General features: G+C 48.6%; 10 protein-coding genes across 30 annotated transcripts; 2 read left to right on the top strand and 8 right to left on the bottom strand.

Annotated features, from left to right (window-relative positions):
• Positions 1–35,674: 35,674 nt before the first annotated feature.
• On the bottom strand, positions 35,675–48,104 carry LOC147234420 (ras-related protein Ral-B). Its single transcript, XM_086144761.1, has 5 exons — positions 47,996–48,104; positions 39,291–39,493; positions 38,030–38,238; positions 36,599–36,776; positions 35,675–36,523 (listed from the first exon to the last, which is right to left on the bottom strand). Exons 2-5 carry the CDS (start codon positions 39,402–39,404, stop codon positions 36,401–36,403), a joined length of 624 nt encoding a protein of 207 aa, XP_086000887.1. The 5' UTR covers positions 39,405–39,493; positions 47,996–48,104; the 3' UTR covers positions 35,675–36,400.
• Positions 48,105–48,865: 761 nt separating this feature from the next.
• rmp64 (ribonuclease MRP subunit p64) lies at positions 48,866–57,237 on the bottom strand. The gene is made up of 8 exons (XM_086144760.1): positions 57,074–57,237; positions 56,783–56,937; positions 52,549–52,637; positions 52,255–52,383; positions 50,798–50,872; positions 50,438–50,703; positions 49,981–50,296; positions 48,866–49,894 (listed from the first exon to the last, which is right to left on the bottom strand). The coding sequence occupies exons 1-8, from the start codon at positions 57,156–57,158 to the stop codon at positions 49,588–49,590; spliced, it is 1,422 nt and encodes a 473-aa protein (XP_086000886.1). The 5' UTR covers positions 57,159–57,237; the 3' UTR covers positions 48,866–49,587.
• A 2,292-nt stretch (positions 57,238–59,529) lies between these two features.
• On the bottom strand, positions 59,530–68,571 carry poglut2 (protein O-glucosyltransferase 2). Its single transcript, XM_086144759.1, has 10 exons — positions 68,174–68,571; positions 65,980–66,185; positions 65,330–65,535; positions 64,440–64,517; positions 64,186–64,358; positions 63,452–63,689; positions 61,953–62,162; positions 61,781–61,870; positions 61,078–61,182; positions 59,530–59,853 (listed from the first exon to the last, which is right to left on the bottom strand). The coding sequence occupies exons 1-10, from the start codon at positions 68,350–68,352 to the stop codon at positions 59,836–59,838; spliced, it is 1,503 nt and encodes a 500-aa protein (XP_086000885.1). The 5' UTR covers positions 68,353–68,571; the 3' UTR covers positions 59,530–59,835.
• Positions 68,572–69,740: 1,169 nt separating this feature from the next.
• stxbp5l (syntaxin binding protein 5L) lies at positions 69,741–165,374 on the bottom strand. 12 transcript variants are annotated; one of them, XM_086144745.1, is made up of 30 exons: positions 164,649–165,373; positions 145,230–145,327; positions 116,825–116,906; positions 111,954–112,054; positions 107,613–107,747; positions 103,147–103,210; positions 100,119–100,202; positions 98,427–98,550; positions 97,644–97,719; positions 96,772–96,926; positions 95,845–95,917; positions 94,753–94,900; positions 94,404–94,471; positions 94,203–94,243; positions 93,787–94,001; positions 93,520–93,686; positions 92,478–92,603; positions 91,574–91,725; positions 90,181–90,249; positions 89,493–89,558; positions 86,742–86,846; positions 83,454–83,507; positions 82,115–82,294; positions 78,275–78,376; positions 77,409–77,648; positions 75,102–75,465; positions 74,332–74,497; positions 73,828–73,939; positions 73,515–73,735; positions 69,741–72,658 (listed from the first exon to the last, which is right to left on the bottom strand). In XM_086144745.1, exons 1-30 carry the CDS (start codon positions 164,814–164,816, stop codon positions 72,617–72,619), a joined length of 3,798 nt encoding a protein of 1,265 aa, XP_086000871.1. In that variant the 5' UTR covers positions 164,817–165,373; the 3' UTR covers positions 69,741–72,616. The 12 variants fall into 12 exon arrangements, with proteins under 12 accessions (XP_086000871.1, XP_086000874.1, XP_086000875.1 ...); XM_086144748.1 differs by lacking the exon at positions 90,181–90,249 and having other exon boundaries at positions 164,649–165,374; XM_086144749.1 differs by lacking the exon at positions 78,275–78,376.
• Positions 165,375–176,848: 11,474 nt separating this feature from the next.
• gtf2e1 (general transcription factor IIE, polypeptide 1, alpha) lies at positions 176,849–186,273 on the bottom strand. 8 transcript variants are annotated; one of them, XR_015106006.1, is made up of 7 exons: positions 186,117–186,273; positions 185,302–185,659; positions 184,453–184,610; positions 182,304–182,499; positions 180,721–180,962; positions 177,471–178,439; positions 176,849–177,303 (listed from the first exon to the last, which is right to left on the bottom strand). XR_015106006.1 is itself a non-coding variant. In XM_086144740.1 (6 exons), the coding sequence occupies exons 2-6, from the start codon at positions 185,589–185,591 to the stop codon at positions 177,973–177,975; spliced, it is 1,353 nt and encodes a 450-aa protein (XP_086000866.1). In that variant the 5' UTR covers positions 185,592–185,659; positions 186,102–186,273; the 3' UTR covers positions 177,423–177,972. The 8 variants fall into 8 exon arrangements, 6 of the variants coding, with proteins under 6 accessions (XP_086000866.1, XP_086000865.1, XP_086000870.1 ...); XR_015106007.1 differs by lacking the exon at positions 176,849–177,303 and adding an exon at positions 177,313–177,328; XM_086144740.1 differs by lacking the exon at positions 176,849–177,303 and having other exon boundaries at positions 177,423–178,439; positions 186,102–186,273.
• Positions 186,274–186,451: 178 nt separating this feature from the next.
• rabl3 (RAB, member of RAS oncogene family-like 3) lies at positions 186,452–191,929 on the top strand. The gene is made up of 8 exons (XM_086144738.1): positions 186,452–186,529; positions 187,161–187,252; positions 188,994–189,123; positions 189,201–189,315; positions 189,623–189,773; positions 190,713–190,784; positions 191,004–191,042; positions 191,125–191,929. The coding sequence occupies exons 1-8, from the start codon at positions 186,484–186,486 to the stop codon at positions 191,179–191,181; spliced, it is 702 nt and encodes a 233-aa protein (XP_086000864.1). The 5' UTR covers positions 186,452–186,483; the 3' UTR covers positions 191,182–191,929.
• LOC147234414 (granzyme B-like) lies at positions 191,376–194,226 on the bottom strand. Its single transcript, XM_086144737.1, has 5 exons — positions 194,045–194,226; positions 193,798–193,957; positions 193,548–193,686; positions 191,983–192,243; positions 191,376–191,862 (listed from the first exon to the last, which is right to left on the bottom strand). The coding sequence occupies exons 1-5, from the start codon at positions 194,097–194,099 to the stop codon at positions 191,695–191,697; spliced, it is 783 nt and encodes a 260-aa protein (XP_086000863.1). The 5' UTR covers positions 194,100–194,226; the 3' UTR covers positions 191,376–191,694.
• Positions 194,227–194,480: 254 nt separating this feature from the next.
• LOC147234413 (UDP-glucuronosyltransferase-like) lies at positions 194,481–200,017 on the bottom strand. Its single transcript, XM_086144735.1, has 5 exons — positions 199,103–200,017; positions 197,255–197,386; positions 196,663–196,750; positions 196,355–196,574; positions 194,481–196,077 (listed from the first exon to the last, which is right to left on the bottom strand). Exons 1-5 carry the CDS (start codon positions 199,955–199,957, stop codon positions 195,795–195,797), a joined length of 1,578 nt encoding a protein of 525 aa, XP_086000861.1. The 5' UTR covers positions 199,958–200,017; the 3' UTR covers positions 194,481–195,794.
• Positions 200,018–202,438: 2,421 nt separating this feature from the next.
• nxph2a (neurexophilin 2a) lies at positions 202,439–220,307 on the top strand. Its single transcript, XM_086144736.1, has 3 exons — positions 202,439–202,569; positions 202,746–202,861; positions 216,947–220,307. Exons 2-3 carry the CDS (start codon positions 202,817–202,819, stop codon positions 217,691–217,693), a joined length of 792 nt encoding a protein of 263 aa, XP_086000862.1. The 5' UTR covers positions 202,439–202,569; positions 202,746–202,816; the 3' UTR covers positions 217,694–220,307.
• A 1,839-nt stretch (positions 220,308–222,146) lies between these two features.
• spopla (speckle type BTB/POZ protein like a) lies at positions 222,147–237,275 on the bottom strand. Of its 3 annotated transcripts, none has more exons than XM_086144723.1 (12): positions 237,131–237,275; positions 235,881–235,960; positions 232,728–232,842; positions 231,221–231,342; positions 230,832–230,983; positions 230,561–230,688; positions 227,685–227,862; positions 226,336–226,391; positions 226,077–226,199; positions 224,719–224,861; positions 224,526–224,579; positions 222,147–223,788 (listed from the first exon to the last, which is right to left on the bottom strand). In XM_086144723.1, the coding sequence occupies exons 3-12, from the start codon at positions 232,803–232,805 to the stop codon at positions 223,644–223,646; spliced, it is 1,179 nt and encodes a 392-aa protein (XP_086000849.1). In that variant the 5' UTR covers positions 232,806–232,842; positions 235,881–235,960; positions 237,131–237,275; the 3' UTR covers positions 222,147–223,643. The 3 variants fall into 3 exon arrangements, with proteins under 3 accessions (XP_086000849.1, XP_086000850.1, XP_086000852.1); XM_086144724.1 differs by lacking the exon at positions 237,131–237,275 and adding an exon at positions 236,878–237,112; XM_086144726.1 differs by lacking the exon at positions 235,881–235,960.
• Positions 237,276–275,000: the final 37,725 nt, after the last annotated feature.

Here is a 275,000-nt window from a genome sequence, read left to right as displayed (position 1 = left end):
CAGTTTAACCTCCAGCTTGACCTGCCCGACCTGAAGGTTTCACCGAACCGGGAATGTTTCGGCGACAGTGAGAAGCATTCTGATTCTAGGTCTCCACCCTGAGAGGTTCTCGCCACCAGGGGGCGCCGTCAGCGGGCGGACCCCGATAGGAGGGCCGGGGTTCGAGCCTCGGCTCTTCTTGTCTTCATGTCTCCGCAAAAGTCGGGGGAAGCGGATCATCTCCCCACTTTCTGAACGGCGAGGAAACCAAAGAACATCTTTGGATGATGGTGGAGGGACACGAATCCACATCCCGTGACGGCGTCCGCCAAATAACGCGGCAGATGCTTTGCAAAATGTCTCCCGCTCCTTTTGTTTTGACAAGGAAAAGGATGATCACACGGAAGCGCCGCCTTCATTGTTAGCATTTATTTCAGGTCACGTGAGCATCTCAGCATCTGGGTGGTTGCGCGGTCCAGGAAAAGGCTGGTGTGTGTGTGTGTGTGTGGCGAGCCAGTCGCTCGGTGTGAGCTCAGTGTGAGCTCAGTGTGAGCTCCCCTGGATCTCCTCCACCACGAGCCGGACTCTCCTGGGTCTCCTGACGCCGGCGCCGAGCCGCCCGGCCTTTTTTCCCTTCCAAACCGGCACCGGCTGGACCTTTGGAGCCGACCTGCTGCTCCTGGAGCTCAGAGCCGGAGAAAGTTGACCTTACGAGAACACGGGCGTGCACGAACATGCACACACACACACACACACACACACACGGTCAGGATAATGAACGGATGGATATACGTATATCGCACAAACACAGGATACGGCCTGTGACGATGATGAAACGGCGCTGTTCGGTAGGAGAAGCGTGAAAAAGGACGTCATCGGACGAAAGAAAGGAGCACCTGAGCGCCGAGAGGTCGAGGCCACCTGCAGCGCGTGGACCAGGTGGACGTCCATCCATTTGTGGAAGCCTTCCAAGAAGACGCCAATCGGCCCGCGATCGAGGATAGCGGTCGACAGAGGCCGTCCACGTTTGGCACTATGATTCGGGTGAAAGCGGACGATGACGCCGCCAGTGTCCGAGCAGAAGGACCGCCGAGAAGATCGCCGGGTCAATGGAGGACCTCAGCTGGAGAAAGTGACACCTCGAAGTGTCTCAGACGTCTCGTTTGTCGACGGCGTGAACTAAATGCCTTGAAGACGACGCCCCGTCTTTGAATATTTGTTTGTGCGTGTGTCCTCGTTCCATGGATTTGCTTCAGACCGGCTTCCTCCAGGCTCGCATGCTGAGTGCAATTTAACAGATGAGACACCATTTTCAGATAAATGAAAAAGAAAAAAAAAAAAAAAAAAAAGCGTTTTTTTTTTATTTAGATTTAATATTTTTTCCAAACTGCACGGCAAAATATGAAAAACTGAAAGGGAGGGTTACAAAAGTCCTTTCTGGTTGGAGCAGGTTCTCCAGAAGTAAAGCATGGTTGTCCAATTTCTAACCTTTGGGTGAAAATATTAGTCATAAGTAATCATTTTAAATACTAGAAGCATTTGGCACGGCTGAAACCAACCTGATCAGTCATGGGATGATCTTAAGAAAATCTATTATGGGGTGTATAAAGGTGTATTTATGATCATTCTATTATCATTATTTCTATTTTCACGGCGGTGTTACTCCTCACGGTGTAATGAAGTCCTCCCTGGATGCTGAGCAGGGATCTCTCCGGCCGTGACCTTTCACCTTTGTCATTCGTGGATGCTGAGATGCCCTTCGGCTCCCACGTCTCCCGACGGTCCATCTTGGTCCTCGGTAGCTTCTTGCATGGGTTTTGCCGCAGCAGCACAAGTTCTGCGGTGGCGTCCAAACCCAAGTTGTCCTCGTTTTAACCGAGTCAGTTGGAGTCGGTGGACCTCCTCCCGGTCAGGTTCCTTCCGGCTTCTCGGATGAAATCGAGAAGGATTAATAATCGCCTTCACGCCGTCACCTGATGAACGCTCCGGCCGAGCCTTCGTGTCCCGTCACGTCATAAAGCCGGTTAATGAGGATCTGAATGCAACCATTAGCCGGATGAAATGGAAGCAGATGTGGGCTCGGCTCGCGGCTCCCATTCACTTTGAATCTGCGACAAATTGTGTGAAACAGCTGCGGTGCAGAGAACAAGGTTTTAATAGAATTACCACAGATGTAGATGTGTGTTTTTTTTGTTTTTTTTTTTATTTGTGAGCGGATTCATGGCGGAGGACACGATACAGAAATTAACAAAATTGAATTCATTAGACGGTTAACGACGCCGCTGGATGACTTCCAGGCAGCCAGGATGCCGGCAAAGTGACAAAGAAGGCACTTAAAAAATGGGGAAGACGAAAATGAAACCCGCTATCTATCATCCCAGACACCCATTCCCTTTTCTTTGCACCCAGTTGTGATTATGCCGGCGTTTTCACAAGAAGCGAGCGCCCCGAACCCCCCCACCCCGCCTCCACTGCCACTAATATGAGACAAATTGCCAGGTCATCATCCAGAATACAATGTGCCGTCCGGCGTATCCCGCCGGCCCCTTGGAGGCCAAACAAGTGTTCTCAAACCCCGAAGGTCGCATTAAACCCGAGCGCCCTCCACATCTAGAGAGGTGGAGGTATGCTCTGGAAAGGAGAGGAATGAAAGTGAGTCGCAGCAAGACAGAATATTTGTGTGTGAATGAGAGGAACTCGGGTGGAACGGTGAGGCTACAGGGAGTGGAGATCGAGAAGCTGGAGGATTTCAGGTACTTGGGGTCAACAGTTCAGAGCGTAGGAGAGTGTGGAGAAGAGGTGAAGAGACGGTCCAAGCAGGTTGGAATGGGTGGAGAAAAGTGTCGGGGGTACTATGTGATGGAAGATCATTAGGACAGGAATGGTGGACAGGAAAGGTGTACAAGACAGTGGTGAGACCAGCGATGATGTTTGGACTAGAAACTGTTCCAATGACCAAAAGACAGCAGGCAGAACTAGAGGTTGCAGAGATGAAGATGTTGAGGTTCTCTTTGGGAGTGACCAGGATGGAGAGGATCAGGAATGAGTCTATCAGAGGAACGGCACATGTTAGATGTTTTGGAGAGAAGGTCAGAGAAGCCAGACTGAGATGGTTGGGTCATGGACAGAGGAGGGATAGAGAATATATTGGTAGACGGATGCTGGAATTGGAGCTGCCAGGCAGGAGGTCTGGAGGAAGACCAAAGAGAAGATTTATGGACGTAGTGAGAGAAGATATGAAGGTAGTTGGTGTGAGAGAGGAGGATCCAGAGAATAGGGTTAGATGGAGAAAGTTGACTCACTGTGGCGACACCTGAAGGGAAAAGCCCAAAGGAGAAGAAGAATCTGTCACAGGGGTGCAGGACATGTATGACCGAGACAAAGGGATGATTGAGATGTTTTGGACATGAACAAAGGAGTGTTCATGTCCGAACCATGGTGAAGCTCTGGGTAGAAGGTTGCTGAAGGTGAAGCTGCCAGGCAAGAGGTCTGGAGGAAGACCAAAGAGAAGATTTATGGACGTAGTGAGAGAAGATGTGAAGGTAGTTGGCGTGAGAGAGGAGGATCCAGAGAATAGGGTTAGATGGAGAAAGTTGACTCGCTGTGGCGACACCTGAAGGGAAAAGCCGAAAGAAGAAGAAGAAGAAGAAGTAGAAGAAGAAGAAGAAGAAGAAGAAGAAGAAGAAGAAGAAGCCCTCCATATTTCTAATTGGAACGTACGGTCGGATGAAGGTCAGCGAATCGCGGGGAGTGTAACTGCTTCGAGATGAGTCGCGAGGTCCGCGGAAGAACGGGTGACATCGGGGCGGCGTTTAGGAAGCTCAAATGCTCGGCGTTCTCTCTGCACAGTGCAATTTCCCCGTCGGATTCTTTTGGCGGATCGCCGCCGTGCAGGAGATTGGATCGGGGAGGGGATTTCTATTTTTCTGCCGGAGAAGAGGAAGCGATGGAGCGCGGCGGCGCACCATCTGCTCGCCGCCACCCGGCCCTGCCGCAGACACGGCCGTGCGACATGGAAACGTGTCGGGGATATTTACCACGGAAAAGTAGCCCGGACTATTAAGCGCACCGCAACGCAAGCTACAACGGCTAGCCGATCGCTAGCTTGGGCTTCTGTCAAATTCATGGTCTTCGGTGTCGGACTCAGAATTTCCCGCTCATGTCATGGATAAATATTTTAGCGGCGTGAAGTTTGTTAGCCCCCCCCCCGAAAAAAAAAACATATATTAGCCGCTGTTGTTTAAGTGAAAAGTTGCGTCTTACGTCCTGGAATTCGCGGTAGAAGGCAGGATGGCGAGTCTCCAACCTCCTTGTGCTCGCAAGCGTCTTCTTTTCCGTCCCGCCTCTTTGATTAAAGATCAAACCGCCAAAACCTCGGGTTGCTAAATATTTCCGGAGAAAGTAAAGAGGAACGATTCATTCCCGCGATTGTACTTGAGGAGCGCTGAGGCTGTGCGCCGCAGAACTATTAATAACCTTCTCAAGAGAAGGTTGAATACTTTAAGGAACACCTTCTCAGCTCAGTCATTTTAATAGCACTATAAAATATCCGGGATGTTTTATTTGGAATGAAAGCAGCCACATGTATCCAAGGCCGTCTCAACGGCCTCAAAGTTTAACGTTCAGATCGGAACATGTCTTCGTCTTTGTCTCCACTCGCGATGAGCCGGTCAGGACCGGCGTGGAGACACCAGAGATGATCTCTCTCTTCTAGTGACTGCTTCTTTGAGATGGATGGATAGCATACATATGTGGTCCCTTCGGCAGCTCTTAAAAAACAGTGGATTTTACGCCCAGGCCTTCTGTCGGGCGAATCAATCCAACCCCCGATAATTAGTTTATGGCTTACGAGGAAGGAAACCCGACCGCTGAGGCGATGGTATAAAATGACGGCGCCTCCTCGGCTCGAGGCCAGAACCTCCTCACCTGCACATCCGCTGGACGCATCTCAGCGGGCGTGCAGAGGGTGAAACATCCTCCCGCCGTGACAAACCTTCTGCCCTGGGATATCTCCCAAGTGTATTTCCTGACTTTGAATAAACCATTCTTGCTTGATCAGTTCCTGAACACACCAAGACAAAGTCCGGTCCAAAAACAGATAGTAGCCACAATAAATGCCTTTCTAGCAAAACGGCTGCGACGCATAAAAAGCACCAATAATAACGTGCAGTATTATTTAGAAAATAGCAGCATTTTACTCACCAAAAAAATCTGATCATTTGAAGACAAAATCCATCCTTTCTTTCCTCAAAAACAGCTCAATTATTCTGTGGTCCAGATTATCCGTGCGCTTCGTCGCCAAGCACTACCAGTAATATAATTTTCCGTGCACGTCGGAGCCTGCGAACCAGGTGTCGTAGTTCCTGGCTGGAAAATGTCGGACAAATCCTTTTCCTGGTTGTGACGGGTTCGCTGGCTTAGGAGTTGCCTGATCATTCTTTACCATGTCCGGCTTTTCTTCCAACTCCATCTAGAAAACGGCTTTCACAATATATTAGTAACTAAATACGTTTCTCCTCCTCCTGCAGCCATTGTGAGTTGACAAAACCGATATTGAACAAACACAACTATATTTCTGTTCACAGCTGGCTAGTAGCTTCTCCTCGCTAATACGCTAGTCCACTCTCTGACTATCCAATCAGACGGCGCGAATACGCTGACGTTGCTGTCGCCTGTTAGAAGGCTTCGATGTCGCCAACTCAAAATCTGATTGGTTGAAGGAACGGCATCATCAACACTTATTTTTTTGCATAAAGGGCTTGCAGAACTGATTGTGCAGGCCCCCCCCCAGGCAGACTCCTTTGGCTTTGACCCTGCCCGGCAACAGATGATGGCTGAAATGTGATAGGTTAAATGCTTTAGTATGAAAATGCATGTCTGGAAGCGGCACAAGCAGGAGAAAAGCGATGAAAGGAAGTGAGCAGACCATTTGGAATCATTTAATAAGTATTCATGGACAAAATATAATTAACATCTTTTTTTTAGGCCGGCAGAGAAGGCCTCGTAGGCCGTTGACGGCCCGCCGCTGCTAAAAACATCTCACAAAAGTACACGTCCAAGTGAAGACGACGTTGGACGAGCCATCCTGTGAAAGCTGTGAAAACACAGCCTGAATGCAGCCCTGGATTCTGCGGCCTCTCTGCCTCGTGTTACTTCTGTGTTTTGATAATAACATCAATAATAAAGTGATTCTTTAATCCGGGGCTGCTCGGACTCCTCAGGGTGTACCGCGCTCAAATGGCTCTCTGATTGCTTCTGTTTGCTACCAATGAGCACAAAATCAACTCGAGACGGCGAAAGCCCACCCAGCAGATGGAAGGAGTAAACACATCGACAGAAAATGAGAGTCCTTTTCGGCCGAGAAATAGCACGGCGGAGCGCTAATGGCTGCGGGAGGGTCCGCTCAGGACCCGCAGGGGTGATTCCGCCCTCCGGCGCCGCAAACAGAATCGCTCTCTGATTGTTTGTCTTCTGCCCAGTTTCCGCCTCCGTGTCTTTGTCACCTGGCAGATGTCGTTCGGATAATCATTTTGTGCACAACCGGAAACGCCCGATCCGACTAGAGTCTTACATTCCTCTTACCCTTCACTTCCACCTGCTTCTGCTGGACCTCCGGGATGTAGTTGGGAGGAACCCCTGGAGACAGAGTTGCAGCATCACCAAAATCCAAATCCGAATGATGAATAAGACGCGTCGTTTCAGCGATCTGGTGCTTTCATCACCTTTACATTTTCCACATGACCACAACATGCACGCCTTTCCCGGTCCACGTCGGGAGAAGAGTATCCAGTTCGTGGCTTCCTCGTGAACGTCAAATCAAAGTTAGCCTCCGATGCTCTGATCGAGTCGTACCTCGACTCCTCGATAAAATATTTGTTTTTCCGGTGCAAAGACCTGCAGAGGCGGCGAGCCCCGGCTCCCGGAGGTCGCCGCCGTGTAATCGCTCTGCAGCCATGCTACGCCGTTTTCGAAAAGGGCAACTTGAATCTTCCACATCTTCCTTTTAATTGAATCCTGAGCCGTGGAACCCGTTCGGGGTCGTCGTCGCCTCACAAGTTCGGGTTTAACCTAAACCCGAACTTGTTGTCACCGAGTAGGTCATGAATCTATGAATGTAAAAACGACTTTCCGACAGATGGAACTCCGTCTTCCCCTGCATCTGCTTACAGGTCTGTGTGGAAACAGCTGGAAGCCTCTGGAAGTCTTAACTGATGCCAAACTCACTGTCTCCCTGCCCCTTAAAATTAGCAATCATAATTAAACTGCAAATTTGGTTAGCACTGGATACTGATATTGGAAGTTCAAACAGGAATCATATCATGAGGGTTCAATCTTTAATTAGCAAACTGGGGATCACCCCACACACACACACACACACACACACACACACACACACACACACAGAATCACTAAAACAATATAATTGAATCGTCCGACAGAAATAGCCCTATCCATGTGTTTCTCCGCTTTGTGGCGCCGACAAGCTGAATCTCGGGTGTTTGAGTAAACGGAGGTCCTCCTTGAGGTGTGGTAATCCTCCCAATCCCAAGTTCTAATCCGTAGTTTCCGATCTGCGTTCAAAATCTTCTGTCTGCTCGTCATCTTCTCAAACTGCGTGACGGGCGCTCGTTTCCTTTTCTGGATTTCAAATCCGAGTCCGGTAACCAGACAGACAGGAGTTCAGGGAGATGCGGCGAAAGGTAAAGATAGAGGTAGCAAAGGCAAAACAAAGGGCTTATGATGACTTGTATGCTCGGTTGGATAGTAAGGAAGGTGAGAACGATCTATACAGGTTGGCGAAACAGAGAGGAGGATACAGAGAATAGGGTTAGATGGAGAAAGTTGACTCGCTGTGGCGACACCTGACGGGAAAAGCCGAAAGAAGAAGAAGAAGAAGAAGAAATCCGAGTCCGGTAACCATCTGGCGTGGGTCAATTTCCTGTCTTTTTGGAAAACACACCCATGACTTTAAATTGTGCTTTCCGTAGACTGTTACGCTCTCCTTTCGTACGTTATTACCTGCCGCCTCGGCAGGCACCGTGCAACTCGGATTTTGAGCGCTCTATAAATATCACCGCTACCCTAATTACGCTCAGCTCCTCTGTCAGCCTCGGCAGAGGCGCCCTCTCAGGGATTTGAGAAGAACCCAGAAGGAGGGGCTTGTTAGTCTTGGTCCACCGCCCGCCGTGGACGGGGAGAGCGTGCGGTCCGGAGGAAAGTTTACCCGAAGTTGAACTTCCGAAGGCGCTCCGATCAGCATCGAGCCGGCGATACCTGCGGGGTCTCTTGATCCAGATGGACCGGCCTGGGACCCATAACAGAGATGCCGAGGGCGACCGTGAACATGCCGGTCCTTGATGGTCCTTGATGAAGCCGACAAAGACAAATGAGGCAGAAGCTGGCGTGATGGAGACCGGCGTGATCGGTGCCGGGCCACCGAATCCCCGGCCCGGACTACCTGGCCGAATCCCGTGACCTCTGAATTGACCCTGAGGTGGATCAAGGGTGAGTCAGATGATTGGTCTCCTAACAAACACCAGCTAAGTGGTCCATCCAACCTCCTTTGCAGCGGAGAACCCTGGACCTGCTGGTTCCGACAGGTAAATAGGCTCCGTGAATTCCACGGGGAAAAACCAACGCCGTGTCCTCTGCGCCCCCGGAGGCCGTTCAGATGTCTCCGCCTGCAGTGCTTTGGACAGGTTCTCCACATGTCAGACGGACGTGTCCCAAAGGACCTGGCAAGGGTGGAGGTGGATGTCAGAAAGCTGAACTCCAGGGACCTCTGTAGAAGGCATCTAAAGGAGGTGAACGTTGAGGTTGAAAGGTGGGAGGAGCTGAACGCCGGCTCACACGGCGAGAAGGTGCGGGTTTGACAGATGAGAAGCCGAGAAGCCGATTGCAGAAGATGGACATGCCTGCTGAGAGAAGAGCCGGTGGAGAACCCCTCAAGAAGGCCCTCTAGGGTACAGTGTGATGGACGGACACCAAAGATGTTGGTATCCGTCCTGCCGTCCATTCTTAGCATCCCGGCCACATGGTTGCATTGAAAGCAATAATTGAAAAGATGCATCATTGAGAAGAAATCATCTTTAGATGGAGCTCTCGTTCCAAGGAACGAGTCTCGCCGCTAGTTCAGGATGGGCTGCATCGGGCCGCCGGTTAAAGAAATGGAAATAAAAAACGCAGCAAGAAGACATGGAGGAAAACTCATTCCTCAAGTGAAATGAAAACGGCCGTCTGGAAGAGGAAGGTTCTGAAGTCGAGCTCTGACCCGGTGAAGACGCTTCATTTACGGGTAATTATTAATCCGGGTTTTACCGGGCTTGTTGCAGCGTGACTTTGCCGCCGTCGGATCGGAAACACGGCTGACGTTCGATCGAAACCGGGTTCGTACCGAGACGTCCGCTTTGCGGTCGTGCGGGTCTCGGGCGGCCGTTCGTCCTTCTTCAACAAAACACCGTCCCGAAACCAGACCGAGACAAAGGAGACGAGGCTTCTGGTGAGAAACCACGTCTCACAAATGCCCTTTGAGATCACAAAGCAGTTTATCACTTACAATTAAACATGACTGATAGACCTGAGCGCCGGCAGGCTTTGAATGTACCATACATTTATCGCGCATTAGCCCGAGCGCGCGTTTACGAAGAGAAAGGAAATATCGGTAAGAATGCGGTCCCGGGAGTTACCGGATATCAGTCACCGCCGATAAGCGTCGCCCTCCTCCGGAAACAACCCGTCTCCTTTGCCGCTAATTTAGATGATTTCGCCAAAGGACATCAACAGCCACTTGGTCCGGCTCGCTCGCGCTCGTCAAACTACATCTGCTCGCCGAGTTTTATTGGCGAAACAAAGGTCTTCTAAATCTTGCACGCCGGCAGGCTCGTAATCGTAGCCGACACATCCGGAACAAGGGAGGGTCCGGGGTGGCGTCCCGATGACCGAGGCCGGCCGATGGGTTGGTCGTTAATAATTCACTGAATGTATTATTTGAACACGCCGGAACGACCCGTTGGCACCGGCGCTTTAACCCACATATCGGGGTTAGATGTTTGGCACCGCTCACAAAAAAAAAAAATGAAGTGTAAATCTGTTTAACATCCTGAAGAGAGTCTCCGTCTACATAAAGGTGGTTGAGGGAGCGTGGCTTCTCATTCCTTTCACGACGGCCCAAAGCCAAACGCTCTCCAGAACAACGTCACCGTGTTCCTTCGTTCTCGTCCGTTTCCTCGGATTTTTGATTTTTGCTTTTCGGTCACATTTTCCAGCCGCCCCATCGGTCATGAGTTGCTCGGTTGGTGCAAGTGTGCGGCGTTAACGTCCGTCCGTGATCTGAAGACCGGTTTTCCCTGAATCACAAGTATCACGGCATGTCTTTTTTCCCCAAACTATCAAACCTGGGACTTGAAAGTGGAATATTTCTATTTTTTGGGTGTCTTTTCTGACATGACCCTTCAATGCATTTGTCTTTGCTGACTCCCACTCTCCCTCACAAGGGACCAGTCCTTCTTGGCTCCATAGAAGTCTATAGAAGTCTGGTCCGCATCTCATATTTGTTCTTTTGTTCATTCCTTCGTACTGGCTGGTGTGATGACCCATGAAGGACCGTCTATGGGACGGCAAAGATGGCGGCGGGAAGCCGCTGGGCGACACCCGTGTTGCAGTTGGGGGTTCGGCGTCTTGCTAAAAGCACGTTTCAACCAGAAACATGGCGGTTCATTTTTGTTGCGGATGGAGATAAAGAAGACCCGATGTTAGTCGGTATGAGAGAGGAGGATGCAGAGTTGGATGGTTGGATGGAGGCAGGAGATCACCTGAAGATAACGGATTTGCAATTGTATCTCTGCTTTCAAATCCATGTAGCAAAGCACTGACCATCTGGAGAAGATCTCGAGGAAGCTCGAAGCCATCCGAATCTCCGGTAAGACGCCGGGGAAACATTTGCCTGGAAGGACTTCGGCCAGGCGGCCGCAGAAGACTGCGAGAAGGCGGCCGGGCTGAACGTCCAGGAGAAGCCTAGCGAGATCCGAACACTTCTCCTGCTTCTCCAAGGGAGGTCCTATGGAAGGTCATCGCGGTGCTGCTGGGTCTCGCGGGTGAATCGCACGTTTCTACTCGGGGGAGGAGAAGATGCCGCGGTCTGAGCGTCGCTCATCGATGGCTTGTTGCATCAAGTAAGTGGAGGCATTCAGGAACGCCAGCCGGTTACCGGAGCGCCTCCTCCTCCGCCGGCTCCTGGGAGGGGCTGTCAGTCACAGCAACAATTTTCCTGCCATTTGCCTCCAAAGCGCCGGACCTGAAGAGGAGATAATGGAGTTGACATTGAATTTCCCAGTTCGATTGGAGGACTTCAGTCACGAAAGAGCACAATAAAGAGGAGAGGACGCTCCGAAAAACAAACCCGAGTGAAACCAGCAGGACGTTGATTCTGCATCGACGTCTCGAACCCGTGGGTCGGGGAGGACGGAGCTCCTCTACCAAGCCGAGAGATGGAAGAAAGGTCACGGATGATTGAGCGACCTCCTCCACCCCGTCGTTTCACCGGAGTCCACCGGCGGAGCTTCTTCGTGAACGCAAACTGCCGATCGTCTCCGCAGGGATTTCCGGCGGTCGCTAAACATCTGGTTTCACATGGAGATGCAGCACTTCCAGCCGCGCGTCCAACCAGCTGAGCTCACGTGAAGGTCCAGGTGTTCGGCGTTCTTGTAGGCCTGACCTGGACGCCGGCAGGTCACCTGCTAGGACGGGTTCTCAGTCGGATTCTTCATCAGTTGGGAACATTATTCGGTCCTGAGCTCAGCTTAGCTTAGCTTAGCTTAGCTTAGCCTCCTCCCAGCAAGAAGGTTGGATTCCCACAGGGTTCCTTCCTGCGTGGAGTCCAAACACAATCAGTGATTCTCCCGGACGATCCGAGGGCCTCTGGTTTGATGGATGCGTCTCAAACGAGTCCTCGGCAGAACCGGACGGCGGCCATATTTCCCCCCCCGCCGCCCCCGCCGGCCAATCGGACGGCTTCTCCCCGGCAGCGCAAAGGCAGGCGGGTTGAAATCTAAATAGGTAATTCTAGAAGTGGTGGAGGCAGAGCAGAGCCAGGCTCTCCTGGACGGCCCACATTAAGCCCCGTCCTCGGCTCAGGAATATTAATTGCCGTTCCACCTTCATATCTGATGCTTTTATCGAATCCGCACTTTTTCCCCGAACGACGGCCGCGTTTCCTCCGCGCCGGTTCCACCCGGCCATGCTCGGCTCGGCGGCTCCGGATCACAAGGAACCCTGGCCTCGGTTGTTCTTAATTAAGCTGGATCCTCCTCGTCATATTACGCGAGTGTGTGTGTGTGTGTGTGTGTGTGTGGATAAAATGCATGTCCGTGTGTGAGAGGCCGTACTTCTCCCAGGGTGCGTGCGGCGGTTTGTGGAGATGTAGTGCCCCCTGTAGGCACCAGGGTGGAAGAAGAAGTTCAGGCTTCTTCTGCAGCCAGAGCTCCTCTGCTTTTAGAAAACCGCCATCCTCTGGACGCTCGTGTAGCTTCACCCGTTACTATTTACACAATATGAATTCATGTAAATTCATTCATTTACATTCACTAAATCTGTGTGTGTGTGTGTGTGTGTGTGTGTGTGTGTCTAGCCTGCACTGAGCTGGATGAGAGCTGGATTAGAGGTTGTCTCTTTAAAAATCAAAACGTGGTCGTTCATTGCTCTCTGTGGCAAATTCTGTATAATTTTTTGTACTTTATGTCAATGCTGAGTGTGTGTGAACATACGTCAGTATTGCCAATAAGTTGACTTTGACTGGATCCATCACAGGGCCGCATGTAGGACATCCATCCGTGGACCACCTCCTCCACACTGCAGACACTGCAGGGTCTCCAGTGAAGCTCCTCCATGTGTTTGGGTTGCGGGAGGAACCCGGAGAACCCCGAGGAACCGCACACAGACACAGGAGGAACAGGAAGTTACCGGGTTTGCGCGAGGGTGAAGCTCCGGCTCCTCGCCGCCATTCTTCTCTCCTAAAGTGCCTTCGGCCCTCCGAGCGTCCTTTTATTTCCGTGACGTTCGGCCGCTTTCTTTCCTTCGGGATCCTTTGCGCGTTTGTGCGGCGGTCGACGCTGGCCTTGCTGCTGCCGGCGGCAGCGAGGAGAAAAAACCGACTGCCTGGTCGTGCGGAGAAAATAGAAAAAAAGGGAAAGGAATAAGCCGAGGCTGAGCGGGACACAGCGATGATGATGAGGCTGGAGAAACTTCTAGCGTCCGATGGTCTCGTGATGCCGTTCGGCTTGAATTTACTTCCTGGTTTAGGTTTTTATTTCCAACATGTTTGGTCTTTTTTTCCACGCGCGCATTCATGTAGCAGCAGATCTCTCGGGGCTTCGAAGGGGAAAAGCTTGAGAAGGTTAGTTGGGGACCGACAGAATTTCTGAGGAGGCTACGGTGAACATCTCATCGCTGTGACGGCGGGAACCATCTCCTGTGTTGTCCTTCAGAATCGTCCAGGCGCCTAAGGTTCCTGAGGTCGACCACCGGTTCACATCGGGATGTACGACCGAATTGTTCCGGAAATCTGCACCTTTGAATAGGCTCAAGGGTGCAGTTTCATCTTGTCCGGCTTCAGGAAGCCGTGTCTCCCCTGGATAAAGGGATGTATCTTTGAGGCGGTGGATCTTCTGACAGCTGGAGAAGGTGGCCTTCGCCTCATCACTGGCTCCCTGGGAAACACATCCACCTGAGGAGGCATCTCCCTGAGGAGCTGCAGCTAGCGTTAGCGCCGCAGAGGTTCCGCGGGCGATTCGCCGAACGGTCGCAGTTTTGTCGTATTCTCCTCGACGTGCTCGTTGAAGTTCTCACAAGCGTGACTCTGCAAAATACTTTGCACACTTTCATCATTTGTTTCCCAAACAGTAAAATGGCGGAGAAGTCAGAGAGAACCTGGAGCTCCGGCAGAACTTTCATTCGATTATAAATGAGCCCATTCAAACATATGGTCCTGTCTAATTCCTCTCCCAGCGGGCGCCGGAGGTCACCTCCGCTTGGCTCCGGGGTCAGCGAGGTCCGGAGGCCTCCGACCGCTAACAAATGATGGTAGCTCGGTCCGGCCGAAGCGCCCGGAGGAAGCGGGAGACGACCGAAGATGGATTCCGGCTGTCGTTCCTCGTTCCGGCCTGCCAGACTCCGTCGGAGGAGATGAGCCGCGTCCACGTCCGCATCTTCGCTCGTCTTTCGCCTCGTTGGCGGAGCGATTATTCAGCGGCGAATAACTGAGACTCCCGCTTCGGAAACGCCTTCGTCTCCAAGTAAACGGCACGCCGGTGCTTTGCGAGGCTTCGTCTCCCACGCGTCTCCTACCGACGCGATTTGCATTCTCGCAAAGCGCCCGGTGACAAAGAGCAGAAACGCCAGAGAAGTGGGTCTCCGATGATGAAGGGCCGCCTCCTTCCCCCGGCGCTCTCGTCTCCAGAGACGCATCATCTTCTTGATGGTTTCTGCGTCCCGCCGACGGATGACGGAGGGACGCCGCGCTCCTCCTGGCCGTCCGGTTCAGAGGGCGGCTTTATTTATCTTACAAACGACTCTATCTGGGGGCGCCGGATGATTGAGAGGCCGCAAGAAGTGATCTGATCTCTGCGCTCTCGCCAGTTTGTTTTTCTTCTTTCGGATTATGAGAAGTCAGGTTTTTTTCCTCCGGCTCTGGCAGAACAAGCCGCCGATCCCGTCCGACGCGGCCTGGGTTTGACTTCCGACTCCGTCAAAAGGCACCTCGTGGTGATGGAGGGGATCCTGCGCGTCGCCGCCTTTCATTCCCTTTTTCTTCGGCACGTAAATCCATCTTTCCTCCTAATTATCCAACACGAGGACTTGTAAAGAAAAGACACTAACTGGAAGCGTGGATTGTCATGTGAGCAAAGCAATTAGCCCCTTTCCCCGCCGCGGCACAAGCGATCACGAGATGCTAATAGATGTTTCCGATTGTTGCCGTGGCGTTTTCTGCGTGTGGAGCCTGACCTGAATGGGGAGGAGCTTCCAGGCGTGAGGTCGAAGCTGCGACGAAGCAGCGTCGTGGAGACAGAAGACGACCTTCTCCATCCCATCGGAGAAGGTGCTTCTGCTCGCTGCTGTGTGAGGATGGCGCTCGGATGCGCGCGGAGCGGTTAGCTTAGCATAATGACGAACGAGCGAGCCTCATGTTGGTGACTGAGAGGAGCTTCTCGAGGTCTAAGGTTCTCCCGTCTGTTCCTCACCTTACCTGCTCAGAAAGTCAAAGAGCTTTTAAAAGAGACGATAAAAGCCCCTTTTGCACGGTTGGACATTTTCGCAGCTCCTAGAACCTTCTCAGGAACGATCCTGAGGAACCAAGAACGGTGGACCTCACCTCCTGGAACCATCTGAGCTCCTATTCTCAGACAGGGTGCTCCTGCAGCTCCGCCCATCACCACATACACCTCGCTGACCACCATTTTTTTGGCGGTCAGTGCGGCGTTAGCTCACGGCTAACGTGGTTTTTCACAGCAGGGAGAAGATAAAAACACTCGGACCATGTGATGGTCAGCTTCCACCTCCACGGCGTCCATGTCCTCTCCCTCTTCTTCTTCTCAGGGGGGTTTTTTCACAGGACGAGCCTGCAGAGCTGGAAAGTTTCCCAGGAAGATGCTACTTCCCGGAACCAATTATTTTCTGTCAGAAAGCGGCTAAAGCGTCAGTAGCGGTCGTCGGCGTGACATTTTCAGACATCGCCGCTGCCGAGCGGCGGCGATGTCTGAAAACGGGACGCCCGCAAACACCGAGCCTCTGTTTCTTCTTCTTCTCCCGGACTCAAGTTAGTGTTTTCTTTGGGATCAAGGACTTGGATATTTGTGAGCAGGTTTTCAGAGATGACCTTCTCCCCGGGACACGCAGCCCACAAGGCCTTATTGACGTGCTGGCAAATCTGAAATGTGAAAGTCTCGGCAGCCGCTATTGGCTGTAAATAATTTCACCGTCATAATATAATGATCCGCGGTTTGGATTCGGGGATTCGCTCCGCTTGACGTCCGGCCCGGCAGAACCGCCAAAATATCGTCCCGCCGCCGCAACACAAAGCTCTCGCCGTTCATTTTTTCCCCGTGAGCCGATCCTGGAGAGATTTGGGTTTGTGGAAACAGACGACGGGCGAAGCAAGGAACGCAAACGTGGACGTGTCTGAGATCGAATCGGCAAATCTAATCTCTTCTATTCTTATTTTGGAATTCCCTCCTGTTTGCATGTTGTGCACACCAGGTTGGATCTCCTTGGGTTCCTTCCTGTGTGGAGCCTCCATGTTCTCCTCATGTCTCTGGGGGTTCCTCAGGGTTCTCCGGGTTCCTCCCAGTCCAAACGCACGCAGGAGCTTCACCGGAGACCTTGCAGACGTGTGATTGGTTGTATGTCTGTGATTGACAGGTCCAGGGTGACCCCCACCTCTCAGCCAATCACAGCTTAGATAGCCCCCCCCCCAACCCAGATTATATTTTATTGATATTGATATTTATTTATCCCGAACAGTGTTTCCCCCCCGCAGCCCACACCACAACAATACACAGAATATGAGGAAAATAAATAACAGTAAAATGAACAATAAAACACACACAAAGGAGCCAAATGTACAAAACAGTGGAGGAAATATATTAAAGTGTGACCGTTAAACAGACGGAGAATCTGCGCGGCTTTTTGACTTATTAGCGCTAACGACTCCGCGGGGTTATTAACGCCGCAGTCCTTTTCACCAAAAAGACATCAGGAGGCAATTTCATGAAGTCAAGACAATTAAGACAACGGCCCACGAGCCCCGGCCATCATCTAAAACACCAGCCATTATCTTTCCTTCGGACGTTTGTTCATTTGTCGGCCTCCCGTTAGCTTCATTTCTCATCTCTTAAGGATTCCGCTTGTTGTACAAACAGTTGTTGCCGCTGGCGTACGTTAGCATGAATTCAGAGTCGGGGGAACATTCGAACCCCCCCTGAGAGAAACACCCTCGGGTGATAGATGGCTCCTGCGACACAGCTTCCGAACCGTTTTGAGAACTTTTGAGAAGGTCCAAGTGTCCAAATCTGCCATCGTTGCAAACCTCGTGGAGACGGCTTGTAAACAAAGGTGTATTCTTGGACTGTGGAGAACATGGCGGCCCAAAGTTCACGCATGGACCAAAGATCAACTAGAGCTCTGAACCCCCACTGAATATTGGAATTTGTGAATCGGCAGGAGGACGCCGACGTGGTTTACACCTCATACAAGCAAAGTTCAGCGTCCACCTGACCTCCTGCCTGCGATCGGCGGCTCGTATGAGAAGGTCCGGAGGGTAAAGCCGGCTGTCGGCCATCCTGGAGATGCAGGTGAGGAGAGGTTCGAGAGGCGGGGCCACCTCGGACCAATCACAGGGCCTCATCTAGAGACGTCCGACCATTCGGCGTCTCCTCCACAGCGGGTTCGGGGATGAAGATCCCGTCTCATTGGAAACTTTAGAAGCTTCTCTCCACCGACTCATCCATCAGAAGACGAGCTGTCAGCGGGTGTTTGAATAAATGATGCCGTAAATAGACGAATGTCTAATGTTCTCCTCCGAGGCTCTGCATCACCACCGGCTTCTTCAGCTCGCTCTCCAGGTGGACGTTCCAGGTCAGACCCTGAGGCGGCGAGGATCCGGAGGACGGGAACGCAACCTTCTCAGCGAGGAGCTCCCGTGGAGTCTTCAGCTGTCGTTCCAGCGAAGAAGGGTAGAAAAACACGGAGGGCATCATGCGCTCGGTGTGGACTTGGTCCGGAGCTCCGGTTCGGATGATCTGGAGCACCGAAGGAACCGAGCCGGAGATGGAAAGTCAATTCGAAAACAATGTCGCACTGCTGTAAAGGTTCTCGCCGAGGTGGAGGGCGTGAGGGGTTTGGAGATGTCTTCACCGCCGAGATGGACCAAAAACACCCCGAGGTCCAGTAGATCTGAAAAATCTTCTCGGGCGAGAGGAGGAACATCTTCGACAGAAGAAACAAAGTCCGTTTCCCACAGTGAGCTTTGCCAAGGATTGACCAGGTCCTGGAGGTCTGAGAACCTCCATGGACATGTTCACCATGGAGACAACTTCTGGATTCTTGGATGGAAAGTGGAAATTAGAGGAGGAGAACTTTCACCTCCCATGATTTGATAGACAAAGTTGGAGGCGAGAAAGGACGGATGCTGTTGACTCAGAGGAGGGATGGAGAAGATCTGGGTAGAAGGAGTTAGTTGGCGGAGAGGAGAGGGTTAGATGGAGGCAGATGATCGGCCGTGGAGGAAGCGGCCCTCCGTGAGAAGAAGGCAGATGTTATCATCATCAAATCAAAGCTTCATTCCAGATCCAAGAAAAGTGACCAGTTTCAATGGGATCTCCTGACGTTCCTCTTCCCAGTCGTCTGAACCAGGAGCACCTCCTCCTGGAGCCGGACCTTCTGTGGAACCTGCATCCAACACCACCAGCAACAAATCAGACGACACTTTCAGGGAGTCCTTTCACACATTGGGCTTTCAAATAGGAATGAACTTCCAGAGAAGATTCAAGAGAAGATTGCGTACATGTGTGTGTGTGTGTGTGTGTGTGTGTGTGTGTGTGTGTGTCAACGTTTGACTTCCAACGCAAACCATTCAGTTTGCATGAAAAGTCATTAATGTGTGGAAGATTCGGAGGTTTGACGGAGCAGAAACAGCAGACGTGATCATTTAGAAACCTGATAATAAAAGGAACTCGTGCGACTCCAAGGCGAAGTCCAGGATCCGACCCGGATCTGATGGGATCTGATGGGATCTGATGGGATCTGATGGGATCTGATGGGATCTGATGGGATCCGAACCCTCAGATGCAAACCTGAATATTCACACGCCGGCGAGAAACCCTGCAAGCCATGGGTAGATGTGATAAATGGCGGGGCGGCGGCGTCATTTGCGCCGTCGCACTGGTTATTATACGTAAACCAGGGTGCGAGGCAGACGAGGGGGCGGCGGCTGCTCCGGAGGATTGATCCCCGCCGGACGTTATTAGGCGGCCGCGTCATCCAATCATCTCATTCTGTCGCCCTGATTCACAGGACGCGCCGCGGAAAGATGTCGGAAAGGCCTCGGCGGACGGCGTGCGGCGCCGCGCCGCCGAGAGTTACGACTCCCCCAAACTCATTGACATAATTCAGCACCTCTGTCAGGAGGGTTTAATGAAAAGTGAACATTATATTCTCGGCGAAGGAGGGATTTATGGGCAGAGCTGGAGATAACTCACCCACATGGACCAAAGAAATTGTCAGGTGAGCACGTTTTGTGATCTACAGTCGCGGCGGCGGCGGCGGCGGCGGCGTCGGCGGTGCCGCTGAGGTGCCGTGATTATCACTTATTTCCAAAATGTAAAAACACCGTCCACCAAACGGGGTTTAATTGGACATCAATTCTGAGAGGGTTCCAAGCGGACGGCGCCTGAGGTCCAGAGTTGGGATAATACAGCGGGGATTTACCAGGCGACCCAACGCGCAAAGGAGAAAGGAACAACCGAACCGTCTTCATGAAGGTCATCCAAGGTCACAGGGGTCAAAGGAAAGTGACCTTGAGAAGGAACATGCACGTTCTCCGAGAAGGAACATCCACGTTCTCCAAGAAGGGACTTCAACGTTCTCCAAGAAGGGACTTCAACGTTCTCCAAGAAGGGACTTCAACGTTCTCCAAGAAGGGACTTCAACGTTCTCCAAGAAGTAACATCCACGTTCTCCAAGAAGGGACTTCAACGTTCTCCAAGAAGTAACATCCACGTTCTCCAAGAAGGAACATCCACGTTCTCCAAGAAGGGACCTCCACGTTCTCAGGGGCCCGTCAGTGTCTCCACGAGGCCTGGGGTCGACCCGTCCCTCCCCTTGCTTTGGAAGATGTAACTAAAATGTATTTTATTGGAGTTGGTTCGTTTTTTTAATGCCGTTTTAATTTTGAAGATTACGGCTCTTGTAACATCCTGATAAAACGTTTTCAATTTTTTCGTCGCTCTTAACAAGCGACTGAAGTTGCTTTTCAAGCGGCGGTGAAAGGAGAGAAGACGGCATGTTTGGTTTGCTCATTTAAGTCCGGCTTTCTTTTAAATAAATACAAGGACTCAAATAGACACTGAATATTTTGCTTAAAAGTAACCTTTGACCCAACGTGTTTGTCATTTGTGATGTCATTTTGTTTTCTCCACGGTCGTTCGCGTTTATTTCAACATAGCATAAAGGCAAAAAAAAAACCAACATCATATGCCGCGTTAACTCATTTTAAATATCTGAACTCATTTTCAATAAACGGTCGTGTGGCTTCTTTCTTTCCACACAGTTGGATCTCACGCTTCCCTTCAGTCTGCTATTAACCCGCTGTTTGTCGGGGAAAGAGCTCACGTTCGTAAGCGACCGCTAGCCGCAGAAGCTATCCGACAGCTAACGGCTAGTTTCTGTGATTTAGCCGATGGTTCTCCGGTGCTGCAGACGGCGAGGAACGATTGAATCGTCCCCGTCGGTGATGGTTTACGGAGCCGAGCGGTGAATAATTGATGCGGGTCCTTTAAATAGCCCGGCGATCCTCCGCTCCATGTCCTTACTTCCCGTCCTATTTGCGTGAAAGTGACAAGGCTGGATGGCGGCGGCACCGGCGGCGCATTGAAATGCAAACCGGTGACTCAAGAAGGCACGTCGCGTTTTATGTCTGGGGTTCGGGGCTGCATTTATAGCTCCCCGCGCGTTTCCTGTTTTCTTTTAAACTCTCAAGTGAGAGTGGAGTAAAAAGGAGAAGAAGAAGAGGAAGAAGAAGAGGAAGAAGAAGCCACTCCAATTCTTCAGGAACTGCGGGGACAATAATAAATGTCCCATTTACCGCCTCTCGCCAGACGACGCTTTGAAGCGAACGCCGCGGCAACCAAATGAATCACAAATTAAGGACGGGCTGGAGTAGATAATACGCCCTCTGTGCTCCGCTCCTTTTAGAAAATTGCGTTCGACACGACGGGGGGGGTTTTCTCTCGTCGATACGTCCTCGCCAACAAAGCGTTTAGCTCGATTGCTTTTACATTTTCACAATTTTACTCAATATAATGTGATTCCGGCCCCCCCGAACACCGTTTCGCGCCCTAAAAGCACCTTTTCTGAAGACGTGGAATTAAAATCCCTGAGACGAAGCCGTCGCCGCGACCGTCGCCGGCTTTATTTTGTGACCGACGCGTTAGCTAGCTTGTTTTTGGCGTAGCGCAGACGCGGGGACTCCCAGTGACGGAGGCTAATCTCCGCCAGGTGTCTGACGGGATTAGCCCCGGATGCAATTAAGGCTTGGACGGGGAACCCGGGTCTGACACCAGCCGATGGAGGAGAGCTCGCCGTCGCCGCCGTCTGCCGGCTGTTTGCGCGTGGAGTTTAGCGGGCGGCACGATCGCACGCTAACTGGCAATTACCGTCTGCGTCCACGGCTGCAAACCAATTATCACATGCAAATTAATACACGCCGCGTCGGATTACAGCGGGAGTTATACATCGGAAGCCGACAAAGATTAAGTGGCGCCGACACTCGGAACCCTTGCTAGGGAAGCGGGCGGCGCTTCAAGGCGTAGCGCGCATTAGATATTCAGTATGCAAACGGCAGCCAGGAATGAAAGCGGTGTACCTCGTCAGAGCGAGAAGATAAGGTCAGAGATGTCCCGCGTGTGATTTTTGCTGGAAATTATCCGGCCGATCACGGCGGCGCCGCAACACCGCGACCCGGCGAGGTCGAAGCCGCCGCTAAATATGGCGGCCGAGCCGGAGACGCGTTCGCGGCAAATGACATCGCTTTCCCGGCTGATGAACCCCGCGAGGGTTCTGTTCCAGAGACGCTCCTCGAGACGACCCGGCCTCTAATGGGTCGGATGGATCGAGTCGCCATCGGACCTGGTGGACATGAGGTTCCTCCTGTGCAGGAGCTGTGACACCAAACTGTTGCGAAAGTTGCATTTTTGACGTCTTTCACGAATATCAAGGCTTTTATCGTACGGTGTCAGCTGTTAGCGGCGCCGGCCCGACCCCACGTGGCGCCCGAGGGAGGATTTATTACCGTCCGCTTCCATCAGGAATTTACATACGCTCTCAGGAGATATGGGATAGCGTTGTTTTTACCGCTGTCTGTAATTCATCTGGTAACATCGTCCCATTTACTCACACAACACATTACAAATGAATACAAAAGTAAAGTCTGGAATACAATAAAAATGCCTTTCGCTTCATAAAAAACATGTAAATAAGTGAATAAATAGTAGTAATAGAACTAAATAGAACTGTCAGATGCCCAATTAATAGTCATATGAAGTGGCCTTTGCTCTGCATTTGAACCAATGAAAGCTTTTCCATTTCATGAGTTAAAAGTAATACGTTTTGTTCAAATTACATCAACATCGGATTTGTTTTCTCGATTTTGTGTGATTTTGTGTCGATTTTTTCGGCGTGAGCATGTGTTTCCTGATGACCCAGCTGCCTGCGGCTATTAGCACCTGCTAACCGTTAGTGTCATATTCAGCCCTGCTCCTCCTCCGGAGGCAGAAGATCAACCCTGAGCGCTTCGGCATCCTTCTCGTCACCCATCCAGAGGCTCGCCGGGTCCCGTCGGTACGAGAGAATGGCGTGCACGAACCGCCGCGCCCGAGAAAAGACAGCCTGCATTTCCCTGGAACACAGAAGATCCCACTCCCATCCATCTTCTTCCTTCTTCTTTTTCTTTCGGCTTTTCCCTTCAGGTGTCGCCACAGCGAGTCAACCTTCTCCATCCAACCCTATTCTCTGGATCCTCCTCTCTCACACCGACTACCTTCATATCTTCTCTCACGACGTCCATAAACCTTCTCTTTGGTCTTCCTCCAGACCTCCTGCCTGGCAGCTCCAATTCCAGCATCCGTCTACCAATATCTTCTCTATCCCTCCTCTGTCCATGACCCAACCATCTCAGTCTGGCTTCTTTGACCTTCTCTCCAAAACATCTGATCCTTTCCGTTCTTGTCGCTCCTAAAGAGAACCTCAAAACGCAGCCTCCATCTTTTGGTCATTGTCACTATCTGTAGAGCAAAGAGCATGGCTGGTCTCCTACTGTCTCCTCACCTTTCTTTTCATCCAGGCTGACACATAGAACCTCCTCTATCTCTTGGTACCCCTGACACTTTTCTCCACCCATTCCAACCTGCTTGGAACCCGTCTCTTCACCTCTTCTCCACACTCTCCTACGCTCTGGACTGTTGACCCCAAGTACCTGAAATCCTCCAGCTTCTTGATCTCCACTCCCTGTAGCCTCACCGTTCCACCCGAGTTCCTCTCATTCACACACATATATTCTGTCTTGCTGCGACTCACTTTCATTCCTCTCCTTTCCAGAGCATACCTCCACCTCTAGATCTTCCTCTACCTGTTGTCTGCTCTCACTGCAGATCACGATGTCATCTGCAAACATCATGGTCCATGGAGATTCCTGTCTAACCTCATCTGTCAGCCTGTCCATCACCACTGCGAACAAGAAGGGGCTCAGAGCTGATCCCCGATGGAGTCCCACCTCCACCTTGAACTTCTCTGTTTCCCCCACAGCACACCTCATTACTATCTGACAGCGAGCATACATGTCCTTGGATCCAATTCCCAATCCGAACTGCGGTTATTTGGAGAATCTCAGACATAAAGCAAACATTCTTCATTCTTCACTGTGAGGAGGTTTCAATCCAGAGCCGGTTTGACCCCTGAGTCAGGATGTAAGACTATAAAACAGAAAATAAAATGTTCTGAGCCGAGGTCTCCGCGCCCTTCTGATCTGCTGGCTGACTTGGCCCTTAGAACTATAAGTAGAGTTTTTTCTCACTTTGGCGACGATGGGTTTTTTGTCTGATCATCTTGGCGTGTATTTAATATTTATGTCCTTTAAGATGCTTTTATTGGCAGGTGTCCTTTGGTCAAATCCCATTCCTCTTCTTGGGAGAAGAGATGAATTCTGCCGATTTGGTCAAATGTCCCAAATGGATCGGTTCTTCACGGGGAACGCAGACGACCACCAGGTCATGGACTCAAGCCCGGACAATAACACACCGAAACTCTGGATTCAAGAAGCAGAGGAGAAGGGTTTGGCTCGGAGTGCCGGATAAATATTGGATGCCCTAGAAATGGCAGAGGAAGTATTCCTCTGTGATTTCTCTCAAAAATACTTTATAATTCCTCCATCTTCTGACCTTCTGCTCCCCCCCCCCAGCCTCTCCGGTTGCTGCAAAGTCGCAGCTCGTCCCCCGTCCTAATGACCTCCGCCGAGACCCCGCAAAGCTGTTGTAAATCCCCGGTTATTCCTCGGGGGGGGGGGGGGGGGGGCCTTCTGCAGCCACCGGAGGGTAACAAATACCTGTGCAGATCAGACGCAGAGGACCGGCGTGGACAGGAAGCCTCCAGCAGCCACTGAGGTGTGAACCATTCAGGGAGGGAATCTGCAAGATTCAAGACTCGGAGTTTTATTCCAGACGTGTGCAGTCTGGAAACGTGTTCCGTGAAATTCTTATTTTGCCGTCCACGGTGCAGCCAGATATGTGGAGTGAATAAATAATGGTGCAGCCGTAAACCCTGGGTTGAGGTAAGTGCAGCTCACAGAGTGCAGGTGCAGCTTGTGTGCATGTAGTTTACATGAGCAGAACATGGTAGAACATGGTTGTGGACTGCTGTCGCCTGTTCGGGAGTCCGAGAGTCGGGTAGACCCGGTTCTTTAGTCGCGTCGTCCTGCATTTAATGCTCCGGCACCGCCCGAGGGGGCCGTGACGGAGGCCGACCAGCTCTGCGGCGGGAGATGTTTGCGGAGAAGATACCTCGGTCCAGAGCAGCGGCGTTCCCATACCATGCAGATGGTTTCGATGCTCTAAACAATGCGGCTGTAGAAGTCGCATAGGGTCCTGGATGACGTGCCGAACAGAAAGTAGCTAACGGTGGCTGTCGAGTCCTCAAAATGGTCTGCATTTTTGAAGCGTTCACCCTTTGAAACCTCAGATGATGGGGTCTCCTCTCCGTGTCCCCGATCATCTCCTTGGTCCCGCCTGTGTTGAGGGCGAGGTTGTTCACCAGACCTTCACCCCGGAGGCTGTTTGGTCCCGCTGTCGTCTGCAAACTTTAGGATGCTGGAGGACGGGGCTGAGGACCCAACCCTGAGGAGCAACCGGTTCCGAAGTCCTACCAGCTCTCCTGACAGGAGGACGAGGGCGGACATTTTGTGGGTGAGTTTGTGGGGAACCAAGCAGAAGCTGAGATGAAGCTCCACCAGGCGGCGACGGATGCTGCAGCTCGCCGTCAGGAGGAGGATAATAAAGTGAGCTAAAACGATGACAGAACCAGCGGCGCTCATGTTGACAGTCCGTGCAGCCGTTAGCGTCCGGGCTAATTGCTGTTTGCCGAGTAAACGCCTCGTTCCTCGCCGTCTTATCCGAGGGCTTCCTCCACCTGAAGTTCCTGGAGGAACTCAGGGTGTGGAGCTATCTCCCGCCCGCTAGCCTATTTTAGGCTAAGAAGGTGCGTCAACACAGGGAACAAACAGTCATTAGCCAGTAAATGTTTGCGGTCCGAAGTTCTGAGAAACAAACGTGGTTCTTGAGAACATCAACAGCCGGAGCTGTTTAGCAGGCGTGGAGCAGATGATGGACAGGAGGTCCATCAGAGGTCCCACAGAGGTCCGGGGATCACATCCCACCACGTCTCCTCCGCGCCAGCGGGACTGGAAACACACTTTTCGTTCATTCATTCGTTCATTCATTCCCTCACAGGGCCGCGTATGGAGACGCGCAACCGTCTCCTTCACACATCCAGACGATCGAAGGTCTCCAAAGAACCTTCTGGAGGTGGAAGCGCGTTTGTCGGCGAGCCCGGAGCGATGGAGCGAAAGCATCCTTCAGGTGTTGGACAAATGAATTGTAGATAAAGATAAAGCTGCGTATTCTTGGGTTTCCTTTTGCAAAAGCTAATATCAGAACCCAGAGGGACGTTAGAATAAATGTGTCACATCCAGCAGAGGCTGGTGTCCCTGCAGGGGGACGGCTGAAGATCTTCTTCTTCTGATGCTGTTCCTTCTCCTCGCGGGATGAGAAATCGCTGCAGCGTCAGCGTGAGGATTGGTGGTTCTCTGAGGGCTTCTTGCAGGACCTTTCCACAGTGGGAGTGGACTGGATCCACGTTCTTATGGGAGAACATCCAGGAGGCGCCTGGTTTGTTCTCCACGCGAGAACCCCGCAGCTCCCGCTCGGCCGCCGAAGGCCAGCGAAGGTCTGCGCGGCGGTATTTCCGAGTCACCTTCCCCCCCCGTCGTTATCATATTAAGGGAAAAAGACCGCGGTGCTATGTGTGATGGGATGTTGCCATGACGACGGGTCAATCTGCAGGCTCCCCGCGGACGAGGACCCGGCCGGGGGTTAAACCCACGCCGACGGAGGAGGTTCTCGGCCGATCCCGGCTTCGTCCTCCTCCTTTCGTCGGGTTCGTTCCTCCTTCTTCGCGCCGTCGGAAAAAAAAAAAAAACGTGCGTGCCGCGGTCGCCATGGAAACCAGTCCTCCTTACAGCTTTTTCGTTTCCCCGGGTAAATAGCGCCCGTGGAGGAGTCGTATACTTTAAACGCAAATCAGAGCCGGGCGGTTCTAGTCGGCGCCACGCGTGGCCGACCAGCTCCGGGGGTTAGTATTATGGTCTGTGCACGGCCCGGCTCTCCATGGGAGCGCTGCAGTCCTGGCCACAGATCCTGGCTCGCTGCCGCAGGGGAAGCCACGTAAACCCTCCCCCCTTTCAAACGGGGCTTCAGGAGCTCAGATCGAGCCCGAGAAGGTCCTCCCGCTTCCGCCGCCCTCCGCGATCCATGAACTATTTGCCTACTTTTGCTTTTTACCCTGTGAAAACACAGAAACGTAAAGCGACTGGCTGTCAGAGGAGAGCAAAGCTCCTGAGCAGAACCCTGTTAAATACACAAGATTCTCCAAGCAGAAGCTGCTATCTTTCTTTCTATAACCTTCTCTTATTGATGAGCTCTGACACACACACACACACATTTTAACACACACACACATAAATATTGCGGCTGGTAGAAACACACACAGAAAAATCTTTTTTTTTTTTCTCGTGTCAAAGATTTAAATCCATGATGGCCGGAGGTGGAGGATGACGTCACCGTGAGAAGAAGTGGTGCTGGTGGACGGCGGGTGTGCAGGACATCTAGGTGTGACAGCGACATTTAGTGCAAACGACGCAGAGAACATGAGGAGATGTTTCCGCAAAGCCGAATTAAGTCTCCTGGGCGTCGGATTCCCCGACAAAAACGTCGCCTTATTGCCTTATTTCCTCCGTCCACCGTCTCGGGGTGTGTTCCTCGAGGTGGCGCTCCTTCTTCTTCGCGATGCTGGGTTTCCACCCTCTCCACCGAGTGTCCGACCTGTGGTTTCTCATCTCCGGTAAGAGTGTGTGTCCCCTTTGTGAAAGCGACGCCGGCTTTCCGATGCAAATCCTGCAATAAGCAGGTGTTCTGAGCGCGTCTCCTCCGGCCTCCTGGCGGCAAAGGTTAGCCGTGAGTCGCCGCGTCGTCCTGATCCCTTTGACGTCTCACATGAAATAATGCAGCGAGCGAGTGTGTGTGAGGGTGTGTGTGTGTGTGTGTGTGTGTGTGAGCGCGCTCCGTCAGCTAATCTCCCTCCTGTCGAGCGTCTCGGCGGGAGCTTCTCTCCAAGGTGACACTCTGGGCTGAGCCTTCGCTCCTGATGGTGGACCCACCTCCAAACCCAACCACCTTCATTACTGAACAAATCCAATCTCCCATCCTCTTGACACAAGTGTGTGTGTGTGAGTGTGTGTGTGTGTGTGTGTGGGTGCCATAGGTAATGCAGGCAGCTGGTGCAGGAGGAGAGCAATCAAACATTCCTGGTTGGATCCCCGGTTCCTCCCAGTGTGTCCAAGTGTTGTCGAGTGTTCATTCTCCATCCGTGATGGAGAATGAATTTATAAAGAATAAATTATAAATTATTCTCCATTATTATCATTAACCTGGTGAGACCTGGAAGCAGAATCCCAAGCTGGTAGATGTCCTCCAGGCTCTCCATGACAGGGAGGAGGAGGGAGAAGCTCTCGGAGGGAGTCGTCTCTCACCGCGGAAAATGTCAGGTATCTTGTCATCGCCATGGAGACGGGCGGGCGGTCCATTACGCGACCAGAGCCCGGTCTTATCCTCCAGACGCTGCCGGGCAACGGCCTCCAGCCAGGAGAGAACATCTCCATCACCGTGGGCGACATCTTCTTCCCTCCTCCTTTTTACACCGGAGAAAGGTCAAAGGTCGTCGGCTCCATTACTGCACAGGGAATGTTCTGGCAGAGGGGAATCAGGACCAGTGTGTGCACATGTGTGTGTGTGTGTGTGTGTGTGTGTGTGCAGCTGCGGCAGTCAAAGGTGTGTGTGTGATGTTGGACTCCAAAAAGGGAGGGATGTTTAAGTCCAACCCCCAGCCTGCAGCTGTAAGGGAATGAATGATTTGTGTATTTTTGGGGCGTCTGACGCTCTCCTGCCCTCAGAAGGTTTTCCCCCTTCCTCCTGGTTTCAGCTCTTCTGATCTTCGCTCCTTGAGGTCGGCCTCTTTGTCCGTCAGGGGAGAACTTCAAACATGAAATTGGCTGAAGATGGTGCAGTAGACCTCTTCTCCGGATCAGAGCGGAACTTGATCCTGTCCATCTGCAGAAGGTCTCGTGGTCACCACTTCTCAGAGGCTAAACAAATAGAAGGAAAAATGTTTTATTCCTGAGAAGAGGAGGACATGGAACATGGGGATCGTGGTCCTGTATCTTCTCCTGGTGGATGTGAAGGTGACGGGTTTCTTGTCGGTGCCTTCAGAGCTCCAGCGACCACCAAACAGGACCTTCAGGGATCCCTGGAGACCAAATCCAGCTTCTTCCACCAGTTGTCATCATCTCTCTCCATCTACAGGACCGTCTCAGAAAATGAAGTTCTTTATCTTCTGTAATGCAATTAAAAAAACAAAAATGACTTTGTCATGATATTCTAATACTTTGAGATAGGATTTTTGAGTTTTCTTCAGATGTAAGCTATAATCAGCAATATTAAAATGATAAAAGGCTTGCATTATTTCAGTGGATTTGTAATGAATCCAGAATGTATGACATTTTTGTTTTTGTAATTGCGTTACAGAAGATAAAGAACTTTATCACAATATTCTAATTTTCTGAGACAGTCCTGTATATAGATAGATACAGATCGATATATTATTGATTTCTCCCGGAGATAAATCAGCAAAAACACATGAATCATCAAAAGGCTAAGCTCTGAAGATCCATCAAACCCAGAGTTGGTCATTTCCTGGTATGAAGGATGACCGTCTCCTCCTCCTCCTCCTCCTGGGTTTTTCTTCCACGACACCTAAATAAACATTTGAAAAAGCTCAGCGGCAGAACCTGGAGGATCCGGGGAGACAAACCCCGTGATGTAAAGTGTCTCTGCGCCGATAACAAACACAAACAGTCTTATCTCCTCCGACGGAGACGGATATATTAGCGGAGGAAATTCTCCTGACCCGGCTTTTACACCCTCTGCATTCGTGGAAGGCGTCTTCAACACAGCGCGGGACCCGATATCACCCAAGAGACAAATAAATACGCCCTGAAATGCAGCATAAAAACCATGAATAAAAATATAAAAACCCTAAATAAGAATGGGAATTAAGTATAATCCTCCCCCCGCAGAGAGCCAGCAGGCGCCCCGTTTATAGTAATATTAATTGACCGAAGAACATTTTAATGGTTAACTGTGATAACTACTTCTTAAATCATTATATTGAATTTTATAATGATTTAAACACACTCAGAATACGCTGAACCCTTCGCCAAACACACTCCGGTGTGTCCAGTTCTGTGTGCGTCCAGTGTGTGCGTGTTGTTCCGAAGCTCCCGATCTTTACTTCCTGCCAGTTTTAAGCAAAACTCTGTGAGGATTTTACATCAAAAACAGACAAATTAGACGTCCGACGTTTGTCTGACCTCGGAAAGTAAGGCCGGGATTCAGTCACGCTTTTAAAAACGTCGATTAAGACTTTATTTGTCCTTTTGCGGTGGTGCTCTCCGAGTATCCTGCCTGCTACCTTTCAATGCTGCCACTCAGTCACTGGATTCTTAAAGTCAAACTTTTATCCTCTCTCACATTCTTTTTTTTTCCTTTTCTTATCCGTCCTTTCTCCACTCCCTCTCTCTTTTGGCTTTTTGCAAAGTAAAGACTCTTTGTTTTGTCTTGTCTTTCTTTTTCTTCTTTCCTCGTTTTTTTTTCATCCTTTCCGTCCGTCTTTTAATCTCTCCTTCCTTTTTCTCTTTTGATTCTTCCTTTCCTCCCTTTGACCCGAAGCGTCGCGGTGAAAATAAAGCGAATGTTTCCGGCCCTTGTCCGACCCGAGAGATGACGACCTCGAAAATGAGGATCCGGCCACCGTTTAAAAGCGGTAATTAAGAGCGGTTTAAGGCTGAAACTCCTTTTATGAGCGGTCAACCTTGAGGATTTTCTTTCTCCTTGTGCAGAAGGAGGCACATTGTGCTCCGTTAGCGGCTTGATGTTCTGTCTTTGAGCTGATGGCCCTGCCGCTGCCACCAGATAAGTAAGTATTTCACATTTTCCTTGAATGTTTCTCGTTTGAATATAGGGAATTTTTAAATTCAAACTCCTTCTTCTTATCTTCTCATTTTTCTTTCTTCTATCTGTCCTATTTTGTATTTTGTTTTATTCTCTCTTTCTTTTGAAAATGTTGCAAGAAACGTCTGCTAGCGCCGTGCTAACGGCTCGTCGTAACGCCCTCTTGTGGCGCGCAGAGATACGACGTGTTGACGTCTGAGGTCATCATTTGGTGGCTGCAGAACAGATCTTGGTGGAAATTACAAAAACGATACATTACTTTGTCATGTATTTAATATATTTTATATTTTCCTGACTATTGGGCGCACCTGAATATAAGCCGCACTGGCTAAAAATATCACTGTATGCCTATTTGTACATAGACATACATACCGGTAATGTCCACGAATACGTACTGGAAATGCTTTTATTTATTATTCATCTTTTTCATCAGCCGTGTTCCAGGCACCGTTCCGAAAAAAGACCCTTCATCCATTTTCTATCCCATCATTGAAGTCGACTTCTTCCGTGTCGCAAATGAACGGCCTCGGAATGCCGCGGTTATTTCATCGGTCCGATGTGACGAAGCTAAACGTTGTGGCGGCGTGAAGCTCGTCAAATCTTTAAATTAGCTGCATCGTTGTTTAAGCCGCAGTGGTTGTGTGCATGTGTGTGTGTATATACATCCATAAATATATGTATATATATATACATACATATGTATGTGTGTATATAAATACACAAACTCGAGGAGTTTGGCTGCAGTTTGAGGTTCCAACTTGTTAACTAGATAAACAACTTCTGGACAACAGGTCGGTATTCTCAGTACTATAAGACACAATACTATAATGCTGAAATAAACAATTCTATTATACACAGTACTACAATACACACGAATGTAATAGACATCAACATAATACACATAATTGACAGTTCTATAATTCACACTATCATAACATGAAATGCTATAACACAAAGTGCAGATACAAATTAATAGCATGTGTATACAGTGTATCCACAGTAAGTACGGTGTGTATATATATATATATATATGTATATATATACATTATAAATCCTCTATATACACAGTGCACTCATCTTGATACATGCCATGTATCTTGAAAGTCTCCGTGTTCCCCAAACCTCAGGTCCCGCCAGAGGTCGCGGTGAAAAGTACCAGATATTCGGCGTTACCGACGGGACTATTTGTGCACAAGGTCGGGCCTTCGCCGCCGTCCGGGTCGGAACGAGGGTCCGCCGCCGGAGCCGGAGCCCGGAGAGAAGCAACACTGCCACCCAGGGGCCGGGCGGGGGAGCCGTCCTCCTCGGAGACGCCCGCCCGCCAATAGGAGTTATTCCTCCCGCTCCGCATTTATCTTTCGGCCTGAGAACAATTCCGCCGAGTCCGTTTCCCTCTCTGTGTAATGAAGGGCCGTGATGGCGTTTTATCACTTGAGCGTCCTCGTCCCCAACATTAGCTGCAATCTAATGAGGGTTACTGGGAGGACGGGGCCCCTCGCCGCCGCCGCCGCCGCCGCCGCGTGATGAAGGGCCGGGGAGTCCGCCGCTGACACAGCGCCGGTCATTAGCCGGGCTCACTCTGCCCTTTCATATATTTCTAAATAAGTGCCGTCCTGCGGGTTTAACGGACCACCTAATCTGACTACTTAGCTGCGCGGCACCGTGTGTGTGTGTGTGTGTGTGTGTGTGTGTGTGTGTGTGTGTGTGTGTAATCCAGAGCTGTGCGTCTCTGCCTGACAGGTGGAGCTGCTGCCTCGAACCCGGGGCCCCGCGGGTCCAGCCGCGGCCTGGATCTGGGTGTTTATGCAGAAAATGTAGGACGGCAACGGCTCAATAAACACACACACACACACACACACACACACACACACACACACACACACACACACACACACACACACACACACACACACACACACACACACACACACACACACACACACACCCGGGTTGCAGTTTGCTCTGCAGAGAAGCAAGGAGCTCCTGATGGACCCCGGGGCTCAGCTGTGTCCACGCTAAGAACAAATGAAGTGAGTGGGAAAGGAAAGGAAAGGAAAGGAAAGGAAAGGAGTTTTGAAAGTTCCAGTGAGAGGTGCTGAATTTTAGATAGAAGGCACTTTCTCTATATATTTGCATTTATATGAATTTATAGAGAAACAAAAAAATATAGAGAGAAATTTGAGATATATAAATGCATACAGTCAGTACTATGGGGAGAAGAAGTATTTACAAGTGGGAAAAACATGTATTTGTATGGATTTGTATACATGTGTGTATATATGTACATATATACATACATGCATACACATACATGAACATGCATGTATATACATACATATAAATGCATACATATATACATAATACATACATACAATGATACATATATAAATACATCCCCACATACATATATACATACCAACACATACGTACATACATTTACACTCACATGCATACATAAATACACCCAACTACATCTGTACATAATACATGCATACATACATACATATATATATATGTGCATATTCACACACACACATACATACATAAATATATATATATATATATATATATATGTGCATATTCACACACACATACATACATACATACATACATATATATATATATATATATATATATATATATATATATATATATATATATATGTGCCTATTCATTCACACACACACACACACACACACACTCACACACATACATACACACCTACAGTGGCCAGGTCCTGGAGTTGTCTTGCTGCTTGAGAAGATGCTTCTTATGGAGCAACTCTTCAGTTTCCCCGGCAACCGGACCCGGTGTGGTTGTCCTGTCCCCTCTGCAGGAAAGCATCCTAAGGAAGGATGTTTCCACCTCTATGCCTCAGGTTGGAATGGCGTTCTTGGGGTCGGACTCGTCCTTCTTCTTCCTCCAAACGCGGCGAGTGGATTTAGTTCAAAAAGCTGTATTTTCCTCAGACCACATGACCTTCTTCCAATCCTCCTCTGGATCATCCAGATGGTCCGTGACAAACTTCAGACAGGCCTGGACACATGCTGGCTTGAGCAGGGGGACCTTGCCAGTGCTGCCAGATTTTTCTTCTTTAATTCTTCAAAAATCAGACAATGTGATTTTCTGGATTTTTTTTTCCTCAGTCTGTCTCTGACAGGCCTTTATCATCTTTTTAAGTGGAAGAACTCACACAATTGGTGGCTGACTAAATATGGATGTATTTTGGTGTTTCACGATGAAATAAGGATATCTCTGTATGTTTGTGTGCATGTATATATGTATGCGTGTCAGTATGTATGTCCTCTTCTTTCGGCTTTTCCCTTCAGGGGTCGCCACAGCAAATCAACCTTCTCCATCTAACCCTATTCTCTGTACCCTCCTCTCTCTAGATTTTCCTCGACCAGTTGTCTGATGTCACTGCAGATCACAATGTCATCCGCAAACATCATGGTCCATGGAGATTCCTGTCTAACCTCATCTGTCAGCCTGTCCATCACCATTGCGAACAAGAAGGGGGTCAGAGCTGATCCCTGATGGAGTCCCGCCTCCACCTTGAACTTCTCTGTTACCCCTACAGCACACCGTACCACTGTCTCACAGCAAGCATACATGTCCTGCACCAGTCTAACATACTTCTCTGCCACTCCAGACTTCCTCATACAATACCAGAGCTCCTCTCTTGGCACCCTGTCATATGCTTTTTCTAGGTCTACAAAAACACAATGCAACTCCCTCTGGTCTTCTCTGTACTTTTCTATTAGCATTCTCAACGCAAATACTGCATCTGCAGTTCTCTTTCTAAGCATGAGGCCAGACTGCTGTTCACAAATGCTAACTTCTGCTCTTAGTCGAGTTTCCACCACTCGGTCCCATAACTTCATTGTATGGCTCATCCACTTTATCCCTCTATAGTTGCCACAATTCTGCACATCCCCTTTATTCTTAAAAACAGGCACCATCACACTTTGTCTCCGTTCTTCAGGCATCGTCTCACCAAGATCCTGTAGAATAATCTAGTCAGAATGTATGTATATATGTGTCTGTATTTCTTTGTACGTATGTATGTACATGTATTCATGCAAATATTTATGTGTATGCATGTATGTATGTGTATAATTGCATGTATGGATGTTTGTATGTATGTAGGTAGGTATTTATGTATTTCTTTGTACGTATTTGTATCCATGCACATGTGTATGTGTATTATGTATGATTGCATGTATGTGTTTATATACGGTATGTACAGTATGGATGGATGTATGCATGTATTATGTATTTGTATGTATGTATACGTATGCATGTCTGTATGTATGTATGTCTGTGTATGCATGTATTTGTTTGTATGTACTGTATGTGTATATGTACTTGTATCCATGTATATATGTGTGTATCTGCGTATTTGTTTGTATGTATGCATGTGTATGGTGGAAACCTGCTGGGTTTCAACTGCACCACTGGGAGGGCGGTGCCGTCCTACGGCATCTTTGGAGATTAAAATGACCTCCGTGAAACCTGAAGAGAACATGAGGTTTTGTGGGTGGGAAGCAGTGACACATGTGAAAGCACAAAACTGTAAAAGAGAAACCAGATTGTGGTAAATCCACCCAATCATTCTGTTTTTAAATTCACCATGTATGACTTAGATGCAGTGCTATCTAAGGCCAGAGGAGGCTCTGTTGCACCTCAACCACAGACGAGTGCAAGAAGGACCTGCTGTAAAGAGGTGAACCAAAAAAGACAAAATAATTAAAATCATGGATGTAACCCTGACAATTTTAACATGTATTTCTTAATTGGATCTAATTGTTTTGAGACGTAGAATTAAGACCAATTCCTTGCCCTCGAGCATTTTTTTCAAAAAAGTACCTCCGGTCAGATGTGTCAGACTTCCTGCTAATTATCTTGAAAATTATTTTGAAATAACCTCGAAATAAACAAAGATTCCTCGGTCCTGGGTTTTTCCTCATCTTTCCCTCGATGGGGAGATGCTTCCCTCCTCCATTGGAGGGCGCCCTGGAGAGAGAAAAACAACTGCGTACAAAAAAAAAAAGAGCATTTATTCAGCAAAAAGTGTTGGTGACGGAGAGTCGGAGCAAATGAGGGAAGTTACAGAGAATGTAAGTCATGGCAGCACTTCTGGAAAGGACAGTTAAGACATCTGAGCCCTGGGGACTCCAACTCCACGAGGATACTTCTCTGATCGCACATCTTCTTTTGATAAATTTCATCTATTTTTTTATTCATTGGCACAAAATTCACCCCCGCCCCCATGTAGTGCATTTTCTTAAGACCGCGGCACAGAGACGTTATCAGCGGAGTTTGGACGAGTGGTTACCGTTTCGGTTCCGCGTCACAGGAAACACGGCGAGGAACCGCTCGGCCGCCGCTGAGGGACTTCTGGAAAGCGGGAAAAGCCCGACCGCGCCGCCGCCGCCACCACGGCTTGAGATCGGAGGTGAAGATCCGGACGAGTCTGGACTGAGGCGGACGGCGGCGCCGGAGGTCTTTGCAGGAGAACGCCGGCGCCGGTCCGGGGGGAATAAGAGCACTGTTGACATCCCGCCACTCTGGAGCGAGTCTAAGGCAGTGGGCCATAATACCACATCTCCACAGGCTGGTGGTGGAGCGCCGCGCGTTGCCCGGCATCTTCTACTTACCTGGCTCATCCAAAAAAGAAAAAAAATGCAAAACATGGCTGAGATCCATCGAGACACTAAAACTACCACGGGCTACTTAGAAAAGGATGGCTGTGTTGGAGGCAGTCAAAGTAAACAGCATCTCTCTCTGAAGCTCTTCTTGCTCTTCTTGTTCTTCCCTTTCCCGTTCTTGCCCTTGTTTTCTGAGATCTTCTTCCCTCGGATGTCACGCATCAGGTCGAAGAACACCTGCGGAGCACAGAGGAGTCCTTTAGGAGAGACCGCCGCAACTTCGGGAGAACCTTCACGGCGGCGGAGATGCACCTTGTCCACGTTGGCCCTGGTTTTGGCCGAGGTCTCCACATACTGGACGCACCATTCCTCGGCCTTCCCGCGGGCCTCCTCCACCGACACCTGCCGACGCTCCTCCAGGTCCGACTTGTTTCCGACCAGCAGGAGCGGGATCTTGTCCTCCTCGGCCTTCACCCTCAGGATCTGCTCCCTGTCGGAGGAGAGAGCGGCGTCAAAGCCTGCCGGGTCCCGACTGACCGACGAGGATTTGGAAAACTCGCCGGGACGAGGTCACGTATGATATCCATGGCGGAGCAGGAAGTATTCTGGTTTTCAAGAAGCACCTTTTCTTCTTGGCCGGACTCTAAAGTCACATCTGCATACTTTGTAAACTCAAGACTCTGGAAGCTTCAATTTTGAATTTCAGTGTCATCCAATCCAGTTATGTTGTCTATTCTGACGAGCTAAGACCCAATTTTGAGCCTGCATCGTCTGTTGCCGTTTCCTGGTTCATGTCTGGATGGTTCCATATCAGTCATGAACTGAAAATAAAGCGGTCAAGCAGATGAACTAACAACATAACTTGATCTTTACGCTGGGAGGAGAAAGGCGAATTGAATGTATAGCTATTTTTTTTTTTTGGTCATAACATTTCATTTCATCCAAGACAGTGGTGAGACCAGCGATGATGTTTGGACTGGAAACTGTTCCAATGACCAAAAGACGGCAGGCAGAACTAGAGGTTGCAGAGATGAAGATGTTGAGGTTCTCTTTGGGAGTGACCAGGATGGAGAGGATCAGGAATGAGTCTATCAGAGGAACAGCACATGTTAGATGTTTTGGAGAGAAGGTCAGAGAAGCCAGACTGAGATGGTTGGGTCATGGACAGAGGAGGGATAGAGAATATATTGGTAGACGGATGCTGGAATTGGAGCTGCCAGGCAAGAGGTCTGGAGGAAGACCAAAGAGAAGATTTATGGACGTCGTGAGAGAAGATATGAAGGTAGTTGATGTGAGAGAGGAGGATCCAGAGAATAGGGTTAGATGGAGAAAGTGGACTCGCTGTGGCGACACCTGAAGGGAAAAGCCCAAAGGAGAAGAAGAATCTGTCACAGGGGTGCAGGACATGTATGACCGAGACAAAGTGATGATTGAGATGTTCTGGACATGAACAAAGGAGTGTTCATGTCCAAACCATGGTGAAGATCTGGGTAGGAGGTTGCTGAAGGTGAAGCTGCCAGGCATGAGGTCTCGAGGAAGACCAAAGAGAAGATTTATGGACGTAGTGAGAGAGGATATGAAGGTAGTTGGTGTGAGAGAGGAGGATCCAGAGAATAGGGTTAGATGGAGAAGGTGGATTCGCTGTGGGGACACCTGAAGGGAAAAGCCGAAAGAAGAAGAAGATTTAATTTCATCCCCATAAAGCCTGTAATATATAAAGGACCGGAGTTTTCTGAACGGCACCTGAACTCGGCGGTGGCGGCGAAGGACTCGCTCTCGGTGATGGAGAAGACCAGCAGGAAGCCCTCCCCGCTGCGGAAGTAGTTGTCCCGGATGGCGGCGTAGTCCTCCTGGCCCGCCGTGTCCAGGATGTCGATCTGGACCTCCTCCCCGTCCAGGACCACTTTCTTCCGGTAGCTGTCAGCTTTGGTGGGCTCGTAGTCCTCCACAAACTGGGGACGGGAACGTGCCGTCATTTGGGGGGTCGTCATTTGTCACACCGCCGCAAGGCCAGCCGTGATTGGTTAGTCCAGGGGTCGGCAACCCACGCGGCTCTTCCATCTTTACACTGCGGCTCCGAGTGGCTTGGGAAAATAAATTCTAAATATTTAATTGAAGTGTATTTCATTTGTGTTAATTCCTTTTTTTTAACTTTTAGTTCTAAGTTGGAAGATTATTGTGATCTTGAAATATTACATAAAATCATATTTATTATTTTTCGCCGCTCAAAATAACGTCACACTGGCGGAAGCCGGTAAAGTCCCGATGTGCAGATGCTGTGCGCAGAAGTTCAGGAGCAGAAGTCCCATAAACCAGGCGAAATAAATATTTAGGAAGATATTTTGCAAATATTTATGTTTTTTTGTTTACTGACACAGTGATTTTTTTCCCTATTTATATTCAAAATTCAGTTCAAGGCTCCACTACACTCTCTGAAAGTCCAAAGCTCAAAATGAGTTCATTACATAAATAAGATTTAATTTTCTCCGTAATACTTTGTGAATTTCAGAAGCAACACACGACACACTTGTTTATACAAAGTGTAAAGGTAATAAAAAGCAATATATACAGCGGTACCTTTATTTTACACGTCAAAAAGTAATTGCGGCTGCCGGTGTTTTCTTTCCCGAGGAAACCGGGTCCAAACGGCTCTTTGGGTGTTACGGGTTGCCGACCCCTGGCTTAGATGGTCGTCATGGTTTTAACAAGGCGGGAAAAACAAAATAAAATCCATTCCAAATAGCCGCTGGTGACCTTTGGCCGGTTCTGTTCTACTACAAGGCAGCAGTAGAAGAATATGAGGATTCAGCGTCCGCAGCATGAACCTGATGAAGCTGGTTCTCATGAACTGCAAACAGGTGAATATTCTCAGCGCTCACCTGGCATTAGGAGGCTCCAGTGATCTACCAATGCTAACGACCCGGTTATGCATGTAAAGCTACCTACATGCCGCGAGGACACGCCAGGGCGCAGAGCAGAACCTCCACCTTCCATCCAAACTCACCTCGTCGTACATGAACTGCAGGGTGAGGGCCGACTTCCCCACGCCCCCGCTGCCCACCATGATCACCTTGTGCAGGGCCAGGGAGCTCTGGTTCTTGCTTTTACCGGTCGCCATGGCTGGGTTCTCCTTTCTCCTCGTGCACGTCGACACTCATACACACACTCGCTCCTCTGTGCGCACACACACATATAAACACACACAGCCTGTGGACGACAGGGAAGACATCTCCGTCAGAGCGTAGGAAACCTCCGAGCAGCTTCCGGTGCAGAAGCGTCCAGAGGGCCCGCGGCCGACCCGTCAATCCTACAACCGCGTAAAGTCGGCCATAAAGTGGCTCGTTACACAGGACGGGATGTTATAAAGCCATCGTTCGGCGCTCGGAGGAAGCATTGAGGAATGCGTGAGGAGACAGAGTGTCTTACAGGAACTCTGACCCGACGACAGGGGAGGTAGAAGTCCAACGAAGATGGACGGGATGTTTTTGGTGAAGAAGAACACGTCATCGGGCCCTTAAGTTCCGGATGAACCCCGCAACACCCGCGGCCCCGGGAGCAGACGACGACCCGGCGGTCCGGTCCGAGTGCAAACTCATCCATTTGGCGTGTTTCTGGAAACTAACAGCGTGGGAGTGCATTCCAAGGACGATGGAATGTATCTGCTCACTGCCTTACAGCTAATTCTACATCCACTGTCACACTTCCTGTAGAAACCACCTCTGGAAGTAGAGAAGACACAACCTAAAAGTATTTAACTACAATGCAGGACTCTGGCGTTAGCTGCCTTGTTTCCATCCACACATCTTGCAGAGGGGGGGTTTCCATTACCAGACAAGCCGCTCCCAGGCTGGGCTTTGCTGCCAAATCTGCTGATATCATGGAATAGCTAGCATTCCTGTTGGAGTAGCGTTGGACAACGCAGAGCGATTTCACCCTCTGAGACTCTGGGGTTAGATGATGATGGAGAAAAAGGAAAAACTGTTGCTATCAAGACGACCCCCTGTGTGTGAGGCACACCGTGGAAAGCCATCACACACACATCCACTACCAGCCAGAGTGACACATGGCGTCTTATCACGCACACCTACCACATCATCTGGATGTGATGAGGTGTGTGTGTGTGCAGCAGACACAAACTCCTTAGCTCCACAGATCTAACAACAGACAAAGCAGAAACAGACTTCCGTCCTCCTCCTGGGATGTTATGCTGTAATAAAAACTGAACTTCTTCACAGGGTCACAATAATGAGGCATGACGGAGAGGTGCTGCACCAGGCCGTCCGATGCTATTTCACTTTTGCCGTTTTCTCTTTCCATTACAAATGCTCGCAAAAACAGTTCCCTCAGGCTTGTACCCCAGCAGAGAGGGAAGTTGAGGACGGGGCCGTTCTTACTCTCAGAAGAGCTACAATCATTACATTACATTTGGCAGAGGCTTTTATCCAAAGCGACTTACAATAGAGGACATAAGGACTGCAAATACACTTGCAAAGTCAAGATGCACAGGAAATATACAGAACAGTAAGCTGGGGTTAGTGAGTTTTTTTTTTTGTTTTTTTTCTTGACAAAGACATACACAAACGTACACACACACTGCATAGCCTAACTTGCTGCCTAACCTGATCTGGGGCATCAGCGCAGTAAAAAGTCCTGAAAGAGAACAGTTTTCACCGGTTTCTTGAAGGTTGAGAGAGATGATGCTGGTCTTGTTGCTTCCGGAAGTTTGTTCCACCACTGAGGTAGTAGAACTGAGAACAGTTTTGCCTGAGATCGCTTAGAGCGAGCAGAAGGTGCTGCTGGTAGGTTTGTATCAGAGGAACATAAGGTCTTATCATTTGGTTCAGATATGCTGGACCTGTTCCTGAGGTGGTTTTGAAGGCCAGGGTCAGGACCTTGTGCTTGATCCTGGCAGCTACTGGATGAACAGAGGTGTAACATGAGCCCTTCTGGGTTGAGTGAATACCAACCGTGCTGCAGCATTCTGGACCATCTGCAGCGGTTTTATTGCACGAGCAGGTCGTCCAGCGAGGAGGGCATTGCAGTAGTCCAGGCGGGAGATGAACATGGCCTGAACCAATAGCTGTGCCGACTGTTGGGTCAGGTAGGGTCTGATTTTCTGAATCAGAAGAAGGCGACGGCACAGATATGGGCCGCAGAGGATCTCCATGCTGGGGGACGACAGAGATTTGTCTGCTTTTTGTGTCCTAAAGAGTTAATAAAGGGTAAGATTTCAGACAAAATACTTCTTCTTTCTGCCTGGCTTCTGCTAACTGAAACAAAGGCCACGCTCTGCGCCAAAACACTCTTGTCACTGTGGTTCGGAAAAACACAATATCCTGTTTTATCGCCATGAAGCCCATTTACCAGGGTGAAAAATCATATTTAAGTAAAACTGACGATACAATCGCATTTAACATTGCTTATCAGGCTGCCAGGTTTCTGAAAAAACTCCATTCTAATTAACACAGCTGAGCAGCAAGCTGCATCACCGTGCAGAGACAAAGACGGGCGTGAACACTCACAAACACACACACACACACACACACACAGCCGTGGAGCTGAGGATGTGGCATCATGTGTCCATTTTCCCGGCCTGACCTTTGCCCTTCCTGCCTTTGTTATCAGAAAGCAGGCCAGCGACATAGTTCACAAGAAGGACCCACACACACACACACACACACACACACACACACACACACACACACACACACACACACACACACACACACACACACACACACACACACACACACACACACTTGGGGTGGGGATGCGAGCACACAGCAAACTTCTGAGAACCATGTGATATCCAGCATTTATGATTGGGGGGTCACCAGTTCAATTATTTACACACAACCCACTTCCCTGGGCGCATTCAGCCATGGATCTCCGGCGATGACAGTGTGTTCACTCGGCGCATCGGAGTTGTGTGTGTGTGTGTGTGTGGTAAATAAATTGAAAGGCAGAAAAAAGAATGTCCAGCACAACAAAAGTGCTTAGTGTGGACTTTCCAAAGGAAGTTTAAAAAAACATATTGGGAAAGGGCTCCTCCCAGTTTTCCAGCAGCAGCAGTGAAGCACGGGGCTCTGGTGGAGGCCAACTGCAGAGCAGGATTAATATTTAGGCCTGACCCAGATTTGGGAAAGGAATCTGCTGGTCCTTCTTCAGGGGGTGGGGGTGGAAGAGACGGGGAGACCGGGAGGCCACAATGGAGCAGAGCTCTTGAAATATAGATGACGCCACAGCAGTGAGGACCACGAGGGTTTATCTCTGCTCCCCTGGAGGACCGAGCGGAGCCCCGTCTCTCACCGGGGTTCGGCTGAGCAGAGACGACAGCGGCAGAAGAGGTTCCCCAAAGCAGCTCCGCCGGATGTCCATGGTAATAATCAAATGCAGATAACCCTAACCTAACCCTGACCCAGGATCCATGGAGGCGCCCATCACGGGGAGGACGCCGCGGACCATCGGCCATGGAGGATCTGCATCACGACAGACCATTTGAAACCCCTCCATCCCGTCTGGCTGAATGCACGGGATGGCGTGCACACTCACTGTGCGTTCAGCCTCCATCCCACGCCCACTCCATGGTTTAAGACAGGGGTCAGGAACTTATGGCTCTTCTGGTGATGCCGTTTGGCTCCCAGACAATTTTCAGTTGAAAAAGAAAAAAATCAGTTTGGAACTGATTTTAAGACACGTGTGATATTTCTTCATCATGATTTTAGGGTTAGATGGAGAAAGTTGATTGGCTGTGGCAACGAAAGCCGAAAGAAGATTTCTTCATAATACTGTGTCATTTGAAAGTAAACAGAAATTAGTTTTGAAGAGAAATTTCACGGGTCACCCGTCGGTCGGGTCGGGAACCGTCGGCTTCCGAGCGCGTCCGGGTCGTTGTAAAGATGAAGAAATTAATTTTATCAAATAGACAACTACTTTATCCGCATCAACCCTCGTATCGGAAAAGATGGCGACAAAGAAAAAAAAAAAAGAGGATGATTACCGTGCAGACGGAGGAATTTGCATTTGGATCTGCGGTTTGTCTAATATGCTATGATAAAATTGCATGGATGAAACGGTCAAATATAAAGCGGCACGTCCAGCAAATCCACGCAGCACCAGAGGTCGCATTAAAAGTAAGACGTATTTCATTTTTTGTGCGTTAAAAACACTATATGGCTCTGGATGACATATATCAGGTAATATTTGGCTTCTGTGGCTCTCCCAGTCAGAAAGGTTCCCGACCCCTGGTTTAAGACCAACCGCATTCTTGTGTTTGATGGCCGTTGACTGCAAACCGCTGTGGATGGCACGGCTCAGGAACTTTGTTGGCCACCACAGGTGAACCTGCCGTGTAAACACAACACAAATATGTTAGGCTATGTTAGCTGCTCTTTGAGATACATGTGGAAGGTGTTATTACCAGAGTGTTTAGCGGGGAAAGGCCACCATCGCTGCACTCACTAAGTGAACGGCTTCTACACGCCTTACTGTGGGGAACCAGGTGAATAAGCCGTGTCCTCGGAAGTCACTACAGTTACAGGTGTAAAAACAAAAGGCCGTCTGCACTGCAATGAGCATCTAAACACCAATACGTCTGTAAAGCTCCACATTTACTGCGTTTCGAACCATCCATCGCAGAACTGTGCAGCGAGGATATGATGCTGGGAAAGGACTCCAGGATGCATACTAACCACCCCGGGCTGAACAGCGTGCACAGAGGAGCCATTGAAAAGAGCTGGGCAGCAGGAGATGGAATCCTCTCCGGCATCACAAAGTGGGACACTTTTGAAAAGACATCCCTTCCTGTCCTCCCGCTTCTTTATTCCAAACTGCTCCCATTAGTTTTCCGGGCGACAGCGAAGCGCCATTGCACCGCCACAATCCTCTTCATATTCATTCTAATAAATATTTGTTGTCTGAAGATCACATTCAAGTACGTGAAGAAAAGCTGCTTCAGAGGGGTGGAGAGCCTCCACCCCCCCCCACACACACAGACACACTCATTTATTTGCTCCTACTTAACACCTGGCATGAAACCCATCAGGATCTTTAAACTTCAGCTAAACTCAAGAAGCTGCAAATAGTAACAGAGCCCCGCAGAGGAGGGAAAAAGGGTAAATAATATAATATATATCTCAGATGAGTCATAGGGCACTGAGGTCACAAATCCATATCTGTAATGTCCTTACTCCTGAACCAATTCATTAAACCTCACACAGCACATGATCTCGGTTTGTTTATGTCCTCGGTGCAAATCTTTATGTGCTGGAGTGATGAATGGCTGCCCAGCGCGCCCATGAAAATCTCAAATTAGACGTAAAGGCAAAGCAAAAACCAGGACAATTGCATCGGTCCTGCATTCTGTAGCTCTGCCAGTGCATCCCAGCACATCCCCAGACAGCCACGGCCTTCTTAGACCGGGCTCTCTGCGCACGTTGTAGCCTCGCTGGAATGGCAATGCTCACGAGTTGCTGAGAAAGTCTGACTACATGTCATTCCACATTTGCTGATTAGGGCACTCTGAGGCAACAACACACCGACAAGACAGAACACAGCTACTTTGGCTGTTTGAGACGTTAAACACAGAGCCGCCTCCGAGGGTGCTGACGTTCTCGGGCCTGGGATTAGTGACAAGCTGCATGTGTTGCGAAAGAGGAAAAAAAAACATGAGCTGATGTGTCTCGTTTTGTTGCACCGACAAAAACTCTTACACTCCCTGACATGGGAGCGAAAGAGTGTGTACGTTCACACCACACAGGAGACCTTTCTGCGGTGACCACTTGGTTCTGAGGATGAGGATTATTAAGAATAAGAATCAGAACAACTTTATTTATCCCGAAGGAAATTGTCATAATAAATAATAGTAGGAAATATTATCATTATTATGATTGTTAATATGATTGTGAGGGATTAGAGCACACGTGACCTGTAGGATGTGATGTTGATTGCAACGTCTACTCATATACACCGCTCAAAAAAATAAAGGGAACACTTAAAAAACACATCCTAGATCTAAATGAATGAAATATTCTTATGAAATACTTTGCTCTTTACACAGTTGAATGTGCTGACAACAAAATCACACCAAAATGATCCATGGAAATCAATTGTATCAACCCATGGAGGTCTGGATTAGGAATCACACTCCAAATTAAAGTGTAAAAACAAACTCCAGGCTGATCCAACTTTGATGTAATGTCCTTAAAACAAGTCCAAATGAATCTGTGTTGCTTCCTGAGTGGACACTATGATTTCACACAAGTGGGATTGACTTGGAAGCACATTGTGTTGTTCAAGTGTTCCCTTTATTTTTTTGAGCAGTATATATACATATATACATAGAGAGAGAGATATATGACAAAAATGTTGCTTAAAAATGAGATGTACAGCTGGAGTTCTCCTGCCACTGTTTGCAAGGGGCCCTTCAGTCAATTTTTGGCTTACTTGTGGGAAAAAAAGCACTGTCTCAATAGAGCGTCAAATGGCAAAACACTGAAACGATAAAATGATGCTGAGGTAGCGGCATCGCATTGCTGATTCCTGCAAATACCATTTCCTGCTTTGCCATGTTTGTATCCAGGATGACAAGCAAACATTTGAAACGCTTTCTTTTTTTAAAATGAAGCGAATCGTGACCGTGATGAGACGGAGGCTCTCTTCACCGCCGGATGAAGAGAAGTGGTCACTGCCTGTGCCAACTTCCAACCAAATGGAAGAAATGCTAATCAGACCAATCTCAGCCTTACCAACCAACGCTCGAGACCTTTTTAAAAAGGTCCATAATAGGTTCATAAATCTGCAGCCGTCCAAAGAAAGCCGGAGTGAATGTTTACCGAGCTGTGTTGTTCAGCCGCTCCCGGTCGAACGTTGCTTTTCTCCAAGACGGCTGGGGACGACAGCATGTGGCGGAATAAAGGGATCGAAATCAGACTCTCCTGTAAATGTCGTCTCTTCACCTTGTAGGAAACGCCTTTTACGGTCTTTCCTGTGAAAACCGACGACAGACTCATCGGTCATGTGAACTGGCAATTATATGTGAGTAAGGTGATGAGTCTGCAGCCAGGGTGAGCAAACACCGGGACAAAGATCATGTGTAAAGACACTCCTCACTCCGGTGTTTCTGCAACGCTGCAGCTGTTTTGCTCGTTTTAACAGTCCCAGATGATAAACTCCATGAAAGCATAAGCACATCTTAACATTTTAGCATTTTAGTCATGATTTATCGCTAAAGCTACACTGACCTCTCAACGGGAGCGTTGCCTGTTTCTCCCCACAATGTTTTGACAAGCACTAGGGTGATGAATCGAACACAAACAAAACTAAAATGTGGTAAATGTAATCTCGGCAGTGAAGGCACTGGATTTTAGAACATCTGTCCTTTCACAACTAGCACTGGTTGATCGGGCTGAGGGATACAATTCAAAACGCTGGCAAACCAAAACAACAAACTGTAAAGTAATTATTCTCCCACCCAAACCGGAATGTCATGAAATCAGGGCCGTTCCTCGCCGAACTGACTACACACCCAGTGATAAACAATTTGTAACCGGCCCGACATAAGTACCGGTAACTTTGTCCCTCTTCTGACCAGTTATTGCAGCTTAATTCCACGTTATCTGTCTGAAGACAGAGAAAAGGCTTTTGAAACAACGCACTTCTGACACTGAAGTTACATCCCAAGCTGAAGTAGCAGAGGAAAGAGACAAACAGGCTGTGTGGGTCTCAGTCAGGACGAACCGCCGCCGGCCTCCGACTCGACTCCCTGGCCCTCCGGGCTCTTTCTCCAAGTATCATTGCCATTTGATTCGTGACTCCAAAACTAGAAACGCCCAACATACCTGGAGCAAGAAATGAGCAGCTCCACTGTACCTTCAACAACCAAAAGCTAAAAGCCCTCACAGACCTAAGAAGGCTGTCATACACTGATACAAGCAGGGGATTCGACCCTGGTTCCACCGTCCGGAGGTGGCCAAGGAACCCTGGGTGAGTAATCTCCTCCAGGAGGAGACCTCTCTGCACAAACATCTCCTCCAGGAGGAGACCTCTCTGCACAAACATCTCCTCCAGGAGGAGACCTCTCTGCACAAACATCTCCTCCAGGAGGAGACCTCTCTGCACAAACATCTCCTCCAGGAGGAGACATCTCTGCACAAACATCTCCTCCAGGAGGAGACCTCTCTGCACAAACATCTCCTCCAGGAGGAGACATCTCTGCACAAACATCTCCTCCAGGAGGAGACCTCTCTGCAGTGAGGCTTCTCCTCCAGGAGGACACCTTACAGCTGTTGCATGGAAGAAAACTAAGAAGGACGCTGATCGATTAGCCATCGACAGCTGCTACTAACAACCCGTGTTCCAAAGGCTAGCTAAAGTTACACGAATACACACACCAACTAATTACTAGACTTACTAACTACTAGTCAGGGCGTAACATACAGTTTATATTAAAGTTGACCCACCGTGGTAACTTGTTAGCGAACACTATTACGAGTGATTCTATTACCTTGCGGAGCGGTACACCGACCGGCCGGCGGTCCGAGAGTCAACCCGGGATTCGCTCTCTATTCCGGCGTACCGTTAACCGGAGAGCCACCCGGTTACGCCCCTCCGACGGGTCCAACACCGCCAGCGCGACCTCATACCCGGTATACGCATCGACAAACAGAATAAAAGAAAAACACCCGTTCCACAATAAGTGCCGCTTCTTACCGAGCCTGGACGTGTCGGTGCCCGGGGATGCTATCTGGGTGACCGCATCGGGACCCTCCGGGCGCGTTGGTCCTCCGCCGAAACAAAAGCCCCACCTTCCGGAAGTAGCCGCTCTGACGACCGGCTCAAGCCGGATGTGACTAAGGATGTCGTCATCGCTGATGGCTAGCTTCTTCTTCTTCTAATTGATTGTAGAGTGTCTTTACCGCCACCTATCGCACAGGAGGAGGTACTGCACCTCTATTTAAACTCGCTATTTCCCCACGGAGGGGATTTCCACGGCCGCTTGTTCATCCACCCTGGAGAGTTGCCGTTTCATCACCTGCGAGGTCAACTCAATATTCAAACAAGAGAAGCCCTCAGCACGCTCCTCTACTTTGATTGTCGCCGGATTGAATTCGTTTCATTAGTCACATTCGGTGCCAGGGGAGCAGTTGGGGTTCAGTTCAGTGTCTTGCTCAACACTTTGACGGAAATCGGGAACGTTCACTTCCAATGACAACTTATTCAACCTCCTGAGCCAGGCTGCTTAAAGACTGGGAAAAGCGGGATTCGGCGAAAGACCGTACACGCCCTCTGCAACCCATGACCTGTTGTTTTTTAAATCTACCTGAGGAGGGGTGGCGCGTGGGGTTGGCTACTGGAGTGCGAGCTTTGTGAGGTGCCGCTTAATCATAAAACTTGTTATCTGGCTTCCGGCAGAAGAAGTAAGGCCTTCACACAACAATAAAAGATGTAGACTTCATTGCCAAATATAACTGAACTGCTCGAGCCAGCGCACAATCAAACACATCAACTGCTCTCAGAGAAAAGATCTCACGTGCTCCCAGTCTGTGGATGGTTCTCATTCACGCGGACACATTAGGCCTGTTTATTTTGAAGCACTGATTTTATTAAGTGTCGATGGAAACGCCCTTTTTGTGAGACAGCAGAAGGACCTATTGGACCATGAATTGAAATGAAAAGCTCACGAAGCAGGACTGTATCATTCTCGCTCCATCAACATGGAGAGATGGTGCAGCGATCCAGGATTGTGGTTATAAATCAGGTCACACATTAACAAGGTGTTGCAGTGGAGCTCTAGCATAAATGAACCAACAGCGTCGTAAACGGCTTGATTTACGATGTCATTTCCGTCCGAAGTTTAAACGTAAGCGTCCCAGCGCTACTACAGCAAACAGGGAGGACCTGATGACAGGTAGACACTGATACCTCAACCCTGTTCCTTCCAAAGCCACGACATCTCCATGACAGGAGTGTTAATGCACAGTCCAGTTCAGTGGCAAAAAAAGGCAATTCCAGTTTCCAACTTCCTACACAGTGATCTGGACGTGGCTGTCAGAGATACCATGACCACATCGATCTGCATCGGCCCAATTGTTTCTGCACGTACATTTCTGTAGCTGCATGTACACTTTCATGTACAACCGTTTATAATTTCTACTGTAACTGGCTGCTCGGCGTTATCCGTGTCTAACAAGCACTTTGACACCTTCCTGCACGTAAACGAAGGCTCGTAGTCGAAATGAAAAACGCATACTATATATTAGTCCTTGTGCTTCGGCTGAGAGGCACACGATTATTTCAAGCGGTCACAAACCTACGGAGGCAAATATGTTGTCTATGTCGTCAGAGGCCTCTAAACAAGAGGTCTTCTTGTCGGCCTCCTTCGCGGCTCTGCTCCTTGGCTTATTTTCAGACCTGCTCCTTTTCCTCCTCCTGCTTTTCACACCTCTTGTGAGCGCGGACATCCTGATCCACCTCCTCAGAGAGTGAAGACTCGCTCTCGTTCGAGCGGATCTCCTCGCCGCGCCGGACTGGTAGGTCCTCGGGGGCGGCCCTCCGGGACGGAGTGCCCAGGAGGCGTCCCGTCGGAGGCTCTGCAGCCTCCTGGGCACGCTGAGGACGAGGGGAAGGCAGGAATGTAGCGATTAAACAGTAACCTGGTATTGTCAAGCCAACCTGCTAGTCTGTGCGGTTCTTACTTGCAGCCCGCGGCCTCAAGAGCTTTCAACCTTTGGCACTTTAAACGCAGGAAGCACAAGAGGCGTCTCTCCTTCTCCATCCTCCGGGATCTGCACCAGGCGTTCACCTCTGACAGACTGCTGGCCATGTCCTCCAAGGTGGCAGCTTCTCTGATTTGCTTCATGAAGATGCGCTTCTTCTCCACGTCTGCTCTCCGCAGGACGGGCTTGTTGCCGGACACAGGAGGGCCAGGAACGCGCCTCGGATATCTAGATACCTTTTTCAAATCCCCGAAGATGCCAAGGAAAGGCTTCCTGTGCTTGCCGAGCGCCTCGCCTGCAGAAAACACACAGTCCTGAGCCACGCTCATCCTGGATCCCAGATGGAATCCCACCACCGCTTGTGTTTCACCATATGACAGAACCTGCGCAGGACCTCCCAGCCTGGAGAGCAGAGAAGAAGCGAGGAGAAGCTCACCTCTCTGAACGGACACCCCCAGGTCCTCCGCCTCCCTCCTCCCCTCCGGACTGCTGGCGCTGACGGGGATTTTCCTTTTCTGCGGTTTCTTTGGTTTCTCTGCCAGCAGGACGTCCCAAGAGGGGCCGAGAAACCGGGAGAAATCCCCCGGCAGGGGGTAGCCCGAGAGGAAGGGCATGGGTCGGACCAGGGCCACGGCTCCCAGGAGCTCCAGGAGCTGCCGGTACAGAGCGGACAGACAGGAGAGCATCCCGCGGAAGATCACCCTGGAGGAGCAGAGAGACGGGAGGCGGATCAGACGGTGATATCGGAGCATTTCCGGCGGAGGGCCACAGGACGGGCCGGGGAACGCAGACCTACCAGAAGCGGCTGACCATGCTGGCGATTACCGTGTTAAACACCAGAAACTCAAACTTCATGTGCTGCCTCGACAGCCTGAGCGTGACAGTTAAGGGAACAAAATTAGGATAGGAAACCAAATAAATCAATGATTAGTAGAAAGAGAGTCGTGGAGGCTGTATTCATGTCAGTCCTAGACTATGGTGATGTGATCTATAGGCATGGATCTTCATCTACATTGATGCAGCTAGACTCTTGTTTATCATTCTGCGCTTAGATTTATCACCGGTGATAGCGACGACTCTCACCGCTGCATTCTTTATGACAAGGTTGGCTGGCCCTCTCTTTCACGGAGGCGTGATTATCACTGGTACTTGTTCATTGTCAAAGCCGTCAGTGGCAAACTTCCCTCCTCGACTGGGCTGTTGGTACTTACCGGACCAGATCCAGCTGTTGGCTTTCTCTTACGGCTCCGCTAGCGTGCACGGATCTGGGTAAAACAGCCTTTTGTACTGATGCCCCCAACACATGGAACACTCTGCAACAAACCCTAAAATTAGATGCCCTCCCCTCTGCCGCTGTTTTTAAACATTTGGTTAAAAATGTATGTACTGCCAGTTGCACTTGTTTTTAGTTTTATCCCCTGCCCTTGTGCTTTTTAATTTGATCTCATTTTTACTTGTTTCGAGTTTTATCTACTGCTTCCGTACTGTCTTTAATTTAATCTCTAATTTAATCACCTGTTTTTAGTTTATCTCCTGTTTTTTAATTTGATCTCATTTTATTGTCGTGCTGTGCTCTGCTTTGCTTGTAAACTTGTCGACCCCGAAAATGAGGGAGACCTCAGCGGTCTTACAAGTATAAATAAAGGTTTGATGAAATCAGGTTTAATTCACAGCAGAGTCTACGTGGTGCAACCCAGTAAAGACCCCTGGTTTCGGTTTGTAAAATTCCACTGATATCCAGAAATGGACTGCCTCCGAGCAGCTTAGACAAAAAGCAATTAGAGGGGGGAAAAAAGAAAAAAAATCAGATGCAGACAATTTGAGGAAAAAAAAAAAACAGGAAATAATTGCATGAAATAATTGAAAAATTAGCTGATTATCAGGAGCCTGGGAACCAAACACTGAGACAACAACAACAAAAAACCAACTGAAGAGGAAACCTGTTTTCCCGCAGGATGTGGCAGCGACCTCCCTTCAACCAGAAGGCTCGCCAGTCTTTGCTGCCCCGCAGCGATCGGGTTAAGAGGCGAAACACCTGAGAAGCCCAGATCCCTGCAGGTGATGCCGGAGGGTTCCAACAATGTGGATGCTAAGATGGAAGAAGACCTCCATCATTGTATTAGTGTTAGCAGCTCATGGCAAAGCAGCTCTGATGTCAGGCGACACTTGTGTGAGATATCTAGATCTGTTTGCGCATTCATGTGGTTCCCGGGGTGATTATGGGACGTTGCCAGGGACATGTGGAGAGGATACACAAAGGCTCTGCTGCAGCGGTCCAGGGCTCTGGCCAGCAGCTGTGCAGCCCCCAACACTTTGAGGCAGATCCACTCCAGCGTGGGCTGGCTGGGGACGTCACACTGGCCGGACTCCAGGCTCAGCTTCCTGCAAGCGGAGAGAAGAAGAACCACCGTTATTGGGTTTCAGATGGTTCAACCTCAGGCTGGACGGGATTTGGTTTTGTTCGTTTCTATCGCTTAGTGGCTGCCTGGACAAAGAAAAGAGGCTCTCTCTTCCATCCGACTCGGAACGGGAAGCACGACGACCCACCTCTCGATGCTGCCTGGACACAAATCCACGAGATCCTGCAGAGCGGCGTCCAGCTTCATCTCCTTCAGCTTGTTCACACACTGCTCGACCTGAGCGACGAGAGGAAACAGCAGAGGAGCTTTACGGCCGGAGGGGAGGCAGGCGATTGCCCGAGGGTTAGACCGAGGCCCGTGATTGGCTGAGGGTTAGACCGAGGCAGGCGATTGGCTGTGGAGGGCGCTGAAGGAAGCAGCCCAATGGAGGAGAAGGAAGAAGAAATTATTTTCCTTCACCAGCTCTCAGTTACATCCTCAGGGTTCCATAAACAAATATTATTATACTGGAAAATGATATTCAGTGATCCCTGGCTATGACGCGGTTTACTTTTCACGGTTTCGCTACTTCACGGATTTGCACGGTGCATCGTGTTCTGCATTCTGATTGGCTAAAAAGTCACTCCGCTTCTTCTCTACCTGTGCGTCGATAACGTCGCAGTTTGATATGTACACGTACGTAAAACAGCTTGACAAATTTACATGACGTACGTGCAAATTCTCTCGCAATTTCCAGTTTCTCTAAAACCCATCATGTTGACAAAACGCTCTGGAGCGACAAAAGCACCTTGCAGGGCCCAAAAGGCAGCGGAAGATGCTATCTATGGCAGATAAAGTTAAACTTCTGGACATGCTAAGGCAGGGATGTCAAACTCATTTCTCATGGCGCCAAATACGGCCTTGGTAGATGTCAAGTGGGCCGGACCGTTAAAATAATGGCATACTCAGCAATAAATAACCAAAATATCATGTCTTTCCTCTGTTTTGGTGTAAAGAAGTACAAGGACATGAGGAAAATCTTGGAATTTCATGAACAATCCCTTTACAAAACATTTCACGAAACACCTCATATTTCCTTCGACAAAAGTGCAATTTACTTCTGTCATTCACATGTTTGCATTACAATCATGTGATCATGAGATCCCACTGATCGTACAAAGGCACAAAACTTTAACAAGTAATTGGTATTGAAAAATATAGTAATGCACTTTAACATTAAATGAGACTTATAAAGAAAGGGATTTTTAAACCATTTCCACATGTGGATATAAAATCTGAATTGAATCCCTGCCTACACCCTCCAAACTAAAAAGAGTGCTATTAAATGTGTAAGGAAGAAAGTATTCACCTGTCCTGTAAATGTGTAAACTTCATACATGACACATGCAAACACACACAATACATTCTGAAAATGTATGGAGTTGCATGAACAGTAGAATTCCATCATACTCTTTAGTAGTGAAGCTGCTGACTAACATTAAATTGCACATATTTGCTAGCAATTAGCTCGCTGGCTTTGACCGCTGCTTCACTGATTTCTCTGCTATGGGTGAAAGTGGACGCTGTTTCCTCAGACCTGCCAGCGATTTGTTGATCTTATCTCTTCTCAGTTTCTTTGCAAGATGTCATATTTTTCACTGTGATGAGTCTTGTAGTGGCGCCGTATATTGTATTCTTTAAATACCGAAACTTGTTGCAAACACACCAAGTACAAAGGTTTCCCTTGCGTCTCCGTAAATAAATAGGACGTAGTCCGTTTTTCTTTGAAAATTCTACACTCTTTAACTACTTTTCTCTGTTTTGATAACGACATTTTGGCTAATGAGGGCGTAGCAGGAGGTGGAGAACAGGGTAGAAAAAATGTCATAACAAGCAGCAGGTGGTGCATTGATAACATCTGCTGATTGGTCCGTCTCAGTGATGCGGATTGCCGTCTACGCTGACCAAAATAGTGCGTTCCCTAGCGGAAAATTCTTGAATTGCATTTAATTAAAAAAAAAAAAAATCCTTGTCTTTTATGCATTTTTTCACTTTCAAAATTATCCTGCGGGCCTGGTCGAACCTCTTTGCGGGCCGTATGTTTGACACCCCTGTGCTAAGGGAAGCTAAAAGCTATGCGGCTGTAGGTCGGCATTACGGAATGAATGAATCTTCCGTTCGTTCCATAAAGAAGGAAGAAAAAAACATCAGGACGACAGCAGCGATAAGTTTTGCAGCAGCAATAAGGTCGCGGTGGGCGGAGCTAATCTCTGCAATTTGAAGCCTTCTGTTCACATTGATGATTAAAATTATTATTTGACAGTACAGAAGTTATTTGTTGAAAAAAACGTTTCTAAAGTACAGTACTTTCATTGAGCCTGTAAAATGGTTTGTTCTTTCTTTTCAATGTATAATAGAGTATTTAATTGTATAATAATTGTAAAAAAAAAAAAAAAAAGGTTTCTACTTCACGGATTTTGCCTATCACGGGCTCTTTTTGGAACATAACCCCCGCGAAAAACAAGGGTTTACTGTATGTACACAATTTCTCACCACATAGTACAACAATAGATATGTTCTGCATCTAAACAAATTTGTTTTACAAGGAATGGTTTGAGAAAGGTATATGGCCAATAATGGACTTGATGGATGACAATGGCAGTCTTTTAGACTATGAACAGTTCTGTACCAAACACAGCTTTAACACTCCCATAGAGTTAATGAAGTTAGGTAACCCACTACCTCCACAATTTGTATTCCTGACCAAAAATATAGTGACGCACCACTGTCACTCCAGAGAATCTCAATTCTGGACAGAAAATGCAGCAACTCCTTTGTTAGAGAAGGTTTGACAGAAAACGTAGTCACTGGACGTCAAAACAAAATAATATTTTAAATAAATTTGATAAACAATTGGTTGCCAGCTGCGATCGGCCCCCGAGGCAACAGAGACCCACTTATTGAGGTTAAGCTTTAATATTGAAGATAGTATTTGTATATTTTGTGAAGACAACATTGAAACCACTGACCATATATTTTTCTCATGCAAAAAAGTACAAGGCAACAACTCAAGAATGGGTTAAAGACAAATTTCTATCGTCACCAATTTCTTTCTCAAGAGATGATATAACATTTGGTTTACTTATAAGCAACAAAAGAGAGGAACTCTGTGTCAATGTTATTTTAGGCCTGGCCAAGTTCTTCATACACAAAAACAGAATGCAAAAATGTTCCCCCAATTTTACGTTCTTTATAAATGATTTTGAATTATATCAAAAAACCCTTAAAACTCATGGAAAAATCCAAAAACCAAAAAATATACAGTTTTATGACTGAGATTCCTTGTGAACCATCAAGTTGAATATATATTATATTCCCCTTACCAATGATTTTTTTTTTTTTTTTTTAAATTATTTATTTTCTTTTTCTTCTAGCATTAAACATTTCTCACAAACCTTTAATACTGTTAACTGGCACAGTTAAGTGATTACATACAAAACAAATGTCCTTCTGCTTCCTCATCCCCGGTTGAATCATTGACATTCGACTCTACTCTGCCGTGTTTGTTTGTACATATGCAGGACTGTCTCACAAAATTAGAATATTGTGATAAAGTTCTTTATCTTCTATAATGCAATTACAAAAACAAAAATGTCATACATTCTGGATTCATTACAAATCAACTGAAATATTGCAAGCCTTTTATTATTTTAATATTGCTGATTATGGCTTACATATTAAGAAAACTCAAAAATCCTATTTCAAAATATTAGAATATCATGAAAAGGTCATTTTTCTTTTTTTAATTGCATCACAGAAGATAAATAACTTTATCCCAATATTCTAATTTTCTGAGACAGTCCTGTATATATCTGTTTATACTATTTGTGTTCAATAAATACACTGCTCAAAAACATAAAGGGAACACTTAAAAAACACATCCTAGATCTAAATGAATGAAATATTCTTATGAAATACTTTGCTCTTTACACAGTTAAATGTGCTGACAGCAAAATCACACCAAAACGATCCATGGAAATCAATCGTATCAACCCATGGAGGTCTGGATTAGGAATCACACTCCAAATTAAAGTGTAAAAACAAACTCCAGGCTGATCCAACTTTGATGTAATGTCCTTAAAACAAGTCCAAATGAATCTGTGTTGCTTCCTGAGTGGACACTATGATTTCACACAAGTGGGATTGACTTGGAGTTACATTGTGTTGTTCAAGTGTTCCCTTTATTTTTTTGAGCAGTATATTTGAAAATTAAAAAAGGTCTCAGATGCATCCTATGTGTGAATGACACTGTGCACCTTGTCCCAAGTCGAATTGGGTTTTTATTTTGAATGCAGCTATCTCTGCAGCTCTCAAACACTGCAGTCATGCCAGGTGTAAGGCCTTCAACAAGACTCAGAAGATGTTCTCCTGCACCGTCTGACCTGCTTGAGTGTCCTGAAGGTCCTGTTGCTCCTGCTGCTGTTGTGGCGGCAGTACAGCAGCTCGTAGAAGACCCGGACCTCCGTCTGCAGGAGGCCGCTGCGCAGCAGCTGCAGGAGCCGCTCGTTCTCCAGCAGGAGGACCTGCACGTTGTCATCTACACACACACACACACACACACACACACACACACACACACACACACACACACACACACACACACACACACACACACACAGTTACACGGCTGGGTCGGGAGCTCCCGTCCGTAGCTGTGAGACGTTCAAACGTACCTGTGGCCGCGGTGTAAGGGACTGTAACACGGGAAATGGCACCGGGAACCGGCACGTGGATTCGGTTCCACGGTTCTGCTGCCATGCTGCGTGTGGAAATACACGGAAGGACAGCAGCCAATAGGATGCGTCTCTTCACTGACGTCAGAGACCAGATTTAAAGGGGCCAGTACCAGACGATCGTTTTTTTTCTTTTCTTTTTCATTGAATATAAATAGTACAAACAAATAGACAAATGTAAAAATAAAGATGGCGAGGTAGAACTGAATGTCAATGAAACAACCGGGGACGAGGAAGCAAAAGACATAAGGGCATTCGTTCTGAATGTAATGTACCAGACGATCGTTACGATTCTCCACCTTTCAGCTTCTGCCTGCTGGAGTCACCTCAGCCAATCGGCTGCCTCATCTGCCTACACCTGACCCTCAGCCAATCAGCTGCTTCCATCTGACCCTCAGCCAATCAGCTGCTTCCGTCTGACCCCGTCATCTCACAGCATGTGTCTTCCTAAGAATAAGAATAAGAACAATAACAACTTTATTTATCCCGAAGGAGATTTTTGTGCCAGAGTTTCAAGTAAAACATAACAATAATAAATAATAGTAGGAAATTGTATAAACAGTAAAAAAAAGGAGGGAGAATAAGAAATACAAGTAAAACTATAAAGTGTCAAAGTCAAGGCTATAAGTGTTTTAAGGTCTTAAAAAGTGTTTTAAAATGAAAGAGTTCTCTTCCTGCCATCCTCCCCTCCATGCATAAACCTCCCCTGGTCTTCCTCCATCCTTTTCCTGTCCTATTCAAACCATCTCAGTGGGACTTGATCTCCAGAACATCTACCCTAAGCTGTCCTTCTGATGGACTCGGATAGAAGTTTTCCAAATGGGAAATGAACAGGCATCATGGAAACTATTATTAACCCTTGTGCTGTCTTGCGGTTCAGAAGTGAGCCACTACCACTTTTAGCTGGTGAAAAATCACCTTAACCTATTTTTTTCCAACTTGAAATTTTATGACTTTTCCTAAAGAGACCCCATAATTAGAAAAGGTGATACTTCTTTTTTGTTTATGTTTTGCATGTGTGCTGTACACCACTAGGGTACAAAGATTGTCTTATGGGTCATTTTTGACCCGTAGGACAAGGGGAGTAAACACAATGTTAACATTGGACGAGGCATTTTGACCTTATATTTTTCTCCCAATGTATGCTTGCATTTGAACCCCCCCTTTTTTTCTTTTTCCAAAATTCACAAATTAAAGAATAAGAATAAGAATAAGAATAACTTTATTTATCCCGAAGGAAACTGTTGTGCCAGAGTTTTAAGTAAAACATAACATTAATAAATAATAGTAGGAAATTGTATAGAGAGTAAAAAAAAAAGGGGGGGGGAATAAGAAATACAAATAAAACTATAAAGTGGCAAAGTCAAGGCTACAAAGTGTTTTAGGGTCTTAAGTACAAAGATTTTGAGATTCCCTGCGGCCAATGTAAAGATTATTTCAGCTGCCTGGTTTCTGATGCAAAGCATGTTTGTTTTCCTTTCTTAATCCTTGTTCCCTGAAACACTTATTGAACACGATTGAATTTCTATCCAGGATCCGAAAGGTTCTTCAGCATGAATTGTGATACGAAAGAAGTCTTAAAAAATATGTAAATAAACATCTCTTGACAAAATAACAGCTCATTTACTAGATGTGAATGATTGGGTCAATGAATGTGGGAGCTCAAACAGGAGATTATTGCATTTCAGGCGCTATTTGAGAATTTTCCTGACACAGATTGGCTTTGTGATTTAGCCTTTACTGTGGACATACGGACACACACCAATGAGCTGGACGTGAAGCTACAAGGGAGAAAACGGTTTGTGCACGAAATGCAAGCGAACGTCAGAGCCTTGAAAACTGAACTGGTTTTATTTTCAATGCAAATGTCAAACAATGTTCAGACAAATGTCAGACGGGTCTGATATGTACAGTTAACAAATGCATTTTTTTTTTTTATATGTATTTTGTCCGGCACAAAAGGTGTCAAAAGGTTCATTTGTTGCTATTTATTTTTGTCAGTCTATTTCTATTGTTGTTTGGTTCTCATCGCGTACTTTTCACCCCCACTGTTCCTTGATGTTGTCCATAGTTATCCCTGATGTTGCTGTTGTCTGCTGTCTATTTATTCCTGAATGTCTTGCTATCTTCTGCCTCTCTATTTATATTCATTATTCTTTTTTTGACACAACTGTTCTGCTGCTGTGACAAAGGAATTTCCCCGGCAGAGAACAATAAAGTTTCTTATCTTATCTCAGCATCCTTCTACCCAGATCTTCCCCATCCCTCATGTGTCCATGTCCAAACCATCTCATGGTGACTTTATCTCCAGAACATCTGCCAGGTGCTGTCCCTCTGATGGCCTCCATTTCCATCCTCCATTTCAGGTCCAGATAAAGTCAACGCATCTCCTTCTTGTGACTGAAACGACTTTTATTTTATTTATTTATTTATTTATTTTTAATTTGCATTAAAGTCTGGTGATGTCCATCATCATTCAGCAAAGGTGTTTCAGTCTCCAGTCGAAGGTGCAGGTGTTTCATCGGAGGCTTTTCTGGGTTTTAGCATGGAGGAATGGTGATACAAAACTTGTCTTATTAAAATTACAAATACAAAATATTCATCCAGAAAAACAAGCATTATATTAAAAGAGTTTTCTAAGGCGTAGGAAAAGAGTTTGGCAGTATGAGTCTGTGCAGGAGCTTTCTGGGCTGCAGGAGGGCTCAGAGTTCATCCTTGGCCTGTGGAAACAAACACCAGGAGGTCAGAGGAGGAGAACCACTGCTTCACCTCAAATTCACAGCTTCTCAAACTGCCTTCCAGAGAACCTTGCGTGTCCTTGTCACTGACAGATAGCTTCCTTCCAGATTTTACATTCATTCAGAAACATGTCAGGTGTCTCCAGGGTCTGAGGCTCACCAAAGGCGTCCGGGAGATACCGTTTTCCTTTTTTTATAATGCGAGCAGACTTTCCTGCTGTTGTTCTGGGACGTCCAGCAGACCAGAAAAACCAAACCCACTACAGCGACTGAACAAAACCGTCCCCGCTGGTGTCGGTGGCCTGAACTTCTCATCAGCTCCATGCTTGGATGATGGGATGGTGTGTTTTGCAGACACTAGAGGGAGCCACACACTGGAGGACAACGCCGGGATGACTTTTCATTGATGAACGGCCGAACGCCGCTGCTTCCCTCGGGTGTTAACAGGCGCGGACAAAGTTCACTCCATGCATCTACGGTGAAGGTCGGGGTGTTTTCCTGACAGGGTTCCTGTTCTGGAATATCCCGTCCACCTGAGGAGACCCGCCGTCAGTGCAGGTGCTTCCCGAACACCTGCTCACAGGACGTCTGCTTCTTGTGCTGCTGAACCGATGCCAAGAAAGCACCGCATTTCCAAATCGATAAACTATAACCACATATTTCCTCTCTTGCGTGTCCATTTTTGTAAGTCTCTCTGTTATTCTGAATATCCAAGGCCACGCTCCGCCGTGCACCAATCCGTCCTGCTTATCCAGTTTATCCCTTGTTTTTTTCCCCCAATCTATTGCTTCTATTGACCAAATCTCCTCGATTTGATGTTTATATTCATATTTATATCTCTTCTATTTTATATTTCTATTCATATTATTGATATGGTGATTGTTGCACTGCTGTGGCACCAAATTTCCCCCATGGGGGTCTATCTTGTCTTATTTCACTCCCTCTGGGAACCACAACATCCCCTTTGCCAGACCCAAGATCACATTTGTCGGTGTTGAGAAATGAGTGCCGTCCATTCTCTCACTCCCAGGGAGTGCACTGAGTATTTCTTTTTTAAGGGAATGAAGGAAGAAAGACTATGTTAAGAGTAAAGACAATCCCATGCGCTGATTGAGCGCAGCTGGAAGCCGATATCTCCCGGTGGAGGTGAGCTATGTCGCAACACACACCCCGACGGGCCCCTTCGACAGGGGGGTCGGCTCGTACCTGCGTTCGGTGGCAGCTGCACGGGAACAGGTCGTCGCCGGGCTGCGGCACCGGCTCCATCCCCTCGCGGACCTTGGGCTCCGTGAGCTGGAGTTTGGAATATTCCTGCAAGGATGGAGTCTGGATTACGCGGGGGAATTCAAGCGGGAAGCTGAAGAGCCCTCGGACGGCGGCAGGTCTTGTAGAGGCTCAACGCACACCAATGTGAAAAGTGGTTATCAATAAAGTAATGTGCACCGTGAACGAGAATATTTCTACTCCGTTCGTATTCGGTAGGTATTTGCTGTTAGCATGCGTACAACCTTACGCATGGATGAACTGCTGTTCTTTATTCTGGGATGGAAACTGTGGGACGGCACTCTGGCTTTTCATCAAATATCCAACAGACTCATGTTTTGTGCACAAATCCTCTACAAACAGGGCTATTTTGTTGAATCAGATGTCAAAGAGCAGCAGCAAAAAAAAAAACACAAAATCCCAATTAGCTCATAAACACTGGAGCAGAATCTACTACCAAATGTGCAAGAAAGCACCAAAGAAGTGACCAAAAACACTTGTATCTGCTCTAATTATGGATAACATGAGAAAAGATCAGCCATACTGGTGGAGTGAGACACTAAATATTTGGATTGGACTGTCTTCCCACACACCAGGCTCTGAGTAGAAAGTAAGAACACGATTGTTTGGACTGAACAGAAGATACCTGGAAGAGCTTGTGGTAGTAGCAGAGGATGCTGTCTCCCATGAGGTGACGCCTCGCGAACTGCTGTCCCGCCAAGGCTATCTTCTTGGCCTGGCGGAGGAAGAAGAACCAGAAGGATTCACCGGATCTCGTGAGCCGCGAAGCCTGTCGAGGCGGCGGGCGACGGCCTCACCTGTTCGTCGTGGTCCCGGGCCCACTGGATCTTCTCCAGCAGGTCTCCCAGGTCCGCCCGCACTGGGATGTAGTGTTCCCACGGCCGCAGCTCACCATAGAAATGCTCATAATAGCCCGAGTCTTGTTTGAGGACCACGCTGTCTCCGGCCAGGAGGTAGGGCAGCCGGTACGCCGCCACAGTGCCGTCCACGTTTATCTGGTACTTGTACTGGAGGGGGAGACGTTTTTATTCTGACAGTCGCGCCGAGCTTCGTGCAATAAATAGCAGCACGCATGCAGACCGTAGATTTTTTCCCTCTACGTTTTGCCGGGGCTTCAGCTCTGCGGACCTGTTTCACACACAGCTGGCAGGCCAGCCCTCTGAAGGCGTACCCTAACTCAACACCTCCAGCCTCATCTCAGCCAGAAGCCCTCGACTAATGTCTATGTTAGCACAAAAAAAAAACAAAAAATAAAAGTAATGTATGTATGTATGTATATGGTTTTGAGATGGCTATTTGGTAGAGTGGTGACTTCTGACTTCTGACTGCTGGTACTTTGGATCTTCGGAGACTGAATTGCACATTTCGTGAGTTGCTTTGGATAAAAGCGTCTGCAAATCTTCAAGACGGGTCAGAGCCGTCTGTTCTTCCTCAGATCTTTCAAGGTCTGCAGGACCATGCTGCAGATGTTTTACCACTCGGTGGTGTCCGGCGCCATCTTCTACCCTGTTGTGTGCTGGGCAGCAGGCTGGAGATAGCGGACACCAGCAGACTCAACAAGCTCATCAGGAGAGCTGGATCTGTCCTGGGAGTGGAGCTGGAGTCTGTGGTGCAGGTGTCAGAGAAGCTCCTCAGCATCATGGACAACGTCCATCACCCCCTGCATGGACACTGACGTCCTGTCGTAGACTGATCCCACCAAGGAGCTCCACTAAAACGCCACAGGAGGTCTTTCCTACCTGAGGCTATCAGACTTTTTGATTCCTCTTCCTTCAGCTGAAGGGAATCTTCAAATCTTTGTACTTAAGACCTTCTTAAGACCTTCTTATTCTCCCTCCTTCCTACTATTATCTATTACTGTTATGTTTTTGCTTGAAACTCTGGCACGACAATTTCCTTCGGGATAAATAAAGTTGTTCTCATCTCATCTCAAATGACTGGAATGTGATGTAATGTATGTTTTGGCTGGGATGTTTGGACCTGCAACAGTAAAAGGCGGTGTTGCTCATGATACATGGAGGGAACGTTGGGCTTCTGTAGATGGAGTGTGCTGCACGGGGAAACATCTGACTGGAAACCTCCTGGCTCTTAGAAGTAGCAGAGGTAGGAGAACATCTCAGGCAGGTTGAGATTGGAAAGGCCATAATTAAAGTCCTAAGGGGTCACTATTTTTTTCAGGGTCGATGATGAGAAGGTCTGCACGAGGGTTCGTCGCGCATCACGGCGAAGACCTTTCTGCGTGCACGTGAAGGTGACCCCGAGGATGTGCGTGAAGGTGTCTTCTGTTCACTCTCACCTTGAAGAAGTCAAAGAAGGACACGTGCTTGACCAGCGGCCCGTAGAGGCTCTCGTCGTGTTTGAAGAAGAAGAAGTTGGTGAAGGCGGCGTCGATGACGTCGGGGTGCGCCTGCGACAGCTTGACCAGCTCCAGGCGCTCCTGCCGGCTGTCTCGGCCCCTCCAGAAGGCCGTGGGGTTCTTCTCCGACCAGGACGGGCCCGTGTTGGCCTGCACCGACATCATGTCCAGGCTCACCCTGGTCGGGGACGGAGAAGGCGTGAGGACGTGCTGGGATGCAGGCGGACGTCACAAGTAAGGGAAGCTCTAAGGAGAACTGTGAAAAGCTCCTGCATGCTAAGCTAGGACATGAAACAGGAGCGGGTCTGCGATGAGAATCCCATGAAGTAGAAGATGTCCCGCCGTGAGTTGGCTGTCGAGCGCCGGTTCAGGGGTGGAATCACGGCCGGTTCGGTTTCTTCTCGGCAGGAGGTCGCGCAGATGAGACCGGGCCTCTCTGAGAAGGTGGGCTCAGGGAGAGGACAAAGCCAGGTCAGGGTTTAAATCCTGATCCAAGAAATACCAAAGGCTTTGACCGGGTTAGTATTCCAGCCGAGGCCTTCTTCCTCAGATCTGGGAGAGGCCTTCAGGAAGGCTGCGATAAGACCCTGACAAAGGTTCTTCTGATTTCCCACGTCCTCTCGAGGACCCCCGAACCCCCCGGTGTCCTCGGACCGCCGAGAGCCGAGCCTCACCTTCCCATGGTCTCCAGGACGGACTCCGTCAGGTCGTACGTGGGCATCACGATGTCCCGGGTGGCATTGGAGCCGCACCAGGAGAAGATGGGATGAATCTCCTCCGTGGGTTTCCTCTTCTCCAGCGGCCAGTCGCCCAGGTTCACGAAAAACTCCATGTCGGGCAGCCGCACCTGGACGCAGGAAGCCGAGGTCAGCACAGGACCTGCAGCTCGGAGGAGCTCTCCTCGCTCAAAACCCTTCAGATGGAGTACCTTCCTGCTGAGCGACAGGAGGACGGCATCCATGAAGATCCGGAACCCCACGTGCTCGCCCAGCGTTTTGACGTACACCTGGGAGGGAAGGGCAGGCTGGGTGACGACACAGACGGCAAAGAGAGCCTTACGAAGGCAGAGGAAGACGGATGGCAAGGAAGCCCCGCGGTTTCATTACATTACATTGCATTTGGCAGACGCTTTTATCCAAAGCGACTTACAATAGAGGACATAAGGACTGCAAATAACACTTGCAAATATAAGATGCACAGGAAATATACAGAACAGTAAGCTGGGGTTAGTGAGTTTTTTTTTTGACAAAGACGTACACAAACGTACACACACACACACACACACACACTGCATAGCCTAACTTGGTGCCTAACCTGATCTGGGGCGGCTCAAGCATCAGCGCAGTAATTTTCATTCGAAAACCATCCGGCCTAAAGAAACCCTAGCCTTTCACTGCCGCGCCGCCCTTTGTCTGGGGCTATTTTAAGCACACGGAGGGGGATTTCTGAAAAGGAGTCATTCAGACACTTTCCGTATAATGTTGAAAAATAAATACTTGGATATTTAGAGAGGTTTCATGATGGGAGGTTTGTGGATTATTTTCTTTATGCCGGAGGTGTCGTTGCTGTTATCCAAACGGGGTGAATCGTCTTCCTAAAGAGCAGATTATCATCTAAAAAGCTCTCTTGGCATATTTAAAATAATTTCTCGAGATAGCCGTGAGGTTCTCGTCTGCTCAAAACCAACCCGCTTCCAATGAGCGGATGGGAAACCTCCATTTTGATCTGTATTCCATTTCTGATAACCCGCCCTCATGGCGCCAGTGGTCACCGTTCCATCAGAAAAGCAAACTCTGGGGAAAGTCTGTGCTCGGGCACCTGGTTGTCCTTCACAGTGTAGTGGCAGAGGCTCTGGCGCTGGCCGAAGCGGCGGGGGACCTCCCGGGCGATGCGGTCCGGGTCGACGCCGGCATACGGGGCCAGGTCCCTGTCAATCTGGGGGAAGGACGGCGGGCAGTGCATGGCGGCCTCCCAGGCTGAGCTGCTGGGCTCGGGGCAGTGGCAGCCCTCGTGGTACACCGGGCCTGGAGGTCAGATCAACGCCGCTCATTTAGCAACATTTGGCATGCACGCCGGGGTAAATGTGTGCGTGTTTGTGTGCACGTGGATGTAATCCAGCGTGAAAGTCCTCTGTAAGAGAAGACCGGCGCGTGCCGTTTTCAAAGGTGGCCGACGGGTTGAAGAAACACCAAATACGACGCGCACGGCCTCCGTCGGCTCACGTCCTCCGCCGGACCTGCTCAGGGTTCACATTATCTGCCTGAAATTAACGTTCTCAAATTTCTTGTTTGTTTTCTACATTTACTTCCAGGCCTGTCTTTTTCTGGTTTCGGACAAGATGTATTTAAATGCATGCAGTTTCGAATGTTGGAGGCTGCAGACCAGGATCTATCTCCAGGATCACTGTGGTCGACGTTAGGAATGGACAGTTTGCCCAGCTGCCCCGCCAGCAGCGGAGGCTATTATACCTTTGAGAATGTACGGCGACTCGGCGACGTGGCCGCCGGCGAGAAGAACGTGGACGTGAAGATTGGCATAGCTGGCGTACATCCTGTAGCGCACCAGGAAGGAGCCATCATGACGGTCCAGGACCTGGATCCAGATCCTGGTCAGCTGGTCCGAGGGGGACACGATCTTCACCTCGAAGGTTTTCTCGCCGGGAGACACCGTGAAACTGCAGGGGAAAGAAGAAGCAGAGCGGCAGGCGCGGTGAGCCCCCTCGACCGGAGATCCGAACGACAACAGCTGCCGATCGGACTGAATTCAAAACAGCAAAATAAACGACACTGTGCGTGAAGGAGAGGATCGGTGAGGCTACAGGGAGCGGAGATCAAGAAGTTGGAGGATTTTATGTGCTGAGGCTCAACAGTCCAGAACATTGGAGAGAAAAAGAAAGAAACGGGTTAAAGCAGGTTGGAATGGGTGGAGAAAAGCGTCAGGGGTACGAAGAGATAGAAGACTATCAGGCAGAATGAGAGGAAAGGTGGAGGAGATAGTAGTGAGACCAGACATGCTGGTTTGGTTGATGGTTTGGAGATAGAGGCACTGAAGGAAAGACAGAAAGCAGAGTCGGAGGTTGCAGAGATGAAGATGTTGAGGTTCTCTGGGAGTGACCGGGATGGAGAGGATCAGGAATGAGTCCATCCGAGGAACAGCACACGTTAGATGTTTGGAGAGAAGGTCAGAGATGGTTGGGTCATGGACAGAGGAGGCACAGAGAATAGATTGGTAGACGGAGGCTGGAATTGCAGGTCTGGAAGAAGACTTAAGAGAAGATCTACGGACGTAGTGAGAGAGACTTCATGTACATGAAGGTTACAGTCTAATGCTTCTAAAAAAGAAAAGAATAAACTCCATATTTGGGACTTATATTCAAAATATAGTCCTACAGTGAGACAACACTTGATACATACAATATGTATACATCATTCCTAGCAGGTAAGGTATCTGCTACCAGGTACCAGATGTTCCACCATGCTAATTCTAGGTGTTGTGGACGCCGACACGGTGTCTAGGGTCTCCTCTGCAGCAGCAGACAGCTACCATAAAGATGGTCTGCAGTTCCAAAGACACGCTCAGACAGGGGAAACCTATACATTGGGACGCAAATGTATAGGTTGAAGGTGACGCCCACAGGGGTCACCCAGGGGAGTCTCGTGATGAAAGAATGAATGGATGTTGATGGAACTTTCACTACACTTCTACACCCCATGGGGCAGCTAGCTCACCCTCTCATCAGGTGCAGAAAGCACTCTGGAGCCGATGGAAGCGCAGTGTAATCACACTGAAAAGGGGTGGGTGTGGGGCTTATAAAATTTCATTCATTATCTATAGCAAAATCAGTACTGGATATCAAATCAATACAATTCACTGTGTTATCTACATATTTGGACAATGTAGGGTCTCCAATGAATCTCCCTCCTTAGCCCCCAGCTTGGCAGGACAGCGAGAGAAAACACACCTAAAATATAAGTGCTTTGTCTTGCACATTGACTTATGTTGCAGCATCTGTTAAGATGATACTTCTGTATCATCTAAACAGATGTTGCATCTGCAGGAAAACCGACATTAATCCCTATTTTTTTTTTATGCAAAGACTGACTGATTAAATCCAAGGCATTATGTTACTTCTTTAATTCCTTTTTTTCATTGCCTTTCTTGACACTTACATGTGTAGCTTCCTGACTTGTGGGTGCCACTGATAAAAATATTCATAAGAACTGGTTTACTTTTCACTGTAGACAAATACTGTTTTCAAAATTAGGTATTGCTGATATTTAGAATAGTGTGAGCATTTGAAAAAAATATATTCTAATAGCACAATGAGCATAAGCTATACAGAACATTTTCATTTTAATTCAATAAATATATAGACAAGAAAAGGGGGCAGATAAGGTGTGACACGTTTCCTGAGAAAGCAGTTTAGGTGTGAAAAAACAAACCACTACATCTAATATTAATGAAAGAAAAAGTGATCGAACCTGTCCAAACAATAAAACCTGCTAATATTTATAAAACATGTTTACAGAAGCCCATGTCGGCTGTCAGTGCTGCTCCCGGGCGTTCACAGACCGACACACCCGGAAAAGTTGGCCTCCAGGCGGGACACCTGAGGCACCTCGCCCCCGCCCGCCGCCGCCGGACCTCGGCGGGCCTCCTTACTTTGTGCCGGCGCCGTCCGCCGCCTGGATGAAGAAGAACCGGGCGGGCAGGACCGCGGCCGCCTCCAGTCCCGGTCCCCACACTAAGCTCCTGTCGGCGGCGGGCGTCGGGACACCGCCGGCCCCCGGGGACCCCCGGGAGAACACGGCGAACCACAGGAGCAGCAGCCGCGGAGACATGGCCGTCCGGGGGAGGCCCGTCCGCGGACGCCGGTCGACCGACCTTCGCTCCCCGACGGGCGGTCAGCTCTCCGGGACCATGTCGGCTCCCAGGCTCCGGGACGGGAATGTCCTGACCCCGCTTCCGTTAGACACAGCCCGACATCTGCGCCAGTTTCTGGGAAACCTTCAGAGGCAGGAGGCCGGAGCTCCGGGAGGAGGAGACGAGCTTAGCGTTCCACTGCCTCACCGTAGGAGCGGACAGTGAAGGGCACGGCGCGGGGGGGCGGGGGAGGCGGTACGTGGAGTCTGATGATTGGTCAACGCCGCTCCCTGATGCTTGATTGGCCGTCAACCCGGAAGTAAGAAATATAATAATAATAATAATAACAATAACAACAGCAACAACAATAAAGATAGAAATATTAATAATAATTATAATAGTAAAACTGCTCCCCTCAAAGCTACCACAGTAAAACAACAACAGCAATGATGATGATGATGATGATGAAGATAAGATAAGATAAGATAAGATAAGATAAGATAAGATAAGAACAACTTTATTTATCCCGAAGGAAATTGTTGTGCCAGAGTTTCAAGCAAAAACATAACAGTAATAGATAATAGTAGGGAGGAGGGAGAATAAGAAATACAATAAAATAAAAATGTCAAGGTTAAGGCTATAAAGTGTTTTAAGGTTTTAATGATGATGATGATCATGATGATAAGATAAGATAAGATAAGATAAGATAAGATAAGATAAGATAAGATAAGATAAGAACAACTTTATTTATCCCGAAGGAAATTGTTGTGCCAGAGTTTCAAGCAAAAACATAACAATAATAGATAATAGTAGGAAGGAGGGAGAATAAGAGATACAATAAAATATAAATTGTCAAGGTTAAGGCTATCAAGTGTTTTAAGGTTTCAATGAGGATGATGATGATGATGAAAGAATAGCTGGCAGATGAGGTCAACAGTGCAGAGCGTAGGAGAGTGTGGAAAAGAGGTGAAGAGACGGGTTCAAGCAGGTTGGAATGGGTGGAGAAAAGTGTCAGGGGTACCAAGAGACAGAAGAACATTAGGACAGGAATGGTGGACAGGAAAGGTGGACAAGACAGGTGGATGCTGTATGGTTGAGGTTCTCTTTGGGAGTGACCAGGATGGAGAGGATCAGGAATGAGTCTATCAGAGGAACAGCACATGTTAGATGTTTTGGAGAGAAGGTCAGAGAAGCCAGACTGAGATGGTTGGGTCATGGACAGAGGAGGGATAGAGAAGATATTGGTAGACGGATGCTGGAATTGGACCAGCCAGGCAGGAGGTCTGGAGAAGAAGAAGAAGAAGATTTTCCCAGGGGCGCATCCTGCATCCCAGAGCATCTTTTGCATTGAGTTGGAATCAAAACATTTTTACATCAATCCATGTTTATTTCAGTTTGCTTTTGCATCAACATATTTTAAGCTCTTTTTTTACCCAAGTAATCTCTATGACACTAGTATAATACCAATAAGAACAAAAAGTGGTCGAATCCATTTAAATAAGACAAACTTTGCTGCCATCATTAGGAAAACCAGAGAAATGCTTTTTTTTTTTCAGAATACAGTGTTCCAGTGACAGACAGAGCCAGAATACCAGATAGAGTACCAGCAGTAACAGGTACGACATATACAGAGAAAAATACCCCAAGAATATCTTTTTTTTGTTGTTTGTTAGTTTTGTTTGTATTACCTTTCCCCCCAAGATTGAAATGTACATTAAATATAAAAAACAAAAAACATACTAACAAAACACCCTGTCAGTAGATTCCAGTTTTTTTTTTTTTTCTTTTTTCCGCAATCATCATTATTATTATTGTTTTTTTTAGAGAGTTTTCTCTGCTATCGAAGGAACTGCACTGAACACAAATCTCATTAACGGTACAGAGATACGAGATTTATTTCTTTTTTTTCATGTCACGGCCAAGATATCTCACCGAGTCAAGTGACAAAACTCCCTAAATCATCATGGGTCAACGTGAGGTTGTTGGAAAAAAAAAGGGATCTCTGCAGCTGACGAGAAGAAGGCAGAAATGACTGGATGCTGAGGCGGGCCCCCACGTTTTCTTCTATTTTAACTTTCCCCGGCCATCCATCCGGTACGACAGACACTTATACGTTCACCTCCTGAAACTATCCACGTGTTTCGAGTAATATCTTTCTAATTTCAAGGTTGTTTATTTGACAATCTTCACCAGATTTCCCGTTAATTTGCATTTTATCGGCGGCATGTTTTAATTCTGCGGTCGCTCGTCCGATTTCCGGTCATTTAGGCCAACTCGAGCGCAGCGGAGACACCAGGCCTACTATGTGTTGCTGTGCATAAAGGCCCGACTCCGTTGAATTTTTTCGGTCAATTGGAAATACAGACGAATACACGAATACGAAATCTCCTCCTGGGTCAGTGCCGTCCGCCTGCATCGCGTGGAAACCCACTGACATGTACAACACAATCACAATATGATACACAACCATGTATCATGAAACTTTTGTTGTTTCTGACATACAGTAGCCTTCCTTTGGAGGCCGTCACCATCAAATATAGGACTGAGACGAGAGGATATAGTCAGCAAGAACGATATTGAATGAAAAAAAAGAAAGCAAGATATTTGCCTCCACTGGAAATTGTCCCAAATGTTTCACACGTATACATTGTTTTTGTCACCGACTTACATTACTGGAAAGAATACTGTTTCTTCGGAACCACTCACTGATAAACGACTCACGAGGGAGTTGGTTGGATGGATGCGGCGCCAACTCCTCTTTGCAACAATCACTAAGAACCGTTTGTCATTATGAACTGCTATTTTCTTTTTTCCACGTTTTTTTTTTTTTTTTTTTTTTTTTCCCTTTTTAATATCGGAAAAAACGCTGAAAAACTCACAAAGCCACAGCTTTAGAGAGACATAACTGGAGAGCGACGGGAGGGTGTCATTCATTTCTGATTGCTTTGGCAGAGGACCAGTGTGATTTTCATGGCACTCCTTTACCCCTCACACACACACACACACACACACACTCACACGTACACACACACACACAAATGGCTCGTTGAACTTGTACGTCTGACAAAGGCAGCTGAAGACATAGTAAATTAAGATTGTATTTTCCTCTAAAAAACGATGACATAATGGCAAGAATGAGTGATAAACACCATCTACGGTCCATCTCATCACCCGTAGCCCATAACCGTCACATGTTAGCTCTTCGTCAGTTGCTGTGAGTGCATTCACTCTTGGTTTATTAGTATGGCACGTGAATGAGCGTGGGTTTCTATTAGAGGTAACCGGTACGAGCTCTCAAAGACTTTGTATTTGCGTCATATTACTCTGGTGTTTATCTTGTAATACTCTAACAGGGGGAGTGCAAGGGATCCTGTCTTTGCTCAGTTTGTTTGTTTGTTTGTTTGTTTGTTTGTTTGTTTGTTTGTTTGTTTGTTAAGCAGCAGCAGCAGCAGCAGCCAAAATAAAACCAGAGTGGCGGAGGTGTTCGGGCTCGAGCTGGTGTTTGCACCGTGCAGCCCGGAGTCGCCGCTCACAAACGTGTACAAAGCTCGTTGTGTGTGTTTATATGGTGTCAAGTAACATTTGCTAAGATGAAGAGTGTGTGCCAACCAAACAGGAAGAAAAAGGGAAAGTAAACACAAGTTTTGGCTTAATAGCAATGCAGGTATACATTTCCCTTTTTATATATATATTTTTGTCAATATTTCAAAAAATAGAGAGATTTTCATAGTTTCTGTCGTTGGCTTATTTTGATAAATAAAAATTCGTATATTTGTATTTAATGTTAAAGTAGCATGCTGCTTGTTAATGTGGCAGTTTGATATTTTTAATAGTCATCCATTTTTTAGTTTTTTTTTTTTTTTTTTCATGCAATTTCTTGTTGGTTTTGTAACTTTTGAGTATCTACACAGTGAGGTCCAGAAAATCTAAACCCGACCACACATGCATACACACACGCTCGCGCACACACGCACACACACACACACACACACACACACACACACACACACACACACACACAGAAACAGGTGTGTTAGATGTGTCGTTATCTCAAAGTCCCTCAGGTGATGCCATCCTCTCTGTTCTCCTGGAGGAACATCCCCCGTCCGAGTGACAGCACAGCACACACTCCACTCAGAAGAGGTGACGACAAAGTCTTTCTCTCAGCCGCCAAGTGAAAGTTCCAGCCTCGGCACGAATCCCTCGGCGCTCCACGGGACGTCTCCGGCGTCTCTCGGAAGGTTAGAACTGGTACCACTTCTTGTCCTTGCATTTCAGCATCAGCTGTAAAAAGACATGGCAGGGAGTCCAGGTTATCACTCCAGCTTCTGGTCCCGTCAGCAGAGGAGAGGCTGGAGTGACGCTCTCTCGGAGAAGTCCTATGACTTCTAAATGTGCATCGCTTCGGTTGGAATTGGGACGCGGAGATGGTTCTATTCTCCACCTATATCTTGTATGATACCCAACTCAGCTAACAGTTAAGACAATTCATATTTCATTGTATTTCTTGGTCTCCCTCCTTTCTACTATTATCTATTACTGTTATGTTTTTACTTGAAACTCTGGCACAACAATTTCCTTCGGGATAAATAAAGTTGTTCTCAACTCACAAACATCCATTCGTCCCCTCCTCGTCAAATTTGTTTAAAGCGGCCTCTTCCATCTGACACCAACGGCTCCCTCGCTTGTATCTTTTAACACTTTGTCCCTTTTATCAATTTTTGAACATACTCATTGTTTCTTGTATACACGATGCAATATTATTATTGTTACTGGTCACTCAAAGACTTCCATGTTTAAATTCTGTATGGTGCGGCATACTGATCAATATCAATTTACATGACAAATCAATTCAAAAAATTCCATGAGTAGTAAGAGATAATTTAATTTAATTTCATTCAATTTTATTATTTTTTTTTTTATTTTATTTTGTTTTATTTTGTTTTATTTTATTTTGTTTTATTTTGTTTTATTTTATTTTATTTTATTTTACTTTATTTTATTTTATTTTATCCTGTGGTTTATGTGAAACTTAAAGGGCCGTTATTTTCTTCTAAATTGTCTTCCGGTGGAATAAGGAGCAGCTCTTTGAAAATGACACGGATGAATAACGCAGATGCTTTTTAAAGACCCCTTTTACCTCATGGGCATGTTTGGAAAAGGTTTCTGCGCTGGTCATCATGAGGGCGGTCCTCTCCTCCAGCTCCCCGAGCCTCTGGCCTCTCTCGTCCAGGGCGATCCTGGCCCGGGCCAGCTCTCCCACCGCCCCGCCGGCCGCCACCTTCACGCCTTCCAGCCCCGCCTGGCCGGGGATGTGCTGGGCCAGACTGCGAGAGGCCTTCCCCGCGGCCGCCTCCCCGACTGCAAACATCACGGGTTAGATTTTTGCCGCGTCAAAAAGGAACGGTCGACGGAAAGGCGAGCAGAGCGGAGGAGAGAACGGAGATACGCACAGAGCTCCTCCCTGTCGAAGGTGTGAGCGTTTCCCCCGAAGAAGCCCTTCAGGAAGCCTCGGTTCTGGGCCTCCGGCGTCTCTATGGGCGTGAACAGCTCTCCCAGCATTTCCTGCGGCGACGGGACGACAACGCGCTTTGAAAGGAGGCGCAGATGAGATATAGCGTCCAAATGATAAAAGGTTGTGTTTTCTTTTCTCGCGTTCGCTCGCCGCACGCCCTGGATTCACCCTCACTCATGTCACGTCTAACGGGAACGAGAGCCTGCAGATGGCAGTGTGGCAGCGTCACGCAAGAGGTCTGCTCCCATTGGTCGGAGCGCCACCGTGACTCTGGATACCGACAAACGTGTCTAGGAATGTGCGCGTGCCCGGGATGCAAAGCCGCGGGTGACGCGAGCGTGGCGTTTCGCGAGACGACGGCGGAGACCGGGAGACCGGGAGACCGGGAGACCGGGAGACCGGGCCACGTGGAATGGCGGAGGCCATCTCCGGGCTCGCTGACCTGCAGGTTGTCATACATCTCCTGGCTGTAGGTGATCCTCTGGATCTCCGTCGGGGAGCTGAGGTACAGCGCCTGCCCGCCGTTGGTGAAACAAAAGGTCCTGGCGATGCGCATGTCCGTCAGAGGCAGGTAGTTGACGTCCATCAGCGGCCGTAGGCTGGGCAGACTGCAGGAGCCGGGGCGGGAGAACGTCAAGGAGGAGGATCGGACCATCTTTTTTTTGTCGTGTTTTTATATTAACATTTTTTTTTTTCATCTCTACAGACGTTTGTGTTCATTACGTTACATTACATTACATTCGGCAGACGCTTTTATCCAAAGCGACTTGCGATAGAGGACGTAGGGACCGCGAATAACACTTGCAAATACAAGATGTATTCGTATTCAGATTTGATTTTTTTGTATTTACATTTTTCTTACTTCATTTTAATAGTCACATTTTTTTGCACCTCTGCAGATAGTTTTTTTTATTTGTATTCCAATTTGAAAAATACAGAAAGACAGTTTTTTTGTATTTCAATTTTTCGTGCGATTTTTTTTTTTTTTCAAATGTTTCTTGTTTATGGTTTTTCGATGTACCCGGCCGCTAATGCAATTTAATATTCCTCCGGAGACGAATGAAGTCATCTCTCGCTCTATCTATTATGAAATTTGGAGAACGACTCTTTCAGTTGATTGTCCCTGTTTATAATTACAATCCAGATTCATAGTTACCATGATGGACTGCTTTTTTACAGGATAATATTTCGAGACGGAGATCGGGTTCCTACCTGAGGGTCATGACGTGGCCGTTGGCGCAGAAGCAGGCCAGGCAGGCGCTGTTACACACCGACACCACGTCGGCCCGCAGCACGAAGGACGACTCCGTGATGTTGTGCACGAAAAGGCAAGACTGGGAAGGCATCAAGAAGACCTTGGCCTGCCTCTCGGAGCACGCCAGCGCCAGGTGTCCGTCCCCGCAGTTGTCCTGGGACGACGAGGGCGAAAAGTGGACCAGCTTGCGTCTCCGCAGTTGGTCCGGGTCCTCCGGGGCGTTGACGTCTCGCCAGACCTCGTAGGGGCTCTGGACCAGAGCCCCCGCGCAGTCCAAGAAGCCAAAGTGCAGCACGGAGCCCTTGAGCATCAGCAGCGCCCCTGCGGGTGTGACATCACAACGTGCACGCTCAGATCCAGACCAACCACGGACGTGGACGGAGCTGCGAACCACACGCTTCCAAACTGAAGATGTAGATGAACTTGGGCGTTGATTTTTTCCCAACGCTAAGCTTCCTCAGAACCGGCTTCAGGAGGTCCGGCATCAGTGAGGATGCAGGGGAGGTCATATGACGTCACACACACACACACACACACACACACACACACACACACACATACATGGGAAATCATTACAGGTCTGTGAAAAGCGGCCTCCGTCCGTTGACCTTTCGGCGAGAAGCTCTCCTGTCTCCGGAGGAAAGAAGCGTCTCCTCAAGGGCCGGGAGCTCGATCCATATTTGCTTCTTCGCTCGGAGTCGGGGGCCTTTCCGTGCACGGCGGGGCTCCGGGCTGCTAATGTGTCTCTGAATGGCTCCGTGGAGAAAATCCATGCCGGCGCCGGAGGTGCGGGAGGAGGGCGTCGCGAGGACACGCATTGCAGGTCCTCCGGGGCGACTCTCTGAAAGTCATACAAGTCCACCGGGGAGCAGGGCCTTCAAAGAACGGCGTGCTTTGGACGGCGAAAACCGCCGCTCGCCGTTCCACGGACAACGAAGACGGTTTTAGATGCCAAACATCTGGGATTTCTGGTGGAGCCAGAGGTGTGACTGTCCGCTCTGCTTCAGCGGTGCTTCCAAACACACACAACACACTCCTTTGCTTTATGAAACAACTATGAACGTCCAGCGGAGAAGCTGGAGGATGAAGAGACCGGATGTTTGGCACCGTCTTTCACTCATCGTGATGCTGATGACCTTCAGAGAACTTATTCACTCATTCGCCCTGGCTGCTCCCTCAGGGGTCTCCACAGCCAATCATCTGCCTCCAACTAACTTCCTGGCCTCCTGGCCTGGTCTTCCTCCAGACCCATCTGGCAGCTCCAACCTCAGCATCCTTCCACCCAGATCTTCTCCACGTCCGCACCATCTCAGTGCGACTTCAAATACCTACAAACACCTGGGTGTCCACTTGGACAACAAACTGGACTGGACCTTGAACACCAACGCCATCTTCAAGAAGGGTCAGAGCCGCCTGTTCTTCCTCAGGAGGCTCAGATCTTTCAAGGTCTGCAGGACCATGCTGCAGATGTTTTACCACTCGCTGGTGTCCAGCGTCATCTTCTACGCTGTTGTGTGCTGGGCAGCAGGCTGGAGACAGCGGACACCAGCAGACTCAACAAGCTCATCAGGAGAGCTGGATCTGTCCTGGGAGTGGAGCTGGAGTCTGTGGTGCAGGTGTCAGAGAAGCTCCTCGGCATCATGGACAACGTCCATCACCCCCTGCATGGACACTGACGTCCTGTCGTAGACTGATCCCACCAAGGAGCTCCACTGAACGCCACAGGAGGTCTTTCCTACCTGAGGCTATCAGACTTTTTGATTCCTCTTCCTTCAGCCGAAGAGAATCTTCACATCTTTGTACTTAAGACCTTCTTAAGACCTTCTTATTCTCCCTCCTTCCTACTATTATCTCTTACTGTTATGTTTTTGCTTGAAACTCTGGCACGACAATTTCCTTCGGGATAAATAAAGTTGTTCTCATCTCATCTCAAATGACTGGAATGTGATGTAATGTATGTTTTGGCTGGGATGTTTGGACCTGCAACAGTAAAAGGCGGTGTTGCTCATGATACATGGAGGGAACGTTGGGCTTCTGTAGATGGAGTTTGCTGCACGGGGAAACATCTGACTGGAAACCTCCTGGCTCTTAGAAGTAGCAGAGGTAGGAGAACATCTCAGGCAGGTTGAGATTGGAAAGGCCATAATTAAAGTACTCAGGGGTCACTATGATTCATATTTTTTTCTCTCATTCATCTCCAGAACATCTACATGTCCTTCTTCTCCTCCCTCCTCTCCCGGCGAACCCTCTGGCGTGGCACTCACCGCTGGGGCCGACGGTGACGGGCTCGTCCATCCTGTCCTCCTGGTCGGTGGGGACGGACATGGGGAGGAGCAGGATGAGGCCCAGGCTGGTGCCCACCCACAGGCAGGGCGTGGGCAGGGCGTCGCTCTTGCGTCCGTAGGACTCGCCGAACCGCAGCGTGGTGACGGCCTCCTTGGTGTCCCGGTCGATGCTGGACACGCTGGAGCTGCGCGAGCGGCTGAACGAGTTCTCGCGGCTCTCTGCGGCGCCGGCCGGGACGGGAGGGACGACGAGAGAAGAAACAGAGATGGAGGGGTTCAACACGGGAGAGAAGGTACGGAAGGAGGAGGCACGTGGATGGCGGCAGGGTGGAAGTAGGAGGAGGAGGTGGAGATTCGGTGAGAAGACAAAGGAGGTGAGTGGGGAGAGTGAAGAAAAGTCAGGGCTGGTGGATTTACCCAGAGGCTGATCACACACACACACACACACACACACACACACACACACACACACACACTTTCTCCTCAGTCATCGCAGAAAAGCAATTTCTGTTAATGGCATTTGAGTTCTGGCTGGAAACCGGCTCGGCGTGATGCAAACACACACACACTTGTTTTACAGCGTCCATGGGAACACACTCCTTGGTATCTCGGTTCCGGTGAACTGCGGCGGCTTGTTTGAGAGCTCTCCATCGCCTCTCCAGCGAGTCCTTCAAGCATCCATCGCCGGGGTATTTCTGGACGTGGCGCCTCTGAATTATTGAGCCGCCGTTACGTAACGCCATCAGACCGCTCGCGTCCCCGACGGGCCGACGAGGGAACGAGGACGGACGGACAGACTGGGACGGACGGACGTTTATTGGGCGACGTGGCCGAAGCCCCCTTACCTTTGTCGCTCCAGCAGTAGGGGGCGCCGCCGAGGTGCTCGTCGTGGGAGTACATTGTGACTCCATGTAACTGCTGGAGCATTGCCCTCCTGGACGCATAACCTAACCAGGCCCCACAACATGATGCCATAAGACAAACCAACCCCGACCCCGACCCCACCCCAAATACCACACACACACACACACACACACACACACACACACACGGACCGGTGCAGCCATCGGGCCGGGGAACAGACGTGACGTACAGATGAACAGTATTTTCCAGAAGACGACAGAGAGGGAAAGAAAAGAGAGTCGCATCTGAGTGTGGAGCCATGTCTTCATATGCAAACAGACGCATCCTGAGTGTGTGTGTGTGTGTGTGTGTGTGTGTGTGTGTGTCTTCCTGGCGGGAACAGAAACCTCGGTATGTGCATAATTTCTCTGTAGCCCTCATCTTCTGCAGGCGAGCTGAGTAATCAGTCGATCTGCAGCGAGCGCGCCTCTCGGCTACGAGGTCAAAGGTCGGCAAAGATAAACAAGAGTAGCTGCCGCGCGCTGGACGTCCACGTGCGTCTGCGCACGGACCGAGCGTCCAGATGCTCCAGGTTGTAACCACTGCAACGGGTACGTTTCAGTGAATAAAATAAGGGTTTGCTGTATTTTTAATTCTTTCGGAAACTAATCGGAGTCGGACACGGTCCTAAAGCGGCGAGACGCGGTCCGAGGGACGCCTGTGAGCCCATTTGGCTCTTAATCCCCTGAGAAGATACCGGTAGATGCAGCGTCTCCTTCTGCTCGGCGCCGCGGGTCCGACGAGCCCCGGCCGGCCGCCAGATGACGGTTTGGATCGGCTCGACGCCTGGAGACACGGCCAGGACCGTTAGCATAGCATCCTGCTACGGTCTACCTGAGGTCCTGCCTTGCACTCCCATGTTCCACCTCCTGGACCGACCCTTTGGGGGCAGATCCAGAAGATCTGTGTGTGAGGTCGGGGGCAGCGATGGCATGTGTGTATGTGTGTGTGTGTGTGCGTGCGTGCGTGCATTTACACCTCGCGTACCCCATGCGGCTTCAACTAACCCTCCAGTGGATGCTACTACATTTAATGTTGTTTTTTATATTATATATTATATATACAATATTGTATTAATATTGTTCTAATATTGTACTTTCGAATTAGTTATTATTATTATTATTATTACTCATAAAACAGAAAAGACAACATTGATTCCAATGTAAAGCAATGTTCAGTTAATGTTATCGTTAAATAATATTACTATTAATAATCGTGAACACACCCGCTGTATATCTGTGAAGGGACGGGCGGATTATCATCTATTACTATTATTATTATTTATTCACTGATTCACAGGACGTTTATTTGGTGATAAGGGTATATCTATCAGATTTTTTTTAAAATTTTTTCAGTATCTGTTGAGCATGTAAATTAATTTGTTAGAGACGGTAAAATAGTGCCGTCGATCATTGTTTTGTAAGCGGATAGAAATGGCCATCGGAGGGGGGGCCACGCCAGACCTGCTTCGGGCGCCACGTCCAATCGGGCGGCTCCGACCTCAATCACTATTTGGGAGAATTTGGGTTAAACCGAGAATCCGTGGAAACTGACTAATAACGACTTCCTGTTTTCGGTTTTTACACAAAAACCCTCCGTCCACAGAACGCAGGCTGCTCCCGTGCACGCGTGTGTGCTTATATGTATATATTCACTCTCTATATATGTTGAATTATTATATAACAATTATATTCTTATTATTTATCAGAGCCGGGCGGCTTTAGCTCCATCTGTTAAATGCGAGCAGATCCGCCGCCCGCAGCCGTGAGGTTTGGCGGGCGTGTCCTGACGTCTCGGGGTCGCCTCGCCTCTTTATCCTGACACAATAATCTAGTCGTCTAAAAAGCGCCATCGTCACACGCGCTTTAACCGGCCAGGATTCCCACCGGACCCCGGCATCCGGGTTTTGGAATCTCCGGCACATCCGAGCCCCCGCCGTGCAGCTGCGTCCTTAATAATTGATAGGCTCGCACCTTTAGCGAGACGGCGTCCCCCTGCCGCCTCCTCCCCTGACTCACGCCCGGCGTGCACACCTCATTAACATGAGCCTCTTCTCCAGCTCTGCTTGTTGACCTTCAATTATTCCCGCGACCCCGCTGGCTCTCCTCAGCGCCGCTCGTAAACAACGGCGCCAGAGACACCAGCTACGCTCACTCCGTCACCTCTAATTATTCCTCACTTTTTATTTCTCTATATTTGAGGCTTCCGAGTGAACGGGAGGTCAAGGGCGAACCCGTCCCTCACTCGCGTGTCGATGGTCCAGGTGGAGACCGAGCGAACCCAGAACGCATCGGTCTTTACGGATCATAATGCTAATGCTAACGCTAGCAGACGATGCGGCGCGGAGAGACGTTCTGAAGGATGAAGGGTTCGGACATCAATCCTCCACTTTGGAAAATGGAAAAACAAACGGCTGCGTTGGTGAGCAAATAGAAGAAGAACTATCTTCGGACCTGCAGGACCTGCAGGAACCACACGACCACACTCTGATTCAGAGCTCGATGAAAGGGAGTCCCCCTCACGAGGCGGGGATCTATTTTCGGGGTTTCACACAACGTCACGCATAAAAAGCCGCCTCCCCGTATCTATCGTTATTGTTTGGAAAAAAAAACGCTCCTTGTTTTTCTGCACTATTTGCTCGTTGTTTCATCGGACCCCGAATACCTTCTCGCGCCCGGATTAAAGGGAAGTGCGAGGCCTCAATCCGGATGTGTCTTCTACACGGCCGTGTCTTCTACACGGTTCTTGGATGAACCGTGAGGTCTGTCGGAGGAGAGCCGGCGATGCGAGGGGGAAGAACGTCCAGAGACTCTGCAGGACCGGTGGGGGACAAGCAGCATTTCCCGGGGACTCGATGCAACGGCGGCGCCTTGCATTCGGGAGCGGGCGGGGGCGGGCGGGGGCGGGCGGGGGCGGGGTTAGAGGGCGGCCAGCAGAGGTGCACGCCGGAGGATGGAGGGTGTGATGCTCAGTACCGTGATCGCTGCTGATTGACCAGAGGCGGGGTCCTGGAGAAGCCTTCACTGACGGCGAAGCGGCGATGCTAGCTGCTAGCTGCTAGCTGCTAGCTGCTAGCTGCTCACGGAAGGGAGCCGTTGCAAACAAACACAAAATGTTAATGAGGGAATCAATTAGATCTCCTCACTCGTGCACGGGGACAGATGAAGAGCGGGATTTTTCGACCGCCGAGGGTCGGAGCGTCCCTTCACCTGACAACCGCCGTACGTTCGCTTCACTGCTGGCATTGCTGCTTCCTTTGTCCCCATTTGAATTTACCCACGATTTCCATTCACGTGAGGGCTTCACCTCCCGCCTCGGGTCCTCTCCTTCCTGAACCATAGCCTCCTCTCTCGGTTTGATCACCTGTGTGTGTGTGTGTGTGTGTGTGTGTGTGTGTGTGTGTGTGTTGCTTTGCTGTATAATTCCATCTGAGTATCACTGCATTTGTCTGAATGATGCTACTTGAGGTTAGCGTGCGCTTTAGATGCACTGATGATAAAACGGAATAAATCCCTGCGGCGGATTTACACCCGTGAGGTCTTTGTGGACAAAAACGCGTCTCAAAGTCCTACTTTCGCAGAAAGCGGCGGGTGAGTCATGAAACGGCGGAGCGACGAAACGTCTTTCTCTCCCGGTGACAAACTTGCATTAGCATAAGCTTTATGTACCGAGTCTTAATCCACTTTGCCCGGGGAGGAGGGATTTCATGCGGTTTCCGGGGCGGGGGAGAGGGACGGGGAGGCGTTAGAGAGGGTTAGGGGTTCGGGAGGACAAGCACACACCTTCAGTGTGGGACACAGGCAAAGAGATCTCCATGCAAGCGGCGGACTGGGCCTTGCGGAAGGGCGGCCGTCCGGGGCCTCTGCGGGTTAGCCGTGGCCCCTCGGTGCCCGTCGGGATGCGGGGCTTCCCCGCCGGGCAGGGCTGGGAGGTGGGGCTAGTGCAATGTCCATTGACATGATCTGTAACAACGGCAGAGCGTTAGCGCACAACACAGAGGAAAGGGGGACACTCAGACATTTAACCCGAAACCCAGACGCCGTCCGGCGGGAGAAGGAGACGTCGGCCGGGGGGGCGTCTGCGAAAATCCGGGACGCCGATTCCCAAACGGGGTTTATCCGTCCGAACGCAGATTTGAAGTTCACGCTCGGCCCCCCGGCCCGTCTCCTTATTCCTCCGAAGGAGCCGCTTTCTCCAAATGTTGATTGTCGATGAATGTTGCGTGAGCGTCTCGCATCGGCCGCGGGGATGGAAGGAAGCCGGGGAAAGGAGGGGGCGGGGACGGGCAGGGAAACCACGTCGGGCCGATCGCGACCGCAGATCTCCGGATCTTTCAGCTGCTCGGAAACACCTCCCGATGTTCAAGAGAGGGAACCTTCAGGGAAAATAAAGGGCGTCGCAGCGATGATTCCACAGGAGGAGGAGGGAGATCCTCCTGCCGTCCTACCGGGAAAACAACCGGAAACAACCCTGTCCTCGCAAATACCGACTCCCGGGGTATTTCTTCGTAATCTCAGTCACCGACGGACCCGCTTGTGATCGACATCCGGACGCAAGATTGAAGAAGGTTCTAGCTTTTCACACCGTGAACACCTGAGTAACGACACACACCTACACGAAGACACACAAACACACGCGCCGGTATCGTCATGTTTCCGAGCGGCGTGGTTGCCCTGGCGACGGGACGCGGCTACTTCAGGGACCTGCGTAAAACTCGCGATGCCTAAAGCTCGCCGATAGGTTTTATTCATTTGGTTTGCGCTCTGCACGGAGGATTCCTGCGGCAAGAAGACGACGGCGCACCTTCAGAGAAGCAGGGGAGGCACGGGACGGGGCGACGGACGGACGAGCGTTAAAAAGGAGGGGTTTTTAGGGGGCGTAAGAGAAACCCGAAAGCCGAGAGGTCGCGCAAGACCGGGGGGAGGCTTCGGATTCGGGTCAGGACGTGAGTCATGTTTCGGTTAAACGCTTGCAAAATGCGGAGGGGATGGAAATAGAAAAACCAAAAACACACGGGGATGCGAGGACCGTGGAAACACAAAGAGCTCGGAACCAGGTGGAGGAAGAAAAGGATGAGTCAGAGGAACACGAGAGGAAGCCGCCGGCCGTCGCCTACCGTACCGAGATCAGTCTTAAGATCTGTTGGCAGACTTAACTTTCTCCCGGGTCCCTTGACTGAAACAAAAGAATAGGAAACAAAGCAGCGGTTAATCCCTTCAAATCAAAAGAAAGGGAAAAAGAAAACAAACAAACAAAAGGAGTTGTAATCCGATGACAAAACAAACCAAAACAAACGTGGAGTCACCGAGATGGAGCTGAGCATGCAGATGAGTGGCAGCCGCTCACAGCGCGTCATGCATGTCCAGCGCCGTTATCTCCAGCCAGCAACCTCCGCGTCCCATCTGACGGGCCGGCCGCCGGATCGCTTTTCCCAGTCGGCGGATTTATTTTTCTTTAAATCGACGGCCACCTTCCAGAAGTCACCCTGAGATTGCTGAGGCCTGGAGTACCCGGCGCGGAGGTGAAAATCAAAAGAAAGGGGACCAACTAAAGGAAAACAACCCTGGCGTGTTCACCGGAGGGACAAATCAAACAGGTCGGACATTTTGCAAGCATTTGAGAGTCGGTCGACGGGTTCGCTCCCGTCCACCGGGAGGCCGATGTCTCGCCGAGGTCCGACCTCTCGTGGCGGTGGAACGATCTAAGCTCGGATTTATCCACGAAACAGCATCCCCGTGCTCTCAGAGGACCCTCCCGTCCAACATCTGGAAAACGGAGGATGAAATCGGAGATTCGTCTGATTGGAGATTCATCTACACCGGGATTCGGAGTTAAATGGCCGCGTATTCCTGCTCCGTATCGGCCGCCGAGCCTCCCGTCCCATCAAGCTCTTCGTTCAGGGGAAACTCGGAGCGGAAGTCGCCGCCGAAGCCTTTTCTGGACGCCGTGGCGGCGCTCCAGAGCCGGAGACGTTACCTCACCCGGCCCACGTCCTTGACCGGAGTACGCCCGGACGGCGTCGCCACGGTAACAGAGCTCTCACGATTTCACTTTGGCAGAGACTTTTAAATATATTCATGTTTAGCCTTTGCGTGACGACATGGGACTAATCATGGACTAAATAATCCGCCAGCTGCTGTGTAAATATTCATGTCATACATGTTATCATTATCATTCGTAACACGATTATAATTGCTACTATTATTATGATCATTATTGTTATATCACAAACATTATCATTATTTTTGTTATATTTGACGAACATCAACATTATTATTACTGTCATTTCTATTGTTATGATTATCATTTTAATTGCTATGAGAGTCCAGTAGCAGGGCTTGGTGAAACGGTTTGTTCTGTTGGCCCGGAGACCTTTGGAGAGGCCGGAGGTAGAAAGAGTCGTGGTCTTGATGTTTTATGACATGTGTTGGAATCAAAATAGCGACAGACTTCATTCAGGATGTGTTAAAAAACCCGATTGTCTTATTATCATGTCTATTTTCATCGTTCAGCGTCTTGCTTTGCTGCGGGTTTCATGTATAATCCTTGAAAAGTGTTGTTTTTCCCCCCCGCCTTCATTGGCCTGCGTCCGTCAACAAGTGTTTGGATAAGACGCGGTCAAACCAGGGGCTTGTTGGTGATATGAACACCTCATCCGTCCGGAAAGGCGAGATGTTCGCGTGGAGTCGGAGAAGATCCCTGGCTGCACTCTTGAGAAGACGGAGCTCGCGGGTTTCGGCGATACCGGGAAACCTTTCTTCCGGCTCGGTGTATTTTCAGGACCATAAGGCGCACCGTACCGAAAGGCACAGTCTCAGTTTTGTGTGGCATTATTGTATTTAACTCACATATAAGGCGCACCTGATTATAAGGCGCGGGTTTTGTATCCAATCCACGCCCACACTTCCCCCTTTAACGTTCTCATGCTGTCCTCTACTACGTCCGCCTTACAACAACAACACACACACAAGCATACAAGTCTGCGTATTAAAAACAGAGCGGGAGTTTGGTATTCACATTTTTTCACCGGTAATCGTCATCAATCGAACCCATGGAAGTCCTCATCCTCTGTTTCTGATTAGAACAGCTGCGCTAAATCTCCATCAAACATGCCAGCTTCACTTTCTTCACTGTCCGAGTCGCTTTCCTCGGAAATGATGCCGGCTTTTGCGAAAGCTCGAACAACAGTGCCGGCGGACACGTTAGCCCGAGCAGCTACAATCCATTTGCAAATTGTGGCGTAACTCTTGGTGAAACCGTGGTCTCCAAGAAGACTTTTCGTACCCCGTTGTGCGTCTCGCTACCGTTCTGATCCCCTTCTTCTCCAGTGTGACTCACCGGGATGTCGAAAGTGAGCGGCACCTCGTCCATGTTGGTGACGTGATGTGTTTGTCTGGGTTTTTTTCAACGATGTTCTTTTATATACAATCAACGCCCACACTTCCCCCTTTAACGTTCTCATGATGTCTCTCCTACGTCCGCCTCACAACAACACACACAGGGCGCACTGCACTATAGGGCGCCGCACATTTTGAAGAAATTCTAAGACTTTTCTGTGCGCCTTATAGTCGTGAAAATACGGTACTTTGGGTCCGAACCTGCCGGATGGAAACCGTGGGGCGTCCCAGCGTTGATTTGGCACGTTAGAACGATCCGTCCAGAAGCTGTTGGATTTCATCCCGGACAAAACCCGGGAGGTGGAGCTCAGAGACGGCGTCGGACAGAGAGGTGGCGATGTCACATCACGAACGAGGACGCGCCGCCGTCAGAGCGCACAGCAAGCTATCGTCATCACACGTGCGATTAGTGGAGGACGGGCGGCGATGGATGTTAGCCGGGCCGAGGACGGGATGAGTTTGGGGCCGGGAGGGGGGGAACACAAAGAGCCGGTCGGCGTCACAGACGAAGCCTTTCGGAGACAAAGCTGACCAACATCACGGACGATGAAGCGCCATGGAGGGCGGAGGAGGCGGCGCCGCCGTCCTCCCCCCCCGAGCCTGCCTGTCGCCAAAACAAGACAAAGCAACGGGACGGAGGCGTGCGCGGAAAGCACGGCCCGCGCCCACATGCCGGCGGCCCCCTTCGGCTTGTTAGCACTGCTAGCATTAGCTGCGTCCTCTGCCGGGACAGAGCGGGGGCAAAATAAGGGTTCCTTTTCAACCGACAAGGAACTGAGGAGGGAATCTGGAAAGACTTCGGGCGTCCCCGAAGGCCGGCGCTCCTCAGGGCCGGAGTCGCTCGCAGTGCGGAAGCCCAGTTAGCATGCAAGGTGCAACACCGAAGCAAACGCCTGCTCCAAAGCGCCGCCGCCGCCGCCTCCCTCCCCCCTTTTCTGTCACAGGGCGAGAAACAAACACAAGCAGATGTCCGTGAAGGAGCCGGGGGTCTGCGGGACCTCCCTCCTCTTACCATTGTCCAGGAAGTAAAAGACAGGACTGCAGTGGCTGGCTCGCAGACTGGCCACCGGCTCGGGCAGCACGCGAGGGTCATTGTGAAGGGAGGTTGGGTAATGAACTGAAACAGGAGATCCAACAGACACACACTTTTCAAGGACAAAAAGGGGGGACAGACATGAGGGGGGTCGCAGGTGTCGGGGAGGAAATCAGCTGTGAGAAATGAAAGGGTTAACGGCGACGGACCAGAGCCGGGCCGCCGGTCGGTTGACGCTTAGCGGACGGAGATGCTCCAGGACCGGAGGGAATCTCAACGTCCTCCGTGTCACCACGTGGACCGCGAGGACTACCGAGAGCTAGGAGGTACGCCTGGCCCTGGAAGGGATGAGGAGGTTTCCCGGGGAACGCGAGGAGCCGTGGTACCGCACGAGTGATTCTCATTTCCCAGCAGAAAATGTATCCGTCACCAGAACTTCAGATGGGATTTGAGATGGAGTGACCACTTCCAAGTCAGGGACGGAGCTCGGGGACGGCACTGTTTGGAGAAGCTCCTGTGTCTGCAACAGCAAACATCTTCTTCTGCTGTTCTCCACAGCCAATCAGCTGCCTCTCCTTTCACATCATCTGACTTCCTGTCCTCTCCCCCTCCATACATGAACCGCCTCTCTGGTCTTCCTCCAGACCTCCTCCAACCTCAGCATCCTTTTACCCGGATCTTCTGTCCACGTCCAAACCATCTCAGCGTGACTTTATCTCTGGAACATCTACCATGTGATGTCCCTCTGATGGTCTCCTTCCTGATCCTCCATCTCCGCTGCCTCGGCACAGATACTCATGGATACTCAGGCGTCGTCACTGAAGGCTCAGGCGGCTCAAACTGTGAAAGGCCGACAAGGCGAAGTCGCATCGGCACGAGATTTAGCACTAAGGGAGGAAACAGCTTTCCCTCAGGATTGGTCTGAGAACCTCAGCACAGACCTGACTACCTTCTGCACGTCCCTGAGGGAAAAGGTGTTTGCTGACGTGGTTCAGTTCCCGAAGAAGCCCTGGTTGCAGGCTCAGTCTTTGGCGGACTTCTGCCTTCGGGTCCGAGGTGGTGTCCTTGGACACCTGGACCTCCAGATCATGCACTTCCTTCCTCCATACCAGCTAAGTTCCTGCTGTCTATCCTTAAACCGGAGTGCGTCATCTACACCTGTTCAGGCCTCTGAATAGAAGCTCCTGAACCAAAAATAGACCCGTAGGAGGATCTGATGACACACCTGATGTATCTGTGGAGGAGTTGGAGGCAGGGAGTGACCAACCTGGTGCTTGAGGGCCAGACGCCGAGGTAGGCTGTGAGGTAGGAGGTTGGATCTGAAACCGGGAACACTGACGTTTTCATTTGTTACATAACTCCTCCATTCCGGTCTCCTCGGCACACCTCCTCAGACTCCGGCTCCTCCGATGCAGCTCGGATCAGAACCCGGACCCCCTTGGAGAACGCGGACCCCTGGCCCGCGGCAGCTCCGCCGGCTGCCCGGAGCATTCGGGATCTACTCGTTGCTCATCAGCTTAAGTACAACCTCAGAAGCTCATCTCCCCAAATGTGGCTCCTCTCGGCGAGTCCGTCGTACCTTCTCGTCAGACGACCCGAACTCAAGAAGGCGTCCGCAAATAGACACGTGGGTCCGACTCAAAGCCGTCGGTCCGGCTTTGGTGCACGACCCGTAACTTCTGAAGACCGGGAGAGTTCACCAAAGCCCGTGGATATTATCAAGAGAAAGCAGGACCATCGAATGCATCTAACACTGGAATTGACCTCCAGATGGATATATATCTGCAACCCGGGCTGAGCTTCACTGATCTGAGCAGGTGGCCTGATGTTCCAGCCACCGCAGCTCCTCTCCCTCCCGCCACTAAATCCATCCTCCGGGCTCAGACACGGCTCAGCGCCATCTCGGCTTGTTAGTCCACCACATGACCGGACCTGCCGCTGCCAGGGAGGAAACACCTGCCCGGGCCAGAACGACAGACCCCGAGGGGGCCACCGAGGGGGACGGACATCAAGAACAACAGCGACGGGAAGGAGATGGCAAATTAGCGAGGCCAGAGGCGTCGGATACAGGAGGACGGGCGTCGGGAGGAGGGCGCCGGCGCCTCCTGTCACCTCGGGGAGCTGCAGAGACGCTTGGCGTCCTTAATAAGCCGTCCAGAGCTTGTGGCAGATCTGGAGGGGAGACGCCGCCTCCGCTGTCCTTCTGAATCCACACAGCTAAAATTGGACATGTTGGGCGAGAGCGCCGCTCGCCATCTGGATATGTGAATTCAGCGAAGCAGATGTTGCATCCTATCCGGTGTGAAAAGACGATGAGTTTTTTTCGCAGCTCCCGCAGCTCCTGTCTGCTGCACGGATATCTGCCGGAACCAGAACCTCGCACGAGTGACCAGGAAACAAACCCAATGGAAACCCTTGAATCTACACGTAGCCCTCAGTGCTAAGCTAGCAGGTGGGATTATGAATCACGGGAAAAACCAACACTTGTAGTTTATAATCCGCCAAGGAGGCGGTCCTGACAGCATCTTTCTGAGAACAGCACCTCGGATCTTCTCACAGGGATCCTGGAGGACGGCTTCATCCTGCCGAGGGTTCTTGTCCTTAAAACTGAGAAAGGAAAAAGCTTCCCGGCAAAGCCTGGCGGTGGCAGCACCGGCGGGAAAGGAAAGACGTGTGTGTGTGTGTGTGTGTGTGTGTGTGTGTGTGTGTGTGTGTGTGGTGTGGTGTTACCTGAGGTGGGTGACTTGCTTCTCTCCATGTCGACAGACTGCTGGGTGTCAGAGAGCTCGGTGAGGCCTGCGGTGGTCAGGAGGACAGGAAACAAACATCATGAGCTTCAGAGTAGCAGCGGCAACCGGAGCGTTGGAGCTCCGCGGGCCCGAGGAAGACGTTCAGACCGAAGATCCGAGTTCCGGTTCTGCTTTGGGACGGAGCTCGGCGGAGGGCCGGCGCCTTATCGTAGCACCATCGGATCGGGAGGATTGAAATCTCCTCTCCGGAACTCGGATCCCTTTAAACGATGTCTTCCCGGAGCACGCCGGCCGAGCTCCGAGTCGCGCGACACAAAGTGACGAAACATCACGGACGGGACCGCCGGAGGTCACATGCACGGCGCCGCTCCTTCGGCCTCCATCACCGGAGAGCGTCTTCCTCCGGTCGGAGGTTCAAGCCGCGGAGGGTCCGACGGGTCCTTCTGGTCGGCGAAGGCCGAGATGCGGTGACTCGTCCCTCAAAGGACAAACCGGGAGGCGGCGCTGACCGCCATCTCCATGACAACCGCCTCTTTGGCTTGTCCTTTGGCTTGACCCCAGCCCAGAGTCGCCCAGCCCCGCCCCCCTCCCCCCAACACACACACACACACACACACACACACACACACACACACACACCCCAGCCTTTCTGCGGAGGCCAGACTTACTCTGATAGGATGTACGGATCCTTTTCTTTGAATCTGAGTAAAAGTTAGACAGGCCACGCATGCAAAACTCTGTCGGGCCGCCAACGGACCGGGGGGAGGGGGCGGAGAGGACGGGTCGATGGCGGGTTCGGAAGGAGGGAAGAGGGGTAGAAACGTGAAGAAAACCAACAGAGGAGGGAGCGATGGAGGAGGAAAGGAGGGAAAAGGGGAGAGAGAAGAAGACAAAGGCTTAGAGAGGAAAAGAAGGTGAGGGCAAGCAGAATTACTTTCAAGGACCAACTCCCGGAGCGTACCTGCGACGGCAGCTAGCCGCAGGGACGCTAACGTGCTAAGCGTGTTTCGAACCCAACGGCGATCGCACTCCTGAGCTGGCGGCCAACGCTTCGGACGAGCGGGAATCCGCTAAAAGTCACGGAGAATCGAACCGATGCTTCCGATTTTGGTAAAAACGCCGCATCGCCTCCCTGCGCTAACCGTCTCGCTAACCGTCTCGCTAACCGTCCAAAACGCCCGACCTGATCGATAAGCAATCATGCAGATTTATCAGGGATATTCAGACATATAGACGACACGTATATATATGTGCACAAACACAGGTGTGGTGACGGCGGTCCAACAAGCCTTGTTTTCAGGATCCCGTTAAATCCGAACGCTCCAGATCGCCGTAGCGACCGCCCGTGGCTCGGAGACGGTCTCGGCCAATGAGATGAGTCCTCCCGTTCGCCTCAAACAAAACCGTGACGGTCGGAGAAGGATTCAAACTAGTAGAACCTGCACTCAAGTGTGTGAGAAGCTTCCAGAAGCAGAAGCTCAGTAGAGGAGAGGAGCAGGATGGAGGTCAGGAGGTGAGAGAGCTTTGTGGCTTTTGGATTATGGATCTACCGTACGTTCAAGCAGGGACACGAACAGGACGGAGATCTCCGACGACAGCACGCGCGGCTACGACACACACGTGCTTCGAGGTTTGGTCTTTGCAGAGGAGAAGGAGGATAGACCTTCTGGAATGACGCGCAGATGTTCGAATAACGCACGTCTAGAGCGAACCTCGTTTTTCGTCAGTGGACTCTGAATGTTGAAGCACGAAAATGAAGATATCGGAGGGATAATAGGGAATCTGTCCTGGCTACCGACGTGTCCACAGGTCAGGAGAAACATCTCACACCGTCCCTCTGTGGAGGAGCTCGGCTCCGTGATTTCGATTTCTCCGGGATGATGTCGTTCGCGAGGGTTTAGGTGGCGGGAGAAGGATCGGCGGTGAAGATAGGAGGAGACAGACCAGGACAGCAGAGGTGAGTCTGGATGTGACAGTGAGGTTGTTGACACCTTTCCGCTGCTGGCGTGTCCATGCACACGTGTGTGTGTGTGTGTGTGTGTGTGTGTGTGTGTGTGGTACCTGAGGTGGACTGCCTGTTCCTGCGGGGGGAGCGGGTGAGGCGCTGGTAGGGGTCGGCGGCGCCGTACAGATCCAGCATGGACACACACAGCAGGAGCGTCTTCTGCAGGTAGTCCACCACGGCCAGGCCGTTGCAGTTTCCAAACGCCAAGCTGCACGCACGCGCACACACACACACACACACACACACACAAACACACACACACACTCCCATTAGGGAGTACGTGTGTCTTCGCCATGGTGGTCAGTAAGTGTTTGAGTCATTTCTGTCTTCTGACTTCTGGAAAGACGAGGCTCTGGATTTGGCTGCTGACCGCAACATCTCTGCTTCACCTCATGGAGGACATCCAGGTCGGATGTGGACCGACAGACATCCAGACATCTCCGCAGTGTTTGGACGGTGGGGGGAACCAGGAGAACCCTGAGGAACCCCATGTAGACACGAGGAGAACATGGAGACTCCACACAGGAAGGAACCCTATGGGGATCCAATCGGGGACCTTCTTACTGCGAGGGGGCGGGGCTAACCCCCGCCCGCATGCGGGTACTTTATTTATTTGTAAGCAAATAAAATAGCAAACTGAGCTTCTGATGAGGAACATCTCGCATTTGAGAAGACTCGGACATCTTGTCACGTAGAGGAACCCGTCTGGAGCGACGGGAAGATGAAGGGCACCTCATGAGGCCCTGGACGCCACTTCAAACAGGAGGTCCATTAGCATTCATCTAGCATTCAGCCAATGAACTCTCCTGAACCCATTCATCATCAAATGGTGACTGAAGCTCCTGGACCTTCAGAACCCAAACCCTCCTGAGATTCTCTGCCACCTCCTCCTCAGAGAGGTCCAGTTCAGGACCTCTCTGAGGAGGAGGTTGGTCTGAACCTCCTGGACAGGTGACTTACAGGCCGTAGGCAGAGTTGATGTCCAGACTGGTGATCTGCTGAGGAGGTTCACCGTCCATCCACTGCAGCTGGATGACCAGTTCCGCCTGGTAACCAGGGGGCACCCGGACCGCCCGCTCCTTCACCCTGAAGACACGGAGGAACGGGTTAAAGAACACCGACATGAAGGTCGCGGCCGTGGTGTCTGGTTTGGAGACACCGAGGAGACAGCAGAGGTGAAGATGTGGAGGTTCCTCTTTGGGAGTGAGAAGAACGGAGAGCATCGGGAAGGAGTCCATCCATGTTAGATATTCTGGAGATAAAGTCACACTGAAATGGCTGACATGGACAGGGGAGGGATGGAGAAGATCTGGGTAGAAGGATGCTAAGGTTGGAGAGGGTCTGGAGGAAAAGCAAAGAGGAGGTGATGGAAAGGAGAGGGTTAGATAGAAGCAGGTGATTGGCTGCAGCCCCTGAAGGCCCCAGAAGGAAGAGAAGAAGCCTCCATGATGGAGAGGCTTCACGGAGGCTGTTCCACTCACGGTCCTCCATCGAGAACCTCAGCGCTGAAAGTGTGAGGAGCACCTTTCACAGAAGATCCCGAATCATGTCCTGACTCCATGGTCCTTGGAGCGCTTCCTGGTTCCTGCACACACTGATGGCCCTTCAACAATGTGTGTGTGTGTGTGTGTGTGTGTGTGTGTGTGTGTTCTCCTGCCAGTCCTCTTCCGTCTCACCAGGTCATTTATCCTCTGTGGACATGAAGCCCAGCCTTCTCCTGTCTGCAGCTTCCCAGTTGCTCCTTTCACTCTTTCACTTTTTGACTTTCCTACTTTCCTCTCTGCAGGATCACGTCCGCTTCTTCTTCAGATCTCCGTCCAGAAAAACCTGACCTGAACTTCACGGAGGTTCCCGAACTTCTACGCCTGCTAAAACAACGGCCGTGTACGGAGACAAACATCCATTCGCCCTTTCATCCACACGTCCATGAACCTCCTGCATGTGTTTGGACGGTTGGAGGAACCTTGAGAGCCCTGAGGAACCTCACGGGTGCAGGTCTTACTTCAGGTATGGGACGGTGTCCTTGCCGGAGTCCCCGCCGGGGCTGGCGGGGTGCTGGCAGTGGGTCTGGGGCGAACGGGAGCCGGGCTCCGAGAAGCAGGGGTTGTTTTCGTTCTCCGACGGCGACGTGACCTCCTCCTGCTCGCACTGCAGACGCACCTCCAGCGCCTGGAGACCAAGCAGACGTCACGCCGGGTCCACGCCGGGTCCACGCCGGCCCTCGCGCACCGCAACCGTCGGGAGGAACGGACTTGGGAGTCGGACTCACCACGATCTGGGCGTTGGCCTCGTATTTGCTGAAGCGGTACAGGATGACGTAGGCCGAGATCCCGACGACGCAGAAGATGCGACTCTGAGGACACCAGCTGACCATCTGCACCGCGAAGGGGTCCTCCTCCAGCAGCTCCGCCGCCCGACCCTCTCCCGCTTTGGGCTTCTCGAACACCTTGGAGGTCTTCAGCTTGTAGAGCATCTGGAGGGTGACTGAGCAGAAACATCTGGGTGAAACGCCGGAGGAGGTGGACTCGCGAAGCCTATCGGTTTTTTTTTTCCTTCAGAAGAAGGTGGTTAAACTCAGAGTACCGACGTCGGCCAATTTTTGATCCGTCCAGAGGGAGGGTGTCAAATATAAGATGAATTTTTATATCTATTTTTGTCTTCTCGCCGGCAGGAAAGGGAACTCACTTGCCGACGCGTCCCAGAACTTGATCGATCCATCGGCGTGTCTAGACGAGAAGAACGTGGACGATCAGTTGAAATGAGCATCAACATGTAAACCGGGAAGTCGGAGGACGAGTGAGGAAGCCGCTGATTCCCAAAGCTGTGAGTCCTACTCGATCACGGGCGGAGTCTCCAAAGGGCCAAACGTCAAGCGATGGAGCTCACCCGGTGATGATGATCTCCGGGTAGGTGTGCGAGCCAACCGTCCACATCCCTCCACTGATTGGCCACTCCTGTGATATCAGAGACAATCTTCAGAAGCTAATCTTACGAGGCAGAGTCTGTGCTCCAATTTGAAAACACGGATCAGCCGTTCGGGTTATTTTGTCTTTATTTCCCCCAAAACAGCCCTCATCTGCCTCTTGTTCCAAAGGCTCTCCTATCTTCTGCTCCGGGGCTTCGGCGGAAACCAGACATGTTTTCCACATCGACGACGGAATGACGATCAGCTCAATTGCAAAGTGCAAACATGTCCAGGGAGGAAAGACCCAAGCGGGAGCTTCCCTTCACCCACCTTCTGGCTGTAACCGGTCTTCTTGTGTTTGGCTCCTATGGAGTAGAGGATGGGTATGACGTCCGGTGGACAGTCTGCAAAATAGGCCGTGCAGGTGACCGGAGACTCGTGGATGTCCATGGGGTAGGGGTTCTCGAAGACCGGGAAGCTGAAGGACAAAACGCAAGCACATGGAGGACTGGTCATCTAGCGCAGCAGCACCTTGCTTCACTTGGTCCGGCCTCCTGGCATCTCGGAAGCTCTGAGTAGGTACGGTCTTGTTGTTCCCGCGATACCAGACTTTCTCAGCTCCTGACCTCCGGGTTCCCATCCGGTCCATCCCTGACTGGCCTGCTTCCCCTTGTTCCTCGCCCTCCACCACCTCTGCTCCTGCCTGACCGTCAACCGAGAAAAGATCTCGTCGTGGCCGTGCTGTGGTTGGGTCCAGAAGAGTGATACCCGTTAGAGCTAGAACTCCCCTTTAGAAGGTAGCGCCCGTTGAGCCTGGTATCCTCTGAGCTGAACAGAGAAGTTACACCCTGAGCCGCGAATGTACGGGAATACCAACCAACGAAACATGGCGCTCACAGGGGACTGGAGTGCGGTAGATGTATCTGGTATCTGATAGGACATGGACGCCAAGGTAGACGACGCACGCCTGATTATCTTTCACGCCGTCCTGATGTGAGAGTACATCTCAGAGATCAGCTGTGCAATGAGTTGAAACCCGGAGACAGTGAAAAGGCACTTGTTCCTGTGTAACAGCTGATACCGGTAGCCTATTTAAAGGGTTGAACTCATGTACACCTCGTGAGCAGGAACCGAGCCGCTCTTAGAAGTCCTTCCCGAGCTTCACGTATGGCTTTGTCTCCGAACTCCAGCACCGCCCTCTCCTGAACGGACCCTCCACCGAAAAGCCCGAGGTGAAGTCGCCGTGCAGTCGCACTCCTGAGCTCTGCTCGGACCCGGAGCTCCACTGCTACCAGCGATGGCTCCACCCTAACTCAGTGTGATTGTCGGTGGACAAGGAGTTGGCAAAATCCTCCATGCGGTCGTGCTGTCATGCCGAGAATTCGCAGTCGCCCGGAGGATTAACATCTGCTAAACACATACTTGCTCTGTGTGAGGTCCACCACGATTAAGTCCTTCTCCAGAAGCACCACCACTGCATAGGGCTCTTGGACCTCTGGAAGATAGAAAAGCCACATGAGATGATGAGGACATTCTGTTCGATGCAGGTGATGCAGGAACCGTGCTGTGACGCTGCATGTAGAAGGGATGAAATGGCGACCGTGATGCAGAGATGAAGAACATCAGGAACATGAGGAACGGGCTGAGGCCCTGCACTCGATCTAACAGCGTCACCTGGGAAACTGCACAACCTTCAGTGAAGGCATCTCATGGATCCTGGAAGTGTGCTTCTAGAGTTGTGAGATGCCGGAGTGGTGCCTCCGCATTGTCTGGAGACCATGATCCAAACCAGGACCACAACAGACCGGTTCATATGGAGGTTCACTTGGAGAAACGAAACCTCTGGACACCATCTCACCGTATCACGATGACACGGTGAATAATGAACGCCTATTAAATGAATCCCGATTAATCTCGACGAATCCTCTGTCCGATCAATCGTCACAGTCCCTAGACGGCCCTGAATCGTTTTGGTTGTTTCGGGTGGTTTCCAACCTCTCAGAGGTGTTGAGATCCTCCTGCTGACCACCTGGAAACCATAAAAGGTCCCCTGGGATGAGACCTTCTAATGGTGTCAGATGATGCCGCTTGAACCCGCATTGAAAACGCTTGTAAACGCGCTCGGAGTCTAAACATGAGTTTCCCCTTTCCATCCCAGAGGTTGAAGAGTTCCCTCTCTGGACGCACATCTGGAGTTGACCTTTCTGCGTCCTGACTTGTGTGAAAATTGAAAAACTGACCGACCGACCGACCGGCGGTGTCCTCGAGGAGTGGATGTTCTCAGGGAGCTACCCGGGGATGCCGAAAACACATCAGACCGTTTTTGTGGCGACACGTCTTTGCACTTACCGTTGTTGTACGGCGTCTCACAGAGGGTCATGAACTCCACGATGGGGTAGTCCATCTCCAGCACCGTGATGGCCTTTCCGTGCATAATGGTTAATGTCGGCCGCCGTCCTGCCTTGTCGTACGAAAGACCGCCGGAGAATATGACAAAAGGCTCGCTGGCGTGGAGGAAAAAGAGGGCTTGAGAAAAAGGGGCTGTGTTAGTCTGTCCTAACGGCGGCCGTCAAAACTGACCGGAGGGACAGAATCACAAAAGATAAACCATCTGATAAATATCCACCGGGCAAACGGCGTCCTCCGAGCTTCCCGCTCCCTTCCCCTCTTCTAGAAGAACCACCAGTTCCAGCTGGAGCGCTCTCTGGTGTCACCCACAAACTCCGGAGTCTCCACAACCTTCCTACCGATCGTCTCCTCCTCGGTGAATCCGTGACTTAAGAGAAAACAGCGATGGTCCAAACACCATCATCGAACCGGAGAACTCGTTCGGTCCCGCTGCCATCAAGGCGACCTCGGAACGACTGTCCTTACTCCACTGTTTCCCGCTTCAGAACTTCCACGGACTCCCTGCGCTGACCTTTCACCAGCTTTCTTGATGAGCACTTTTGCCGTTGCGCCATTCTTGTCTCACTGCCCTTTGTCGTGCTGCCAGATATTGATGCGTGGCACAGCCTTGCAAAGTTGCCTACGTATCTTCTAAGTTACTGACACCTCATCTGCTGTCTGGTACTCAAGGTGGGCACCAAGGTGAGACTTCCGTTGTTCAGGGAGACGCTTTCCTGACTCCGCACGCGACAATAAACTCTTGACGGACGCATAACTTCATGGGATACGTGTTGCAGACACTGCACACACATCTGCGTCTTCCATTCACGTACCTGCTCCTCAAGGTCTTGTACTCCACTTTGAGAATCGGTTTACACGACTCCTTCCTCACATCCTTCTGTATTTTGCCTGAAATGACAAAAATGGTTGGACTTCACGAGGAGAATATGAGCACAGACCCTGGAGTCCTTCAGCATGGACCCAGCCTCTCCTCTGAGAAGAGGACCAGGGATATAAGTCACTCCCTGGAATACAGCGCAAGCCAAGGTATCCGGTGAACATCTCCTGCTGTGGAGGACCTCCTCAAACCGGGAGTCGGGCCTCCCTGCTGGGAACGTGAGACATTGGCAGGATGTCACACCTCAACGTATGAGATGTTCAGGAGCTTCATGCAGGTTTTCCTGGTTCCCAGAGTCTAGAAGTAGACAATGCTTCCACTCTTCTTCTGGGTACCGTTAACCATTGAGTGCGACTCAACTCGAGAGGGAAGTCCGTCTGCTCTTGGACACCCTGGTCCTGTAAGATGATCTCCAGGAGTGTCTGCCTCAGAGATGCAGCCACTTCTGGACCTTCCACATCTTCAGAAGCTCTGAACTCACTGCACCGGTCAAAGCTCCCTCGAAGTTGCTTCTCTGGGACTTCAGTCAAGGTCTGCTCTGAACGTGGAGTGCCGGCTACCCGCAAATCAAGGCTCTTTCCTTGATCCAGGCTTCAGACCTTCTCCAAGTGGAATTGGCCTGATTCCACTAAACCTTAACCCGTGGAGGTTCCTCCTCATCGGGGGTATCTCGTGAAGCTGTGAAGGAGAAGAAGAAGGAGCAGTCTGAGTGTCTCACCGTGGGGGAAGGTGACCTGGATGGGCTTGGTGGTGTTCCTGAGGTTCCACAGGGTCAGGCTACCATCCGAGTGGCTGCACATGAACTGCTTCCCTTCATGGTGCCAGCTGACGGAGTGGATGGCCTGCAGCAGAAGGACAGAGGACCTCTTATGGTTCAGCGAGATGGCCGGGAGAAGACCAACCATACAAACAAACAGTCTGAGACACGAAGATATGCGTCAGTTCAATTTCTCTTGGAGGTTTGACTTCTGCGTCCAGCGGCTGTTTGCGGTTCAGATGTTCAGGTCTCCTGATATCTGAGAGTGATGGCGTTCATGATGCTCAGTGTACTGTACAATCAGTGTGTGTGTGTGTGTGTGTGTGAATTACATACAAAGAAATACTAGTGCTTCTCCTCTGGGTTGCCTCCTCCAGGGGTCTTCATAGTCAATCATCTGCCTCCATCTAGCCCTCTCCTCTCCACCAACTACCTTCCTTCCCCTCCATCCATGAACTTCCTCTCTGGTGTTCCTCCACAGCTCCTCCAACCTCAGCATCCTTCTTCCCAGATCTTCTCCATCCCAGAACATCTAACGTGGACGGACTCCTTTCTGATCCTCACCATCCTCCTCACTCCAAAGAGGAACCTCCACAAATCTCCAAACCTCCACAAACGTCTTCCCAAATATTCAAGTGAATAACTGTATGATCGGAAACCCTGAAGAGGTCAAATATCATATCGGACCCTTCGCTTAGTTTTAAAAATCATTTTAAAAGGACCTGTAAAGCCTTGAAGTTCAACATTACCAACTTTCGACACGTCAGGAACGTGTTATAACTAGAAGCTGCAAAGTCCTACCTTGATGCCACCATCATATCCCACATCTTATATTGCATATCATCCTGGTCTCAGGCTCACCTGACAACCCTAAAATCTGAGCTCTTTACATAATCAAGCCCTGAAAATTCTTGATAAAAAGCCAAGGCGCTACCATCGTTACCATATCTCGGGAAATATAAAATATTAAGTTTCGACAACTTGATCGGATACTCTGATATCCGTCTGGTCCACAAAATCTTCCATAACGCCTCTTAAGACCTTCATCAAGCCTCGCTGCCGACTCACGAGTCCAGTGCCGAGGTCGGTGTCTAGAGGAGACTGCGATGTTCCTGAAAGAAAGTCTGCCTTTTCTCAATCTGCCTTTTCCTATGAAGCCATCAAAGAATGGAATGGGCTTCCAGACAATCTGAAGAACATGACTGATTTTCACAAATTGGATTCTGGAGCTCCAAACATGCTAACAATGCCAGACGGGTATTTTACCAAAGTAATAATATCACAACAATAGCACCTTCAACTTGCAAAACACATATTTTATTGCCTGTTTATATATTGTATAGTTATTTTATTGCCTATCTGTATATTTTATATATATATTGTCTATTTTATACAGTTTTATATTTGTAATGTCCAGGACTACAGATGGAAATTAGCGATGAGCTACAATCTGGTACAAACATCTCCGCCTCTGTGCTTAACGTAACTGTCCTAATAAACTTCTAAACAAACAAACATCTCCCCCCCTGCTGCCTCCTGTCTTCTCCTCAGTATCTCCAAACCAGACACCACGCCTGCTTCGTCCTCCATCTTCTCCACCCTCCCTGTACGCCAAGCCGATGCTCTTTCCCCCCCCCATATCCTGGAGCTCACCTCATCGTAGTAGATCCTGAAGTCAGCTCTTTTGGCCCGGAGGTCCCACTGCACGATGGTCCCGCTCTCGAAGCCGATGAGGAGCTGGAGAGAAAAGAGAAGGTTGAGATGACACACTGGGAGAGGAAAAACTCGACTTGGACCAAAGAAGGTCTTTCGGGGCGTCGCTGCTCTAAATCCAGGTCCAGATAGTGTGTGTCCACTGCGAGATGCTGTGAGCTGATGCTCAGCGCGTCACGGGAAACATCTCATGGGCTTTTTCTGGCTTCCTTTCTGTCAGACGTAGCCTCCATCTTCATGTCCTGACAGTCAAATAAATGATTCATGCAACATAACACAAGACACACACACACAGTGCAGAACTCCCCATGCATACAAGCGTGAACACACACACACACACACACACACACACAGCACGAGGAGGTTGCATCATAGAAGACAGGGAGTGATGATGGAGGACGGCTTTTGAGTTAGAGGGCAGGGAAGCGTGATGACGTTTCTGATTGTACGATGAGGAAGAAGAAGCTTTGCATAATTTGCGTGGCCCCAGATGGCCGCCGCCGTGCACGGTGCACGTCCTGGCTCCGGTGAGGACGACACGTCGGACTTATTTTGACATATTCAAAGACGGTATCTGTTGTGAGGACATCGCTCGGCGAACATCTCGACGGTTGCAGGTCTGAAGGCAAAGACCAGGAGACTCTACTCTTGGTTTAATCAATACAATGACCTTAAAATGACCTTCACTGCACCTTCACTTCTTCTGAAATGCAAATGTTGTGGGTCCTCATGGACAACATGTTGTTGGATATCATTGTGGGATCTATCTAGCAAGTTAGCAGAATAGCAATCTATCTAGCTATCTGTCCCGGTGCGGGGGAGCAGACTCCAGCAGGGAACCACACCTCAGGGCAGAAATCTGGATGGAAAGCGCTTTATTGCGTTGAAACGGCAGGCAGGGTGTCGCCGGTGAGCCCCTGGCCCCGAGACAGAGTTGCACAGGGCTGGGTCTCACCAGGACGGGTTCAGAGGTCACACCGGCCGACTGGGTCTGGTCGTAACGGGGTCGGGGTCCGTTTCGTGGCAGGGATCCGCAGGGATCTGAGAGCCACGATCCCCCGGCGCCAGGCAGCGCATGCCGCTGCCCTTTATAGGGATCTTCATTAGCGGCATCTGCTGCAGCTGGCGCCGATTACAAATTGGGATCAGGTGTGATACCCTGACACTCTATCTATCTATCTATCTATCTATCTATCTATCTATCTATCTTGCAAGCTAGCAGAATATCTATCTATCTATCTATCTATCTATCTATCTATCTATCTATCTATCTATCTATCTATCTATCTTGCAAGCTAGCAAGCTAGCAGAATATCTATCTATCTATCTATCTATCTATCTATCTATCTATCTATCTATCTATCTTGCAAGCTAGCAAGCTAGCAGAATATCTATCTATCTATCTATCTATCTATCCATCTATCTATCTATCTATCTATCTATCTATCTATCTATCTATCTATCTATCTATCTATCTATCTATCTATCTATCTATCTATCTATCTATCTATCTATCTATCTATCTTGCAAGCTAGCAAGCTAGCAGAATATCTATCTATCTATCTATCTATCTATCTATCTATCTATCTATCTATCTATCTATCTATCTATCTATCTATCTTGCAAGCTAGCAAGCTAGCAGAATATCTATCTATCTATCTATCTATCTATCTATCTATCTATCTATCTATCTATCTAGCAAGCTAGCAAGCTAGCAAGCTAGCAGAATATCTATCTATCTATCTATCTATCTATCTATCTATCTATCTATCTATCTATCTATCTAGCAAGCTAGCAGAATATCTATCTATCTATCTATCTATCTATCTATCTATCTATCTATCTATCTATCTATCTATCTATCTATCTATCTATCTATCTATCTATCTAGCAAGCTAGCAAGCTAGCAGAATATCTATCTATCTATCTATCTATCTATCTATCTATCTATCTATCTATCTATCTATCTATCTATCTATCTATCTATCTAGCAAGCTAGCAGAATATCTATCTATCTATCTATCTATCTATCTCTATCTATCTATCTATCTATCGATCTATCTATCTATCTATCTATCTATCTATCTATCTATCTATCTAGCAAGCTAGCAAGCTAGCAGAATATCTATCTATCTATCTATCTATCTATCTATCTATCTATCTATCTATCTATCTATCTATCTGTCTATCTGTCTATCTATCTATCTATCTATCTATCTATCTATCTATCTATCTAGCAAGCTAGCAGAATATCTATCTATCTATCTATCTATCTGTCTGTCTGTCTAGATCAGGGGTCAGGAACCTTTTTGACTCCATAAAAGCCAAATATATCAAAATATATTTCATCGAGAGCCATACAGTATTCTTAAAGTCCAATAACTCAAATATGTCTCACTTTCAATGCGACTTCTGGTGCTGCTTCTGGGTTTGTTCGACGTGTCGCTTTATATTTGACCGTTTCATGGATGCAATTTTATCACTGCGTATCAGACAAAGTGCAGATCCAGATGCACTTTGATCCGTCCACGCAGCTCAGAATGCACGGCAATCATCGTCTTATTTTCCTTTTTGCCATCTTTTCTGTCACTAGGATAAACTAGTTGACTATCTGCTAAAATAGATTCCTTCACCTTTACAATAACGTGCTTGGAAGCCATCGGTTCCCGACCTGACCTTTGAAATGAGAGTATTTTGAAGAAATATCACCAGTATTTTAAAATCAGTTCCAAACTGTTTTTGTTTTTCAACTCAAAATTGTCTGGGAGCCAAACGCCGTCGCCGGACGAGCCACAGCTTCCCGACAGGCACGGGCAGAACATGGAGACTCCACGCAGAAAGGCTTGGACCTTCTGGCTGGGAGGCAGAAGCTCCGACCTCTGCACCTCTGCACCTCTGCAGAAGTGAAGGTCTTTCCCTCGGGAGGACCGAGAAGAACCCGGGGAGATGTTTTTCTCCAGACGCTCACCTTGCCTTCGTCTTTCGGGCTGTCGCTCAGATGGACCACAGGTCCCGGGTGAGTTTTGGTTGATCTGAAAGGAGAAAAGAGGTGAAGGACATGCAGGTGGAGGAGGATCTGATCCAGGACCATCTGAGATGGGTTTTAGAGAAGCTCCACAAATGCGGATGTCGTGATGGAGCTCAGGATCAGAACCATCACGCGGAGCTTCGTTGACATTTTGTTTCGCAAATTGACGACAAATACATTTCTAATGAATATCAAAAGCGACGTACAATTATTATTATCATTATTATTGAAATTGTTGTCATTTGAAAGGTGACGATGAACCTCTGAGGCCACGTGGATTATTTCATGTGTTTGATTGTCACATTGGTTTGTGGAGAGAAAGAAGAATGTCCGCGAACTGAAAGTAACCAGATACCTTTTGATCGTCCTCCTAATATTATGGTGAAACGTCATTTAGCCTTGGTGTTTGCACATGAACCAACTCACACACAGGTTCTTCAGAAACCATCAGGCTCCACAGATTGACGGACAAAGATCTTAGAAGTAGAGATTAATTGGTAAAAAGGGGAAAAGGTGGCACGTGAAGCGAGCAGCTTGTTCTGCATCCCGATCGGCTCGATAAAATGTTCAGAATTCACTGACGATCCGCGTGCGCAGGAGGGCGGAGCCTCCAAACGACCATCCAGCCACTCATTCACGCGTCCCGTGGAGACGTATGACCACCGGCCCGTCACAGACGTGCAACCATCACACGTCTGGACCGTGATGGTCGCTTGGATGTGTTTGGACTCTGGGAGGAACCTGCCGACGGGGAGAACATGGCAACTCCACACAGGAAGGCCTCCTGCGGGAATCCTGGCAGGGACCTTCTGGCTGGCAGGCAGAAGCACCACCAACACTGTGCACTCAGTATTAGGTGGAGGGGCTGATTCAGAAATATCTGTCTACGTGCACATGACCGACAGATGAAGACGAAGGCGTCACTCCAAGACCTTTTTCTCTTTGGTGACGCCGTACGTAATGCAGGGGTCAGGAAGTAACCTTCTGAAAGGTTAGAAGACTAGCGCAAGGAGCGTGTTCAATCACAATAGCGTGCGCTCTGATTAGAAGCTAATTGGGCCGATTGCTCCGGCGAGTGCACGGTCCATGGTCCCGCAGGGAGAAGGTCAGCAAAGTTCGCCCAAAGCGACGGCGATCCATCTCTCCGACAAACCGGCTCGGGGATAAAATGCATCGGTAGCTTTGAAAACATCGAGCGTCTTGTATCTGAGCTGCTTCCACCACCATCCGGGGCTCGAAGCGTCTCCGCGTGAAGATCCTGACTGAACGCCGAGAAGAGACGCTTAGCTTGCATTCTAATGTTCAAAAGCAGCAGACACCAACAGAAGGACGACTCTGGCCTCCTTCCTCACACATGAGGACGCCCGGGAAGCTGCTGGAAGACGTGGATGAAACCCGTCAACCGGAACCCGCCGCTGGAGGCCGATAAACAAAACATAAGTGCGTTTCCTGTACGGTAGCGAAGAGCTACAAGTGTTGAGTCTGAACAAACCACCGCTTGTAGCGGACGGAGCTAATCATAGCCGCTAAGAGCCACGCACGTCCAACTCAAGATGTTTGGTGGTACGTCGTCCTCCGTGGAACCCGATGGGTCTTCAGAAGTTGCGTCTCAACCTCCTGTCCATTTCCACCTTCAGCCAGGAGGAAACAGTCTGACGCCCCCTTCGCCTTCCAGGTTCGCGTTCATCTCACCGCGCGGACCCGGTTGTCGGTCGAGTGCCGTCGGACCCGCAAAGGTTCCGGAGTCAGGAGAGGCCTTCTGGGCTGGCGGTGCCACCCTGGTGGACCTGCCCGGGTACTTGGCAGGTCTTCATGTCGGTCCACCGCCCGTTCTATCCGCCGCACACCCGCACTGCACCAAGGACTTCCGTTCTCAGAGTTGAGAATGTTTTTCCCGGTTATTGAATTTCAGCGAAGAGAGAAATAATTTCAAGCGGATCTTTGCCTTTGTGTGTTGAAAGCGATGTTGAGCGAACGCAGGGAGGCCTTCACACCGCCCATACAAACGCTCGGACCCCGGAGCGTTTCCGACCGACTCGGTCAAAAATCAATCTCTCGCCCGTCAAGGCCGAACGCCGCAAAAGACCTCGCGTTCCGAGAAGCCGTGAGGACGACGGCGATGAAGGCGTAGCGTCGGAGCCGGGCGTCCCGGAGGGGCCGTCCCTCGCCCGCCGCCCCGTTCATCAGGCGGGGAATCGGCCGGGCGTTTTACGCTAAAGCGCATAATTCCAGGCGTGAAACACGACAAAGTGCGGGTTCGGCCGCGGAGACGACGCATATAATCACTGCGGTGAATCAGCGGTTGCCATGGCTGCGGGCTGCCAGGCCTTCACCCCCTCGGGACCTGCTCTCCGACGCAAAAGGCAATATAGTGAAGTGATGATGGAGTAGGTGTGTGTGTGTGTGTGTGTGTGAATGTTTCGGCAATGCGCTGGCTGAATGACTATCCAGTTCTGAGAAGTTAGAAGTAAAGACACTTGTGATCCGGGCGGCCATGTTGGTTTAACATCCACTTTCTGGGTGTGTGATAGAGGGTGGAGAAGGAACCGGCGGTCCTTCACCTCTCCATGCCTGCTCATCCCGACCACCTGCTTCTGTATCGATGCTAAATCAGACCTTCTCCACGCTGGAGGAACCTTCTGCAGCCTATCGGCGCATCCAGAGAGCAGAGGAACCGGAGAACGTGGACCTCGAACCATCTCCTGCTCCCAGGCTGGGTCTTTTTAGAGGTTCTTGATGATCGGTGGAGGCCACAGGCCGCGCCTATTAGCAGATACTTCTTCAGACTGCAGAGCACCATCTCTTGGATGTCGTCTTGTGATGAAATAGATGGAAACGGTGTGAAATGAAGAGGTTCGAGCTCTTCTGTCCTGCAACAACTCAGAGGGCTTCCCAGGGTTAGCGAACAGCTAACGGAGATCTTAGCGCAGGAAGAAGATAAAACCACTCCAGCCTTTTATAGCCCATGGTTATAACTCCATGAAGACCGTGGCACCTTCTACCTCCACGTGTTCCACGTCATCTTCTTCGAAGTGTGGAGCTGAAGGAGCTCTTCACACCGGTGGTCCCTCCTCCTCCTCCTCCTTCTTCTTCTTCTTCTTAGCAGTATTTTGTCTGGAAGCTGCTAACGTCTGCATCCTTCATGCAAAGAGCCGTGGAGGTCCTTCCTGGCAGCGTCTATCAGATCGTGGAGCTTCTGACGTCTCTGCTTCTCCCGGCCGCCGTTTCGCCGGCGCGACGATCAGGAGTGACTAAGAACCTTCGCAGCTTCTTCCGGAGCTTTAGCCTCTTCGCGAGGCCGCAGATGTTCAGACATGTGGTGCGGAGAGAAACCAAGTCCTGTCTGCTGATTCCCAAACACCTCCCAGCCTTCTCTGTGGTGATTGGCACGCAGGCCTCCCACACACACACACACACACACACACACACACACTCGTCAGTGTTATGACAAAGTTTGGCCTGTCACAGCCGACAAGACGGTTTTGGTATGTAAGTGACTTGTGACTGCCACTGCGGCAGGCGACCCGTCAGGGTGACACCAGCGAGCTGGTGTAGGTGGAGAAGATGCAGAGGAGGGAGTGTGTGTGTTTGTCATCATCCGGTTGATGAAGGAGCAGGAGAACAGTGTGTGTGGACACACTGATGAACCCTTCTGCCCGACAAAGTCAACGCCTCCTTCAAACAAGCAAGGTTGGTTAAAATGGCGCGTGCCATCCCGGCTCGCCCGGTCCCGATTGGCCGGGAGGCGGCGCTCGCCCCGGACCGGCGGGTTCCAGATGTTCCTCTCTCTCCACCCGTGATGGACGGGCTTAGAACCGTGCACGTGGAGACCACCTTCTGGAGGTTCTAACCCCGGCTCCGCCAGGACTGAAATGAGAGGCGGGCATCCGAGCTCAGAACCAGAAGGACAAGTGTCGTTTCAAACTCTGCTGTTTCTTTGAGAACTCATCAAACGTCGGTTAAGCACCCACGCAGCTGAGATGATTGCACATCTGGCGCTCTTGGATCTTCACACCCTCAGAAAGCTCCTCTGAGTCCGGTCTTCAAACCAGGTCCAGAAGCTGTTCTCCGATTAACCCTAGCGCTATGGTGGATGATGAATGTAAACGTCCTCCGCCGGAGCTCTTTTGTTGAAGCTCTCCACACTGGATCTCCTTCATCCATTCCCTCACACACCTTCAGCAGGACCATCAGGAGAAACCTTCTGACTGGAGGAAGGCCTGCTCTCCCACAAACAAACATGGCTCGTCGACGGATCTCTGCTCTTTGCTCCTTGAACAGACCGCCGTTCCAATCTAGAAGAACAACGTCCTTCCCCACAGAGCTGCTCACACCTGGATCTGATGTTCATGAGCTCCAGATGTTCCATTGTTTAGCAGATAGCGTGCAGAAGAAGAGCAACTCACAGTTCGATGGCCTTGTTCCACATGATGACGTATCCGGACAGGACGAAGGACTCGATGTTGACGATGTGCGTGTTCCCACGCTCCGTCCCCACATACAGCCATTTACTCTGGAAGGGAAGGTGGCAGAAGGTGATCCTGCAGAGGCAGAAGAACAAGACAAAGAGAACATTGGAAGTCACGGAGACGTGGGTTCTCCTGGGCTTCTAAGCTCGAGGAGGACGTTCGGCTCCGTGGTGACATCAGTGAACCATCTCCACCCGGAAACCGCCCTGAAGATGCTCGCGGACTCCCGTCGGCGAGTCTCCGGAGAGTCTGGGATCGACTCATTTTTAATTCAAGTCTCCGTCCGGCGTCCAGGAGGTTCTCCTGAGGTCGCCCTCTCTGCTCCTCGGTCCTCCTGGCCCGGATGATCCACCACCGTCACGTCTCATGGCCGCCTTTTGAGCGTCAGCCATCGACAAATACATCCGACGTATAACTTGTGTTTTTGGAGTATTTAATGGCTGATAGGACACTTGCGAGATGCTACCGGAAAGCAAACGGCGGAGCCCACGAAGAGTTCTGCACCGGAGCTTCTGAAGTTCTTCTCCCGCTGATGGACAGCCGTCACCGAACAAAGCAACCCACGGCTCGCGGTGACTCACGTCTCGTTCTGTTTTCAATCGGAGGAGGGGGTGTTGATTAACTAATCGCCAGAGGTTTAGCCTAAAGACATGGAGCTAAACGGGCGGATGATTCACCGAGCCTCCGTCCTCCATTTATCCCAGAACATGATTCACTGCTGCACCAACCAGACAGGTGGAGCGTTCTTCTCAAAGGATCTCACCTAGCAATCACTGCCCCGGAGGGGGTGAGTCACCGCTACAGATATAGGCTCCGTTTGGATGGAACGTACGCCGGGATGACGTCACCCCGACCTCAAACTCATGCTCATCTGGACCGGAGCTGTTAGATAACCTGCAGATTCACCCGGACCCGTTTCCAACAGGTCCGCTCGCGAATCAAATATTAGAAACAGCAAAGTAGAAAGATCTGAAAGGACTCTAAAGTGGACGGTGAGCAGCTTCGGGGACGGAAACGATCTCAGGTTGGATCGGATTCGGATATTATCGCCCGATGCTTTGGTCTGAGAGGCGGGAGGGCAGGAGATGAATGTAGCGGCGAGCGCTCTAGAAGCACTGATGAAGTTAGTTTGTGGAAATTGTTCAACACACACCAGCAGATCTGAATCCGCAGTCCAGAAGGTTTCTGCTCGAGGAGCTTTGGATCTTCGTCAGCTCTGAGGTGACGGAGCGGCGCCGCCCTCCGGAGACCCGACGGAAACGCTTTGAATTACGACCGTAATCTACAAAGAGCGTCCGCGCGCTTTTCCGCCGCCGCATGAATCACACCGACGAAATAATTTTGCTAATTAGCTTTTGCGTGTAAACAGGTTTATTACACTTTGCCTGCGGTCGATCTCCTGATCCTGGTCCGGGACCTCCTGGAGAACCTGAGCTCAGCGTCTTTCACCAGCAGGATCCAACAATCGACGGGGATTGGGCTGCAGATGGCGAGAAAGCAACGGAGGCCTTCTGACCTGCGTCTGCTGGCCTTCAGTCTTCCTTCTGAGGAGACTTCCGGGAGGCTTTCCGTCTCCACATGTACAAGAACCGGTCGGTCCGGACCGGTTCGTCCGGCTGCCCGCCGGGCCTCCGAGGCCGGACCACCCCGTCTCCGCAGGTCTCCAAACATGGAACGGGAGGCGGGGCTTCCAACCGCCTCCACTGAAGCTCGAAGAACCCTCCTGACGTTACGGCGCGGTGGGTCCGACCACCGGGACAGCGGCCAAGACACATGAATAATGCATCCCATAAGGGACGGTTGGGATCATATTTTCAAACGGAGAAATCGAGCCTTTGCCGAAAGCGCCTGGCCGCCCGGAACAAACCAGACCAAAGGAAAGTGGAAGTTATATTGAGATTTAGCACAACAACAAGCTGTGCTCTCCACTTATGTAACCTTCGCTGGGATGTAAGTGGATCACATTCACCCGCTTCACGCCGCCGTGGCAACCGGGGGTTCGGCGTCCAACCACGGGAGGAGCCGGGAATCCAACCGACGACCTTCAGATGGGAAGGACGGCCGCTTGGTCGAAGGCACGTTCGGTTCAGTTTTTAGCCGCAGGAATGCAGTTTTACAGAATACCTGCTCCCGCTAAAGCTGCAGATGAGCAAAAAAAAAAAAAAACAATACATAAATATACATGTTTTATTTTGGCGAGGAGGAGCGTCGGGCTGAATGGGAACGCAGCGCAATGCAGCGCTTCATTTTTCTGACATCTCATTAGACTTGTATTGTGAGCACATCCTTTCACCTCTGCCGCCGTCCAAGGTCTCCTCTTCCTCCACATGCTGCTTTCACGAAGGGGAGAGAAAAGGCAGACGTGCACGGACGTGCGCGCTGAGCAAGTGAATTCTTCAAGCGTCGGGTTCGGAGACGAACGGGAACGTGATGTTTCTTGCCGCTCCCGGCACCTGGATCAAGGGGAACCTATCTAAGCACCTGGCCTACGAAGGTATGCTTTTAGCAAGTGATGCTCAGAGTGCTTTTCTTGGACGCGGATGTTCCCGGTTCAGTCCCGAGCTCCAGCCGGCCTGTTGGAGAGTGCTTGAGGAGACCCTGAGCTCCCGGTGGTCTCCTAGAAGCCTGCGCGAGGGCCCGAGCACATTGACCGATCTGCTGCGAGGAGAACCGAATGGGACCGAACAAGGGGGTTTCTTCTGAGCGCGATACCGTTGTTACCCCGGAACGACGTCGTCCCCCCCGACAGCACCGAGCTCGCTTGAATAATGGACGTGCACGTGTCCTCCGGGTACTTTCGGCAGCCTGCAGACCGATCTACCGACCCCTGAGACGCAGAAAACAAACTTCCCGAGTCCGGGTCCCTAATAAAATGAGTCACCTTCTATGTTTAGAGGTTCACCCGCACCGGGGGAGGAAATTGTTTCCGAAGCTCGGCATCAGCATGCAGAGGCCATTGTTTGCCATTAAATTTTCATGATTGAAAGCAGAGATTGAGCTGTCTCTGCTGGAAAAAAGTAAGGAGCCAAGCAATTTCTCTCCCCGCAGACTGCGACTCTGCAGCAGAGAGAGCTTCCTCCCCATTGGCCAGAGATGAAGGTGAGGAAGTGTGACGTCAAGGGACCCTCCTCTCTACACCAGAAGCCCAGCGTTCGGCCGACTCGTCCTTCTTTCCAGACATCTGAGCGGCGTCAGACCACCAGAAGAAGTGAGAAGAGTCCAAACGTTGCACTCCTTCGTCCACAACTTCACGGCGTTCTGATCCGACGCTAGTTTCCGTACGGATCGGGGGACGGTTGTGGAGCGCCTTCGTGCAAGACGTCACGATTAGCTTCGATCGACACGACTTCCTGGACTGCTTGGTCTTTCCTCCGGGCAAACTGATCAGAGGAGGACATCGACAGGGGGAACGTCTATCATTGCCGCCACCAGGTGTTTGATTCAACCTACGTGTGACCCAAAGGGCGAAGGTCACTCGGGAGGATACGCCTCGCGAGGTCCCACACTAAGATGGAAGCGAGAGCCTCCACCTGCAGATCCTATTTCACCAGTTCATCAGACAGGATGAGGAGAATCAATGGAAGTGGCAGGAAACAGGAGCCGCTCTTGTCTTCTCAACTCCAGCGAGTTCCAGACTGAGCCGATTGACCGGGTCCTCGCGGTGGCGGGGGAGGGTTCGGGGCCAAGCGTCCCGCCGCCTCCGAACCTGGAGCCTCAACGCGGTCCGTCCAAAAGAAAGCGTGCCGCTGACGGTTCCCACAGATATCCGTCAGATGATCACGATCCTGCTGCTTGCACATTTCCGAGCGAATCCTCCACGTCATTTACGCGGTTCTTAAACAATCCGGTTCATGCTACATTTTCGGTATGGAATAGATGTGCGGTGAAAACGTGCGACCGATACATTCGGAGCACGTAGCATTTGAGGGCATTTGTCGGGCCATGAGAAGATGGTGATGGTGACCCAAACGTAATGACGTGACCAAAACGTGGCCGCGACGCGAGAGGATTTCTTCTCGGTTTGGTTTCGTGATTCATTCGAGCGTTTGAAGCTAACCGCGCCGGAAGGCATACATCCCCTCAGATCTGGTTTCATTGGACCACCTAAAACACCCTTGGGCTGCTGGCACTACGCCCACACTTTTATTACGTGGGGCTTCTGGGAAAACACGCAACGTCCTTGCGAAAACCCGCGTATCCGTGTCACGGATGTATCGGGATCACTAGCTTTGACCGCTAGCCGGTCCGTGTTAGCGGTAGCATGTGTGTGTGCCTTACCTCTCCCTGTTGAATTTGAGCGAGTGCAGGACGGCCGGCCTCCTCTGGCGGAGGTTCCACAGATGTAGCGTGTCGTCTGCACAGGCCGTGACCAGCGCCCCCTGCAGGCCACAGAGAGACAGCGGCGTTCGATAGCTGTAGATTTACTTTTGAAAGGAGGTGCTCACGGAGCCCGAAAAGGACAAAGGGAGAATATTATCGGATGGATTGCTCTGAAACAGGATTGGATGGAAGCGTCGGGTGGTCTGTATTGTTTGCGAGATGCCAAATGTCTCCTTCGCTCTGTAAATTCACCGGGTGTTATAAAGAAGAGACATCCCGCAGCGCTTGAACTGATGAAATATAATCGCACTCAGAACAGGAACCTTTGCTAGCTTTCATTGTTCTCCTGCACAAATCCAACTCCGGAGGCGGCCCGGACATGGAAACGTTCACCCTCGCGTCCGCTCCACAACGGAGGGTGAACCTCCTGAACGCTCCTGGACTTCCAGGAGGAGCTTCACGCAGATCCCGTAGGAATCCTGTGGCTAACCCCCTCGCCGCCATGCTGCCGTGGCTTATAACCTCGATTTAAATGCATCCTCTCGCAACCTCTCGATTCCCGTCAATTATCGATCAGTGATATGAATCTGTGCGGAGTTATGTGAGTTCAAGACGCGCTTCCAGGGCCGATGATCTCAGATCACAAGTCCGCGCTCACTTTAACAGCCCGTCTCCTACATCAATCCTGATGTAGCACACGGCCTTCGTTTCAGATCGGATCAATAATGATTCCCGTCCGCTCGGTAATAACCCCGGCATCGCGGAGCTGATATCCAAACTGCGGTAGTTTCCCTCAAGGAGGCCGAACACCGCAGTGACCTTCTGGAAGAAAGAGCCAAAGAGGCTCGGAATAGGACTTTGGGCGTGAGATGTCAGAATCAACTTCAACGTCCACACCTTTGACCTTCAACGCATTGAAGCGTTTTAGTTTTCAGGGAAAAACCCGGGTGACGGTAAAACCTCCGTCTGATAAGCAATAGCTGTTGGCGGCCACAGCAACGTGGCGATAAAACTGACTGTTCTCGCCCAATTCCAGGTAAGAAAACAAACCAACAGATTCCTTGCTCCGCAAACAACATCCACAGTAACCCCAAAATCACACAAAAAACAAGCATCAACATAAACCCCAACATTCGTGACCCAGCACAGGCGTCAAACTCAAATTTGACCCGCACTGTAACTCTATTTGGCCTGCAAAGCCATAACAAATGACTATTAGAGTCTACAGCGCATGTAGCGCTAATTCTACAAATCCAAGAATTTTCTGCTGTTTTTTTGGCACGAAAATTACAACAGGACCCATAAACACCCTCTCCTCTGTGTACAGTCGTCATAGCAACCTTATGCTAATACTAGCACGAGCAGGATTTTGCAGGAGTGCAATATCAAGTTCAATATTGTATAGTATTAAGCTACGCTTGTTCCATATTTAGTTTTTAAGCAGAACTTGTTTGGGTCCATATGAAAAGGTTCATTGGTAGAACTGGAGGAAGATTTTTTTCAATAAATATCAATGTTGGCCCGCGACTTTATCCCAGTTTTGAATTTTGTCCCGGTGTGTGTTTGAGTTTGACGCCCCTGCGCTATCATGACAGTATCATGACAGGAGCTCAGGATTGAGGGAGTTTGCATGTTCTGCACCCTCTTGCCGGTAGCTGGACTTCTGAATGGCAGAAAGTGAAAGCACCCGATTAGAGGGAGTCTGGAGAAACTGGAAAACCCTCCAGCCGGTGACGGCGGCTCCAAGCATGGGAGGTTGCAATTAACTGCCGAATTCCCAGGGCGGTGCGGCGACAAGGCTGTTCCCATGAAGACCAGACCCCAGGGAGGAGTTAGCTTTTAGATGACTAATATAAGCATCGGATTAAAGAGGTGGCGCAGAAGAAGAACGGAGGAGGATGAGGAGATGATTTCCACCCATTGACATGTTGGGGACACTGATCGCCCAATCACACGCCATCTTCAACTTCCATTTAACCAGGAAGCTCCAAGTCTGGGTTGTGTGATGGAAACCAAAGGGCTGGAGGAGGAGGAGGAGGAGGAGGAGGAGGAGGAGAAGGAGGGAGTCAATGCTTTTAAAGCTGGGAAATAGGAAGAATAAAAACATTAAATGAAAAAGGGATATAAATGGAAGCATATGTGTATATAGGATCCATATATCCTGCTAGATTAGAGGATGGATGGATGGATGGATGGATGGATGGATGGACGGATGGATGGATGGATGAATGGATGGACGGACGGAGGGACAGACGGATGTTTAGATGTTTAGATGGATGGATGGATGGATGTTTAGATGGATGGACGGATGGATGGATGGATGGATGTTGAGATGTTTAGATGAATGGATGGATGGATGGATGGATGGATGGATGGATGGATGGATGGATGGATGGATGGATGGACGGAAGGACAGATGGATGTTTAGATGTTTAGATGGATGGATGGATGGATGTTTAGATGGATGGACGGATGGATGGATGGATGGATGTTGAGATGTTTAGATGAATGGATGGACGGATGGATGGATGGATGGATGGATGGATGGATGGATGGATGGATGGATGGATGGATGGATGGATGGACGGACGGAAGGACAGATGGATGTTTAGATGTTTAGATGGATGGATGGATGGATGTTTAGATGGATGGACGGATGGATGGATGGATGGATGTTGAGATGTTTAGATGAATGGATGGATGGATGGATGGATGGATGGATGGATGGATGGATGGATGGATGGACGGAAGGACAGATGGATGTTTAGATGTTTAGATGGATGGATGGATGGATGTTTAGATGGATGGACGGATGGATGGATGGATGGATGTTGAGATGTTTAGATGAATGGATGGACGGATGGATGGATGGATGGATGGATGGATGGATGGATGGATGGATGGATGGATGGATGGACGGATGGATGGATGGTTGGATGGACTGATGGATGGATGGATGGATGGATGGACGGACGGAAGGACAGATGGATGTTTAGATGTTTAGATGGATGGATGGATGGATGTTTAGATGGATGGATGGATGGATGGATGGATGTTGAGATGTTTAGATGAATGGATGGACGGATGGATGGATGGATGGATGGATGGATGGATGGATGGATGGATGGATGGATGGATGGATGGACGGAAGGACAGATGGATGTTTAGATGTTTAGATGGATGGATGGATGGATGTTTAGATGTTTAGATGAATGGATGGACGGATGGATGGATGTTTAGATGGATGGATGGATGTTTAGATGGATGGTTGGATGGACGGACGGAAGGACAGATGGATGTTTAGATGTTTAGATGGATGGATGGATGGATGGATGGATGGATGGATGGATGGATGGATGGATGGATGGATGGATGGATGGATGGATGGATGGTCAGATGTTGCATCTGTCCGGGTAGGTTCCCCTCCCGTCCTCCTCTCCAGTGTCTCCATCCCAGCCTCCCCTAGCTAACCTCTCAGAAGCCAGTCAGATGTTTAATTCATGAAAGTAAAATAATGAATGCGGTCTTGGCAAACAAACAAATGAATTAGACTCTTCATGCCCTCCACTGGGACGGGAACGGAGAGGAATTCTAATTTTCCTCCAGCGCAAGAAGCATATGAGACAGACGTGGTCGCCGCCATGATTGACGTTGCGCTCGTCGAAGGAGAGGAGTTTTTTCACGCCGGCCTGTTAGAGCCTCTCAGAACAATCGAGTCCAGACCAGAGGTTGGCAAACTACGGCCCGCGGGCCACCTACGGCCCGTTGGTCCTTCCAATCCGGTCCACCAAAGATCGGTACAGAATTCTTACTAATGCGAATGATTAAATGATCGTATCATTGAATGTGGGAGCTCAAACAGGAGATTATTTCATTTTGGGAGCTACTTGAGAATTCTCGACACAGATTAGCTTTGTGATTCAGCCTTTCCTTTGGACGTACTGACAAACATGAATGAGCTGGACGTGAAGATACGAGGGAAAAACCGGTTTGAGCATGAGATGCGAGCGAATGTCAGAGCCTTCAAAACCGAGCTGGTTTTATTTTCGAAGAAAATGTCGGACCAGTCTGATATGTGCTGTTTACAAATGCATTTTTTTTAATATGTATCGTATCTTGAGCTGACTCATCCCATCTGCCACACACACTCACACACACACACACACACGCACGTACCTTGACTCATGTTCAACAATAGCCATAATAGCCCAACTCAACCCAACCTAAACTAACCTAACCAAACAAAACCAACCCGCCCTAAAAGAACCCAATTCTATTCTATGCTCTGCTATTCTGTTCAATTTGAAGCTAAGCTAACCCAGCCTAAAGGAACCTGACGTAAACGAAGCTAACCGACCTTAACCTACGCAAACACAACCAAGCTCAATGTTACCTCACCTAACCCGACCTAAGCTAAGCTAGGCTAGGCTAACGTGAATTAGCACCACCACAGATGGACTGCTTGTGGAGCGCACGTGGCATGGAAATGCACAGGAGCCCAGGAGTCGGGACTGGAAACGCTGGGTGGGTTTACATCAGGGGAAAACATGAACACGGAAAAAGGAGAAACACTCGCCAATAGCGAGGCGGCCTGAGGACGTGCCTGGGCTCTCATTGGTCAGGTTCCCAGGGGGCGTGGCTTCAGCCGTTTCTCACCAGTCGTCCATCATCGACGTTAAAGAACGATTGCATGACTTCAGCGATTAGCACGTAGCTGTTAGCGCTAGTAACAGATGATTCGTGGAACCTCAAACCCGTCTGACTCCTGCTTCCCGGTTTCTGCGGGTCATTTTAGAGACCCGGTCCGAACCCGATCTTCTCCGCCTTACCTCGTTGATGAGGAACTGCAGTTGGAGGACGGCCGCCCCGCTCTCGTGCTGGCAGTAGCAGTCGACGCCGGGGCGCCCCAGTCTGGTGGCTCGGGGTCAAGGATGTTTACGCAGAAGGAGGAGACAACCTCCGGTCAGAAGGTGCTGGTTCTGGATGCAGAAGCAAGAACAAGAACATTTCATCAGGTGCTAACGTTAGATGTGGATCTCCCAGGGTTCCATCATATCTTCTCATATCTACTGCGGCGTCTAACCAGGCGTCCACATGGCTATTTCTATGATTTATATTATCTTCAGCCTATCGCAGCTCACAGGGAGAAACATGCAAGATCTCACGTCTGGACCATGGAGGGTCTCCAAGGAGACCATGGAAGTCCTCCGGTTGGAATCCAACCAAGGACCTTCAGGCTGAAGGCTGGAGGAGCCAAAGACCTCCTGGGCGGAATCTCAAACCGCTGCACCGCAGTTTCAAACGTGTTATCAAGTTATTTTCCAAAATGCTCCGAATGAAGGTAAATTGAAGGTTCCGGCAAACCTTCTGAATCCCATCAATGTCAAAACAGTCGGCGTTCAGGAGACAAAAAGATGAAATAAAGCAGAAGCCACAGACATCTAAATAAACTCCACTTGACTGGAGCTCACAAACAAACCTACCCGATCATGACGAGGCTGCACACACACACACACACACACACACACACACACACACTCCATTGCTGATATCACGCCATTCCCCGCTAGCGGGTGTGAATGGAGCAGCGTGAGGCGGTGGACGGACGTCTGGCTGATCCCGGGAGATGATGGAATCCACTCGGTTCCTGCTGAGGCTTGCTGTGGAAACAGCAGCAAGGTTTCTCAGCGGTTATTAAAATCCGTGATTGAAACGGCTCATCCTCGGAGAACATTTCAGAAAAAGGAGCGGAGAACCTGAAACATCTTGTTAGCGAGACTCTGAAAGGGCAAGTGTGCGCCGGTAGCAGGTAGAAACGTAGCGTTTAACTACGGCGTCATGAAGGAGGTCCTTCCAGAGAGCTGTGCTCCAGGACACACACACACACACACACACACACACACCGTTGGTCAGAGAAGGTAGGAAAGTCAGGAAGCGAGCGATTGCTCTTCAGCTTCCAGTTGCAGTTCCATGCACGCGCAGCAAAGCGACGATCCCGACTCGGGTCTCGGTGAAGTGAGACACTTCCTGATAATAAAACACCGCCTTCAATGTGAAGACGCCGATAAGGAAAGTGTTTGTGAGCAAAGACGACAATTCCGGGTTCGCTTTACGCCACCGACACACAACTGCAGGCCGACGACAGGACGACAACAACCCTGTGGAACGCACATATTGGAACGGGACTCCGAACACAAAATTGTTGCTTCTTCATGTAAAATATTCAAATACCGTGATTTCAATCTATATTTTGTTTTTTTATTTTATCTTCATTTTATTTATGTTCCAATGCATTTTATTTATGATTTATTTTACTGCATTTTTTTATTTTATCTTCATTTTATTTTATCCTATTTTATTTATGTTCCGATGCATTTTATTTATGATTTATTTTACTGCATTTTTTTATTTTATCTTCATTTTATTTTATCCTATTTTATTTATGTTCCGATGCATTTTATTTATGATTTTTTTTACTGCATTTTTTTATTTTATCTTCATTTTATTTTATCCTATTTTATTAATGTTGCGATGCATTTTATTTATGATTTATTTTACTGCATTTTTTTTATTTTATCTTCATTTTATTTTATCCTATTTTATTTATGTTGCAATGCATTTTATTTATGATTTATTTTACTGCATTTTTTTATTTTATCTTCATTTTATTTTATCCTATTTTATTTATGTTCCGATGCATTTTATTTATGATTTATTTTACTGCATTTTTTTATTTTATCTTCATTTTATTTCATCCTATTTTATTTATGTTGCGATGCATTTTATTTATGATTTATTTTACTGCATTTTTTTATTTTATCTTCATTTTATTTTATCCTATTTTATTTATGTTCCAATGCATTTTATTTATGATTTATTTTACTGCATTTTTTTATTTTATCTTCATTTTATTGTATCCTATTTTATCTATGTTGCGATGCATTTTATTTATGATTTTTTTTACTGCATTGTTTTATTTTATCTCCATTTTATTTTATCCTATTTTATTTATGTTCCGATGCATTTTATTTATGATTTATTTTACTACATTTTTTTATTTTATCTTTATTTTATTTTATCCAATTTTATTTATGTTGCGATGCATTTTATTTATGATTTATTTTACTGCATTTTTTTATTTTATTATTTTATTCATCACAACATTATGTAACATATGTCATATTATTCAATCTTAGCTAACTGCTGTTTGCTCTTCCTACTGCGGAGCCTGGAAACCAAACTCAATTTCATCGTACGACGTTCGTACTCCGTTGTTGACAATCCGTCTATCTTTGCATCCGTCCTCCGAGCCTGACGGAAAAGGAACCTGGATGTGATTATCGTTGTTGTCATTAGCGACCCGCGTGTGCAGAGATTTAACACAACATGGGGTTGAAAATACTGACAGAGCTAATTGATCCTGTTTCTTCAGAGATCAGTTATTGGTTTCATTTATCTTATTCTTGCTCTGGCAAATTTACGGGTAAATAAAACAGATGTCTTAGCAGACGTTTGGATCCTGAAAAGATTCCTCCCAGACGTCTGAGTGACAATGACCGAAAGAGGAGATGATGCTGGAGATCGCAGAGATGAAGATGTTGAGGTTCTCTTTGGGAGTGACCAGGATGGAGAGGATCGGGAATGAGTCCATCAGATGGACGGCACGTGGTAGATGTTTTGGAGAGAAGGTCAGAGAAGCCAGACTGAGATGGTCGGGTCATGGACAGAGGAGGGATAGAGAAGATACTGGTGGACGGATGCTGGAATTGGAGCTGCCAGGCAGGAGGTCTGGAGGAAGACCAAAGAGAAGATTTATGGACGTAGTGAGAGAAGATATGAAGGTAGTTGGTGTGAGAGAGGAGGATCCAGAGAATAGGGTTAGATGGAGAAAGTGGACTCGCTGTGGCGACACCTGAAGGGAAAAGCCCAAAGGAGAAGAGGAATCTGTCACAGGGGTGCAGGACATGTATGACCGAGACAAAGTGATAATTGAGATGTTTTGGACATGATCAAAGGAGTGTTCATGTCCAAACCATGGTGAAGATCTGGGTAGGAGGTTGCTGAAGGTGGAGGTGCCAGGCAAGAGGTCTGGAGGAAGACCAAAGAGAAGATTGAAGGATGTCGCGAGAGAAGATATGAAGGTGTGAGAGAGGAGGATCCAGAGAATAGAGTTGGATGGAGAAGGTGGAGAACCAAAGGAGAAGAAGGCTGGCAGACAAAATATCCTTCAATCAGGATATTTTCCCCGCTTGTTGCGGCGGCGGCGACGAGTCCTCTGGACACTGGAATCTATTTCCAGATGTGGACGGATGTGGAATCTAGATGTGGACGGTTTTCTGTCACACGTGGAGATGTGATGTCGGCAGCCGAATCACAAAGTGAATAGCTGGCGTCGGCCCCGGAGATCCCTCCATATCCTCCCTCCCGCCACCACGACGGGCCGGGCTTTGAACGCCTCACATTTAAATTCACGCCGCGCCTCGGACGGCGTCGACACAGAAGAAACACAACGCCAAGATGGAAAGACTCCGCTTGTAGATCGGCGGCGTCGGGAACACAAAAGAGGAAATCGTAATATCAATATGTGACGGTTTTACAAAGAATTCACCTCGCAGTGCAAGAACGTCAGGTGGACGTACACGTCCTTCTACCACGTGGCCAAGAAGGGACGACATAAACCACAACCGACCTCAAATAGGCGGCTTCGGAAACGATTGGATGAACGCGTGAATATTTTTCCGGCGCTCCGGAATGTTCCTTTCGCCCGCCACCTTGCTCCTCCCGCAAGCCGAGCCGAGCGCGATAAAATTAGATCTTTCCGGCGTTCTCCGGGGGCGCCATTGTGCTCGGCCGCTCCACGGCCTCCCGCTGCCTTCATTTGGATTTTCTTTTCTTTTTTGGTTTTTACACCCCAGAGCTGCTTTGCAGTTAAAAGCTCTGACCTTTAAACCAAATGTTGATCAAGGCGGGCTATTTCTCGGAGTTTCCCCCGCCGCTCCGATCCCGCCTCGGCTGCCGTGCCGCCGTCTGACTGACCTGGAATCTACTCGTCCGCTTAGCGACAGACCGCCATCCTCCATTTAAAGATGGCGGCGGCGTCCTGAGGAGGCCAATTCTCGCCGTTCAGACTGGCGGCGTTTGCCGAGCGAGCGTGTGCACCGGCGCGTGGTGAGCAGGTGGCGAGCAGGCTGTTGGTGTTTGTGTCGCAGACACTGTTTACAACTCTGTATACAGTAAACCCTTGTTTTTGGCGGGGTTTGCGTTCCAAAAAGAACCCGTGATAGGCAAGATCCATGAAGTAGAAACCTTTATTTTTTTTTTTTCCCAATTATTATACAATTAAATACTCTATTATACATTGAAAAGAAAGAACAAACCATTTAACAGGTTCAATCATTTGTTTCACAAATAAAAGTACTGTACTTTAGAAATGATTTTTTTCAACAAATAACTTCTGTACTGTCAAATAGTAATTTTAATCATCAATGTGAACAGAAGGCTTTAAATGGCGGAGATTAGCTCTGCCCACCGCGACCCGAGTCATTGGATTAAACGGGAGAAAATTAAAAATGATGATGAAAAAAACTGCGGACAGTTGCAACCCTTTTTGCATCCTTATTAAAACTTCTTGCTGCCGTCGTCCTTATGTTTTTTTCTTCCTTCTTTATGGAACGAACGGAAGATTCATTCATTCCGTAACGCCGAGCTACAGCCGCATAGCTTTTAGCTTCCCTTAGCATGTCCAGAAGTTTAACTTTATCTGCCATAGATAGCATCTTCCGCTGCCTTTTGGGCCCTGCAAGGTGCTTTTGTTTGTCAACATGATGGGTTTTAGAGAAATTGCAAGAGAATTTGCACGTACGTGATGTAAATTCGTCAAGCTGTTTTACGTACGTGTACATATTAAACTGCGACGTTATCGACGCACAGGTAGAGAAGAAGCGGAGTGACTTTTTAGCCAATCAGAATGCAGAACACAATGCACCATGCAAATCCGGGAAGTAGCAAAACCGTGAAAAGTAAACCGCGTTATAGCGAGGGATCACTGTATTTAAGCCCCGACCGGGGGATGTGCTGTATTAGCATGAGCATGTAGCGCGCGATGCTGCTAACCGTCGGTTTGTTGTATGCAAACAGCTGCAGGAGGTTCCCTGGAGACCCTGCATTGTCCAGACGTGTTGCGAATGACAGCGTGAACGGAAGAGCGTCTCTATTTTACCTTAGGATCGTCCCCGGCCCGGACCGCAGGATGGGCGGCGGAGATAATGAATGAATGAAAAGGTCCCGCCGATGCCGGACGATAGCGTCTCCGCATCGATCCGGTCCGACCGCACTCTGCATGACTGAGCGATCAACCGGGACACGGCGGCAAAAATCCATACTCATGTTCGATCCATCGCCGGAGATCACAGAGTTCTTCGAGGCTCCTCAATGAAAGGAGTGATTCCATTAGAACCCGACCGGTTGGTTCACTCATCGGCAGGCGAGACGGAAAGCAAGCGTTACGAAGGCGACTCCGGCAGCTCGAGAGCAGGCGGAACAGGCCGTGAACAGCGTCCTTTATCCGAATCCTCTGATTTTGACGCTGTCGTCCATTCAAACAAACGCTTTCCTCCCCAAGCCTCGCCTCCATCCCTGCTGCCGGACCCTCGACTCCCTAAAACAAGAAGAGCGTCGTGTCCTTTACCAAAACCACGTTCTTCTGACGAGTGTCTGCAGAGACCTGCCGACGGGCGAAGTTCTTCCCCAATAAAGATCCAGGGTTGGATGCGTTGCTTAGCGAAGGGTCCGTGGACTCTTTAGCGAATGCACATTTGCATAAAATTAATTCAACACCAACTTTATGCAAATGGGCCGGGGTTGCGCGAGGAGATAGCGGCGCTCAGATGAAGCCCCGGGAGGTATCGGCGCCGCTGGATGCGAGTCAATATGGAGTCTAATCAGCCGGCTCTCCTCTCGCCGTGAACTGGTCGCGCTTCCTTCACGGTTGTATAACCACAGCCGCTACCGAGCGTCGTGGCGCTCCTGAATAATCCAGCCTTCAACCTGTAGAAAATAAATCCTTAACCGTGGACTTCCCAAAGGTATGCTAGCGGGGTTGAAGTGCAGCCGCTTGAAGTTCCTTTGAGTCTCCGTGCAGGAGCTTCTGTCCTGAATATCAAACGCTCTCCGCCTCGCGAAGGAAATACTAACAAACTATCGCTTCCTGCAGAGGCGCCTCCGGTTTCCTCCACGTCTGGACGGGCTTCGCCTCGGAGGAACGGTGACGGCGACCCCGGAGGTCAGCAGGGCGACCCCTCCGAGAAGAAGACGTTTACACAAATAGCTCTACTTCTGTTTTCTATCTCCATCCACAGCATCTGTAGCTGACGGCATTTGAGCGAAGCGGTGGCTCTTTGTTTTGTGCCGTGACTTGATGCGGGGAAAGTAAACGGCGAGAGCGGCGAGTAAGTGGCGTGAGCCACGCTTAAAACGCCGCTTGAAAAGCCGGGACCGTCTGCGGCGCCGCCAGAACGGCCGTTAAGGCTCGCCGACTAATTCCAGAGATATTCTCACCGTTTAAAAACCCTCCTTTAACGGCCAGCTTTGGACGGATTAATCCCACAGACTTTAATTCATCTCATTAAATTTGGGAATACCAACAACTATTATTTAAAGGCTAACGAACCGGATCACATTTTATGTGTTTTCTTTTCAAAGTACGGCCCTTTACGGGCGTCCACGCCGCCTCGGTGGTCGTCCTCCTCCAAACACAACGGCAACAATCCTCAAACCTCCTTTTCATCTCCTCAGAAGAAGCCGATGTGGCCTCGCCGTCCTCCCCGAAGCTTTCTGTTTGCCGACCACTCGTCGCCGTGATTTGGGATGAATATTTAAGCACGATAAACGATCGCAGTCACGATCCCAGCGGGGCTGTTGTCCTTTCTTATTGAACTCCCGTTCCTCATTGGCGTTTATTTATTCATCTCACCTGGCATCATGGAAGGAAAAATAAGTCAAATGAAAAAATAATTTGAATGGTTCTATTTAGTCAGTGATTTGTACGATAAAGTTATTTTCAACCTAATTTCACAATTTTTAGTGTTTTTTTTTTTTTTTTTTGAATCGCTAAAAACAAAAATCACATTTAGTGTTTAAATATGAAGTAGAGGCGTGCGGTGACACGGATTGCGAAATAACTGCACTAATACATGAACTAAATTTCCATACTTTAGCTGATGTGTATAATTTTGTTTCGTCAACAACCGTAACGTGCCTGGCGATCTTAAAACGGCAGCTAAGACACACTAAGTGAGGCACGCAGTGACGCTGCCTCATGCTAGGGGGCGCCGCTGATCCCAGGGAGCCTTTTTACTACTCGGCTAAAGAATAATAGAATTAGCAACAGCAAGCTACTGTAAACAGTTAGCAAGTCAAGTGCAGCCATCCGGGTATTTTTTCCTCTTGCTTGGCTTTATTTCCAAAACGGAAGATTACAAAGCTAAACTGAAAGACTTTTCTAAACTGGACTTCCAGTCGAAGCAGGAGATAATAAGTCAGGGAAGTCCGACGCCGGCGCTAACGGATTAGCTTCAGACTAGGAGACGGAAGACTCGGCCTTTTCAAACGCGGTGGTTCACACGAAAAGGCTGCGGTGTGGATGTCCAGTAAGAAAGCACCTTTTCTGCTTTTCCTGCATTCTTTTCCAACTTCCGACCATCAAACATGAGCGGCCGGCCGCTCGCATTCAAAGTCAAATCTGGCTAAAAACATTGGAGATGTCCAGGATAGATTTGGCTTTGAATGAACAGCAAAGACTCAACATCAGCATCCACGATGCTAAGCAGTTTGTATATGTAAAGAAGGCTGATATGATATTTCAAACAAAACACGTCAACTGCTGCCAATGAAATGGTGAATAAGCTTCTCTGTAGGTTTCATATGTTTGTAAATCTGACTGATGACATCGGAGTCTCAGCAGCCATGAACCTCACCACACCTCACTGGCACCTAAAGAGACCTGAGACTATTCACCCTTTGGCTGCATGTTTTGACAATATGGGGTCTTCAGAGAACCTCCTGCATGTGTTTGGACTGTGGGAGGAACCCAGAGAACCTTGCAGAACCCCACCAGACACAGGGAGAACATGGAGACTCCACACCAGGAACCTCCAACAACCGCATAATCTTCACCGCACTGTACAAGCACCATCCGAGGTCCATCCAGAGAACCTCCTCTTCACTGTCAAAATATCTCAGCGGCTGTAAATGTCCTCTCCCGCTCTGCTGGATCTCCAGTCCACCTAAACGTCCATGCAGCAGCAAACGATGTCCTGCAGCTCAATCAGAAACATCTCAGCGGATCTCTGCTGACATTTGTAAAAGCCCTCGGAGGTGCCAGCTTGGACTTTCAGACGGAGAATCCACAGAGAAGGTGATAAAGTGTGGATTTCACCCTCGGAACCACATGTTTAAAGCGTGACCTCCCGATGCCGATGAAACCCCGTCTTTAACGTGTTCCTCACCGTGAAATCCAGAACCTCGGTTCCACCACTGGTTAGAAACGTGGCAGTTTTCCGGCACTCAAAAACACGTTTTAGCGGCGATTCCGCGCGCCCATCGGTGCACCTCGCCGGTCACCATAATGAGCTGCTCGGCCAGTAATTAACCCGCAGATAACCTGCCCTGAAGTAATGCGATTGGTTCTCCAGACACAGGAAACGTAGCTGCTCGGGTTGTTTATCCGTTTACTTCCAAGGTGAGGTCACTTATTGATGTTTGCTAAAAATACCTGCGCTCGAATCATCCTCCTGAACGAGCGGTCGGAGGTGAAACAGCGGAGATTCAGCGGTTCTTTCTGCAACAGCCTCACGGCGAGATAAGATAAGATAAGATAAGATAAGAACAACTTTATTAATCCCGAAGGAAATTGTTGGAGATCCGATGAAGGTAAGTGAATCTTCTCGCCTGCATCTGAAGATATAAACACAGTGTCGCCGCAACCAGATGTTAAAGGCCGGGAGTCTGAGGGGACCGGATTGGATGAGACCAGATTCAATGATAGCCGAAAGGAGATGATGCCATCGTCAGCGCCTGATCCTCTGCGGCCACGTGGAGCTTCAGATTTTGGCGTTTTGGCGTTTGACATTGTATATCCTGAGGCTTCCTTAGGGTTCTCCAGGTTCCTCCCGCCGTCCAAACACATGCAGGAGGTTCTGAACAACACGGATGAGCAGAAGACGACGACACTCGAAGCTGCGCTCCCATCGTCTCCATGCCAGACCTACGAAACCTTCCTTCTGATGCAGGTTTTCAAAGTCTACCGAACCCGTCCAACCTCACCGAGGACAAAAGGTGGCGGAAATATGCTTCCAAACCATGAGAACGACGACGACGAACACTTGGAATCTTCATCTTGGAACGTCCTTCTGCAAAGCGAGCCAGTGCACGGCAGGGAGACGGTGTTGACGGTTAGCGTTAGCGTTAGCGGCGGTTCGTTCTCCACCCTGTAAATATGGCTCCGGGCTGTTTACCATCTGACACCGTCTCAACCAGAAAGATTTTCCGCTCGGTAGAAGAAGAAGATCGAGCAGATTCTCAAAAAGCACGAAACGTGACGTTCAGAACCGGCGCGGCGTCCACTCGGCATCCTCCATCGCTTTTCCCTTACCGGATGCAATTTGACAACAGGGGATATTTTTATCGACAGGGGCGGAAGATGCGATCGCGGACAGAAACGGGGTGACGCCGAGGGCAGGGGAGCCGGAGACGACGGCGGCCGCCGAAAACATAATCAAATAAAGATGAAATGAAAGATAAGGGGAGAGATGTCTGGGTGGAGGCGGCTGGAAGAGGAGGATGCTGATGGAAGGCGTGAAGAGAAGCAACGAGAAGAAAGAGAACGAAAGGATGGAGACGGGAAATATTTTCCGAGCGATTTGCAGACAAAATCGCATCTTTATGTGGGTTCATAAATGTCTCATGGATGAGAAGACAAGAGTTTCCTGTCCGATGTCTCTGCACCTCCTCAGAAGGAAGGTGAAGGCTGGATGTTTCTGCAGATCCACTCTGACACAGCATGAATGAATGAATGAATGAATGATAGCTTAGCATGTATGTGCCATCAGCCGTCTTCAGTTTCCAAATCTAACACCCGGTGTGAAAGAACCCGATCGGGTCCCGATCCAGAGAAGAAAGCGTTTTACAGCCAAGCAGGTTTTCACTTCCGAGGTTCCTCTGAGGCCTGAAGGTGTTTGAAATTCAAAGATCAGCTCCTAGCAACATCTGCATCCTTGGACAGGAACGCAGAACCAGAGGAGCTGCTGTGCTGCAGTGGTGGTCCAGAGAAGGGCTGGAGAGGTGAATGCTCTCCAGCGTGACATGCTCAGAAAGCACAAGGTGAAAGCGTGGCCTGTTGTGTTTTTGTTTCCTCGTTCTGTTGAAGACTGACAGTTTGGCTGCAGATTGGAGCCAAAAGGGAAAAATGACAGATTTGTGAACCTCGATTTGTGCGTCGCCGAGACCCGAGTACCTCGCGAGGGTTATCGTCTCCGCCCACGGAGTCACGGATTCATTTTGCGGCAAAAAAAAAACATTACTAATTTCTTTTCAGGATCCAATATCCCCGTGATTGGTCGGCTGATGAGCCAAGCCTACGCCAATAATCACTTTAGCGCAACGGGCTTTGGCGCTAATGGGAATTAGTAGATTGTTGCTGCCGGGGAGGGGCGGCGGCGGCGGCAGCGGCGTCACGTTCAAACACACCTTTCAGCGCTAACATTCCCGTTCCTTGTAATATTGAGCAGATGTGACGGGTGGATCGGCTAGCGCGGCGTTAGCTTTATGTCGATGCTAAACCTCAGCTATCACACGTGTCACCAAAACACGGCCCGCCATCCAGGACACGGAGTGCCGTGTAGCATAAATATGTTAAATAGGGCCGCGGGTCTGAGACGAATGTTTCGGCTGTCGAGAGCGACGGCGCCGCGGCAGGAGGGGGGTCACATGACAATTCACGCCACGCCGCATTTTCCGTGCGGCGGCTCTGAGTGCTCATCAGCTGCATTTAAGAGTCTGTTGTGAGACACTAATTGGACAGAAATGGAGAACTCATCAGGCCCCTGCCATGACGAGTGCATTGAATGTGTGTGTGTGTGTGTGTGTGTGTGTGTGTGTGTGTGTGTGTGCCTCCCAGCCTCTGTGAAACACATGAATACTTTAGTGAGCGCGCAAACCCGAGCTGCGGCAGCAATACCTACAGCGTTTCAATTGATGATCTTTGATGTTTGTTTTCTAGAATTCTATCGACACTTTTATGGAAACACACTCTCTCCCTTTGAATGAATCGTTAAATCCATTTGTTTTCGACATCATGGGAGCACAAACGGGCAAACCGGCGATTGATCGTCCCTGAACTTGTCAGGGAAAGGAAATTAGCCGGAAGAAGAGCAAAAAACGGAAGAAATTACTTCAAAATCTTCAGGGTATAAAAACACGGCGGAGCTGTTTCCTCAAGAATATCTCCTTCACCGGTGATAAAGCATCTCATTTCATACTTAATGTTAACATATTATTCTTGAACTCAGGAAGGAGAAGCTGAAAGTGTGACATTTGCGATTTGGACACATTCTGTGGCGTGTGATGTTTGCAGGCGATGTAAGACGATGTAAGATCGGGTTTTTTTATTTGCCATAACGACAGGTGAGGCAGAGCCTGACCTGCCTCACCTGACCGGATTCGACAACGACAAAGATTCACATTTCCAGCTTCCAAGGGAAGAATCGCGGCCGTCCATGGAAGCAAAGCTCCTTCACAGACATTCACATGTGGGATATGATGCCACCATCATATCCCACATCTTATATTGCATATCATCCTGGTCTCAGGCTCACCTAACAACCCTAACATCTCTGAGATCTTTACATAATCAAGCCCTAAAAATTCTTGATAAAAAGCCAAGGCGCTACCATCATTACCATATCTTGGGAAATATAAAATATTAAGTTTCGACAACTTGATCGGGTACTCTGATATCCGTCTGGTCCACAAAATCTTTCATAACGCCTCTTAAGACCTTCATCAAGCCTCGCTGCCGACTCACGAGTCCAGTGCCGAGGTCGGTGTCTAGAGGAGACTGCGATGTTCCTGAAAGGAAGTCAGCCTTTTCTCAATCTGCCTTTTCCCGTAAAGCCATCAAAGAATGGAATGGGCTTCCAGACAATCTGAAGAACATGACTGATTTTCACAAATTGGATTCTGGAGCTCCAAACATGCTAACGCTAACAATGCCAGACGGGTATTTTACCATCAGATGTTTCCCTTCTGGGTCACATCTGATGGCCCCCAGATCACCAAAGTAACAATATCACAACAATAGCACTTTCAACTTGCAAAATACATATTTTATTGCCTGTTTATATATTGTATAGTTATTTTATTGCCTATCTGTATATTTTATATATATTGTCTATTTTATACAGTTTTATATTTGTATTGTCCAGGACTACAGATGGAAATTAGCTATGAGCTACAATCTAGTACAAACATCTCTGCCTCTGTGCTTCATGTTTTTGTACACTGTCCTAATAAATTTCTAAACAAACAAACAAAAAAACATTGTGGACCTTAAAAGGCCGGTTCCTCGTCCGTCCTCCCGGCCGTCGCCCTACTTTCCGGCTCCCGGCGTGAAAATCAAACTTTTTGTTTCTCCCTATTTGCCGCTCTCTTCTCCCCATTATTTCCGTCTGGCTCTCCATGCGTCTTTAGCTCCCTTTTGAAATGTAAACCGCACGCTTGACGAATGGCGGTGAGTCACAATGTGGGAAGATGAATCAGCCCGACTCTCTTTCTCTTTCTCCTCCTCGCGGGCGCCGATGCGATCACCTCGTGTTTGCACACCTACACCAATCGCCTGGCTTATCCCATCTCTCTAACGGTGCTCGAGTGTGAACACACAAACACACACACAATAAGCGTGATACGTCGTCGCGGCGCTTGAAGAAGAGATTAGCGCGGCGGCGAATTGAGATATGAGTCACTCAACCTCGGAAACGGCGCACGTTTAGTCCGACCGGAACGAAGATCCAGCGGCGGAGGAGAATCGACAGCGGACGACATGAAGAATAACAAGCGTACGCGTGGTGAGCGCCAGAACCTCCGGCAGCGGAGCAGAAGTTGGAGAACTTTCAAGGCCTCCGAGGGAAAGAAAGATACTCGATGGAGCGATAATGTGTTGTAGACCGAGAGCCGTTAGCCGGAACGCTAGGGGAATTAAAAGCAGCATGCTGGAGGTCTGAAGATACCGGTGAGGTGAAGTTCATGGCTGGTGAGGCTCTGACGTCATCAGTCAGATTTACAAACATATGAACCTACAGAGAAGTTGCTCACCATTTTATTGGCAGCAGTTAACATGTTTTGTTTAAAATATCATATCAGCGTTCTTTACATATACAAACTGTAGCATGGAAAAAAAGCACATTAAAAAAAAACGTACTTATAAATGAGGCCCATGCGGCGCTGAGCGGTTTTCCTTTAGCTTAGCATTGTGGATGCTAATGTTGAGTCTTTGCTGTTCATTCAAAGCCAAATCTATCCTGGACATCCTGAATGTTTTTAGCAAGATTTGACTTTGAATGTGAGCGGCCGACCGCTCATGTTTGATGAGGCTTCTTTGCGGATTCTTTAGGTCACAACATCCCATGTGACTCCAGACATTGTCGGAAGTTGAGAAAAGAATGCAGGAAAAGCAGAGAAGGCTCTTTCTTACTGGACATCCACACAGCAGCCTTTTGGAGTGAACCGCTCCGTTTGAAAAGACAGAGTCTTCCGTCTCCTAGTCTGAAGCTAATCCGTTAGCGCCGGAGTCGGTCTTCCCTTACTTATTATCTCCTGCTACAACTGGAAGTCCAGTTTAGAAAATTCTTTCAGTTTAGCTTTGTAATCCTCCATTTTGGAAATAAAGCCAAGCAAGAGGAAAAAATACCCGGATGGCTGCACTTGAGTACAGTAGCTTGCTATTGCTAATTCTATTATTCTTTAGCCGAGTAGTAAAAAGGCTCCCTGGGATCAGCGGCGCCCCCTAGCATGAGGCAGCGTCACTGCGTGCCTCACTTAGTGTGTCTTCGCCGCCACTTTATGATCGCTCGGCACGAGAAACACGTTACGGTTGTTGACGAAAAAAATTATACACATCAGCTAAAGTGTGGACATTTTTTTCATGTCTTAGTGCGGTTATTTCGCAATCCATAGCGGCTCCTCTGGCTGCCGCGTCACCGCACGCCTCTTCTTCATATTTAAACGCTGAAAGTAACCCTTTTTTCACCAAAAATGGTGAAGTTAGGTTGAAAATAACTTTATAGTACAAATCACTGACTAAATAGAACCATTCCAATTATTTTTTCATTTTACTTTTTTTTCTTCCCATGATGCCTCTACTGACTGCACGTCACTGGACGTCCACGTGTCGCGCCCGCCTGTTGACTACGACACAATTACGACAGTTCGGCACCGAAAGAGGCGGGAGATGATCGCGCCGCGGTGGCGCTGGACGGACGACAACTCCCGGGTAATTGTGATGTATATCAGTCGGGACGGTAATGACGGCGAGTCCGGTAGCACTGATAGCTCATTATGATCCAGATGGCCCTGCTGATTCGGCAACGGGGGGTCTCACGACTCCGGTCATTATTCTTTGCAGATGACATCCTGCGGCGGTAACCTTGAGACCCTTCCGCCAATCAGCATCTCCGCTGAGAGCTCAGCGCCAACGCACAGATGTCGCTTTTCGTCCGGCGTTTTCTGCACGGTGGAAAATACACCTGTGACTTCTCCACGGAGCGCCGAGGTAAATACGATCCGTCCCGCCGAATCCCCTGGACCGGCTCACACAACAAAAACAAACATGCGGATTTGTAAGAACATAAGTATAAGATGAATATTGTAGAGTTCAGTGGTTCAGACCCTGAGATGTCCAGATGTTAAAACAAGAAGGTGAATATTTGTATGAGGAGACGATGCCTGTATCCACGGGCTCCGGCGCTAACAGCTATCAGCGAAGCTTTCCCAGGGGTATCAGGACCTCCTGGCTCAGGTTCTTGTTCGGCGGTTCAGGTCTTATATTCGAAGGGACACGTTTGAACGCGCAGCCGAAATGCGTCTGATGCATGTTCGCTTTGTCCAAATGAGACAGGTGATTAATAGTACGGGCACGCAGCACAAAGCCGCCGCCGCCGCCGACCCTAAATTAATCATAGGTTTGTTTCGGGCGTCACATAAATCCAACCGTTCACCGTGTCGTCCCTGATTCCCTTCAAAACACCGGGCGGCTCTTGGACCACAGCGCTCTGCTATTTAGAGGAAAACAAAAGCTGTCAGTATAATTCATCCTGGGCTCGTTGGAGTGGACCGACTCCTGCTAGCATCTGCTAGCATCACCGCTGCGTTCAGACGGCTTCAGGGACACGCGGCGCAATCGTGATCCGGCATCTTCTGGGATCACCGGACACTCGTGGAAGGTAGCGCCGCTGATGCGGGAGTGACGTGGGTTGGATTGTACATCGCCTTGGGTGTCCAACATCCATCCATTGATCCATTCTCCATCCCGCCCATCCTGCACCGGTTGGTCTCATCTAGAGACATCGTACCGTCACCCTGTCATTGACATGGATCCGATCAGGATCTTCCGCTGAACCTCCTCTGTTTTCCACCAGCGCTGTTATGAAGACGTGGCTGGAAAACGTGGCCTTCCTTCCAGGTGCTCTCCTGTTGAAAATAAGCACCTCTCAGGAACCATCCAGCTTTATATCTGAAGCTCTGCTTCCTTTCCATTCTGCCACCGGTGCAGATCTAATTTCCCAGCGACAGACGCACCTGCGGGGATCTCCATTTCCAGCCGCCTCTCCCTTCGTATTCGCATCCGTGGAATTTCTTCTCTTCTCTTTCTCTTCCACTTTGGCAGCAGCGCCGTCTTATCTGTCCTCAGGAATTTATTCCTCCTTGATCTTCCCTTTTATCATTTCCCATCATCTTTCGCACGGCCAGAAGAGCAGATGAAATAGCCGCCTATCAGCCAAAGTGCGCGGAGATGAAGACGGCAGCGATGGCGCCGACTTCCACGTGTTTGCACCGACGTGCCCTCGGTGGCGGGTTTCGCAAGGCGGCACGTAAACGCCGTTTAACAGACGGAGAAAACCAGCGGTGGTAAAGCCTGCGAGGGCCGCCCGGGGCCTCCGAAGTGTTAGCATTTAGCATTTGCACGCATTTGAAACCATGTGTTGAAGCCGCTCCTGCATCAAAGATAAGCCCATCAGTCAGTCACTCTGTTGGCAGATGATGCCCGGAAATATTATTTTGAAAAACCACTGTTTCCGCCTTTGCGTTACTGCCGCACTTAACAAACACATTAGCTACCAAGAGCGAGGCCTTGATCCAGGAACAGAAGTCACCGGAGAGCTTTCTCGGGAGGAAACGAGCAAACGACGACGGCGAGGAAGCGTCGCGGACCGCCGGCAAGAAAAAGCTGCATTTTAAGAAAATATCAAGATTCCTATCCAAGTAACGGGTTCATCGCAACAGCTAATACACGAGCTCTGCGCCCGCTATGTGTTATTTGCGGTGAACGGCGTTGCTAATGAAGCTATGAAACCCTCAAAACTGTTGTATTTGTTTTCTGTTTTCTTTTGTTATTAGAGTGAAAAATGATTGTCATTGCCGAATATAAAGTGTAATCGTTGTAATCAGATTAAATACTATGAACTGTTACAAATGATTTGAACCCTTGCGCCCGGGAAACATTTTCCTGCATCAAGAAACTGTTCCCTGGAGGCAGCTGGAGGCCTCGCCTCACCTGACATCACGGAAAGAAAAATATGTAAAATGAAAAAGTGAATTAAATGGGAATATTTATAACCAAATTAGTATATATTTAAGTTGTTTTCCACTTCAACATTTTTTGTTGTTTTTCTAAAAAAAATCACATTTACCGTTCACATATGAAAAAGAGACGTGCGGTGACAGTTAGCATGCCAGCTAACTGTGCTGACATGCTATGCATTCAGACCGTATTGCTGTCCCTATGGATATCACCCAAAAAAAAAAAAACACTTTTAATATATGAACTAAATTTCCATAGTTTAGCTGATGCGTATAATATTTTTTGCCAATAAATGTAACGTGTTTCTTGTAACGACTGCGAAGAGACACTAAGTGAGGCAGGCAGTGACGGTGCCTCATGTTAGGGGGCGCCGCTGATCCCGGGGATCCTTCTTACTACTCGGCAACAGAATAATACAATTAGCATTAGCAAGCTACTGTAAACAGTTAGCAAGTCAAGTGCGGCCATCCAACTATTTTTTGCCGATCTCATGGGTCTGTATGGCTCACAAACACAGAGGGATGAATGTGAATCTCCTGGGCAGCTTCTCCACTTTCTGGCCCAGAAGGATCTCATTCAAACTGTTCCCATTTGCTCGTTCTCGGCACCAAAAAGACTCAAAACATAAAGTCGGAACAGGACCGATCGAGGACGACCGTCTTCACCGGTGGTGATTTCCATGGAGACAGAGAGACTTTTAAAACCGAAGAAAACGGAAGACTTCAACAAGCAAGTTATCGATGCTACAGAAGCAGCGGCGCATGGACTTCGTTTATAAGTAAAGGTAGGAGATTATAACGTTTTTTTTTAAATGTGCTTTTTTTCTATGCTACAGTTTGTATTTGTAAAGAATGCTGTTATGATACTTTAAACAAAACACGTCCACTGCTCCCAATAAAATGATGAACAAGCTACTCTGTAGGTTCATATGTTTGTAGCTCTGACCGTGATGACGTCCAATGTAGACTTCTTTGTGGTCGTTGCCACGGTATTTCTGATCAGGCTTTGCACCATCGTGGTCCTGTGAGGAGGTGCAGGGTCCGGACGGGAACCACGGCGGTGAGGTTTCCCACGTCCACCTCCTTGCCGTGGGACCGCCGAGGTGAGGGATGTGTGGGTGGAGGCCACGGATAATCAGATATCAGGGATGCTCTCCAGCAGCAGGCGCCTGGTCTTTGTCTGTCCAGGTCTTCAGCTCAATGGGCTTCTTCCAACAAACATCAGGAAAAGCAACAAAGGGGTCCTGAATTCCAATCGGCAGACGGCCGGACCAAGAAGAGGAATACAGTGATCCCTCGCTATAACGCGGTTTACTTTTCACGGTTTCGCTACTTCCTGAATTTCCATGGTGCATTGTGTTCTGCATTCTGATTGGCTAAAAAGTCACTCCGCTTCTTCTCTACCTGTGCGTCAATAACGTTGCAGTTTAATATGTACACGTACGTAAAACAGCTTGACGAATTTACATGACGTACGTGCAAATTCTCTCGTAATTTGGAGTTTCTCTAAAACCCATCATGTTGACAAAACGCTCTGGAGCGACAAAAGGGCCCAAAAGGCAGCGGAAGATGCTATCTATGGCAGATAAAGCTAAACTTCTGGACATGCTAAGGGAAGGTAAAAGCTATGCGGCTGGAGGTCGGCATTACGGAATTAATTAATCTTCCATTCGGTCCATAAAGAAGGAAGAAAAAAACATAAGGACGACAGCAGCAAGAAGTTTTAATAAGGATGCAAAAAGGGTTGCAACTGTCCGCCATTCTTTTCATAATCATTTTTAATTTTCTCCCGTTTAATCCAATGACTCGGGTCGCGGTGGGCGGAGCTAATCTCCGCCATTTGAAGCCTTCTGTTCACATTGATGATTAAAATTATTATTTGACAGTACAGTGCAGAAGTTATTTGTTGAAAAAAACATTTCTAAAGTACAGTACTTTTATTTGTGAGACAAATGATTGAGCCTGTAAAATGGTTTGTTCTTTCTTTTCAATGTATAATAGAGTATTTGAATGTACAATAATTGTAAAAAAAATAAAGGTTTCTACTTCACAGATTTTGCCTATCACGGGTTCTTTTTGGAACGTAACCCCGCAAAAAACAAGGGTAACTGTAAATAAAACACGGGCTCGGCTTCTGTGGAGCTTTTTGGCAGGGCCTTGTTGCTACGGTGATGGACAGATAATCACCGCCATAAGACGGCTTCGTGGAGCCGTCCAACCGCCATGATGGTCACTTTACCTCCTCCGGTTTCAAATGCAACGGCAAACGCCCTCCAATTAAGTAGCACTTTCATAACATGCGGTTACAAAGTGCTTTACACTGGTAAGCATTCACCCCTTCACACACACACACACACACACACACACACACGACGGCAGCAGCGCTACTAGAAGGAGAGCGCTAATGATAACAGAGAAATATTTATCAGCAAGCTCTTGGAAGCTCCTCCATCTCCTCCACTTTACGTAAACGGTCTCCACTTATCTGGTGCTTTCATCACCTGGACGCTGGACCACATTCCGCCGTCACACACACTCACACACACACACACCGACGGCGGCAGAGCAAGAAGGTGTTAATGGGCCCGTGGGGGATCAGCCGGGGGTTCTGAGTTTTGAGCCAAAGGCTCGTGTCACTCGTGGCGCGCCGACGCTGCATCAGATTGAGATATTTCAGCGGCGTTCCATCAGAAGGCGTTTAAAACACGGTCGCTTTTCGTCTTGCGAGTCCTCCTGAGATGGATCTTAACCACTGAGGTTGCTGGGATTTAGCCGGTCGCTGCGCACCAGTTGTGTTCGTGTCCTCCGGCTTCTCCTGGCAAAAAGATCCCAATCTCACCCCCCGATTAAACCCATAAATACACACAATTAACTTTCGGGAGAAATGAAAGAAAGCAGATGATAATCGCATTTGATGAGCGCAGAGGAGAGACTTTGTGAGAAAAAAAAAAACACGCCTGGGGTTCATCAAACGCTAATGGATTAGCCGAAGATTTGCAGCCGCCGCAGGACGCCGCCAAGACAACACCGAGCCAGGTCGAGGAAAGAACAAGCGCCGACACCTCGGTGGTGTTTTTTGGGAGAAAGCCGAACCAAGCCGTCGCTTCCTGAGGTGACCTGACCTCAACCGAGTAACCGCGGTGACAGAGTTCGGGGAGAAGGTAGCGTTAGCGAACACGCGAGCAGCTAGCGGGCTTCGGATTAGCGAGAGTGGATGTTTGTGTTTGTATCTCGTCTGAGTGTAACGAACCCCCGGGATCAGCGGCACCTGCAACCGGCATAATGAGTGCTGAGGGCAAGGCTGAGCACGTGGGCTCAGACATCAAACAGGATGTGTGTGTGTGTGTGTGTCTGTGTGTGTGTTACGGTAATGAAACACAGCGGTCTAATTAATGTCATACCTTCAGGGAAGGCAAGAGTTAGCGTTACCTGAACTGCCCTTTCAAAAAAAAAAAACCCACTGCAAAGTTGCGTCTCCAGATCTCCCACAATCACGTGTCGTGTTCAGGCCCGATCTCGCCGTTTGTGCGGCGCCAGATCTGCCGCGGCGCCGAAGGAAGCGTCCGCCGCGCACCTGACGGCGTGGAGGGTTCAACCCGAGGACGGAAAAGGAAACGCTCTGTCACGAGTGCGCACAGCAATGGATGCAGAGCCGGGTACAGTTGTGTTTGTGTGTGCTAATTATAGCTAGCCTCTTTGACACACACACACACACACACACACACGGTTTGGTTTCCTCACATCGTGCGGCGTGCACGCTCATTTCACGCGGCGTCTCTGCGCACGCAGATAAGAGCCTGCCTTTTTGTTTCTCATCAATCACAAACATTAGCGCCCGCCGCTAATGATCGATACCAATCGATACCGACCCGATGAATGCATTCACAGAAGAGCCGGATTCACAGAAATCTATTTGCGGCTTGTTGCGGTGCCACGACAACATGACGGACTCCGATATTTTACCGATACTAATGAGAGGAACGACAAGGAGGCTCCATGCGTCTTCATCAAACTGACGGAAAAAATTAGGCTAAATGGGGATTTGGACACGTTTGTATTCCTGGGCTGATGGTGGATTAGATGTTCATCACCCAGCTGACGTCTCCTGGCATTAGATCTTCTGGAGCGCCGGGTCTCCAGGCTGCTGATCAAAAGATGTTTTCCGCATCTCTGTATGGACAACGTGAAAGGCCGTGGTCCTCCTGTGACCGGGAGCGTTAGTCCACGTCTGCTTTCACAACAATACTACTACTAATAAAAAAAAATAATAAAGAAAATAAAAGTGATAATAATGATAATCATTAACTTTAATGTAATTATTTATTTATTTTATCAGCAGTTTTTTTTATTTTGTTATAGCAGTAATATTGTTCATTCATCAGCTCTTCAAAGTACTCTTTCCATCTTCCCATCACTCTTCTAGGATCTGTCAATACATTTTCCTCTCTATCATCAAGACCTGTTGTACATCCTTTCCATCTTTATCTCTTTGTTTTGCCAACCTGTATCGATCATTCTCACCCTCCTTACTATCCAACCGAGCATACAAGTCATAGTACACCCTTTGTTTTCCCTTTGCTACCTCTATCTCTATCTTACGTTGTATCTCCCTGTACTCCTGTCTGTTCTCTTCAGTCCTCTCAGTATCCCACTTCTTCTTTGCGAACGTTTTCTCTGTATACACTCCTGCATGTCTTCATTCATCCGTCAAGCCTACTTTCCTTCCAGATGATACCCCAAGTACTCTTCTACCGGTCTCCTGATAACACTAGCTGTAGTTGTCCAATCATCTGGAGGCTCACCCTGACCACCCAGACCCTTTCTCAACTCCTCCCTGAAAACCATGCAACACTCCTCCCTTTTCAGCTTCCACCACTTTGTCCTCTGCTCTGCCTTTGTCCTCTTCATCTTCCTTGTCACCAGAGTCATCGTACAAACCACCATCCTATGCTGTCTGGCTACACTCTCACCTACAACTTCTTTGCAGTCACTGATCTCTTTCAGGTTACCTCGTCTGTACAAGATGTAGTCTACCTGCGTGCTCCTACCTCCGCTCTTATAAGTTACCATATGTTCCTGTCATTTCTGGAAAAAACTCTTTTCCTTCTTTGACCTACAGTAGCCTAGTTTCCATTAGTTCCCTGTAGGTCATCGGTATCAACGGCAGTCGTCGTTAACCCAGACCTCCACCGATCAGGTTTGGTTTTGGCAAAATTTTATGTCGGATGCCCTTCCTGACGCAACCGCCTGGATTTATCCGGGCTTGGGACCGACTCAGGGAGACACCGGCCAGTGTCGCCCCCAGGCTGCATTCTCTGGACACCACATCTACATCTGCTAAATGTCGGACTCCCTCGAGACCTCGGTACTTAATAATTCCTGGCCCAGATGTTTATACACTTTAGACTACGTAACGCACCTAACCAGTGACAGAACACGATCGGTGCCACATAAAACCCTGCTCGTTCCTCGCCGACTTTACTTGCTTTCCTTCTGGATGGAGTGCATCTCTGTGGAGGTGAAGGTGGGGAGACCCAGAAGGACTCTATCTGGATGTGGAGAAGAACTATGGAGGTACATGGAGCTGCTCCACAAGATTCACTGCAGAACCCACATGATGCAAAGTGATTGGATGTGTGTCTCCTGCCACTGTGATTGGCCAGGCCAAGGTGAGCCCCGCCCCTCATCCAATCACAGCAGGGATCAGCTGACATAAGGATAAACCTTCTACATAATGAATGAATAAACAAATTGATAACTTCATTTTGGTTTTTTTTTTATCGTGATTACCACCATATTTTCTGTACAAGTATTTCCACAGCGTCTATACAGTAATATCGTATTTATTTTAGTTGAATAAAAAAAAAATATTTGTATATACATGTACATGTGTACATGTATATACAAATATTTTTGTTCCTGTTGATTTAAATTAAATGCATGTATTGTTATTTTCCATAAAATGTTAATATACCGCTATACACTATTCAACCTCTCAGCTGCTTACTCTGCAATTACTTCATTGTTGTAATTTTCCTTTCACAGAAGGGAAAGCGAAGGAGGTAAAGTTCAGCGGAGGAGCCTGGAGGTGCAGGTGGACGGACGCCAGAGGGAGGAGCTTCAAGGTGAACGCCACCATGAAGGCTTTGAATATGGAGGACGTGAGCGAACAAAGAGGCCATGAATAAACATGGTGCGGGATGTGATTGTGTCGCTAAAATGTAAATAAGGCTGATCCTAATGGAATTTATCAGGCCGCCGCGCACGCCTGAACCCGATCCCGATCGGTCCGACCGGCCGGAGAGGAGGCCATCCCATGTCGCCATGGCGACGGGGGCTGTTCATCACCGACTCGGGTTTGGAAACAGAGTCCGCTGGGTAAACATCTGATCCTGGCCGGGGTGACCTTCTGCAGGAGCGCCGTCACACCAGGATGGAGTGTGACGACAACCGCCGTCTCAACGAGGACTGCACACACACACACACATACACACACACACACACACCGCTGCAGGCTGCTGCCGTTGCTAATGGATCGTAACAGTAGCTGTGTGTTTACAAAGACAGTGACCTTCCCTTTCCGAGCACACTCGCAGATCACGACGGACACATTAGCTAATCGCTAATCGCTCTTCCGCCGGACGCCGGGCGCCACATGGCCGCCCAAGCCAGAGTGCTCGCCCGCAGGACACACACTTTCTGTTTGCCAAACACACGACCAGCTCCGGGATGAATTGACGGATCTGCTCGGGATCCCAGGTGGACAACACCGAGAAGATCAGGACATCAAGCGCCGTCTCATCTCATTCTCATCTCTAGCCTGTTTGGAGGTTCATCACCGCAGATCGACCTCTGAGACGTAGCATCACGTCTCCAACGGCGCCGCGTCTTCAGGCCCGGCTGAGGGACGCCAACGCAGCCACTGGCAAGGAGAAGCGACCACGACCGCAGGCGCCGTGGAGGTGTCCGAACATCTCTGCAGATTGAGGAGGACGTTCTCCTTGCGACTCTCAACACGCAATTCATGAGAGCCGACGTTAGCGACCGCTAAGTGAGATGGATTACTGTCACACACACACACACACACACACATGCTTCCTGTGCTGACACACAAACACACAAACACACATCGGGTTCTATTTTCTCTCCATAAACCAGATCTCAGCATATTTTGGTAGCTTTGCCCGAGGTGAGGGGTGGACGCACACACACACACACACACACACACACACACACACACACAGAGGAAATTAAACGGTTTGCAAGGTGTGTGTGTGTGTGTGTGTATTCTGCTGCTTCTGGACAGTGAAAAAGAATCATTATTCTAATAATAATTATTATTATTTTTGTTGAATACAAAAGGAGGACTTCTGGGCAGGAACATGGAAATGCGAGGTTTCTTCTACCTTCTGCATTTACTCTACTTTCTCAAGTCCATTGCGGTGGCTTTTATTTTCCCCTCTGGAAATCATGCCTCACCGCCCCGCTGGGGTCTCCAGGGTCTCCAGGGTCCACAGTAGGAGCCCCTCGGGGTCTCCAGGTGTTTGTGTCTCCAGAGTCCACGGTAGATGACTAACTTTGACCAGGTCTCCACAGAAGGTAGCGACTCCACAGGGACTTTCCGAATGTTCTGCTTCTCTCTGTAGGTCTGCTTCCATCTCCTCCTCCTCCTCCTCCTCCTCCCTGTACGTCTGCCGGCATCTAAATTTAGATCCCTAACATTTACCGGCCTGTGTTTTAGCCGCTGCGCTTTTTCCGAAGAGCATCGTGCACGTCTGAAGGTCGCGTGGGATTGAACGCCTCGCAAAGCGATGTGACGGGAGATCTTCTCGGCAGAGAGCCTGCAGACCAGGCTGGAGAAGAAACAACCAAACACTGCCCGGGAGGGACCTTCATCCCGGCTTCTCCGCACCTTCTCGCAAACGTTACAGCTCCGGAGGAAAGCGAGCGAGCGAGCGAGCGCAAAAGGACTTCCTTAAATATCCGGAGTCGTGAAGGTGCTGACGTGATGGGAGTCACAGAAGATCAGGAGGTCCTGCTGCTCTGAGTCAGGTGTGTGTTCAACTGGAATTTTCAACTGGAAAACAAGCCCGACTCAGCCAAGCAGATGAAACGTGACGTTCGACACCGAAAGCCGTGTGTGCGTGGAGAACATCGTGACGGGATTTGAATCCGCACACCGTAAACCGGGATCCCGGCGGGGAGGCCGAGCCTTACAGGCAAAGAAGAGGGATAATTAACCCACGTGCATTGAGATTCCACCTCCGACGGCAAAGCGTGGCCTGCTAGGAGTCCTGACAGAGCCCACCAGCTGAACAAACCAAAAGATAAACGCCGAACGCCGGCACTGCGGCCGACGAGGGCTCTGTGCCGCCATTTCGTCCGATCGGTCTAAAACCAGGGAGTGCTCGCGCGAAGCGTCGGCCTTTTAAAGAAGGTTTGCCGGAAATCTCCCCCGATCAGAGGCTTCACAACTCCAGGGAGCGCCACGTCAGCCATCAACGGGAAATCAATGGCGTCGTCAGAACGTTTAACTTCCGGCCCACTGATCGATGCACATTTTCTCACGGCGGCCAAAAGCGTTTCGGGCAGCGACACCGAATCCCCCCGGATTCAGAACGGCCGCAGGAGGCGCAGACATCCCCGACACGTGTCCACAGGTGGACAACGGCCGGCGAAGGATAAAGGAAGGGGGGATAAACGGCCCGAGATGTACAGAGAAGAATGTGTGTGTGTGTGTGTGTGAAAACACGTGATGGAGAGGGAATGAGCAGAGGCCACGCGGGAGCGGCAGAAGGTGTGTGTAGAATGTCAATAGCAACGCTAAGTCGCTTCCATGCAGCCAGGACTTGTCAACATTCATTAGAGGACGGCGAAGCCCGGTCACATGGTGGAGTTTGAAAAAAAGCACGGCAAAAGGTGCTCCAAACAGATTATTTATCGTACGTATAAACACGAAAAAAGTATTCTCGTGACGTTTCGAGCAAACATCGGCCCTTTCCCAGATGCTAACCGGTGATGCTATAGCCGCGCCATTTTTTAAGAGAATGATCATGTGACTGATTCCGTCCTTTCTTTTTCCCGCGCACCTCTTGTTGGATATATGATGATTATGACATTATCTTCACTGCTTTTCCAGAGCCGACCCGAGAGACGGATACTTTTTACATTTTTGCAATTTAACAGATACAGTGATCCCTCGCTATTTCCTTTCACGGTTTCGCTACTTCCTGGATTTGCATGGTGCATTGTGTTCTGCATTCTGATTGGCTAAAAAGCCACTCCGCTTCTTCTCTACCTGTGCGTCAATAACGTCGCAGTTTAATATGTACACGTACGTAAAACAGCTTGACGAATTTACATGACGTACGTGCAAATTCTCTCACAATTTGGAGTTTCTCTAAAACCCATGATGTTGACAAAACGCTCTGGAGCGACAGAAGCACCTTGCAGGGCCCAAAAGGCAGCGGAAGATGCTATCTATGGCAGATAAAGTTAAACTTCTGGACATGCTAAGGGAAGCTAAAAGCTATGCGGCTGGAGGTCGGCATTACGGAATAAATTAATCTTCCGTTCCTTCCATAAAGAAGGAAGAAAAAACCATAAGGACGGCAGCAGCAAGAAGTTTTAATAAGGATGCAAAAAGGGTTGCAACTGTCCGCAATTTTTTTCATAATCATTTTTAATTTTCTCCCATTTAATCGAGTTACTCGGGTCGCGGTGGGCGGAGCTAATCTCTGCCATTTGAAGCCTTCTGTTCACATTCATTATTAAAATGATTATTTGACAGTGCAGAAGTTATTTGTTGAAAAATACGTTTCTAAAGTACAGTACTTTTATTTGTGAAACAAATGATTGAGCCTGTAAAATGGTTTGTTCTTTCTTTTCGATGTATGATAGAGTATTTAATTGTATAATAATTGTAAAAAAAATAAAATAAAGGTTTCTACTTCACGGATTTTGCCTATCACGGGTTCTTTTTGGAACGTAACCCCGCTAAAAACAAGGGTTTACTGTAGACAGATATGGGGAGTGAAATGTCACGTGTACAAGAACAGGCTTTTTGAGTTCAACGTAAAATAAATCACTTCATTTTTTTGGATGTGCGTGTTTTTCCTCTGAAGCCGAGTCACATCCCAATGAATCAAACACCACAAATCCCCGTCCCTCCCCAGGAAGGAGGCCACGGCAGCATCAGCGGCTTCTCACGCCTCTCCGAACCGAGCCGGTTCTTACCTGCTTTGGTCCTCCGGTCCACCTCCGCCTCCAGGGACCGGCGGGTCCAGAAGGGGCCGGGAAACGACAGGCCAGCAGCAAGACATGACGGGATGGAGGGTCTGGAGACACCGATGGTGACACACACACTCTCCAGAGGGTCCAGGTGGACCTCAGGCTGCCTCCAAGCTCAACATCAGGCCGTTTTTGAATTTGTGCGACTGAATAAAAAGCTCATTGAATGGCTCGTTCTGCAGCCGACGCTTCTCGACCATATGGTTTAATAAATATAGACAAAATGACAGGAAGAGGGAAAATAATTCAATAAGCTTGTGGTTATAAGTATTTTTTCCTAAATAAAGCCAATCTCCTGGATGCATCGCACACGTTATGTATAGTTTTGTAGATTCCCTGAATGCCAAAACAGATGAGCACGTGATAACAAGCTCAACAAGACGGTTTTTAATCGTATGGATGCAGATGCAGTCCAACATATTCTCTCTCGCTCTCTATCTGTTTGCGCACACACACACACACACACACACACAGTGGGTAGAACATGTATTGGATACACTGCTGATTTTTCAGCTTTTCACAGTTGCAAAGCGTGTCATTTTTATGATAGGTACTGTTGAATCTAAAACAAAAATCCAAAAAATGATATTGTATAATTTTTAAATCATTTATTTGCATTTGATTGCATGACAGAAGCATTAGATCACCTACGGACCAGTAAGGATTGCGGGAGCTGGAAGTCCATTTTGCCCAAAGACTGCCACGAAACCTGCTGCAAACTTGATGTTTCTGCACCAAATATAAAGTTGTGTTTTTCTGACGTATCAAATACTTGTGTCATGCAATAAAATGCAAATTAATGACTTAAAAATCATGTGATTTTTCCGGATTTTTGTCTTCGATTGCATCACCCACAGTTGAAGAGTACCTATGATAAAAAAAAGACAGACCTCTAAACGCTTTGCAACCATGAAAAGCTGAAAAATCAGCAGTGTATCAAAGGAATACTTGTTCTCCCCACTGTGTAGATACTGCATACATACTGTGTACTATACTGTGTACTATACTGTGTACACTGTATACAGTGTGTGCATGTACATATCGTGTCTCTGGACTGATGGGGAACGAAGCAGGAGATGATCGGCTGAAGGATACATCCGTACTCCTCCTGATCTGGAGCCGATGGCCAGTATCTTCTGCACGGGGTCAAAGGCCAGAGCGGTGGGCTGGTAGGGGAAGCCGTGACGCACCGTCTGAAACATACACACACAAATATCATTATTAATCGTGATTATTATAACTCATATAGCTATTATTAGATGAGATGATTCTATCTCTCAGTGGTTTTACCGGTTTAAGATTCATTCATTCATCATCACCCAACTCGTCACAGATCTGTATGTTGGGACTCTAAATCCTAGAAATGCCACTTTGCACAATATTGAGACATTTTTGCTAAAAAAGGAAAAAGTCATCACTTGGTCAAGTTTAGACTGTTGTGAAACAGCGTTGCTAACGTTTGAGGGTCACCTTCTCCTCACACCTCCGATCCCGCTGGATTTACCCCGAGGCCTTCGAGGCTGCAGCTCTCTCGTGCACGTTCACGGGCCAATAAAGGTTTGTTTTTGATTCGCCGTGAAGGTTTGTACCGTCTGCAGAGGTGCGGAGCTGCACCCTGGGCTCGTGTGGAGTCAGTGGAGATCACGTCTGTTCATGGAAACACCAGCGCCCACTCTGGGGGTTGAACCCATAAGCTCAGAGTCCAATTCATATATACGTTCACCAATATAACGTCATTTCCGCGCACCTATATATTAGCCGCACCGGCTATCTTGTGCTTCCTCCTGCGAGCTAAAACCGTCAACGTCGTCTTCTTCGTTGTCGGAGTCGAACGGACTCAGAATTTCCCGCTCGTTTCGTCGGTCCGGTGTGACGAGGATAAACGTTTTAGCGGCGTGCAGCTCGTTAGCGTCCCCCACTAAAAAAAAAAAAGTCCATATGTTAGCCGCATCGTTGTTTACGTGAAAAAAGTCGCGGCTTATCGTCCGGAAATTACGGTATTCATATATTCAAATTTCCGTTTGACCTGCCTGCACGCAAACGACGTCTCGTGTTATTAACCATTACGTTACATTACGCTTTGCAGACGCTTTTATCCAAAGCGACTTACAATAGAGGACATAGGGACTGCAAATACACTTGCAAATAATCGTATGAATTTTTCATGAACTTTTAGCTCTCCGATGGAGACGTTGACATTTTCGCCACAATCAGCCATATTTACACCCGCGTTAAGAAAAGTGCCGCAGAATGACAACGGGGTTCCAGAAGACCTTCACAAGGTCGACTCTCCCTCCTCGGATGAAACATCAACACTCTGCCGAGTACAATTGGCAGAGGAGACATGTTTTGATGTTAGCCTCCAACGTTCCTGCGCCGAAGCCCGGCGAGACTAACCGCCGCCATCTCCGACGCTCTCGGAGCCAGATGCCCGCCATGCAATTCAGCTGCCTGCCATTAGTCATGGTGAATTTCACAGCTGTGCTTCACATACTGCAATCAGCTGTGTGTGTGTGTGTGTGTGTGTGTGTGTGTGTGTGTGTGTGTGTGTGAGAGAGAAGGGGGGTGTTGACACCAAACAATACTGGTGTTGAATGAATAGAGATGATGTTATTGTCTCGCTGGCCCGAAGCTTCTGCCACAACAGCGCTAAACACAACATCTCTGCAGACAATGGAGGCACACTCCATGCACACACACACACACACACCATGCACACACACATAAAATGTGTGTGTGTGAAGGACTCAAGTAAAAAAAAAAAAAGCAACCTGCATTAAAAATGTTCCCGTAACATGATTATAATGAGTTATAAGTGCTTTTATTCACAGTCTGTATTGGCCATGTTGGGCTGCAGCCAATCACAGCTCTCGCTGGGTGAAAGGCGGGGCTTATCCCGGACCGATGACCAAATATGGAGGCATTCGGTCTAATTCTAAAGAGCGGTGACGTAGCAGTAGATGTGGGCGGGGAGATGGAATGAGGTTTGACCTTGGACCTTCACACCAAGGTCAGGTCGGGTTCTACTCGTCTCAGATTATCGTCACGTTCCTGTGAAGACTTCACGGCTGAAGTCCTTGAGGGTGTTACGCTGGTCCATGGGTGAGGAGGAACGTGATCTAGAAAGGTTCTCCCGGCTGGTGCTGATGGTTCATTGATACGTTCTCTTAGCAGGTCAATGGAGGAGAGGTGGAGAAGATGGACGCGAGAAGAAACCAGGAGCCAGTGGGGGAGAAGAAAGGAGGCAGAGCTGGAGGAAGCAGAGACGAAGATATTGAGGTTCTTCTTTGGGAGCGAGGAGGACGGAGAGGATCGGGAGGGAGGTGCGCATGGTAGATGCTCTGGAGATAAAGTCAGGAGATAGTTTGGACATGGACAGAGGAGGGATGGAGAAGATCTGGTGGAAGGACGCTAAGGGTGGATCTGCCAGGCAGGACGTCTGGAGGAAGACCAGAGAGGAGGTTCACGGGTGGAAGAGAAGAAGACATGAAGTGAGCTGGTGTGAGAGGAGAGGGTTAGATGGAGGCAGGTGATTGGCTGAAACCCATGTGGTCCAAAACACACCGATGAAGCTACAAGAACCGCAGATGTTTTCTCCTTCCGAAGGTCATGCCAGCACATCGTCCGCCCGAAATGTGGTGTTGGATTCTAACGTGGTGCAGGTCTGGCCCACGTTTGAGGTGGACCAGCAGCCCCAGGAGGACGCTCCGTGACGTGAACATCTCCATCCAGCGACCATCCGGCGCCCGGCGGCAATCGCTCGCTCGCCTCGGAAAAATGAGGAGATTAGTTCAGCCATGAATTGTTAATGTGGGACCGAGTGGAATTGGCGTTTTAATAAAGATAATAATTGTTCAATTTTTCATCTGAAAAAAAACACATTTCAGTCAAGCCTTATTGCTTTTTCTTTATTATGTTTTTTCCAAGATGAACCCAACAGCGCTAACGGTTAAAGCGCTAATATTTCAGCGCACGTCCAACTCTTTTCTCTGCGTTCGCGTGGAAAAACCCTCGATCTGCAGCCGTCGTTGCAAAAAAAAAAAAATGACGCCTGGGAACTCCACCTCCACCTTCCACCACACTCTCAGAGAGGAGGTGCTAAACACACACACACCTGACAGGTCACACACACATCCATCCTCCCGGGCGAGCCACCGGGCCCCTTTAAGTGACCCATCTCGGGTGTGTTGCCAGGATACAGCAGAACATCTCCCACATGAGCATGGAGGAGAGCCGGGAGGTGCATCTGCCGAGGCCGCTCTCCCAGCAGCTCATGCATATTGTAAGGCCATAAAACAAGTCTGCCCTTTCCCTGAGCGAGTGTGTGTGCAGGTTCTACCCGCACGTGCGTTCAAACGGCGGGGAACGTTAGCCCCGAGCCGCGGCGCTAGCCCATCTTAGCTGCAGAACCGCTCTAAACCCCTGCGTTTATAATAGCGAGCAGCATCCAACGCCTCCTCGCCGACGGCAAATCGGCGGACGTAGAGAAGGGGTCAGGTGACCCCGGCGACCCGACACGTGTCTTGAAGTGGCGTGTGTGTGTGTGTGTGTGTGCCGATGACGACCTTCTTCGCGACGACACGAGAATCGGCGAATCGGCGAATCAATCGCAAAGTGTGTGTCCGGAGAGCCGAACATGCCGCCATCTAGCGAGGAACCCAGGAGGAACTGGATTGAAGCTGCTACGTCCTACATGCGGTTGTACCTTTTGTGCAAACATATATCAAGCTGGGTTCTACGAAGCGTAATGAGTCTCGGCCGGAAATGAAAGCGGCGTTAAAACTACAAAGAATCAATTAAAGTGCATTTCACACGGCAGGTGTGAGGCGTCAGATAACACCGGTGACTCCGCAAATATCATACGTTTATGTAAAGCCGCGGCAGGGGTGTGGATTTCTAAATCCATTGAACGATCAGGGAGCGACGTTCCCACGGCAGGAACTCGGGGTTCATTTCATTCATTTTCATACTAATATAACATATTGCTATTCTTTATTATTTATAAGACCGTCACGGTGAACCTCTTTTCCTCTGTCTCTCTGCACAACAGCAGCTCTGAGGAGAGCAAGAAGAAGAAGAAGGAGGAGGTGGAGGCTAGAAGAGGACAATAAATCCAACAAGCTCAGATGACAAAGGATTAAAACTATAGTCTGGTAAAGCACACACACATGAATATTATTGATACACACACACAGGAACATCTCCTGGTTATAAAACAAAAAAGGCCTGTTGGAGTGACGGGCCTGACCGGCTTCGGGTCAAAGCCCGGGTGTCCACGTCAGCTGTCAATCACCTGGACGCCTCCAGGAGACCAGATGGGACCAGGTCATGTGACAGGCGGGAGGGGGAGGTGGTCGGGAACTCCAGAGATGGAGACGACGTCTAGAACTGCAATTTTGAGCTTTCATTCGTCCCCCGCTTACGGGATCGTGACCGCGAGTCTGGCCGATCCCGTCCGTGATTGGACGAGAGGCGGCGTTCACCAAGGATCCATCGCGGGGCCACAACCAAACACCTCACCTTCGCACCTTCTCATTCGCACGCACTTCCCGCTGAAGCGACACACATCATGAAACCTCAATATTGCGTGGAAATGAAACACGCAAGAGTTTGCGGGCGCCATCGAAACCATTCCCGGCTCCTCCTGGTGCGTCCGAGTGTCGTCGAGCAAGACGTCGCTCCCTTAGCGCTCGCGGTTCATTGCAGAGAACGATTTCCCCGTGGGGATTAATAAAGGATAAATTATTATAATGACATACAATCATTCACGTGTAAACTATTCACCGTGTTGTTCACACCTCGCGCAGAGATGTGATGCATGTGATTATTCAGCCTGTCACTTCCAGTCTGGACTGCTAAGCGTCTCCCAGGAGTCAAACCTGCGCACGGAATACGAAATGTCGAGTAAAATAGAATTTGTAATGCGACCGCATGGCTGTTTGTCAGGCATGCAAAGACACTATAGCGGTAGCAGTAACACACACACACACACACACACACACACACACATACCAGGCAGGCGCTTTAATGCACGCCCCCAGGGTCGGTGTCAGGGGAACGACAGACGTGCGGTAAAATGTAAAGTATCGGATTCTTCGTGAGAAGCTTGTGGAGAAGCTGCTGTAGCACATCATCTTCCTGCCGCCATGTTGAGGATGCCAGAACCTCCCTTTGATGGCCTTTCTTGGCGTGAAGAGGAGGAAGAGAGCGGCGGGTGGATGGGAGTGGACGGACGGGTTGCACAAGGCCAGCTTGCGTTTGTGGCCGCGCCCTTGTCCGTCTTTGGTTTCTGCAATCCACGGCATGCTGGACCTCCTGGAGAGGAAGGAACCACATGGGTCCTTCTTCCTGTGGGTTCACCAGCCACAGGAAGGTCAGATCCTCGGATGCAGAAGCTCTTGGGACACAAAACGTCACCTCTCTGGCGGGGAAGGATTCCGACTAGATCATTCGATCGAACCCCAGGGGTTCGGTGAGTCGGTCTCCAGGGTTGATGATGTTCCCCGCTTGGTCATCACTGGCTGCATCGCTGACGTCAACGCTCACATGGGCGATTTGGAAGGAACGGCTTCCCTGATCTGAACCCCAGCGATGTTTTGTTGTGTGAAGCGACCGGGATGAGGTGTCGGGACCTCCAAATCCAAGACCATGGCGCTCAGGAGGAAACGGGTGGAACCCCCACTCTGGGTCGGGGAAGAGGTTCTGGCCCAAGTGGAGGAGTTCAAGTATCTCGAGGTCTTGCTCACGAGTGAGGGAAGAATGGAGCGGGAGATCGACAGGCGGATCGGTGCTATGTTAGATGTTCAGGAGAGAAGGTCAGAGAAGCCAGACTGAGATGGTTGGGTCATGGACAGAGGAGGGATAGAGAATATATTGGTAGACGGATGCTGGAATTGGAGCTGCCAGGCAGGAGGTCTGGAGGAAGACCAAAGAGAAGATTCATGGACGTAGTGAGAGAAGATATGAAGGTAGTTGGTGTGAGAGAGGAGGATCCAGAGAATAGGGTTAGATGGAGCAGGTGGACTCGCTGTGGCGACACCCGAAGGGAAAAGCCGAAAGGAAAAGATAAAGAACTCTTATGCAGTTCACGAAACACTTTTGGATAATTGTAAGGTATATTGCAATGCAGTGGTGGGCCGTCAGGGCCTGCAAGGCCTTCTCTGCTGGCCTAAAAAAATATCTGAATCACAAACGTAAATGATATTTTGTAAATAATTAAATGACTCCAAGTGGTCTGCTCACTTCCTTTCATAGCTTTTCTCCTGGTTGTGTCGCTTCCAGACATGTATTTTCATATTAAAGCATTTAACCTATCACATTTCAGCCATCATCTGTTGCCAGGCAGGGTCAAAGTCAAGGGAATCTGCCTTGGGGTGGGGGTGGGGGGGCTGCACAATCAGTTCTGCAAGCCCTTTATGCAAAAAAATAAGTTTTGATGATGCTGTTGCTTCAACCAATCAGATTTTGAGTTGGCGACATCAAAGCCTTCTAGCAGGCGACAGCAACGTCAGCGTATTCGCGCCCTTTGATTGGATAGTCAGAGAGTGGACTAGCGTATTAGCGAGGAGAAGCTACTAGCCAGCTGTGAACAGAAACATAGTTGTGTTTGTTTAATATCGGTTTTGTCAACTCACAATGGCTGCAGGAGGAGGAGAAACGTATTTAGTTACTAATATATTGTTAAAGCGATCTTCTTTTTGAAGAAAAGCCGGACATGGTAAAGAATGATCGGGCAACTCCTAAGCTAGCGAACCCGTCACAACCAGGAAAAGGATTTGTCCGACATTACCAAGCCAGGAACTACGACCGGTAGCCCTGGTTCACAGGCTCCGACGTGCACGGAAAACTGTATTACTGGAGACGAAGCGCAAGGATAATCTGAACCACAGAATAATTGAACTGTTTTTGAGGAAAGAAAGGGTGGATTTTGTCTACAAATGATCAGATTTTTTGGTGAGTAAAATGCTGCTATTTTCCTTAATAATACTACACGTTTATAAGGTTATTATTGGTGTTTTTTATGTGTCGCGGCTGTTTTGCTAGAAAGGCATTTATTGCGGTTACTGTCTGTTTTTGTGTCTCCCACCGCGGGAGCTGACTTTATCGCTCCGGTGTGTTCAGATTTCATTCAGGGAAAAACGTCACAATGGTAAATACTTGAGAAGAAATACACTTACGAGAAATCCCGGGGATATTTCACCCTCTGTGCACGCATGTGAGACGCATCCAGCGGATGTGCAGGTGAGGACGCTCGGTTATCTTATACCATCGCCTCGACGGTCGGGTTTCCTTCCAAATAATGTTTTACACACTCTTGGTGTTCGGGCACTTGGGGTAAAGCCGCAGGGTGGTTGATCGATCGTGGGTGGAGTGTCAGTGGACGAGCACAGACACGAGTTATCTATCTGCCATGCACCGCTCTTTATACTGCATTTCTGCATAATAAGATGTTTATTATAGCCATAAACTAATTATTAGGGGGTGGATAGATTCACTACCGAAGGCCTCGGTGTGAAATGCACGGCCCGCCACTGTTGTAATTTCTATACCAGACTTTTGGGTCGATGCAAAAATTGCAAAGAAAAAGGACATTTTCAAAAACTAACTTGCACAAAGTGGACAGTATTCACGCTTCTTTCTGCAAATGGCAGCAAAATGGACCACGACTGTAAGCTGGGCACAACCTACGAGGAGATCAAGTGTTTCTCTCCATCAACCAATCAACATGAGGAATGCTGGGTCAGCCAATAGCACGCCAGGTACGGATCTGCTCAGCCAATTATATTCCGCATTAGATCTCACGTGGGTACAACCGAAGGAGCAAGAGTTTGCAATGCAGGGTGTCTTTGTTTAGTAAAGGAGATCTCATATTTTATTCATTCTATAAAATGAATTTTTGTTTATTTTTACTATATTTTACTGTTTTTTTGTCTTAGGCTAGAATATGGCGAATTCAGCTAGAAAAAAAAATGCAAAAAACTGCTAAAGAACGATAAATCGCAAGAACCGAATTACAAAAAGATCCACAATGTGGCGAGGGTGTGAAAGCCGAATTGAACAGCAATGTAGCGAGGGTCCACTGTACACACACACACACACACACACACACACACACACACACACACACACACACACACACACACACAAGCATTCAGGAGGTTCAGTGGAAACCATGAAAGTCCAGATGTGTGAATGAACAGGTGAAGTATCGTTAGTCTGAGGACACAGAGAAGGACCACCATTTCAATGAAACCAGTCATTGCAATTAACACACACAAACACACACACACACACACACACACGCACACACACGCATAAGTATTCAGGAGGTTCAGTGGAAACCATGAAACTCCAGATGTGTGAATGAACAGGTGAAGTATTCAATAACACCAGTCATTGCAATTCACACACACACACACACACACACACACACACACACACACACACATCGTGCATGACCTAATGACCGGCTGTCCCAGGTCGGACCCGTCCGATGGAGGATGTGATGTGCGCCGGTTCCTCCAGTTAAGGGGTGAGGAAACCCTGCATGGAGACGCTGCTCGGCTCATCCAAACCCTTGACTGGAAGAGCCTGGAGGCCATTCCAGCTTAAACCGCCATGACCTTCAATCGGCGTGCATCTCCTCCACGAGCGCCAGTGGAATTTTAAGCGTAATTGTTGTGATTATTCGCCTTGACGCCGCCTTGCTGCAGCTGCGGGGGCAGGAAAAAGAAAAAAAAAACAGCCATGTGCGAATGTGTTGTGCGTATGCGGAGCGAGGCATGTCGGGGAACGGGCCGCGGCATCAGCGAGGCGCCCGAGGCTCGGCGGAGAAATGCGGGAGCGCTAAACAAGTGTGTTACTACCCACGATGGTGTAATGGAACACGCCTCCGAGCCCACTCACAATATGCTCCGCTTACGTACGCAGATGTACACACAGGGCATTCAAGACAAACGTGCTGCTTGATAGATATATATATATATATATACAGTGATCCCTGGCTATAACACGGTTAGCTTTTCACGGTTTCCCTACTTCCTGGATTTGCATGGTGCATTGTGTTCTGCATTCTGATTGGCTAAAAAGTCACTCCGCTTCTTCTCTACCTGTGCGTCGATAACGTCGCAGTTTAATATGTGCACGTACGTAAAACAGCTTGACGAATTTACATGACGTACGTGCAAATTCTCTTGCAATTTCCAGTTTCTCTAAAACCCATCATGTTGACAAAACGCTCTGGAGCGACAAAAGCACCTTGCAGGGCCCAAAAGGCAGCGGAAGATGCTATCTATGGCAGATAAAGTTAAACTTCTGGACATGCTAAGGGAAGCTAAAAGCTATGCGGCTGGAGGTCGGCATTACGGAACGAATGAATCTTCCGTTCGTTCCGTAAAGAAGGAAGAAAAAACATAAGGACGAAAGCGGCGATAAGTTTTAATAAGGATGCAAAAAGGGTTGCAACTGTCTGCAATTTTTTTCATAATCATTTTCAATTTTCTCCCGTTAATCCAATGACTCGGGTCGCGGTGGGCGGAGCTAATCTCTGCAATCTGAAGCCTTCTGTTCACGTTGATGATTAAAATTATTATTTGACAGTACAGTACAGAAGTTATTTGTTGAAAAAAACATTTCTAAAGTACAGTACTTTTATTTGTGAGACAAACGATTGAGCCTGTAAAATGGTTTGTTCTTTCTTTTCAATGTATAATAGAGTATTTAATTGTATAATAATTGTAAAAAAAAATAAATAAAGGTTTCTACTTCATGGATTTTGCCTATCACGGGTTCTTTTTGGAACGTAACCCCCGCCAAAAACAAGGGTAAACTGTATGTATCTACATATATATAATTACACAGTCTACATACATAAATGCACACACACACACCGCGCTGATGTTGTCTAGAAAAGCACAGAAGTTGGCGTCAAAGACTCGTCTGTGCCAAACAGATGCTTCGTCAGCGAAGCTCAGCCCAGCCGCGCCCGAATCTGGCCGACCACCATTCCGATTTGTTAAAAACCAGAAGCGTCTCCACTTGTGGATCCCCGAGAGACGCCTCGGGCTCCCCTTAACTTTAATATATTTAAAAGCCGCCTCCTCGGAGTGGATGAGACATACAGTGTTACGACAAAATAACCATTGACTCAAAGAGGTTCAAAATAAACATCTCTTCAAGCCTCTTCACAAAATGACTGCTCTGCTCTCACGTCCTCCTGAAAGCCTCTTGAATACAGTTGGGGAAAAAAAAAAAAAAGCTCTCCCGTATCTGAAAACCCTTCTTGAACTAAACATATCTTCTTATCCTTTCAATGTCACCATGAAAGCAATCAAACCGCAGCCACGTAGCAGCACATCAGGTTCCTTCTTCATCCATGTTCTGACCTGCACTTTTTCTGTCGGTATTTGAAATAGCGTTGCACGCAAAGAAGGGTCGTTACGGCAACAGTACATGTAGTATCCGACGTGCTTTCTGGTCCTGTTGATAAAAAAAATGCTTTCACTCGCTAATAAACCAGTGGCCAAACATCTGCAGGCGTGGGACGGGCCGTAGCTGGCTTCATTACCGCTCTAAGTAAAAACATAATGCTGCTAAAAACATCGATTTGGTCTTAATGACCTGAAAAAAGGGTCGCAAATCCAAAATAAACAAACTATATCTAAAGACGGCTCAAGAAGACAGAAAGAGGAAAAATTAAAAACCCGGGATCTCAGAGGAGTGGAAGTGAAGCATCGAGCAGGACTTAGAAAGCGTCCAGAAGCCGACGCGCCCTGGCGAGGCGGTGGAGATCCCTCCGGAAGACCCTGCAGCGCCTGCTTTCCGCAGGAAACCTGAAACGCCACCGTCGTGGGCTGAATCAAGGCGCGTCCTGATCTTCTCTAACTGTCCCTTTGTTCTGGGTCCATAGAAACACCATGGCTGGTCCACCAGATGGTTCCAGACGTACATATTAACCTCCGCTATCTCCGGTCTCCTCATTGGCGCAACCATGGAAACACAGCCAATTAGGAGATTAAAAGTAAACACCAGACGAGCCGCGGACGGAGGACGGCGTTGCCTGGAGCGGCTTCCGTCCGCGGTCGTATCGTTCTCGGAGCGTGGAGATCTTCTCTGAAGAGCTTCCAGCCGAGGAGAGCGCTGCGCGGCGGCCGTTATATTTGCACGGCGTGAAGCCGGCTAATCCACGGGCCGTCACCTGCAGACCATGTGACCCCTGCTTCTCCAAAAGCACAAAAAGCAGGCGGGGTTTTTTTTTTTCCCAGACACACTAATCCAACGCAGGATCCGGTGCAAGGCTGCCAAAAATAACCAAGGAGCTGAAAAAACAACCTCTCAGTGCCCAGAATCCTGGCAGGAGAGCCTTGCTGGGAGCGTGCAGCGTTTTGTCTTTGCTTGTTCTCACACACACCTGACACAAAAACACACACACACGATCTGCATTTGAAGACCTGCTTTAACGCTTTGCGTGCTGCATGTTTGGCTCCCTGCGGCTCTTTGAAACGCACCCCCTTCGCCGTTGCCCCTCGGCGGCAGTGCTAGCCAGCTAGCCCAGCGGCTAGCACTGCCGCCGGCGAGCTAATGGTGTTGGGTTAAGAGGCAGACTCAGTGCTGGGGATGGGGGGGGGGGATGCTAATGGTCAGCGCTACATGCGTAGCCTCCTGTTTGGATGGCGTGCCGCGCACTCGGGCCGGATTATGGACACCCGGGGGCGCGCGGTGCAAGCGACTGTGACGAAACCACACTTTAACAGCATTAGTCCTTCTGTTTTGATGGAAATGTAGCGCAAGGGGTGCAGAAGGGATGTTTTAATCATCCAGGAAATGCATGAAGAGGCGAGACGGCAGGAAGCAACCGGGCAGAAAATAACAGAATAAATGGAGAAATAAAGTTCTGAGGTCGGATAATTAATGCGGTGAAATTAACCTGAAAATTCAAAAAATGGTAAACAACTCCAAGCTTCACACATGTGGAATCGATGGACTCCAAGGTCAAAACACCCAGGCGGGCACAAGATGGAGAATGTGGTGCGTGATGTCACTTGCACTGAGGATTGTGACGACGTCCACATTGGAGACCAAACAACTTCTGCACAAAAAGATGGTCCAACACAGGAGATCCACCGCTTCAGGTTCACGGACCGCCGCATCCGCACGGCGCCCATGACCAGGACGGGCGACTGTTTTAATGTGACAAAAACACAAACACACACGGGCAGCGGAGCAGGTTTGAAGGCATCTCAGCCGCTTCGGTAAATATTAGCTCACGGAAGCGTCTCCACGATTCCGACGGCTTCTTCTAATCTGATGGTAATTTGCAGCGGCGGGATTACGGCTCATTGGTTCATCAGTGAGACCATCACCATGGCGACAAAGTCGGCGACCTCCCGCAGTCCTCAAAACCACAGCATCTACAGCCCTTCTTCCTCCAGGGTCTCCGGACGTGTCTCCATCACTGTGTTTGGGGTGGAGAAGGTCCCTGGTCTCCAGGTTCCTCCGACGGTCCAAACACATGCAGAAGGTTCACCGGAGACCCTGGATGGTCCGGATATGTACATCTCTATATGACGGGCGAATGTGGTTCTGCTCCGACACCAGGAGCCTGATGGTTGGAGACCATGACCGGAAGCTCCTCAGAGCGTGGAGATGTTTGAGGCGGCGTGCGTGATGCCGCACACACACGTCGGCGAATCAGATGGTCCGCTTCGCTCATCGGGAGTCACTGCAAAACGAAGGATTCGAGGATTCTCTGACGGGAATCCATCAAGATGTTGTGACGGAAATCAGAACGTAATCAGAGGAACTTCTTCTAAGATGAATTATTTATTCCAGGAGATGTAAAAGGACGGGAGATATCTAAGAATAAATAAACAGCCGGAAACTTCTGATCATCTTGTTTTCTGACATCTCTCCTAGTTTTGGTGAACCAGGATCCCCGTCTCTTCAGGAAACCGCAAATATTTCCAGGCGTCGAAAAAAACACCAACCCGGAAGAATCGCACAGAAAATGATGGACGGTTTCAGATGAACATCCAAAGGAGAAGAAATACTGGCCCGTCACAGAAGACCAGGTCCTCTGGACCAGCAGAGACCTGGAACGGCATCGGCGGAGATGATTCGGAGCTTCCTGGTCACAGCTCTGGGCGTCAGGGTTAACGTGATGAAGGGATGAAGGTCCCCTTCCAGAAGACACGCCGGCCTGTCTGAAGACCCTCCAGATGCTGGGATTCCAAACATCTCCAACTGTGTCGATGGAGAACTCGGGTCTGAACGTCAAAGGAATAGCAATGAGACAATAATCTTCGGCGGCGAAGCCCTCGGTCGTGGCTTCTGGAGCTCCGCCGCTCTGGAGCCGGGCTTTAATTGGCGCGATGAGCGCGAGGAGAAGGTCCTGCGCCGCGAGGAGAAGGTCCTGCACCGCGAGGAGAAGGTCCTGCGCCGCGAGGAGAAGGTCCTGCGCCGCGAGGAGAAGGTCCTGCGCCGCCCGGAGACGCCGCCGGACCAGGTAACGAGTGAAGCGGAGTTTGAATTTGCAAGTCAAAATCTCCTCGTCTTCTCCACCGTTTTCCCCCAAAGCAAAGATCCCGCCGCCGCCGGGGAGAGCGGAGATGTTCCTCTGTCACGCTGAGATGATGGAGAAGGTCCATCAACAGCCACTCACAGCTTTATCTGCAAAGTCATACAAGAATCTTCTTCTCCCTTTCCATACGGCCAATCATCTGCCTCCATCTAACACACTCCTCTCGCACCACCTAACTTCCACGAACCTCCTCTCTGGTCTTCTTCCAGACCTCCTCCAACTTCAGCATCCTTCTACCCAGATCTTCTCATCCCTCCTCTGTCCACGTCCAAAACATCTCAGTGTGACTTTATCTCCAGAACATCCATCATGGACTCACTCCTAAAGAGGGACCTCCACATCTTCACCTCAGATCATGATAGCTTGAGAAGATGCCCGTCCAACCTGATCTGTGGGCCTGTCATTCATCAGAAGGTGCCTCAGAGATGCTCCTTGAAGTGGTCCTGCATCCACCTTGAACATCTCCATCACACCTGGCTCCTCTCCGGTGCATCCAAACCTCTAAACCCACCAGCATCCTTCAGCGGTTTGGAAACAAACCCTTTCTGGTGATGAGTCAGATGTTTCCTCACTCCTGAAGGTTGAGGTCCACGGCGTTTCCTGTCTTCACGCGCTCTGATTGAGACGGCGGCTGCTAATCATCTCACTGTCATCGCGTTTTGAAAGCAACTTCTCAATCCTGTGATTCCTCCGTCCCTGCCGGCTCCTGGGACCGACACAGATGTTCACCAGAGCTTCCGAGAAGATGCTCACCGGGGCATCCGAGACATTCAGAAAGCCGAAACTGGCGCCGCCTTAAAATGAAAGCGTGAGCGTCGAGGTGGAGGAGGTGCAGTTTTGACCCGGAAGCCCGTCAGATATTTGCCAGGAGAGACTCGGACGTTGCGTCGAGCGGAGACCTCAAATGTGACGGGATCCCGCTTCCTCGTATGTCTCCTGTCTTCATTCCCGACCTTCTGAATCCGTCAAATCGTGCCGTGACGTCTGGTCATGGCGGCGTCCCACGCCAAACTGCCAGGACAGAAGTCATGACTAACCTTGAGAAGTTTGCCAAGATTCTGAACCTGCCCACACACTGCAGAACCAGCAGGGAGGACGTGAGGCTTTATCTGCAACGGGCCGAGAGCAGGGTTTCTCCACGTCCTGGAATAAACCAAGGGCCCGGAGAAGACATCTTCATGAGAGTCAAGCCTGAACATCCCCTGTTCCGACCAAACTATTTCATCAATAATCTCAGGTAATGATTAAGGCTGGGATTTTTGGTTTTTATTGTTGGTTTGCGCTTTCAGGTACTTGGGCTCAACAGTCCAGAGCGTAGGAGAGTGTGGAGAAGAGGTGAAGAGACGGTCCAAGCAGGTTGGAATGGGTGGAGAAAAGTGTCAGGGGTACCAAGAGATAGAAGAACATCAGCCAGAATGAAAAGGAAAGGTGTACAAGACAGTGGTGAGACCAGCGATGATGTTTGGACTAGAAACTGTTCCAATGACCAAAAGACAGCAGGCAGAACTAGAGGTTGCAGAGATGAAGATGTTGAGGTTCTCTTTGGGAGTGACCAGGATGGAGAGGATCAGGAATGAGTCTATCAGAGGAACGGCACATGTTAGATGTTTTGGAGAGAAGGTCAGAGAAGCCAGACTGAGATGGTTGGGTCGTGGACTGAGAATATATTGGTAGACGGATGCTGGAATTGGAGCTGCCAGGCAAGAGGTCTGGAGGAAGACCAAAGAGAAGATTTATGGACGTCGTGAGAGAAGATATGAAGGTAGTTGGTGTGAGAGAGGAGGATCCAGAGAATAGGGTTAGATGGAGAAAGTTGACTCGCTGTGGAGACACCTGAAGGGAAAAGCCCAAAGGAGAAGAAGAATCTGTCACAGGGGTGCAGGACATGTATGACCGAGACAAAGTGATGATTGAAATGTTTTGGACATGAACAAAGGAGTGTTCATGTCCAAACCATGGTGAAGATCTGGGTAGAAGGTCGCTGAAGGTGAAGCTGCCAGGCAAGAAGTCTAGAGGAAGACCAAAGAGAAGATTTATGGACGTCGTGAGAGAAGATATGAAGGTAGTTGGTGTGAGAGAGGAGGATCCAGAGAATAGGGTTAGATGGAGAAGGTGGATTTGCTGTGGCGACACCTGAAGGGAAAAGCCGAAAGAGGAAGAAGATTGTCGGTTTGCACCGAGACCAGGGTCATGACCCGCAGACCTCCAGCCTGGTGCTCACCCTGATCAAGATCGCCACCAGATCAAGATCAGGACGTGACAGCAAACGAATAGCGAGGTGAAGAATTTAAATCATAAATTCCGGCAATTCTGGTTCCCTGAAAACCAGACCGATACTTCCCACAGACGGAAAGGACGCCGGACGCAACAAGACACCGACTAAAGGAGCAACATGTGAAATCAGCGCGGCCGTTCATGAAGCATCTGAGCCGCCGAACTCCGACCCATTCTTGCCGAAATCCTCTCGTTGTGGCAACTGGACAACCACCGGGAAACGATCCACCACCAGAAGCAGCCGCCGCCAACTTCCACCTGAGCCTGAGTTCACGGGATCTGATCCAACAGGTTTCACTTCTTTGTCCAGCCTCACTTTTCCACATTTCAATTCACATTTTTGTCCCAGAACGACACCAGCGTTAGCATAGCAACCCCCTGAGACCGAGCTTCTGCCCGTCAACTCTTCCATTTACATAACAAGCCGCCATAACCTCGTCCGAAACCCCGGCGGGTTTACCCCGAAACTCCCCGCAGGGCCGGAACCGAAGAAGCCCCTCGGACGAGGGCCGAAACGTCAAGTCCAGTTGCCTGGACGAGCGGATTTGGACGATGATTCACGCTGACCCCGATGACTGAGGACGTCCACGTCCACGTCCACGTCCAGGCATCTCCACCGCGTGGAGAAGCAGAGGAAAGAACTGCTTGCTGTGTACGTCATTGTTTTTCTAACCGCCGAATGAGAGCGGATGGCGATGTATTTTTAAACACTGCACCCTGTAGGTGACAATCATGTCATATTTGCAACAATACAAGGACAATAAAGGCTTTCTACTCGTGCATGAGCGCGCACACACACACACACACACACACACACACACACACACACACACACACACATATATTACTCCAATGTAGGTGATGAAACGAGTGGTTCTCTTTATTATTCATGCATCATAATTGACATTAATAAAAGTCCCTTTCAGCCGGAGGGGAAACAAACTAACAGTGTCCTGCTGTGCAAAGCCCCCCGACACACACACACACACACACACACACACACACACACACACACACACTATGGGTCATGAGAAACTGCTTCTCTTACGAAAGCCTGATGTTTCTGCTCTCCAAGTTCTCCAAGCATCTTCCCATTTGAGATATTTCCCTGAGAAGCCCCATGACAGGACTGCGTCATGCGAGAAGGGGCGGAGCCTGGCGGGAAACTGTAATCGGATTACATGCGACCGTTTACCGATCGGATTAGAGTCCCCGAATCCGTCGTGTCGTCATGCGACCGCAGGCGGACTAATCGCAAAGTGCCCCTTTGACATCCCGGAGTTATGGATGGACGGTTCGCAGGAACTTCTGCCCTTCCTTCTGTCTCCATCCTGGACCAGAGGAGGGTTGATGCTGGAAGACGCCTGGAGACATCTAACCGTTCGCACATCTGACCAACGTGGGGTCTGCGGTGACCCTCCATGTTTCGGTGGAACCCGGAAACCCCTGTGGGAACTGAACCGGGACCTTGTTGCTGCGAGGTGGAAGCACAGTACAGTGGATCCGCACATTTCACGGGAGTTAACTTCCAAGCTCCCCCTGCGAAAAGTGACTTTCCCCAAAGTAGACGTGATCATTTTGGTGGTATTTACAGAGGAGTGACGTGCGGCGAGGTTCACGGCTGGTGAGGCCCGTCTAAGGTGAGGCAGGGGAACTGCCTGCCTCACCTTAGTGGCTCTTTGCAGCCATTTTATGATGGCTAAGCACGGGAAACTACTAACACATTCAACTGTTGACAAAAATCACTTTGCATTGGAAATGTAGGTCATATGGCAAAAGTATTTAAACGTGATATTAGACATACAGAGAGACAGCAATATGGTTTTAGCGCAGAGGACGCTGGCGGTCAGCTGTCATTGAGCGATCTACGTTGAGGCTCAACAGTCCGCTGCCTCACTGCATGTCTCTTCTCAGTATTTGAACAGTTTATGTGAAAATCCACTGATTTTGATTATTAAAAAAAAAAACAATCTAAAACTGGTGAAGTTAATGAGAAATATCTTTTATAGTGCAAATCTGATGAATGTAACCATTATCTTCTCCAAGATTGGCAAGTGAGGCACGGCCACCCCTGCCTCCCCTGACTGCACGTCACTGTTACAGATATACTAACCCTCAACCAACCTCACTCAACCCTTTACCGACCTCCCGCAAACTGTTACCAACCCACCATCGACTGCGCTTCGCTTCCCACGCTCTTCGACAGCTCTCTCAACACTTTGCCTTTAGGAGGCATCGTAGAGCGTGGGGGTACCAACGTTCACAAACTAAATAGCACAAAGTGGACAATATTCAGCAAAGAGGAGATTATATGCTGGCTATAACCTACGAGGAGATCGGCCGCTTCTCTCCATCAACCAATCAACATGAGGAATGCAACATCCACTCAATCAGCCAATAGCGTGCCAGGTATGCATCTACTTCGCCAATGAGATCTCACATGGGTACAATGGTAGGAGTGAGAGTTTGTGATGCTAGCAAAGGAGAGTTTATTTACTTTTATAAAATGAATTTTAATTTAATTTTACTGTATTTTTTATCTCAGGCTATGATATAGCTATTTCAAAAGGAAAAAAAAAATCCACAAAGTAGCAAGGGTCCACTGTTTATCTATCTATATATATATTTAATCCAAAGTCTGGTCCCTCACGCTTCGTATCTGCTGCTGCTTTCCTGCTGTCTGAGAAGATGACCTCTCCCTGCCGCCCGTCTGCACGCCCGTTGCACCGTTTCCGTGGCGATATTCATCTGAAATGCCTGTTGTGTTGCACTTTTGCAGCGACCTGGTGAACACGGGGCGCTCACACACACACACACACACACACACACATCTGATCCCGAGACGCTCTTTGCAGTTTGCTAAGGAACCGACTTTAAGTGTATTGTTCTAAAAATGATTGACCTCTGCCCCCCTACTGAACTTTATCTAGGCTGCACACACACACACACACACACACGATGACACTGTATCTCTGGGCCGACAGCCATGCGTGTAGGGGGAGCTGCCTCCTGCTTTGGGACCAAGGCCATGTTCCAGCACTTTCTCCTCCCCATCCGCTCGCCGCAGAAAACACACACCGTAAACAAGCCATCTTCTCAGAGCTTCCTGTTGAATTATTCACCGCCGCATCCCGAAGCCGGCGACTCCTGGCGGCCTGAGGAGGTGAGGAGAAGAAGCTGGGGGGCATCGCAGGGGGTGCTTGCTATAAATACCCCTCGCCCTTACCTCACACACACACACACACACACACACACACATGCTCATTCCCAAGCTACTGCAGGTCCCTCCCCCCATGGAAGGGAGGGACACCAGTTATGTCATCGCCTCGACACCATTTGTGCTCACTGATGCAACCAGGAGGCGTCTATTCATTGGCTTCAGCCCAAGCTGTTTACACTGCTGCAGCCAACAGTGCACACACACACACACACACACACACACACACACACCAGAGCCCCGGATGTACGCACATGTCCTCCGGGTGGATGACAAACAATGAGTTCATTGAAATACAGTTTCAGAGCTTGAAAAGGCAGAAGCCGCGGGAGCTCCGGTGCAGGAGCAGCGGGGCGCCGCTGAACTTTAACTCCAAAGCGCAAAGTCAAACTCCACGCCCGCCCTCCCCCGTGCACACGGCCGCTCTCCCCGCTCCCGTACTCACCTTGCACAGCTGAAAGTTTTCCGACACCAGCGTCTCCTGCACGTCGATCTCCCGCGGAGTGGGCGCCGCGGTGGGGGTCCCGGCGGCGCTGCCGCAGGACGGGGAGCCGACGGTCCCCCCCGGGGAGGAGGTGGTCAGGCCGTCCAGCACCTTGCGAAACTTCTTCATGGCGGGCGGAGGAGGAATCGGGGTCGTAGACGAGTTAAGACGTGCACGCGGACGACGTGCGTGTGTTCCAGCTGCACAACCCGCCCTGCTTCCTCTCACGCATCATGCAGGCGCAGCATCTTCACCCCTGGCTTCGGTCCACATGATGAGGCGAGGAGGAGGAGGAGGAAGGAGCGCGTCTGGGCCGCTGGAGAGAAGAGGAGGAGGAGGAGGTGGTGGAGGACGAGATGGTGGAGAAGAAGAAGGAGGAGGAGGAGGAGGAGAGCCAACGCTGCGGATGCGGCTCCTCTCTCACATCAGAGCGGGGTGAACTTCACCTTCCCTCCGCATCTCCGGGAGGAGCGACCGCCGCAGCGGCCGGAGGAAGAGGAGCTCCTCCCGCAGCCAGCGGCTCCGCACCGCGGGGGGGGGGGGGGGGAAACTTCACACGGGTCCCTCCGCTCCAGGAGCTCCGTGGACAGCAGCAATCCGTGGAGGAGACGGTGAAGTCACACATGGAGGAGGAAGAGGAGGAGGAGCGGCGGGAGGACGAGATGCTGCGTCGCCGCCCCGCAGTCAGGAAAGCGGCGGCTGTCCGCGGTGCTGAAAAACCCCCAGCGCCCGCCGCCAGACCCGCCCCCTCCTCTTCCTCCTCCTCCTCCTCTTCTTCTTCTTCTTCCTCATCTTCATCTTCCTCCTCCCCGCCCTCCCCGCAGATTGCGTGAGAGGGCCAATGAAGGAACGGCTCACATCGGTCACACGGAGCGGCGCGTCAAACGGCGGCGGAGGAGGAGAAGAGCAGGAGGTCTTTGGCTTTGGGCTCCTTAGGAGGCTCCATTTGTGGCCACCGGGAAGGTCTCCACCTGCAGGGGCCACAGGAGAAGACACGGGGACCAGAGGAGATCAGACATGGTCTCAGACCTTCTACCAAGTGAATTTCAACACAGCATAATTGTGTTTATTAAAGGCTTGTCTGCAAAAATGTCCCTGCAGGTTTGAGGCGAAGCTTAGATTACCTTCTGCCTGCTTCCATGTGTGTGTGTGTGTGTGTGTGTGTGTGTGTGTGTGTGTGTGTGGTGGAACGCTGGATCAGGTTCTAGACCCACCAAGTCTCCCAGCAGGTTCTCCGTGTTAACAGAAGGGTCTGGGTGACTGAGACCTCCGACCTCTGCAAGTGTGGGTCCTCAGGGAGGAGAACCTGTGACCCCGAACCTGCAGAGGGACCTCCTCCGTGGTCGCCTCTCCTCACCAGGAGGTGGGAGTGCCAATCGAGCCTCCAAAGTGTAAGAAACACCTCAAAGGCAGAGGTGAGCGGTCGTGTCGAGGCGGGAGTCAAACAAACATCAGGTTCTGAGCGGAGGTGGAGTTTTACAGAAAGCAAGAACAGCTCAGAGCTGAAGGTTCCACTAAAAATAAACGCCTGGAGCTTCCAGAGAAGACATGAACATCATGCATTCTGTTTAAAATAACACGTTTAAAACGCTGCCGGAGCTCCATGCTATGCTAGCTCTGTTAGCTACACGGCTAATTATAAAACTGCCGTTGAATAACGTGTTCTGATCCAAGATGAAGAACCGCACTGAGGGAGAAGATTGAGGAGGAGGAGGAGGCATCTCACCAGTGCTGGTGCCACCATCTCATGGAGAAGCACAGATGATCAGATGAAGGGGATGAGGAGACAACCAGGCGGCGCCCATCTGGTTCACCAGGGTGGACGCTCAGAAGGTCCAGAGGCTAAAGAAGACAACTTTACTTCGTCTTCAGTCATTCCTGTCAAGGACAGAAACATGAAGGTCCGTTCATCTGGTCCCGGTTGCAACCACAGACCAGGAGGAGCTCTGAGGACCAGCAAGTGTGATGTCTTGGTGGAAGCACGCAGGAGCCTGGGAAGAGGAGGACGGTTAAGAGGAACTGCTTCTCAACACACACGTCCATTAAGAGGGAGAACGTGCATTAAGAAGCCGCAGAACATCGGAGAACCTTCATCTGTACCTCCACGGAAACCACCGGCCTTTTCAACCCATCCATCTCTGGCCTCGGAGACACTTTCATGTGTGTTTTGAAAACAATGTAATAGCTCTCGTTTTCAAATGATTTAATGATCGGAGCTGAGGAAGCCCTGGGAGATCATCTGAGAGGGCATCTGAGGAGTAGATATGGATTAGAAGAGGCAGGAGATTCATGATGGTAGGAGGAGGATGGAGGCCGCAGGGGCTGGAACTTCTGCCTCGCAGCCAGAAGGTCTCCGGTCGGATTCCCAAGTGGAGCCTCCGTGTTCTCGGGGTTCTCCGGGTTCCTCGCTCCAGTGGAGACCCTGGACCGTCCAGACCTGTGAGTGTCGTGGGACGGACGGTCCAGATCGGCGCTGGGATGGACTGCAGAACACATGATGAAATTGAAAAATCACAGAAACTTCAAACAAGTGTATCAAAAGGTAAATAGGACCAGATGTTCCTCGGCTGGAGGTGCAGGTCCAGGACCGGCCGTGTGGTACGACCCTGGCGTACGCTCTCCTCTCGTCTTAGATGGGGAGATACGGAGGAGCTGAGAGGATCAGCTGGATCACGATGTCATCAGCAGGACCTCGTGAAGGTGGATCTCCTCCAGGTCCTGCTCGGTAACCTTTGGATCTTCTGGTGGCTTCTGGACCTCCTCCGGGCTGAGGTTCAGGTCGGAGGTGCAGACGGACCCGCCGCTGCTCTTTCCCATATTTACAATCCTCACCTCTCTCACTTGAGTTTCTGGAGGACTCACAATCATCTCCCCAGGGATGAGCTGGGGTTCACAAGCTTGGGCTCTGAATGGAAGACGTCTGCTGGGTTTTCCAGGTCCAGGTAAGACGTCTCCTCTCACGTGGAACCTTCATCACGTGGCAGTTTCACCACGGCAACCGGACCGTCCGGAGCAACGAGTCGCGTTTTACATTTTTCATCGCAGAAAAATGCAAAACATACAAACAATGAATAAATGAGCCGCGGGAGTCGAACTTATCTGGTTATTTTCACAAGATGGAAACCAAATTGCTGGGCTTCATGGGGACACCAACTTTGTGCATGGATACCCTCAGCCCCACCACACACACACACACACACACACACACACACACACACACATTACATTTGGCAGACGCTTTTATCCAAAGCGACTTACAATAGAGGACATTAAGGACTGCAAATAACACCTGCAAATACAAGATGCACAGGAAATATACAGAACAGTAAGCTGGGGTTAATGAGTTTTGTTTTTTTTTAACAAAGACATACACACACACACACACACACACACACACACACACACACACACTGCATAGCCACACACAGATTGAAACCAGCTGCCAATCATTCACAACCCCTATTATTCATTATTCCCTGCCTGGAGATTTGATTAAAACACACCTGAGCAGAGAAACAAAGTGAAACGTCCATAAGTTGTAGTCAATTCAAGTATCTGAGGGTGTTTTCCAGCGATGGAAGGAAGGACCAGGAGATGGACGGGCGGATCGGTGCGGCATCCGCAGTGACTCTGTCACGGCTGCAGAAATATTCTTTAAAAATCCACCAGATGTTGACTTTTAAGTTTCATCTCCAGCTGATTGAGCCGTCAGTGTCGAGCATGAAGGGTGAATTATATGATTATGGATATCATTACTATCCCTGGAGTGGCAGGACCTCATCTGACTGACCTTCTGCTCGCCGTCCCGGCTCTTCTGCTCTTGTTCTACCATCAAACGCAGCCTCGCCGCCAACCCGACGCGGAGCGATGAAGATGAGCGTGGCGGCGACCTGCGGCGTGCAGAGGCGGACCGCTAATGGCTGAGGGAACGCGCACCAAACATCCTCCTCTGAGCGGCGACCCCTCGCCGCGCCATTAACCCGCCGGCGTCCGAGACATTTACGATATTTATAACACGTCGTCAACGGCCGGCAACGCACACACACAGATTTGCAGGAGAGGCCACCGTAATGGGGAAATGTGAAGTACGGCACTTTACCGGGTGATGCTTCTTTAGAACCGTTTAAAGAACTGCTGCGTGGGTTCGCCTGATCCTGATCCGTCAGTCTTTCCACAGATGGAAAGTCCGTTTTGAATTCTCCGGCCGCCCGATGGCTCCTCCATGCCGAGCAGGTCCAGATTCACGCTCTTTAAGATGATCTCCAGGAACTGGTTCGATACTGGCCGGTCTTCTGGATAGCAGCACCGCCAGCCACGTGTAGAATAGACACCGTTAAGCGACGTATAACGCGAGGTCGTGTCCACTTGGGGTTTCGTCGGTTATGAAGGAGGCAACGGGCCGGACAGGAAGACGCGGAAAGCGGGAAGCGCCGCTTTCGCGTCGGCCGCGAGTTCACCTTCAGAGGCTCCCGCTCCACTTTCCGGGACAAAGTACCTCTGCGGCCACCGAGGTAATGTCAGCCATCCCCGCTTTAACATTTTGTCAGCTCGCATTAGCGTCGGACCGGGGTGAGGGTTCCCTCGCTGGGGAGCTCCGGACCCTTTGTCATGTTCCCACGAGGTGACAGGTGTATCCGGGTAACCTTAAAACCCGCTGCTCTCCGTGTCCACAGATAAGATACGACTATTTGTTCCGCTGTTTGCTCGGACAACAAAACCAAGCTAACGCGCAGAATTTGATGCTTTTAGCTTTCGGAGACCCGTGTGTTTGTAGTACGGACCCAAACCACGGTAGGAACCAGGCCGAGCTCATTGTCCCGTTTTTATGGCGCTTCCTTTATCTGTCGTCGCTGATAAAACGTAAGCTGAGAAAACATCGGTGATGTCCGAGCCTGAATAGAGCATCGGCGATGCTCTACTCCCATGTCGCTTTGCAGATACGGCTAATTTCCGCCTGCTGAAGGTGTTTGGCCCGTTGGTTGATGTTCCACAGACAGCTGGGAGCTCCTCGTCAGTGGACTGGATGGTCTCCTACCCTCTCGTCAGTCGTCCTTCTGCCTCCTCACAGACGGACACGCTCCATCCCCTCCGTGAACGTCACAACGGACTCCACCCTGTCCTTCGAATCCTCCCTCAGCGACTTCACCGGGACTTCATTCTTCCACCTCCAAAACATCATCGCTCCTGCTCACCAACAAAGTCCTCAGTAGCCTGGCCTCCTCCTACCCCACTGACCTCCTCCACCTCCACCTCCACCCCCCTCCCAACTGTCAGACCCCCTCATCACCAGAACCAGATCTTGGCGGGTCCAAGTCCGGACCAGAAACACCCCATCAGCACACCTCAGGAGCTTGGAGTCTTACCCGGTTTATCTTCTGCTACATCGCAAAGCCTCTCTGAGAGTCCTAAAAAGCACTGCGGTGATGTGAAGTATGAGTAGAGGTCCTTCGTGCTTGCTTTAAAAGGGGGTCCCGGAGTTTCGGGGGGTTTCACGGTGCCGGTAATGGCGGGATGTTTCATCATAAACCCCCGTTTGTTTTTTTTGGTCTTTTTGAAAAGGGTCTAAACCCTGAGCTACACATGGGTTCTGTCTTCGGAGGACTCGTTGGTGCTCACGATATCCCTTCTCCTGGATTACTCGCATCTCCACCTCTCGTTCTGCAGTCGGATTCAAGCGATTTCAACTGTCTCGCGGTTGAATATCCCGTGATTCATGAGAGAAACGGGTCACCTGGAAGCTTCCGTGGGCCACGTAGGAGGACACAGCGATACGTTGACCCTCGGTGATAAACTTTGCGAAAGTCATTCCAACTTCCGTGCATTAAAAGAAGTCCGGCAAGCGAAATGGACCATCCATCTTCTCGTAATTAGAGTCTAATGATCGGATCCAGAGCGAAACCCCGACTGTGCGGGGATTAAAAACGAGACATTAACTCGGCTCCCGTCTTTGCTCTTCCTTTCGGAAGACGCCGACCAACGGCTCGGGTTCCACTTGATTAGCCAATCGCCGCGCCGAAGGCGATACGGAATCACGCTCGGGTACATTTTGTTAATGGACGGAGACAAACGGTCGACGGCGCTGGACGGATGACTTACACATTGACGGTGACGCCGTTTCCTGCGGGGCCTGAACGTCTCATCTCTCGCCAGGATGCCAGGATCTCGTCGGCGGCACGTGGAGACGCTGCTCAGTTGGACGAGTCTTGGCGTGAAGAGCGTCTGACGTCAACGCCGCAGACTCTCGGGGACCCCCCTCCGCCCGGCGAGGCCCCCCGGGGCAGGCGGAGGCGGAGGTGTGAAGCCGGAGAAGAAGAAACAAGTCGGAGAAAATCGAGGCTCCTTCGGTCTTCACCCACGTTCTCCGCTTGTGTTTGGCTGTCAGACATAAACAGGACTTGATCCAAGAGTCTGCCTCGCCACTGCGACCCCAATTTAACGTGACTCGTTCATTCACAGCTCATATGGAGACGTACGACCATGCGTCTTCTCATCCCCGCAGCCGGGCGGCTACACTGAACCTCCATCATGTGTTTGGACTGCGTGAGGAACCCTGAGGAACCCCAGGTAGACACGGGGAGAACATGGAGACTCCACACAGGAAGGAACAGTGTGGGAATCCAACCGGAGACCTTCTGGCTGTGAGGAGCAGAACTGCATCCGGCATGATCCAAAGCCTGCTGGGACCTCTGAAGGTCTTTGCGACTCTGTTTAGTATGCTCTATGGACCTTTCGGCAGGGTCCCACAGGTGTGGGGTCGTTCTGGTATCTTCTGGTATCTCTTAAAGGTCCATCGGTGTTTGTCTCCTGGACCAGGGGCCATCAATAAATCCTCCTCTGCTCTGTTTAAACAGGAGTAAGCTAATATTTTGGTCCTTCTGAGTACTCTGCCAGACCAGGTCTCCTCCAGCCTGAAGGTTGTTCTACAAAACCATAATCCCGCTTTTCCTCCACCCATTGCTCTCCTGGGTTTCAGAGGAGGCTCCAAATTCAGGTCCCTGCAGGGCTCTGTGAAGGTTCTCTGGCCTCCAGGTCCTGCTCAGGGGTTCTCAGATCCTCATGGGGGCAACTGGAGTTGGTTTCCCCCCTTTTTCCTCGTCTTCACCCTGGAGGTTCTCCAGCTCCAACAGACCAGCGGAGAGGCGGTGTTCCCCCTGGATCCATCACAGGGCCTCATGGAGACAGACATTCACCCTGTCCTTCAGCGGTCTCCAATGAACCTCCTGCATGTGTTTGGACTGCGTGAGGAACCCTGAGGAACCCCACGCAGACACGGGGAGAACATGGAGACTCCGCACAGGAAGGAACTCTGTGGGAATCCAACCGGAGACCTTCTGGCTGTGAGGAGCAGAACTGCATCCGGCATGATCCAAAGCCTGCTGGGACCTCGGAAGGTCTTTGCGACTCTGTTTAGTATGCTCTATGGACCTTTCGGCAGGGTCCCACAGGTGTGGGGTCGTTCTGGTATCTTCTGGTATCTCTTAAAGGTCCATCGGTGTTTGTCTCCTGGACCAGGGGCCATCAATAAATCCTCCTCTGCTCCGTTTCTCCAGGACTTGCAGGAATTTGTGGACGGTTCTGGAGACGACGGCTTCATCGTCTTTACCATGGGCACCATGGTGTCCACCATGCCCAAGGAGAAGGCCCAGCTGTTCATGGAGGTGTTTCGGCAGAGGGTAAAAGTCACGTCCGAGTCAGTCAGATGATCTGAGATCTTGTTCATGGATGGGTCATGGATTCAGGAAGGAAGTCGGTGAAGAGGAGAGGGTTAGGACGAAGTAGACGACATTAACTCAGGAAATATAAAATCAAAGGTTGTGAAGGTAAATGAGCAGTGGACAACAGCAGGTACACACAATACTACAACACACCTGACACCTGGAGAACATGTTCACACTCAAGCCCTCCAGGAGGCGCTACAGGTCTCGCAACCAAATCTGTCAGATTCAAAAACAGCTTTTTCCCAACAGCTATAGGGACTCTGAATCAACCAATGTCTTGATGTGTCGCGTCTGCGAATCATGATTTTCTGAAGTATTGTTGACACAGGAGAGGTGGGAGCATTATGTTCTGCACCCAAAACTGTTGTGTGGCCTTTAAGAAATGATTCTGATTCTGACTCAACACAGGAAGGCCCTGGATGGCAATCCAAGCAGGAACCTTCTCCACGTGAGGGAGAAGCTCTAAGCGACGCTCCACCAAACAATCGCTTTAGGTACGCAAGTTGCATGAATGCTGCTTGAGGGGGATTCGTTCTCCCTGAAGTCAACGGGCATCTCTGAGGTTACCTGAATGGAGTCACCAACCGGAGATGGGTTTCCTGTGTGACCAGGGATCTGACTCGGTAAGAGGGCCGGCAGAAGCTGGGAGGAGGCTCGGAATGACGGCTGGTAAACGATGGAGCGCACCTCGGAAGACCCGCTGTTTGGACACAAGCTAGGTGGAGTGCGGCTTTCTCCTGGGAAGGGGCCACCCGGTCCGTGAGGAACAAAACATTCCCCATTCGCCGCCTCTTAGAAGCTCCATTTGGAAAACAGGGTAGGAGAAAAGGCAAACGGCGACAGCCAGGGTGGAGTTGGAAGCGAGATGAAGAAAGAGGTGTGTTTGCTGTGGTGAGAAAGGTCAGGAGAAGGCAGCAAAGATTTATGAGCCGCAGCAAAAGTATGCTCGTCGATACATGCGGGGTCCGGCTCTCCGCTCCAGGCTGCTCCTACAGTTTTGTTCGCGATCATCTCTATGTCCAACACAACCGGAGGGAAGCCCGTTTCAGGGGGAGAAGCTTAAGGTCATCCTGCTGGAAGTGATTTGACAGCGTCTAGTGCTGAATTACCACGAGGGTGAATCACTTCCAGGAGAGTCCGAGAACAAAAGGCGGCCCATAAATACCCCGACTTACGAGGTCACAAGGCCGGAGCTTCTTTCTCAGCCTCTCAGATCTGCTGCCAGAGGACGCTCCGGTCACGCAGCTGACTGAAGGTCAGCGGGAGAAGCTTCCGGCCACAGCCAGAGGTGCCGACCTGTGCCAACGTGCACTACTGACATGCTCAACACAGTGTTGTTTTTTAGCTTAGCCATAAAGTAGCGATTCATTCCTCACTCATGACAACCCATCCTTTTACTCGCGCTTGGATTTTAAGTCTGTCTGCATTGAACGCTTGGAAGATCTGGCTTTTCCTTTCTCTTCCCAAAGGGTGATAGGAAGTACCAACATGGCCAAGAGGTGTCGCCCACCAGCCTGGACTCCTATGACATGCTAATCCATCAGGTTCACTGTGACGTTGGTCCACCTCTTGCAGCTAGAACAGCTTCGACTCTTCTGCCGAGGCTGTCCACAAGGCCCCGCTCTAATTCACCCCAAAGGGGTTCAATCGAGTTGAGGTCAGGACTCTGTGTAGGCCAGTCAAGTTCATCCACATCTTTATGGATCTTGCTTTCCGCACTGGTTCACAGTCATGTTGGAAAAGGAAGGGCCGGTTCCAAACCGTTTCCACAAAGGCGGGCGCATGGAATTGTCCAAAATGTCTTGGGATGCTGAAGCTTTCAGAGTTCCTTTCACTGGGACTAAGGGGCCAAACAAACGCCATGATGCCCCTTCCACCAAACTTCACTCTTGGCACGATCCAGTCAGACGAGTAGCGTTTCTCCTGGCGACCGCCGAACCCAGACCCGTCCGTCAGATTTCCAGATGGAGAAGCGCGATGCATCGTTCCAGAGAAGGCGTCTCCACTGCCGGAGTCCAGCGGCGGCACGCTTTACGCCGCTGCATCCCACGCTTTGCATTGCACGTGGCGATACGTGAAGCGGACGCAGCCGCTCCATGGAAAACCAATCTGTGAAGCTCTCTGAGCAATGTTCTTCAGCTCATCTGAAGACCACGGGAAGTTTGGGAGTCTGTAACGACTGCAGAAAGTTGGCGACCTCTTGGCACTAAGCGCCCCGGCGTCCGCCGACCCCGCACTTCCATGTTCTTATAATACAGCCAGGAAATTTCACCACTGGATTTGTAGCGCCAGGTGGCCTCCTATCACCGTTCCACGCTGGGATTCACTGAGCTCCTGATTGGGATTATTGGGACGGGTGAGCCGACACTTTGGGTCATGTACTGCATAAGAGATGTTCTCAGTCGCCACCAGGAGATGGATGAAGGGATGGACGGACAGCTATGTGATCGGATTTTCCTGACCCTCCTTTTAAAACCGAGAGCGGTTCATCATCTCCATCCCGACAGTCAACGCAACCAGCGGCTGGTAACGAAAGCCATCGATCCCCGAGGTAGAGGGGGATCTTCTGGCTCCACAGAGGTGGTCCGGGGTCACCGGACCGGTTCCGACAGGTTGGATCTGATATACACGGCTGACTTCAGCCGGTCATCAATCGCAGGCGTGAGTCGGTTTAGGTATCGATCTGTTGTATCGATGAGGAAGAGCCGGTCTTGATAACGACTATCAGCGACGTGACGAGATGGGAATAAGAATAAGAGCAACATGATGTATCACGAAGGAAATTGTTGTGCCAGAATTTCAAGTAAAACATGAAAATAATAAATAATACTAGGAAATTGTATGAACAGTAAAAAAAAAAAAAAGTAGGGGAGAATATAGAAATACAAATAAAACTATAAAGTGTCAAAGTCCAGGCTATAAAGTGTTTTAAGGTCTTAAGTGCAAAGATTTGAAGATTCCCTGCGGCTGAAGGAAGAGGAATTAAAAAGTAGCCTCTGATAGCCTCAGAAAAAATCTCAACGAAATTGTTACGAAAGCAAGAAGAAGTAAATAGAATTAAAAAAAAGTAGAAAATTTAAGAAAAAGAGAGGAGAAACTCTGGCAGGCAGCTGCCCAAGAAGTATCGGCATTGAATCCGTCGGACCGCCGGTAGACCTTTCACGGTTTGGATGTTCATCAGGAAGCGACATCTCCAAGACCTCAGCCGGCGGACCTCATGGAGAACATCCATCAAGGCGGTCGGCTCTGCACAAGAAACACGTCGTCTTTGAGCAAATGCAGGCCTGTCCTCCACCAGCTTCTGCCGGGTGGATCCAGAGCTTCTCAGGAGATCCCTGCTCCACTGAGCAAGACCAGCTCAAGACTCCCGTGAAACAGAGAGCCTCTGTTAAAAGCTACTGTAGGAATATTACATCGGATTACTTTGTTATCTCCTGAGGAAAAATCTGGCTGCTACCACAGCAATGTGGAGTTATTTTTTCTTTAAAACCCAGCGAAAGAGGATGGTTCCTGTGGACGCGGGAGGAGACAAGCCGCGGAGTCACAGTAGGATTCAACGGATAAAGCGTGACGGGCCAATCGATCAATCGATCGATCGATCGATCGCTATGTAATCTTCTCAGGCAAACCTGTGGATTCTCTGCTGGATGTGGTCCCTGTCCTCCAGGGGGTTTTCATCGGGTGCTCTCTCATCTCCGAGAAGATGGAGATAATATTCAGCAGAAATACAATCCGGACAAACAAATCCGGCGAACGTCCCGTCGCTGTGTTTTAGCGCTCCTCCCACAAACATTAGAACGTGCACAACAACCTGTTCTGGTCTCTGGATCTTACCCCTCCTCCTCCCTTCCCCACGGTAGCGACGGCATTACGATTTTCCTGCTGAATTTAATTTACCCCGGCCTCCCCAGACGGCGGCCCGCTCGCAGGCCGGCCCCGGCGGATCAATGGCGCAGCGTGGAATTGGGTTTTTAATTAAGCTGTCCAGAGAGGCGGGGGTTGTTTTAATGAGGCCGGGGTCCTGGTTTCGCGGTGACCTTTGAGGCTCTGCCCTACAGGTGTCCATCCTCTTTAACTTGAAAGGAATGTGTGAGGACGGGCCTCCCGGAGGAGGCGGGGCCTCGGCACGCCGCACCACGCCGCAGAGCCTGACATTTGCACCGAAATCCATTACAGCAGTGTTTTTTTTCCCCTAGACTCCGGGACGGAGGGCGTGATGTACTCACCACGTGATGTTCAGAACATGGGAGAAGATACCGGTTTATCCACAGGCCATCCTGAAATCCTCCAGCCAGCTTCTCCATGGTCTGAAGCTGTCCTGTCCTCTGGCGCCCCCTACTGGATAAACTAACCACTCCTGTTAAAGCCAATTATTTTCACTTTAATAATTCATAGCGTGTGTGTGTGTGTGTGTGTGGACAGATTCATGAAAGAGTAACGCGCAGATAATTATAATGATTCATTTATGGGGAGAAGCTGATTGATAATGGAGACGGAACGGCATCGCAGGGTAAAGTGCTTCCAGCTGCTTCCTGACAACACACGCTGTCTGTTTTATAACTTTCTACCGTTTCAACTATTACAAGCTTTCATTCTCACATCAAACGACTGGAAATCTAACAGGAAAGTGAGTCATTTGCAGATAATTTGCCCTTCGGTTCTTCGGGAGGTTTGCCGGCGTGACGCACGCAAGGAAAGGTGGAGAAGAAGAGCTGAAGATATGGAGGTTCCTCTTTGGGAGTGAGGAGAATGAAAGGAGTCCATCAGAGGGAGATGTTCTGAGGAGATTCGAGTAGAAGGATGCTGAGGAGCGAGAAGGTCTGGAGGAAGGTTCCGGATGGAGGGAGAGGCTGCAGGAAGGTGGTGGTTAGATGGAGGCAGGTGATTGGCTGAGAGCCCTAAAACAAGCGGTAGTAGTCATGACTTATCATCACCAAGTCGTGAAAATATGAGAAGCAGCTTCAGATCATAGCTGGTCACGTGACCCCGCCAGCAGAACACATAGATACCGTTTAAATTGTTTGTATATATTTTATTAGACAGTTGTGTTTTCAGTTATAGTCACCTCCCCTTTGCCGCCACCGCCAATCCAGCATGTGACCGTGAACCAGTATTAAACACCTCGCAGCGTGAAGAGAAGCACTTCAGCAGCAGCTTGTTTTGCTGCCGGCGTTCTGCCATTTCGGCCCGCTGCGATTGAATGCCTGTTCCCCGAAGCCGAGGGTGGACGCCAGATAGAAGAGCGGCCCTGGAAACTGCCGAGCTGAGCTGGAAAGTCACGCACGGGAACGATGGATGGCTTGGAGAGGACGGGCGTAAACTGACGACAGTAAAACAAATCAATTTGGCACTTTGAAAGCAGCTAGCCGGCTAGTTAGCGACTACCGGCGTCAGGAAACTGAGGGATGAATGGTGAAAGAGAACTTTTGGGCGTCGCTGTCAAAACCAGTTTAGCTTCTGGCCAGGGAAGCGCGTCCCATCCTCTCCTCGTACGCCGCCCCTTTCAGAAGAGCTGCGCCGATCACGGTGAGCTAACACCAGAAGTGTACCTTCGGAGTTCCGCGGGGCTAATAGTACATGTCCTGGAAGAGGTTTCGGCCCATTTCGATGTAGGCGTCCTTCTCCTGCGCCGACATCTGATTGACCAGCTCCGGTCTCTGGCTCACCTCCCCGTACGAGAACGGCCGTCCCCCGACCATCACCGTCGGTTCGTCCGCCACCTCCTCGAACTCGTCGTCGTCCTCCTCTTCCTCCATCAGCCGGTTCTGAGCGGCGGCGTGAGCGGGAGGAACCGCGGGGGAGTCGTCGTCCGACTCGCTGGTGTCGCTCTCCGAGTCGCTGGCGTTGGCCGAGGCGGACGCCGCCCCTCTGGCCGCCGCGCTCGACCCGCCGCCGCCGCCGCCTCCTCCGCTTCCCCCGCCGGCGCCGCGCTTCTCGTGGATCAGCAACGCACGCATCACCTCCTCGTTTTCGTCCGTCTGAGCCGCGCCGTGACGAGCCGCCGCATCCAGGACCCCCGTCGCAGTGTCTCCTCCTTCCAAAGAAAGAAAGAACTGGAACTATAGATAACTGTAAATCCTCCATTTTTCACGGTGTCCTCCAGCGAAGAACATCTACATCGGACAATGCTTCATAGAGCAGACATTCTCAATAGGTCTCCGCTTTGCTGGAGTGGGTTTCGTGGCGGATTAGCGCTGACAGTGAATGTTTGTAGGTGCTGAACCCCGTCGTTTTGCCAACCATAAGGCGCAGTATCAATGAGCGGGTCTATTTTCATCCATAAGGCGTAAAACATACGCTATACGAAGCCAAACAAAAGGGTTTAGCGCAGGGGTCGGCAACCCTCAACACCCAAAGAGCCATTTGGACCCGGTTTCCACGGAGAAGAAAACACTGGGAGCCGCAGTTTCTATTTGACGTCTAAAATAAAAAGTATCGCTGTATGTATTGCTTTTTCGTATTTTGCCTACCTGCGGGTGTACCGGCTTCCGCGAGTGTGACGTATATTTTGAGCGTCGAAAAATATAAAAATGTAATTTAATTCTAATATTTCAACAGTCTTCCAATTGAGATCTAAAATTAAAAAAAATAACTAACACAAATAAAATTCACTTCAACTAAATACGTATAATCTATTTTTCCAAGCCACTCGGAGCCTCAGTGTAAGGATGAAAGAGCCACCCGGAGCTGCAGGTTGCCGACCCCTGGTTTAGTACAACTTGATTTAATTCACTTTGTTTCACTGGGAAACTACTTGGCGCAGTACATCTGCTCGCTTCCTCCACTTCCGTACCATCGATTCATTCATATTCAATTCTTTATCAGCTGCTCTATTCTATCCCATCATCTACCATAGCCTTGAGTTTGAATTCCACTTTGTAAGCATGTCTCTAAACAGGTGCCCTTTTGGGGGTCCTCACACACATTTACAGTGATCCCTCGCTATAACGCGCTTTGCTTTTCACGGTTTCGCTACTTCCTGGATTTGCATGGTGCATTGTGTTCTGCATTCTGATTGGCTAAAAAGCCACTCCGCTTCTTCTCTACCTGTGCGTCAATAACGTTGCAGTTTAATATGTACACGTACGTAAAATAGCTTCACAAATTTACATGACGTACGTGCAAATTCTCTCACAATTTGGAGTTTCTCTAGAAGCCATCATGTTGACAAAACGCTCTGGAGCGACAAAAGCACCTGCGGCAGGAAGATGCTATCTATGGCAGATAAAGTTAAACTTCTGGACATGCTAAGGGAAGCTAAAAGCTATGCGGCTGGAGGTCGGCGTTACAGAATGAATGAATCTTCCCTTTGTTCCATAAAGAAGGAAGAAAACAACATCAGGACGACAGCAGCAAGAAGTTTGGCAGCAGCAATAAGGTGGCGGTGGGCGGAGCTAATCTCTGCAATTTGAAGCCTTCTGTTCACATTGATGATTAAAATGATTATTTGACAGTACAGAAGTTGTTGAAAAAAATGTTTCTAAAGTACAGTACTTTCATTGAGCCCGTAAAATGTTTTTTTTTTTTTTTTTACAATATATAATAGAGTATTTAATTGCATAGTAATTGTAAAAAAAAAAAAAAATAAAGGTTTCTCCTTCACCAATTTTGCCTATCACGGGTTCTTTTTGGAACGTAACCCCCGCGAAAAAACAAGGGTTTACTGTAAATGTGCGGTAATATTCTCTTGAAGGCCAGTACGTATCACTAGGAGGTAAGTGCACTGTGTATTGTTCTCTGATTGGTGTTTGGTTGCTAGCGGGCGCCTGAAGTTCGTGTGAGGTTGGAACAACGTTTTATTCCAGCACTACATAATTAGTTATGTAAGGTAAGGTCTGACGTTGCAACCCATATTTAACCGAAATGGACTTTAATAAGACGTCCCCGTGTCAGGTGGGAACAGTCTGACAATCAATCAAGCGGAGCAGCTGCGTCGCTTAGAAAAGTCGCACTAGAACATTTTGACTGATTTCTGAGCGCAGCATACCACAGAAAACTGGCCGGAAGTCAGTGAGCACAACAAGAATCCATACATAAGGTGATTACAAGGCACAAGGACAAATTTTGAGAAAATGTAAGGATTTAAAGTGTGCCTTGTAGCGCAAAAAATTCAGGACATTCAAGAAAACACAAAATGGAGTCTCGGGGGACGACCCTGACTCCAGAAAGGTAGGCTTACTGCAAAACAGCTATCCTCAAAATATAAAATGAAATGAAAACTTTGGAATTCAATCAATCGAAGCGGACACCGGGCCCGAGAATCATTTGTAACATACATATGAAATGTTAGCAGGGTGTAGGGAAGCTCCACTTACGGTCCTTGAGCAGGTCCGGCTCATTGTAAGCGCCCTGCACGGTGCTCTGGGTCAACCACACCGGCCTCTCCTTCGGGGCTTTGGCGTCGCCGCCGGCCGGGTTGTGCTGGTCGTCCTGCTCCTCCATGTTGATGACAACGTTCTGGGTGTAGAGATCGGCGTAGCTGGAGCCTTTGGTGGACCAGGCTTCCCGGTGCGGGCCGCCTGAGGCGTTTCCTGCGACTGCGGCGGCTCGTTCGCGGCTGGAAGACCAGGGAAACATTCGCTCAGATTCGGTTGTTGTTGTTTTTTTCTTGTTTGCTGTGTTACTCAGGCGCGGTAACAAAAGTTTGATTTTTTTTTTAAATCCCCAAACTAATTCTGGACCTTCGAAATGCCGAGTTCCAGACCAGCTCGGTTCAATCAATCTTACCAACCAATCTTATGCAGAAAACCTCACTTATTTTCACAGCACGCCTTCAGCCGCCATCACAATAGAGCACATCGACATTCAAAATACAATTACTGTTTACTTCCTTCTTCTACAGCTGTTCTCCCGACCGGGTGACGGCTCACTGATAAACAGGGAGTTAGTGAAGAGTCGCATCCATCTCTGTTAGCTTTGAATGATCATGTTACTACATCAAATGAGGAGCTGGAGGCAAATCTGCTAAGAGAAGGCAGGAGGGCCTGGATCTCATTGGACGTCGCCGCGCCCCGAGGACGTCGGGCGGTGTGGCGAAGGCGGCGCTCTGCACCGACGCATTCAACCGCTTCGTTCCTCAACAACTCTCTTCTCTCCATATCGCAGTGGATTTTATGATTTATGGAACAGCTCCATCAGAAGCAGTAACAGGAAAAAAAAAAAAAAAGTGTTGCCATAGCAACAGACAATATTTCACTCTGTAGGTGCGAAATGAAGCAGGCAAAAATGACTTCATTCTGGATGCGGGTACCTTTTGCCCGCTGATGCTTTTTCGGGGCAAGTATCTATTTTTAAAATCTGGCTTTATGCTTCTACTTTCCACTGCTGGGAAAGGTCAGCGACAGGAGGGTTCCAGCACTTCATGGACAAACAGTTACTGTCATGCACTTAGAGCTGCTGCTACACCAGACACGCAGGCGCTTCTCGGGTTTAGAAAAGGAAAATGGCAGCCAAAGCGAAGAGTAATATTGAAAGCGTGAAGACTCAGCAGAAATGTAAAATTATTGCATCATCAATGGCTTATCTTGGATGCTCATTTTGTCAGCTAAATTCAATTAGAAATGTGGTGACTAAAGACCTTAAAATACTTGATAACCTTAACTTTGACAATATTTTATTGTATTTCTTATTCTCCCCTCCTATTATCTATTATTGTTATGTTTTGCTTGAAACTCTGGCACAACAATTTCCTTCGGGATAAATAAAGTTGTTCTTATCTTAAAATTTGAAAAGCTACTTGGGAACAAGGAAAAGTTTAAGTATTGAAGCTACCGGTAAGTAACTATGAGCCTCGATGGTTACGACCCAAATCCATTGCAGCGACAAAAGCTAAAAACCCGAGTCTTCATTACGATCATGATTTCCTACAAAGCGCTTCTGACAAACTGGGTGCACAAACCTCTGTTTGAGGGCAGGGATCTCAGAGGGTTCGGGCTCAAGGAGGTCGTGGGACAAGTTCACATCTTCGGTCTCGCGTAGCAACGCGTAGATGGGTTCGATCTGCTCATTAAATCGCGCCACTGGAGTCCTGGCGTCGGGACAGACAGACTCGTCCTCCTCTACCTCCGTCTGACAGAAGGTGCAGCAGAACGTCCCTGTGGGCCGACGGTGAAACACACAGTGAATCCCCCGAGCAAAATGGGTCGCTGCTCACATTTCCCGGTCCGGGGGTGAGGATTTGAGGCATTGTTTTGTTTTTTTTCCCCAAAACCCTTACTCGCAAACTGGGACATTCTGTGCATGTGAACCGCAATGCGCTTGTTTTTCCACGGATTAAGCCACGATGAGTGATACAGCGGGGCAAAAAGATATTTTGTCAGCCACCGATTGTGCAAGTTCTCCCACTTGAAAACATGAGAGGCCTGTCATTTTCATGATAGGGACACTTCAACTGTGAGAGACAGAATGGGGGAGAAGAATACAGGAAATCCAATTGTAGGATTTTTAATGAATTCCTCTGTAAAGTAAGTATTTGTTCGCCTACAAACACGCCAAGATTTCTGGCTCTCACAGACCTGTAACTTCTTTTGTAAAAGGTGCCTTCGTTCTCCATACGTTACCCGTGTTAATGGCACCTGATCTAACTGGTTATCAGTATAAAAGACACCTGTCCACAACCACAAACAGTCACACTCCAAACTCCACGATGGCCAAGACCAAAGAGCTGTCAAAGGACACCAGAAACAAAATTGAAGACCTGCACCAGCTGGGAAGACTGAATCTGCAATAGGTAAGCTGCTTGGTGTGAAGAAACCAACTGTGGGAGCAATGATTAGAAAATGGAAGACATACAAGACCACTGATAATCTCCCTCCATCTGGAGCTCCACGCAAGATCTCACCCTGTGGAGTCAAAATGATCACAAGAATGCTGAGAAAAAATCCCAGAAGCATGCAGAGGACCTGGTGAATGACCTTCAGAGAGCTGGGACCAAAGTAAGAAAAGCTACCATCAGTAACACACAACACCAGACGTGTCCCAATGCCTAAGACAGTACATGTCCAGACCCGTCTGAAGTTTGCTGGAGAGCATCTGGATGATCCAGAAGAGGATTGGGAGGATGTACCAGAATAGAAGTTTTTGGTAAAAACTAAACTTGTCGTGTTTGGAGGACCAAGAATGCTGAGTTGCATCCAAATAACACCACACCTACTGTGAAGCACGGCGGTGGAAACACCATGCTTTGAGGGTGTTTATCTCCAAAGGGACCGGGACGACTGAACCGTGAAAAGGAAAGAATGAATGGGACCGTGTATCGTGAGACTTGGGGTGAAAATCTCCTTCCATCAGCAAAAGCAGTGAAGATGAAATGTGGCTGGTTCTTTCAGCATGACAATCATCCCAAACACACCCAGGCGACGAAGGAGTGGCTTCGGAAGAAGGATTACAAAGTCCTGGAGCGGCCAACTCTGTCTCCACGTCTCAACCCCATAGAAAAATCTTTGGAGGGAGTTGAACGTCCGTGTTGCCCAGCGACAGCCCCGAAACATCACGGCTCTAGAGGAGATCTGCATGGAGGAATGGACCAAAATACCAGCAACAGTGTGTGAAAACCCTGTGAAGACTTACAGAAACATTTGTTATATATATCCTTTGTTGGCAATGACGGAGGTCAAAGTATTGGGATGAACTTTCTGTTATTGACCAAATACCAAATACTTTTCCACCATAATTTGCAAATACATTTTTTAAAAATCAGACAATGTGATTTTCTGGATTTTTTTTTCCTCATTCTATCTCTCATGGTTGAAGTGTACCGATGATGAAAATAACTCATCTTTATAAGTGGGAGAACTTGCACAATTGGTGGAAGAAATCCTTTTTTGCCCCAATGAATGTATGGAATCTATTTGGTTTGACAAATGTACGTTACGAGAACAATACATTCAGTCAATTTGGCCAGAGCGTGATGTAAATGCCAATCTTAATATTTCGGTAATGACTCATTTTGAGGTGATGCTTTCCTCAGAGTGGTGATTGCCATTCAAATATTACTGCAGACCAGGAAGAAACGCTATGTCATCCAGCCAGAGTCTGAGAGGATCAACCTGTCATGGGGTCAAAGAGCTGGTTGGCCTCCAGGTCGGTGAAGGTGGAGAAGCAGCAGGGGCACCGGAAGGAGGCGCGATTTGTAGAGTCTCGCTCGTCGGTCTCGATTCGCCGCCGCATGTGATCCAACTTATACTTGACCACGTTGACCAAAACCCTGTGGGTCAGAGAAAGAGGCTTCAGAAGAAGGGAGACGAGTGACGTGCGAAGACAAGCTGCCTTTAGTCCGGCTGACAGGAGTAAGGAGGGACAGGATGAAGGGTGTCAGGTGTCCATCAAGTGAAAATTAAATAGCTACTGCTCGACACTGAATATTGGTTAAAAAGGGCTAGCAACGTTTCAAATTGCAGACTATGAAACCCATATTTTTGATCCATAATCTAAGCCATGTGAAAGAATCACATATCTTAGTTTCTGTTCTGTCCTAAGATCAATAAATTGGTGACCTTTCCACCCCTTCAGGCACCCATAAGATGCTTCCATCAGCATATCCACTCACATGCACGTCGTTCAAATCAACTGAGACAGATACAGACTGTGGTATAAATGTCTTCTGTCTTATCCACAATAACACACGGCTCGATGAAGACATCTCGCAAATGATGACAACCAATGTTCCCTCTAAGCTGTGCGCTTGTTTAATCGCGCACTGCTCCTGCGTTCTCCACACACAGCAAAGCTGACCTGTAAATAAACACATCATGTGTTTATTTTAGTTCAGCTTGGATTTTATTTCACGCCCTGCACAGATTTGATGCGTCTAAGCGCGCAGCTTAGAGGGAAGATTAATAATAACACATTTATATCGTTATCCTTAATGTACGAGTGTAAAACATTGCTATAATGACCTGTAATTGATGAAGTAATAGTTGTGTCTGGTTGTCTTGCCATCGGGAGCAGTCTCAACTCTCATTCGGCACTTGACAAACTTGTCCGCCTTCAGCGTGTTGAGAACTGAGCGCAACTGTTTGCGGTCAAACTTGAGCAGCTCCTGCATGTCCTCCTCCCGAACGCACGGGGTGCGGATCAGAACATCGAGGGCCAACGCATGCTCTACTCCGTAGAAACCCCTCACGATCTGCTTGGCCAGCCTTTTCAGGGCCACAGGAACACCGGTCAGCACCTCTGGCTCAATCATCTTCTGCTGTGGAGATGATGCAGAGCGCAGAGTGGGATAGTGCCAATGTTTTAGTCTGGATCACAGATCTGCAAGAGAAGACAAGTGAAACGACTACTTCATGGTAAAGTCTTAATATTTTTCAACATCATGACTGGGGCAGTTAATGTGAAAGGAAATACACATTGGTTGTGCAGAAAACAACTTGTGTGCACCTCTAAAATAAACCGTTACTGTTTAAATGCGATGGAAATAAGTGAATAGTGTTTACATGACAGACTACTTTTACTTCTTTACACACACACACACACACACACACACACACACACACACACACACACACACACACACACACACACACACACACACGGATTCTCACTTATTTAAAGCAAGGTATTTACTTTCGTTGCGTTGTTGTTTAATTAGCTGCGGGGTTTTCCCTTGAAGCTAAATGCTAGCTGCTAGCTAACACACCGCCACAGGGCTCGTTGATGGCACATTAGCGAGCAACTTCCAAGATGCTTGACTTACATGTTGATAACTAACCTGCTAACGCTTAAAAATCCACCAAGGCCCTCCTGCCGGCTCCGCGTTTACCTCTCGGGCTGGTATCCGAGGAACACAGACCCTCCGCCGGTTTAAAGTGGTCAGACAATCATGCAGTTTGTCGAAGGAGTCGTTCGCTCCGTGTCTTCGGCTAGCATTGAAGCTAGCACGCCTTATTAACCCATCTGACAAGGCAAGGCCCACCCAGCTCACCAAATACCCAATAGAAAACGATATCTTTCGATTGACAGAAAGCTCAACGAATTATTGTGGAGAAGGTGATGACCTCATTTTAATGAACCAATTACATTAAAGAAGTTGCAGTTGCGTAGCAATGTTTACTTCCGGGCCGGAAGCGACACTCGTAATGGCTTCTCTTGACAGAGTAAAAGTGCTAGTTTTAGGAGATTCTGGTAAGTTATTTCGTATTTTGGTTGCGTACTCTGGAGAAAAGGCACGTCAATTTCATTTGAAAAAACACATCCGTCTTCGGGGAAAGGTTTGGTCCTTTTTCAGAGATAAACTCGTGTGTTTTAAGAGTGGCACCAAGGAACTTAAGGTGTTTCGTCCAGTGAGATTAGAATAGAATAGAATAGAATAGAATAGAATAGAATAGAATACGTTTTTGTAAAGTGCAATCAAACAGGATGCATCTTCAGTCAATGCTTGTTTCATACTTGTTCACACCCACATACACACAGCTGTATCTTGCGAGCACTCACACACAGTTTAGATAAATAGATATAGTTAAAAACTATATGTATACACCATGAATTAAGTACAGAAGTGAGGGATGGTCGAACAATTGTCCAAATTCACAGTTTTACATAGAATTCTGCGCAATGGGGTGTCAGTATTGTTGCATCCTGTGTGTGATGTCAACTCAGGTGGGCATCTTTCTTCGTAATAAACATCATTATACATGTGTCTCACAGCAGTCATACTACGGTGTTACTGCAGGAGCTCGATTGTGAGGGAAATCAGAAATCCTGCCCGACCCGCTCACACGTGCATTGTAACCCAATCACCCATGTTGTCTCATAGGGGTGGGGAAATCCTCCCTGGTCCATCTGCTCTGTCAGAACCAGGTTTTAGGGAATCCATCGTGGACCGTCGGCTGCTCCGTAGATGTTCGGGTAAGAGGCTTGAGCCTTTTCTTCGTGTTTGTTCCAAGAACACTGACACCAACACTCCTGGCTGGTCATGCAAGGACTCATGTTCAAGATTACTTCAGTGTAAACTCTGAATGCAAGAAATCTTTCTTTAGAAAAACAACAATTAAACTATTGGTCCTGATGATATACCTGTGGAGGTGTGGAAGTGTCTAGGAGAGGCTGCGGTAGAGTGTCTGACTCAACTATTCAACAGGATCTTCAACAGTGAGAAGATGCTTGAAGAATGGAGATGAAGGGTGATGTTGCCTATTTTTAAGAATAAAGGGGATGTGCAGAATTGTGGCAACTATAGAGGGATACAGTTGATGAGCCATACAATGAAGTTATGGAAAAGAGTAGTGGAAACTAGACTGAGAGCAGAAGTCAGCATTTGTGAACAGCGGTATGGCTCCATGCCTAGAAAGAGTACTACAGATGCAGTATTTGCGTTGAGAATGCTAATAGAGAAGCACAGAGGGAGCTGCATCGTGTTTTTGTAGACGTAGAAAAAGCATATGACAGGGTGACAAGAGAGGAGCTCTTGTATGGTATGAGGAAGTCTGGAGTGGCAGAGAAGTATGTTAAACTGGTGCAGGACATGTATGCTTGCTGTGAGACAGTGGTACGGTGTGCTGTAGGGGTAACAGAGAAGTTCAAGGTGGAAGTGGGACTCCATCAGAGATCAGTTCTGAGCCCCTTCTTGTTTGGAATGGTGATGGACAGGCTGACAGATGAGGTGAGACAGGAACCCCCATGGACCATGATGTTTGCGGATGACATTGTGATCTGTAGTGAGAGCAGAAACTGGTTGAGGAAAATCTAGAGGTGGAGGTATGCTCTGGAAAGGAGAGGAATGAAAGTTAGTCGCAGCAAGACAGCGGATATGTGTGTGAATGAGAGGAACCTGAGTGGAACGGTGAGGCTACAAGGAGTGGAGATCAGGAGGTTGGAGGATTTCAGGTACTTGGGGTCAGCAGTCCAGAGCGGAGGAGAGTGTGGAAAAGAGGTGAAGAGACGGGTCCAAGCAGGTTGGAATGGGTGGAGAAAAGTGTCAGGGGTACAAAGAGATAGAAGAACATCAGCCAGAATAAGGAAAGGTGGACAAGACAGTGGTGAGACCAGTGATGATGTGTGGACTAGAAACTGTTCCAATGACCAAAAGACAGCAGGCAGAACTAGAGGTTGCAGAGATGAAGATGTTGAGGTCCTCTTTGGGAGTGACCAGGATGGAGAGGATCAGGAATGAGTCTATCAGAGGAACAACACATGTTAGATGTTCCGGAGAGAAGGTCAGAGAAGCCAGACTGAGATGGTTGGGTCATGGACAGAGGAGGGATAGAGAATATATTGGGAGACGGATGCTGGAATTGGAGCTGCCAGGCAAGAGGTCTGGAGGAAGACCAAAGAGAAGATTTATGGACGTCGTGAGAGAAGATATGAAGGTAGTTGGTGTGAGAGAGGAGGATCCAGAGAATAGGGTTAGATGGAGAAAGTGGACTCGCTGTGGTGACACCTGAAGGGAAAAGCCGAAAGGAGAAGAAGAAGATGTTGTAGCAAATATAAAAGTGAATTTGACAAATATTGACCAGGACGTGGATGATGGAGAACCTTCACTGACACAGAGGGACACTGTGATCATTTGAAATGCTAACGTGAAATCAATAATTCACCCGAGCCGGTGACGAAGATAACTAAGGGGTTTGAAATAATCTTCCAACTGAAGGTTCAAGACTACAAGGAAGGAACCCCGGAGGAGAAGACCTACTACATTGAGCTGTGGGACGTTGGAGGCTCGGTCGGCAGCGCCAGCAGTATCAAAAGCACCAGAGCCGTCTTTTACAACTCAGTGAATGGTAGAGTTTATCCAAGACTAATAAAGAAAAGAGAAGGATGGGCAGGTTCCACGTTAACGTGGGCTCCTTTCTTTCAGGCATTATATTGGTGCACGATATGACCAACAAGAAATCCTCCCAGAATCTGTACCGCTGGTCGCTGGAGGCTCTGAACAAGGACTCCTCACCCACCGGGGTCATCGTCTCCAACGGGTGAGGGGAAAGGGAAAGGAAAATAACTTGTATTTGTCGAGTAGAATCATTTTCAATTCCTTTTGTGGTGTTCTTCTTTTCTGCTGCTCTTCTTCTTGCACATTTTGGGGGTAAAGTCTTGTTCTCATACCCCTCTTTTGGGTGCCTGATTTGCACTCTACTCTCAGTATGTTGTAATTTTTCAGAGGGAGGGGTGGAACAGGGAAAAAATGTACTGAAATAGAGAAAAGCAAGTTGTTCAATGTCAAAAACGATCGGGTAGCTTTCGACACAGCGGAGAGTGAGTCCCCCCGCCCTGCGTCCACAGGGATTATGACCGAGAACAGTTTGCCGAGAACCCGGTGCCGTTGTTGCTCATCGGTACCAAGTTTGACCAGATCCCGGAAAACAAACGCAATGAGGTTCTGGCCCGGACGGCCTTCCTCTCCGAGGACTTCAACGCCGAAGAGATAAATCTGGTAGGTTCACGATTCCGTCCTGATATAATGTGATTTAAAGCCTACCTTATTCCCGATTCTCTTACAGTCTCCTTGTCCCTTTCGTTTCATTATCAAAGTCCTTTACAGATATCGGGGATTTTTTTAAAAGTGACCGCATTTACCCGTGGCGGTAAAAACAACGAAATGAATTCTCTGAAGAAAAGCTGATTTGCAAATTAGCTGCATGGTCGCTAGCTGGATGCAGTTCTCCAAGGGACGTCTGGGGACAAAGAGAAATAAAAACATCAGCTGCGGTGACGCCTTGTATACACAACACTGTCGAACCTGAACAGCCATGAACAGCCTCATAGAAAATGCAGAATACGTTTGTTGTCTTCTCGTTTAATATCATGTCACTGCGGGATCACTGGGATCCCTCGGTGTTGCACTTCTTTAAAATAAACCGAATTAAGGTTGTCAGAAAATCACCTAAAAATAGGTTGAATGAGTTTTGGAGTTGCTAAAAACAGATGGTACAAACTGTGGACGTGAGGAAACCATGGTGACCGAGTTTTCTATGGAAGAGCTGGTTTATCAAACAGCTCATGGAAAATGGTTTGTCTTCGTTTACTATTTACTTTGGAATTTAAGAAAAGAGATTTAACTTCACCGCTTGAAAATCAAAAATCCTACTGCAGCTTCATGACGTAGCAAGAACCATGAGATGTTCCTCCACAGACAGAGAAGCTCCTCTCGGGTCCCGTCCACGTTTGTCCCACCTGACGGCTTGTTGTTGAAAATATCAGTGGAAAGCACGGCAATGTGTGTGAAGGTATGGGGGCGGCAGATGGCAGCCCCCACCACACACACACACACACACACACACACACACACACACACACACACACACACACATCCTCCAGCCCAAACCGCCACCCGCCCACACATTGTTTCTGATGCGTGCTGTTGCCTGCACAGGACTGCACAAACCCCAGGTACCTCGCTGCAGGCACGTCCAATGCGGTGAAGCTCAGCAGGTTCTTTGACAAGGTGAGAATCAATAACCTGACCTACTTTTCGTGTGTGTGTGTGTGTGTGTGTGTGTGTGTGTGTGTGTGTGATGGCGCGTTGCCTCTTTGATCTGGTCGATGGGAGACAATGTGTTCCTGCATGCCCTTCCGTTGGTGCAGTTTGTAGCACAGAGGCAAGCGTTAGCCGCCGTGTCACTATTAAAAATGGAAATTTTCATAACGATCTTTTTCTTCTCAGGTCATTGAGAAGAGATACTTCACCAGAGATCCAAGTCAGGTGAGACCCCTCTCTTTGTGTTGCAGTTGTTTTTCTGGGCTTTTTCTTGACGTCACCTCCGTCTTGTGTTTTGCTCCCCCAGATGACGGCCTTCACCGACAGGAAGCGCTTCAACTTTAAAAGTTTGCACTACGACTGACATGTCATGCACGGCTGCGGGAGGAGTTTCCTCCATCGCACCTCCACCCGCGGCCCTCAGACCCTCAGGCCTCGCCGCTCCTGCAGCTAATATCACCCCCACCTTCTTCAGGTCCATCTTCAGCTTCACACACCAATGAATGGGCGTCCGTTCATGTTCGCTGACCTGCTTCACATGCTAATTATTGTCAGACAGAAATGTTTAGGGTTTTATTGAAACAAAAATGTCATTGCTAGTTTAGGCAAAGCGAGTCTAAAGTCTAGGAGAGGCTCGGGTATTGATGAGAAATCAATTGGTCAAATCTGCAGCCAGTGGGACGACATCAAGATCAACCTTTTTTTTTTTTTTTGTTTTGTTTTTTAAACACAAAAACTGCAATCGCTGATTTTATTGTCACGGAAAGCTCGGATCCATCATTTCAAATGCTGAAAATAAGCAGCCTTTTGGTTTCTGTTTCTAATTGAAAGCGCTTTCTAAAAGCTTTCTGGCCGGAGGGTGTTCAGCAGAGGGGCATCAAGGCTTGTCCTCCGCCTTCTTCATGGTGGACTCGATCCAGGGGAGAAAGTAGGAGATTTTGCTGAAGGTGTGGGGGTACATGGGGTCGCTGCAGTCCTCTTTGCTGGTGTAGATCACCAAACCCAGAGGTAGGCCTTTGCAAATGATGGGTCCGCCAGAGTCGCCCTGGGAACACAGAAACCACTCTGCTGCTGGTCATGTTTTTTCCAGAAGTAAAATAGACTTTCTCTAAGCCTGTGCATTGTTTTATTCCTGAACTTCCTTATCTGGCGTGCGACTCCTCACCTGGCAAACCCCTGCTCCCTGCTCCTTGGGCATGGAACAGATCATTTGCTCTTGATGGAAATAATTCAGCCATTTGCACTTGCAGACATCGGAAGGCTCGATCTTCTCTAGAGTTTCCCTCAGCACTGTGGATAACTTTTCATTGTGTGCGATCTGACCCCAACCAGTCACACTGCACCAGCCTTCGAAGGAGCTCTTCTGCTTTTTGTTTGGTAGATTGATGACTTTCACTGCCTTGGTAATGGTGGCCTTTTTCTCTAACTGCAAAAACCAAAAGAACCGGTGTTACTCTAGTGTTTCCCCGCAGGCTTCAGTGCTGTGGCAGCTTCTTCAGGGGGGAAAGTTAGTTATTTGCCGTGGTCGAGGAAGAAGATGGAAACCGTTCGTCCCAAAGCCTGATCGATAGTCTTCTATCTCTTGGTACCCCTGACACTTTTCTCCACCCATTCCAACCTGCTTGGACCCGTCTCTTCACCTCTTTTCCACACTCTCCTACGCTCTGGACTGTTGACCCCAAGTACCTGAAATCCTCCAACCTCCTGATCTCCACTCCTTGTAGCCTCACCGTTCCACTCAGGTTCCTCTCATTCACACACATATATTCTGTCTTGCTGCGACTAACCTTCATTCCTCTCCTTTCCAGAGCATACCTCCACCTCTCTAGATGTTCCTCTACCTGTTCTCTGCTCTCACTACAGATCACAATGTCATCTGCAAACATCATGGTCCATGGAGGTTCCTGTCTAACCTCATCTGTCAGCCTGTCCATCACCACTGCGAACAAGAAGGGGCTCAGAGCTTGAAGATGTAGTCTACCTGCGTGCTCCTACCTCTGCTCTTATAGGTTACCCCATGTTCCCGTTTTTTCTGGAAAAAGGTGTTCACTACAGCCATTTCTACCACCATCTGTCCCTCTGGATACCAAATCTGCCCATCACTTCTTCATCCCCTCTATTGCCTTCACCAACATGTCCATTGAAGTCTGCACCAATGACCACTCTCTCATTTCTGGGAATATTCTGTATCACTTCATCCAACTCATTCCAGAACTTCTCCTCAAACTCACATCCCGCCACCAACAACATTGAGCATCACACCTTCAGTTTCCAGTTTCAGACTCATAAGTCTGACATTCTTTTCACCTCTAAGACGTTCCTCACAAACTCCTCCTTCAAGATAACTCCTCCTCCACTTCTCTTCTTGTCAGTACCATAATAGTACAACTTAAAGCTGCTCCTGAGCTTCTAGCCTTACTACCTTTCCACCTGGTCTCCTGGACACACAGTATCTCCACCTTCCTTCTCTGCATCATGTCCACCAACTCTCTACCTTTTCCTGTCATCGTCCCAACATTCAAAGTCCCTACTCTCAGTCCCAGAGCTCGAGCAAGAAAACGCCTTCCAAACCCAACCTCCTGTCCCACCGCCTGCGGAGAAGAAACAGTGGTTGCTTGATGACTCAGGCCGTCGCCGCTCTCAGGGCAAAAGGCCGCGACCCCACTTGCAGATGGTAGTTTTTCACTATCGCGCGGTGACGTGACCCGAAAGTGAACCCGCCAACTTTACCTTGAGCAGCATGATGTCATTGATGAATGCGTCAGATGAAGCAAAGCGGGGATGTGGATAGGAGGCGGCGACGCCGATGCGTTGCTGAGTCTTCTCTTCCCTCTTGATATTGTGTGCCCCGAGCACCACCATCAGCTTCCTGACAAACACCACCGTCATCTTTAATTCCTTCAATTTCAATATTTGTGGACTCCATGGCAAAATGAGACGTGAATGATTTTGGGTGAAACCACGAGGTTATCGGTCTTACTCTGAGCTGGACCTTTGGCAGTGCGCCACCGTGAGTACGAAGTTGTTTCGGATGAGAATCCCACCACAAACGTGCTCCCCTCCAGCCTGCAGCGACACCATGTAGGGTCTGGAATGAGGCTTCGAAATTTGGCCGTGGACGATGCCGCTCCTCTCCGCCCCTGGAGCCGAACCAACACACCAAGGTGGAGATTAGAAAGAAACCGTACCACCGCCGGAGGATTTCAGGACGGTATCCGAGTACTTACCGGCCAGGTGAAAGAGGGTCTGCAGGACCAGGATGCCGCACCACACACTCTCCATGGCTGCCGTACGCTCTGAGTCCTGACTCTCAAAGCAGACCCGCGATTCAGAATGGAAACTTTGTGAGCAGATGGAGAGCTTTCTCTTTCTTGACGCCCACCACAGACTTCAGCGGAAGCCGTTGGCCAACCGTCTGAGGTGACATGTGACCCCCCCCCCCCCCCCGAGAACGCCGAGGTATCTGAGCTGGAAACTTCATCTTCATCACACGTTAAAAGTTAACGTTTGTCGGAACGTCGTCTTTGAGTCGTCCTGGTAACAAAAAAACAACCCTGCCATTTTAGCCATGATGTGACGCTAGAAGAATCCGATGGCGCCCTTTCGGGTGGTATTTTCTAAAAACCCCACCTGACTGTAGAAAAGCAGATACAAAGACCTGTGCATGTGTGATTATTTATTTTGACACCAAAACGCTCCTCCTAGGATTCCTACACCTCAACATTCAAGTTAAGATTGGAAACGACGGAGAGCGGAAGCTCCTCGGAGGTTTCAGGTATGCTTTCCTTGTCAGGGACCGGCAGGAAGACGAGGCCACCAGGGGGAAAAGGAGGAAACAAAGAGCAGGTGGTTGAACCACTGGAGGAGCTTGATCGTCTGGTTGGACGATGCTTCCCGTCCTGGAGGCTCTGGAAGCTCCAGAAGGCAGGTGGTCTCCTCAAACCACAGAGGAGCTTCAGGTAGGACAAGACCACCGTTGTTGGGTCAACAGTTTTTTTTCCCTGTTCATGAGTTAGAAGATTGATTTTTTAATCTGAGCTTGAATCAATATATCACCGTGCCAATGTGGCGGCGGGTCTTCAGCCAACGCCCTTTGAGAAGATTGTAAGAGTTGATCAGAAACTCTGTGGTTCCACCGATCGTCTGAGGAACTTGATGATTTGCCGGATGGAGGTGAAGTTTAACAAACAATTTAGGTGGAGAAAGGTGTGCAAGAAGGATTGGATCGGAGCATCAGCCAGAATGGAAGGGAAGGTGGAGGTGAGAGCAGCCATGGCGTCTGCTTTGGAGACACTGAGGAGACCGGAAGCAGCAGAGATGTTGAGAACATCTGGGTGGAAGGAAGCTGAGGTTGGAAGAGGTCCAGAGGTAAATCGGAGAGGGAGTTTATGGATGGAGGGGAAGAGGACAGAAGGTTAGCTGAGAGGGTTAGATGGAGGCAGATGATTGGCTGTGGAGACCTCAACCAATCAGTGGGCAGCCCAGAGCAGAAGAAGCAGCACATCGAAAAAGTGGCTCTGAAGAAAATTCACCCACCAGCAAGCATTCAGCCATTATCTCCTCCTTTTCTAGTTGCTAAGAACAGATGGTACAAACATTGGGCAGGAAACCATGGTTCTCCCTCTGGAGGTCCTCTGTGAAAGCCCACATCAGACAGATCTTCACCTCTGAGTCAATGATTTCCAAACAGAAGACAGATCAACCCTTCATCTGGACCAAAAGCTCCCACTTGGCAAAGCGTGCAGCGATTGTCGATGATCCCTCATCTTAGATGCTCACACTATAATATCATAAACACCTTCTTCTTCTGGTTGTGTAAATAAAGTCAGTTGTGTCGCAGTCATGGTCACATGTGTTGTTGTGCACCTACATGTTCCTCCTAGAACGTCCAACTGTGGGTTCAGGTATCATCTAGCTGTTCCTCAGACACTTGTTCTTGTTCGTGGAGCTGCATCGGGGCGACAGTGTCGGGTCACATCACTCGAGTTTACTCTTTGCGGTCCTCGTGGTGCAACACTTGCGAGCGCAGAGCATGCAGCACTTCAGAGTCAACCACAGCGTTGTGAAGACCACGAGGAACAGGAAGCCGATGACATCGAGACTTTGGTACTGAAACCAGTTCATGTTGTGAGCGGCGGCCTGGAGGTGCGACGCCCCCCCGTGTCGCATGACAAACTCGGTCCAAAAAACAGCCAGGTCCAGAGGCTCCACGGGCCGGTCCAGGTGGATCTGGGACAGCTTCTTCATGTTCTCCGCGTAACTGGGGAGAGGTTGATGTACCCAACATCATGTTGTGCATCTCTGTGTGTGTTTCTATATGCATTTCTATGCTGACGATGGATTGATAGTTTCAGAAAACGGACAGCTGAGGGGTTCGCTATGCTAGCACACACAATCGGAGGAGATGGCTTCTATTGACAGAAGGTCAGATGACCCCACCACCATCAGATGACATCCACCTCCTCTCTTTCTCCTGCTCCTTCCACCCCATCCATCATTGCAATTCAAAATAAACATTTTTTCCAACGTTGTCCTACCTCTTCTGGTGTATCACTTTATTCAGTGCCATCAGCAGTGCTTCGGCGGTCACGTCGTGGATGCTGAGCTTCTCCGCGACGCCGCGGAGCTCCATGCGTTGAGCGTTCTCCTCTTGGTCCCCGAATAACGGGAACACCAGCATGGGAACGGCGTTGCAGATGCTCTCGTAGATGCCGTGGCTTCCGCCGTGGGTGATGAAGACCCTGGCTTTGGGGTGGGCTGTGGAGAACGGAGACCACAAGAGGTAAGAGGCGGGGACAAGCTGGTGGACCCGGTGGTGAGCATGAAGCTCGACGAGGGGACGCACCTAGGAGATCATTCTGAGGAAGCCATTTCATAAGACGGACGTTCTTGGGCACGTTGTCGAGGGCCACACTTGTGTATCTCCACAGAACCTGAGAGATATAGAACTAAAGATTCTCAGAGAAAGCATTGATTTAAGTCGATAAATGGTGCGTTTGCCTTCACTGAAGACACACCACGGAAAATCACAATTAGGCTACATGTCGGATCCAAACCCTGCACTTGTTGCTGCTGTAGTTAACTTACTTACTGTACTTACTTACTGTACACGCAGACTGTACTTTGCAGTACTCTGACCACTTTACTCTTTACTTAGCGACATCATACTTTGTATTGTAGTATTGTGTATCGTAGTATTGTGTATCGTAGTATTGTGTGTACGTGCTGTTGTCCAGTGCTCATTTACCTTCACAACCTTTGATTTTATATTTTATATTTCCTGACTTAATGTCGTCTACTTCTTCATCTTCTTCTCCCATCAGGGGTCTCCACAGCCTCTCCTAACCCTCTCCTCTCCACCAACTACCTTCCTGAATCCATGACGCATCCATGAACAAGATCTCAGATCATCTGACTGACTCGGACGTGACTTTTACCCTCTGCGGAATCTGCCGAAACACCTCCATGAACAGCTGGGCCTTCTCCTTGGGCATGGTGGACACCATGGTGCCCATGGTAAAGACGATGAAGCCGTCGTCTCCAGAACCGTCCACAAATTCCTGCAAGTCCTGGAGAAACAGAGCAGAAGAGGATTTATTGATGGCCCCTGGTCCAGGAGACAAACACTGATGGGACCTTTAAGCTTCTCTGCAGGTGAGAAGATACCAGAACGACCCCACACCTGTGGGACCCTGCCGAAAGGTCCATAGAGCATATTAAACAGAGTCGCAAAGACCTTCAGAGGTCCCAGCAGGCTTTGGATCATGCCGGATGCAGTTTTGCTCCTCACAGCCAGAAGGTCTCCGGTTGGATTCCCACAGAGTTCCTTCCTGTGTGGAGTCTCCATGTTCTCCCCGTGTCTGCGTGGGGTTCCTCAGGGTTCCTCACGCAGTCCAAACACATGCAGGAGGTTCATTGGAGACCGCTGAAGGACAGGGTGAATGTCTGTCTCCATGAGGCCCTGTGATGGATCCAGGGGGAACACCGCCTCTCCGCTGGTCTGTTGGAGCTGGAGAACCTCCAGGGTGAAGACGAGGAAAAAGGGGGGAAACCAAGTCCAGTTGCCCCCATGAGGATCTGAGAACCCCTGAGCAGGACCTGGAGGCCAGAGAACCTTCACAGAGCCCTGCAGGGACCTGAATTTGGAGCCTCCTCTGAAACCCAGGAGAGCAATGGGTGGAGGAAAAGCAGGATTATGGTTTTGTAGAACAACCTTCAGGCTGGAGGAGACCTGGTCTGGCAGATCTGGACCAAAACATTAGCTTACTCCTGTTTAAAGGTCACCGGTGTGAAATCCTCTGTTTTCCAAACCCGGCAAACCTGTTCTTTCACAACGTTTGAGCTGCGGCTCGAGGCTCGTCCTGATAAAGGCCTCGCCGTTGCGATGGCATCTCAGATCCTTCATCTTCTGACGTGGTCTCCTGCCAGCCCGGGTGCTTCGTGCTGTGCAGGGCACATAATCTGAATTCCACGACTCAACCCAGATAGCTCAGTCTGAGACGCTTTTCTCAGCGGGGAATCATCTTCATCACCTTCACCCACACTGGAGGCAGCTGAGTGCTTCAAGCGAGGTGCTTCAGAAGACCTTCTGGAGCAACCTACGGGTTCAGCGGCCCGCAGGCCTGCAGAGAAGACCACCAACAGAGTGAAGTTCCCATTCCGGCCACCGGAGGACACCAGCGCCTCGTCTTATATTCTCCCCCTTTCTTCTCCTTCTCCAGGAGACCTGAGGTGACTTTTTACTCGAGGTCATTTACGCAGCTGCATGAAGACGGCGACGGCGGGCGGGTGAGTTCTGGAGCCACAGGAGGAACCCGCAGATGTTCAGGGGAACAACAAGAAGAGGAAAATAAAAACCTCTCCTCCGCTGGCTTGCCGTCAGCCCTCATCAGGGACGGATCTGATGGTCGGGTGGATTTTGTCTGTGTGTGTGTGTGTGTGTGTGTGTGTGTGTGTGTGTGTGTGTGTGAGTGGTGAGCAAGGGGTTAACTTTCCATCCTCCCTTCCCCTCTTGGCTTCACCGTAAACATTCCCTCGCCTCGCTTTGCTTTCCATCCCTGTGTTTTGACTGAGCGACTGGAAAGAGCGCCAAGACGGCTCGGGTGTCAGCGCGCCGACTCCGGCGGCGTCTCCCATTGGCGGGCTCCTCCAACCTTCTGGACCACGAGGAGAAGAACCCTCGACGGTCAGACGGGCGAGGGCTCGGTCGGCGTTTCGCTCCGATTAGAAGTACCGCGGTCCGAACGCGGCGGAGGTGGCGGAGGCTCGTCGGACGGCGTACTCACCGCGGGCAAAGGCGCCGGCGTCTCACAGGTGACGCCGCCGATGAAGAACATGTTGGGCATGACGGGTTTGGGCCACTCCAGGGCGAAGTCGTACCTGAGGAGCCAGACGGCCCCCTGGCTCAGGACGTCCCCGTAGGTCAAGTCGTCGCCGAGGTAGCGTCCGACCAGCTCGTCGAAGCGAGCGTAGATGTAGCGGCAGATGACGGACTCCACCGCCGCCATCAGCGCGTTCTTCAGCCGTTGCCCGAAGTTCATGACGTGGGTGTTCCCGGAGTTGGACACGGGAACGTAGGAGAGAGGCGACGGGCAGCGGACGGCTTTCACCTCCAAGCCGCAGGGAAGCCCGCGCAGGAAATAAACGGCCGGGACGGCGAGGAGGCGGGACAGGACGGGGCCGCAAGGGATGAACGGGTCCGTCAGCAGAAGGTCAAACCCGGCGGCCTCCAGCTGAGACATGGCGGGCCGGTCGTCGAACAAACCCCGGCAGCCCCTCACGTGGAGGGAGGTGAAGTTCACCAGGCGCTCCAGGTTGACCAGAAGGTCGGTAAAAGCGGCCGGTTTGAGGAAAACCCCGGAGCTGAGCTGCGACAGCGTCCCGTCCATCTCCTCCTTGGAGAACGGCACCCGGTAGAACCGCGTGCGGAAGCCGTCCGAGCTCCGCAGCAACAAGCTGTGCTCCGGCACCAGCACCAGGATCTCGTGTCCCCTGTGGATCAGCTCCTTCACCAGGATCTTCATGCTGAGCCAGTGGCTCCCGTCCATGGGGACGACCAGCACCTTCCCCGCCGGCGCCGGCCCCACGCAGCACAGCCAAGCCAGCAGCCCGAGCGCCGGACGCCACCCTGCGCCGCTCATAGTGGCGCCTCCGCTCTGCAGGCTGCGCCGCTGAGCCGGCCTTTAAATTGAAGCTCTGGGCGGGTGCGTTTGAGTGTGCGCGCGCACGTGCGCGCACACGTGCCTGCCGAGGGAAACCGCGATGGTTATCGGGTCATCTATTTCGCAACCTCCCGCGCAGAGTTAATTATTGTCTCAGGAAGACAGAGCGGCGGCGCAGGATGTTTAATGATTTAGGGAAACGTCTTCCAAAGTTCGTTCCCCCCCCTTCGGCGACCTCTGACCCCGGAACCAGATGTTAACCCCCGAAGCGCTATCAAGTTTCCCCGCCGTCGCCTCGCACGCCATCCAACCCAGACGTCCGTTTTAAAACAGAGGGTTGCGTGTGAAGCTTGCGTGAGGAGGAAACCGACACCCTCCCTCGGGAGGTCATGATAACAACCAAACAATTCTTGGAATTCGCTCCCGATGCCGTTTCTGCCGGCTTTACCGCCGGCGACGCTTCCCCTCCACGCCGTGCGGGAGCCAGGAATGCCGCAAAGGATGACGCATAACAGAGGGGTTTCGGGGATGTCGTGCGACGGCGGGGGAAACTTTCCGGAAGGTGAACGGAGTCTTTCCGTGATCCTTGGATAAACGGAGCCCGCCGGCCGCTGGACACGAAGCCCTTTATGTTACGTTAGCGTAGCGCCCGCGGTGTAATAGCAGCTTTTTGCAGCACGGTGGCGCCAAAGCCACAGAAATATCCAGAAAGGGACGCTTTGGTTTGATTTTATTGTTTCATAAATGTTTAACGAGTGTCGGAAAAGCGGCCCGACAAAATAAGACAGATAATCCAACGTCCGTTTGGAGAGGTTTTAAAATCTTAGCAGCCGGTTTTAGGCCGCGGGCTAAAAGTCACTTCCATAAAAGTCATTCAAATGTTTCCTTCATGAGCAGCAGGGCGGGAGAAACACACTGCCGATGAAACACAGCGGAAAAAGTGTGTTTGATGGAAACGAACCCGGACGCGATCGGATACCAAGGTGCCGACGGAAACCCCGCGCTTTCTTAATTATCCAATGCGAAATAATTTCATCGCTTTCGTCACTTCACCTTAAATCTACTGAGAAACCTTTCCGATCAAAACTGTCCAAACACCGATTGGTTGGTTGTCGCTTTTATGACGGTGATACAAATTCATTCATTCATTCATTCATTCATTCATTCACTGAGGGTTGCAGGGCCGCAGCCTATCCCTGCTGTGATTGGACGAGAGGCGGGGTCACCCCGGACCGACCAATCAGAGAGACCGATGTACATTCACCCACACACACACTCTGCTGCCTCTGGAGGGCAGGACGGCACCGTACCTGTGTGTCATAACACTGTGTATTATAGTACTTTGTATTGGTGTCATAAAGTACTGTGTACCACAACTCTGTGATATTATAGTACTTTGTATTGTGTCGTAAAGTACTGTGTACCACAACACTATGAATTAAAGTACTTTGTATTGGAGTCATAGAGTACTGTATGGTATAGTATACTATAGTAGACTAGTATAGTATTGTAGTACTGTGTAGTGTAGTGCCGTGTACTATAGCATTGTGTTAAAAAGTATAGTACACTATAGTACAATGGAATATAGTATTGCAGTATTATAGTACTGTGTACTGCAATATTGTGTATTAAGGTGTCGTGCACAAAACTTTGATCGGTGTAGGTATGATAGTGTTGTGGTATGATAGCAGCGTGTGTGTGATAGTGTGTGTGTGATAGTGTGTGTGATAGCAGTGTGTGTGTGTGATAGTGTGTGTGATATTGTGTGTTATAGCAGTGTGTGTGTGTGTGATAGTGTGTGTGATAGTGTGTGTGATAGCAGTGTGTGTGTGTGATAGTGTGTGTGATATTGTGTGTTATAGCAGTGTGTGTGTGATAGTGTGTGTGATATTGTGTGTTATAGCAGTGTGTGTGTGTGTTAAGCAGTGTGTGTGTGATAGTGTGTGTGTGATAGTGTGTGTGAGAGTGTGTGTTATAGCAGTGTGTGTGTGTGATAGTGTGTGTGATAGTGTGTGTTAAGCAGTGTGTGTGTGATAGCGTGTATGATAGTGTGTATTATAGCAGTGTGTGATGTTGTGTGTATTCCTTCTTTTTGTCCAGAGGTTTTTTACTGGAGTCAAACTCGTGTGTGTGTGTGTGTGTGTGTGTGTGTGTGTGTGTGTGACGGACCACGTGATGGTGCTAAAGCCCCACGGAGGGGTCCGGGTCCGGGTCCGGGTCTGCCCCCCCTCCCCCATCACTCGACCTTTTGCCCTCGGTCCATGAGGCGTACTCCGTGCGTGCAAGTACGCGTGCACGGCCAGCCGCGCCTCCCGGAATCAAACCCCGCGCGCCCCCGCCGCCTTGCGTCGTGCACGCGTCTCACGCGCTCCGGCACACCCGGGAGCGCGCTTCACAGCCGCGTCCGAACACCGCGCGCATCCACCGGGGCTGAGCGGCGGGGAGAGACGCACGCACGGCACGGCACGGCACGGCGCGGCGCGGCGGTCGAACACGCGCATTTCAAGTGGTACTTTTTAACGCCCCCTGACGCGCACGGAATCCAGTCCGGGTCCGCGCGGATCCGAAGGCGGAAGACCGGAACCCGCCGAGTGAGTTCTTCTGAAACATCTCACCTCCACCTCCTCCTCCTCTCCTCCTCCTCCTCTTCTTCTTCTTCTCCACCTCCTCCTCTTCTTCTTCTCCTCCTCTTCTTCTCCACCTCCTCGTCCCTCCTCCTCCTCCTCCTCCTCTTCTTCACATCTCGCCGTGCGGACTTTGCGCGCAGGTGATCCCGGAGATGCTCCACAGCCCCCGCGGAGGATTTACGCGCCGCCTGTGGTGAAGAAGAGGCCGAAGATGAGAGCTCTGCAGACGCTCCTGCTGGCGACCCTCCTGCACCAGGTGAGGCGAGAATAAGACCTGCTGGAGAAAGTTGGATTTATGGAGAAGCTGCTTTACCTCCAGCCAGGACGTGAACCTGCAGCTTCTCTGCTCGGATCTCGGTGGTCCTCCTGGGTCTCCTTGGCGGGACATCCGATCGTGGAGCCGAACCTCGTATTGATTATCGGAAAGGGAAAAATTGCAGCCCCAAAAAAAAAAAAAAAAAAAACCAATTTCCAGTTATTGATGATTGCCGCTGCTGCTTCTGCTGTGTGTGTGTGTGTGTGTGTGTGTGTGTGTGTGACATTTATCCCCTGCGAAGCCGCGTCCGGCTTTTTGTTGGACACTTGGATCTTCTTCATCGTCACCACGTAGTTGCAGGTGAAGCCGCCAGGAAGGCTTTCCTACGTGCCGGGATTTATCTCCTCCGGCCGGCTAACCGGAGAGAATATGAGAAGACGGATCCTCCGGAGAAGAACCGGGACTTTGAGGAGATCAGAAGGTCCGCGTGGACCTTCTCCTCGCTTTGAGGGCCGCCGTCAGATCTGCTCAGGAGGAACGGCGTCAGGCTCGCTTCTTTGGACGGATGCCGCCGCTTCGGAGGAGCAGAAGGTCTTCCTCCTCCCCTGGAGAGACGTTCCTCCGCCTCGCCGCCGAAGATCCACGAGATCCTGGACTTTGCGGTCCGTCGGAGCTCGTTTGAACCCCCGACCTTCTCATCCGTCACGCAGCGGCGTCTTCCTGCGCCCGGCTTTCAGCGTCAGGGGGAAAAGCAAATAATGATAACACTAATAATCTTCTCCCTTCTCCATCTAACCCTATTCTCTGGATCCTCTCGCACACCAACTTCCTTCATATCCTCTCTCGCTGCGTCCGTAAATCTTCTTCGGTCCTCCTCCAGACCTCCCATTCCAAAATCTTCAGAAATCTTCACAAATCCTTCCCTGCCTCCTCTGGAAGGACAGGCTTCCTGCAGATCCAGAGGTTCCTCCTGACCTCCAGGACCGGCCTTCTGCTCGCCGAGCCTCCTCAGCCGCCCGAGGCTAATTTCAATCAAAAGAGCAGCATCTGTCGGTGGCGTGCATGTGTGCACGTGTGTGTGTGTGTGTGTGTGCATGTGTGCACGTGTGTGTGTGTGTGTGTGTTAAGTCGAAACAACAAAATAGATGTGTTATCTGTGCGTCCCGTGAAGCAGACAGTGAAATTTAACCCCGGCCTCAGCATCTGCCCCCCCCCCTCCTTCCCCCCTCCTGCCCCTCCTGCCCCCCTCCTGCCCCCCTCCTGCCCCCCCGGGGCCTCCAGGGAGGAATAAGAGGGTCAGAGTCGTCCTCCGAGAAGCCATTCTTCCCCCTGACATCTGCCGCAGTTATCCTCTGAGCGCTGACAGCGGAACAATGTAGATGAAGATGAAACATACTCGGGAGCCCTGCCTCAAGCCGTGCAACCCCCCCAAAACACACACACACACACACTCACACACACACACACACACACACACACACACACACAGCGTGCAGGGATGGGGCTCTCGCTGATGGAGTGGAAGAGGATGTTGACAAAGTCCATTAAGCCTTTCTTACTTTTTGCTCTGTTATAACCCAATGCAGCATCCGTGTGTGTTGGTGTGTGTGTGTGTGTGTGTGTGTGTGTGTGTGTGTTGACTAATCACACCTCCCGACCCCGGCCCGGTGGACGCGAGCTAAACTCCGGCGCCGCCGATCTTCTGCTCCGTGTCGTCCTCCTTTCGCTGCCAGTGATTTCTGAGGTTTCCCTGTGAAATAAATGATTGCAGGCATAAAACCGGTTTTATAAAAAATGACAAGCGATTAAACAAAATTAATAAATGCAGATAATTTTAAATGAATTTGAAATATTTATTAAAATATTTAATATTAAAATATGAATTCATTTAAAATTGGAATAAAATGTAGATTAAAGTGAGTCATTGACATGATAATTTCCATTTTATTTCTAATGCCAGGCTGTAGCGGTGCACGGGGGCGTCTCTCCCGACCGCTCGTGCAGGTGATTGAGCCGAGCCGATGGCGCATTCAGAAACGCCCGGCTCGCTAATTTGAAGATAGAATTCCGTAGATCCCCCCCCCCCCCTCGATCGCTAACGGGGCGCCGCCGCCGCCGCCGCCGCCGCCCAGCGTCTCTGTGGCCAAGGGTCGCTTCAAACCCCCGAAGAGCCACTTCTCTCAGGACTCCGGCATCTATTTCCATTTTCTAATCGCTCGCCACTTGATGGCTCCTCGTCTGAAAAGCGTGGGTGTTGAGAATCGGCCTCGGGACCCCGCCGGCAGCCGGCAGACCGAGACCGCGGGACGCAAAGTCAAAAAGCGCTCGGACAAGGACGCGGGCGGCGTCCGGCCTCCAGCGCCGAGCGCGCAATTAAGTCCCTGTTGATTTTTTTTTTATTGTATATTTAAAGGAAAATAACAAGACGGCGTTTTTAGAACGTGGAGTTTTTTTTTTTTTTTTTTGTGGGGGGGGGTTGGGATTAGAAGCAGCTCTTTAATCTCACGCGAGTTGATAATACTGCACGGGCTGATTGATTAGTTTTTCAGGAAGCTTATGTCAGAAAAACCTAATCCGTCTTTGGATTGTGCCAGCCTTGTAAGGTTTTTCCGCGCCGCCATTTTATCATGGCGGCGAATTACAGAGCTGCTGGGCTGTGATAAGGTCCTCGTTTCTTTTACAGACCCCGCCGCCCAACCCCGCCGCCACCCCTTTCCCCCCTGGACAATAAAAAATGTGTTTATATTCTTCACATCCCTGCTCTGCCGGGTCTTCACATCAACCTCTCCCTGGATTTGGTTTGTAAAAAAAAAAAAAGGGAGGGAGCGGCGGCGGCGGTGTTGGAGGGGGTTTAAATCTTCAAAAATCCAGAGAAATTGGTTACGAGGGAAGAGAGGAATATTAGGAAGATGGCGTGATGGTGGAAGCGTGTGATTAAACGTGGATCGCGGCGGCGGCGGGCCTTCCAGGGACGGACGCAGATGCGTATCGGCGCCCATATTGGGGTCGCAGTTCTTCCCCGCCAGAAGGATAAATCCCTCATAAACAACACTTTGGCATTTAGCGGTCGCTCCGAGGCGTCGGCGGGGGCGTGGCGGGTTTAAATCCCTCCCACGTGTGGCGGCGGCCGCGGTTTGTATCGACCGGTCGCGGCTTCGGCGCCCTTTTTCCAATCGTCGGTCATAATTGTGCGCGCGGGCGATCAATTCACGGGAAGTGATTGATACGTGCGACACGGCTGCCCTTTGCACCGACGCTCCTCCAGGAAGGACAATTAAAGACTCGCGTTGGACAATCAGGACCGGAGGTGCTTCCTCCCCCCGCCAGGCCGGCCGGTTTCGGCGGCGGCGAAGTGATGAACGGAGCTCTTTAAGCCGTCCGAACCCTTTCCGGCCGCCCCGAGGCCGGAGCCATTACCGCTAATACTTTGTCCACCCCCCCTTTCCACGATCTGGGTGCGCAGCTATGAATTTTTATGGGCGCCGCGCAGCCCGAGGCTCCCGAGCTTCCGTTATCTTCTGTTGTTGTCGTTGCCGGTTGCTCTCTGAGGGCAGACTCCTGTAAAACCGCCATTTCATTTTTAGCGTTTGCACTCCGGCGTCGCTGGTGCGGCGGCGGGAAGCTAAAGGTTCAAATCCGGATTTTAAAAGCCCCCCCCTGTCGAGGCGGGGTGACTTTTCCTTCTTGTGTTTCCGCTAACGAGTTGCTAATTATGCCCTTAAAGAAGACGTACAATAAATCTGCCGTGATTATTCTCCGTTTGCCTTTCCTTCTGAGGCCTCTGCTTTCACTAGTCATCGGTGGCCCGTCGCAAAGCGCCGCCAGTGCCCGTCTTTGAGCCTTCCCTGTGAAGAAGCTGCCTTCAGAGCAGCTTCGAGGAGCGGCGTGCGGCGTCCCCCCCCCCCCCCCCCCCCCCCGCCGCCGCCGCCGCCGCCGCTCTTGTTTCTTCTTCTTCTTCTTCAAAGGGAGCGGTTTCGGTGAAATCAGGCGCGGCGCAATCTGCTTTGAGAGGAGGAACACGGGCGCCGTTGAACCTCGGCGAGCTTACTCCTGAGCGGAACCGACACAAATTCCCCGAGATAAAACTTGAATCGTGTCCGGCGCCGATTCAAAGAATTAAATTACGAGGCAACGCGGGGTTATTCTTTCCCTTCCTCAGCTCCGAGAGCCACCGGGGGTTAAAAGCGTCGGAGCCGGTGATGATTACGTTTCCTTCTTAACCCCCCGCTATCAGGCAGAGGTGTTCTGCAGGTGTCAGGCATCGGGAGCCCTGACCATGTAAGGGGATTAGGAAACTGATGATGCGTTAAAAGCTACGTTCCCGGCTCTGCGGCTGTCGTACGTCGCAGCTGCTCAGATAACACGGGTATCCAGATTACCCGGAGGCCCTTCCCTCCCGGAGGCCGAGCCTGGCCGTCGCGCCGATCGTGAAGTTCCGGTCCGGTGAGGTTACGTATCTTGCGAAGGGGATTCTATCGGTCGCGCATCTCGGGTGTTTCCGAGCCGCTGACGCTAACGTTGCTTTTCCGTTCGCGTGTTTGTTCTCCCGTGTCGGGGAACGGCGCCGCTAATCGATATCGGCGATCGAATCGGAGGGACTTCTGTGAAGGGAAGTTCCGATGTTGTAAGATCCGCACCGGCTCGCGTCTCCGGAGCTGCCGGTTGCATTGATTTGAGCGGACAGAACGGTCGGTATCCCGACCGAGTGTCGCTAGGAAAACGGAGAACATGCTACGTTTTAGCTCCGTACCGGCTGAGCGCCCATCCTGGTGCGAGGTCATCGAGCCTCCAAGATAAAGCCAGACCGGAGTCCTATCGGGCCCCGACGAACCTCCCATGGGGAGCGGTCTTCTGGTCGGATCCGTCTTCGTCCAACAGGCTTTGGAGCCTCTGCCTCACACTACGGCTGGCGAAGATACGATAAATTCTGCCGGCAATCAACCCGGGGTGGAGGTGATGGTGGCATGAAAAGCCTGAGACCAGAGGAACCTGAGGCATGCTGTCGCCAGGTTCACTAGTGCACCTCTGCGAGGGGCCGTCCTGATTTGGCGCTCACACTGAGGACTCAGACCATGAAGGGCAGTTGAGATTTGGCCGCCACTCTGAAGAGCTGCAGGTTTACTTCGGTCTTCTGGACACTTGTCCATCTGGAGTTTCAGCTTCTAAAAGGTAGTGCATACATTTTCTCCAAGGTGGCAAGAACAAGAATAAAGTTCTCTCTGGCCATGACGGTTCACACTTCATCTGGAACTCAAATGTGGAACTTGTGAGAAGCAAAGGGGCAAAGGGGCGACAGCTCTGTGACAAACGGCAGAAGGCGAGACAGTCGAGTCGGTGGTTGTTTCGTGGTGTCTAATGTGATCGTGGAGTCGCCGCAGCAAGGCGGACAATTCTTGACGGCCGCTCTTTTTCTTGCGGATTTGAGGCGCAGGTTCGCCATCTTTTTGGGCGGACGCTCTCCTCGGTGCACAGCAGTCAGGCACTTCTTTCTGACCCCTACAGGCCACCTATGTGTCTTTCAACGACTTACTCGATGAGTTCTGTCATGCGTTATCCACAAATCTACCCGTCCGACCTTGGAGTGGACAAGACATCTGAATGTTCTCACGAGTGTCTGATTGGTGGATCTGGTTGTTGGCCAAAACCGGCTTCCTTCTGATGCTCTGCTCCGTGTCATGAAGGAGACAACATACGTGTCCAGTGACTGCTTGAGTGGTCCTAAAAGCTGAGGGAAGCTTTGGGAAGAAAAAGGGATGATGGCTGTGAAACCACTGAACAAGACGAGTCCGGTGACCAGGTCCATCGCGAGATGTTGGCAGGGACCCTCGAGGTAACACTGAAATGATCTGCTCTTGGCACAAACCACGTCGTCTGCTACGAGGTCATTGCTGCCTCTCTCCATCTTGGAGCTGCGGAATTCCTTTTGTTGAGTCAAGGGTGTGACCTCAGGGTGACAAGTCAGAAGAGAGAGGTGGCCTCACTGACAAACAGGCCACCTCCAGGCTCCTGCTGACGGTCCCATAAACCATCCATAAGAGGTACAAGGATGCAGGCGATATAAATCTGTCCTGAGTATAATTGGACGCCCTGACCCCTCAAGCCCGTGGAGGTATTATTCAAAGGCCAGTCTCGCTGTCAGGAGCTCCCAGCGCCATAATTTGCTTTGATGGGCTGGAGATACCAGGGGCAGACCACAGGGGTGGACCTTTTGGTCCTGGGGAGGCCGTGGTCACAATCCCACCCATGTGTCTGAAGTGCTCCAGACACATGGGCTCCAAACATGAGCTTCAGGATGTTGTTTACAAGTGCCTGGAGAGCATGGATTGGTCTTCACGGTGTCCCCTGGAGGTGCTGGACACCTTGAGTTTGTCCACACTGCACTCTAGAGTTACAAATGCTGGGGACAAGAGGACCTTGTATTTGCCGTACAATTTAAGGCCCCATCTTTCTTCCTCCCAAGGGGGGTTCTGGTTGTGTCTGATGAACAACTTCCCAAGCAGCCAGACCATGAAAGAAATGGCAGGAGTGCCAGAGGACTGTGAAATCAGATGGCTTTCAGTTGAGCAGAGCAAGAGGCCGCAGGAGACACTAGAGAGGTTCCACGAATAAAATTTGGGACTACCGAAGGGAAAGAAGGGAAAGAGTATGTGGGACAGTTAGTTGGGGAAGGACTCAAGCAAATAGAGACGCGTTTGGCTCAGAGGAAACCCTAAAGCCAAGCTCAACTTAATACTGGGATCATTTCAAGCCTGGGGGTTCACCACCTAAAGCCGTGCTGTCAATGTGTCGAGTCCATCGAACGACCTGCGGCGGCAGAATCGGTGCGAGGATGCGGAGTTCCGGGCAGTAAATGAGCAGCCAAATAGGAGAGGCTACCGGGCGTTCAGGGAGACTCATCGGTATCTTCGCGCTCCGCTGAGACGACTCAATTACTCGACTTGCTCCTCGGTACATGAGCGAGTGCGGTGATCCCTCCCTTGCTTCAAAGATACATCACCGCTCATTAACTCCTCCTCGATGTCTGGTGAGACGAGATCTCACTGCAGACGTCGCAGCTTCTGCCTCTGAGACAACCCGCCGCTTCCTGCTCCTCAGGACGAGGCTGAATCCGTTTAAGGCCTCGATAAGACGCCGCGAGTTCCCCGCCGGAACCCGGCGGTGACTCCATACCGGGCATCTGAAGGTTCCCACAGGCGTTCGGTGACCTCCTGACTGCTTCCTGCATGGGGAGTCGCTCATGGTAGCCAGATGTGATACCCACGTGAGGTGACCTTCAGGGGGGGAACTTCAGGTCAGTGGCAGAGGGTTGAGCTCTGAAGTTGGACATCATGACCATGTCCAAGAAATTCCAGATCTACATCGGCCATCTACTGTATGTGATTTCCTTGCAGTTATCATCCTTTTTTTGAAAGCCAGTCTTCTGGAGCTTCCCTCACAACCCGTCTGAGAGGATCATCTTGGTCGTTCCTTTGTCGGCTCCAAAGTGGGCAAGGGAGGGGGTCGCTCCTCCTCCACTTTCACGGTCTTCTATTTCCGACGGATTAGGTGTTCGCTCCAGCCTCGCAGACGTTCACGTGTGGCCTCGGCCACCGGCCATTTATTAGTTGTTTTGTCACAGATATAAATGCCAAGCAATTAAGTTGACGCGAGCCATAACGGGAAATACCAGCGCTCATTAACTTCTAAATAAAGGCGGCCTCTGAGGTCGCAGCAGCCGCGCTGTTATTTCATCTGATTACCAGGACTTTGCCTTTGCAGCTCCAGACAAACAGGATGTGTGTTTGACACCGACTTCACCATATCGTAAACCTGGCTAATAGGTGGCAACTCCTAGGTTCCTCTTGCCCAAGGAGGGAGATCCTTGGAGTTCGTGCAAAGCCTCTGGCAGAAGAAGACCAGCCGAGGAGTCCTTAGTAGACTAGTAGACCTTAGTCTAGTCTTAGTCTTAGTAGTCTTAGTAGTCCTTAGTAGACTAGTAGACCTGAGTCCAGTCTTAGTCTTAGTAGTCTTAGTAGTCCTTAGTAGACTAGTAGACCTTAGTCCAGTCTTTGTCTTAGTAGTCTTAGTAGTTCTTAGTAGTCTTAGTAGTCCTTAGTAGACTAGTAGACCTGAGTCCAGTCTTAGTCTTAGTAGTCTTAGTAGTCCTTAGTAGACTAGTAGACCTTAGTCTAGTCTTAGTCTTAGTAGTCTTAGTAGTCCTTAGTAGACTAGTAGACCTGAGTCCAGTCTTAGTCTTAGTAGTCTTAGTAGTCCTTAGTAGACTAGTAGACCTGAGTCCAGTCTTAGTCTTAGTAGTCTTAGTAGTCCTTAGTAGACTAGTAGACCTGAGTCCAGTCTTAGTCTTAGTAGTCTTAGTAGTCCTTAGTAGACTAGTAGACCTTAGTCTAGTCTTAGTCTTAGTAGTCTTAGTAGTCCTTAGTAGACTAGTAGACCTGAGTCCAGTCTTAGTCTTAGTAGTCTTAGTAGTCCTTAGTAGACTAGTAGACCTTAGTCCAGTCTTCGTCTTAGTAGTCTTAGTAGTTCTTAGTAGTCTTAGTAGTCCTTAGTAGACTAGTAGACCTTAGTCTAGTCTTAGTCGTAGTCTTAGTAGTCCTTAGTAGTCCTTAATAGTCTTAGTGGTCCTTAGTAGTCCTTAGTAGACGAGTAGACCTTAGTCTAATCTTAGTCGTAGTCTTAGTAGTCCTTAATAGTCTTAGTAGTTCTAGTAGTCCTTAGTAGTCCTTAGTAGATGAGTAGACCTTAGTCTAATCTTAGTCTTAGTACTCTTAGTAGTCCTTAGTAGACCTTAGTCTAGTCTTAGTCATAGTAGTCTAAGTAGTCCTTCGTAGACTAGTAGACCTTAGTCTAGTCTTAGTCTTAGTAGTCTTAGTAGACTAGTAGACCTAAGTCTAATCTTAGTCTTAGTAGTCTTAGTAGACTAGTAGACCTTAGTCTAGTCTTAGTAATCCTTAGTAGACTAGTAGACTTTAGTCTAATCTTAGTCTTAGTAGTCTAAGTAGTCTTACTAGTCTTATTAGACGAGTAGACCTTAAAACACTTTATAGCCTTGACTTTGACGCTTTATAGTTTTATTTGTATTTCTTATTCTCTCCCCCCTTTTTTTTTTACTGTTTATACAATTTCCTACCATTATTTATTACTGTTATGTTCTACTTGAAACTCTGGCACAACAGTTTCCTTCAGGATAAATAAAGTTGTTCTTGTTCTTACTCTTATTCTTAGTCAAGGGGGACTTTTTTTTTTTTTTGCCGCAACACGTCAGGAGTCATGTTCTTCATGCTTCTTCTGCGGGTTCTCCAGTGACCGAGGAAAGGAAAGACCTGGGAAGACGAAGGAAGCTGATATTCTGCAAAAGTAACCAGAGAACTTCTACCTCTGGTTCGTAGCATCAGAACTGTTGAGCGCAGCTCGGTGGAGACGAAGGAGACGAGAGCAGCGACAGCAGAGATGCAGCAGAGATGAAGATGTTGAGGTTCAGGAGAGGGAAGGAGTCCATCGGCACATGGTAGATGTTCAGAGGAGACAGAGGATGTTTATGGATGGAGGGAACGAGGACAGGAAGTTAGTTGGTGTAGGAGAAGAGGGTTAGATGGAGGCAGATGATTGGCTGTGGTGTTTTCTATCTCCGTACCTCAGACGTTCCCCAAACATCTGGTCCCGTCGGCGTCCTCACTTCGGTCACAGCTCCGAGCCGCTCGCCCGCTGCGAAGAGCGGAATTCATTTGCAGGATTAGCGTTCGGGGGTTCTCGCCAGACGCTTCGGAGATTGAACGAATCCGCTGTCGATTGATTTCAAAAACCAGAAGAATGAGGTCCATCGAGAGGCTCCGGCTTGATCCGGTGGCGTCACTGTGGACATAATGCATCCTTTCAGAGACAGAGCTGGGTGGAGGCAAGAGTGTAGAGGAGGTGAAGCATCTTGGATGTCCTCACCATCTTCTGGAGAGCTTCTAGCTCAGTGGTTGGATTCCCACGGGGGGGCTTTCAGTGCGGGGTTCCTCAGGGTTCCTCCTTGGAGACCCTAAACATGCCCAGATGTGTGAACGAGTGGGCGAGCGGTTGGATCTTCACCTACATGGAGTCGCGCAATCAGGATTTAAGATAGAAAGTTGCAATCAGAGCTCAGATGAATCTCAGGTGCTAATGGGTTAAACTGGAGGTGAGAAGATCTCAGCACACACACACACACACACACACACACACACACACACACTCAGATGTCAAGATGCCGCAGCCGCTCAGGTCCCATCAGGATGGTGGTCCGGCCCGTACGGTTCTCTGCCGCCGCTCGCCTCGGAAACGGGGTTAATGGAGCTTCAGTCGCGGGGAATTAGCGGCGGAGTGACTGGCGGCGGCGCAGCCGTGTCAATTTGCAGAGACGGATCCGTGAGGCGCGGCGACGCGTGGCGGCGGCGGCGGCGAGCAGGTTAATTGCTCATTTTGTTTATTACGAAGACGCCCGAAACCCATTCGCCCCAAAAACATAAACAATGTGGTGATTATTTCAGCTGTCGACGAACCGCCGAAGATGACGAGGGCCGTTAGCGTTCGTAGCGTTAGCGGAGACGTTCTCCCGGCGCCAGACAGGCGGCGCCGATGTCTCGCCGTCCGCCGAGACGCCGGTGGAAAACGACGTAGCGTCGCTGGCTTTTTAATATCTTTCCAGAGGCTGCTTCTGGTCGCCGCGGCAATTACCTGGATGTCAGGCCTCCAGAAGATACGTCTGCCCACGGGACGGTCGGCGAATCGGTCCGAGCGGGTCTCGTCGGTGTCTGGACGGTATTGATTGACGCAGCGATGGAGCTCCTGCAGATGATCGTCTCGAACATCTGCTGCAATCAAAACGTTACATCAACCGGCTCCAAAATAGAATTTACACCAAACAACTTACTTCTATATGACGAGAGCGAAAGGGCCGATGATCGCATCTCAATAGGATGTGCAAATTTTTTCCATGTCCAAATGAGAGAGTGAATGTGTGTGTGTGTGTGTGTGTGTGTGTGTGTGTGCGGTTGAACTCCTGCTCTCGGACAATGGACTCCTGTGTGCAGAGAATGAACGATTTGTGAGATGAGAACAAGTTTATTTATCCAGAAGGAAATTGTTGTGCCAGAGTTTCAAGCAAAAACATAACAATAATAGATAATAGTAGGAAGGAGGGAGAATAAGAAATACAATAAAATATAAATTGTCAAGGTTAAGGCTATCAAGTGTTCTAAGGTCTTAAGTACAAAATTAAGTAAAACGGGACAAAATTAAATGGATGTAAAGAAGTCCTTTCAAAACCTTTTTCCTGCCTTTCAATAAAAGGGTAACCAGGGAAGTCCTCGGCTCTGGGGCGTCTCCTCCTACATGTTGATACGTGAACCTCCTGGTTCCTCCAGGACGGTCCTGAGAAATGATCATTCAGGACAATCGTCATATTTTGCCGCAGGAATTAAAAAGAGGCCGAGACCGTTGGTTTTAGTAGTAAAATAAAACCCGTGAAATACGTTTCATTCCCATTGCGAGCCTGGGTTTGCACCTCCAGACCGGTGCTAATTGCCAGCCGGTCGTGCAAATCCAGAATATGCGGGTTTGAGCAGTCAGGAGATGATTGAATTTACAGGTAATGTGCAAAAAAAAAAAAAAGTGAAGGAGCTTCGTCGTAACATCGGATAATGATAAACGAACCTTTCCACCTCGGACCTTCTAGCAAGGTTTTACGGTCGGGTTTTTTTTTTTTTTTTACCCGCGCGCTTTTTGCTTTTGAAAACAAGAGGAAGCGCCGAAACCGCGGCGGTTAATATCACATCTGCCACATTTCACCACTTATCTGCGTCCGGTTTGAGCGGAAGGAGGGCTGGTGTTTTGCAGCTCCGCCAGGCTGCAGTTATCATAATAATGTGTTATTTCAAGTCGGCCACAGGCGCCTGTAGCGGCACAGCACAGATTAACAAATCTTAATTAAGCTTTTGTAGAGTCTCCTTCATGAGACCTTGCCTCATTCCCCCCCCTTTTTTTTTTTTTCCAGTGTCTTGTTGCACACACACACACACGGAGAGAGAAAATGGTATTCGTCTGATTTTAAGAGTCTCCACTTCTTGCTTAAATGATTCTGTGTGTGTGTGTGTGTGTGTGTGTGTGTGTGTTCAGGCAGGCGGGGAGAAAGCAACCAAAGCCCAGGTGTCACCGCCGCCTTTCAAGTCCCCTGCGCTTCATCTCTCGCGGGGCATTTAAGCGTTAGATACCCCAAAGCTGATCCCCTTGTTGTCGCAGCCGCCCCCGCCGGTTGCTCGTCACACTTTTAAAAAATAAAAAAAAAAAAATTAAAAAAAAAAAAAACCTCCAGGCTCATTTGCATCACAACCGGCCCGTCACAATGCGGCTCACCTGAGATTTACATTAAAACGGTGGCTTGTGGCTGCAGCGGCGCGGCGGGGAAGGTCCCGTTTAACCGGCGGGAGGGGATGGGATTTAAAGCGGCTGCCAGCGGGGCCTCGGATCGGTCCATCCGGGAGCGGCGGCCTTAATTGAGCGTCGTGAGGTTTGATAGACGAGCCCGACTCGCCCGACTCGCCGTCATTGATTCCGCGTCCGAGAGTCATTTACATGGACGCGTGACACAAAGAAGACGGCGGAATAATGTGATTATCTGGGCGTCACGCGGAGTTCCCCTTCCAAAGACGCCGCTGAGCACTTCATTTTGAATATCGTCCAACACAAGCTGCTCACATCACAGTGAACATCGTACCCAAATAGATGAAATATATAAAGATGATATAATTTAATGTGACTAACAGACCCCTCCCTGTCATTCACCAACCGTCCATTCCTCCTAAAATCAAAGTTTAAGGAGTCGACAGGGAAATCCTCCAGGAGGATAAACGTATCCGAACCTCATAAAATCCCGGGCTCGTCGATCCGAGCCGTCCCGTTATTGCCGATCGGTGATCTCGGGGGTGGGAAGAAGGTCCGAATCGGCTCGATGTCGTCACTGAATTTAATTCAGCGTCTGACGAGTGGCGGTGATTAGATTTGTGAGTTTAAAACTACAACCCTGGTGCCGCTAAGCTAAAAATAAAGGGGTGCGTTGAGGACGCCACGTCGCCCGGACGTCAATCAAAACAGATCGCTCCGCAACAGAAGCGCGTCTCCGGCAGTCGGACCGGGTTTGTCAGCTCAGAAAACACGTGCGGCCGTCGGGCTCGCAGCTAAATTCTAATTAGTCTGGAAGTATCGCCGCCGCGGCTCGGCGAGGATTCCGGCAGCCGCCGCTCGCCGCTTTCAACATCTGCCTCTCCCAGTGATCCCTGCAACCGGGCCGGGGGAAAGCCAGCGCCGCTAATTACTAATAAAACTAGCTAAGCTCATTGCCGTGAATTATTACGGCTTTATCTGAAGTGGACCAGGAATTGCTCCTGAGGCTAAAAGGCTTTGAGGCGCGAGGCGGGATCACCGTTCATTGCTGCGCCCGGATTAGCACTTAGCGCACGCTTTACCTCGCGATAAGCCTGTTTTATTGCCGGGAACCGTTACGAGTCAAAGTTCAGCGTCTCGGAGCGGCCGGGACGATTTCACGTTTTAAGTCCGGGGGGATTTTCGTAGCCGTGTAAACGTGACAGGCCGGCCCGAAGAGGCGGAGGGTTAACGCGAAGCGCTCGGTTTCTTCTTCGCGCGGTGCGGTACGGTACGTTACGTTACGGGGCCCGAGAGTTTTGTCCGCCTGAACCGAAGCTTTGCTTTTCGTTTAACGTCGTCTTATCGTCCCCTGGATGAAGAAACATGGACGTTTTAAAAGCTAACGACCGGCTCGTCCGGGCCCGTCGGCCAGGTTTCTCCGAGAGAGGGGGGTTTGAGATCTTTAGTCGCGTGGATTCGGGAGGTCCGTCGTCTCTGAGCCGCTAATGGCGCGTTCGACTTTGTCCGATTTTGAACTTAGCAGGGAGCGCTTGTCAACATCTCCGATTCGATTCACATCCAACCTTCGATTTAGCTTCGAGACGGCGACACAACTCCCGTAAAAGCGGGCTAAGGTGACTCAAGGGGAACATACGAGTCTGGACGTTCTGGCTGAATGTCCTGTTGCTTGTGTTCCCTCTGAAGGTTGCGTGCAGGAAGGTGGACGGAGGGGCCACGGAGCTCATCGAGTGGGGGGACGGCGTTTACCGACAGAAGACTTCTCCCACGGGGGCCAGTCCGAGAGTGCTCAACCCCCTGCGCTTGTTCGCCAGGGGCTCCCAGGGGTTCAAGAGCAACGTGAGGGAGGTGACATATGTGCAGAACATGGAGGACTTCTGGGACTGGTTATCTAACCAGACAGATGTTCAAGGCGCGCAGGCCAGAACTAAACGCAGGCCCATCGTCAAGACCGGCAAGTTCAAAAAGATGTTCGGGTGGGGGGACTTCCACTCCAACATCAAGACGGTCAAGCTGAACCTTCTCATCACGGGGAAGATCGTGGACCACGGGAACGGCACCTTCAGCGTGTACTTCCGCCACAACTCCACGGGCTTGGGGAACGTGTCGGTCAGCCTGGTGCCGCCCTCCAAGGTGGTGGAGTTCGAGATCGCCCAGCAGTCGGCGCTGGAGACCAAAGACACCAAATCCTTCAACTGTCGCATCGAGTACGAGAAGACGGACCGCAACAAGAAGACCGCCCTGTGCAGCTTCGACCAGTCCAAGGTGTGCTACCAGGAGCAGACGCAGAGCCACGTCTCCTGGCTCTGCTCCAAGCCCTTCAAGGTCATATGTATCTACATTGCCTTCTACAGCGTCGACTACAAACTGGTGCAGAAGGTTTGCCCCGACTACAACTACCATAGCGACACGCCGTACTCCTCCACAGGATGACCTCGCAGATGATGCTCCTTTGCAGCGCTCCTTTGTTTTACCTTTAAATGATGTAAATGTCAACCCTCCCCCCTCTTTTACCACCACCTCCTCCCCTCCCCCGCCCCCAAAACAACGAAGTACCGCTTGCAAGAAGCGCAACTATCGAGGAAGGCTCACCGCAAGGGTTTGTCAGTCCATCGCCAAACCTTTGGATATCCTGCAGGTAACTAGTCGCCCGGCACCGGCGAGCGCTCCACTTCCGGACCGCCTCGGCGCCGGTCTTTTCGTTGATCCTTTAAAATAAATGTACAGCCCGGGTTAGTCGGTCCATTTCAAAGCGCGGCAAAAACACGGCACCGGGCGTTCCTGCTCCGAAGTAGCTCGTCTTATTTCATACCCGGTCCCGGAAAAAGCTAACTGGTTTTTTGGAGCGTCTTCTGAAACCAGCGGAAATTGGATTAGATGGCAGCTGGAGGCCGGAGACAAAGAGAGAGCGAGGAGGTAAAACTTTGTAAATCCGTCTGGTTTTCCAACCTAGATAGTTTGACGTCACGGGATTCTTTGGGTTGACTTGGGGATTCGGAGCTGGCGAACAACCCGCGGGTCACCGCAGCCTCGACAAATGTTCTCTGTGAAACACCGGTAATTAGCGCGGTGTCCAGATGTTTCCTTGGAGGCGACACCGCGGGCGAGTTGAGAGCACGGCTCAGCTAACATCGGCGGAGCCGTTCCCTCGACTCACCTCCCACGACAGCCACTTATCGGACGAACCGCAGAGACTTCGCATCTGTTCGGGACTACGAAAGCGACATACGGCGGGTCAAACGTCCACCCATTACAACCACAGCTAAAAAATGATCCGTTCACCCCTTTGCTCCCGGTTAGCGGGACTCCGTGGCGACATTGTGATCGATGGGTCATTTTTACAAGAGCCATGAATTGTTAACGCGCCCTTTCAGCCAATCCTTTAAGCAGATTGCCTTCTTAGGAGCCCAAATGAAGCGAATCTCAAACGAAGTGCCCGTGACAAAGTCAATCCGTCCGGCGAATCAAGCCCGGTAGGTTAAAAGCAGTCGGAGAGCGTCATCGCGCGCCGCGCTTTCAGGCACAGCAGTGGATTAACGTGTCAGAAGAGGTGAGAGGAAAGTGATAATTGCGGGACAGGTGGATTTAGTGAGTCTGGCATACGACTATCAGCGCTTTGTCAGGATCCCGCCACAGGCCCCGACATTATCGGTCTCTAATAGGCTTTAATTGGCCTCCGGAAATTTCATTTGGGCCGGCGTGGGGAAGACCAAACGCGGGGGGAGGAGGTCGAAAACGGTTCTGAAATGCCGGCCTCGTTGTAAATGCGCTTCGTCTTCGCAACCACGCCGCGCTGCACGACTTCTTGGGTTTTTGACGCGGAATCCGAAGACCGACCGATCGACCGACGGCCGGGACGCGACCTTTACTTTGGGCGGCGGCCGTAGACGACCCTCTCCGACCCGACACGAGGAGTGTATGATAAATAACTCTGAGTTGATGTTTTAGTTCTCCGCCTTTGTGCAAATGCTGTGTATTAACGTGTAACACAAACTAATGCATTCACTCATGCTTCAGATGACGCAAAATGTCAAGAGATTTCTACGGAGAGATAAATCACTGAGCGGACCGTTCCATCTTTTCGGTGTTTGTATATCATGTAGATAGATGTCATTTATTGCCTATGGTTGGTTTCCTGTTTTTTCCCCTTATAAATTTGATTCAAAGTCTTGCGAATTGTACTTTTGATTTTCCTGCCTGCTTTCAAACATGGTTTTAAACGTTCAACCCCTGTAAAAACAGAAGAGAAAGTTAAAAACGAATCAAGGATTAAGGCACTGCTGTGTGTACAATGTAAGTACGGATGTTCATTTTGGACTATTTGTTTTCGTAGGGGGTCGATTTTGTTAAGGATTTAAATTGTAAAGATCGATCTAGGTTTTTAAGACATTAAACTTTATTCAAACCGGGCATGGCATAATGTCACACTGAGTCAGCTGGAATCTGTCGGTGCCCACGGTCGTCCCGCAAGGACTCCGCCGCGGGATAAACACACCATTTTGGAGATACATCTCAGCGTAGCTTTTTAATAGCCAATAAATCCGTGTCCACAGGCGTTGATGATACCAGAGGTACACCTCAGGGAGCACATCCATTTCGCCGTGGCCATCGGGGACAGGGGTCTTTTCATTCGCTTCCATTATTCTTATCTGATCAGGGCGAGGTATCCGCTCCTGCAGCGTGAAGCCGCACAGGCTTCCCCGCCGCTGACGTCCAAAGCGCCACTTCGCTTGGAAAGAAAAAAAAAAAAGGGAATAAAAAAAAAAAGAAAATCCTTATTTGGAGAGGCTGCGAAACTGTCCAACCGCACAATTAAGAGTCAATCAAATCGAGAGCATGTCGTTGGATCAAAGCTGGAGGCGCATTAAGACCAATAATCTGTGTGTGTGTGTGTGTGTGTGTGTGTGTGAGGGGGAAGTTATGCTTCTTCTTAAGGTTTGAGCTTTAGAGGAAAAAAAAATAGTTTGGGAAAATATACATTACATTTCAATTGTGTTATACAATATCAATACTAATAATATGTCATTTTAAAAATTGTAACTTATTTCTTGAGGTTATTTTTTCAGCTTTATGGAGCTCATAATAATAATAATAATAATAATACGTAATTTTAAAAATTTCAACTTATTTCTTGAGGTTATTTTTTCAGCTTTACGGAGCTCATAATAATAATAATACGTAATTTTAAAAACTTTAACTTATTTCTTGAGGTTATTTTTTCAGCTTTACGGAGCTCATAATAATAATAATAATAATAATAATAATAATACGTAATTTTAGAAATTTTAACTTATTTCTTGAGGTTATTTTTTCTGCTTTATGGAGCTCATTTGTTGGTCATTTAAAAACTATTTTAGATAACCGTAGGCTCTCGGGTTATTCTCATGAATGTTATTCCAGAGGGTTACAATCCAAAGGACGGCTCCATGTTGAAAGTCGTGCCGAATTACAGCAGTTAAAGGTTTTCATCTTCACACTAAAAAAGGAAAAAAAAAAAAAAGGACTTCCTGAAACATCACACAATTAACCTGGAGTTGTGAAGAAGAAGAAGTTCATTTTCATCCCAAGTCAGTCCTATTTTCAATCCATTCATTTGAGTGTTTATGGGTGTTTTCTGATTCTGGAGGTGGGGGGCTTCCGGTCCAGGTAATTTAGCCCAAACCTGCAGGTCGGGATTTAAAATACTGTGTAATTAATTCTTTTCCCTGCTGACGGTGAGACTCCCTCTTCCCTTGTGACAATCTTTGAAACATGAACGAAACGGTAAGAGGCCAAAATCACAGAAATGCACGAATCGCCATGTACAATTTTTGAAATACGTCATTATTAAAGCGAGAACCCTGCTGTGCCATAAAAAAAAAAACAAAACAAAATAATTATTTCCAGATGAAGTGTCTTGATTCATGTTTGGCCATCCGAACCCCCGGCTGCACTTCACCGTCCACCACCTCTGGAACAATCTCATCTCTCACGACGCAAACGACAAAAACAAATGTTCAATTCAAACGCGGCGGCGGCAGCGGCGGCAGAAAACCTTCTTTCCCGAGTCGGTTAGAGGGAAGAGAGAAGATAAAAGGTTACTTAGCGAGGCGTTCCGGAGACGAGACGGGAGGAGGCATTTACGGGAGATGTGCCGAGAGGGGCGGACGAGGATCAGTCGGCTTCTGGCGAAGACGTCGCTCTTCAACCGGGAGACGACAAGAGAGGCCCGCGGCTCACCGGCGCTCACACCAACTTTCATCTAACCCTGAAAGCTTCAATGTTATTCACGTTATTTTAGAGACACATTTGCATTCCTGCGCTAATAAGACTTCAGCCTGACATCTAAATCCGCGCGCGTGGACGTCCATGAAAAGGCCCGTGGATCAAACTCTCGGCGGATGAGATACATCGCATCCGATTTATGCAAAATCTCGGTTTGTACAGATACTCGGCACAATTGAAACATTTTCTGGTTCTTGAACATCTTTAAAATCCCCTGATGGTTTGGTTATACAAAGTAAATTAACCACTTTAACAGTTCCTCTCTTTAACTCTATTCTGTATTTTTAACAGGTACAAAATTTACGGAATTTAATCAGGGGTGCATTTCCTACAAATCCGTGTTATTTGAGTGATAACCGAAAAGCATGGGTTGAATTCCATAAATAGCGGCGTGAAATAAATAAGCATGTAAGAATCCAGGACAGATCGACGACGCGGTGTCACAAGAAGATCAAATTATTAGATTTAAATCATCAAGCTGAGGACACGCGCTGCCGCCATTTTCAAGATTTCCAGAACGACATCAAAGTGACCTGTTAAATTCCAGACGGTATAAGTGAGAAACATGGAAGACGTAGCTACTCAAATACAGCCTCAACAAAAACAAAAAAGGGCTCCAGACTGCTGGAAAATGTTTTAATCGGTTAATGCAGGCATTCTTGCAGACAACTTCCATCTCGTTTGCTCCCGAACTCGAGTGCCGGCATCTGAAGCCGACGCCGAGCGATGAGTAATATCATGTAAAAATGATGCTACCCTTTTTTCTTTATTTTACAAAATCCTCCCGAGTGTCTGTCACACCACGCTACATACAAGACGGACTGAATAAACATGATAACCCCTCATTCAAACACAGAATAACATTGCCAGTACAAGTGATGCTCAGCATCCTACAAATATCCAAGCATGTTAGAGGAATTTCTTTTGCACATACCCAATTCATTTTTATTCTGCACAAATGTCATAATTGCAGAAAACAAAATTGTTAAAAAAAAAACAAAAAAAAAGGAAAAAAAAAACAAAAAAAACAAAGTTGTTTTTTTTTTTTGGACACTTTCTTTGACATTAACATGATCATGCATTTATCTCTCCACTTTTAGTTAACCACAATATAATGAGAGTATATATTTGCAAGTTGGCATTACTACGGAAAGAAATTCTCAATTGTATCTAGAACGGCTCACAGACGTATGATCTGGAATATGTCATTCAAATGGAAGACTGGGTAAATATGTCTCTATACTTCCAATGTTTAAAGATATCAGGGCCACAGTATCGACACATCTGTCTTACATGTAATACGAATTGACACGGGGTCTTCATAATGGCAGAGTACTGTCTCCCCCCCCCCCCTCCCTCCCTCCCCCCCCAACATATACGCCATAGAACAGACTTTCTTGTACACTGGTCTTCTGAAGGTGGTTCAGCTGTCATTTACATAGAAATGGTGCCATCAATATGGGGCATACACATTTTTAAAAAGTGTAAAGAACTGACCTTGCACTGAAAGTGTTCATGCATTTTAATGTCTAGTCACAAAACGGGCTAAACATTACAAATATATAATATTTCCCATTTAGTTAAACCTTTGTTATGTTCGTATCGAACTCCATATTAAAATGACTATTCATGGGAACTAGTGCAACCTGGAGGAGGCCTGGTCTTCGTGACAAGGCAGGCACAGAGTAAAATAGACAAAGTACTCTAGAGCAGCTCCAGAGCAATGGCAGATATATTAAGGCCATTTTTTTAAAATTACAGAAAAACAAACAGAAAATGAAAACAAACAAAAAAAAAAATAAAAATAAACAAAAAATAAAAAAATAAAAATAAACAGTAGCAGACAGCTCGACTCGCCGCCCGGCCTGAACGCCATTCAGGAGGGGCGGACGAGCCGGCAAGCGACACCGACTGAATCAAAAATTCCCCCCCCCCCCCCGATCAACTGATGCCAGTAGTCCACGTGCCAGCCTCCACACATCCCTGGTCAGAAAACTCCACTCTCCTTTATTCAAGTGTGTTCAGTTTTGGTGGAAATAAGAGTGGTACCCTCACTAGTCCTTCCTTTGTGAACCCACGCTCTATACCTCCAGCAAAGTCCTGGGGCACAGCCGGGCCGTCAGGACTGTTTTAGACGCTTCCTGGGGGGACCGAAAGGCGGGCACTGTGCTGAGGCCAAGGCACGGAACGCCTCGGCGACCAAGTGGGGGTGGGAATGGATCATCGACTTCCAGCCCGCGGTCTCCATTATATCCGCCGCGTGACTGTAAGCACAGATAAAAATCAAGTTAATACTCGTCGGGGACGCCGAGCAGGTCGAGAGCCGATAGGCGGGTGAGATCCGGGCCGGTCGTCTTGAGAAGATGCACGTGAACCTTCTGCACGCATCCCAGGGTTCCCGTCCACGACACACCCGCCATCTATATTTGCCGTCCATAAAGTCGAAGCCACGACTTAGCGAGGGTCCGAATACGCTATTTTCCTGAATGTTCACCCATGTCCAGTTTGGCTAATGTCCTAATTCTAAGTTAATTCCAAGGTGACACCATTTCAGGCGCATTTAAAACAAGACTTCTTGTCAAATTAGGCTTCTTGTTTTGATTTTCCGAGTCTTATGTTTCGCCGTCGTCCTTCGCTCGGAGGGGAATCACGTTTTGGCGACAGAGCCCCCGTATTCGCGTGACGAAATAACGGTAGGATCACATAGGACGGTCAAAAGCGTTCCAAGGTGTCCCGTAACAACGCGGCGCTTCATTTGAAACAAAGTCTTCCCGTTGCAAGCGCCACCCTTTGAATAAAACCCTACAAATATTCCATTTCCAGGGTTTATCCAGGTATGAGTCTATTAATAACCGGATAGGAAGATATGAAGCTTCAAACTGAAAAGGCAAATAGCACTCTGTCTACCTGGGCTAAAACAATGAATTCTAATGCATCTGGTGGGGGAAGAGATAAGAGTGTGTTATTAATCTTGTGTCACATATATCAGCTAATTACATACTTGCTATTCCAGTTCTTTCCATCTTTACAGCCCAGCTGTCTCAGGACACTGCACCTATGGCAAGGAGATAAAAAGGTAAGCATTCAGGGCTGGTAAACAGAAATGGCAGCAGGAATTTATCACCAGAGGTTTTTTTTTTTTTTACTCCCCCCCCACCCACCCACCCACCCACCCCCCACCCCACGATACTTGCCTGTTGATAAAATCTATGGCTTGTGCTTTGAGCTGCTCGGCGCTGTGCAAGTCTGCTAGGATGAGGGTGTCCGCCACATTCTCCACTGAGAGGCTGTTGCACAAGGCCTCTTCACACATGACTTTTAAACGCTCCAGAGCGTACTGGAGTGTGGGTAGAAGAGGGACAAAAGGAGCAGCGGTTACTGTCTGAATGCTAAGTGGACTGTTGTGATTTGAAGGTCCACCTCACACATTTGTAGTAAGCAAAGAAATAAAAATAAAAAAGAACGAGGAGCAATCAGCCGAAAAAACACGATAGAAAATCCGTTATAAGAGTCAATGAGTTAATTATGTCGGTTGGGAGAAAGTCAGCGGCATTCAAAATGTCACTTAAATGCGTAAAGCAAGGTCAAGTGGTGGGCGGGTCTGCGCCTCCCTCGTCTGACATGCCAGTTAATCTATGCGGCTTCGCCGAGATACAATTTGACAGAACATTCGGCAAACTCCGTTCTTTACCCAAGAGAAGGACAGACTCTCAGGATGTCAGGAGGCTTCCTATCAGACCCTCGGTGACACGTCCGACCCGAGCGCATCACGCCGTGACATAAACAATACACCGCTAACGTGATTTAGGCCCAGAACCCGGGATCTAAGAAATATGTCGTTTGTGTGGCAGCAAACGCGCAAACTGCAGACTTTTTACTCAAATTCAACTGTATACATCAGCAGCAGCAGCAAAACATCTGCAGCTTCAGAATCCTTTTCCAACTATTTTTAATCATGTCACATTCAAAAACAGAATGTAAAAGCACGGTGCAATAATATTCAATTACATAATAAAGATATTCACTGCTACCTGGCTTCTATCCATACTTTCCCTTGTTATTTACGTACAATAGTGCCCTTATAAGCGCACACACACACACGCACACGCACCTATGTGATTTTGATTCGTGCTCTTCTGAGCAGTGTACGGTGTCCAGGGGATCACCTTCAGTTCATCAGCAAGGTCAAGGCATCCAGACGACATCAACTCCCGAGATACGCGTCTTTGAAAGACCTGGTTTTTACTTGTGTCTTGACTAACATGAGTGTGTGTGGTCACGCACAGTTCAGACACTGCCCATGAACACGGCAGTGAAACAAGTATGAGCGAGCTGATTTAGAATCTCAGTATCTTTGGAAAAAAAAAAAAAACAATGGATTCCCGCGGAATGAAAGTTAAATCCTTGTATTTGTGAACGCAGTCGTACGGTTCACGTAGAACGGCTGTTTGGTGTGTGACAAAGCAGAGCCGTATCTAAAACTGGCGGTGGAAAAACCAAAATCCGAATGCCTCGCAGGGCAGCGCGTCCTCTGAAGGGTTTCGACACTGACTTTGTCTGCAGCTGCCAGCAAGTTGTCTGCCATCTTCTCAAGGTTCGGGGCTTTTCCTGTATAGATGAATCCCATCATTTCCTTAAAGACGTCTGGGTCCACGTCGCTGATATCTACTCGGTTCTGTAAAAAAAAAAAAAAAAACAACAACAACCACCAGGGCACTTTATTTCAGACAAAACATCCCTGAAACAAAGGGAGCACGGTGATGACCTTGTGGTTCGTGTGGAAAAGGTTTGGAAGCAGAACAAGTTCTTACCTTTTTACTCTCTTCCATTTCATGTTCAAACATGGCATTGAAGACGGGGGACCTTGCTGTCAACAACACAAATTCGACACTGATCAATGCAACCATATAATCACCAGATCGAAGGAGAACAGAACTCAAGACGGTGGAGCCGCCGCATATGAAGAACTCCGATGGCGGTATCTTGGAAGTAATACAGATTTAAAAACGTTGCAGAATCCACATCCTTGCTGATTCGTCAGCAGCTGACCACCACAGCTGCCAGCACCATGTCTAATAGAGACGGGCTGAAAAGGAGAGCTTGGCTTTCAATCTCCCGGATCCTGAAGTCGCATGGGTCAAGCAGTGCCAAGCGGTGGTAGTCAGGCGGATTAGCAGCGACTGCAGAAGTAGGATGCCACAAATGGAGCCAGGAATACCTCCGTGGCCTTTCAAGGTGCTTTGTTGAGGGCCATTCTGGGCTCCTTCTGTGTCGGTTCGGGAAAGGGACGCGCTCAGGGAAGGGCGAAAAGAAACCACTCGCTCGTTTCAGTTGAAGTAAGGCCGGAAAAAATTCACGAGGAAACTCGGCAAAAAAGTTTTGAGGCGTCCAGGACTCGGATGTATCCCATCCCGTCACGCGCGGCAACGTGGCCAGAACCGACAGCGTCGCTGCCACACCCGGCCAGGAAGCTCAGCACGGGCGGCGCTCAACACAAACTGCAACTCTAAATACAAGCAAACAGAGGCGACAACAACGAAACTACCTTGCAGAGCTTACAACTGAGTGGAAGTGCATGGGCAGCGGTGAAGGTTGCTGTGCTACTGTTCTGAAGTCCAAAATGCTGCCTTTCATATTTTGTTGGACTTCATTGCAGCCATTAGCTTGTAACCCTCAGCATTTAAGTGTTCAATGAAATTGTGTGAGAGAATAATACCCTAGTTACCAAAAAAAAAAAAAAAGTATGCATTGCTGATGTATTCCTCCAGGGGAAAAAAAAACAAGAGAAAACTGACTTTGCCACAATTGGGGAAATAAAAATAAACAAAACCTGTTTCAAGTGTGAAATCACCTGACTGGACTGAAATCTCTCGTCATTATGGCGCAGCAGGAGACCCGCCCATCCCCCTCTCTTCAGAACACACTCACAAGGGACTCGTCTGCCATTCGGCCAAATGCACAAATGCCATCTGAAAGCAAGTGCACGTGAAACGCCACGCCATACGACAGCGGCATCGTATATACTGGGATCAGCAGCGGGAGAAAACGGGTCTGGAGGGTCAATGTATTCATGCGGCCTGGGTAAACACCTCTGACTTCTCATTACAGCCTCCAAGCTGTGTGAACCCTTGCAGGGGCTGAAAGCTGAGGACCTTCTTACCTGCAAGGATGGATTTGTGGGCTTTGAACTCCTGCCCTCCCACATACAGGCTGCAGTCGGTGAAGCGGGAACACTCCCACAGGTTCCCGAGGTCATCAGACAGCTGGCACTCCGGTACCTTCAGCATGTTCATGTTGGACTGGCCTGAAATGTTGACCGAGTCCTGGACCACGCTTACCTGTACGCAACAAACACCACAGAGCGCAAAATGAAATTCGTCGGAAGGGGGGGGGGGGGGGGAGGTTTCAAATTGAATTTAAAAAAAATAACACACCTACATGACGCAAAACCATCCCGAGCGCAAATTAGTTAACTTTGCTCGAACAGAGAGTTGATGATGCAAGACAATTTGTCTTTAATTTGAATGTAATTGTTTATTTAATTGGCAATTTCCTCAAGACTGTCTGTGGGACAGCTCGCTGGCAGGTCGTCTAATTCCGGAGGTATTGGGCCAATTGCATTTATTTCAAAATTCATTGACACTTCATTTAACTTGTCCCGTGAAAGGACATTTTAGGAGACGCTCATTGTTCCTGACACGCCGAATTAAATCATTTTGAAAGCATCGTTGTCGTCCCGTTTCGAGCTCAGTTGTAAACAAGGCATGATGGTCGAAGCGCTTCGGCGCCGGTGTGTTTAAATTCCGTTTCTCGCAACCGCTCACGGCGGATGTTGAGCTGCATGTATAATCCGAGTCCGACGGAAACTAGTCATGGCAACGCGGATCCGGTCTCCCGAGAAGGTTATACATTTAAAGCCAAGGTAATCAGATACTGCTTCTCTCCCCAAATGTTGCCCGACCCATTCTAGCATTCTTTGCGAAAGAGAAGTTAATTACAGACGCGGGGAGCAATAATGAGACGTGTTGGTGTTTCACAGAGTTCAGACGGAGGCAAAGGAAGACAGCTTCTTCAGCCTTAGGCACACCTGAAAAACAGCAGCTCCGTCATATTTCACGTGTCGGCTGACAGCGGCGGTAAACGAAGATGACAGAAGCCCAACAGAAACACATGCGGGAAAGTGAATTCCAGGGAGATGAGTTGCCTTAATAAGAGTTTGATGGTTTCCAACTTCTCAAATTAATGAATGCTGGCATTCCATCATCATATCTGTTCAAATAATGTATCAACGTTTGTCACCCCTGATCTAGTGCAACTTAGTGTCACCCCGCCTGAAACACCGATCCACGCCGGAGACACAGGAGAGGGGATCATTCCAACAGTGGTGCTCGTTTTTAACACTGCTAACACAACTAAACGCTGGCTCAAGACTGACATTAATTGAAGATTTGAAAAGTAGAACCGTCAAAGTGTTTGTGTGAGCATTATAATTTAGACATTTAGGAGTGGAATTTAATGTTAGCATGGGGTACTGTCAGTATTTGCTTTTTAAAAATGTCACCGCTGGCTTCTGATATATGACACGGACATCGGCAAAGTCAGCTGGGTGACTGCTGGTAATACAAATTAAACAAACCGACGTGATGCTTTGTGTAAAATATTGATCTGGAAAGTTTTCGAACTGGTAAAATCGAGTGTTAAAAGTCCTACATCCAAACAATGTAGGACGAGCAAGGCTATCCAGTGCTGCAAGAGGAACGTCCTCCCCTCTAAACGGGTGAAATATTTGAAAGATGGCAGTTTGTACGGGTATTATAAATAATAAAAAGCAAGGTTCATAAATCTGAGGACAGGTGAAGAGGATCAAAGAGGGAATAAGTGCAACTTGAGAACCCAGGAAACATTTCTGCATGCATGAAATGTTTTGTGAGAGGAAAGGCTGGAGGCAGGGTGGGGTGAGGAGGAGTTCAGATGTTCTTATTTTAGGTCAAAAATGAATATTTGATATCCCTTCCGCTTTTTATTAGGTGACAAAAGAGGAGATTATATAGATTGATCAGCTGGTAACCACCACTGGCCCGTTCTCCGCTAAACAGCTTTGTCTCGGGAGAAAAGCTCCTCTGCCGGTCTAAATTAAAAGCATGAAGCATCCCATCACACAGCGCTGATGCAGAGGCACCGCAGCAACACGCTGTCACGTCAGTGATAAACAAGTTCTTTCCTAGGAGGGAAAAAGCCTCAAGTTTGCAACAAAAATAACACTGACTAAGTGAGGAGCGGGCCTTAAAATTTCAAGATAAATAATCTCAAAGCAGACGCTTGCTGTGAAAATGCCCACTTAGAGAATCCATTAGACCAGAGCTGGCAGGAGAACGTCCAGATTGTCCCCGTGTTCTCCTAACCGTGAGCGGTTTGCTTTCTTTTTCAGTAAACTATGTGTTTCAGTAAACTGTGTGACATTTAAGGATGTCGGCATGTAGAGTTAAGGAAAATAAAATAAAATAAATCACTATTTTGTATTTGAAAGCAAGCAAACGTGACAGCGGGATCATCCCGATGTCAAAGAGCTGTAGAAAAGGCGCGGCGTTAAACTCATCTTTTGCACCCTTTTCCTTTCGGCAAAGTCGAACACGAGAGATGAAGCTCAATACTTTGGATTTTATTTTTGAACGGTATCCCGCCGGTATCTTGGATCGCTTACATTTCCGAGCCTGCGACAATTTCCATGAAGAGGCGCGCCGCCGCGACATTTGTCCAATCCCATTTGAAAGACTTTTGGAAGTCAAAACCCTCACGGAGCATCACGCATGGAAATTCACCTACCAAAATCCAACCTGTGTCTGAATTGCATCGACACTAACCAAAACCAGCTCGAGCTAAACCGCGAAAGATCTAAATATCTCCGGGACATTTGGACTCCCGAAGCGGTTCAACACAAAGCCGCTCCACGTCCCGAACTCGGGCCGGCCTGGGATTTGCAGGCAAAATATTTCCACGCACACCTTAAGAGTGGTACACGCATAATAAAATGATTACCTCACAGAACAAGGTGAGCTTGTCATCTGGCAGAAGCCCATTGGCTTCGTCAAGTAGAAAATCTCTTCTGATGAATTTTTTGAAGCCCCAGTCTTTGCCTTGGACAAATCTGTACGCTCTTTGGCTTTCTAGAACAGGAACAAAAGAGAGCAACATCAAGGCCCGGTCTCTTCTTGGCTACTGCGCAGGAGAAATAACTACTTCTATTGAATGAAAGGTATTACTGAAGTAAAAATGTGTGTGTGATAAAGCCGTGAGTGTCTCTACTCACCCATCGCTTTTGTCTCCTCTCTTTTTGCATTCAACAAAGAAAATTTAAATTTTGCTCTGACTTCACTTTTTGGACAACTAACAAGAAGTAAATACAATGACAAATAATCTTTGCTTTCATCATCAAGTCCCTTTGGATTGACTCGCAGACACCTGCCAAGAGAGCACAGAGTCGGGCTTTAAATTAGTCCTACCCTGATAGGTTTTTGCCAGAACATTAGTGTAATGAGCCTTCAGGGAAGATGCTCTCATGTTGAGTCAAAGCGTGTAATTATCAGGTTTGAAGGCGTGTGTGTAAATTTGAATAAGATTACCTCATGGCGAACGACCAAAGACTTCCAAAGCTAATGCGAACCAATGCAATACGGCGGGTTTGATCAGAGTACTCACCACTTCATCTTGTCATTCGGGCCAGAGGAAAATGTTGAGCTCTTCAACACTTCCCCCATTTCTTCTCTGCAAAAGCTAAAGTTATTTATGGTCCACATGTAGGAAAACTTCACAACTTTGACCTTGGAACGACAAGAGGAAAGCAGAAGAATCGTCACCTCAACTCTCTTTTTTTCCCATGTAAAGTCAAGAACGAGGAATGTGAAATAACAACCGAAGACATTTCCCTACGAAGGATGATTTTCTATTATGTCCAATGAATTATAACCACGCGGAATGTGATTATGTCACCGGAGACACTTTGACGAAACACCGCATGAAGCACAAATGGTGTAAATGATAAGATTGATGACAACAGCATCACAATTAGTTACTTCATTTTAAGGGTGAGCGAACAATGCGCGTGGCTCACTGCAAGAATGTTATGACATGCTTTACACTTGAAGAGCTCGGGAGTTATTTGTTATTAATACCTTTACTTTTTGCTAAATTGCCTACACCGAGTCAAATAATTAATCACGACGAGATGGGAGGCAGGGCTGCAAATGTATTGCAGTTTCATCTCTATCGGTGCGGCTACTTTCAAATGACCTAAACACAGTGAAACGTACCATTTTCAACCAAATATACAGCAAACGCAATGAGTCAATGAGTAGCATTATTATTACCGTTATTATTTCTATTTAAATGATACAGCCTTAACATGAATTAGTGCCATGGCACGGACTAAGTATATGGGTCACGGATTAAAATGCCAGCACCATCACAGGAAGCGATGTTATTTCCAGAGATATACAGTAAAGGCATTTTCATTTGTTTTGTGTACGACTGTCTCGTGTTCTTTAACCGTCGTCCTATATTACTGAAAAATAATCCGCGGTTGGAGCACAGCAATCGCAACAGAGATGTTTCCACCCTTCAGAAGAACTTATATTAACATTTTCAGAAGAAATTGGTGATGGAAAACAAGACCCTGTTGTAGTGTATGCAAGGAAATATTGTAGTTCTGAGTGGATGCCAAGTATTGATTTTTCCCTGTACACTAACAAACACTGCATTGAGTGTTTTGGCACTCGTCATTGAGCGACATTTATTACTATTGCTTTATCTGTTGGGTCCACTGTTGCAGTTTGAATCATGAGGAAAAATAAATAGACTTATCTTATCCGATAGCCTATGGTCTCCTTTGGGGACATAATTAGCTGGCGGGTAATGCAATAAATCAAAATATACTGCAGTTTACCTCAAATGACAAAAAATGTTTTGCTCAATAAAACTGACTTGGGTAATGCAATAGTTGTAATGAGTATCTTCAACCCCCCCAATAGTGATTTGTCCACTGTTACAATATGAGCTTCAAACTACAGTGATACACTTTGGGGCTCCCTTTGAATTCTAAGTGAAATATTGGTGCTGCTCGATTTTAGGAATTACGATTCCTTGGGTGGTATTTCAGAGTATTGGCCGTGTCTAAAATATAGAAGTATGAGTAAAATATTGCCCAAACCTGCGTGTAACACCAGCTCTCTGCCACAGGTCCACTTGACATCTCCCCGGGAGGAGGAGGGGTGGGAACCCGTGACATCACCAGTTTAGGAGGTAGCACTCACGTCCTTAAAGCACTAATCAGTCAAAGGGAAAAAAAACCAACAAAACACCGATATTTATAAAGAAACTGCTAATATGACTTTCACATAGCGTTCATCACGATTGAGGGGAAAAAAAAAAAAAAAAGTTCTACTGGCTTGTCCCAGATAGGAGGCAGGGATTTTCACAGGAATTTGAATCTTGTCATTTCTGATGTCATATCAGACAAGCCTGCATTCGCTCTGCAACCTGATATCATGTGATTCCATGACATGACACCGGGAGACTGGGAACACCATGATGGGATGCCAGTCAATCACAGGACAGACCGACACAGACGCCCACTCGCATCTACACCGTTCAGCCTCGCCAAATGGGCAGGCAGAGGTTGAGCAAGCAAATCCCACAGAAACCTGGCTCAGCTGTCCTGCAGGTTCAAATCCAGGATTTTTTTCAAATGAGGTGAGTGATGACGGCCCCATCCATGCTAGCAAACACTGTTCAAGGCTGCAGGTTAGCTGCCAGTCAGTGCGAATGTTAGCGTGACTTGCACGATGATTCAATACGTCACCCGCATGACTGACGAGAAACCTGTCCAGATTATACTCCCTCAGCCCCCCCGGATGTTATTTAGAAGCGGCAAGAATTAGACCAGTTTAAGACGGTCTGTGAATGGGTCAAATCGATGACAACTGAACGACCAGGACAAGCTACCGGTTACATGAAGCATTGACTGAACCGCCAAAATTCCAGACTTCTCAATGGCAGTGAGTGTCAACCCAATAACAGTCTGTTTCCAACCATAAGAACCTGAAAGGGTAACAGAAATTAAAAGAGGTCATTACTTTTACAACATCCTGATAGCGCAGTCTGGAACACACCCTGCAAGGCCTTTTACACATGGAACGGCAGAGAGAAACAGATGTTTCTTTTCAGAAGTTGAAACTAACATGAGCGACTGATGGATAAGTCGAACCCTGGCTCTACCACTTACCGGTGGCTATCAAAAACATTAAATAGTGTATGTTTTTTGCTCAGCGTTCCAAACACACTCTAACGGACACACCAAGCTAATCAGAACATCAAAATCCCCCGGGGATGGATTTTCTTAACCCTTCCACTGGACCGAAATTAAATCTAAGAGAGGAAAATCCGTCACTGCTTGTGAATTGTGTCCACGACAATCGTTTCATTGAACAAATATGATGTCACTTAAACATAAGGACGACTAGACGTCGGTTTTACTCTTTCCATTTTAGAGTCTCCTCTCCAGCCTAATCTCTGAACAAATTTCGATGGAAAATACACAAGCAGAGTACCACTTTGAGGAGTACACTGGGATTTAGGCAGTAGTTCTACAAAGGACGCATACTTGGGAAAATATTTAACATCTCAACACTTGTCACAACAGTAAATTGTGAGGCAGCAGACATGTATACATGTTCAATATGCCCTTTAAGGCAAGGAAAAGAAGTGATGACACTGTCCGACTGTCCATTTGCCAGCAAAGCCGCATCATTAAATAAAAGGGAAACTGGACAAACACGCCAGATAAAACTTGATCCACGCGGCCCTGTATCACAAGTTTACCTCAAGCCGTTGAAAAGCTTGCAAGTGAATGGAGCCTTCCATCCTAAGAGCGAATGTATTAAAACATGATGTACTCTTTATGCACCCAACTTGTAAATTCTTACAGAAGTTCACTGTTTTCTGCTCCTGTTGATGTCAGTTTCATCATTTGACGTTTTGCACATAGTCTGGAACAAAAAAGGCCTTGTTAACATGCCGCTGCCTGTCTCATGATAAGACCAAGAGCTCACCATTTCAGAAATATTACCTTAACAAGATTAATAAACTAATGCCAGTCATCTCACTCTCCATTCTCAAATGTCACCCTGAGCTGATCAGTGTTTATGTTTATAAGCTGTACTGGAATATAGTTACTGGAGGGCTGGTTAAGAGAAAATGTGCATTGTGAAAAAAAAATGTATGTACACACTAAGGTTTTGTTGTATTTTTAAACAGAGGAGAATTCCACAAGTAAGATTTAAAGCCTCAAGTCAGTTGCTACTGAGTTTGCATTACGACAATTAATATAATGATACCAGGAGATTAATATGCTTTGCTTAAATGACAATATGAAGCTGATGTTCCTGTAATCCAAAGCGGACCGTCTGCCTGCAGACTGCGCATTTAGGTGTAGTCTGCAGGGTGCCAATACAGGTAAAACAGCTAAATGTCAACAAGAAACCTAAAATGCTTTCAAATAAAACAGAAAAGGACAAAAGAAGCACTTATTCGTATGTACTTCACAGTATTGATCTGCAGTTATGGTCACCTTATTTTCAACAAGATGTTTTGTTCTTACTCTGAAATAAGCAACGGTGCTGGACTGCGCCGACATGTTTACATTACCGGCCTCATGGGCGAATCAGAAATGAAAATCTCAAAACAAACAAACGAGGAATTATCTGACCTGCTCAACAGGCTAACCAGAAACTTCTGCCGACGAATGAAATAAATCTCTCTCTTCTGATTTGAGAGCTTTTGATTTCGTGTTTGAAAACTACCAGCGGTGACGAGACAGAAAATCGCTGATCAAAAATCAAAATACAGCCTGGACAAATCCAGTCAGACAGAGAAAGTGGCCGACAGCAGCTGGGACCCGAGTGTGAAATGAAGTACACCGGTGTGTTAAATATGATTGTTAAGTTCTCGAGGTGAACTTCAATCAGAGGACCAGGGAAAGCCGATGCAGGCTAAAACCTTGACAGGGAGGGGCAACTTCTGATTTTGATTCGTGCAGCTCGGAATGAAAAAACATTTTTGCTCCAAAACACTGATGTTGCGTTGCAGTGTTGTTCACTGTCCCCGCTGGACGGACAAGTGACACCCCGGATAAGAACTAATGGGCCGATTTAACCTTTCCCTGGCATTAGTGGCTCAAACAGACATCAGGTTGCATGAGTCAGCAGAGATTTTCCCCATTTCACAAATCCTGAAAACAAACTGTACAACTTTTGACTCCTACAGTCGCATGTGAACTCTGAATGATTTAAGATATTTACATCACCTCTTGAATGATGAAAATGTTAAGATGGTGTTTGTCTAATTAATCACAGGATACTTCATGGCCCCATCTTCATGTCCCGTCTGCAGGGGGAAAGGAAACAAACCTTAGGCCTTGGAAATGTTATCTGCTGAGTCTACAAGTAATTAAAGTAAGCTTCTAATGTTACTTGAGCATCTACCAAGGGACATTCGTGAATTATGACATTCCAAGTCGGGCTTGGTGGAAATGGATCCGAGGCACAATCATACCTGCACATGAGTAACACTTACATTTAGCTTTAACGTTTATTTCCAAACATGCTGAGCCCCTGACACGGTGCTCGAATGAGGAAGCTAAAAACCAAAGCAATCGACGAATTCCATAATAGCCTCCAACTTTGCTGGAGGATAGATGGAGATGCTAACGGACTAGCCAAACTCCTGCTATCTATGCAGGGATGCTATCCGCTCGGGTACTCTGCTACTTTACATTGGTTGGAGCTACAGGATCATATGTTTGTGTAGCCTCACAGGTTACACTTAAGCCAACTCCTACACGGTACCCGAGATGTGAGCGGATGTGAGCACATCAACACAATCCGTAAAACGGGAGTGGAAATCGGATAAACAAAACCCCGCTAACATCACAATAGCGCCGATGTACCTCAAGTGCCGTTACTATTTTTGGACCAATTAACAGCATCGCCTCGCAATTGTACTTCAGGCTTAAGTTAACGCTGATGTTATCGCCATTTAACATAACACGGCTGCTATTCTCCGCATCATTGTACCAGAATATTAAAAAGAAAATGAAAAAAACGGAATAACAAGTGGCAACGGCTACATATGCGCGCACTGCGAACAAGACTAACCCTACCTACGCATTAAAGTTGTCACTAGCAAGATTAACGTTCATTTTACTTTAGCCGGAGACCGTACGTTTAGCTAACGGTGACCACTTAGCTTTCCACAGGACATCATAACAAGACGTGTAGCCACAGAAGACCGGACAGACTTACATCAGTTACGTTACTCCTCTGCCGCACCGTGAACTATCGAAGGATACCCGAAGTTAACAAAGTAGTGTGCTGTTTAGACCGGTGTAAAACAAAGGGCCTTCCCCTCTGACAGGATGCTAAACCAAGAAGCTAACATAAACCTTCACGTTTTAGTGCTGGTGGGAAAACAACGCCGGCTAACTAGCGGCTAGCCAAAGCTAATCTGTACACTAGCTGCCTAAAAAAAGTTCAAAAATACGTGGTGACGGCGTACCTTTCAGTTTCATACTTCCATATGTATCGAATGAGCATATAGCTTTGTGTCACAGTCGCTCTCTTCAAACTACGTTACTTTGAACTGTTTTTCACTCAGACTCCACACAAGGTTTCTTTGTCTAATTTATATCTGTGCTAGCTTACATCTGTCTAGCTCATCTAGCCGATAGCTTAGCGAGCTAGGCACCGTATCTACTGCGCATGCTCCGGAGCCGGACAACGTTTATGATGTGACCGCTCGGCTCAATTCAGAAAACAATTGGAGTGAAAAGAAGAGGAATAATAATTTATCATTAAATATATTAATCCACATTTATCCAGCAGTACAGCTCCATACGAGACGCTAATGTATCATTTTTTTTTAATTACATTTTACAAGTCATACCGATGGAGAATGCATGTTGTATTTAATTAAAACATTTGAGGCTCTTGCAAGGGATTGAATTAATATAATTTAAGAGCCGTGCGGTTTGATTCAGTTAGAGGAGTTGCTAAATGCATTAATATAACTATGACGACAGAAGCTTCAGTGTCATGGATGATTAAATCAAAATCAGCGCCATCAAAGTTAACATAATGTGCAAAGTTAATGTTTAATACTTGGCTTTCTGATTTGCTTGAACGTCATATTTGATAACCGGATTTGAAACACTTTCAACGAACCCCAATGGAAGCAGGGAAATTACTATTTATTTTATTATTATTATGATTAAAAAATAAAACGACATACTACAAGTGAGCGCTCCATTTTTTAGGTCGCTTTTAAATGATTGTAAACTCACAGTCATTGCGTTTGCATACATAACCGCAGTTCAGTCCATCTCATTGGCCTTTATTGCCTGTCACAAAATAAAACTCTGTTGTTTGACGACCCGGGCCGACGCACATCGGTTGACCTGTCGCTCTTGGATTTCCTCCCGGCGAGTCCACACGTCTTGCCAGAGCGCCACGTTAGCTCTGCAAGGCCCCTTTTACAGACAGACATTATAGAGCCCTGTGGCTCATCATGACAGTGGTATCATTATGAAAGAACAGATCATAGCGCACCTCGCTCGCCAACACGAGACGGGGAGAAAATGCATTTGACCGAAACATGCTCCCGATACGTAGAAGTTTTACTCATCGAATTCTTCCTTTTCCGGGATGAAAACGAGCCAATCGCATTATATCCAAGGAGGCAGACGCCGTGATGGCCAATCTGACTCGGAACAACTTAAATCAAAATGATCTAAGTGGATAAATAGCACCAGAGGCGAGAGTGAAATTGCGCGAAAACCAGGAGAATGTTCTCTTTAAAAAATTAAATTTGGTCATATCTCACGATTATGCACATTTTTGCATAATTTACCGGGATGATGTGAAACTTTAATAAAGCCAAGTTCTTTTATTCTAACATTCTAACCAATATCCTTTTTTGTCAGTTCATCGACCGGAAAATACCGTCAGCAGCTCCAGAACATGGGCAGACTAGAAAACTGGAAGTCGATGCCTCCAAATGCTAAAATGAGATTACTGGCCCAGAGAATCGAGAGAGGAGCTCCATTTGAGAAAACAAAACATGTCTGTTCTTCACACAAAACATTTAGATCCAAAGCGATGCTATTCTTATTTAAATGACGAGGGCCTTTTGTTGTTTGCTTTCAGACAGATCCTCATCTGGTGCTCACAGCCCTGGAAGACCCAGGCCAATTCAGCATGTGACTGCGTTTTCGGGAGGTCTCGCATTGTTTCCGACCAAACCGTCGCAAAATTATCTCAAATGAATCGACTAATAGATTTTGAAAAGGGTACTTTTTTTGGCCGCAGATGCAATTGATTCTCCAGCTTTTACTGCGTCCGCTTTGAAGCTGAAGCCGCGGTCGCCCAGGCGGACGAGCCAGGTCACAGCCCTGGACAGATGGGGAGTTCGGCGCAAACCTTTAAATCTATTTCAGACTTTATCGGTCTTTTCTTAAATTCCAGTTCCACCTCCACATTTTGGTACTCTAGTTGTCAGTCTTGACTGAAACCCTGGCTCTCGGTTCCTAGAAAACATCATCTCGGACTTTGCGGAGCTCTTAATGGGAACGGTAACAAGGGAGAGTCCCCCTCAAATCAAAACCACCAAATGCGAGATACTTTTTTGCGAGAGCGATGCTAGACAATAAGTTTTTCCGACTGCAAGAAGTGTTTGCCATACAGGGGAAAGACCTTCTGAAGAAGGGGCGGGATCCAACACTGGTCAACCTGTTGAAAGAAACATTAAAAATAGCTTGTTGGGGAACACTACCTGAAGGGCTGACATCAGGGATACAAGTCTAGAGACTGGAACTAAACCGTATTTCACAGGACAGCGGTACTCCTTTGTGTGACCAACCATCAACCGTAGGTGGCTGTGAATAGAGGCCATTCAGTAAGAATCCTTCGAAGGGAATGAACACGACGAAGCAAACGGTAGCCCGAGTCCGAGGACATTTGAGAGAAAAAAACAAAACAGTGAACGGCGTGTAAGTCGTCTCTGGTCAGTCGTCATGCAAGCATCAGAGTGAGCCTGTGAAGTCATTTCACAGTATCAGAGTGTGGCGTCCGACACGGATCGATTGTGCCGCCGCATGTCGTTGGCAGCAGATGAGCGGGGAAGCTCGTGTTACGTTACAGGCTGTGTGACTGCCCTGTTTAAAAAACAAACCGAGGAAAAAAAAAAGCAGCCGAGCCGATCGGCACTTGACGGAAGACGCAGTTTGGGGACGTTACTATGTCATCTTGGGTTGTGTCTGAGATGGTTGACTTTTGCTTCATTGCGAGTCGTCTTGAAAGCCCCAAGCAGACGGCTTGTTGTGGTTCTCGGGAGCGGTGAGGTATATTTTCCCCGACTTTGCAAAGAACTCCATAACGGTTGGTGCACTTATAGATTTGACGTTTCCAAAGTGTGTGTGTGTGTGTGTGTGTGTGTGTGAAAGCGGTACCTGTTTACTCTCTACATTATCTCAGTTTATGGCTTGATTGTATCTAGGTTTTAGGTGTTCTCCCTGGTCCTTTTGGATCTTGACAGTTGGGCTGAAGCTGACTGGGAGAGGCTCTCCAGTGTACTTAGCTTGATTGTTGGCCACGAATAACGCTAATTTCTGCTTTTCACTTTGTATTTCTGCAGATATGCACTGCCCTCTTTCCTTAAGACCGACATTGTGCTCGAAATGAATTGCCCTTAAAGCGCTGATTGTCAACCAGGTGGTAGAAGCGAAAGTGGATCCGGTTTCTTACAAGAATACAATTCATTAGAGAATTAGAACATGGTCGATATATAATTTCTTGTCCTCACGCTGACAAGAGGATGGATGGTTCTTCCCAACTAAGAGGAACTCTTCCTGATATGTTTTTGTGTCAGCTCAATATGTAATGAAACTGATATATATTTTTAGAGGCTAAAATTGAAAGTAAAAAGTTTAACATGGACCTCGTGGTTTTCCATATTCATCTCCAGGACACGGTTCAAACTGGGTTTGGATATAAGAATAAGAACAAGAATAAGAATAAGAACAAGAACAACTTTATTTATCCCAAAGGAAATTGTTGTGCCAGAGTTTCACGTAAAACATAACAATAATAAATAATAGTAGGAAATTGTATAAACATTAAAAGGAAAAAAACTATTAATATTATTATCAATGTCATTGATATCTGGATGAGGTCATAAGATAAGGAGATAAGATATACTTTATTGATACCTGTAGGGGAAATTGAAATGAAAGTATCAATAAATATATAGTATTTATTAATACTATATATTGTAAGAGTATAAATAAAGATAATAGAGACAGCAAAAGACCACAAATAAACAGACAGCAGAGTGAACAACAACAGCAAGGATAAGAATAGACAAAAAAATTAACACAAAAATATCTTATGTCACTTTAACCATTGGAAAACATTCTCTACTCATTTGACCCAAACTTTTTAATTCCTCTTCCTTCAGCAGCAGGGAATCTTCAAATCTTTGCACTGAAGGCCTTAAAACACTTTATGGCCTTGACTTTGACACTTTATAGTTTTATTTGTATTTCTTACCCCCCCCTTTTTTTTTTTCTTTTTTACAGTTTATATAATTTCCTACTATTATTTATTATTGTTATGTTCTACTTGAAACTCTGGCACAACAGTTTCCTTTGGAATAAATAAAGTTATTCTTATTCTTATTCTTATTTTTATTCTTATTTTATTTTATTTTATTTTATTTTATTTTATTTTATTTTATCTTATTTTATTTTATTTTATTTTATTTTATTTTATTTTATTTTATTTTATTTTATTTTATTCTTATTCTTATTCTTATTCTTGCTCTTAAGTATGATTCTTCCTTTCTTTTGTGATTGGTTGAAAACCTGTTGAAAAGGTTTATTAATTTCTTTTATTTTATTTTTTCCGTAATTTATTTAACTACAGCTGGTTAGTTTGCTGACTTCAGCCAGACGGTCGCAGTAGATGGTCTGAGACCAGGATGGTGAAGCTCGCACCTTCATAGGATGGAGAACCAGTGGAAATATCATACAATGGAGTCTTTACATGACAGAGGAAAAACCCCAGCTGCAGTTACTTCTTAGCCAGACTTCATACCGTCTTTTCCGCCCTCTTCTGATGGTCTTGCAAACACAATGCGGCTCAGGGTAAGCCAGTCGCTGAAACAATACTCGATAATGGCTCCCTGTAGGCCCGCGATAACTAATTCTCTCTCAGATGGATGGACGGACACAGCTCTGCAGAAACACTGATAAATGCATCATCTGCGCCAATCAGTCTCCATTCACGGACGAATATAGTTCACACTTCGAGATTCTCTGACGATCGTCGCGACGCGAGTCGATCGCAGTCCAATATACAGTTAGAAAGAAGGAAAAAAAAAAAAAAAAGATTAGATTTTAATGTGGAAGCCCGTTATCAGATGTTTGCAAGGATGATGCCCGGACTCCTCTTGAAGTGGAGGGGATGTGAGATAAGAGCGCCGTGGAAACGATACGGGGACGTTTATCAGGAATTTGAATCTGTTTAATTTAAGGGCAGGGAGATTTTACTTTGCGGCGAACAATCCGGGAACGGGAAAAGCACGACAATACTGATTTCACCGCGTTCTTCGGACGCTATTCTGAAATCGGCGGCATTCAGCGGCCGGCGTGGTCACAGGCTACGTATCCAATTACCACCGGGTTCCAATTTGGTGGATCTCTGAATAATATTGATATTATTTCTGACAAGAACTCGATGGCCGTGGTGATGAAGACTGATACGGACAGAAGTTATAAGCTTGGAGAGAAAGGCCATCGTGACAAGACATGCCCCGCTGACCTTATCAGAACATGGTCACTCTGAGGCGCGTGGAGAAATTGAGCCTGGCGTCAGTCACGCTTTTCCCACCGGTGTCGGGGAAATAAAGCCATAATAGCGAACAAAGAAGGTGGTGGGAAAACCCAAAAGATTCTGGTTTCATCTAACGTGATTAGATCCAAGTAATAAATCCAGCGCAATAACAGTATAGAGCAGCGGATGGATGTGAAAGAAAGCTTTTTTTTCTTTTCTTTTTGTACGGCTGTCATTCGTTTGCAAGGCTCTTTATTCAATAATATCCCCTTTAAAAGGTATCCATTCCCAATCTTCGGCGCTATTCTTTATCATAAAATTATACAATATCGTGGCTTTAATTTCATGATGAAATCAGTGTCTATAAAACCTGTCTCGCGTGTCCTTTGTATTCCGATCATCAGTCAGCGAAGACTTCATTAACGCCTTTCAGACGAGCGAAGCGCGGTGGAGACGTCTTTACCGGCGGCTGATTAAACACCAGATGCCGGAGGTGGACTGAGACGCCTCGGCGCAAAAACCAAACCGAAGACCTGCAACGAGAACACGAGGAGTCCGAACGCTACTTTGAAAATAAACATTGCATAGGATCAGTTTCAGAACAACCGACGGTAACAATAAGTATAATTTTAGAGGGACTTCTACCAAAGACCTAACAATCGGTCTTTACCCCGTTTTCACCTGATATAAACCGTGTTATTCCGGAATAAGGTCAGCGATCAGTGGATATTCAATTCTAACGTGGATCAGCGGCGCCGTCCTCGCCGCGTGAAATGATTTCCATTCAGCTGGCTTTTGTTGACTTTCTCAAGAGGACCACCTTGAACCTCCTTGTCAAACTAATCTGTGGTTTAACGCAAACAGAAGAGGAGCCGCGCTTTCTGGCGTGGCTTATCGTGCCGTCGTGCTCCAAACCCAGGAATTCACGGTTTCCAAGCGTTCGGAGGTTTGGAAGTCAGCAGGGAAAACTTGTCCTGATACTCATTATTAATCTAGTTTATTAAGATATTTCAGGCAGACTCATCATAATATCTGCATCATTTGACATTATCTTAAATATAAGTGGATTTATCATAAGAATAAGAATAAGAATAAGAATAAGAATAAGAATAAGAATTAGACTAAGACTAAGACTAAGACTAAGAATAAGAATAAGACTAAGACTAAGACTAAGACTAAGACTAAGAATAAGAATAGGAATAGGAATAATATGAATAAGACAGACTAAGACTAAGACTAAGACTAAGACTAAGACTAAGAATGAGACTAAGAATAAGAATAAGAATAAGAATAAGAATAAGAATAAGAATAAGAATTAGACTAAGACTAAGACTAAGACTAAGACTAAGACTAAGAATAAGAATAAGAATAAGAATAAGAATAATAGGAATAAGACTAAGAGTAAGACTAAGACTGAGACTAAGACTAAGACTAAGACTAAGACTAGGAATAAGAATAAGAACTTGATTTATCCCAAAGGAAATTGTTGTGCCAGAGTTTCAAGTAAAATGTAATAATAATAAATAATAGTAGGAAATTGTATAAACAGTAAAAAAAAGGGGAGGGGGGATAAGAGAATAAGGAATACAAATAAAACTATAAAGTGTCAAAGTCAAGGCTATAAAGTGTTTTAAGGTCTTAAGTGCAAAGATTTGATGATTCCCTGCAGCTGAAGGAAGAGGAATTAAAAAGTAATTAAATAGTATCATCTCGTGTTGTGTAACACTGGACTACGAAATATGCCGTCATTTCCCGGCTATAAAAAGCTACTTTTTTCGCACGCTTTTAACACCGCGCCTTAAACAACAACGTGGCTAATTTATGGATTATTTTGGGCTAACGCTTTTCACGCCGCCAAAATATTTAGCCTCGTCGCACCGGAGCGACTGAATGACCGTGAAAGAAGAATGTGATGGTTCTCGCTGGCAGGAGGAAGACGGAGACAGCGATCAGCTGGAGTTGGACAAAGCCGGATTGAAAGTTCCTCGTCTTATCTATTATTCATCTTTATCATCAGCCGCGTTACAGGTTTGAAAAAAAAGCATTTCCACTACGTATTGGTGGATGTCACCGCTTTGTATTTAATTAAAAGTGTGAGACAAATACGACCTATGTAATGACACGTAGATTCATTTTGTTATTTTGAGCTCATATTCAGGTGCGCTAGTAAAATACGCTAACGGTTTGTCATCGGGATGCAGAGATGGAGATATGGAGGCTCCTCTTTGGGAGCAGGGAGGATGGAGAGGATCGGGAAGGAGTCAAGGCATGCTAGATCTTCTGGAGATAAAGTCACACGGAGATGGTTTGGAGATGGACAGAAGACCCTACCTGACCCAACAGTCGGCACAGCTATCGGTTCAGGCCATGTTCATCTCCCGCCTGGACTACTGCGATTCCCTCCTCGCTGGACGACCTGCTCGTGCAATAAAACCGCTGCAGATGGTCCAGAATGCTGCAGCACGGTTGGTATTCACTCAACCCAGAAGGGCTCATGTTACACCTCTGTTCATCCAGTAGCTGCCAGGATCAAGCACAAGGTCCTGACCCTGGCCTTCAAAACCACCTCAGGAACAGGTCCAGCATATCTGAACCAAATGATAAGACCTTATGTTCCTCTAATGCAAACCTACTAGCAGTACCTTCTGCTCGCTCTAAGCGATCTCAGGCCAAACTGTTCTCAGTTCTACTACCTCAGTGGTGGAACAAACTTCCGGAAGCAACGAGACCAGCATCATCTCTCTCAACCTTCAAGAAACAGGTAAAAACTGTTCTCTTTCAGGACTTTTTACTGCGCTGATGCCCCAGATCAGGTTAGGCAGCAAGTTAGGCTATGCAGTGTGTGTGTGTGTGTGTACGTTTGTGTACGTCTTTGTCAAAAAAAAAAAACAAACCTCACTAACCCCAGCTTACTGTTCTGTATATTTCCTGTGCATCGTGTATTTGCAAGTGTATTTGCAGTCCTTATGTCCTCTATTGTAAGTGGCTTTGGATAAAAGCGTCTGCCAAATGCAATGTAATGTAAAAGAGGGAGGCAGAAGATCTGGGTAGAAGGATGCAGAAGTTGGACCAGAAAATATTGAAAATATACATATCCGTGAATGAAATGCGGCACCGATACGCATCCGGAATGTTATTCTGAAGACTGCTTGAGTTGACTTTCCAGGACCGAATGATCTGACGACCGCAAACAGTTGAAATAAAAGGATTAAAAGCCCAAGAATAATCATTGCACAGGTGTTGGGATGCGTCTCATATCCCTTTGGACGGCACTGAACCGGCACACCTGTCTGAACCACATCTGCGGAGAAGCTGGATATGAGCCTCGGTCGTCTGAAACCGGGGTGTCAGGGGTGAACGCGAGGAGAGGGGGGTCTAATGAAGCACCAAAGTGGATTAAACTGCACCCCATTCTTCTTAATGAGATGCCTCCCGTGTTCTCCTTCCAAACAATCTCTGAGCCTTTTCAGGATTTTGACAGGGTTGATTGTGTAGCATGAAGGCAACGCTCGCCTGCCAAGATGTCCATTGACAATTATTGCTATTCTTCATCGCTCATTCTTCATAAAGCACCCAGACAAATTGCACACCGGCTCCGTGTTATTAATAGTGCCACTTGGAATGAAAATGAGCCATTGATTTAACAAAAAACTATCACTTTTCTGTGGTTTTATCTAATGCCTCTCTCGGATGAGCGCGCCAGTGATTGGTTTAAAGAGCAGATGTGGTCTCCCGCTTTCTCCGGATGAAAGGAGATTTAATGTTTGTGACACATTGATTGTTTGAGCTTTGTGTATATTTGCTTTCTCGTCAAAGGCTCGGACACGCCGCATTCATACCGTTGAGGATTTAAACTTAAACGGCGTTCCGAAGCCGACGGGGGGAAACGATCGCGATCTAAATATCTAATATTTGACCGATTTGACTCGATACCAAGTCAAAATGCCCGACGACCGCGATTTCGGATGACTTCCCGTCAGCTTGGGTGAAATGCGTCCCAAAGATTTCACGTCGTCGATCGGATCTTTGTTTTTTTTCCATAAAACGTCGACGGCATATGGCAATGAGCTGTGCGTCTCTCTAGGTCAGGGGTATATGATTGATTATATGATTATATTGATTATGATTATATGATTTTAAAATGAGAGAATGAATGGTTGAGAAGTGGCGTATAATTGAGAAGGTGATTTGGGAATCCGAACGGGGTGAAGGATCGGATGTCGACCTTTGACTTGGACTTCTACATCTGTAAAGGTCCAACATGACCGGATAAGAGTTAAAGATAGAAAGAAAACATCATGTCTCATAACTTTAGCATAAAGTCTATGAATGTTTGCAGGACGGAGAGGTTTGTTTATGGTACTCTGACCTCTTTGGAGCCCTTAGACCAGGGCTCAGGAACCTATGGATCTTCTGGTGATGCCGTATGGCTTCCAGACAATTTGGGGTTGAAAAAGAAAAAAAAAATCAGTTTGGAACTGATTTTAAAATACGTGTGATATTGCTTCATCGTACTTTTAGGGTTAGATGGAGAAAGTTGATTGGCTGTGGCAACGAAAGCCGAAAGAAGAAGATTTCTTCATAATACTGTGTCATTTGAAAGTAAACAGAAATTAGTTTTGAAGATACCCTCGTGACGGAAAAGATGGCGCCAAAGAAAAAAAAAAAAGAGGATGATTACCGTGCAGACGGAGGAATTTGCATTTGGATCTGCGGTTTTTCTAATATGCTCTGATAAAATTGCACGGATGAAACGGTCAAATATAAAGCGGCACGTCCAGCAAATCCACGCAGCACCAGAGGTCGCATTAAAAGTAGTATTTCATTTTTTGCGCGTTAAAAACACTATATGGCTCTGGATGACATATATCAGGTAATATTTAGCTTTTGTGGCTCTCCCAGTGAAAAAGGTTCCCGACCCCTGCTCTACGTGATGGACGGGCGCCTCTCGCCGATGACACCCGGTTTGGGCCGCGGAATAACGAAGTTAATTCCGAAATTCCGTGGATCTTACGCCCGGGAAGAGGCGGGAAACACACATCCGGGCCTCTGCGGCGCTCCGCCGTCATTAATGCAAGAACTCATCGATGCCATTAAAGCTTGTCAAGCGGCTCGATAAAACCGCTCATAACTCAGTTGCAGTTAACGCACCGAGGGCTTTTTATGGCGCCGCTCTGCTAAACAACCCGGATGGCGTCTTTCGCCTGAGCGCAAATAATAAAGATCGAAGGTCCGCGAGCTCTTTAATGGAGCAGCGTCGTTTTAATCACCCAAATCCATATTAGTAAATAATACGTAATACAGAGCAAGGCATGAATGTAATCCCATTACATGTGTCCGTCTCACACTATCGCGTGTGTGTGTGTGTAGTCACTTGCTTCCTTATGTAACAATGTGATATTACATATTACGTGCCTTTATTTCTTATTAACGCGCGAGTGTGTGCTGGCATTTGGTCGATTCATATTCATAGATCGCAGACTGAAGATGACGGTGTTAAATTGTAGTTACATGGAGAAATATTTCAGGGGATGTAGAAACACACGGTAAATGCGGCAATTAGAGCCACTAATTACATCCCGCAAGGACTTATTAAACAACAAATATTTGCGAGACAGATTTTTCAAGGAACAGTCCCGTTCCCTGCTAAGCGAAGGTCTCTCTGATTCATCTCTCCCCATTTCAATGGAAATCAGATATTTTGATAGTTTGTTTGTTTGTTTTGAAGTTTATTAGGACAGTGTACAAATACATGAAGCACCGAGGCAGAGATGTTTGGACCAGATTATGGCTCAGAGCTCATTTCCATCTGTAGTCCTGGACAATACAAATATAAAACTGTATAATAGTTGCAGCTAGTCATACCCACGGGTTAAAAACAATTTAAAATAACCTTGTTGAGCCGCATTTTGTAATAACAGTGCATTTTGTAATAAACGTCCAAAATGTCATAACTTTTCCATTTCATTTTGTAATAAAGCCGCATTTTGTAATAAAGCCGCATTTTGTAATAAACTGCCCCAACGCATTTTGTAATAAATTTTGCCGCATTATGTAATAAGTTATTACATTTTGAGAAGATTATTACAAAATGCACTTGCAACTTTTTTGTTTTCTAGGAAATGTAATAACATGGTGCATTATGTAATAACAATTCTAAAGCATAAGTTTGTTAATTGTATTCCATTTTACTTTAAAGTATTTGTAAAAGCTAGGCCTATTATTAGTATCAGTGCATTAGCCTAGTAGCAGTACTTAGCAATTACTATCAGTACACTATTCAAAGGTTGCATTAACAGAGAATATTCTATAAATTCCATGTTATTACATTTCCCAGAGAATAAAAAAGTTGCAAGTGCATTTTGTAATAATCTTCTCAAAATGTAATAACTTATTACATAACGCGGCAAAATTTATTACAAAATGCGTCGGGGCGGTTTATTACAAAATGCGGCTTTATTACAAACTGAAATGAAAACGTTATTACGCGTTTGGACGTTTATTACAAAATGCACCGTTATTACAAAACAAACGTTAATTTCGAGCGCGCGCGACGGCGGAGTCTGAGCGAAACAACCTGCCATCTGTCGAGTCAGAAGTTCGGGGAAGACACGGGCGGACGGCGCGGCGTCTCACATCTCTGGAAGGAAGCCGGTGATAACCTGCCATTCTTCTGGTCGGCTACACCTGCGCGCTAGTCGGCCGCCGGGATTCCGGATTCCTCCCGACAAACCCCCGTCTGCGGTAACCTTTCATCTCCTCGCTCCACAAAAGAGAGCGGAGAAGTCTTTTATCTGAGCCCGGGGCTACACTTCCTCGTCTGCAAATAGAGACGTTCAACCAATTAAGCCGGCGCTGCGATGCTCACGAACCGTTCGTCACAGGAAGGGGTGGAAATGTTTCCTCCGTATTTCGAGTCCGCGCAATTCGCCGAACCTCTCGTGAGTCGCCGAAAAGGAAAAAAAAAGGGGAAAAAACACAAACGTGTTGGAACCCCGACATGCTAGATTTGAGTCTGGCGCGTCCCCGCGTTTAAATGTGTATTTTTCTCGACTAATAGCCGTCCAGCGACGGTGAAATGCAATTTAAAAGATGCCGCAAGAAGTCTTTAAAGCTTGAAATATTCCTCCCGGGGACGGTACTTGAAATGCTCCGAACCGCTCTCCATCCTGGTTTTTCCTCTCCCTTGTATTCGCTCCTTGTATATCGCATTTGCAAAGCACACAGCCGTGTTCTGAAGAGATACCCGGCGTGGATGCATTACTGCGCGACTGTCCGTGAGCAATTGCTGATCCAGGGGAGCGATAAAGGGAGCCGGGCTGTCTGAAACCTGAAAAAAGAGGCCGGCACGGGTACGGACCAGGAAGGTCACCAGCTGCCGAAGAAGGCCGGATCATTTCCGCGACGTCCTCAGCTTCTCCTCTCTCCGCTGACGAACGACGCCGCGATAAAATGCGGAGCGTCAAAAGTGTGCGTTTGCGATGCAAATGAACGCCTCGCGGACGGGAGGAGTAGAAACGGCGTGAGCCGGCTTTAAATCACGACAAAGTGATCTTGGCCTTTCCGCGCGCGGATCGATCGGCAGATACGCCCGAGCGATAATCTGCCGGACATTCTCACTATCGCCGCTTTCGCAAATGGTCATTCTAAGGACGCGCTTATCGCCCGCCGCGCTAATAGATTTATATCCGCGCGACACTCGATAATCGGTACACACACACACATTTGCATAAGCGATGCGCCCCGCGAAAAAGTCACATTTACCCGAGCGGCGTGCGGCATCGAGCTTTAGCTTTAGCGTTCCAAAAAAACCCATTCAATTTCCTGGGGATGTTCCCGCCAGCGAGGCCGGGCTTCGGATCCCCTCCTCCGTCTACCCACCAGATTTTCTGCGGCATTTACTCGCTTATTTATGTGCCGGCTTCCCCCCCCCCCCCGCTTTCCAAGCAGGTGCATGACCGCCCGCCGCAAATTACGCTACATCCCGGATAATTTCATATTGATTAATGCAGATGCGTTCCTCTTGGCTCTCATACCGTATCTACAGTCTATTTGGTATAAATTACCGGGGCCATTTTGCCGCACAAAGCCAGCCCTCTCCAATAAGGTGCGGGCTCATGTGTCGACCGGGGCCTCCAAACTACCCCTCAGCCTGCAGGAACCACTAAAGCTTTTAATTGCCTTCTGTGCAAATGGTCCTTATGCACTTGATAAAGTGTGTGGAAAGTCACGCATGGGCTGCCGGAGGCTTAGGGGAGTCTCGGCGTGTGAATGAGACAGAACGTGGCGGGGAGAGAGGGAGGGGCGGGAGGCAGGAGGCGGGTGGCGGGTTTCGGGCGCGGCGACACCAGCCGAGAGCCTCGGCGGCGAATCCCATCCGTGATGGTACAACCTTTATGATGACGGCGTTAAAAGAGGCGTGAATAGCCGGCGGCGGCGGCGGGTCGCCCGCGAGATTATTTCCCCCCGTGTACATTTGCTACAGTAGAGTGTCCGATAAGTAAAGCGATAAACAATCAAAAGCGCGGCTTCGGTGGAAATGATTGCGTTCCGTACCTCGCCCGAGAGATGGGGGCCATTATTAACGCGGGTCTTGTCCTGACAATGCTATTTTCCAGAAGGTAATTGCAGATTCAGATCTCTGAGAGGCCCCGACTGAGAGTAAATGCCACCTCTTTAATTATGGTCTCCTCCACGTCTCCTCTATTGAGCCACGGAGATGTTTATCGCTCCACGGGATCCCGGGGAAAATGACTCTAATGGGAAATGACCAGTGTCTGGGAAGCCGGCTCAGATTAGAAGCGACATCTCTAATTGATGGCTAAAGAAATCCCTGGCCAGATGACTGGTAAAAGTCACTTTGGAGCAAATGTAATTGGAGTGATTGGAGTCCCAACAAGAATCGGTGGATAATCTCTCCTGATTTGAGACAACAAGCACAACAAGCGGCAGAGAAAATCAGAGTTACACAGCAAACGGGATCAAGGTGACCTATAACGCCGACCGACAATAAAACACCAAAGGTTACGCCGGCGTCTGTGCTCATTGATAACACGGAAGGATTATCTGCGGCCCGCAGTGTAAATAAAAATATCACACTCTTCCGGGCATTTTCCAGCGATTCCTCCGGACCGAACGTCTTAGCGAACCCCCGGCAATCGTGGCATCGTTTGCGGCTTCTTTTATGAATCCGGCTATCGAGCTCTCGACAGAAATAGCGCCAATCGGGAAGGCGCTTTAGCGGACCGCTCGAAACACACGCATTCACAGATCGTGTACGTTAATGAACTTGCGCGTCGTTGCTAATCGGCTCCTGCTAGCGGCCCCTCGGAGAGCTTTTAAGGGAAACAACAAGACAACGCAGGAATTGGGATAAACCAAAGGCGACGGGCGACGGCGAAGCGCACGTCGTTGAATGAACAAGGGTTTCGCAGCGGTAAAACCAGCGGTAAATTCCAATTGATTTAGCAATAAGTTTGCTTCTCTCGCAGAAAAGAGCTGAGGATGCAAGAGGTGTTTTGGTTTGTTTGGTTTTTTTTTTCCCCCATCTGTGCTACTAGCTTGAGGAATCAAGTATCCGATGAGAGCTTGTCTGAATCCGGCTCAGGAGGTTGCGCCGCGGATGCGGGAGTGCTAAACACACTCTGGACGCTAACGGTCCGCTTAGCATGTGGACAGAACAAATATGCAGCCAAGCGGTTGAGCGTTGCCGCTAACAGATTCCCCGCTGACGGTTAATGCCGCGGCTGGACGGGACGAATCCGGCTCTGGCCCCATTTTAGTTTACAATAAGCCACGAATAATTAAAGTGCTTTACTCAGGGGGTGGGATGTGATCGCTTCCGCTGGCCGGAGTTGGAATTGCCTTAAAAGAGGGTCAACAAACATGTGTCAAGCGGACTCGTGCAAAAGTAGCGTTTTGTGTCGGTTGGAAATGAGATCCTCGGCGGTTCGAGTCCCGTCATCAACTCTCCAGGTGATCCGAGATCAGTGTGTCCGCTCGGCCCCGGGTGACGAGGAACTTGGATCCTCTTCTTTGTATTTGTGATGTGATTATACAGCACTGTCGAATGCCGGGACGTGAAAAGTCGAATGCACAAAATGTAAAATGGCCCGAAAATACGGACAATTCGCTGGTATCTGTCACGTACGACGCAGTTATTTTCAAATATGCGCGCGAACGGGCGTTACCGCTTGGATTTGGAGCTGGAACGAGTCAGTTTCCTTTTAGAGAAGACACGACGCGGCGAGACATATTGATTATAAGAACATATCGCTTGCAAATAACAACCGTTTTAAAAAACAGCCGATTTATTTTGAGAGCCGATAACCGAAGGATCGATTCGTCGAAACCTCCATCAAGTGCGATAAAAGGACCGACGAGGATCACTCTAGTTTTAAGAGAAAGGATTTAAAGGCGGATCTAAATGACGACGCTTGAAGTTGTTTATCTCAACGTGACTTTTTCCATCGCAATCTCGCTTCTCATCTGTCGCGCTGGAATCCGGAGTTCAACTCCACCTGCCGTGTCCTTAAAGCCTTCAGACCGGCCGCTGCCGTTTTGTGGATGTTCAGGAGCTCCTGAATCCATCAGTGTTCTCTGTCAGCGGTAACAAATGTGCTGCTCTTTTCCAACTGCCCGCTCATTATTTGACATTCTGGTGCCGGCCAACGGGATCTCCCAGGTTCTCCGACCGGTGTGAAGTGTTGAAATGACAAAATAATAACAACATCTGTCTTGCGCGCGGCGGTATTGACACAACATTACGGGTACTAAATTGTTTGTGTCGTGGAGTGTGTCTGGAAGATACCTCACGCTTATGAATCCCGGAGCTTCGGACCGCGTCAGGGTGTGTGACGGCGGACTGACAAATATGAGATGGCGCGACGGTACGTGTTGAATCTCGGCAAACTCCTTCTTCGTAAAAGTGCGCCGTTTTAAATTACAACGGGGTCTGCGTTCGCTCTGACCGCTTTACGCTTCGGAACGGAATGAAAAAATAAATCCCGAGGCCGTTTCTCGATAGACTCACCCCTCGGAAAAAAACATTTTACTCCCCGCTTGGAATTTCCATCTAGCGGAGGACGTAAACATTCCTGCAGTCAAAGCGGACGGATCAAACGGCTGAAGATAGGGACGCCGAGAGAGAGAGAGTCCACGTGCACGGGATGCATCTGCTGAAGATCAACACCATCAATTCCGTGGAACAGCATTCTAGAAAACGGTTCGCCCGGAAGCAAGTTCCCACACAGCGGGATATCTCCGCTTTACGATTATACCTCATTGATCCCCAGAGGGAGCATTCTTAGGGGGATGTAATTGACCGACTGGAGGGAAAAGCAAAAATGAACAGCGGCTAATTAAAAGCAAAAAAAAAAAAAAAAAAGATCGTCGTCGGTACCGTCGCACGGAGGCTTACCACCTTTCGCTCATTCACACGTGTGAGGAACGCGGAGGAAGCGCTAACCCTGCAACCGCGATGCTATCCGATCATTATCGTTCTTCGTTATCACAATTGTCATTTAACTACTTTGATTCGTCCTTGTTTGAAAGCGATCGAGCCGAGCGTTTATCCATTGCGTCATCAGACGGAACCGGTAGCATCCGGTTCGGATCCCGTACCGTTTATTGACGTTACGTTCATTAGATGCTTAGGTTTGTAGGACGTTTAGGGTAAAGTAAACATCTGCCCCGCAAGAATGAATTAAACGATACTTCCACAATCACAAAAGTCAAACAATCTCAGATCACAAAGATCATATGTCCGATTGCTTCAAAGCTAACGTGCGTGCGCGGGGATGTTTACCGAGCGGGTGACTAAAATAGATTATTTTTTCCTCCACGCACAACTACAATTAAGTTTCACAAAGAAAATGTGGTTTTCAACTAAGTGATAATGTTATCTTTCAACGCTGGAGAGAACTGATAAAAACTGACGGACAAGTTTGACTGATTCCTTTTCAGCCGTTTGCGCCGAAAAGGCTCGGCTGGAAAGCAAAGAGCGATGGATCGGCAGTCGGTATTTAAACGGGGAGGCATTTTTTAAACGCAAATATTGAACCGACGTGACCGGAGGTGATACCGACAAAAATAGGGTTATATGGCAATGCGGTAGGATGAGGGCGGCACGCCGTTTGAAGGATCTCTGTGGGGTTTAAGTGGTCCAGATATGCAAAAGAGAGGGTGAACACTTGTATATCTCGCCTTTTCCGGCAAGGCCTCTCTCCAAAACACAGCAGGGATCGGTTCCATCCCGGCTGCAGGATAAACAGCACGGATAATTAATGACGCCGGTGAAATGCAATACAAACAACAAAAGGCAGATGTCACATGGACTTAGAAACCAGACATATTTATGTAAATAAATATGTATTAAATCCTCTAATACAAACCTACTAGCGGTACCTTTTGCTCGCTCTAAGCGATCTCAGGCAAAACTGTCCTCAGTTCTACTACCTCAGTGGTGGAACAAACTTCCGGAAGCAACGAGACCAGCATCATCTCTCTCAACCTTCAAGAAACAGGAAAAAAACTCTTCTCTTTCAGGACTTTTTACTGCGCTGATGCCCAAAAACAGGTTAGGCACCAAGTTAGGCTATGCAGTGTGTGTGTGTGTGTGTACATTTGTGTATGTCTTTGTCAAAAAAAAAACAAAACTCACTAACCCCAGCTTACTGTTCTGTATATTTCCTGTGCATCTTGTATTTGCAAGTGTTATTTGCAGTCCTTATGTCCTCTATTGTAAGTCGCTTTGGATAAAAGCCTCTGCCAAATGTAATGTAATGTAAATATAGCATTACAACGTAGGACTGAAAACTGACTCGCTGTTTAACAGGCTACCTTTGGAAGACCGACTCCGAACGGCATTCAGGCATTCGGCGGCGACCAAATATCAAATATCAGCATAAACGCTATGGATGCTTTTCACCCGACCCACGTCGGCGTGGTCGCCGGCGAGCTTTGACTCTCCCAGCGCTTCGTCGACGTGACTTTGCCAAGTAGCCTCATCCGTCCGCGGCCCAACCATGTAAACTCTCCCTCTCAACACTTACGTCTGGATATTACACTCCCTTCTGCCTTCTCTCAAAGGTCAACTTTCACGTCGTATTCGCTGGGTATTTACTGACCTTGTCACCCACTTTGTATTGTGTGTGGACAAAAGAATTAAGATTCAAGGGCCTCGGTAATGGAAAAGTGTTTTAATTTCCCCCTGACATTAAGATGTTGTGCCTTATAGGCATCTGGTGGCACATTACTCGCTGGCTGCTCGCCGGCGCCGCCGCCGCCCCCCGTGTTCCACTTAAACACTTCAATCACAGCAAAAGATCAGAGGAGCTGTTAAACTAATCAAGTGGAGACACAGGAGATGAAGCTCCGCTGTATTCACTGTTTTTCCTATTAGCGTCCGCGCTCTCCCGCGCCCCTCCGATAACCCTATTAACCGACACCGTAAATCCACCGAGGAGGCCGCCGGCTCAATTGTCCGCAACATGTATAGAGCGAACAATGATCCTAAACAAATGGGCGTGTTCTCCACGAGCTGCATTATTGAACACGGGGCGAGGATCGTTTGCCTCCGCGGAGCGGCGAGATGATCCTCGGCCCGGCCGTTATCCCGACGCTCCGGGTACGTTATGGTTTCCTGCTTCATACGGCGCTCTTACTTCTAGTTCTGTGACGGCTCTATTATTCGCTAACGCTAGCAGACACGGCTAGCAGATCCTAAGGTGCGGCTACTCGGGTATCGTCCATAGCTTCGGGTGTTTACGTTCGGCCCCGATCTCTTCACACGCGTGATGTCGGGACAAATCTTCCTTCTTATCATAATAACGATCATCATTTATACTTTTCGAACAATTCGTTCTCCGCCATGAACCCATCGTGGACGAACCACGAGACAGGACGTCATCAATACAAGGACACGACGTTAAAATGTTACGTTGCATGCGACAAATGTCGTTTTTGTTTTCTCTCCGGTCGTGTTTTTATTTAAAGAAATGCATGTTTTGGTTATACATAGCATAAAGGTATAAAAAAAATAAAGTTACATGCTATGTTTATTTGTTTTTAATTTCAAAAGGGCTGTGTGGCTCCTCTTCTTCTCGCTTTCGCCGCCCCACAAATCTACAATTTATTTATTTGTAATTATAATCAATGAGCGCCCGCCGTCCCTCCATCGATCTTAAAATGTCAGGATTCCGGTCGAAGCAGCAAACCTTCCACGAGATCCATCTTCGTGGAGTTCTTTGCCAAACCTACAAGTCTTTCGCGATTTTTTTCATGTTTATTCAGGAAACGGTGCGACTAGATCCTGACAAGGAGTCTATATATGTGTGTGTGTGTGTGTGTGGAGTCTCCCTCAGGGTTCTCCAGGTTCGTCCCAGGTTCTCTGGAAAGCCCGATTTCCCCTGAATCAATGAATCTCCACGTGCAGCCCCGTGAGGTCAACCCTCTTGAAAAAAAGCCCCCGATCAGCAACATAGAAAAATTTCGATGCGATATAAAGAGGTTTGTGACGGCGGTCCACGCATTCCACCGCACGGCCGAACCTGGTCGTAGCCAAAAAGGACGAGACTCGATGTGTGGATTCATCGGGAAACGCTTTGAGACCGAAGGAACGCTAGGAACTCCTCGGTCCGGCGTAATAAGAGCCGCGAGCGGAGCTTCGGCCGCTCTCAAAAGGCTCCCGTATGAGATAATAACTTGTTATCCAGCACCTGAAAGCGGGCTGAGTTTTTGGAGAGAAGGTCAGGGGGTGAGCTCCTCTTTATTTTCTCCTTGACGAAAACAATCTCGGAAATGCAACACGGCTCATTTGCTGTCAATTTGAAGCCGGAGAAGGAGACGAGGATCCGAGAAGGGAGAAGAAACACGTGGTTCGTTTTGCAAACCCGCAGCGAAGATTACGCCGGGCCGATCCATCGGAGGTATTTCTGATAAAGTGAGTATTACACTACATTTAGCGTGGCAGAAATATGCTCGGTGTGTTTCGCCGCCGCTCCGAAACCCGGCGGATGATCACGTACTTGGACGTCTCCGAGAGCTTCATCAAGCTTGAATTCATTCATCATTAGCCTCCGGTGTGACCTATATCCTGGTATTCGGTGCCAATATAGGAGTTCATTTTGGTTTAATGCAGGAATGTAATGTACTGGAAAGCGGGTTAATTTGACAGGTCTTTACATTTCAATCTATCGCTAATTAAGTAGTCTAATTTAAATAAAGCAAATAATCAGTGAATACACGCCACTGCAGAAATAAACGCCTTTCGCGGGACTGAAATGAAGCAATTCACGGCGAAAGACAGACGCTCATTAGTTTAATGGGGGAATTACACGACAGAACAGAGCCTGGGGTGTTTTTTTGTTTTCATCCCATTATCCATTTGTTTTTGTTTTTTTTTGTTTTTTTTCCCGACTCGTGATAAATGTAACAATGTGAAGAAAACAAATTGCCCTTTTGTATTTTTAGCACCAAACGCCGCATCTCTGCGCTCACATCGCGGCTCCGCTTGTTCCATAGGATTTTTTTTTTTTCCCCCCTCACACACACACATTCGCGTTAAAGAGAATCGTTTTCATGCTACACATCTATCGGTTCACCACACACACACACACACACACACGGTAGAAGAACAATTAAAAACAAGAGAAGACGGAGAAGTTTGGATCTGATTACTGTGGAGGGAGAGCAGCTCCCGACGAGACGCGTGAACTTTTTCCAGCCTCCGTTCGGAGTCTCCTGCCAGTCCTTTCACCGGGAAGTTAATGATGCTGGCAAGAAGATGAATCACCCCAGACAGCACACAGAGCAGGTCTGACAAGTGAGCACCGGCGAGTCTGACACCTGCAAGTAGCAGAAGAAAGACTAATAGTCATGTCAGCCGCTACCTGTAGGTGCAGAGCCGTGTCTGTCCAAAGAATATGTCCTTCTGATCGCGGCCCGAGGGACGAGCGGAGGAATAAAACGGGACCGGTGGAAATGACGTTCGTTATTGATTTCAAAAGGGGTGTAAATCCCGTTAAAATGTTTTTTTTTTTTTTCCTCCCGACGGGCGGAGAGGTTTCGAGCGCCGCATCCGGACCCGGATATGATAAGATATGGAGCGCGACGCTCGGGGGGTCACACTTTTCACACCGAAAGAACAAAAAGTAGCAGGCAAAGATAATGAAAGCTACTTTCCACGCGACTTGAATGTTATTATCGGATATTTATAATTATTGTGAAGCCGTGTTCCGACGCCTCGTGTCCGTCCGCATCGGGAAATATCACGGTTAGCGATTCGCTTCCGGCTCCTTCCACCGAATGCCGAAGCATCACCGAACCGAACGAGAGCTCTGCCGGTTTAAAGGTCACCGAGGTTCCATGTGAGCGTGAACCATTTCTGCCGGCCGCTATGAGTTGTTTTGGTCATTTATATGAGTCCGTCATCACAGCCTTGTTATCAGTTTGACGGATTTTATCTTTTGGTTCTTTCTGATGAAAATAGCGGTAAATATCGACGCGTTTTCTCAACCCCTTGACTTTCAAATAGATGGTGGTTTATTGACTGATAACATGATCGAGGTTGAATAGTTTGGATGGCTTTTGCTGTAACCTCTTGAAAAACTTCTGGAGTTGCACGTACGAGCCCGTGCATGAGCGCGTCCGACGACATGCCTTCTAGATGGCGGTCGGCTTCGGAATTTAAGATTTCCAAGCCATCTGCGGATTTGCGAATGTCTTTCATGGAGCTCGGACCGTATGAAATGTGTGCATGAATAGAAAGTCAGCTCATCTCCGGGCGCAATATGAGGCATGTAAAGCATAATATTAAATGGTGAATGCAAAGGTGTTAAAGGTAAAATCTACCGCCGAACGGAAGAAGGTCTGCGGTTCGGCGCTTATTGTCGGTCGCTGAATTTTCTCCGTCTTCTCTCTTTTTTCACGACTCAGCAAGCAGAGCGCCGGATAAATATTTTATAGCGAAACCGGCGTCGGAACCGCGGCGAAAAGATAAAAGCTGACGGCGAAGGTCCGGTTTTATTAACATTAGAGAATGTCACCGCGGCCGCGTGTTCGTGACAAAAGCCATGTGTGTGTCGTCCTTTTGAAAGGGATCCATTATCAAAAGCAGTAAAACAAATGTGACAGTCTCCAGAGCGTCCTCCCTCCCCGGACCCTCGTAAAGTCCCCGCAGGGATGGTGTGATGAACGATTCAAGGCCGGCTCCGGTCCAGGGATGCTCCACTGAACCGTGCTCTGATCTATCATCCGGCCTTCCCATATTAATGATGAGGTCACCGTGTTGAGGGTCACGGCGTCGCTGATAAAAGTGCAAAGCCCGCTATTTGTTATAAGCCCAACTTGACCGATCGTATATCTTTTGATGAAAGGGGACATGATTTCACACCCCGGTGCCGTCACGCCCGAGACGTGCCCGCGCTCCTTATAATATAATGCCGTTTGAGGATTACGGCGAAGGAGGCAATGTGGAACTAAATGAAGTGGATGTTATCACTCACAGGACGATGATTACGCTCTCCGGGGGACGGTTTGCAACTCCTGCCCTGCACGTATAAATCATGCACTTACTTATCGGCGATGCTATTTCAAGTTTGCGGGCCGAGCCCCGCGTGAGTCGCTATTACGTCTCGCCGAAGACGGCGAAACGGCTCCGCTAACGGTTTTGAATTTCCTCCAGGGAAGCGGAGACGCGGTGTTTTAATACCGGACGGAAATCGCACTGAAAAGAAAGCTATGGAAATCCACAGGTAAACATAAACCGGAATTAAACCGCCTTTTCGCTTCGGTCGGTCCGGTTTAAGAGATCGCATGTTAGCATGTTAGCATGTCTGCAAACACGCCGTACGAGAGTTAGGAAAGGAAAAACACGTGCGCGTCTTCACGCCGAAAAGAAAATATGATTTGTTTTCCGTATAACACAAAACACGTGCATAGACGCTCTTCTCGGAATCGGTGTTTTGTGTTATAAGGAAAATAAATCATCTTTTCTTTCTTCCCTGCGCACACACTGCACGACATACGTACCTTCTTGGTTTGCTTATTTTGTCGGAACACTGATCCTAAACGCTGGAACTTCTCCACGTCGATCCTCCAGAAGGTGCTGACTGCAGGTCTGCAGCGACTGGATTTAGCAATCCGTAGGGTGCATTCATAAACCGCGCAACCAAACGTCCACGCCGGCCAAAGGACGGGTTTTTTTTTTTTGAGCGCCGTTACGATTTTCAGTGAAGCTGGATCCATTTAGTCAGAGGACAATTCTCCGGTCTACAAGAGCAACGAGAGCAAAGTCTACTTAGCGGCGTGACGTACGGCGTATTCAGCCAAAAAACGACGTTTCTGACCGAGATGATTAAAAGGTCTCTCTTTTATTCAGAGCTCTCCGCATGTAGAGTCCGAGGGTCTGGCCGGGGGTTTTCTAGCAGTATTTCACCAGCAATTACCCGGGTCTTTACACAAACAGGTCTACGCTTGGCAGCGGGTCAATTATTGATCCCCGGTAACTTTATATCAGAGACAAGAAGTTCTGCTGTGTTTGCAAGTTACTTTGAGGATTACATCCCTTTTCATGAGGAGTTGACTTTCTCCTGGTGATCTATAGAAACTAAACATTCGTAGAAAGTCAAGGTACTCATTTTTTTTTTTTCTTCTTATAAGCAATTAATAGTTCACCGACCCAATCGCTGACACTTTCAAGCTTCACCTACTTGCATTTTCAAGACTCTTTCTGGTTCACGACACCGGAGCGAGGCTCGCATACACCCAGCACAGGAAGTCACGTGTGTACAATTATTGATATTCTACATTTCCGTACATTTTAAACCAATATTTAACCTCCGCGGCCTTCGCGTGAAATGTTGGGGTGATAATATCCATTAGCTGTCGGTGCGAGTGCACGCCTCGTCTCTCGCGGAGGATCAATACGATCTGAAACCAAGCATTTAAACCCAGGGTGATGCTGACAAGGAAAAGAGGAAGTGGATGCATTTGATGCTGCTGCACAGTCAGTGTGTGTGTGTGTGTGTGTGTGTGTGTGTGTGTGTCTTGTGGGTGTGTCTGTGGTTCACCTCATCTGCCCAGTCGTACACACACCTGCCCTGCGGTTTTCATCTCCACCCGCCTCATCATTTTGTTGTTTAAGAATCCAGCCTTCAATCCCTGACCTTGCAGGATGGTTCTGTCACGGGAAGCTGTTTTTTTTCTCACTCTCCAGCTGGAAGTTCATTCTCTGTATTTTCCGATGATCCTCCCGAGCGTCCTGGACTCCTTGTTGCCCCGTTTCTCCTTGAGTTTTGCTCATTCATCTGCTCCGACTACCTGGGCGCCCCTCCCCACCGTCCCTTGTTCACCTCAGACAAACTCCCTCTCAGACAAACAGCATAGAAAACATAACCTTCCTGATGGAGGTGATAGAAAACAAATATTAGCCATAAGTGTTTGTGTATGAGTGTGTGTGTTTTTGTGTGCGTGGTGACCGACAGAAGTCCACCCGGCTCAGCGATCGGCTCTAATTCCAAAACGATGATGCGTCGCTCTTGGAAACCATCAATGTCATGGAGAAAACCACCATCACAAGGCGTGGCATCACCATGGGCCATCTCATGTTGCAGGAATGAATAGCTCTAGCGAGAAGCCTGGCTAACAAGGTCTCCTCTCGCTGCAGTCACAGCGATGCATCAGTAGCAACCCAATAAAATGACAAATACATCAAGAAATACAGACAAAACCCATTTTACCCACCTTACGCGATTGTTTGCCAGTGCTCCTCGGAGGCTGTGAGCCACGGATCTGGTAGCTAGGTAGCTAGCTAGCCGGTAGCTAATGAATTGCAAAAGGGGGTGAGCGGGAGGACGATGGCGCGTTTGGCTGCCGCTTCCCGCTCTCCAACCAACCAACTAAACCAAAGACTAATCGCTCTATAGCTACAGTTCGCCAACCAACTAAACCAAAGACTAATCGCTCTACAGCTACAGTTCGCCAACCAACTAAACCAAAGACTAATCGCTCTACAGCTACAGTTCTCCAACCAACTAAACCAAAGACTAACCGCTCTATAGCTACAGTTCTCCAACCAACTAAACCAAAGACTAACCGCTCTATAGCAGGGGTGTCAAACTCATTTCTCATGGCGGCCACATGGCGGGTAGATGTCAAGTGGGCCGGACCATTAAAATAATAGCATACTCAGCAATAAATAACCAAAACATCATGTCTTTCCTCTGTTTTTGTATAAAGAAGTACAAGGACATTAGGAAAATCTTGGAATTTAATGAATAATCCTTTAACAAAACATTTCATGAAACACCTCATATTTCCTTAGACAAAAGTGCAATTTACTTCTATCATTCACATGTTTACATTACAATCATGTGATCATGAGATCCCACTGATCGTACAAAGGCACAAAACTTTAACAAGTAATTGGTATTGAAAAATATAGTAATGAACTTTGGGATTAAATGAGACTTATAAAGAAAGGGATTTTTAAACCACTTCCACATGTGGATATAAAATCTAAATTGAATCCCTGCCTACACCTTACACACTAAAGAGAGTACTATTAAATGTGGAAGGAAGAAAGTATTTACCTGTAAATGTGTAAACTTCATCCATGAAACATGCAAACACATACAATACATACAGAAAATGTTGCACGAACAGTAGAATTCCATCATACTCTTAAGTAGTGAAGCTGCTGACTAACATTAAATTGCACATATTTGCTAGCAATTAGCTCGCTGGCTTTTACCGCTGCTTCACTGATTTCTCTGCTATGGGTGAAAGTGGACGTTGTTTCCTCAGACCTGCCAGCTATTTGTTGATCTTATCTCTTCTCAGTTCCTTTGCAAGATGTCATATTTTTCACTGTGATGAGTCTTGTAGTGGCGCCGTATATTATATTCCTTAAATTCCGTAACTTGTTGCAAACACATCAAGCACAAAGTTTTCCCTTGCGTCTCCGGATATAAAAAGGACATAGGCCATTTTTCTTTGAAAATTCTACACTCTTTATCTACTTTTCTCTGTTTTGATAACAACATTTTGGCTAATAAGGGAGTAGCAGGAGGTGGAGAACAGGGTGGAAACAACATCGTAACAAACAGCACGTGGTGCATTGATACCGTCTGCTGATTGGTCCGTCAGTGATGCGGATTGTCGTATACGCTGACCAAAATGGTGCGCCCCTAGCGGAAAATCCGTGAATTGCATTTAATTAAAAAAAAAAAAAAATCCTTGTCTTTTATGCATTTTTTCGCTTTCAAATTATCCTGCGGGCCTGGTCGAACCTCTTTGCGGGCCGTATGTTTGACACCCCGGATCTATAGCTACCGTTACTGTTTTGGTTCTCCACCAATCTACCTGGATCTCCCCGGGACTGTATGTGTGCTGCTGCTGGACTCACCACCTGTCGGACGCTGGACCGGCTGAAGGGTGCAACCATCGGAACCATCGGGAGGAACAACCACTGCTGCCTGGGTACGGATCACCTGGACAATCCCCGGTAAGCTCCGGGTGTCGCTCCAAACTGCCAGGTGAAGCTAGCCGACCCGAGCGGGCAGGCTGGCTCGAAACTCCGGATCCCGGCGGCGACCTGAGCGGGCTGGCTTGCTAGCTAGCCGGCTAGCCTCTCGAAACTCCGGATCGCGACGGCGCCCAGCAAGACGGCATTTCCATCGGCTGAAATCTGCTCGCTCCTCCTGCTCCACCATCTCTCCCTCCACCAGCAACCATCTCCGACATCCAGCTCCTGCACTTGCCTCCTCACAGCCCCGGTATGACACTCGGCTGCACACCGGAGCAGCTCCTCCAGCTTGTCCCTGGACTGTCTTCTCCCGCGGAGCTCCTCGCCACGCTCCGAAATCATGGACTTCTTCCCAATAATTATGTGTATGTTCTGTGTTTTCTGTTTTCACTTGTGAAGCGCCTTTGAGTGCCATGAAAAGCGCTATATGAATCTTATGTAATATTATTATCATTTATTATTAAAATGGCGGACAAACCCTTGGCCGCCTCAGACATACTTGCTAGCTTCCCGGTTAGCCAGCATCTCCTTGCAAAATCCAGCTGTTCCTGCAAAGATCGGTGTGAAAATGATTTTGTTCATAATTCTGCCACAATATCAAGATGTAGTTGTTGTGGGTTAAAACGCTACTAAATGTATACATAACATTTGAGCTAGCATAGCTACATTCAAGTACGTTTTGCTAGCGCCACTCTTTGGCCAGCCAATCAAAAGGCGTTAAAAAACGCTCACGCCCACGTGCGCCTCCTAGAGTGACACTCCAAATCCGATCGGATTAATCAATATTTTCATCACAATTTCTTGTAAATTAACCTCGGATACCTTTCGCCATGACAACGCGTGATGGCGGAAATCTGATTGGACATCAGCATCCACTCATGGAAAATAAATGTCAATATAAATGAAAATATTAATTTCTTGCATATGCTCACTATTATTTATCACAAATTTTCCATGGATATATGACTACGAGAACGTTTAGAATCCATTTTCTTGTTTTGATAGCTCTGGTTTAGCATTCTGTCCAACACAGCGGTTTCTTCTCCTTGTTTTGTGCATTTTTGAAAATGTAACAAGCGGGTCGATAAGTCTGTTATTTTTCCAATCACCTGAAACGATCCCCTTTTCTTTCTTATAACTTCTAAGGCCTCGGTGAACTCCGGGCACGCCGTAAAATAAAATAAATGTTGTGCTTGTTTGGGCTGACATTTACCTTTGCCGGGAGTCTATAATCCACCGACAGAAATGTTTTAAGTCTTATTTATTGATTTATGACTCCAAATGTCCCAAAGCATAATCTTTGGGTGTACCACCACGGAGCGCCACCTTTCATCATTAGGGATTCGTCCAAGGAAAGACCTCGAACATCAGCCCCGTCGCTCCGGAGGCGTCCCTCCGCGCTTTCGGGTTCCGCTTCATCTGAGCCGACATCCGGCCGGAGAATCATCGGGAGTCTTCCCGGCCATTTTGCGGGCGTCTGGACGTCGCCGGCTCCTCTGTATTCATTAGCAGGCCGGTCACAGCGGCGCAACGGAGCGTACGCTCTCAGCGGCTGCAGGGACTGTCAGCCCGGTGACGGAGACGGATCGCAGGTGGACCGGCGAGGAGACCTGCCATGGATTGACTCGTCTGCCAGCGGGGGGGAAGAGGGAGGGCTCCGCGGTATCGTTTGTTTTCAGCCAGACAGATAATTTTTCTAATTAACCTTTCAGCGCATTGCTCGATGTTGCGTTGACGATGTGGAGAGCGTCACGGGCCTCACTTTCATTCCTGGGTTTTTTGCAAGATGAGAAGCGTCGTCTCCCTATAAGGTCCGTGTATAGGAAGGTGCGCGATCACGGTTCGGCCTCCTCGTGCTTTACGCCCGAGTGGAAGCAAAATATTGATCCGCGGCGCGCGGGGAGCGGGATATCAGAGTGTCAGAGTTACTTTACGGGAAGCGTCCAATCATTCCCTGCGAAGCTTTATTATTAAAGTTCACCTTCAATAAAGGTGTCGCCGAGTCGGGTGTGTGTGTGCGCAGCTCGATGTTTCCACGCCGCCGGAATGAAATATAACTTTCTCCCGTGCTTTTGAATACGCCGTATATGGCAGGGCCTCAAGTGGGATTTGTAACCTCGCAAACGCGATACCGATACAGACGCCGAGAACGAACTCGCGGGGAAACTTTTTTCATGAGCGACACAGACGGTTGTAAGAATTCACAAAACAAAATATGACATATTATTCTTTATGGCACGTTATTGGGAAGAAAGTAGCACAGCTAATTCAAAGGGCACGGCCTCCCAGGAAATGTATTCTAATGGCCTTTTCTACCATTTGTTTTCTTCACGAATGATATATTATTATTACGCAATTGCCATTCTATCAAGAACAGCGAGAACGACAACAATAATGAAAATAATAATGGTTTTTTGTTAGTGTGGTTAATAATATACCAGTCATTCAACTAATGGAAACAGACAATATTATTGTCCTTTTGATTTTCAATTTATTATTATGATTATTATTATTATTATTGTTATTATTATCAGAGTAGAAAGATGAGTGACATAAAATATCTAGATGTTAGAAAGTTCTTGTTGTTATTATTATTATCAATAATATGTATATGTGTGTTATCAATATTATTAGACAATAACATTACATCATTAACAGTAAAAACGCCAGTAAAATAATCATTCTAATGATAATAGTTGTTGTTAAAGATATGCCAGTCATTTTGACAAAAATGTTAATGCTAATAGCGCCAACATTATTTGAATAATAATAATGATGATAATAATAATAATAATAATAAATTAAAATTCAAAATACTACTACTACTGGTACTACTAACAACAACAACAACAATAACAATAATAACAACAATAACAAAATAACATAATAATAATAATAATATATGAAATATGGCATTTGGGCGTCCAGAACCCCACAAAAAATATAAATTATTATAAAATAATAAATGATTATTAGTATTTGTATTATTATTATTATTATTATTATTAAGGTAGTAGACCTAAAATATCCAGACAATAATATTGTTATTAATAATTATTGGATGTGATTAAAAGTGTTCAGACAGCTAACCGCTAACGGCTACAATATGGTAGCATTCATTGACAAAGAACTCCTGAAAAGCCGCCCTCAGCCGGCCGTCTAGAAGCTGCTGCTTGCAGCGTCTCCAAGTTCTTCATCTGGACCCGCTCGTCATGAAATGCCTTCGCCGCATTTTGGGTTCGACGTGTGAAAGTCGTCTGATTTGACCGCTCTTCAACACGGCGGCGGAGCGGCCTCGGGAGATTCGGCGTCACGCCGCCAACGAGCACGGAGCGTCGCCCCCGGGGGCAAGAGGGTGCCTCCGCCGCGAAATAAATCCAAAACGGTTATCCCGAGAAGATTTCCCCGAGCCCGGGGAGGTTTGCGCTTTCGATTTAAAAGGTATAATTCCATAGCCATCTGGCTGGAGAAAAGGAATTTAAGAGCTGTAAGGATGCCAGCTCCACGCCACATCCCGGAACGGGCGACGGCTTTCCAAATGACTCTGGGCCCTGTCCACTTCTATGCATTTCTGCGACGGCATTAGCTCTCTTTCTGTCCGCCCTCCCTTCTGCCTAAAGTTTAAAAAGTAATCTTTTCTCTGAGCGTGGCTGTCTTTGATAAGGAATCTAAACTAGGTCAAGGACTGGGAGTAAAGTCATTGAACAGTAATTAAAGCAGCCTGCGATGCTGCAGTTCAAACTGTCTCCACCAAGAGCTTTGAGATAGAAATCCATTCAAGGATTTGGAGAGACATTGTTTCACTTTCCTCTTGAGTGAAATCATTTTCCTGCTATTTTCTTTTCCGGGAAGCTAAGTCTGTAATTAAGTGAGCCGGGGTTATTATCATGCCGCTGGAGTTGCCATGCTGATTCAATACGAAAATAACCTGAGCCTTTTGCGCGTTTATTTTATTCCTACACGCCGTATTGTCGTGAAACACACACACACACACACACACACACACACACACACACACGTGCCGATGTGTGTTTGTAAAGCAGGCGTGCAACGCGACACGGAAAACCCAAATAGACCCAACAGCCCGTCGACACGACACGGAAAAATATAAAAACAAAACTATAAAGCTAAAGCTATAAAGTCCAATAAGCAAACAAACAACTTCCAAGACCGCTCATATATCGTCACGAAAAAGGAGCAGTCAATGAAAAGGCAAAATTAAACTGCGTACGACTGCGGCGGAGAACGATAGTAGACATAAAATATATAGACGGCCATCAGACGCTGCAGAACATAGAACGAAACAGAGGATGAATTATGAACAGGAGATAAAATGTACATTCTGAGAGCTGAAGCGTACCTCATAAATAACCATGTCGTGAACTTACAGGCCAACGGGGGCAGCAGGTGACTGTATACACACACACACACATAGTATTTTTATATTAAAGCATGTGTGTGTGTGTGTATACAGGACTGTCTACATGTCTGAAAATTCTTTATCTTCGGCAATGCAATTAAAAAAACTAAAATTATTTTTTCATCATAGTCTAATATTTTGAGATAGGATTTTTGAGTTTTCTTAAGATGTAAGCCATAATCAGCAATATTAAAATAATAAAAGGCTTGCAATATTTCATTTGACTTGTAATGAATCCAGAATGTATGACATTTTTGTTTTTGGAATTGCATTACAGAAGATAAAGAACTTCATTACAATATTCTCATTTTCGGAGACATTCCTGCATACAGAAATAAAGGCATGGATAAATATGCTACATACGAATATTCATATATATAGTTATGGATACATATTCATCATATATATGTATATATATATATATGTCTACATATATATATATATATGCATATATATGTATATATGTATATATGTGTGTGTATATATATGCATATATATATGTATACATATGCATATATATATATATATATATATATATATATATATACATATATATATATATATATGCATTTATATGTACATGTATAAGAACTTTATCACAATATTCTCATTTTCGGAGACATTCCTGCATACAGAAATAAAGGCATGGATAAATATGCTACATATGAATATACATATATATAGTTATGGATACATATTCATCATATATATATATCTGTCTCTCGAAAAATACATATATATATGCATGTGTATTTATATGTACATATATATGCATATATATGTATATGTGTGTGTCAATATGTTGCGTGCCTTGACTGTGCAAATGACAATAAACACTTTGAATGCTTGCACACACACACACACACACACACACACCCATAATAAATGAGCGATAGAAGCGAGACCTCCTCTTTTGATTCCTCTTTGCATCATACATTTGTATATATGGTGCAACACGGTGGCGCCACTGCGAGTGTCTGAGGTTATCTGTTCGCAGACGTACCGGGGGGGTGGAACGGTACATTTTGTCTCCGTACGTCGCAGCCCGCCCGCAGAAAGCGTCAGCGGCGGCTAAGAAGTTGTGAAAGTCAGAGGAAACGAGGAGTAAACAGAGGGAGATGCAGATCGGGAGAATAATATGCGCACTAATATTGTCACCAGTGGGACCACCGCTGCCTTGCGAAAATCATAATCCCTCTCTGTAAGAAGAAGATATTTGGCAACCACCTCCATCCACTGTCACATTGTGCCTGTGGTCTTTTTGTTTCTGTAGGAGAGCCTCTGGCTGAGCATTTGAAGTTTTTAATCTGGCGCTCCAGAGACTAAGGTCACCTTACAGCACCCCCAAAACCCCCCCTCCGCTTCCACCCGCTTTTATTTTCCCTTGCTTTAGTTCTGGCAACCTTGCTATTTCACACACTATTAAAGGAAATCTGCTAATGCAAGGAGCAAAGTCCTTGGCTTGTGGAACGGAAAATGATGGTATTTCTGAATTCTGTCTCTCTAAAAAAGACCGTAGGCATCTTGAGCGGGGTTTATGACCCTGAGATTAGTCACTTTTTGGAGCTAGATGTACTGCCCCGGGCTGTTTCTGCCAGAAACTGATTTTCATATTGATGTGCGACGTTGAGCTCTCTCCAGTGCACATATTGGCTCATGCATCACCGGGACTCTGCAGCTGTCAAGCCACGGCGATAGCAAGTGGAGCAGACAATTCCTTTGTTAATAAATAAACAAGTGAGACACCGCCGGTACATATTATATTTCTGGGCGCGAGGCGTCCGGCCGGAGACGGCACATTTCATTACCTTTAACACCGCGCCGTTTTCAATCTCAATTTTGCCCCCGTTTCTTTTGCGGAGCGGCCACTTGTTTGTGTATCCTTTGCACGTCATCGCCGCTGGAATTAGTGGTTGTGTTACTCTGCGCAGGACGTCGAGGCGGGGAAATCACCCAAAAATTCGGGGCGTCCCGAGACGAAAAAAGAGGTGGAATTTGGGTGAAAACATAAAAACACAGCGTGCAGATTGACAGATCCTTAACCCTCATATTATGTTAAGGGTCAACTTGACCCATTGGGTCAATGGGTGAAATGGGTCAAATTGACCCTTAACATACGATGAGGGTTAAAGCGACCGATAACGACGACGTTTCCTTGGTATTTCTGCTCCGGCCCCGGAGTCAAACGCGCTATCGGGATGATTTTCCCGATTTCTCCGCTGTCATACCGCTTCGGCTCGAGACCTCGGCGCATTCGTCGGTTGCGAGATCTCGAAGGCGTGACGGTGAATCAACAGGTCGGCGGGGGAACGAGGAGATAAGCCCCCACTTGTGACGCCTATTGTTCCGCCTATAAGGTCCCCGGTTCCGAGTCCCCGGTGGTAGCGGGCCGACAAAAACGGCGTATACTTCATGCTACTACTTGTCAGGGGAAGAAATAACAACCGGGGAATTACATGGAGCGGAGCTTTGCATGTATTACGCAGAAAAAGACTAAGGAGAGATTATCCCAGGCCAGATGTGTGTCTCTCTGGGGAAAAAAAATAAATAAAAGAAGAAGAAAAAAAAAAAAAACACAGCGTCCGCTAAGAAGCGGCAGCATCCTGCTGCTGGGAATCGTCAAGCAGCAGGGCGTTGGCGGTCGGCTGTCTGGCGCATCACTCCGGCTGTCTCTGAATGCGCAAGATTTCAGGTTTAGGAAGCGGTCGCCTTTTAATGTTGTCGACACATCATCCATCATACTTTAGACAAACATTTACCCGACTTGACTGATTGATGGTAATGCAGCATTAGCCTCTGTTTGCTCGGAGGCAAATGTCACGCCTGTTTATGCATTTCGGAGACGGCGCCTCGATTTGCCCGTGAATAGACCTGTGAAGCCCCCCCCCCCCGGCGAGACGCCGGATACACGGGAAGGCGACGGGACTGGAAAAACGGCGTTTGATCCATGGTTCCCGGGCGCTAATGCCATCGCGCACTCCTCCTTCTGGCCTAATAACCGGGAGAGAATGTTCTTCCAGGAGCGAGTCAAGGCAACGCTTGTATATAAGATATGACACCGGCCAACCTGCCCGCGCCTCGCCGTCCATATTGCATTTTATCGAACCGCGTCTTGTCAGCATTTTTGGCGAGCTGGTAAAGTATAATTGTGTCATCCTTTATGGAGCGGCGTCGGGGTGACAGCGCCCAAAGAAGCTTCATTACTCTCCTTTTTATTGGGGTGTGAAGAAGGGGACATTCCCGCCGTGATGAATAACGCCTCGCTCGCATCAAGTCAAGGTAAAACACACTGGCGGCGGCGGCGGCGGCGGCGGTGCGCTCCCCCGGACGGACATGGATCATTTCAAATGAAATCAATTCAGCTGAAGAATTACAGCTGGTCGCCCTAATGGTTTTTATCTGACGCCCATCAATAGCGGCTTCGATTCGCCGGCGCGATCGACTCTTGTGGGAATTGAGGGCGGAGGGCTCGGGAAGGGGGGTCGGCGTGCGGATTCGCGTCGTCGACCGGCAGGAAGTTGTATTTGCGGAATCGGACCAACTCAGATCTTCATTTATCTTCCCGCTAAAAAAGACACATCCTGACCCGGAGCATCCTCTTTCCTGTGCTTCAAGTATTTTCCAGTCCCGAATCGTAAAAGGAATCTAATTGTTTGATGATTTAACGGGTGTTTGTTTGCCCGCCGAGGTTTATTAACGCGCCGCAGCAGAGCGTGACCTCTCGCCGGCCCCGCGGCGTCTTTCCCGACACGCCGAACGCGATAGAATATTCCTTGGATCGTTCCACGTCGCGGGGAAATTTCAACCGCTCACGGCAGAAGTGGACGGTGCAAGGGAAGTTATCGGAAATAGAAGAAACAAAGAATTAGCATTAGCATTGCTAACAATATATATCAATGGGTTGGTAAAACAATGTGACGATGTATAAAAGGTGTAGACTTGGGGTCGCAAAGAGCCATTCGGAGCTCACGGCAAAGAAAACACACAACCCTTTTAAAATTTAAAATGAATTAACGCGGCATATGATGTGGTTTTTGCTATTTACGGTATAAACCAATATAAACCAGGATAAACCAGTATAAACCTCTTTCATCCTTACACTGCGGCTCCGAGTGGCTTGGGAAAATAAATTCTAAATATTCAATTGAAGTGCATTTTATTTGTGTTAGTTCCTTTTTTAATTCAAGTTCTAAGTCGGATGATTATTGCGATCTTGAAACATTAAGATAAAATTACATTGATTATTTTTCGTCACGCTAGCGGAAGCCGGTAAAGTCTGGATTTGCAGATGATGTGCAGAGAAGTTTAGGAGCAGATTCCCATGAACCAGGTAAAATAAATATTTATGAAGATATTTCCCAAATGCTTAATTTTTTATCCTTTACTAACACAGTGATTTTTTCACAATATATTTTTTAATTCAGGTCAAGGCTACGCTACACGCTCTGAAAGCTCAAAATGTTCAAAATGTGTTCATTACATAAATAGAATTTAATTTTCTCCGTAATACCGAATTTCAGAAGCAACACACTACACACTTGTTTATACAAAAGTGTAAAGGTCATAAAAAGTAATATATACAGTGGTACCTTTATTTAAGACGTCAAAAATAGTCTTTTGTTTTCCATGGAAACCGCGTCCAAATGGCTCTTTGGGTGTTAAAGGTTGCCGACCCCTGGTTTAAACAAAATATGTGTTGCATTTGTCTTAAACTGTCGAACAACTGCAGGGAAAACGAAATGATATTTCTGCATGCAAAACATTTTGGACTCATGTTGGATTGGAGGTGACTTTTAAGCAAAACACTTCTATCTTTGTGTATTTATGGAAAAAAAAAAAGCCAAACTCTAATGATCCACCATTAACAAACCAAATATACTGTCCTTTTACCGTCCCTTCTTAAGGGCGACAAAAATATTCATGTTTTATTTGGATTCATATTTAAAATGACATTTTAAAAATGAACAAACTGAAATAAAATACATTTAAATTAAATCCCGGTGAATTCTTTTCCAAATGAACGAAAGAGAGCGTATCGAAATAAGGAGAAACCAGGACGTCGGTGACGGTGGAGTTCAGGAATTTAATTGCGGCGTTGTTTGAAAACCAAAGCATTTTTAGATTCCCGATCGGCCTTTTTTAATCCACGTTCGGCAAAAACCAGCGTGGCCGGGAATCCCGATCGTAAGTTTTCGGGGGCGCTTTAAATAGAGCTCTGAAGTTCCCCGCTTCATTTCCTGCGCTCAATCAGGCCGGCACCCGGGAGAGGGGGGATTTAAGGTCCGGGGAACGGATCCCGGCCAGAAAGAGCCTTTAATAAAAGCCAAAAAGGACCAGATACAAGTTGATTAATTCGCCGAAGAATAATAAAGTCGTCGCAGATCCGCGGGGAGCTGTAAGGTCTTATTTTCTTTTCTCATAACGGGGATTAAGTACAAATATCCCGGCGCCTGGTATTAACTCCTGGCAGGATTGCTCTGCGTCGGGATGAGTTTTCGCCGCCCGTCCTCGGTAATGACGTCCCACAAGCCGATTCCATCGCGGGGCCGAACCCGATCGGGGCTTTAAATGCCGTCGCCGTGTTTACCGGAGCTCCGGTCTTCGCCGCCGTCTCTCGGATTCCCACTGGGTTCCTTCACGTGTGGAGTCTCCATGTATCTACATGGGGTTCCTCAGGGTTCCTCCCGCCGTCCAAACACCTGCGGGAGGTTCTACATGTCTGCAACATATTATGATGGATGAATGAATGGATGTTCTTTAAAATTAAACCCGATTCCACTCTGGGTTTGAGAGCGGTTCCTGCAGGTTCCTCCTTCTCAACATCAGGAAGGTTTGCAGATTCCTCACAGAGGATACGGTGCTGATACTCATCCAGGTTCTAGTCATCTCCGGTCCGGACCACTGCACCTCCCTCCTTGCCGGAGCCCCAGCGGTGACCATCAGGCCTCTGGAGCTTCTTCAGAAACCATCATCCCGCCTGGTGTTCAACACACTCCCACACACTCCCCTTCTTATGTCCCTTCACTGGCTCCATCAAGTTGAAGACCCTGGTCTCGCCTACCGGTGCTCGCTTATCTCCAGGATGTGGTCCAGCCACGCGTCCCTTCCCGTCCCCTCAGATCCGCCACCTCCGAGCGACCGTCCACCCCGTCACTCCGAGCCCCCGGATGCCGATCCAACCGGTCTCGGCTCTTCTCGGCTCTTCTCGGCTCTTCTCGGCTCCTCGGCGGTGGAGCGAACTCCAAAAAAAGATCATGACGGCAAGGTTGCTGCCCATCTTTCACTGAAAACATACCAAGCACTACCTTACTAATCGCTCTCAGCTCCCAACCCCCACGCCAAAAACGAAACAAAAAAAACGATAAAATGAATGTATGTACGTAAACGGTTCTGAAAGGGCTACTCGGTTGACTGGTCACCTCTGACTCCCAACGACTGGTACTTCGGATCTTGTAAGTCGCTTTTGGATAAAAGCGTCTACAAATGACTGGAATGTAACGTCATTACTTGAAACTCCGGCACAACAATTTCCTTCGGGATAAATAAAGTTGTTCTTATTCTTATTCTCATGTACAGCCAACGGATGCTCGTCTC

The sequence above is a fragment of the Fistularia commersonii genome, chromosome 4, assembly GCF_037954325.1.
Source record: "Fistularia commersonii isolate RoL2024-O1a breed Wild chromosome 4, RoL_Fcom_v1.0, whole genome shotgun sequence".
NCBI lineage: Eukaryota > Metazoa > Chordata > Actinopteri > Syngnathiformes > Fistulariidae > Fistularia > Fistularia commersonii.
The sequence above is the reverse complement of the archived record's forward strand: the minus strand, read 5'-3'. Positions and strand labels throughout refer to the sequence as shown.

Excerpts from the sequence above, each read along its gene's own strand:
- stxbp5l (XM_086144745.1), bottom strand. The coding sequence starts at position 164,816 with ATGAAGAAGTTTCGCAAGGTGCTGGACGGCCTGACCACCTCCTCCCCG. Across the intron at positions 107,748-111,953 it reads CTCAAATTCAACAGGGAGAG|GATCACCTTCTGCCACCTTC; the intron begins GTAAGGCACACA and ends CTGCCTCTGCAG. Across the intron at positions 93,687-93,786 it reads AGGCCAACGCCCAGATCGTG|GCGCTGGAGGTGCGTCTGCA; the intron begins GTGAGTCCGACT and ends CTTGGTCTCCAG.
- LOC147234413 (XM_086144735.1), bottom strand. The coding sequence starts at position 199,957 with ATGAGCGGCGCAGGGTGGCGTCCGGCGCTCGGGCTGCTGGCTTGGCTG. Across the intron at positions 196,575-196,662 it reads TCCTCAGAATGATCTCCTAG|CCCACCCCAAAGCCAGGGTC; the intron begins GTGCGTCCCCTC and ends CGTTCTCCACAG. Across the intron at positions 196,078-196,354 it reads AAAGTGATACACCAGAAGAG|TTACGCGGAGAACATGAAGA; the intron begins GTAGGACAACGT and ends ACCTCTCCCCAG.
- LOC147234420 (XM_086144761.1), bottom strand. The coding sequence starts at position 39,404 with ATGGCGACCGGTAAAAGCAAGAACCAGAGCTCCCTGGCCCTGCACAAG. Across the intron at positions 36,777-38,029 it reads GCCGCCACCGCCGAGTTCAG|GGAGCAGATCCTGAGGGTGA; the intron begins GTGCCGTTCAGA and ends CTCCTCCGACAG. Across the intron at positions 36,524-36,598 it reads CCAGGGCCAACGTGGACAAG|GTGTTCTTCGACCTGATGCG; the intron begins GTGCATCTCCGC and ends TGTGCTCCGCAG.
- nxph2a (XM_086144736.1), top strand. The coding sequence starts at position 202,817 with ATGAGAGCTCTGCAGACGCTCCTGCTGGCGACCCTCCTGCACCAG. Across the intron at positions 202,862-216,946 it reads TGGCGACCCTCCTGCACCAG|GTTGCGTGCAGGAAGGTGGA; the intron begins GTGAGGCGAGAA and ends TTCCCTCTGAAG.
- gtf2e1 (XM_086144740.1), bottom strand. The coding sequence starts at position 185,591 with ATGATTGAGCCAGAGGTGCTGACCGGTGTTCCTGTGGCCCTGAAAAGG. Across the intron at positions 180,963-182,303 it reads ATCCCTGCCCTCAAACAGAG|CCGCGAACGAGCCGCCGCAG; the intron begins GTTTGTGCACCC and ends CTGGTCTTCCAG. Across the intron at positions 178,440-180,720 it reads GCCGGACCTGCTCAAGGACC|GAGGAGACACTGCGACGGGG; the intron begins GTAAGTGGAGCT and ends TTTCTTTGGAAG.
- LOC147234414 (XM_086144737.1), bottom strand. The coding sequence starts at position 194,099 with ATGGAGAGTGTGTGGTGCGGCATCCTGGTCCTGCAGACCCTCTTTCAC. Across the intron at positions 193,687-193,797 it reads TGCCAAAGGTCCAGCTCAGA|GAAGCTGATGGTGGTGCTCG; the intron begins GTAAGACCGATA and ends GGTGTTTGTCAG. Across the intron at positions 191,863-191,982 it reads AGGGAGCAGGGGTTTGCCAG|GGCGACTCTGGCGGACCCAT; the intron begins GTGAGGAGTCGC and ends CTGTGTTCCCAG.
- spopla (XM_086144723.1), bottom strand. The coding sequence starts at position 232,805 with ATGTCACGGGTTCCCACCCCTCCTCCTCCCGGGGAGATGTCAAGTGGA. Across the intron at positions 226,200-226,335 it reads AAATGGAAGAGAGTAAAAAG|AACCGAGTAGATATCAGCGA; the intron begins GTAAGAACTTGT and ends TTTTTTTTACAG. Across the intron at positions 224,580-224,718 it reads GCCATAGATTTTATCAACAG|GTGCAGTGTCCTGAGACAGC; the intron begins GCAAGTATCGTG and ends TCCTTGCCATAG.
- rabl3 (XM_086144738.1), top strand. The coding sequence starts at position 186,484 with ATGGCTTCTCTTGACAGAGTAAAAGTGCTAGTTTTAGGAGATTCTG. Across the intron at positions 189,774-190,712 it reads ACGCCGAAGAGATAAATCTG|GACTGCACAAACCCCAGGTA; the intron begins GTAGGTTCACGA and ends TTGCCTGCACAG. Across the intron at positions 190,785-191,003 it reads TCAGCAGGTTCTTTGACAAG|GTCATTGAGAAGAGATACTT; the intron begins GTGAGAATCAAT and ends TTTTCTTCTCAG.
- rmp64 (XM_086144760.1), bottom strand. The coding sequence starts at position 57,158 with ATGGCAGCAGAACCGTGGAACCGAATCCACGTGCCGGTTCCCGGTGCC. Across the intron at positions 52,384-52,548 it reads TGTCCAGGCAGCATCGAGAG|GAAGCTGAGCCTGGAGTCCG; the intron begins GTGGGTCGTCGT and ends CTCCGCTTGCAG. Across the intron at positions 50,297-50,437 it reads GGGGGTGTCCGTTCAGAGAG|GCGAGGCGCTCGGCAAGCAC; the intron begins GTGAGCTTCTCC and ends TGTTTTCTGCAG.
- poglut2 (XM_086144759.1), bottom strand. The coding sequence starts at position 68,352 with ATGTCTCCGCGGCTGCTGCTCCTGTGGTTCGCCGTGTTCTCCCGGGGG. Across the intron at positions 66,186-68,173 it reads GCGGACGGCGCCGGCACAAA|TTTCACGGTGTCTCCCGGCG; the intron begins GTAAGGAGGCCC and ends TTTCCCCTGCAG. Across the intron at positions 62,163-63,451 it reads CCTTCTTTGACTTCTTCAAG|TACAAGTACCAGATAAACGT; the intron begins GTGAGAGTGAAC and ends CTCCCCCTCCAG.